The following is a 288,358-nucleotide window of genomic DNA, read 5'->3' as shown; positions in this document are numbered from 1 at the left end:
TACGCCTCATGATCTTGAACAACAGGACCTTCTTCGTTTTCCATCTTGTCTATGTTACAACAAACAATTTAATGACTTGTAATACAATTTGGGAAAACGAGACTCAAATGGATAGCTTTATGGAGATGTATGTCAAGTTGCAAGTTGACCATAAGCTCTTCTTGAGAGGTTTTAGCCTCTGCAAGAGGTTGAGAAGCAAATTTTGAAAAACATTGAGGTTGATATTGATGCATCAATGGTGTTGAAATCTAAACTTCAAGATATAAGAAATGCTTTACTGATTCATGTAAAAAATGCATGGGACATAGTAGTTGAGAGATTTATTGATGTTATATCTCGGCCATGTTGAGATATCGAGCTCCACTCGTGATACGCCAGGGTGACCGTTGTGTATTTATGTCACCGACTTATCAGTTGCAGATGCGGTTGGTACACTGCCCCTGAATAATAGCTACATGATAGCTATCCTTATCTACTCTAGTTCGTGGCTCAGTTAGTATGCCACCTTAGTTAGTTGAGTTTGGTTTGAGACCCATATCTAGGGTTCTTCTATTTCTTTGTACTTGAGTTCTTTTGGCTTACACAACTAAGAAGAGGAAAACTGTTTTTAGCCTCCACCCTTGTGTGTCTTCCTCCATTGTGCAAGCAAGAAAGCTACAAGTGAGACTCCTTCCTTCTCTCCCACAATCTTGACATGGTATCAGAGCCTTATTCGTGGTAAGGAGCTCAAGAAAGCAAGCCAAGCTCGCGGTGGTCTGGTAAGAGGAGCAGTGTTGCTTTCATTTTCTGTTTTGGGAGCAGATCTCTGCAGGTAGCACAGCCGGAAAGTGCAGGAGTGCATTGTCTCACGTTGAGACGCCCTTCGCGGTGAAGCAAGAGGGCAGTATATGCTGCGGGAGACCTTGTTTTTTTTATTTGAGGCCATTTCGGGTCCTGTTTTGGAGGCGGAAGTTTTCTGCACGCACTCAGGAAAAGGCCCAGTTTTATGCTGTGCAGCCACTGTTTTACAGGCCGGTGAATAGTTACTGTAAAAATTGCATTGTATGCTTGTGCGCAGAGACATTGGGAGTTACAGAATCATCCCTGTTGCCTGTTGATGCAAAATCGTCACTAGGAAGTGGCTGTGTGGTCAAATACCACTTTTGCCAGTTTTGCAGATTTTCCCTTGTGAGGGTGAAGCTGTGGTTTTTGCAGTGACATAATTTTTTGCAGTCTTCTGTAATGGCATCTGATTCTCTTTCACAGATTGTCACTGAAAAGCTTGACAAGAACAACTTCCAAGCATGGAAGTTTAGAATGACGAATTTCCTTATGGGAAAAGGATATTGGGAATTTGTTGCAGGAAATGAAGAAGAACCAATTCTTCCTGATGTTCCCAATCAATAGCAAATGCAGGCATTTAAAGCATGGCATGAGAGAGCCAGGAAAGTTATGTATTGGCTGTCTATCAGCATTTCAGACTCTATGATTGTGCATACTCAGGATGCAAGTACGCCAAAGGAGGCATGGGATACTTTGTCAAAAATGTATAGCACAAATACGCAAGCCAGGAAAATGCAACTCAAGCAAGAGTTGCACAATGTGCAAAGAGAAAATATGAGCATCAACGACTACCACATGAAGGTGAAGAAGATTGCAGATGCACTTGCTTCCATTGGGTCACCAGTGGAAGATGATGATTTAGTTTCTGTGACCTTGAATGGTCTAGGAAAGGATTATGCACAGTTTTGGACATCTATTTCAGTTCGTGAAAGATTTCCTGATTTTGAGGAGTTGATTGCTCTTCTAATTTCTGAGGAACAGAGAAATGGTGGTGTATCTTCTTCAGGAGGAACTTCAAAAGAAGCTGTCTTCTACTCAAATGCTGGAAGAGGTAGAGGCAGAAGTAGAGGAGGCCGATTTGGAGGCCATGGTAGAAATCAGAATATGCAGCAAACTCAAGAAAACCAGTCCTATGGAGGAGGACGTGGTAACTCTAGAGGTAGGGGGAGCCAAAGAGGTCGTGGTGGATGGCAAAGAGGTCAAAATGCAAACAGTAATGTTGAATGCTACTACTGTGGTAAAATGGGTCATATGGCTAAAGGCTGCTATAAAAAGCAGAATGACATCATGAATGGAAAACTGCAACAAGGGAATTATGCATCTTCTAACAGACAGGGTGATGACAGAAATGAGCATTTGTTCATGGTACAGCACATGAACAATTCTGTGACAAGTGCAGAAGAAAGCAATGATGTATGGTATGTTGACTCAGGTGCATCAAACCACATGACAGGTCATGCAGAATGGATGGAGGATGCAAGGAAAATGGAAAAACCAGGATTTGTGGAGACTGGTGATGATACTGCACATCCTATTGTGCAGATTGGAAAAATTCCCTTGTCTATGCAGGATGGGAAAAAGAAATACATGTCCGATGTATTTCATGTCCCGAATATCACCAAGAATCTGGTTTCTGTCGGTCAAATGGTTGAGCAGGGCTTGCAGGTCAGATTTAATCCTCATGGATGCTTTGTTGAGGATATGAAAAATAAAGGTCGCTTGATAGCAAAAGGAAAGAAGAAGGGCAGAATGTTTACGTTGGATGCAGACATGTCTGAATTGAGTGCAGCAATGTTTGCACATGGGACCGGTGTAGTTGCAGATATTGATATCTGGCATAAACGCATTGGTCATGTTAATGTACAGCGACTTAAATCAATGCAGGCCCAAAATATTGTTGCAGGATTGCCAAAATTCAAGGTTGCAGAAATGCATAAGGTATGTGAAGCCTGTCAGTTTGGAAAACAGGCAAGGAAACCATTTCCTAGACATGTTCAAGAGAGTGAGAAGCCATTGGAATTAATCCACTCTGATGTGTGGACTACTAAAGCTGCATCTCTTGGAGGCTGTCATTATTTTGTCACTTTTATTGATGACTATAGCAGAAAAGTTTGGGTGTATTTTATGAAAAAGAAAAGTGAAGTTTTTGGGCATTTCAAAACCCTTAAAGCTATGGCTGAAAAAGAAACAGGTCTGCAAATAAAATGCCTGAGGTCAGATGGAGGGGGAGAGTACCTCTCAAATGAGTTTGCAAAGTTCTTGCAGGAGCATGGCATAAAGCAGCAATATTCATGCAGTTATATCCCACAACAAAATGGAATTGCAGAAAGAAAAAACAGGCATATTGGAGAGGTATCTCGTGCCATGCTCAATGAAAAAGACTTGCCAGATTTTTATTGGGCTGAAGCAGTTGCTACAGCAGTCTACATAATGAACAGGACTCCCACTTTAGCAATACATGGAATGACTCCAGAGGAGAGGTATACTGGTAGGAAACTAGATATTTCTCATTTGAAAATTTTTGGTTGCATTGCCTATGTACATGTGCCAGATGAGCTGAGATCCAAGTTGGATCCAAAAGCTGAGAAGTGCATCTTTATTGGTTACTCTCTGCAGCAAAAAGGGTATAGATGCTATAACCCTTCTACTCGTAAGTTTACAGTGAGCAGAGATGTTGTTTTTTATGAGATGAGTAGTTGGTATAAACCAGTAAATGTGATTGATGATGTAGATGCACAAAATGGTAATGCTGCACAGAATTCACAGCAGCAGTCACAAAATATTAGTGGACCTGGAGCGTCCTCTACCAGTGGTTCACATTCTTCGCCATGGACATGCAGATTGAGATCAGGAGAATCTTCTCAAAGCAATGCAGATAGTGGTATGCAGGTATCACGAAAAGGAAAAGAGAAGGTTGATCAGCCCATGTTTGATGTGAATGCAGGTCACTCTTATGTGGATGGTGAATCCAGTGGCTCAGAATAGAGCATTGATGATGAGTTGGGTATTCCTTCTATTGTTACACCTGGAGTAAGGAAGACCAGGGATGTTTTGAGAGCACCTGGGAGTGAACCCACTTTGCGCAGGTCTACCAGAGTTAGGTATCCTGTGGATAGGCTGAAATATGATGGATTTACAGCCATTCACTATGCATATATGGTCAAGGTGATACAGGAACCAGAACCCACTTCTTTTGAGCAAGCCATGGGAAAAGAAAAATGGGAGAAAGCCATGGATGAAGAAATGGATGCCTTGGAAGCAAACGCTACATGGGAATTGGTACCTTTGCCTAAAGGTAAGAATGCAATTGGCTGTAAGTGGGTTTATAAGGTGAAGCACAATGTTGATGGTTCTGTGAACAGATACAAGGCAAGATTAGTAGTCAAGGGGTATGCACAAACATATGGCATTGACTATGAAGAAACATTCAGTCCGGTTGCAAGGATGGCAACCGTAAAAGCAGTCATTGCAATGGCTGCATCAAAGGAATGGTCTTTACATCAAATGGATGTAAAGAATGCCTTCTTGCATGGTGACTTGCAAGAAGAGGTCTATATGGAGCAGCCACCAGGTTATGTGCATGCTGTTCATCCTGAGTTTGTTTGCAGGTTGAAGAAAGCCTTGTATGGCTTGAAGCAAGCACCTAGAGCATGGTCTGACAAGATAGGACAGTATCTTGTCACTATTGGCTTTCAGATTTCCAAGGCAGATTTCTCACTTTATGTGAGAAAAACAGAGAAAGGTATTATGCTACTTGTCATTTATGTTGATGATTTGATTATGACAGGTGACAGTGATGAAGATATCCTTCATGTGAAAATGCTATTGAAGCAGAAGTTTGAGATGAAGGATTTGGGAGAGCTGCGTTATTTCTTGGGCATTGAGGTGATTAGATCACCAAGTGGGATACAGCTCTTGCAGAGGCAGTATGGATTGGACATGCTGTCCAAATATGGGATGACAGGCTGTAAGCCTATTTCAGTTCCTTTGGAGCAGAATGTGAAGCTGAGCACAGATGCAGGTGAGCTTCTAGAAGACCCTACTATGTACAGACGCATAGTAGGAAGTTTGATTTATATGACTATTACCAGGCCAGATTTGAGCTATGTTGTTGGATTGGTAAGTCAGTTTATGCAGGCTCCAAGGAAACCACATTTGGATGCGGCTAGACGCATACTCAGGTATGTGAAGTCCACATTGCAGTATGGACTATTTTATGAGACTGGGGTTCAGATACAGTTGCATGGATACACTGATGCTGATTGGGCTGGTAGCATTTCTGATAGACGATCTACCAGTGGATATGTGTTCTCTTTTGGGAGTGCTGCAGTCACTTGGAGCAGCAAGAAACAACCTACAGTTGCCTTGTCGAGCACAGAGGCTGAGTACAGGGGTGCAGCAATGGCTGCATGTGAGGTAGCTTGGTTGCATAAGCTACTTTATGAAATGCATCAGCCTACAAATGGGCCAGTTGTCATTTATTGTGACAACATGAGTAGTATACACTTGGCAAATAACCCAGTCTATCATGCTAGAACAAAGCACATTGAGGTGCATTATCACTATGTGCGGGAGAGGGTTTTACTAGGTCTTATTGATCTAGTTTATGTCAGCACAGAGGATCAGGTAGCTGACATATTTACGAAGGCATTGGGCGCAGAGAAGCTGCATAGGTTCAGAGACCTGCTTGGTGTGCACGAATTGGGATTGAGCTCGAGGGGGAGTGTTGAGATATCGAGCTCCACTCGTGATACGCCAGGGTGACCGTTGTGTATTTATGTCACCGACTTATCAGTTGCAGATGCGGTTGATACACCGCCCCTGAATAATAGCTACATGATAGCTATCCTTATCTACTCTAGTTCGTGGCTCAGTTAGTATGCCACCTTAGTTAGTTGAGTTTGGTTTGAGACCCATATCTAGGGTTCTTCTATTTCTTTGTACTTGAGTTCTTTTGGCTTACACAACTAAGAAGAGGAAAACTGTTTTCAGCCTCCACCCTTGTGTGTCTTCCTCCATTGTGCAAGCAAGAAAGCTACAAGTGAGACTCCTTCCTTCTCTCCCACAATCTTGACAGGCCATATACCATGCTCAAGGATTTGTTTGTCCCGGTAGATAATTATTCATTATTGTAGAAAAAAAAGGCATTGGTTCATAAGGTTCATGAGTTGAAGACTAAATGTTTGGACTTGACTAAAAGATTGGATAATGCCTTAGATGCTAAAAGGAAAAGTGATGAATATGTTACTTCATCATTGCAACAAAAAGATTGGTGACAAGGATGGTATGATTAATGAAGTTCTTCACGAGGTGAATATAGAGTTGAAGGGGATGGAACACGATTCTTCTTTGGGATTTAGTGATGATCAGTCAATTATTGAGGTGTCTTCTTGTATGGCCATTATACTTTATATACGTAGCTACGGTCTCTAGGTTATGTACTTTGAGTATCTTAGAGGGGCTCTACTAGGATTACTTATACAACTGCACTAGAGGGCTTTGAGTATAAGTAATCCTGGTCAACAAAATTTATGAGTATCATTGAGGATCGCTTAGTCTAATAATAAATCAATCTCAACAAAAATGATGCCAGGAGGCATATTCCACGGTGGATTCCGTGAGGTTTTACGGTGGATTCCGTAACCTTAGATGACCGGGGCTCATACGCAAAGAGGATTCTTTGTGCGAGAAGTTGATGGGGACGCCTGTCCTTTTCGGGCGTTTCATTAATTTAGTGTGTACATGGGTGATTCCATAGCGGGTGATTCCGCAAAATGCATATTAAATTAATAAACGTTTATGAGTTTAGAGTGCGCACTTGTAATAAATTAAGGTTAGGATTTATTTCTAACCAGTTGATTTATTTATGTAGCTGAAGACTGCTAGGTATTCACTTTTGTCGGTTTAATTGTGTTATTTTACTAACGATTGTGAATGCTTCAGTTGATGTGTAGAGACAACAGCAGTGGCGGAGGAAAGCATTGGAGTCTAGCGGGTTTTCGACCTTTGGACTATATTTTGATAGGCGCCACGCCTATATTTTGATTATGTCTATAGAGACATCGATTATTTATTATTATTTTGTATGCGCTTATGCGCCTGGATATGTTATTTTTATTTGGACATTGAGATTGGGCGTGCCAGACTCTTTGGGCACCGTCCATTAGCTTTATTTTCCTATTTTTGGTAGAAAGTAAACTCAAAAGCTAAAAGCTTGTCATATTTTTGTAATTGGGCTATTTTTGAGCAAAAAGATTGGAAATATATATTAAATACATGCTTTGTGAAGCGCTCACACAAGGCATGGGGGAGATTCAACCCAATTTGTCTCTTGTCTCATGTCGTGCTTGTTTTTACATTGGTTTTTGTGCTAAAAAGTAGAGTGCTTTGTTCTTGGGGACCTTTGGGAATTCACTACGTGAGCTACCTGCGTCCGATCTGCGCACCAGTGGTATCAGAGCGGAGCAGAGATCAAGGGCTTCCAATCGCTACCAATCTCGGGCGAAGGCGGAGCTCCAGGAACAAACGGCCTCTACAGTCAATCTCGTCGCAAACCGTCGATACAGGCAGACTTCTGGCGATCAAGAACCCCTGTTTCCACTCTCAGATCGCGAAGGACCACTCTCTGTCGGCGGAGGACCACTCCCTCATCTTCATGAACAAGTCGTGATAAACCAGTAAGAGCCATATCTCTATTTTCAAAAAGCTTAGTGTAAAAGCTTAATACAAAGCTTGAGAAGCTTAAAAAGCTTCAAATCGTCAAAACGTGGCCAAGAGGAGGGATTCCGAAAAATCCGCGTGAAGAAAAACGCCCCCCCCCCCTTCACGATAAAAAACGGCGGCTTCTGTGGTCAACAATTAAGCTATTAAGCTTAATTACTAAGTTCAATTAAGGTTAAGACACACTATACTCTGCAAGTCAGTGAAGGCAGAGAAGTCTGTAAACTCCGGGTCCTGCCCATCAGAAGTCAAGTTTCGCAAGTCGACACTAATCAAGTACTGCAAGTCCTGCAAATCGGCTAAGTTCAGCAAGTCAACAACCCTGCAAGTCTGTTAAGTCTGCAACTCTGCAAGTCAGACTAAATCAGAACTGACTAATACACGAAACTCCTAGAAGACTTGTTCGTTTGCAAAAACTCAGAACTGGAAAGTTGTTCGCAGCAAGCTGTTTTACCTATCTACAAGTTCGTTGAAGTACTTTCAGCAAACGGAGACAGAAATATTTCAGAATTTCTGAAAATTGAAGAAGAAAATACCCAAAAATACATAGCCTTGTAACCCCAAATTTGAGCTACGCTCATCCCGCTAACTGATTTTGAGTGAGAAAGGTTTGTTGAGTTTTACAGGATGACTACCCCACATATGGATGATCCTATGGCTGAAGACGACCTACCCGAGCCTACCATGGAGCAAAAGCTGGATCTTATCATGTTACAATTGGACGAAGAGCGAAGAGCTAGGCAAGCCTTGCAAGCGCAATTGACAAAGCTACAAGGAGCGTCCACTGATAAAGAAGAACCTCAAGCTGAAGATCTGATTCGCCGTACCATCGACGCCACTCTTGAAGCACAAACCATTCGCAAGGAATCCAAGATAAGTAAACGAAGTTTCAAGTTTCGCACTTTCAATGGCATAAGAGAAGGAAAGACTGTTTTATCATTCATTAGCCAGTTTGATGACTATTTCCATGAGGAAACTTATCCTGAGAAAGATAAAATCAAGTGTGTTACTAATCATCTGATAGATAGAGCATCACTTTGGTGGACTGTCGTCCGCAAGAGCATAGAATGTCCTGCTTCATGGGAAGATTTCAAGAAGAAGTTCATGCAAAATTTCCTTCCACCGCAATTTCATGAGAAGGCTATCAAGCAATGGGATTTACTTCAACAACGCGACCGTGAGCCTATACCACAGTATACATAGCGTTTTTGGAATGCACTTTTACAGCTACGCATGCTTGAAGACGTACCAGAGACGACACATAAGCGGAAGTACATGTCTGGACTTCTTGGACATTACTACGCTGAGGTGAATATGTTCAAGCCTGCTACCCTTGAAGATGCCATCTCCTTAGCTCACGACACTGAAGATAAGTTACGTGGAAGAGATCGACGACCACAGCCATTCCAAGCAAACGGTAATTATGGATCTAAACAATTCAATTCAAATTTCAGAAGGTTTAATCCAGGTCGTTTTTCATCACCATCTTTCCGCAAGAATTGACCTAAACCACCCGCATTACCATCCACTATCAATCCAAATCCTAAGCCTATCCAACAAGCAAATCCAAATATACCCAGACTCCCAGCCATTGCAAATAATGTGACCAAAGCCAAGCCCATCGTATGTTACAAGTGTCACCAGCCAGGCCATCTCGCAGCAAATTGTCATTCAAAGAAGCCATCAGCACATATCAACTACCTTGGAGCTATGGACGAGGACGAGCATGAGGATATGCCGGACTTCACTGAAGAAGAAGATGATCCTACTACTACTTCCGACACTTTACCAGGTATGCCTACTTTACATTCATTGTTGACTATGAAATGTATGGTGCATGGAAAAGAAAGAATTATATTGCATGATGACGGTAGTACGCATGATTTTATTTCAGCAAAATTGGTAAAGGAATTGAAATTGCATACTGTACCTACACACTATCGCATAAAGGCTGCATTTTTAGGCACTAGGTACAATGGCACACAAGAAGTTCAAGATTTAGAAATTCAAATTGGTCCATATATTGAAAGAAGAAATTTCTTAGTTGTCCCATTACAGTCTAGCGACATTATTCTAGGAATGCCATGGAGACACCAACATAATCCCAATATAGATTATTCCACACACACAATGAATATAAATTTTCAAGGAAAATCTATTACATTATTTGGTATGCATGCATCTCATATGTTTCCACTGCTTTCGCATACTCAAGCAAAACGTGCACTACGCAAGAATACTAAATCATATCTCATTTGGGTGAATGAATTGCACGCAAAAGAAACTCATATGCACCCTAGGCATAAGGAATTTCTTGCATATTTTAAGGATTGTTTTGCAGAAGACCTACCACCAGGTTTACCTCCATCACGTCCAGAAGACCATAAGATTGACCTAATACCTGGCACACAACCACCTTGCAAAGCCCCATATAGGCACAATCAAATAGAGCAAAAAGAAATCCAGACTCAAGTAGAAGAATTACTAAATAGAGGTTTAATTCGACCTAGCAGTTCCCCATTCGGTGCACCTGTGCTCTTAGTCAAGAAAAAGAATAATACTTATCGGATGTGTATTGACTACCGAGCATTAAACAAGATCACTGTAAAGAATAGGTATCCTATACCTAGAGTTGATGACCTTATGGACAAACTGCAAGGATCTTCTATATTTAGTAAAATTGACCTTAAATCTGGATATCATCAGGTGAGGCTAGATAGATCCGACATATTTAAGACTGCATTCAGGACACAGTTTGGCCATTACGAATTCTTAGTTATGCCATTCGGATTAACTAATGCACCTGTCACTTTCAGTAGAATGATGAACCGTATTTTTCTAAAATATCAGTATTGTGTGATTGTTTTCTTTGATGATATTTTAGTATTCAGTCAAAGTGAAAAAGAGCATTATGAGCATTTATCATTAGTTTTTCAATTACTGAAAGAAAATCAATTGTTTGCAAATCCTGACAAGAGTGAATTCTTTAAGACAGAAATAGAATATCTAGGTCATATTGTATCAGAAGAAGGAATAAAATTTGATCATAAGAAAATTGACGCAATATTGCATTGGCCTATTCCTAAAAATGTACATGAACTACGCTCATTCCTTGGTCTTGCTAGTTTCTATAGGAAGTTTGTACGTAATTTCTCATTACTTGCTTTACCACTGACCAAACTTCTTAAGAAAGGCATTATTTATCAATGGACTGAAAACCAGCAGAAATCCTTTGATTTACTTAAACGTGCATTGACCAATGCCCCTGTCCTACAATTACCTGACTTTAACAGACCATTCTTTTTATGATGCCAGGAGGCATATTCCACGGTGGATTCCATGAGGTTTTACGGTGGATTCCGTAAACTTAGATGACCGGGGCTCATACGCAAAGAGGATTCTTTGTGCGAGAAGTTGATGGGGACGCCTATCCTTTTCGGGCGTTTCATTAATTTAGTGTGTACATGGGTGATTCCATAGCGGGTGATTCCGCAAAATGCATATTAAATTAATAAACGTTTATGAGTTTAGAGTGCGCACTCGTAATAAATTAAGGTTAGGATTTATTTCTAACCAGTTGATTTATTTATGTAGCTGAAGACTGCTAGGTATTCACTTTTGTCGGTTTAATTGTGTTATTTTACTAACGATTGTGAATGCTTCAGTTGATGTGTAGAGACAGCAGCAGTGGCGGAGGAAAGCATTGGAGTCTAGCGGGTTTTCGACCTTTGGACTATATTTTGATAGGCGCCACGCCTATATTTTGATTATGTCTATAGAGACATCGATTATTTATTATTATTTTGTATGCGCTTATGCGCCTGGATATGTTATTTTTATTTGGACATTGAGATTGGGCGTGCCAGACTCTTTGGGCACCGTCCATTAGCTTTATTTTCCTATTTTTGGTAGAAAGCAAACTCAAAAGCTAAAAGCTTGTCATATTTTTGTAATTGGGCTATTTTTGCGCAAAAAGATTGGAAATATATATTAAATACATGCTTTGTGAAGCGCTCACACAAGGCATGGGGGAGATTCAACCCAATTTGTCTCTTGTCTCATGTCGTGCTTGTTTTTACATTGGTTTTTGTGCTAAAAAGTAGAGTGCTTTGTTCTTGGGGACCTTTGGGAATTCACTACGTGAGCTACCTGCGTCCGATCTGCGCACCAAAAAAGCATCTTAGTAATGTGGTTTTTTTGTCCTAGGTCCATGTATAAAAATTAATTCCATCTATGAAATTTATCAACTTTTATTGTAATGATTGGAAGACATAAAATGCAACAATGTAATACAAGGTTACCATGCCAAAGACAATATCAAATAGTAAAAATGTTTGTGCCTGTGTGGGGGTGTGTGTGTGTGTACCATAGTTATAAAATTTGTTCCAATCAATTATACTCATAGTCATAACCTTTGAAGAAAATATCCTATGCTCAATTTAAGGGATTCTTCTTCTATGGCAATACTTTTGGGTTCATTTTGATGAAGTACCATAATGACCATTAGCTAGGGGATCATTTTCTTTTAGTCCTTCCGTTGACTAGTTGGCATGATTACTAATTTGTTATGCCTATAAAGTTAATACAAAAACAAGAAATTATGCATATCACAATTAGATCCCCTACTTGGACATTATGAAGGATGTGACCAATTTTAAGCCATCTTAAAGAGTCACCAATGTACGTGGCCCATGGTAAAGCACATTGCATACCATTATCGATAAGTCCATTATTGTGCATCTTAAATCTCCTAATTAGACTTTATAAAGTGTATGACCAATTTTTAGCCCTCTTAAGAAGTCGATGTAATGGTACCCATAAAAAAAGCAAAGTGCATACCATTACCATAATCATGGATATGTTATCGTTCTAATATATACACACACAGGTGGACTACATCTTGAGTAGACAAAAGCTATCCATTTGAGTAGACATACATCTCCATAAAGCTATCCATTTGAGTATACATCTCTTTCTCTTTCTCTCGCTCTCTCATTTCCTCCCCCCCTCTCTCCCTCTCCCTCTCTTTCTCTCTCATTTCCTCTCCCTCTCACAATATATCCTAACACTCTCCAAAAGCAAAAGGGAGAGGGAGAGAGAGAATGCACTCTCCCTCCCTCTCCCTCTCCCTCTCCCTCTCTTTCTCTCTCATTTCCTCTCCCTCTCACAATATATCCTAACACTCTTCAAAAGCAAAAGGGAGAGGGAGAGAGAGAATGCACTCTCCCTCCCTCTCCCTCTCCCTCTCTATCTTTTTCTCTTTCTCTTTCTCTCCCTCTCTCATTTCCTCCCCCTCCCTCTCCCTCTCCCTCTCTTTCTCTTTCTCTTTCCCTTTCTCTTTCTCTTTCTATTTCTCTTTCGCTTTCTCTTTCTCTCCCTCTCCCTCTCTCTCTCTCTTTCTCTTTCTCTTTCTCTCCCTCTCCCTCTCTCTCTCTCTTTCTCTCCCTCCCTCTCCTTCCCTCTCTTTCTCTCTCATTTCCTCTCCTAAACAAGCAAAAGAGAAAGTGATTTAAACCTTAAACAAGCAAAAGAAGGAGAGAGGGAGACTCACCGATGAGATATAGCGATTGTGGGACGGCTCCTCTTCGCGATGAAGGCTCCTCCTCTCCTTCGCAAACAATGGCGGCGGCAGCGGCGGTGGCAGCGGTAAGTCTTCTTCCTCTGCTTCTCTCACAACGGTCGCTCGCTCTCGCTCTCAAAACACAAAACGCAAAAATGCGAAATAAAGCCGCGCTCGGTTTCGGCCTGTTTTTTTTCCCTGTGGAGCGTCGCTATTTGCGACACCAATAGCGACGCCACTACCCGCATCGCTACCCGCCGTCGCTATAGGCTTAAATCCTTGTAGTGATTGCACACCTTTATTTATTATTTTGTTCACTTTTTTAGTAGCTATTACTTTCAATTAATCTATTGTACTTATATTTAATGCTGTTCTTGCTTTATTGAGTATCATATCTGCAATTACAACAACTATCAATTCAACCTTAGTAGTAGTACATGTATTTTCAATAGTAAAATCACCCTCTTCTTCATCATCCATCATCCCATCTTTTTCTCAAAGCATGCTTTAGACAACATGTCTACATCCAACTTATTTAACCTTGAAATATATTATAATTTAGGATTAGGGACTTTATATATGTAATCCACTTTAGCATGGCAATGTCAAGTGTGGCATAACTAACAATCATCCGCAATAGTGGCAAACAACCTATTTCAACAATCACATAAATACCTAAAAAGTAGTCTTTGTTCAATTTAAGTGCTATCACAATGCCTTGTAGCTCCCTCTTCACTTGCAAATATCTCATTTTCATTTCATTTAACACCTTTTCTCCAAATCTGATCGTGTATCTATTCTCTTTCTCATTATCTTTCCCAATCATCCCAATTACGCTAGTGTCCATTGTAATGATAATAGGCTTTCCCTTTGAATAATTAGCCTTCCTCAATGTTGGTGTAGAATTTAGTAATCTCATTAGTTTCTTCATGGATTTGATGTTATTTCTGCTCCATTAGAATCTATGTCCCTTCCGTGTAATAATTGATACAAATAATGAGTCACATGTTGTATCCATACAAGGTAAAGGAGACACATCCCTAAAGACTTATAACCCCTAAAATGTTAGAACACATGTGATTCTTACTATTAATTCCATCTACCCTTACTCTATTGAAGGTTTTTACCATAGAGCATGCACATGTGACCCACAATCAATACCTCTTTAACTTCAAACACATACTTTTTCTTGAAAGAGCAAAAAGCACTTCCTCCACTACAAGGGAATGCGGGTATAATGATGGTCGTTTTCGATGAAAAATAGTAGCATCGATATTGGTGTCGCAAAAGCAACACTATTTTCATCGCATTTGTGACACAAATAACGGCGCTTGCCTGAGAAAAAATGCGACGAAAACCCGAGTGTAGCATTTTGTTGCAAGTAGTTTGAGAGAGAGAAAAAGCGATCATGGCTTTGGGAGGGAGAGGAAGAGGAAGAGAGAAAGAGAGAGAAGGAGAGCTTCTCACTGCCACCGCGAGTATTCACAAAGAAGAGGGAGAAGTGCATAAAGGAGAAAAAGGGGATGTTGCGAATAAGAGACGAAAAATCCATTCTCGGGCCTTTGCGGTAAGTACATTGCCTCCTCTTGGTTTGTTCTTGTTATTTCTTCTTTTCTTTTGTTTTTTTTTCTTGAGAATGAGGTGCATTGAGGGAGAAAGAGAGGAAATGAGAGAGGGAGAAGAAGAAAGGAAAAGGGAGAGAGAGAGAGAGAGAGAGAGAGAGAGAGAGAGAGAGAACATGAAAGATAACAAAGAAAGAGAGAAAGAGAGAGAAAGGGAGGGAGAGAGGATAATGAGTAAGAAAACAATGAGGGGGCGGAGAGAAACAAAGAGAGGGGCAACAAAGAAAGAGAAAGAGAGAAAGAAAGTAAAGGGGGAGAGAACATGAAACAAATAGTGAAGAGAGAGGTGGATAAAAGGATGAAATAAAGAGAAGAAGAATAGTTGAAAAAACGTAAGATAGAGAGAAAGCAAGGGAGAGAGAAGGATGAGTAAGAAAACAACGAGGGAACGGAGAGAAACAAAGAGAGGGGCAACAAAAAAAGAGAAAGAGAGTAAGAAAGAGAGGGAGAAGAGAATAGGAAATGGAAAGTGAAGTGAGGGAGAGAGGAGAATGAGTGAGAAAACAATGACATGGCAGAGAGAAATAAAGAGAGTGGCAACAAAGAAAGAGAAAGAGAGAAAGAAAGAGAGGTAGGAGAGAATATGAAACAGATAGTCAAGGAAGAGGTGGATAAAAGGGTAAAGTAAAGAGAAGAAGGATAATGGGGGAAAAAACAGAGAGTTAGAAAGAGAATTGGAGAAAAAGAGACAAAAAGAGGGAGAAAAAGAGAGATAGAAAAAACAATAAATAGAGAGCGAGAGAAAGAGAGAGAAAAACAAAAACAACGAGAGAATTAGAGAGAACAAAATTATAGAAAGATAATGGTAGAGGGAAAAGAGAGGCATGAAGAGGGGTGGGGAGAGAAAGTCTTCTAGAGCCTTGTTTTATGAGTTTTTTATTTTTTATCTTTGATTTTGATTTTAGTGAGATGTGTCAAGTGCGAATGGAAAGGTAAAGAGAGAAGAAGTGAGAGTGGGGAGGGAAGATAGGGAGGATAAATAAACATTTATGAAAATAGAGAGGGTGATAGAAGCAAAGAAGGATGACATGAGGTAAAAAAAAAAAGTAAATGAGAATGAGAGCAAAAACATGTTGACTATTGTAACAAAGACAAAATGGAAAACGATGATGGTTGTGATGTCCAAGATGTTGAGACGTATCTTAATCAGTGTGTCCCCTGTCCTTACTCTCAATGCAAGCTAGCGATTGCAGGATGTCTCACTCTAGAAATACACATGAAATTTTACAAGTTGTTAGATTTAGTGCAATGGATCTCACAAAAGAAGATCAAGACATCCTCCTATTGAATCTGCAAGGTGGGGAGAAATGTAGGCGGTTTGTCTATTTAAGAAGTACTTGTCCACCAGCATGCTCACGATACAAAACCACCTTCTCATGCATCTTGTAGATGAAGTGGAGATTGCAGGACCCATCCATATGCGATGGATGTTATTCTTGGAGTACTTTATGAAAACCTTGAAAGGCTTTGTGTGACAATGCACTCGACCATAAGGTAGTATGGCTGAAGGTTGGTTAATGTTGGAGACATTAGTGCAAATTTCAGAATGGCTATTAACAGTGGATTCAGACAATAGTATGCTATGGTCCTTGAAGGATGGTGATGGGCTAACCAAAGATGTGGTGGTTGAAAATGGGATAGAAAAAAGGATGGATGCTGTACTTGGAAAAGTTACTATATGTATATTCTCTACATCATGTGCGTTCAAGGCCTATTTATATATATATATTCGTATATATGAATTTTTCATGAATAAAACATAACCTTTTCCTATTCAATGTGTAATAATCCCTTTATATTACACCCTTTTATATGTAAAAATATATAAAAATGGTATTTTAAAAATATTTTATTTTAAATCCACATGATACACACATATACTCATGAGTAACTTACTCAAGATGCTACAATGGAGGAGAAATTGAATTTTGTATGTTGCACCATGCATCCATGGAAATGTAGCTCGCTAGGTATGAGCAAGCTAGGAAAGATTAGGAAGAAGCTAATTAGAATTTCGATACGCTATATGCTATCCACCGATTCAATATCTTGAGGGCATGAAGGAGATGTCGTAGTTTATGTCTATGTGATGGTTACATGAAGCTTTGATCACAACTTCTCATGACAGGGTGGAGGTCTCTATTGAGGAGTAGGGGTTCTCGAGGGGATGTAGTCTAAAGGTGACCACATGTTTTATAAGCTGTTATATATAGATTCTATACATGACAACCGTTTCAATGTATACTACAAAATATATAGTGCATCGTAGTCTCATGGACAACATTTCCACGTCGAGCGCATCGACAAAATGCACTCCACAATGGATTGTGATGTCATGGAAAAGTTTGAGCAAGAGAACCCACGGCGAGCCATGGATCCAATTTACACCGTTATAGATGAGATGGAGTATTTTAGAAACTTGCAAAGTGTTATCTCATTGGATTGTAGTAGCTTCTCCATGATCATATTCGATGTGCAGTGGCTTAAAGTGGTATTGGAAGGAGCTGAGGCAATTGCTCAATGACGTTCATCTAGATTTCTTGAAATGGATTCTGAGAAAAGATGGATAGATCTGCACAACACCACTACAACATAAACGAGGCGTAGACGCGCATGTTACATGCGCAAAGTCGGGCACATCTATCATTGCGTCTATAAGTGCGTGTAAAAGTGCGTGTAAATAGACGCGAATTTTGCGTCTATATATCCGCGCAAATAGACGCCAATATAGATGCGCCAGCAGACACACAATTATTTAACCACCTAAAATTGGAATTCAGATAATTAAAAAACCAAAGTTAATAATTATTTAACCACCTGAAATTGATTCTTGAGCATGCACGTGTGCACATGATAAAAACTATAAAATTAAGAATACACATTGAATCATTGAATTAAAAAAATAGAGTTAATAATTACTTTTTTATTTCTCTCTAATGAATGGCAGTTCCTCCAGTTGACAAGCCTGATATAAGTAATTAGCGGCAAGTGACAGAAACCTTACAATTAGTAGCAAGCATTGCAATATGTATCTCGTAATTTCTCTACTTGAAGATTATAAAAAATAATTCCTTTTTATTATGGAAAATTCAATTTAGCTTTAAACTTGACTATTGATTCTTGAGTATGCACGTGTGTGCATGATAAAAACCATAGAATTAGGAATACACATTGAATCATTAAGCAAATTAAGTATGTTACAATGAATGATCCATCTCATCTTCAATGAGATCAGTCATTGCTAAACTATCTACTTCTAGGTCTATGTTACCAAGAGGTAACGAAATAAATAAGTCTATCCCACTATTAGATGTGTTGCTATATTGCTCAATAACTTCATCAATATCATCGACAATCACATTATTGTCTTCTTTTGCATTTCCTTGAACATTCTTGCGAGGTTCATCTTATACTATATCACGCATATCATCCATTATGGTGTCATCATGCACATCATCATTAATTGTTGGATTGTCATCTACTATCTCCATGTCGGTAATATTACCATATATTGGTTTTGAATGATTAGATATAGGGATGACATACCACCATCGGTTATTGTTTACCATTGGATGATACACAACCTGTATTTGAAAAACAAAAGCAAAAAACTTAAATACTTATTATATTGTATATATATATCACATGTATACATATTAAAAAATTAGCCTTTGCATATATACCTGCTCGCATTGTTGAGGTAGTACTAATGTGTTATTCTTGTTTTGGTGAAATTTTGTAGAGTCAATGATTAAAAAACCACTTGGATGAGGTTTGATTGTGCAATGCTCACCATTTCTTACCACTTCTTTAAACCACTTCACATCCAGTACATATATAAAGAATCGTCTGAAGTCAAGCTTCAGAATATCTTGGATCAAGCCACAATAACCTTCCATGGTACCATTGGCATCATCGAAGTGAGCAAGGATACCACAATCTTGGATATTTCTCTTTTCATCTATATGTTGAGTTCGAAGATGTTTACCCTCACACCAAAGTGCATTGAATAATGTGCACTAGTAGTAAAAGATAAAAGATCAAACATGTCAATTATTTATATAAAATAAAACTTATAGAAACAAATTAATTGATAGTATGCCTCACCTTTTATAAGCAACCTCGTGCGTATTCCCACTGTTCTTGAGATATATTAATTTCCTCCTCTTTTTCCATTCTCTTCATTTCCTCATGTAACCAATCTATGTCAATATGACGTGGGAGTGCATTAAGATGATCTGGAAATGAGACATTACGTCCATATCTAATGCGAAATTCTTGTCTTTTGCTTTTTCTTCTTGCCCTTGCTTCATTATATAGTGTCACCCATTTGCTCATTACATCACTATTGAGCACACAAAAACTATTTAACTTACGAAGTTCTTCTTTTGTTAGCACTTTACTCATTCCTTTTCCTTGAGGTACTATAGAGGTCATCCTCAAGTCTTCATCATCTTTCCATAGTCCTGGTTGAGAGGGATCCACTTCACCAAGATATTCAGAGATATAAACAAGGGATCATTGCACTAACCAACCCTCAGCCATGCTTCCCTCAAGCTGTGCTTTTGACCTCACAAAATCTTTCAAGGTTTTCATGAAGCGCTCAAGAAAAAACATCCACCTTACATGAACTGCCCCACAAAGTGCAATCTCATCAATCAAATGTACGAGTAAATGTAATTGAGTAGTCAAAATGGATCGAGGAAAAATTTCCTCCACCAAACAAACCACCTCAACAGATAATACTCGAGCATCTTGCAATGTGTTTGGATCAATTTCCTTCGAGCTCACGTATCTGTCAAGATGTATTTGAGAATTGTTTATTTTTGTGTAGAAATTCAAAGATATATAATGAAAAAATACAATTTATACACACCTCACAAGCTCTCCCATCTTGTAAATGATATCATGTACATCTTTAGATACACAATGGGATATGGTAGTAGGAAGTACGAACTGAATGTAAACAATATTCATAGATCAAATGATTAGTTGAGGAAAAAGTCATCATACCCCAAAGTTTACACATAGTTACTCCACTAATTACTATATTCATGGTTAAAGATACCCTTACTTGAATCATTTTGTGCCAATCGTGGAACTTCAAACCAGATAGTTGCTCCACACCTCTTTTCTTTTTCTTTATGAAGGCTCCCTTGAGACATCTCATCATACATCCTGTGGGTGTTCGAAAGCTATATATTTGTTCCTTCACTATTTTTTCCTCGTTCTTTGACAACATCCAAGGTGCATGGGGTAGCTCAATCTTTCCTCTAGGTCCAATGCATGGCCAGGCTCGTCTCATGTAACCAATGTTATGTAAATCCTCCCTTACATTAACTGAATCACGAGCCCCTATCAAGTTTTTCCCTAATGTAGATACAACATTTTTGAATATATGCATGGGGTCCAACAGGTGATTGATCTTGAGTTCAGTCCAGTAGGGAAGACGAAAAAATATAGAGAACCTAACAAACAAACAATATATTATGTAAACAATTCATCATGCTAAATAATTTAAAGTCAATCGAGAGAAATGCACTTCTTACTGACTCATGCCGAGTGGAGGGTGGCTGTCGGCATTAATCCTTCTCTCCTTCCAATCTCGAATGGTTAGAGATTGTGGAGTCATTCCATTAGTAGGGAGAACATACTTGGGATGGTCAATAGGAAGGAATCGATGATGATTGTCGTAGATAACCTTCTTTAAATGTGCCGGCCTAGAGGAAACTAGAGAGGGACCGCAAATAGGACATGCATGATATCCTGACGTGGTTAAACCTGAAAAAACAAGTGAATTAATAAAATACAATTGATTCAAGTCTTCAATTTCAAATATAGAGTTATATACATGTACTTGAACACTCTATGTATCCTGGAAAGTCGTGCATGGTCCACAACAACATGGCCTTCAATGTGAAATCTCTAGAGGATGCAAATGCACTTGTATCTTGCACCTCAATACCTTCCCATAACATTTCTAACTTTTCAATCAAAGGCTCTAAGTAAATGTCCATGTTTTTTACCTTGTGCTATCCTGGAATCAGAAGGGACAACATTACACGTCCCTTTTTAATTGCCATGGATGGAGGAATATTATAGTTTACCAATATCACTGGCCATACATTGTATGATGTGCTTTTGATGCCAAATGGATTGATTCCATCCATACCTAAACCAAATCTCAAATTTTTTGGCTTTTCTTTGAAAACGGGCCACAAATTATCTATATGTTTTCCTGCCGGTGTGTCTGCAGGGATCCTTCATTTTTCATCACTTGAACGATGACTAGCATGCCATGACATGAGCTTTCCAATAGACTTACACTTGAACATAAGTTTTATACGTGGAACAATCGGAAAATGTCGCAAAACCTTACGAGGCACATCCATTGCCTTCATCTCTACTTCGTATCTTGATTTTCCACAAACAGGACACTCATGCGAACTCATGAATCCCACGAAATAAGACACAATCATTGACACATGCATGGATTTTAACATAATCAAGGCCTCCCAGAGATGTTAAGTAATGTCTTGCTTGCTCTCTCTTAGTTGGCAATTTGTTTCCTTTTTGAAGCATTTGTGATAACAACCTACATATATTTTTAAAAGTGAGTTAAAAAACCACCAACATATATTTCTGTCTGATTTCAAAATAGAACAATTAATATTATGATTCATAAGCCAAACTGAATTGATACCTACTTCAATAACGCATCCAAAATGACATTACTCCATTCAATAACACATCCAAACTGACAGTATCTCGAGAGACGCATGAAGAATGGAGTACGTACAACCTTTATACAATGGAGTAGATAATGCTACATATAGTGCATCATCTGGCTTCATAGAGTGACCTTCTCCCTAAACCGGTTGCGAAAATAGATGGTGTACCATGTTGTCCAAAATCTCATCCTCTACGACTTAATGGGGCATTTCATGAGGGCTACTATCATGATCGTCAGTCTCTACTCTTCTTGAAGACTCTGCCTCCTCGCGTCGATGTTTTACAGCCTCTCGATGCCCAGCACTACAACAGAAACGAGGCATAGACGCACACGTTAGACGCGCAAAGTCGGGCGTGCCTATCAGAGCGTCTATAAATGCGTGTAAATAGACGTGAATTTTGCGTCTATATATCCGCGCAAATAGGCACTAATATAGACGCGCTAGCAGACGCACAATTATTTAACCACCTAAAATTTGCAATTCACATAATTGAAAAACCAAAGTTAATAATTATTTAACCACCTGAAATTGATTCTTGAGCATGCACATGTGCGCATGATAAAAACCATAGAATTAAGAATACACATTGAATCATTGAATTAAAAAAAATAGAGTTAATAATGTCTTTTTCATTGCTCTCTAATAAATGGCAGTTCCTGCAGTTGACAAGCCTGATATAAGTAATTAGCGGCAAGTGACAGAAACTTACAATTAGTAGCAAGCATTGCAATATGTATCTCGTAATTTCTCTACGTACTTGAAGATGATAAAAGATACTTCCTTTTTATTATGGAAAATTCAATGCTTGCTTTAAAATTGACTATTGATTCTTGAGTATGCACGTGTGCGCATGATAAAAAGCATAGAATTAGGAATACACATATATTGAATCAATAAGCAAATTAAGTATGTTACAATGAATGATCCATCTCATCTTCAATGAGATCAGCCCTTGCTAAACTATCTACTTCTAAGTCTATGTTACAAAGAGGTAACGAAACAAATAAGTCTATCCCACTATCAGATGTGTTGCTATATTGCTCAATAACTTCATCAATATCATCGACAATCACATTATTGTCTTCTTCTGCATTTCCTTGAACATCATCGCAAGGTTCATCTTATACTATATCACGCATATCATCCATTATGGTGTCATCATGCACAACATCATTATTTGTTGGATTGTCATTTGCTATCTCCATGTCGGTAATATAACCATATATTGGTTTTGAATGATTAGATATAGGGATGACATACCACCATCGGTTATTTTTTATCATTGGATGATACACAACCTGTATTTGAAAAACAAAAGCAAAAAACTTAAGTACTTATTATATTGTGTATATGTATAACATGTATACATATTAAAAAATTAGCCTTTGCATATATACCTGCTCGCATTGTTGAGGTAGTACTAATGTGTCATTCTTGTTTTGGTGAAATTTTATAGAGTCAATGATTACAAAACCACCTGGATGACGTCTGATTGTGCAATGCTCACCATTTGTTACCACTTCTTTAAACCACTTCACATCCAGTACATATATAAAGAATCGTCTGAAGTCAAGCTTCAGAATATCTTGGATCAAGCCACAATAACCTTCCATGGTACCATTGGCAGCCTCGAAGTGAGCAAGGATACCACAATCTTGGGTATTTCTCTTTTCATCTATACGTTGAGTTCGAAGATGTTTACCCTCACACCAAAGTGCATTGAATAATGTGCACTAGTAGTAATAGATAAAAGATCAAACATATCAATTATTTATATAAAATAAAATTTATAGAAACAAATTAATTGATAATATGTCTCACGTTTGATAAGCAACCTCGTGCGTATTCCCACTCTTCTTGAGATATATTAATTTCCTCCTCTTTTTCCATTCTCTCCAGTTCCTCATGTTACCAATCTATGTCAATATGACGTGGGAGCGCATTTAGATGATCTGGAAATGAGACATTACGTCCATATCTAGTACGAAATTCTTGTCTTTCGCTTTTTCTTCTTGCCCTTGCTTCATTATATAGTGTCACCTATTTGCTCATAACATCACTATTGAGCACACAAAAACTATTTAACTTACGAAGTTCTTCTTTTGTTAGCACTTTACTCATTCCTTTTCCTTGAGGTACTATAGAGGTCATCCTCAAGTCTTCATCATCTTTCCATAGTCCTGGTTGAGAGGGATCCACTTCACCAAGATATTCAAAGATATAATCAAGGGATCATTGCACTAACCAACCCTTAGCCATGCTTCCCTCAGGCCGTGCTTTTTGCCTCACAAAATATTTCAAGGTTTTCATAAAGCGCTCAAGAAAAAACATCCACCTTACATGAACTGCCCCACAAAGTGCTATCTCATCAATCAAATGTACAAGTAAATGTAATTGAGTAGTCAAAATGGATGGAGGAAAAATTTCCTCCACCAAACAAACCACCTCAATAGATAATACTCGAGCATCTTGCAATGTGTTTGGATCAATTTCCTGCGAGCTCAAGTATATGTCAAGATGTATTTGAGAATTGTTTATTTTTGTGTAGAAATTCAAAGATATATAATGAAAAAATACAATGTATACACACCTCACAAGCTCTCCCATCTTGTAAATGATATTACGTACATCTTTGGAGGCACAATGGGATATGCTAGTAGGAAGTACGAACTGAATGTAAACAATATTCATAGATGCAAATGATTAGTTGAGGAAAAAGTCATCATACCCCAACGTTTACACATAGTTACGCCACTAATTACTATATTCATGGTTAGAGATACCCTTACTTAAATCATTTTGTGCCAATCGTGGGACTTCAAACCAGATAGTTGCTCCACACCTCTTTTCTTTTTCTTTATGAAGGCTCCTTTGAGACATCTCATACATCCTCTGGGTGTTTGAAAGCTATATATTTGTTCCTTCACTATTTTTTCCTCGTTCTTTGACAATATCCAAGGTGCATGGGGTAGCTCAATCTTTCCTCTGGGTCCAATTCGTGTCCAGCCTTGTCTCATGCGACCAATGTTACGTAAATCCTCCCTTACGTTGACTGAATCGCGAGCCCCTATCAAGTGATCCCATAATGTAGATACAAAATTTTTAAATATGTACATGGGATCCAACAGGTGATTGATTTTTAGTTTAGTCCAGCACGGAAGACGAGAGAATATAGAGAACCTAACAAACAAACAATATATTATGTAAACAATGTTAGCTATATATAGTTTGTCTATATATAGTGCCCAAGGTCCCCTCTATATATTTCTATCAAGTATGCTCAGTTGACACACTTTTGGGGTTCCACTTTCGGTGTCTCGTGTCTCTCTTCTCCTCTCTCTTCCTCTATTCCTGGTCTCCCTCGCACACTGTTCAACATGGTATCAGAGCATCCTATGCTGGGAATCTCTTTCTCCCTTGGCATTCTGGCTCGCAACTGTACTGACAGTCATTTCTCTGTGGAGACCCCTGACCCCCGGGGTCTACTGCTACACACAAGCTTTGATTCAGTGCACGGTGCACTGTCAAGGTTTCGTTTTAGGATTTTCGTGTCAGGCCCTCGCCCCGCACCACTCCTTGATCCACCTCATTATCCTCTATCACCAAGCTCTCTGCCACCATGGCTTCGCCGAGGAGGCTGCTCTCATGAGGCCAAAGATGCAGACATCAAAGACGAACTTCAAGGCATGGACTTGCTAGCTTGGCCATCTCCATGTGGCGCCTGCTCCCTTGCAGCTCGATGTGCGGAATCTGGGCCTCCGCCAAGTCATCCACATGCCTGTGGCTGGTGCAAAGATCTCGTGTGCGCGGAATCTGTAGCTCGATGTGCGGAATCTGGGCCTCCGCCAAGTCATCCACATGCCTGTGGCTGGTGCAAAGATCTCGTGTGCGCGGAATCTGAGCCTCCGCCAAGTCATCGACATGCCTGTGGGTGGTGCAGAGATCTCATGTGCGCAGAATATGGACCTTGGGCACTATATATAGACAAACTATATATAGCTAACATTGTCTATATATAGCTAACAAACAATTCGTCATGCTAAATACTTTAAAGTCAATCGAGAGAAATGCACTTCTTACCGACTCATGCCATGTGGAGGGTGGCTGTCGGCATTAATCCATCTCTCCTTCCAATCTCGAATGGTTAGAGATTGTGGAGTCATTCCATTAGTAGGGAGAACATATTTGGGATGGTCAATAGGAAGAAATCGATGATGATTGTCGTAGATAACCTTCTTTAAACGTGCCGGCCTAGAGGAAACTAGAGGGGGACCGCAAATAGGACATGCATGATATCCTGACGTGGTTAAACCTGAAAAAACAAGTGAATTAATAAAATGCAATTGATTCAAGTCTTGAATTTCAAATATAGAGTTATATACATGTACCTGAACACTCTCCATATCCTAGAAAGTCGTGCATGGTTCACAACAACATGGCCTTCAATGTGAAATCTCTAGAGGATGCAGATGCACTTGTATCTTGCACCTCAATACCTTCCCATAACATTTCTAACTCTTCAATCAAAGGCTCTAAGTAAATGTCCATGTTTTTTACCTTGTGCTTTCGAGGAATCAGAAGGGACAACATCACATGTCCCTTTTTAATTGCCATGGATGGAGGAATATTATAGTTCACCAATACCACTGGCCATACACTGTATGATGTGCTTTTGATGCCAACTGGATTGATTCCATCCATACCTAAACCAAATCTCAAATTTCTTGGCTCTTCTTTGAAAACGGGCCACAAATTATCTATATGTTGCCATGCGGGTGTGTTTGTAGGGATCCTCCATTTTCCATCACTTGAACGATGACTAGCATGCCATGACATGAGCTTTCCAATAGACTTACACTTGAACTTAAGTTTTATACGTGGAACAATCGGAAAATGTCGCAAAACCTTACGTGGCACATCCATTGACTTCATCTCCACTTCGTATCTTGATTCGCCACAAACAGGACACTCTTGTGCGAACTCATGAATCCCACGAAATAAGACACAATCATTGACACATGCATGCATCTTGACATAATCGAGGCCTCCCAGAGATGTCATGTAATGTCTTGCTTGCTCTCTCTTAGTTGGCAATTTGTTTCCTTTTGGAAGCATTTGTGATAATAACCTACATATATTTTTAAAGTGAGTCAAAAAACCACCAACATATATTTTTGTCTGATTTCAAAATAGAATTAACAATTAATATTATGATTCATATATAAACCAAACTGAATTGATACCTACTTCAATAACGCATCCAAACTGACATTACTCCATCCATAAATTGTTTGCAAGTTAAGTATCTTGAGGGACGCACGAAGAATGGAGTATGTACAACCTTCATACAACGGAGTAGATGATGCTACATACTGGTTGTGAAAATAGATGGTGTACCATGTTGTCCAAAATCTCATCCTCTACGACTTGATGGGGCATTTCATGAGGGCTACTATCATGATCGTCAGTCTCTACTCTTCTTGAAGACTCTGCCTCCTCGCGTCGACGTTTTGCAGCCTCTCGACGCCCGGGAGGGAGCATCTTAGGATGTGGCACCGCATCCTGCTCAACCACAAAAGAGTTTCATGTACGTTGATATATAATTCCCGTAACATAGACTAGCAATCTTAGTGGTAAAAACAAACAATGAATACCAGTGATTTTTCTTGGTCCCATTCTCCATACAAGCTGAGGTGTGACATTGCAATTCGACGTGCTCGAAAAATACACCCTCGACAATGATCACACATGCATTTAATTTTTCGTCGTAGCCATGCATCTTGATTATGAAGACGCAATGTTTCATCCTCACTTGAGGATGTGCTCATTGACTCACCAGCTTGCACTGCATTAGGTGATGATGACATCGACATGATTAAACCTAATTCATGACAACATCAAAATATTTGTCATTCATATGTTTACATAAGATCTTAATTTTAAATACACAAAAATCATCATCTTAAAACTTATCTTAACTTATCAAAACTTAAGAAGAATTCACTATCAAAACTTATCTTAAAAACAAAAAATTATCAAAAAATGTGCGTCTATATCCGCGTTTAACTACGCGTCTATATTCACGTCTATAATCGCGTCTATCTAAAAAATAGACGCACATATACACACGAAAATAGATGCACATGTCAAAATTCAAACCATACTTAAATCATTTCTTTTCAAACTGCGCCTTTCCTTTCCTGCGTTTTTTGCGGTTCTGAAGCTTGAGTTTAGCTGACATGCAGTCTCTTCATGCCTCACCTAGTCTCTTCATGACTCACCTCCTCATGACTCATCTCTTCTTTCATTTCAAACACACAAGAAGGGAAAAAGGAAAGACAAAGAGAGGAAGAAAGAGAGAACAAGAAAGAGGAGAACAAGAAGAAGCAGCAAGCAAGCAAACAAGCATCAAGGGAGGGTAACTTACCAAGGAGAGGAAGAAGGAGAAGGAGAAGCGCCACCACCCGCCACACCAAACACCCAAGGTGAGCCTCTCTTTCTCTCTCTCTCTCTCTTTGTTTCTCTCTTCCTCTCTCTGCTCTGTCTGTGTATTTAGGATTTGTGATTCCATTATCTCAGTGTAGACGCAGACATAGACGCGCAAAAATGTCTCCTCTCAGAGCGTCTGAGAGCGCCTCTTAGAGCGCGTGTGCTTTGCAATATACACGCGATAATACACGCGTTGCACATAAGGTTGACCTGCAATCTACACGTGATTATAGACGCGCATTGACCTGGGATGCGCGTCTGGCAGCGCGTCTCTGCTGCATGTTAGATGCGCAAATAGATGCGCTGGACAGAAGATGAACTCTGGAGCGCGTCTGAGAGCGCATCTAACCTGCAATGTAGACGCGGGGATACACACGCCAGGTCTCCGAGTTCTAATATTAAACAATATATTTTTGCAATGATGAATGTGACCAATCCCATGTTTGTGTTTATCATTTTTCTTGTTTAAGGGAAGCATTAACACTTAAGTGTTCTGCTCAATGTCTAAAGAAAGCTCTTTGAAAATGTAGGTAATATATGATTTTTTGTATGAAAATAAATTTGTCTTTTTCCTGTGTTTTTTTTACAGATGTCGTATCCTGGTTCATCTAGCAATGACCCAGATGTGGATCGCATGAATGATACATTGGCCTCCTTTGGCAGGGGGGTCAATGCATTTTTTGGAGGTTTTCCTAATAGGAAAGACTTCATGGGAGAGATGACCAGACACCTTGGCCGCTCTCCCACAGCGGACGAGGTGTTCAGTGTCATGTCTGGGACACCTCTGGCATCTTTGCCTGGCACTACTTCCCAGACTCCACATGCAAGTACTCCACATACAGGTACTCCATATGCAGGTACTCCATATGCAGGTACTCCATTTGTAGGTACTCCATGTGCTCCATGTGCATCGGCTGAAGCACAAGCATCTGCAGAAGCACATGCATCTGCAAAAGCTCGTACGTCGAGCGAGGCAGAGGGCAGTCGACAAAGAGAGAGGAGCGAGAGTCGAGGGGGAGGACGAGGGTTGTGTGGGGGTTGCCTAGGAGGTGGCGAGCGATCACCCTCACCAGTAGATCATGTAGAGGAGGTTGTACGCGCATTGACCTGGGATGCGCGTCTGGCAACGCGTCTGTGCTGGATGTTAGATGCGGAAATAGACGCGCTGGGGACAGAAGATGAACTCTGAAGCGCGTCTAAGAGCGCGTCTAACCTGCAATGTAGACGCGGGGATACACATGCCAGGTCTCCCAGTTCTAACATTAAACAATACATTTTTGCAATGATGAATGTGATCAATCCCATGTTTGTGTTTATCAGTTTTCTTGTTTAAGGGAAGCATTAGCACTTAAGTGTTCTGCTGAATGTCTAAAGAAAGCTCTTTGAAAATGTAGGTAATATATGATTTTTTGCATGCAAATAAATTTGTCTTTTTCCTGTGTTTTTTTTGTAGATGTCGTATCCTGGTTCATCTAGCAATGACCCAGATGTGGATCGCATGAATGATACATTGGCATCCTTTGGCAGGGGGTCAATGCATTTTTTTGAAGTTTTCCTAGTAGGGAAGACTTCATGGGAGAGATGACCAGACACCTTGGCTGCTCTCCCACAGCGGACGAGGTATTCAGTATCATGTCTGGGATGCCTTTGGCGTCTCTGCCTGGCACTACATCCCAGACTCCACATGCAGGTACTCCATATGCAGGTACTCCATATGCAGATACTCCATTTGTAGGTACTCCACGTGCTCCACGTGCATCGGCTGAAGCACAAGCATCTGCAGAAGCTCGTGCGTCCAGCGAGGCAGAGTGCAGTCGATAGAGAGGGAGGAGAGAGAGTCGAGGGGGAGGATGAGGGTTGTGTGGGGGTTGCCTAGGAGGTGGCGAGCGATCACCCTCACCAGTAGATCATGTAGAGGAGGTTGTACGCGCATTGACCTGGGATATGCGTCTGGCAGCGCATCTGTGCTGCATGTTAGATATGGAAATAGACGCGCTGGACAGAAGATGAACTCTGGAGCGTGTCTGAGAGCGCGTCTAACCTGCAATGTAGACGCGGGGATACACACTACAAGATATAGACCTTATAGCGACGTTTAAAGCGACGAAAATACAAACAATAAAATTTGCCCCCGTCGTCGCAAAAAGCGTCATTATTGACGACGCCATAGAATCGTCGCTATATGCATCGCATTTGCGACGCATATAGCAACGCATATAGCGACGGTTGCTATATGCATCGCTATATAGCGACGCATATAGCGACAGTTGCAGAGAATTTACGACGCTCATAGCGACGCCAATAGCGACGCGTGCAGTAAATTTGCGATGCAAATAGCGACGGTAACAGAGAAAAAAAAAAATTGTGGCAGGGCAGCTTGAACTGTGTGCTGTATGAGAGCCATACAAAATAGTTTCTGCACTGCTGCATACAAAGCGTTTGCAAACAAAAAGAATGTATACTGAAATCATAAAACTGATACATGAAATAAATATATGATATCGCATAAAATGCGATTGGTACAATCATGAAATGATATCACTAATACATAGAAAATGTCTACATAGATCGGGCGACTAAAAACTAAAGGTGTGTGAGCTCTAAGGATCCAAGGGCGAGCTACAAATCCTCGTCCCCCGAAAGCTCGTCCCGCTGCAAAGGAGCATCAAACGGATTCTGCAGAAAAAGAAACAACATATCAATCCACCATACAATAATACATTCAAATATCTCATGGTAACTACGGACAAGAAAGATGAGTGACTTACAGGGCCGCTGCGTCTATACAATCGGTCGATCAATGCCCTGAAACCGTGCCTCTCTGCATATCGAGTCTCAAGGCCTTGCGGATCGCGATTTGTAACGGAGTGCTGTAAAGAAAACAAAATGCTAACTGTTAGAAACATGATTGTCAGTACAAAGAATATCTCAAAAAAACAAATAAGCAAAACAAAAGAGAAACTTACAAAGTCCTCCAAATATGTCCTGTGGCCGCCACTCCCAAGATGATATACCGATCCGGCCTCGATTCGTGCCCTCGCCGCCTCCCGCTGCTGACTCCAACGTCCTGGCGAATTTGTAGCCTCCTCCCTTAGTCGGCACCAGTCGTCTGCATCTAACCACTCGGGCTTTGGAGCCCCACTCTTGATTGCCTTGCGTGCGTCGGATCGTCTATGTGACATGTATGTACGCATGCAATCCATCATCCAGTGGAGCCCCGAGAGGAACACCAAGGAAAAGGGAATTCTCTTGCAAGAAAATCTATCTTGTAACATCAACAAGCTTGTTTATCATATTTCATATTGACACAATGAAGAAAAAAACACCAGGCACAACAAATCTTCATGCAGCATCATGTAAATCTCCCACGGGTTTTAATAGAATCAACTATATTCTTCAATATCTTCACAAAATCCATCAATGGAACAAAGAAAACAAAGGAATACACCATCTTTGAATGGAAATACATCACATAGTATTCATCTTCAATATCTTCATAGTCTTCTCTCTCAATCTCTCATATACAATCACTCTGTTTCAGTAGAATTGACTATCTCTGACTCTCTCTCTCTCTCTCTATCAATAATACATCATATCCTCACTACAATCTCTCAAAATTACCCTCAATAATCACTCTTAGGTCGTGGATACCCCTCCCAAGAGGTATGTCTGATATGAAGGGTCACCAGAGCCACTACAGTGTCTCTTCACAGCTCACTACTGTCACTTCACTCTAGTCTTCTCTTGAGTCTTCATCAGCTACTTCTTCCACTTCTTTCAGCTCTTTTGCACTTGTATTCACCTCTTTCGAAGGCTAGAAAAATTTCCCCAAAGTCACACATACATTCCACAGAACACTTACAAAAGCATACAGAACAGTCTACAGAACAGTACCAGAACAGCTACAGTACAGAACAGAACAGAAACAGAACAGAAGCAGAAGCTCTACAGAAGACCTACAGAAGGTTACAGAAGGTCATCAAAACTACATAACTCATTCTCAAACCATTCCAAACTCTCACAAAACATTCAATAAACTTTCACAATATCTCATTCTTCATTAATCAATACTCCATCCCTCCTTACAGAAGACAATCAGAACAAAACAGACCAAAACAGAACAAAACAGAAGGTATACAGAACCAATCAGAACCTATCAGAACATCACAAAACCACCAACAATCATCATGAACTTCCAAAACACCATCATTATCATCCAAAACACTCTCAATCCACTTCCAAATTAACCAATCATCCCATAAAATCAACCATTCAGCTCTCAAAAACAACAAAAATCAGCCAAAAAACAAGTCATTTCAACACTCAACATATCCCCACACTTAATAAGGAAGCGTCCTCGCGACCCAGGAAAAAGGGAATACAAGTTCATAGAAAAGCTCAACTTTGATCTTCAATATCTTTTCACAAAGAATCCATCCACCACGACCCCATCTTATAACCTGTTTCTGATATAAAAATACAAAGAAATGAAAACTCTTTTGAAATTAACACCTCTTATCAAACTAAAAATCAGCACAAATTTGTAAAGGATATAAGAGTTTGCTTCTTCTTCTTCAGCATCAGCTTCAACTCTCCAACCACGACCCCATCTCGAAAAATCTCCAAAACATAGCTCGTACACGAAATCCAATAGGAAACCACCACGTTCGTTTGACATAAATGAACTCACAACACTAATACACAACACAACCATCTGAATGACTTCTTCAAAAAGAGAGGTGTTCATAAAAAGCTTTCAATATACATGGAAAAGGTATCAATGAAGATGATCCCTCTTAAAAGATTGATGTTGTCGGAATCGATCCATAGATAAGGATTCATCTACAAAGTTTTTAGGAGGATTTTGAAAAAATTGGAGACAGCACATCCTTTCCAACAGGACCAGGTATCTGCTAGGTAAACAGAGGGCATGAAAATACAGTATCTCCAGCTGTTGGGAATCAATGCTAACATTGACATTCATGCACAATTTTGGAATAGGCTTTGAATCAGTATGAGAGTGCCTATGCATATACGCCAGGTACCAAGCAAAGTGAGCAGTTAATCTCACTGAGGGATCTGCAGACTGTGAATACTGTTGGGCAAAATGAACATAGTTTTGATAAGCTTGACTTGAAGCTGTCCATTCCCCTGGAATTACTGGCCAATTAATCTGCGGTCCTGTAAGGCAATCATCCGAACTCCATCCCCTTCTTCTGGAAATCTGAGTATCAAAACCGTCACAGTCACTAACCAACTGAGGTGGTTGAGATATGGAAGTGTTAGGAGAGGGTAATGGAATAAGGGAAAGTGGATGTAGGGAAGGATAGGAAAAATCATAAAAGGAAGAAAAGGTTAAAGAAGGAGTGGCAGAAATTTGTAAGGAATCACTAAGGAACGGTGTTAACTGATAAATAGGAAATGTAGAGGGTACATTTATAAGGGATGAAGGACAGGGTGGAGAAGGGGAAAATACCCTATCCTCAATAAAGGAACAGTAAGTGAAAATAGAAATTTGAGGGAAATTGGAAGGTTGGAAAAGAAGGGGTAAAATTACTGTGGAATTTGTTTGACAAAGGGAAATATATATAGCATAACGGTGAGCCAATTGTTGGTAATAGAGGAGGGTAGGAACAGAAGGTCCTAAGAGAGATCGTCTATGATAGGCATCAAAGAAGATAGCATCAAATGGATTATGTTTGGAAAGATAGGTTAAGAGATCCATCCTCAGTTGGTTAGTACTCTGGTTAAAGGTAGGAGCTGTGTTTTGTCTTTGATTGAGAACCACCGAATCAATCATGGGATGCCACGAATTATCCTGACAATCAGCCACTTTGGAGGAGTAACTCTGAAACATATCAGCTATGCGCAACTCCAAATGATTGACATATAGAACAGCCTGTAAGACCACATCCCCCACATACCATGCCATATCTACTTCATCTGGGATTAACAAATCTCCTCGGAGATACATGTATGACATCAACATGGTGTCTGGCATGACAGAATCTTCAAAGACCATTCTGACTACCTCTGTCAACAACTCAGCAGACCAAGCCCCACTCCAGCCATCCTCTGGAAAAGGTAAATCCATCGTGGAAAGCTTCATGTAGAAGACCAACTTCTGTAAGTGGTAGTGGACAAAGAAAGAATGGTCTAGTAAGACACAGTCCTGAAACTGCTCAAAGGTAGACCATAACAAGTCCATTCGGGACTGCAATCTTTCCACTTTGTCTTGGAATAGGGGGCACAAAGTAGCCTGTCTCTGTAGGGCAGCCAAATCCTGCTGTGAAAGAGAAGGAATTAATGGAACAGGAGGGCTTGGAGGAACAGAGCGGGACTTTGCAAGCTGATCTTGCAACTGCTGGATTTGGGAGGCTTGGTTGGCCACTATGTCATTAGCCATCTGTAAAGCTGAAAGCTTGTCATCTAAAAGAACTTGGAATTCTTTCGCTTCGCTAGACATCCTCTCCTTCTCTGCTGAAAGGCTAGTAACCTGTGACTGAGCCTCGAATAACTGGATCTTTAATGAAGAAATCTCATCACTTTGAATGGCAACCAGTTGGGTTTGCTGTTCCATTTGCTTAAATAGATCTGCTAGGGTATCCTTAGCAGAAGCTAACTCAGATGTTGCCTTATGCAACTGGTCTTTGGACTGCATGAGCTCCTCATAGAAAGATGCGTACAGCTGTTGAACACAGGCTGTCACTGACAACTCAATGGAACTTTGAATATCCTTGCAGAGGAAAGGAATGGCATCTCCTAAGACGAGACTGTTCAGGGAAGGAACTGAGATCTCCAAGGATCCTTCTCGATGTGCTCTGAACAGGTTATTGCAAGTGAGATACCCAGGGAGTTCACTGCCAGAAGTAGCAGGGATAGACACTGAGGGAAGTACAGTAGGGGCTTTGTCCGCTACCCTCTTCAAGCATTTGCGCTGTATGACCAGGGGAGGCGGAGAATCATCATCCTCAATGTCAATAGGTGCTGACTCTTCTGAAGGTGGAGGAGGAGGTACTGGATCTGATGGAGGAGGTGGAGGTACAGTCTTCTGTAAACCTGAATAGGTCAAGAAGGCAGACAAATATGATTCGTAGGTAACATTGGTAACATTACCCCTCGTGACTTTAACAAAATGCTGATCCATTTTAGTAAGGAGGTATGTGCTCCAATCAATGGCAACTCCTTTTAGCACCATCCTGGAAGCTGTGAAAAGCTCTTTGGACAAATAGTGGGATGGCGTTTTGGCAGGCATGAACCTGTCCTGAAGGAACTGACACATCGTCTTCCATACGGGATCAGTAATCATAGAAAACGAAACTCCTGAAGAGTTGATCACTTTCTTAACATCAAGGACTTCCCTTGTCTGCTTCTGCAACAGCTTAAGAATCTCTTCATTAGAGAAGAGCTGACGAGTGGTCACAAAAGGTTCTCCTTTGGAGGGTAAAGACAGAGCCTTCCCTAAGCCTCGAGACGTCAATGTCATAGACATTCCTTGGACTACGCCTGTCTTCTTGCTGTAAGAGGCCAGGAACTCATCACATAAGGACGGATCCTCTGGAAGTAATGGAAAAGGAGTGGCCACAAAAGCAGCAAGTCCTGCCTTCGTGAGAGGCTCAAAAGTAAGTAGGGACGAGTAATCCCTACTAACTAATGGGACGTACTGGATAGGGGGAGGAGCATGAGAAGGTGCCATTCAAATGGTTACACACACACCACAAACGCAGACAATCAAAGAGAATGCCTGCAAAGCAACAGACAAAAACCTAGGATAAGAGAATTACCAATCAAAACGTGACCCGACCTACTAACCCCAAGCAAACCACATTCTAGAAAAAATTTGACATGACCTTGAGACAAATGCGACCGAAAGCTTCATGCGATGCATCAAACAAACACCCTGAACCCCGTATCAGGCAATAAAAGAAAAAAAAATTGCATACCGTACCCGTAACCGTAACTAAGACAAGAAACCAAAACCATACCATATCCGACACATATCAATACGACATCTGTGATAAACCAAGACTGGACCAGGGAAAATAACACTAAGAACTTCGTATACGCATCCCACGAAACGCTTCATTAAAAAGGGAATTAAGTGCAGTGAGGGGAAATTAATTTAATGAAGGGTTGATTTTAATCATTTATTAAAAATGGGTGAAGTTTTATTAGGTGATAAACCTTAATAAGAAAACGGCGGTTCCTTATTATAAATTAAATTACCAATTATTAAGTTAAACGGTGCAGTTATGCGAGTCCCGGACTTCGATTCCCGACTGGGTCTCTAAATGCAATTCATTGATTATAAATTAAGGTGATGTGGAGCGTTTTTTTGCCAGCGCGTGCTCATGTGACGGCTGGTTGATTTTAAGTAAAAATTTAAAGTGCATCTGTAGCGCACGTAGCGCGTGCGAAGTGAACGGCTCGTTTATTTTAATTTAATTTTAAAAAAATGTGTGTTTAGCGCGAATGCGCGTGGAAACTGTGGGTGAATTAAAGAATTCATTTGAATAATTAATTGTGATTAAGGGGGAAAATAAATAAATAAAGCACATAAAATAAATACCTGGAAGGGGTGTGTATGTAATGCAGGAATGCGCACGGAAGAGTTCCAGTAAAGGAAAAGTAAAGAGCACTGATGAAACAACAATGACAACACCGTAGCAGATGTGTTAATTTGGTTTGTGTGGGTTTTTTTATTTTTATTTATTTATTTTTATTTTTATTTGTGATTATTTATATTTGAATAAATGGGAAATGAGCAAGGGAGGTGAGGGGAATTTTTTAAAATGTTTTTAGAAATTTTTAGAATTTTTAAGAATTTTTTTAAATGAATTTTCTATATTTATTGGCATTTTAGGAGTAAATTTAGGAAATATGGAATTTTCAGAAATTATAGGGTAGGCAATTTCCAGCAGACAATTTTCCAAAAATTGACAAAAGGCAAAAGGAATTTTTAGAAATTTTTTCGAAATTTTTTTATGGAAAAATTAATATAGTGATTAATTAAGTCACCTAAATCACATTAATCACATAAGTCATTTAAACATAAGTCAATTAAGTCAATTTTTAGTAGGATAAGTCAAGTTAGTCTACCTAAGTCTAGTTAAGTAAGTCAGTCAGCTAGGTTAGTCAGGGTAGGTTAGTCAACCTAACTAAGGTTAGGTTAGGGTTAGTTTTAACCTAACTAAGGTTAGGTTAGGGTTAGTTTTAGGGGGTAAGTTAAGTTAATCAGAACTAACTAGAGGTATGTTAGTTAGCTAAGTAGGAGGTTAGTCCACTAACCTAGGGGAGTTAGGTAGGAGGAGGAAGAAGGGGAGGAGGGCGGCGGCCACGGCCGGGGAGCGGCGGCAACTGTGGCGGACGCGGCGGCGTGGCGCGGCGGATGGCGACTTCGACGGCGGCTGCTGGCGATCCGGCGGCGGCTGGCAGAACTACGAGGCGCGGGCGGCGGCGCTGTCCACAGGGAGGAGGCGCGGGCCACAGGGAGGAGGCGAGACTAGCGGGGCGGGGGGAGGAGTAGAAGGCGGCGGGCGGGGGCGAGGAAGGAGGAGGGAGTGGTCGCTGGGAGGGGCGGCGTTGCGGTGGAGACGAAGGAGGAGGGAGGAGGAGAAGGATTGGAGGGAAGAGAAGAAGGAGAGGGAGAAGAAGGAAGTGCTGGAGGAGGGCGCTGTGGAGGCGAAGGAGGAGGGAGGAGGAGAGGGAGAAGAAGGAAGTGCTAGAGGAGGGCGCTGTGGAGGCGAAGGAGGAGGGAGGAGGAGAAGGATTGGAGGGAAGAGAAGAAGGAGAGGGAGAAGAAGGAAGTGCTGGAGGAGGGCGCTGTGGAGGCGAAGGAGGAGGGAGGAGGAGAAGGATTGGAGGGAAGAGAAGAAGGAGAGGGAGAAGAAGGAAGTGCTGGAGGAGGGCGCTGTGGAGGCGAAGGAGGAGGGAGGAGGAGAAGGATTGGAGGGAAGAGAAGAAGGAGAGGGAGAAGAAGGAAGTGCTGGAGGAGGGCGCTGTGGAGGCGAAGGAGGAGGGAGGAGGAGAAGGAAGCAGCAGGGGGAGAGATGGAGGGGAGAGTCGGGGAGAGAGAAAGATGGGTAGGAGAGAGAAAGAGAGAAGATAAAGAAGAAGAGAGAGAGAAAAGAGAGAGAGGGGGATGGTGGTTGAGATTCGGGGGGGGAGAGGGTGTCCGTTGGGGGGATGGGTGGGGTAAAATAATTTATTTTTTTATAAAAAAAGGTAATTAAGTAATTTTAAAAAAAAAGAAAAGAGGGAAAGGTGAGACGCCCCTGTCCCGCGCGCATGTGCGGGGCGGGGGTAAAAAAAAATTTGCGGTGACGGGAGGGAAAGGGCACTCGGATACAGGGACGGAGCACGCGGACATGACCGGGGCGCGTTAAAACGCGTAAAATCGAAAACGGGAGCGTTCACGCGCAAAACGAGCGCGAGAAAAATGGAAAAATAAAGAAAAATTAATAACTCCCAATCCGGATGTCAAAACGAAATATCGTAAAAACGAAAAGTGGGCAGGACGACAGGGGGGAAACAAGAAAAATACGGGACGGGGGTTACGGGAGGGATAAAGGGCGTTCATGTGCAAAAACACAAAAAACGAACCAAAAACGCAATTTAAAAATTAATATCGAAAAATCCGTGCATCGGAATGAAGTGCAGAAAAAAGGAAAACTGTGCAGAAAGATGTGCCCAACAATCCTATCATGGCAAAACATAATTCCGACTAAGGTAAGACACGTTCTCATGGAAAAAACCCAAAAAATAAACCCGAAAATGGGATCGGAAATTAATATCGGACAAACCGTTCACCGGAATGACATGCAGTAAGAAGGAAAAATGTCCACAAAAAGGAGTGGCACAGGGTTATCACGTTAAACCGCAGTTCCGGCGGGAATAGGAGGGGTTCACATGCAAAAAACTCCAAAAATACTCCCGAAAAGTCATTTAAAAATTAATAAGTAAAAAATCCAGAAGTCAAAAGAGGGTAGAGGAAAAAGGAAAAAGGTGGGGGAAGGCACGGGGGACACGGCTGTCAAATCAAATTGGAATTCCGATGCAAATAGGGCAGGTTCACATGGAAAAATGTCAAAAATACGCATGAAAAAGTCGTAAAAAACCGGAAAATTAATAACGGACAAACCATGTATCGGAATGATGCAGAATAAAAAGGAAAAATGTTAGGGGAAAAGCGCTAGTCAGGGCTATGACATCAGATCATGGTTCCGAAGCAAGAAAAGCGCGTTCACATGGAAAACCGGCGAAATTGCGTAAAATGTTTCAAAAATTAATAACTCGAAAACCGTGCACCGGAACAGGGGTAGGTAAAAAGGAAAAATGAGCAGTTCGAAGGGAGGAACAGGGCTATAAGGTTGGATTTGGATTTTGGTGAACGTAGGATGCATTCACAGGACAGGACCGCAAAATCAGGGAATGAAGGAAAACTGCAAGGAAATAGCCCCAAGGGTGGGTGGAACATAACCGGGTGGGTGGAAAGGGTCCCCAGGAGGGTAAAAGCAAGGCAAGGCATTCATGCATGAGCAAAATAAGGCATATGCAGAAGGGTAGGCAACATAGACGCGTAGGGACGCGTCCCCACACTTAAGACCTTAACGGATAGGGTTAACCGGACCACGCCACAGACCATCCACTAACTTCCCCACACTTAAAACATGACCGGCACGAAGAAACCAAAGTGTAGGGTTAGATAAACTTGGCCCGTTTCGTCAAGAATCAAGGTTGAGTGTCGATGGCACGTCCAGTGTTATTGGCGGCGCTGGAGGGACCAAGGCATCTTCTCGGCACACGTTCGTCATGGCAGGGACCACGCGGCAGTACCCAGGGAGGTAGCTGATGGAAGGAATCGCAGGAGATTTGTCGATGATGAGGGATATTGCACTCAACTCACAGTCACTCAATTGGAATGAAAGAACAGTCATTCGCCCCATGACTAATATCACTCGCAGAAGAATAATTAAAACCCATATCGCATACCCGGTTGAGGAATCGACAAGGGGGGAATGGTGCAGGAGCATGCCAGGGTGCACAGTTGATGGTGCATTAGTGCATCCAACCCATCTGGCATAAGTGCAAGAAGGAAGGCAAGGGAGCCTTACAGTGCAGTGCACAGAACAGGGTGATGTGTCTTGTGTTGACGGTAAAAATCCATCCCGTGGGTGCATAGGGAAACGGGAACATACCTGACTCCAAGTGTCGTAACGTCCCTCAATCTTCACCTCTCGGTATTTGATTGAAGAAACTCCAATCACACTCAACCCACCCTCTGTCTCACTCTCTGTTGATAGATACAGGAGGGTAGCCTTTTCCTGAAACCCATTGATATAATCCTCACAGTCACTTGTGCAAAGGTTGTATGCCTTGTGCGCATTTGATGGTGCAATAGTGCATCCCGCCCTGTGCTGGCATACGGTGCGAGAAGGAAGGCCAGGGAGCCTTATGGTGCAGTGCACAGAAACAAATCGTGCTTTGTGCTTTGAGAGGCCCATCCCGTGCGTGCAACACTTCATTCACACTTCTTACCTCTCATTCGATTTGAAGGGAAAAGACTGGTCTCTCGCCCCACCCTCTGTCTCACTCTCTGTTGATAGATACAGAGGGCAACCATACTCACTTCCCCATCCAGTTAGGATAAAAGCTCACATCACTCAAGGGGTTGTCGATGAAGATCGCGTCATCAGTTGTTGAAGAGGCGTACCCAGGGAGGTAGCCATCAAATCGAATATTGTGTTGAATAGGACATGTCATCTGCTAGAGGACAGTTAGTCACTTTGCAAAGAGACCCAGGACACAGCGTACCAAGGGAGGCAGCGTCGGAATTGGATCCTAGGGATATCAATTAATGAATCCACTTTCTGGACTGCTAGGTGTTACCACCTTTTCCACAGCCCGCTTCTCGCCCAAGGGTGGTTACCACCTTTTCTTGGAACGAGGCCTGCTATGACAGGGAATTGCTTCCTTTTCTCTCATAACAAATTTGTTTATTTGTTTTTTTTTTCTTCTTTTCTTTTTATTTTTTTCCTATTCCCGAGGGTGTTTCCACCTTTTCTCGAAGAATAGGTCGGCATGACAGGGACCTAAGTCCTTTTCTCCCATAACCGATATGTTTTTTTTTTTTTCAATATTGAGCAAGGGAATGGTAGAGAGACCATTTGTCAGAACCCACCTCGCCACTGTCGCTGGTGGAAAATAGAGGATAAGAAATCAAGGCTGGAAGGGGGTTTTGAGGGGACAGAGGGTTGCATCCACTTCAGCAGGAGTGATTGAAGAACGGCTATCAGAAGTAGCATCATAAGAAGTACAGTGCCGCGCCAACGAGGGAAAAGATCAAGTGGCCGTAATTGTCAAGATCCCCAAGGAGGGAAGTACTTCTTCAAGCGATATCCATTAATCAGAAAGGGATCATCAGAGGCATCAACGGTCTGCACTTGGACAGAACCATTAGGGTTGACTGCAAGTACCTTATAGGGGCCCATCCACCGATGTTGGAGCTTGCCAGGAAACTTGCCAAAGCGTGAATCATAGGCTAGGACCAAATCACCTTCTTTGAACTCCTTGTGCTTGATGAAACTCTCATGGTAAGCCTTACGTCGGGCTTGCGTGGCTTCCATGCACTGTAGAGCCATCCTACGAATTTCGTCCAAACATTCCAAGTGCAGGAGACGGCGTTGCAGTGAATCGTCATCCCCCAAACGCTCTTTGATCGCCACTCTCAAAGAGGGTAGTTCCAGTTCAATAGGAAAAACTGCTTCTGTACCATACACCAACTGGAAGGGTGTTTGTCCTGTTGCTGCTTTATAGGAAGTTCTGTACGCCCAAAGGGCCTCTGTAAGTCGATCGTCCCAATCACGACGATGTGCGGCAATTGTTCTTGTCAGAATCGAGCAGAGGATGCCATTGGTGACTTCGACTTGGCCGTTAGCTCTGGGGTAATAAGGAGTGGACTTGCGATGGCGGATCTTATACAACTCTGTCAACTCTTCCATGACTTTGTTAAGGAAATGCGTGCCTCTGTCACTTACCAGCTCTAAGGGACTGCCAAAACGGGTGATGATATTCTCATACATGAACAGGGCCACGTTGTTACCATCGTCCCGCTTTAGGGCTTTAGCTTCACACCACTTTGTAACATAATCCGTACATACGAGGATGTATCGGTTCTGTTTCCTTCTGGTAGGAGGATCGATTGGACCTACGAAGTCAATGCCCCACTTCTCAAACGGCTTCAACGGAAGGATAGGTTGCAATGGCATGGCACTTGTCTTGGTGGGTTTCCCCATTCTTTGACAAGCATCACATCTTTTACAGTAATCATAAGAATCTTTGTGGATGGTAGGCCACCAATATCCTGCTAGCAGAGCCTTCCTGGCTGTAGCTTCTCCTGCAAAGTGACCTCCACATGGCTCGTCGTGGCAAGCCTTCAGAACAATCCCAATCTCATCCCCGGCAACACATCTTCGGAGCACTTCATCTTTGCCCTTCTTGTACAGTGCACCGCCGAGCAGGGTGTAGGGGGCTGATTCTAGCATGAGCTTCTTCCTTTCCCGACTAGAAATACCAGGAGGGTACTGTTGGGTTGCCAGCAGATTGCCAATGTCCGCATACCAGGGAGTGACAGTTTCTACCAAGAATAGGGAAGCATCAGGGAGGTCTGGATCATCCTGCTCCTCGTCTGCAGTTTGTGGGATACGCGACAGATGATCAGCCAGAACATGAGAACGACCAGGCTTAGTAATCACCTCAAAGTTGAACTCCTGGAATAAAAGGAGCCATCTCATCAATCGTCCTTTCACATCTGCTTTGTTCATCAAGAAGGACAGGGCCTCATGATCCACATAAAATTTAAAGTGGGTGGATAGGAGGTAATGGCGAAACTTCTCTAGGGCAAACACCATTGCCAATCACTCCAGCTCGGTCACTGTATAGTTTCGTTCCCTATCAGTGACTTTTCGGCTTGCATAATAGATCGGTTGATCCAACTTTGAGGAGCCCTTTTGGCAGAGGACAGCACCTAAGCCTTCAATTGATGCATCAGTGTGTACGTGGAACTCTTTCGTCCAATCAGGAGGTTGCAGAATGGGTGCCTCAATCAGACACTGCTTCAGAGTGTGGAAGGCTTTGTCACATTCTTCTGTCCAAGTAAACTCTGCATCTTTCCTCAGAAGCTTGTGCAAGGAGGTTGCCTTTGTCGCAAAATGGGCTATGAACCTTCTGTAGTAACCCACATGGCCTAGGAATCCCCTCAACTGTTTGAGGTTGGTGGGTGCTGTCAGAGCTGCAATCTTTTCGATCTTTGCAGGGTCTGTTGATATCCCTTGTGCAGAGACAATGTGGCCCAACAGAACTCCAGAAGAAACCCCAAAGATGCATTTGTCGGGGTTGAGGGAAATCCCATACTCCCAGCATCGGTCAAAGCATTGTTCCAGGTGTTCCCAGTGTTCACTGATCAAACTATAGACACAGAAGTCATCCAAATATACTTCAATAAAGTCGTGCAGATGATTTTGAAATGCAGCCATCATGACTCGTTGGAAAGTAGCAGGGGCATTGCAGAGCCCAAATGGCATCACTCGGTAAGCGTAGGTCCCCCATTCTGTGGTGAAGGTTGTTTTGGATTGGTCTTCTTCTGCGATTTGCACTTGATTGTATCCGCTGAATCCATCCAGAAGAGAATAAAGTTCATGTCCTGCCACTGTGTCCAACAGTTGGTCTGTGAAAGGGATTGGAAAGTGATCCTTCTTTGTCTTGGAATTAAGCTTTCGAAAATCCACACATATTCGCAATTTGCCATTCTTCTTGGGTACAACCACGATGGGTGAAACCCATTCACTATTTGCCACTGGATAGATGAACTCGGCTTCCAGAAGCTTCAGTAGCTCCACTTTCACCAATGTAGAATAATTCGGGTTCATTCGTCTCTGTCGTTGCCGTACTGGCTTGGCATCAGGCTCCAAGTCAATATGATGTTGACATATTGTGGGATCAATCCCCTTTAGGTCTTTGTAAGACCATGCAAACACGTCCAAATTTTCTTTCAACAAGTTGTACAAGGTTGACAACTCCTCTTCTGGGAGACTGCTACCCACCTTCAAGTGGCGTTCAGTGCCTTCAGCATCCACAAAGGTTACCAGCCTTTCACCTTCTACTTCACAGATGAAGGTTCCACGGACTGCTTCTGGATACAGATCCGACTCCTTCAAGGGAGTGATGTCCTCTTTTGATGTCCCACTAGAACCAACTTCTTCTTTTGGTGGAGACTTAGGTTGCTTCTTAAGACGTTGGAATGGGATTAAAGCTGTTTCGGGTTTGGTTTCAAGAGTAATTACCTCTTGGCTTGAAGACTCATCTTCTGATGATACATCCAGGAACGTCACATAACAGGGACCCTCTGATGCCTGTTGGGTTAGTTGGATTGGTGCTTGTTGGCACGGTGCATCATCATCATCTTTCTTTGGCAAGGATGGGTTAGGACGACAGGAGCCACTCGCAAAAGACGGCTTGCTCTTCTTAATCCATTTCTTATAAAGGTTTTGCATATGAGAAGATCCATTTACCAAACCAAATGGTACCATTGCCATTCTGTCCCGTAGCATGAGCTCGTCTGCTTCTGATGCTTCTGGAACTTCTTCCTCAATTGTATCCTCTTCAGGTGGGAAAGACCCCTCTGGCTCACTTTCATCATTCTCTTCGTCCATATCATATCCATCCTCTTCTGTCTCTGTCTCTACTTCTGCTTCTGCTTCTGCTCCTGTTCCTGTTTCTGCTTCTGTCTCTGTTTCTGCTTCTGCTTCTGCTCCTGTAGGAGCTCTGTAACAGAAGAATAGATTCTCTGTCTCCTCTTCTGCCTCTGTCTCTGCTTCTGCTGTGGCCATATAACAGGGAGAGCAGTACATCCATGCTTCTATCTCACTGTCAGAGGTGATTTCAGAAGTCATGCCTGGTTCTGGCAGGAAGTATTCACCCATTGATAATGACTTTGCATCTGTTGGAAGTCGGCTTACAGTATCCACTGTTAAGGAATGTGCCATTACTTTCTTGGGAAGGATCTATTTGACAGCATCTTCGTCTGCTGATGTTCCATCTGTAGCCTCGTTAGGGGAATCAGAAGATAATTCCAAGGAGGTGGATCCATGTCCTTTTTGAGAACCATACAGTTTCAACACCACTTTGTTGGGTCCTCTACCCAAGGTCAAAGTTCCTTTAAACCAATCCGTCCTTGCTTGGGCTTCAAAAAGCCATGGTCTGCCTAGTAACAGAGGATAGGATGTACCATAAGAGTTTGGCTTCACCACCAGATAGGTTAGCCAATAATCTTTTCTAGCCACTGTAGTCTTCACATATGGAAGAATGCCCAAAGGCTTGATTCTACTCTGATCCGCCAGTCTGATGAGCCATTGGGTTGGTTGCACACCTTGTAGGCCTAGATCCTTCATTGTCACATCCGTCATAATGTTCACTGATGAACCACCATCAATCTGTGCATTTGCGATGAAGCAACCTTCTATCCATACGCCAGTCTCTGGAGTACCCGGATCTAGGAAAGCGTTAGCCACATCCACTTCTTTTACAGGCTCTGGAGCCTTGTTGGACTTTGTTACTGTTGAGGGAGCAATCCTTAAGCCACATCTTCTTGTCAGTATACTTTTGAATCTTTTCCGGCAACTGGGAGACAACAACAATAATTATCGGAATGTGAGGTTTGGTTTAAAGGTATCTAGATCTCTAACTAGATCGTATTCCTTAATAGGATCCACTGGCTTCTCTAACCGATTAGGGAATGGGGCAACACCCATTTTCATTTTCCCTCTTTCTTCCAACAGAGGAATTACATGAGCTTCTTCTGCCACTTGTGGCACTTCCTCCTCTTCTGTATCCTGGACCTCTGGTCCTGTCTCTGTAACTGTCTCTGTAACTCTCTGTGGCACTGTAGGGCTCTGTACGGCACTGTTAGGCTCTGTTCTGTTCTGTTCTTCTGGTGGAACACTGAACTTCACTGTTCTGGCAGGAGGGTTATGTTCTTTCTGGGTAGGCGGTTCCTTCTGCTTTGCACGCGTGATGGCAGCAACTTCCAATTTCACCAAATTGGAGGTAGGCTCTTGGGCCTTGGCTGGACTATCAGTAGCACTGTTTTTCACTGGGGCTGGGCTTGGACAGTCTTTTGCAGTGTGGCATTCTCCTTTGCATCGACTGCATAAGGGCTTGTAATCCACTGACCTTCGAGGATTTGGACAATTTGGTGAGATGTGCCCCTTTTCTCCACATCTGTAACATTCCACTTCTGATCTCTAACCACCGCCAGACTGTCTTCCTCTGTAACTTTGAGAAGGAAATCTTCTGAGTCCGAAATTAGGACCAAACTCTCTAGGCTTGGGTCCAATATCTTGTGTTGTCATTTTGGATTCTAGCAAGTTAAATCTTGCGTCTTCTTCTTTTCTTCTCCTATCATGCATCTCCTTCAGAGAGCAAATGTCCTCTGTATGGTTTTTCCGCAAACAGTAGGAACAGAAGGCTCCAGGGATTGTTGGTTTTCGTGTACATTCAGTGGCTAAATGACCTGCTTGATGACACTTACCACACCAAGTATTTGACCGCATCACATCCCTTCCTGCTCCTGCAACGTTGGATATGCTAGCGGTATTCACTTTCAACGTCTGTAGTTGTTCTGTAATCACATCCATCAACTCCTTTTTTATGTTTGCAACTGAGTTGGATAAATAATCCTTCAAGCTTTCTCCTCCGGATGTACTGGTAGGAGGGTTTTGAGGAGTCTCTGTAATCACTGCATAAACTGGTTGGGCTGGTACAGAGGGGTCTCTGTTCTGGTTCTGATTCAGAGCTCCTGTTTGAACTGTTGGCTGTTGACTCCAGTTGGTAGGGTTCCACTGTTGCTGCTGATTTGGCATTGAGGAAATTGGTTGGGACCATTGTTGTTGTGGTTGAGCCATCATTTGAGGCATGGATTGTGGCCATTGTGGATTTGGTGCACTGTATTGTGATACCGGGGGCATCTGTTGGTAGGGATAGGGAACAGTCCCTGGAACTGCATTTGGTGGATACATCATTCCTGGCATCAGAGGAGGTAGGACTCCTCTTCCTATATTCATCGCTAATCTAGCTTCCACTTCATCGTACAGTCTTGCTCCTTCTGTTGCAGCTTGCAGGGTGGCTGGTCTTTGTAGCTCCACAAACTTACGGACTTCTGGTTGCAATCCTCTGAGAAATACCCCCTTTTGAATGCCATCATCTAGATTATGGTTAGTCCATCTCTTCAGGATGGATTCCATTCTTGAGACATAAGCTTCCACTCTTTCTCCAGAGGACTGACTTAGGTTCATAAATTCCTCTCGCATCCGCTCTTCAAAACCTTCACGCCTGAATTTAGTGAGGAAGGCCAACTTCAGGTCGTCCCATGTGCCAAAAGTTCCTGCTGCTTGTCTCTCATACCACTGAAACGCCGCGCCCTTGAAAGTGGCGGGGAATATTGCTAACCAATGCTCAGGGGTTCTGGCATTGTTAGACACACACGCTACCATAAACTCTGCTACATGAAGATCGGGGTCTTCATTGTACTCTCCCTTAAAAACTGGCAATGGGACTACATTCGCTGGTCTGTCATCAATATTTCCAGGACGGATCTGGCTTGGAAGTGGACCTCCAGCAGGAGGAGGAAGGGCTTGATGTGCCATTGGGACTTCTGTAAAGAGTTCCGCAAGGGCGTCAAAGGCGGCTTCTCCTGCGAGCTCGCTCTCGGCTCTGATTTTTGCTTTCTCTCTTCTCACGTACCTCTGGACTCGTTCTAACGCTTGCCTTTTTATTGCGTCATTCATCAGGGGGTTGACTCCACTATGTTGTTAGTGCTCCACAGAGGGTTAACAGAAGACTTCAGTCTCTGGAGGACTCTCTTGCCAACATTTCTTCTACTTTTTTCCTCTCAACGTCCCTAAATTCTGCTTTCATGCCACTGCACAGAGGAAGGTATTCGGTTCTGAAGGTGTCAAAATGCATACGTCTGAGCATTGTGGTGGTGCCATCATTATAGTAATGCCAGCTTCTAATGGTTTCAATAGTGTATGTTGTGAAAAACACTTTGTCTACCAACTTCCAGTGGGTTGCTAATTGAACAAACAGAAGATTATCAGTACACCAAGCATCCCATGTATCTTGCTGTTGAGCATCCACGAACAAATTCCAACTCTTTTCCTTCTTGTCCCTGTGAACCTCTACAGACCAAGACTCCTGAAGCTTCTTCACAATCTCCCACTTGATGTTGTCTGGAAACTTCTCAATGAATGCCAAATCTTCCATGGATGTTCATTCTCTCTGTTTCTGCTCTTCAGTTTGTTCCCAAACAGTTTGCCACCAAGATGCAAGTTTCTGCTGCTTCAATAGGAAGAGGAAACTGTCCACTACATAGAGCATGCATCATAATGGTGATGTGTTTCCGCCATTGTGGGATGAACTTCTTGTGGAAAGTGGCTTTGATTATGAGGAATTCCAACTCTTCAGTGGAAGAAGGAACTTTACAATCATCCATTGAATTCTTCTCTTCTTGGCAATGCCAATTCCTTCATTTTCAGCCTCTTTTGGTGCTTGTTGATGGCAAGTTTCCCCGGCTGCGCACCAAAAACATGGAGCCCCGAGAGGAACACCAAGGAAAAGGGAATTCTCTTGCAAGAAAATCTATCTTGTAACATCAACAAGCTTGTTTATCATATTTCATATTGGCACAATGAAGAAAAAAACACCAGGCACAACAAATCTTCATGCAACATCATGTAAATCTCCCACGGATTTTAATAGAATCAACCATATTCTTCAATATCTTCACAAAATCCATCAATGGAACAAAGAAAACAAAGGAATACACCATCTTTGAATGGAAATACATCACATAGTATTCATCTTCAATATCTTCATAGTCTTCTCTCTCAATCTCTCATATACAATCACTCTGTTTCAGTAGAATTGACTATCTCTGACTCTCTCTCTCTCTCTCTATCAATAATACATCATATCCTCACTACAATCTCTCAAAATTACCCTCAATAATCACTCTTAGGTCGTGGATACCCCTCCCAAGAGGTATGTCTGATATGAAGGGTCACCAGAGCCACTACAGTGTCTCTTCACAGCTCACTACTGTCACTTCACTACAACACAATGCCACCATACACGCGTCCATTACACGCAAAAAGTTACGGGCGCGTGTATGGTCGTTTATACTTACAGCAATATTGGGCGCGTGTATACATGCATGTAACAGCGCATGTATAATTGCATGTGAGGGCGCGTGTATTTGCACGTTAAGCCTGTCATAATACACGCTCTGTTACACGCGACACAGAGCCTAACTACAGAAATCCATTTCTTTTCAAAACAGAAAACCATTAAGTTTTAAAAATGTCATTGTGCATTGCAGTGTTTACAAACCATTACAAAATCCCACTACATGCACTTACAACAACGTAATATATTGAAAAATATATCTTCATATGGCTATTGAAAGACAAAGTATACAATAGGAATGTCATGAATTTGGAACAATACAGTGATGGATTGGTTAGTGTTCGATCTCATCTTCAATAAGATCCATCCTTGCCAAACGATCAACATCAATATCCATTTGATCAATTTGTAAGGCTACGATTAAATTTATTCTACTATCGCTATTTTGCCCATTGATAATGGTACCGATGCCTTGATCATTCTCATCATCATCACCATCATCCTCAATGGAAGGGTCATCCTCATGATCATGAGAAATGGCATGCTCATCCTCATTATCATGATCATCTACATTGGCATGTTCGACATCATCTTCTTTGCGGCTTGCCACATCCTCCATATGCTCCATATCAGTGAAGGTATTATACATTACTTTGGAACGTGGTGCAATAGGGATGACATACCACCATTTACTGTCATGCACCATTGGCAGATAGATAACCTGCTCAAATACACATAATTCATTAATTAATTAGCATATCAAAAGTCAAGGGATGCGCGAGCTTAGATATATATGTACATGAAACACATTTGTAAAAAAATGCATACCTGCTCACATTGTTGTGGCAATACGAGCCTATCTTTCTTTGTTTGCCAAAACTTTGTAGAGTCAATAGTTACATAGCCACTTGCATGGCGTTTTATCGTTGCGTTAGGCCCTTTTTCCACCACGTTCATTTGCCATTTGACATCCAAAACATACACAAAGAAGCGGTGAAAGTCAAGTCTGTATATGTCTTGGATTGTGCCACAATAATCATCAATTTTTCCATTGGCTCCCTCAAAGCTACTAATGACACCGCAATCTTGTGTATTCCTCTTTTCATTATTCTTTGTGTTCGAAAATGCTTGCCTTCACACCATATAGCATTGAACATAGTGCACTGGACCAAAATATAAGCAATATCTATGTAAGCAATTAATGTGAATAAATATGAAAAGCCAATCACTTACAAAGAATGCAAATTTACATTTGTTCTATGTACCTTTAACATGCATCCTCGTGCATACTCCCATTCTTCCGCCGTGATATGCAGCCCCTCATCTCTCTCTGCTCTCTCCATTTCCTCATGCAACCAATCAACATGAATATCATTCGGAAGTGTTGCTAGATGCTTAGGGTACGCCTTACGAGAGCCATGTTGCCTCCGAAAGAGAGCTCTGTCTGCTTGCCTTTTTGTCTTTGCATCCTCGTATCTTGTAACCCATCTGCTCATCACATCACTATTAAGGATGCAAGTGAAATTAAGATCATCAATCAATGTTCTCTCAATTACTTTGCTCTGTCCTTTTCCTTGAGGCACAATAGACGTCATCCTCAAGTCCTCTTCATTGCTCCATAGTCACGGCAAAGAGCTATCCACCTGATCAAGAAATTCTGATATATATACAAGAGACTCTTGTATCAACCAACCCTTAGCCATGCTTCCTTCGGGCCTTGCACTTTGCCTCACAAAGTCTTTTAAGGTCTTCATGAAGCGCTCTAGGAAGAACATCCAACGGGCATGCACAGTGCCACATAAAGAAATTTCATCCACTAAATGCACAATGAGATGTAGTTGACTTGTGAGAATGGTTCGCGGAAAAGTCTCCTCTACCATACAAACCACCTCCACTGCCATAACACGCGCATCATCCAATGTGGCTGGATCAATTGCTTTGGAACTAACATATCTGAAAAATAATGCACAGTACGTTATACCTCATGCACATTCATTTTGCAAGGTATAATGAAGGGTGATCTTACATGGGATTTACATACCTCACAAGCTCGCCCATCTTATAAATACATCTTTTCAAACTCCTGTCTGCACAATGGTCGATGCTAGTAGGTAGTATGAACTACGCACATAAGAGCACATGTATATTTGGGTTAGGGCATTACAAAATTTAATTTCAACCTACAATAATTGGAAAACACTTACTTGGAGCATCTTGTGCCAATCGTGGGACTTCAACCCATGTAGTTGCTCAACCCCTCTTTTCTTAGTGGTTGTAAACGCTCCCTTCAACGATCTCATGCATCCAGTGGGAGTATGCAAAGTGGTGATGGCTTGCTTTACCTGCTTCTCCTCCTTCTTTGATATAATCTAGGGAGCAGGCGGAAGACGAACGTGCCCACCCTCCTCTCGTGGCCAAGCTTGACGCATACGTCCTGCGACCTGCAAGTCCTCCCGTACGCTAACATTGTCTCTTTTACCAATAACATGTTCCCAAATACTAGATCCCACATTCTTGAAGATGTGCATGGGATCAAGAAGATGGTTGATCTTGAGATGGGTCCAATATGGTAGCCGGAAAAAAATGGAGTACCTACACAAGGGATTGCAGACTGTCATCTTTATTCCAACTTTAGAGACTACACAAAACAAGATTGAAAACAATGGAGATGTACCTGTTCATGCCATCTGGAGGAAGAACATTTGAAGACTCCCAAATACGCTTCCAATCTTTTGCACGAAGTGTATGTGGATGAATGTTCCTCTTACTAGGAGCATATTTAGGGTGATCTGATGGGAGAAATCGATGATGATTATCGAATATGGTCTTACACAAACCATCAGCATACTCATGTACCAATGAAGGGCCACATATAGGACATGCATGTTTACCCGATGTCCTCAAACCTGTTAAAATAAAAAAAAAGTTAGAATAATAAAGTCAATAGTTATAATTGATATAGCTAGTAGTATTAGAGTCGGGAGGTAGTTAGAATTCTTACCAGAACAATCGCTGTATCCTGGAAAGTCATGCATTGTCCACATCAACACTGCTTTTAAGTCGAAGTGTCGAGAGGAGGGAGTCCTACTAATGTCCACTACCGCAACACCTCTCCATAGTTCCTCCAACTCATCAATCAACGGTTCAAGATAAACATCCATATGCTTGACTTTATGTTTCCCTGGAATCAGAAGGGATAACATAAGATGTCCCTTCTTGATTGCCATTGATGGTGGAAGGTTGTAATTCACCAACACAACCGGCCACACGCTGTATGCGGTGCTCTTGAAACCAAACGGATTCACTCCATCTATACCTAGGCCAAGTCTCAAGTTTCTGGGCTCTGTTTTAAAGCTGGGCCACTCATCTTCAATATGCTTCCAAGCAGGAGTGTCTGCAGGAATTCTCCACATGCCATCATCCGATCGATGCGAGGAATGCCATGACATGAGCTCTGCTATGGATTTGCACTTGAACATGTGTTTGATGCGAGGAATTATAGGAAAGTGTCGCAAGACTTTACGAGGTACATCAAAACTCTTCACATCTGTTCTATACCTTGCTTCACCACAAGTGGGACACTGTCGAGCCTCCTTATGCGTCCCACGAAAGAGAATGCAATCATTGACGCATGCATGTATGCGATCATAATCAAATCCTCCAAGAGATGTCACATAGCGCCTCGCTTTGTCTCTTGAGGTGGGTAGTCTATTCCCCTTTGGAAGCATGTTTGATAATAGCCTGCATCCAATATCATCAATTAGCCCATAACCCTAAACCCTATACTGTAAACCAAAAACCACTAACTCAAATTTGCAAGTTACAATGCTTACTTCAATAATGCGTCAAGACTTGCATTGCTCCATCCATAAACTGTTTGTATATTGAGCAGTTCAAGTGAAGCACATAAAATAGAGAATGTGCACCCTTCAAAAACCGGTGTCGATGAAGCGTTGTAGAGATGCTCTTGTTCCATATCATTGTCGTCCACACCTTTGCGATCATCCCTAAAAAGATTCCGCACCATGTCATCAAACACTTCCTCTTCCACAACTTCGTGGGGTGCAGGGCTATTGTCATCCCTTTCCCACTCGTCTCCGACAACAGATCCCGAAGCTCCAGCATCATCTCGTCGACGCTTTGCATGCTCTCGCCGTGCGTATGGCACCATGTTAGGGTGTGGTACTGCATCCTGCTTCAATCACAGTATATGTATTACAACGCGCTCCATTAATTTGCACACCATGAGTTATTTTAATACTTTCAATTCACATCTTCTCACCTCTAAACCTGTTTGAATCCATTCTCCATACATCGAGATGTGATTCAATGTAATTCGACGCGCTCGTACAATGCACCCTTGACATCGATTACACGTACACTTGATCCTTTGTGCCAGCCACACGTCGCGATCATGATGACGCATTGTCTCATCCTCACCAGAACTGCTTGAAGAGGATGATGACATGCTATGTCCAAAATAACCAATACAGAAGTAGGATCAATTTTTAGTGAAATCATACACATCCTATGCACAAAACAATGGATACACAAGAACAATCAGTTTTTAAAAAAAGTATAAACAGTCTCTGTGTCGCGTGTACAGGCGCGTCTACAATGTATTCTGCTGCGCTTTTACACGCGCTTTTACACGCGCTTTTACACGCGTGCTTTTCGCGTTTACCTACCGCGCACGTCACTTTCTTTCTTTCAAAAGCCCTCTTTCAAAACACTTCTTCTTCTTCTTTCTTTGTCGCTACAGTACCTCTGCCTCCAGCTCTTCCAAACCCCCGAACCTGCCTCTTCCAACCAGCCTTCTCCCTCTTGGACTACCCAAAAGAAGCAAAGGGTGCAGACAACACAGAAAGGGAGAGAGAAGCAAGAATCAACGAACTCACTTTTCAAAGACTTTTCAAAGAGGTTGGTTGTCGTTTGTTTGTTTTGGCAAATCTATCGCTTTCTTTCTTTCCACCCGTGCTATGTGTACTTGAAAGCGACAGAGGATAGAATTCACACACATTGTATATGTGCTTAACTATTTATTTCTTGACAAACGACATCCGTCAAGATAGAGGAAAGAGAGAAGAAGGAACCCTTGTGTATGTGTTTAGTCATTTCTCCCTTGATGGACAATGTCCGTCAAGATAGAGGAAAGAGTTTTTGTTTTTCATGAATTTCGTCACTAATTCGAAATGAACTTCTTCTTTTGGCTTATGATCTTCTACTAATTCGATGTTTGGTATTGTAAGAGATATGTTTATTTTCTAGAATGGTAGATATATGTTGTAGGTTATATATTGTAGGAGATATATTGAGGAGATATATTGTAGGAGATATGTTTATTTTTTATATGCATTTTTTGCTTGGTTCATTGAGGCGGAATTTCGACGCTTTGCAGATTCTTCATGGATCCAGGCTCTTCCTCCGATCCGTGGGCATACGCCACTTGGATGATGGAGATGATAAACCATTTTGGGCGCCATCCTAATCCAGTGGAGCTGACAGAGTATATGTATGCCCATCCTCCTCCTAGACTCCCAGGTCACACCGCGCCCCCAAGTACACAAGCCTCTCCACTGCCGTCTACGCCTGCGAGTCCGGCGAGACGTACCCCTGCGCATACACGCTCACCGAGGAGACACACCCCTGCACGGACACACTCACGCACACCCTCCTCTGTACCGTCACGTGAGGGCTCACGGCCACCATCACATGCTCCCTCACAGCCACAGTCACGTACACAGTCACGTGCAGCCACCCCTAGTCATGGCTACTCCCGCAGTACAGATGAGAGCCGACGCCGCAGTAGGGAGAGCGGGAGTGGAGGATTATGCGGCGGGTGCTTTGGTGGGGGGGTAGTAGGGCACGCGGTGAGAGAGGGCATGGAGGGAGGCATGTACGAGGAGACAGTGAGGAGTCGGAGGAGGCGAGAGAGGTGGAGGGAGAGATTTTCTACGATGTTACGGATAGGGGCGGGGTAGTCATGGATGCGAGAGGGAAAGAGGTGATGGAGTATATGCGGGGGGTAGTTTCAAACATGTATAGAAACTGTTTTGTAAAATTTAAAGATCAGGATAGCCGGTTAGTTAGGGAGGTCCTAGATAGTGTACATAGTCGGTACCCCAATCCCCCACGAGAGACATTCTCGGATGTATGGGGAAGGACGCGAATAAGGGAGATCTTAAGTAATAAAAGATCTCACCTTAAGAAACTCGAGTACGATGATGGGGTGAATGTAGATGCGGGTGGCTATCCTTGTGAGAAACCTGCCACTGCCCACAAACGCGAGTGGAAGGAGGCAAAGAAGCGCGCAGAGGGAGGCGTGAAGAGCAGGCAGCATGTGGAGGCACGACGGATCCAGATGGAGACCATTGGATCGTCGCATTTCGGATCTGGCGGCGTCGAGTCGTGGGAGGCAGAGTTCGTAAGTAACTTGCCTCTTTATTTGATTGTTTGCCAAATTCATTGATTCTATGATTGTTTTGATCTTACAAACTATCTTGATTATGTTACAGCGATGGGTTATGGGGAGGAGGCCCACAGCCCACGAGACTGGGTATGCTCGCCGCAATAGCAGACGTGACACATGGGCCATCTTCAGAAACGAGGGACGTATTACGGATGCGCAGTTTGACGCGGCCATGAGACCATACGGTCGACAGGTACTTGAAAACTCTAAATGAATGATTTCGGTTTATTTAATTGCATATATATGTATACTTACATACGGTATATTTCTTGAACAGGCACAAGCTGCTGATGCTCCTGCCCCTGATGATCCAACCGCCACTGCTGATGTTCGTGCCACTGCTCCTGGTGGAGGCGAGCACCACTCATCGGAATATACTGATGCGAGCTCCTCTGATCATGGAGAGAGCACAGGGTCCTCATCATCCTCTGATTAGCTTTCAGAATACTGTAGGATGTGGTTGTACAAAAAATTTTTGTAACTGAAGCCATGGGCTTTTTTGCACCTAGCTCCCTATTTGACTTTGTATATATTTGTTCCTAATTAAAGCCATGGGCTATTTTGATATATGGACTCCCTTGTACACAAATGTATCATGTATTGACAATGTATTGAATCGTGAGTCTTGAGTCGTGTATTAAGTTTTAGATAGTAATATTGAATTGTGTATTCATAGAGAGTGAGTCTTGATTCGTGTCTTGAAATCTAAATCGCTCTTTTTTTATGGTGCAATGCACCAAAAAAAAATCCAGAGAGTGCCTTTGGGTGGCTGGATGCTGGAACAGCATCCAGGCACCCAAAAGCACTCTCTGGATTTTTTTTCCCTCTGTAATCGCGTGTATAAGCGCGTGTCATCTGTCAAAATCGCGTATATTTGTGCGGATAGTCTGTTAGATTCGCGTGTAAATTTGCAGCAAAACTGGCAGAACGCGTGTATGGGTTCGTGTATTCGCGCGACTGGCTGTCACTGTACACGCGCTTTTACACGCATGTCTCTGGCCGCGATGATACACGCGCTATTACACGGGCCCGACACTTTTTTTCCCAAGTCATTTTGTGCGGCTAGGAGCGCGGGTATGAGCCCGATCCCTTGTAGTGCTTCACTCTAGTCTTCTCTTGAGTCTTCATCAGCTACTTCTTCCACTTCTTTCAGCTCTTTTGCACTTGTATTCACCTCTTTCGAAGGCTAGAAAACTTTCCCCAAAGTCACACATACATTCCACAGAACACTTACAGAAGCATACAGAACAGTCTACAGAACAGTACCAGAACAGCTACAGTACAGAACAGAACAGAAACAGAACAGAAGCAGAAGCTCTACAGAAGACCTACAGAAGGTTACAGAAGGTCATCAAAACTACATAACTCATTCTCAAACCATTCCAAACTCTCACAAAACATTCAATAAACTTTCACAATATCTCATTCTTCATTAATCAATACTCCATCCCTCCTTACAGAAGACAATCAGAACAAAACAGACCAAAACATAACAAAACAGAAGGTATACAGAACCAATCAGAACCTATCAGAACATCACAAAACCACCAACAATCATCATGAACTTCCAAAACACCATCATTATCATCCAAAACACTCTCAATCCACTTCCAAATTAACCAATCATCCCATAAAATCAACCATTCAGCTCTCAAAAACAACAAAAATCAGCCAAAAAATAAGTCATTTCAACACTCAACATCCAGCCCGTAGAGAATCTATCCACTGTGGCTGGCACCGGGAACTCCTCGTGCAAGGATGCTACTATGTAGTCCTTGCTCCCCTTCGGTATGTTCCTCCAATGATCCAGGACGTTGTGCCGAAAAACTTGTTGGCACAACTCCCTCATGTGAGCCATCACCCTCCTCCCCTCATCATTCATGATGATGGCTCCTGACCTGCCATCCACTAGGTATCCATAACCCCTAGGAGTATGCCTAAGATGGGCCCTCTCCCATCTCTGTCCACGCTCCTGGGCATATCCAAGATACCCCTGTACATCCGGTGTACCGACGGGGGTACCCTCTCCCGGAGTGCCACTCAAAGGGGTGCCACCAAAGGGGGTGTCACCAAAGGGGATGCCACCAAAAGGAGTGCCACCAAAAGGCGTGCCATCTGCCGACAGCTGCGCAAAAGCCGGAGTAACTGGAGTAGACATCCCCACAAGTGTGACAAATCCTGGAGGTGACGCAGCTCCAGCTGAACGACGAGACGGAGACACCGCGTCCGTGTCTCCACAACAGCACCCCCTGATCCTCCTGCAGTCGCAGTCCCTCCCTCTGGCCCAAGTCGCGAGCATCAAGATCGTCTGCTCGAAGCTGAAGCATCTGATCGCGCTGAAGCTGATCTAGCAGAGCGCCCTGACAAAGAACGAGACAGCTCCTGATCTGCCATCACTGTGAATCTCGCGAGCTGATCTGGAGACATGCGTGCCATCATGTCTTGAAACTCCTCATCGCTCATCCCTCGACTCATCCTGAAAATGTCGATACCTGCACAGATAAAAAATGATGTTAGAATAATCAATTTAAACTATACAAAGCACATTAATATAAATCATTTTTTAAAAATCCCTCTTAAAATGCATATCTTATCTACCTTTATGGAAGATCTAAACAACGAATTGAGTAATACAATTCTCCAAGAATGAAGTATTCTATGGTCCCATGTTAATCTCCTGACACAACTCTGCATACACTGGAAGGTCGATAGACATGTCACCACAAAAGAATGAGTCTGCCTCGTTCTCAAAAAATTCTACGACTTCTGTATTTCCATCATTGTTAGCCGATGCAGGCTCCAAGCTTGCGGTGGCCTCCACCCCTTGTAATTTCGATCCCTCTATTTGCATATTTTCTTTATCTATGCCTGGAACATCGCTTTGATCATATAACATACCACCATCGAGGTTGTCGGGGGTTTGGATAGAAGATTACCTGTTCACAAACACTTGCAAAGCGACTTCAAACCATTGTGACATAAACCATGTCGTATTACAATTAGCAAGCAAATGACTATTTGTACCTGTTCACAATGGGCCGGCAACACAAAGGTGTCCTGCAAATCCATCCATTTTTTTTCGGAATCTATTTCGAGAAATCCAGATGGACCTCGTCGAACTGTTGCTCCAGCTCCTCCAAGTACCACTTTGAACCACTGCACATCGAATAGTATCATGGAGAAGCTACGGTAATCCACTGTAATAATACTTTGCAAGTTCCCAAAATACTCCATCTCATCCACAACCGTGTTCGGATCCGTTGCTCGTCGCCGGCTCTCTTGCTCAAACCTTGCCATGACACCACAGTCCATTGTGGAGCGCATTTGGTCAATACGCTCCACCCGAAAATGCCGTCCGTGCGACCACGCTGCACTATATATTTTGTACTGCACATTGAAACACTCAAATTAGATGTAGCAAGTAAATTTAGATACGACACATTCTAAACCCCTCATTACCTTTGGATTACATCCCCTCGAGAACTCCCACTCCTCCATTGAGACCTCTGTCCCTTCGCTGGATGCTGCGGTCAAGGATCCATGCAACCATCGTGTTGACATAAACCGCGGCATCTCCTCCATGCCTTCGGGATATCGAATCGGTCGGTGACGCGTACTGCGTCGGAATTCAGCTCGCGCTTCCTCTCGATCTTGCCTTGCAATCTGGTACTTGGCGAGCCACGTCTCCATGGAGGCATGGTGCAACATACAAAAGCGATTCACCTTCTCTTCCATTGAGGCATCCATTCTTTTTTCGACCCCATTTCCAACCACCACATCTCCAGTCAGCCTATCATCGTCCTTCAACGTCCATAGCATTTCATTGTCTGGTTCCACCGTTGGTAGCCATTGTGAGATATGCACTAACGCCTCTGACACCAACCAACCTTCCGCCATGCTACCTTTTGGACGAGCTCGTTGTCGCACAAATCCTTTCAGGGTTTTCATGAAGCACTCCAAGAAGAACATCCATCGCGTATGGACAGGTCCAGCAATCTCCACTTCGTCCACAAGATGCACAAGAAGGTGAACTTGTATCGTGAGCATGCTAGTGGGCAGGTATTTTTCAAAGAGACAGACCGTCTCAACTGCTTCCCGCCTTGCGGATTCAATAGAGGACGTCTTAATCTCTTTATGTGAGATCCATTGCACCAAAGTCGACAACTTGTAAATGGCCCTGCGAATTTCTGGAGTTAGGCATCCCACGATCGCGATCGGTAGGACAAACTACCACAAATGAGAAAGCATTAAGAATAATGGTCACTTTTCAAATTTCAAAATGTCCACGCTGATTAAAATCCATTCTGTTCACAAACCTGACATATCTTATGCCAATCATGGGATTTTAGCCCAGACATTTGGTCATCTTTAGAAAATGCGGACCTGAGAGAACGCATCATACCCGTCGGAGTGCGGATAGACTTGATTACTTGCTTCACAATGCGCTCTTCTTTGGTAGACAAAACCCAGGGAGCGCGAGGAAGCTGCACTCCCCCTTCAGCACTCGACTGCGGCCAAAGTGCCTCCATCTTACCTACCTCCTTTAAATCCATTCGTGACCCTATAGTGTCTCTCTTTCCTGTGATGTGGTCTCATAGCAAGCTGCCCACATTTTTGAAAATATGCATGGGATCCAATAAGTGGTTGACCTGTAAGTGGGTCCAATATGGCAACTCGTAGAAAACTGAGAACTGTCGCATTCCATTTGGATGTGATTCCGGGTTTACCATTTTCAGCTCGTACCAGCTTGCAGCGTTCATACGTACTAGAGGTCGTCCAAGAAAACCTTCCCTGAGTTCATGATCCTCCGGCAAGAAAGCGGCGTGTCCTTGATAGACCATCTTCTTCATGGTTCGTGACCTTCGGGAGTCTAACTGTGGCCCACACAATGGACATGCATGATAACCTGAGGTAACGAGACCTGCAAGGCGATCCACGACCTAGTGAATACTTGATTGAATGAAATAAAATATAGATATTACTAGCGAGAACAAAGGTCTGCTCACCTGAGTACTCTCCCAATCCCGTAAAGTCATGCATCGTCCACATGAGAATGGCTCGAATGTTGGCTGACCACCGACCATCGCGCCTGCTCATATCTTGCACCGTGACCCCCTCCTCCCACAAAATCTTAAGCTCATCGACTAATGGATGAAGATACACGTCCATATTTTTTACTTTGTAGCTGCCCGGGACGAGCAAGCTAAGGATGAGATGTCCTTTCTTCGTAGAAAGCCATGGAGGAATGTTGTAGTTGACAAGCACTATAGGCCACACACTGTAAGAAGTAGAGCGCAGACCAAATGGGTTCACACCATCCATGGGGAGACCCAGCCGAAGATTCCTTGGCTCTCGCGCAAAGCCTGGAAAGGTAGAGTCAATGTGGCTCCATGCACGTGAATCTGCTGATATTCGTTGAACTCCATCCGTGGACCTATTCTGCACATGCCACGTTGTCAAGCTTGCCATGGCACACGTGCGAAACATGTGGTTTATGCGGGGGATGAGCGGAAAGTGTCTGAGAACTTTTTGAGGGATAGTCTGCCCTTGCAAGTCCTATCGATACCTGTGAGCACCACACTTTGGACATATCTCCATAGTCTCGTATTCATCTCGAAACAATATGCAGTCGTTGATACATGCATGGATGTTATTGTAGTCCATGCCAAGCTTCCGTAAAACATGTCGTGCATCATCACGAGACTCAGGCATGGTGTTTGCAGGTGGCAATATATGATATTTCAATAACCTGAAAAAAATCATAAAACACCTTGCAAAAACACAAATGTTTGCAATAATACTGTTTAAAAAAAAAAACAATGAAGTCTGTGTGCAAGGTACCTGAATAACTCAGTCACACTCGTATCGCTCCAACCGTATTTTGCTTGCACACTTAAGAGTGCAAGCAATGTCTTCAACCGAGATACTCGGCACCCATCATATAATGATATGGATGCTTCCTCTCTAAGCGGGTCAGATGTCTCAACATCCATGGGAATCAATGCATCGATCATTGCCTCCATCTCAGGCTCCAAGATTGTAGGCAAGTTGGGAAGGTTGTCTGTCTCCTCTGGCATTGACGGTATAGATGGGCCTTGCGAGTGGTCGATTGGCTCCTGCAATCCATCCATCGCACGTCCACGAACTCTTCTAATTGGCCTCAAAGGGTGCACTCCCCCTTGGGTCGAGACATCACCCCCCTCGATACAAAATTTGCCAACAAGACCCAATCTTATTGTGTATGGTTTTCAATTAGCTTGAGAGTACAATGCATGAAAAATGCTAACTTCAAATTACCGTTTGCTGAAAATCCGCAATCGCCTGATCAATGATCTCAGATTGAAACTCGCCAAATCGTCGTACGTGTTCTATAGACAATCGACGTTTTCGTCTAATTGCCAACTTGCATTGAGAGCAAGGACATGGGACACGCTGATTAAGATACGTCTCGCGGTCTTGAACAATAAGACCTTCTTCATTTGCCATCTTATCTACATTACAGCAAACGAGGCTTAAATGGATAGCTTTATGGAGATGTACGTCAAGTTGCAAGTTGACCATAAACCTTGCATTGTATATAGTAGTCGAGAGATTTTCCGATGTTATATCTCGGCCTTGTATCATGCTCAACGATTTGTTTGTCCCGGTAGATAATTATTTGTTATATCTCGGCTTTGAGTATAAGTAATCCATTTTAAAATTAATGCGCGCCATCTATGAAACTTTATAACTATAGTAATAAAATTTATTTCAATCAATTCTACTCATAGTCATAAGATCTGAGAGAAATTATCCTATACTCAATTTAAGGGTTTCTTCTTCTATAACAATAATTTTGGGTTCATTTTGATGAAGTACGTGGCCCATGGCAAAGCACATTGCATACCATTATCAATAAGTCTATTATCTTAAATTTCCTTCCCCTCCCTCTCCCTCTCTTTCTCTCCCTCTCTCTCTCTTTCTCTCTTTCTCTCACCCTCTCCCTCTCCCTCTCGTTCTCTTTCTCTCCCTCTCTCATTTCCTTCCCCTCCCCCTCCCTCTCCCTCTCCCTCTCCCTCTCTTTCTCTTTTTCTCCCTCTCCCTCTCTATCTCTCTTTCTCTCTCATTTCCTAAACAAGCAAAAAATAAAGTGATTTAAACATCCTCCAAGCAAAAGGGAGAGGGAGAGATACAATGCACTCTCCCTCTCTTTCTCTTTCTATCCCTCTCTCATTTCCTTCCCCTTCCTCTCCCTCTCGCTCTCTTTCTCTCTCATTTCATCTCCTAAACAAGCAAAAAATAAAGTGATTCAAACATTAAACAAGCAAAAGGGAGAGGGAGAGAGAGAATGCACTCTCCCTCCTTCTCCCTCTCTTTCTCTTTCTCTCCCTCTCTTATTTCCTCCCCCTCCCTCTCCCTCTCCCTCTATTTCTCTTTCTCTTTCTCTTTCTCTTTCTTTCCCTCTCCCTCTCCCTCTCCCTCTCCCTCTCCCTCTCTTTCTCTCTTACTCTCTCGTTTCCTCTCCTAAACAAGAAAAAAAGAAAGTAATTTAAACATTAAACAAGCAAAAGGGAGAGAGAGAGAGAGAATGCACTCTCCCTCTCTTTCTCTCCCTCTCCCTCTCACTCTCCCTCTCTTTCTCCCTCTCTTTCTCTCCCTCTGTCTCCCTCTCCCTCTCCTTCTCTTTCATTTCCTCTCCTAAACAAGCAAAGGAGAACGATTTAAACCTTCAACAAGCAAAATAAAGAGAGAGGAGACTCACCAATGAGATATGGCGAGCGTGGGCGGCTTCTCTTTGCAACGAGGGCTCCTCCTCTCCTTCGCGAACAACGGCGGTGGCGGCGGCGGCGGTAGCAAATCTCTTCCTCTTCTTCTCTCACAAAGCCTTCGCTCTCTCCCTCGCTCTCGCTCTCAAAAGGCGAAGAAATGAAAATGAAAACGGCACTCTAGTTTCGGCTGCATTTTTTTTCCCTGCGGCGTCGCTATTTGCGTCGCAAATAGCGACGCCAGTTGCGACGCCAATAGCGACGCCGATATCCGCCGTCGCTAATCGGCGTCGCTAATTGCCCAATTCCTTGTAGTGACACGTGCCAGGTCTCCCAGTTCTAATATTAAACAATATATTTTTGCAATGATGAATGTGACCAATCCCATGTTTGTGTTTATCAGTTTTCTTATTTAAGGGAAGCATTAGCACTTAAGTGTTCTGCTCAATGTCTAAAGAAAGCTCTTTGAAAATGTAGGTAATATATGATTTTTTGTATGCAAATAAATTTGTCTTTTTCCTGTGTTTTTTTTGCAAATGTCGTATCCTAGTTCATCTAGCAATGACCCAGATGTGGATCGCATGAATGATACATTGGCCTCCTTTGGCAGGGGGGTCAATGCATTTTTTAGAGGTTTTCCTAGTAGGGAAGACTTCATGGGAGAGATGACCAGACACCTTGGCCGCTCTCCCACAGCGGACGAGGTGTTCAGTGTCATGTCTGGGATGCCTCTGGCATCTTTGCCTGGCACTACTTCCTAGACTCCACATGTAGGTACTCCATATGCAGGTACTCCATATGCAGGTACTCCATTTGCAAGTACTCCACGTGCTCCACGTGCATCGGCTGAAGCACAAGCATCTGCAGAAGCTCGTGCATCCAGCGAGGCAGAGGGAAGTCGACAGAGAGGGAGGAGGGAGAGTCGAGGGGGAGGACGAGGGTTGTGTGGGGGTTGCCTAGGAGGTGGCGAGCAATCACCCTCACGAGTAGATCATGTAGAGGAGGTTGTACGTCATTACTATAGAGTTACAAATGCGGGTGGCATACATGGCATACATCCTACATAATAAAACTGTTGCCAGAAGGAAATTGCAACCGAACATCACCAATGTCCACAATATCAAGAGAGCTGTCATTACCCAAGCGCACAGAACCCGAAAGAGTATGGTATGAATGAAACCACTCTCGGCAAGGTGTCATATGAAAGGACACACCTAAGTCCAAGTGCCAACACTGTGCATACATAGAGTGTATCTCTGTCATCTGCGAAGCACTAGAAGAAGCTGCTAGGATATAATCAACATCATCAATATTCTCAGGTTGCATAACATTAATCTCTTCAATTTTGAACACTCGACTTTGCAGGTGCTATGCTGCGATTAGAAGACTTATCCTGCACTTTGTCTTTCCCCTTATCTTTGTGCCTTTCATTGCGCAATTCATGGCATTGTGGCCTAATATGGCCCTTTTTCCCACAATGGTGACAAGTAACATCTACATTCCTACCATGGGATTTGCTACGTGACTTTCTACGAGACTTGGACCAAGATTTCTGAGAATCCCGTGCACGGCCACTACCACTGCCATGCTTTTCATATCCATCATTCCTGCCTCTAACTGTCATAGCATGAGACACAAGAGAGGCATCCAAATTCTTACGGTTAACCTCCTCGTGCAGAAGAGCACTCTCAACATCAGATAATTTCAAGGTAGTAGTAGAGGCATATAATGTAGTGCGGAATACATCCCATGACTCATTAAGAACACCAAGCAAGAAAAGAGGAGTGACATCCTCTGCAAAAGTGATGTCCTATGAAGTTAATTTCTTGAGTACAGCATGGAACTGGCTCAAGTGAGCAGACATATTCACATTCTCCTTGCGCAGATCCATAAGCTACTTCAGCCAATATATCTGACTCGCTGGACTTTTCTTGTCATAGAGATTTTTTATCTTTTCCCACAACTTCCATGCACTCTGTTCTTCCTCAAAGACATTATAGTGAAACTATTCTGTGAGAGACAATACAATAGTGGACTTGCATAACTCATCAAGCTCAAGCCATTCCTCATCTGGCATAGTTGCAGGCAGATGCCCGCTTAACCTCAAAGGTTTGATCTACGACTTCTGCACCAACACCTGCCAAATCTGGCTCTTCCAATAAGAGTAATTTGTACTCGCCATGTTGAAAATAGCATGATTAGTGGACGAACTCGCCATAATAGGTTGGAAGACTATAGACAAATCAAAACTGCTTGCTGTTTACTGTAGAAAATGACCAAAAAATCACTAAAATCAAGGAAAAATGGCAAAGAAAGTGGAACCAAAGCTGCTGCCCACCAAGTACTAGTAAAAGTACATCATTTCAAAGTGTTTCAGCATGAAAAATCCATATCAGTCCGTACATATATGCTTGCTGTAATAAATTTCAAATTTCAGTAAAAGAGAGCTAATAGTGCCAAAATCGGATCCCAAGGCAATCAAATACTGCCAAGACCAAAGGTGGCATCATGCAGGCATAGTATAAGCATATGAAGATCGATAAGCATGAATCCAAAACCTAAGTATGTCATACAAACATCTGCCAGTGAGTAGGCACACCCCCTAGGCAATGGGGCAAAGTGTTCCTGCCACTACCAAAACTTGACACAAGTAGGTGTCAGCACACAAAGATACGGATCCAAAACTGAGACTTAGCTCATAAGCATACAGTGAACCAAGACATATGATGTATCATCCCAAAAGGTAAGAAGTCCCAAAGTCTCAAGTGTCTGTAACTGCTCAATAGCATGTCACGGCTCAATGCATAAAAGTACCACATGCTCAATGTCTGATAAGCATTCAAGAATGCTCCCACTAGCACAAAAGCCATATGTACGAGCTCAAGAGCTTAGGCCAAGGCAAGACATAGTGCCAATGACATAAATCCAAGACAATACATCAATAGTACATCCCGAACATGTAGGTGGTAGAGCATCCGTATGTAGCATCCATAAGCATGTAAGACATCAAGTACATCTCAAGATACAACTCAGGAAAGCCAATAAATAGCTCAAGTAAGCTCCCAGAATCCAAGGTCAAGCCAAGACGGAGCTCTAGTAGCAATAGGCTCCAAACAATGTAACTAGCATGTAGTAATGGCATAAGCTAAGGATGTCAAGACCGGTCAGACATAAGCAACATACATGCCATAAGTACATCCAAGACGGAGCATCCAAATGATTTGCAAAGTAATCTCAAGCTCAACCAACGATCCCGAATCAAAACCAAGCTCTATGTCGAGCCCCAAGTGTCAATACATCACCATATATACCCAAAACATAGCCCGAAAAGCATAGGCACAAGTATACATGAGTAAAATGACTTCAGCCCAACTGTGTGCAGCAGTGATTTATTGTTCAAAATTGAGAATTTCAGCACCAAAATCAGCTCCAAATGGTTGCCAAACAATAGGCATACATTCCCATAACATCCGGGCATCAAACGGGACCAACCGGGCATCAAATGACAATGCCAAACAAGCTGTAGCATCAAATGTTAGCGTAACACTGTCATAAACTGCTTGTGGACTATTATGATAGTCCCAAAATAGTGTTAGATCAGTACAAATGCTATGCCAACACATCAACCATCAAAACCAAGCATCAAAACATGTTCATATACCTGAAATGGAGCCTTTCCAAGTGCCAATGGAGGGGGAGAGCTGCTATTGTGACTGTCAATGCTGAAGACACATATGGGAGGGTTGCGTGATTCCGCCAACTGTAAATGCTAGTCCTAGGGCTATGAGATTCCGCCAACTGTAAATGCTAGTCCTAGGGCTGCAAAAAATGGTTGCCAAGCTTCGAAGGGGTCCACTTAAAGCCAAGAAAGGCCTCAAATAAGCTCCAACAAGTCTTGTTCAAAGATGAAGCAAGGGAGCTTCAATGGTGGCTGCCCAATCTTGTTTACAGCCTGCGGGACCTAAGAACTGAAGTAAACCTTGAAGAAAATGATCAAATACCTTTGATGTAATGCCCTGAAGGTGCCTAACAATACTGGGAAGGTGCTCTGGAAGCCGGGGAGTGATGGTGTTACGCGAGTGGTGATCGAGAGTAAGCCTCTCTCACAACCCAATAACGAGATGTTAAGGAGGTCCGGTTGGGGTAATTGACTTTGTTGAATGCACAATTAAATTTGAAAAATTCAAATATTCGATAAAATACCACAAAACAAGACTAAAAACAATGCCCCTTATAGCTCACAAAAAATTTAAAACCCATATATAGGTAGAGCATCACACAACCACAACACAATAAAAATACCACCAATTCAAAAATAAACCAAGTGAAATATATTCTCGTACCTTAACAACCTTGAGCTGATGCTCGGCGCTTTGACATCCAAAGGCTCCGACTTCCAAATTAGCATGACAAGAGCTCACTTTAGCATGCAACCTTCCTCTCTCCTCTCTCACAAAATACAATTGTAATCCAGGGGGAAGGCCCTTAACTCTCCATTCTCATCTCCTTATATAGTTTTCTATCCACACTCACATACATTAGGCTTTTTGCTTTCAGCTTTTGGCTTTTGCTTTTCTATTGCTTTTCACTATTTTCGTTTTTTCTGCTTTATACCTGTTTGCAACTTGTTTGGATCATAACTTCGTCATTTGAACTCTGAATATAGTAGTTCGGGTACTCAAAATGATCGAAACACATCTGGTCAACAAGCTAGCATAGACAGAATTACGAAAATCCATCAAAATCGAGCAAAAATTTTGATATTCATAAATTGTATCATTTTTCTCTATCTTTTATCTTGGACGACTTATTCACTTCCTTGGCCTATTAATCTTGTAATTGCACACACTTTCACCACACATATCTTCTTTTCCTTCAAGAAATACTCGCTGACGATGTGAAATGTACGATCTTTTTCCTTTGACCCTTGAGTCTTCAAAATGAATATTCTCTGAAAATGAACCTGTTTTTTTATGCAGTGTGCCCTAGCAGGAATATGCTATGAAAGAGAACTCCGTGCACAATCATTCATGATTTGAGAAAATATGCAATATAAAATCGATGCTATGCAACCATTCAATCGATGCTTCACACAAAAATAATGTATGCATTGAAGAATTGTGCCTAACCTATCTAGAGGTGATTGTGCGTCATGCAAAATGCAAACAAAATTTCTTATTAATTTAAAATTCCTTATCCTCACCTCTCAACTCTCATAAGAAGATATGATATACTCTGCTCCACCCATCCAAAATCTCACAATCACTCTAAAAAATGATGGTCCTCAAGATGTTGACCAATTATGAACAACCCCTCTCACAATTGATGGCGTCCTTCACGACCCTCGAACTCTCCCAACCACCTTACACTCTCAACCAGAGGTTCCTAACTTTGTGATGAACATCCCAAATGGTGCATGCAAAAAAATGTGCATGCTCAATGACAGGTGCTCTCTCATGTACGCGTGCATCTAAAATTTACTGCATATAGTTACAGCGGACCTCATGCCGTGCTAGTGCTCAATGATGGTGCAAAACGTGATCCCAACCCATGGCATGGAAGTATTTGATAAGAACAGGAGACGACCCTCGAGTGTAGTGCATCAGCAAGTGCAATGTGAAGTGCTCGTGAACCCATAATCCCTGTGATGTGCATGAGTCTCGACAAAAAAACATACCTTGTTCCTCAATGCTCAGAAGCTAATAGCAAACTCCAACTTCAACCTGTCCAAAAAAATACCAAGCTCGACCAAGGCTATCAAGTTTCACACTCAACAAATCAAACAAAATGATAGAAACAAATCCTATGCTAGTCAAACACAAGAAATCCAATTACAAAATAACAAAACAAACTGTCACGCAAATAACTAAGCTAGAAAAAATCAATTCTAACTTCAGTTAGACTAGGGTTTCAGTTTTCACAAAAACGCTTGACAACAGGAGCTGGAAGGAGTCGGATATGGCTACCGGGAAGGAGACCCAATGCAAGTAGGGAGTCGATGGGATGCTGAGAATGACGCAAACCAAGCTCAAGAGTCGAAAAGCAAAGCTTTGATACCAGTTGAAAGGGAGTGACGGATCGAAAGTTGGACTCGAGAGTTATGGCGGGAGAGCAAGAGCAAGAAAGAAAGAGACTAGAAATGGGAACTCCAACAGTCAATGTGTGACTGGGCTTTCCTTTATTCAAACTGTCACTAAAAGAATAAAGAATAAAGTGATGGTGATGGTCACCCGCCACTTGGAGTGTGCAATGGCAATGACTGTCAGTGTAGTAATACATGGGCGGCTAGGCAGAGGCGCCTTTACCCCCAACAATAATTGTGATAGGTTTCGTCCACTTGTCATGCATTGCGAACTAGTGAGGAGACTCCCGTGTTCGCAACCATACAAACAACCTTACCTAGGGAATAGGTCATCAAATATTTTTGGGAGGGGAGTCCCATCAACTCCCCCAACATCTAATGACGCCAAACCGGTCATGACATTCCTAGGATGGAGTTAAACCCCACAAGTGTCCAATCCACTATGTGGAGGAGCCGAATGATGAAGAGCCTTACATGCACCCCTATGTATCGTATAATGAAGAGGGCAATGCAATCCTTTTGGATAACCGACCTATACCTTTAATGGTGTTAGGTAGGGATAAAGGCAAATACTTAGGGGGAAATACTCAAGAGCCAATTTCTTATTGGATTTGCACTTACCCAGGGCACATTGCCTCACACTATCGTGAACAAGAGTAGGATAATTGATAAAAAGACCGATCTTAGATGCCCAGAGTGTGGAATCACTTAAATGTTTGTCAAATGCCCTAGTTAGAAGCTACCCTCTAGTGTGGAAAACAAGCCATTTTTACCATTGGGGATGTTTGGAGTTGAGACATTTAATGGAGAGGACACACCCATCCTGTTGCATGTCATGACCGGCATACAAATGAAGTAGGCTCGCATATCACTATCTCGACCTAGAAACTTAGGTGTAGTCTCAATCGAAAAGAAAAGTTATAAGTGAAGGTGAAAGAAAGATGGTGTAAAGATCATGCTAAAAACCGAGAGTGCAATGACGTTGCCTCAAGGAGTTCGCCTATAAGAAATCATCTATATAACATGTGTTCAAAGGATATTAAGAAATAAGCTTTCTTTACATACTATAAGGCCTTAAAATGACCCTTTTTACTTTACTAAACTTAAGGATTTTTTCAAATTGTAATTTGAAAACCCCTTTTGTAAATATAATCCTCTAAATTTTACTAAATATAATACCCTTTCTTTTGAACTCACGTGGTATCATACATGTTCTATAAGGTAGACTCCCTAGGGATGCTGCCTACAAAAAGAAAAGGTGACAGATGCAGAAGTAGAATTGTCAGCTCCAAAGACAACCGAGAGGGGGAGTGCAAAGGTTGGGGAGTACCCCAATCCAAAGTGCCAACTCGAGGCCATCGAAGTAGAATTGTCTGCTCCAAAGACAACCGAGAGGGGGAGTGTAAAGGTTGGGGAGTACCCCAATCCAAAGTGCCAACTCAAGGCCATCGAAAAGATCAAGAAGTGGGTAAAAGAAACCTACGAGCACCTAAGGATGTTGAGCCCATATTGGAAGATGAGATGGATGATCTCTCAAGTGTAAGCACACTAGTCTCGCCTCCATGACCAAAGTGCCACTTAAACATTGTCTACACACTACAGGCCAGCAAACCACACAGGGCCATTGGCCAAGAAATATAGAGTTAGGAGAGAGGCAAGCAGCTAATGAGCTCCTCACCACTCTAGTGACCATCTTGGTTACTCTAAGCCTAGGAGATATGCTTTGATAGCATCTGACACTGTGGCAAGAAGTGAAGAAGTGAGTTGAGGGGTCAACATAGGAGATTTTCTGACCTGCACAAGAATGATGCAGAAACACAAATACCGAGTCTAATGCTACACTCGGTGCCCAACTTCTTGCATATCAATGTTTTTTGGGAAAGTACCAAAATGCACATAGTTTTACCAGCCCTAACCCTAGGAGATACCACAAGAAAGGGAATGGTAGACACATGAGCATGAAGTAGTGTATTGAGCCATGCAGTACTCCATGACTAGGGTAATCCACCTATTGAGAATGCTAGGTTTAATGTCACCCTAGCCAATGGAATGAAAGTCATGCCATTCAAAGTGTTGAAGAATTGGCTGTTGAAGGTTGCAAGTGTCTAATTTCCTGTGAACTTCATTGTCATGAAGGGAGTGGATTATGACATCTTGTTGGGCTGACCTTGGGTGTGCAACGAACAAGCTGTAGAAGACTGGGGCAATGGTCTTATCTTTGTAGGCAACCAAATGTAATCGGTAAGGGTAGAGATGGGCATTTGGAGGACTACAACTATCGACTTAGACGCCATCTGAGACATGCTGAAGGGTGATGCAAAAGTTAGAAAGACATACAGGTCACTCACCAAGTATATCCCTTGTCCTAAGGATGAGCAAGATTGGATGCATGTACTAGCCACAATTGATTTGCCATTTTAGAATAGTTAGGAGTACGAGCAAGTCGCAAAGGCAATTGGTAAACCTAGTGACACGCTCCTAGTACCAATCTGCATGATGCCAAGGAACTCGCATAACCAACCCAACCATGTCAAGGTTTGAGTGGCCAACATTACAAAAATTGAAGATGAAGATGAGAAAGTGGTGGCACCTACCTACCCATGCATATCAGTGTGACTGCTCAGAAGACACATGTCTTGGACACACTCATTGACAAGGGAGCTAATTGTAATATCCTTATGCATGATCATTGGACCTTTCAGCCCCAACTACAGCCTACCAACACTAAATTCAAACCGTTTGGGAGACAATCCTACTCATTGCTAGAAAGGTGCAAAGCACTGGTGTCTATTGAAATTGAAAGCCTACCTATTATCTTTTATGTGATTCCTAACACTAAGACCGCCATTGGTACGGAATAACTGCTAGGACTCACATTCAAGAAACAAGCACATTGCAATGTCGACTATGATTGGTAGCGCATTCACCTTTCCATTGGCAATGTTCGGATAGTTACGGCTTTCACCAAGGGCAGCACAACTCCATCAGAATAGGAAATGCCACCAATGGAGAAACCCACCATAAAGCCTATGGAAGTGGGTCATAACTTTGTCACAAACCTGCCAAACCTCAATGCCAAAAAACCACGGAAACTAGAGCTAAGGCCCATGCACCACAGATCAAATGGATGCCTAAACATCAAGCCCTATTGTGGGATCTTTCGCTCAACCGCCAAGATCCATGGACCGCTTATTGTTTCAAGTGTTTCAAGTGTTCCAAGCTGAGCACTAATGGCTACCTATCACATAGCCGACGCGCCATCCGTATCTACGCGTGTAGTGAGCTCACCTCCATGCCAATCGAGTTACCTCCTCTCCCACGCACTCGGGTAGCTCCACGATCCAAGTGCAAGCTTCAAGCAAGCTCCATCCTCAAACTCCACGCTCCAAGCTCCATTTCCACAAGAGAAGAGAAGAGAAGAGAAGAGAAGAGAAGAGAAGAGAAGAGAAGAGAAGAGAAGAGAAGAGGAGAGGAGAAGATTGAGAGCTTCTCCTCCACGGTCCCTCACCCTCACACTGACTCCCTCACACTCTCACACTCCCTCTCTCAAGCACAAGCTCAAGCAAGCACGAACAAGAAGAAGAAGAAGAAGAAGAGAGCCACTTTTGGCTACACACAAGAATGAGCTTTTCATTCACTTTTCAACTTTATATACAAAACCCTAAATCCCTTTTGGGCGGTCATCCCCTTATCCCATTTTTTACATGGCCAGCCGTGGCCTAGGCCCTTTTTCCCATTGTCCTTCTATCTTCCTAACTTCCTTCCTACCGCCCATTTACCTTTACAAATTGCACAGGTGAGAGCCCGGTGCTCTTTAAACTAAACCATGATGCGCTTGTGCTCTTTTATAAAAGTATTGAATTACACTTTTTCTTGTGCGCCTTTTTCCTTTATTTAGGACTTTTCTGCACTTCTTGTGCTTCCATATTTTTCTTGGCACGCCTTCGTCTTCCATTTCACTTTTTCCTTGGCCTTTGTCTTCTACTTTAGATTTTCCAAATTTTCCACCTTGTTCATCTAACGGTTAACACCTACTACCTAGAAGCGCACATATATGACCTCACAATGCTAGAAACTCAGAGCCAAGGCCTAAAAGGCAAAGTTGGCGCCGCCAAAGTAGATGAACAATCAAGGCGTGATGGGTACCCAAAGACCTATGGCATGCTCAAGGCTACTACAAAGGAAATAGCTGGATTTAGTGGTCCAAGTCCAAGAACGGTACGAGTTCTCCTCAATTAAAGGCCTCTAGCCTACCTCCACAAAGCGGTGAGCCAACTAGGGATAACAAATCCATTTCCCCAAAAAGCACCGAATCCATAGAACCTCACAGAGTCTATCAACCAAAGCTGCAACCAATTAGCCTTAAGTCAACTCAACCTAACACTTCCAGTGTCCCAACTAATCCATAGGCCAAGAGAAGTATATCAACTGGGCCATATGACCAATCTATTGCACAAATGACTAACAAACTCCCCATTGAACAACTCAGAAGATAGGCAAGAGTAGTTGAGCTATCTAGCTCACAACCAAACCTTGACCTCCCCCGTAGACCTCAAACCATCATATAAGCGTAAATCTATCCTTATGATGGCCATGGACCTAGCCATCAACACGGGGGACGATTTACTCACTTGCATTAGATGCTTGTATGTTTCTTTCACTATGCTATCAAGGAACTATGAATGGCTAGACATAAGCATCCTCGATAAGACATTAGCAATTGAAATGTGCTTCTTGCTATGCACTTGGGAGAACAATGAGTTTGTGTTTGTCAAAATTCGTGAATTAGCCAAGTAACTGATTGAGAATGAGATCTCTCGAGAGGAAGCTTGCACACAATGGTTGATCCCATCATATTACAGTAGCAAATTCAGTGCAATAGGCCAACAACTAGAAGAGCTAACAAAGCTACCCGACTCCAACTCCACTTTCTTGAGGAAATGGTATGCTCACTGACTCTAGTGGGAATAAGAAGGCTGACAAATCATGACCAATGTTGAGCACCGACATGCCATTAATACCTTTGAGTATGATTCCACTTATGTAGCTCCAACCTCCTATAGGATGTTGACCACCATTTGTAACCAACCCCTAAAAGAGCACATTCTGATCCACCCATATTTAGATCAAATTCTGACTAAGGAAGAGTTACACATTGCTACTAGGATAGACTTTGGTGACTTCCTCACTGATGTTCTCACCTACATCACTCAAGTAGGCATCCGTCCTTTCAACATGGATCACTATTGAAATCTAGAATATAACCCAAATTTCTATGCTTGGCTCTACAAAAGTAAAACATCACAAGCAAGAGTTGAGCGCCCTTGGCTTCTCAAACCTTAATCCTATGAAAGTTTCTTCTCAATTACAAAGGGAAGGGAGCAAGGTGAAATTAAACATGTAAATATGTAAGGTTAATGAAACACATGGATAAAACATCCATCAATGTCCGAGAGCGGAAGAGAGTGGATAAAAATCAAGTCATAACTACTGAAAAAAGTCGTAAAACTTATGGAATTAATGGACTACTTGAAGAAAAAATGCTCTTTTCGTATTTAAGTATGTTATTTTTCCCAAGAAAGCATAATCAATTCTTCTTACCTTTCAACAAGAAATTACCTTAAGAACACTAATGGTGAACTATGATATTATGACAGTACCCACAATGGCAAGTTAAAAGAAAAGCAGCAACCTTCCATTCTCAGAGAAGGAGCAGGTGAAGTATAGCCTCACGTTGGAAACAAGGGCTTACAATCAATTCAAATTCAAGGATATCTTGAATTTATAAGACATGGTCATGGAGGAGCCAACCATCAAGGAATTTGTGAAGCAATGTAAGTTGTAGAAGTATGTGGAGAAGGTGGGCCAAGCCATGAACTATGAGAAGTATCCTAGATTCCTTTAGACCTTCAACAGGAACAACGGCTCTATCATGGTGCACTTAGAGAATGAAGCTCGCCAAGTAGAGATCGAGCTGAGCCCTGAGCTAGTATAGAAAGCATTGAGCCTACCCAACAAAATGGAAATCTAGGCAAAAAGAGATGTGTACGACATGTTGGGAATGGACAAAGTGATAGTCCACACCAACAATCACATCAACCTAGTTGACATTCCCAACCCTAAAGTCCAAATTCAAGTCAAAATGGTGCACGGATCCGTCCAATACCATCTACATTTTCAAAGGACCAATCCACCCACCATCAGCATGAGGGAGGGACAACCCCATCATGATCTTCAATTTCAAGGGTCGATCCATCCAACACCATACCCTGCAAGGGCTTGTATACAAGCTCAAAAGCCATCTGGCTACACCCATCCCACTTTCCAACTACTACCCATCAATGCCATGGGATTGGCACTAGGCTAGGAGGGGGTAATGTTAACCTCAGCACAAGAAAAAGTGGAAAAAGTGAAAAAACATAAGTTCGGAACTAAAAGAGGTGGCCCAAAAGGAAATCAGACACATGGAAGAAGCAAGAAGAGAAATAGCCAAAAGCGCAAGGCGACCTCAAAAGCCAAGTCAAAAGCAAAAGTGCAATTTTAAATGCAAAGCACTCTTGAAACTTTTGTAAAAGAGCGCCACGCTCCCTCTTGTGCAAATTGTAAGGGTAGCCCAAACAGTCATAGATAGGAAGCTAAGAAGATAGGAGGACAATGGTAAAGAGGGCCTAGGCTACAACAGGCCATGTAGAAAAGGGGATATGGGGATGACCGCCCAAAAGGGATTTAAGGTTTTGTATATAAACTCAAAAAGTGAATGAGAAGCTCATTCTTTGGTGTGTGGTAAAGTGGACTAAACTGCTTCTCTTCTTCTCTTCTCTTCTTTCTTGCTTGTGTGTGCTTGAGAGAGAGAGTATGAGAGTGTGAGGGAGTGAGTGTGTGAGGGTGAGGGATCTTGGAGGTGAAGCTCTCCATCATCTTCTCTCTTCTTCTCTTCTCTTTTTTTCTCTTGTCTCGTGCACATCTATAGAAGATGGAGCTTGGAGGTGGAGGCTTGAGGATTCTTGAGCTCGCATCTCAAATTGCAGAGCTACCAGTATGCTTGAGGGAGGAGACAACTTTTTTGGGCATTGAGGTTAGCTCACTACACCCCGTTAGGATTAAAGGTGTGTCAACTAGGTGAGAGATAGCCATAGGTATTTGCTTGAAACGCTTGAACAACAAGAAATTTGTAGGTCTTAGAGGTCCTCTACAAAAAGAGTATCCAAATTATAAAGGGCATAATGGTCTTTTATGGTAACAAGGACGGGTTTTCTTGACTCCTCAATCATCTTTCAAAGACTGCATTTTGCAAGAGATGCACTTTTCACCTTTAGTAGGACATCATGGTTTGTTCAAAACATTTGATAATATTCATAAGAGCTTTTATTGGAAAGTGATTTGGAGAGATATTGAAGATTATGTGATGAGTTGTCTTCCGTGTCAACAAAATAAGGATTCCACACTTCTACCTTGTGGTTCACTTCAGCCACTACATATTCCTCATGAGAAGTGGATTTATATTAGCATGAATCTCATAACAGGATTGCCTACAACAAAGCATAGGTGTAATAGTATTTATGTGGTGGTCGAACCATTGACTAAACCAAACCATTTCATTCCAACAAAGGCTCAATTTACAGCAAAGAAAGTGGTTGACCATGTTATGTTTGATAAAGGTGAATGAGTTTTCTGAAAGGTTTCGAAATCTTGTTATACTTCTCTTAAGGGAGGACATAATAAACTTACTCATAGGTATTATGGTCCAAACCAAATAGTTGAGAGTTGGGGATATTGCCTATCAACTTGATTTACCTTCTACTATACATATCCACAATATCTTTCATGTATCTTAGCTTAAGAATTATGTTGGCCCTAAAATCCAAGTTCTTGAAGAACTACCTCCCCTTGATGAAGATGGTTTGATCATTTATGAACCTAAAAATATTATTGGTAAGTAGGAGAAAGTTTTAAGGAACTGAGTTCTTGTGGAGTATCTTATTAACTGGAAGATTTTGCCTATGGAAGAATCTTCTTGTTAACATGCTTGATATTTGGAACAATTTCCATGGCTTCTTCAAGAAGACAATTCATTCACTGGACAATAATAAACTTCTTGTAATTTGTTTTTTCTGAAGTTAAATTCTTTATCTTCATCAAAATTTCATTTTGATGGCATGGCTAGATACTATCTTGGGTAAGTTACTCATGAATATATGTGTGCATCACGTAGGTTCAAAATAAGTTATTTTAAAACACCAGTTTTATACATTTTTACATATAAAAGGGTGTAATATAAAGGGGTTATTCACAAATTGAATAGAAAATGGTTATGTTTTATTTAAAAAAAATTCAAAGATAAGGATATTTCTAAAAAGGCCTTGGACGCATATGATGTAGAGGGTATACATAAAGTAACTTCCTCAAGGATACTACTTATTGTCCTCTATATTTTTGTATCTCACATATGGAAATTGGACACTTCTACTTCAAGATATGACTAGATTTGTCCTATAGCTTGTTTTGGACAGCCTACAACAGTTTGTTCCATTTACATGGTCTTTCTTCGTCGATTTATTTGGTCTTCTTCAGCATGGGCTTCTATTTCAACATGACTTCATCTATTTCAAGCTATTCATATACTCATCCTTGTATGTTGTTCCCAAATTCAACTTTGTGAGGACAACAAAGCTCTTCTAGGCACTTGGATGGCTTGTAATAGAGTGAAAGTGCCTAAATGGCTTAATATTTGGCCTACTAGGGTTAAGTATAAACGGCTAAGTTGTAACTAGTCTAGCATTTTTTTGACATTTTATAACATTACATTTTTGAGGTCTCAACCTCCCACCAGGGTGAATACTTTGGGCCACTATAGCTTGGCAAGCATACCATGTTGCAACCTCTCATTATTGGATTCTCAGCCAACATTGGTAATATCGTTTCATGCTTAGCCACCTTGGCCATGGTCTTTTAGTTAAATAGTCCATTTCTTGTATTTTTCAGTTTAATGGCTTCATGTGGAAATTAACTTCTTATTAGAACATCATCCATGTGGGATTGGCAATGTGAAACCATCAATTCCATTTATTGGTGTCACCATCACCATTATCATTTTTTTGCAAATGCTTCTCATTATGCACACAATTTTTAGATTCTTGTTTGTTGAAGATTTTATGTTAGGGTTTGCATATTTGAATCCATTGGATACTTATTATTTGGGCTTCATTGAATAGGTTTGGAGAGAGAAGAAAGTATAGAGTGCAATTAGGGTTGGTTTGTCCATTAGGGCAAAAAATGCTTCAAGAAATGCACTTTTGTTAATCATGCGATTAAGGAAAGGGCAAAGAGACTTTGCCACATGTGCAAGAATATGGTAATCTTATCTCCTCCTTTTTGGAGAGATAATACACCACAACAGAAACGAGTCATAGACGTGCAAAGTCGGGCGCGTCTATTATTGCGTCTATATGCGCGTGTAAAAGAGCGTGTAAATAGATGCGAATTTTGCGTCTATATATCTGCACAGATAGATGCGTTCACAGACGCATAATTAGTTAACCACCTGAAATTGGACTTACTATAATAAAAAAACTAGAGTTAATAATTACTTTTGCATTGCTTTCTAATGAATGGCAGTTCCTCCAGTTGACAAGCTTGATATAAGTAATTAGCGGCAAGCGACACAAACCTTATTATACAATTAGTAGCAAGCATTGCATGTATCTCATAATTTTTCTACTTGAAGATGATAAAAAATACTTCCTTTTTATTATGGAAAATTCAATTTAGCTTTAAACTTGACTATTGATTCTTGAGTATGCACATGTGCGTATGATATTTTCCATAGAATTAAGAATACACATTGAATCATTAAGCGAATTAAGTATGTTAGAGTGAATGATCCATCTCATCTTCAATGAGATCAGCCCTTGCTAAACTATCTACTTCTAGGTCTATGTTACCAGGAGGTAATAAAACAAATAAGTCTATCCCACTATCAGATGTGTTGCTATATTGCTCAATAACTTCATCATCATCAACCACATTATTATCCTCTTCTGCGTTTCCTTGAACATCCTCGCGAGGTTCATCTTGTACTATATCACGCATATCATCCATTATGGTGTCATCATGTACATCATCATTAATTGTTGGATTGTCATCTGCTATCTCTATCTCGGTAATATTACCATATATTGGTTTTGAACGATTAGATATAGGGATGACATACCACCATCGGTTATTGTTTACCATTGGATGATACACAACCTGTATTTGAAAAACAAAAGCAAGAAACTTAAATACTTATTATACTGTGTATATATATCACATGTATACATATTAAAAAATTAGTCTTTGCATATATACCTGCTCGTATTGTTGAGGTAGTACTAATGTGTTATTCTTGTTTTGGTGAAATTTTGTAGAGTCAATGATTAAAAAACCACTTGGATGAGGTTTGATTATGCAATGCTCACCATTTCTTACCACTTCTTTAAACCACTTCACATCCAGTACATATATAAAGAATCGTCTGAAGTCAAGCTTCAGAATATCTTGGATCAAGCCACAATAACCTTCCATGGTACCATTGGCATCCTCAAAGTGAGCAAGGACACCACAATCCTGGGTATTTCTCTTTTCATCTATACGTTGAGTTCGAAGATGTTTACCTTCACACCAAATAGCATTGAATAATGTGCACTAGTAGTAAAAGATTAAGATCAAACATGTCAATTTATTATATAAAATATAACTAGAAAAAAATCAATCGATAGTATGTCTCACCTTTGATAAGCAACCTCGTGCATATTCCCACTCTTCTTGAAATATATTAATTTCCTCCTCTTTTTCCATTCTCTCCATTTCCTCATGTAACCAATCTATATCAATATGACGTGGGAGCGCATTTAGATGATCTGGAAATGAGACATTACATCCATATCTGGTGCGAAATGCTTGTCTTTCACTTTTTCTTCTTGCCCTTGCTTCATTATATAGTGTCACCCATTTGCTCATTACATCGCTATTGAGCACACAAAAACTATTTAACTTACGAAGTTCTTCTTTTGTTAGCACTTTACTCATTCCTTTTCCTTGAGTTTTTATAGAGGTCATCCTCAAGTTTTCATCGTCTTTCCATAGTCGTGGTTGAGAGGGGTCCACTTCAGCAAGATATTCAGAGATATAAACAAGGGATGATTGCACTAACCAACCCTCAACGATGCTTCCCTCAGGCTGTGCTTTTTGTCTCACAAAATCTTTCAAGGTTTTCATGAAGCGCTCAAGAAAAAACATCCACCTTGCATGAAATGCCCCACAAAGTGCGATCTCATCAATCAAATGTACGAGTAAATGTAATTGAGTAGTCAAAATGGAGCGATGAAAATTTTCCTCCACCAAACAAACCACCTCAACAGATAATACTCGAGCATCTTGCAATGTGTTTGGATCAATTTTCTTCGAGATCACGTATCTATCAAGATGTATTTGACAATTTTTTATTTTTGTGTAGAAATTCAAAGAGGTTCACTACATGATGTATGCAATATATAATGAAAAAATACAATGTATACACACCTCACAAGCTCTCCCATCTTGTAAATGATATCACGTACATCTTTGGATACACAATGGGATATGATAGTAGGAAGTACGAACTGAATATAAATAATATTCATAGATCAAATGATTATTTGAGGAAAAAGTCATCATGCCCCAAAGTTTACACATAGTTACTCCACTAATTACTATATTCATGGTTAGAGATACCCTTACTTGAATCATTTTGTGCCAATCATGGAACTTCAAACCAGATAGTTTCTCCACACCTCTTTTCTTTTTCTTTATGAAGGCTCCCTTGAGACATCTCATACATCCTGTGGGTGTTCGAAAGCTACATATTTGTTCCTTCACTATTTTTTCCTCGTTCTTTGACAACATCCAAGGTGCATGGGGTAGCTCAATAATTTCTCTGGGTCCAATGCGTGGCCAGGCTCATCTCCTGCGACCAATGTTATGTAAATCCTCCCTTACATTGACTGAATCACGAGCCCCTATCAAGTGATCCCATAATGTAGATACAACATTTTTGAATATGTGCATGGGGTCTAATAGGTGATTGAGATCTTGAGTTCAGTCCAATACGAAAGACGAAAAAATATAGAGAACCTAACAAACAAACAATATATTATGTAAACAATTCATCTTGCTAAATACTTTAAAGTCAATCAAGAGAAATATACTTCTTATCGACTCATGCCGAGTGAAGGGTGGCTATCGACATTAATCCATCTCTCCTTCCAATCTCGAATGGTTAGAGATTGTGGAGTCATTTCATTAGTAGGGAGAACATATTTGGGATGGTCAATAGGAAGAAATCGATGATCATTATCATAGATAGCCTTCTTTAAATGTGCCGGCCTAGAGGAAACTAGAGAGGGACCGCAAATAGGATATGCATGATATCCTGATGTGGTTAAACCTGAACAAAAAAGTGAATTAATAACATGCAATTGATTCAAGTCTTGAATTTCAAATATAGAGTTATATACATGTACCTGAACACTCTCCATATCCTAGAAAGTCATGCATGGTCCACAACAACATGGCCTTCAACGTGAAATCTCTAGAGGATGCAGATGCACTTGTATCTTGCACCTCAAAACCTTCCCATAACATTTCTAACTCTTCAATCAAAGGCTCTAAGTAAAGTCTTTAATTTCAAATATAGAGTTATATACATGTACCTGAACACTCTCCATATCTTGGAAAGTCATGGATGGTTCACAACAACATGGCCTTCAATGTGAAATCTCTAGAGGATGCAGATGCACTTCTATCTTGCACCTCAATACCTTCCCATAACATTTCTAACTCTTCAATCAAAGGCTCTAAGTAAATGTCCATGTTTTTTACCTTGTGATTTTCAAGAATCCGAAGGGACAACATTACATGTCCCTTTTTAATTGCCATGGATGGAGGAATATTATAGTTCACCAATACCACTGGCCATACACTGTATGATGTGCTTTTGACGCCAAATGGATTGATTCCATCCATACCTAAACCAAATCTCAAATTTCTTGGCTCTTCTTTGAGAACGGACCACAAATTTTCTATATGTTTCCATACTGGTGTGTCTGTAGGGATCCTCCATTTTCCATCACTTGAACGATGACTAGCATGCCATGACATGAGCTTTCCAATAGACTTACACTTGAACATAAGTTGAATACGTGGAACAATCGGAAAATGTCGCAAAACCTTACGAGGCACATCCATTGACTTCATCTCCACTTCGTACCTTGATTCACCACAAACAGGACACTCTCGTGCGAACTCATGAATCCCACGAAACAAGACACAATCATTGACACATGCATGGATCTTGACATAATCGAGGCCTCCTAGAGATGTCAAGTAACGTCTTTCTTACACTCTCTTAGTTGGAAATTTGTTTCCTTTTGGAAGCATTTGTGATAATAACCTACATATATTTTTAAAAGTGAGTTAAAAAACCACCAACAGATATTTGTGTCTGATTTCAAAATAGAACAATTAATATTATGATTCATAAGCCAAACTGAATTGCTACCTACTTCAATAACACATTCAAACTGATATTACTCCATCCATAAATTGTTTGCAAGTTAAGTATCTCGAGGGACGCACGAAAAACAAAGTACGTACAACCTTCATACAACGGAGTAGATGATGCTACGTATAGAAGGGTCATTTGGCTTCGTAGAGTGACCTTCTCCCCGAACCAGTTGCAAAAATAGATCGTACCATGTTGTCCAAAATCTCATCCTCTACAACTTGATGGGGCATTTCATGAGGGCTACATCTATCATGGTCGTCAGTATCCACTCTTCTTGAAGACTCTGTCTCCTCGCGTCGACATTTTGCAGCCTCTCCACATCCAGAGGGAGCATCTGAGGATGTGGCACCGCATCCTGCTCAACCACAAAAGGGAGTTACATGTACGTTGACATATATTGAGTAACATAGACTAGCAATATTAGTGTTAAAGAAAATGAATACCGGTGATTTTTCTCGGTCCCATTCTCCATACATGCTGAGGTTTGACATTGCAACTCAACGTGCTCGAAAAATACACCCTCAACAACGATCACACATGCATTTAATTTTTCGTCATAGCCATGCATTTCGATAATGAAGACGTAATGTTTCATCCTCACTTGAGGATGTGCTTGTTGACTCATCAGCATGCACCGCACTAGGTGATGACGACGACATGATTAAACCTAATTCATGACAACATCAAATTTTTTATTAATATGTTTACATAAAAACTTCAAGGCGTATTAATTATTCTAAAATATTCAATTTTAAATACAAAAAAATAATCATAAATACATAAAAACTTATGATAAGAACTTACTATCAAAACTTATCTTAAATACAAAAACTTATGATAAAAACGCAAGCGCGCTAAATGCACGTCTATACTTGCATCTAACTGCGTGTCTACATTGGCGTCTATCTGTGCGTCTAACTTCGCATCTATTAGCGCGTCTACATAAACTTAGACACGTATATACACGCAAAAATAGACGCAAACATCAAAATTCAAAAGATACAAGCGATTTCTTTTCACACTGTGCCTTTCCTGCGTTTTTTGCGTATTCTGAAGCTTGAGTTCAGTCGACATGCAGTCTACCTCCACTAGTCTCTTCATGACTCTCCTCCTCATGACTCACCTCTTCTTTCACTTCAAAGAGACAAGAGGGGAAAGAAGACAGCTAACGAGAAGAAAGCCAAGGAGAGGAAGAAAGAGAGAACAAACGAGAGGAGAATAAGAGGAACAAGAGGCAAAGAGAGGAGACAACAAGTAGCAAGCATCAAGGGCGAACAACTCACCAAGGAGAGGAAGAAGGGGAACGAAGCAGCGCCACCACCCGTCCACACCAAAGACCCAAGGTGAGTCCTCTCGCTCTCTCTCTCTCTCTGTAACGTGTCAACTAGTATCATCCAGGACACGTCTTAGCAGTCCATCAGAAAGGATGTCTAGAAAGCTCCGCCCGGCACTCCTACGGAATGTTATGGGATTTGTGATCTAGGGCTTTTCGCGTCTTCCACATAGCGGAAGTATTCCAGCCATTCCCACTTAATAAGGGTTTTCCAGATTGGTCATTTCCTAATAGCAACTAGTGTCGGACCCAAGCGAACTATTTTACGTAAAAACGCCAGGTCCGAAGCGGATTCACGCTGCACTTGGTTCAAGGAGAATGGGAAACGAGAGGGATGCAAAGCTCAACCTCTCTGCCATAAGGCATAGTCCCATTCCGTTCCCTTAAAATAGCGTAAATCGGGTTAAGACATAACTCTAGGTCAACGCTTTTGTTGTTCCTGTCCTTTGACGATCATCCCGCTGTTCCTCGTGATTTGAGAAAAGTTCCTAGCCAACCGGGACCATCCATCCGTAGGACAGACCCATGGCCCATCCTCCGCACTTTCCTCGAGTTTTTTTAGTTATATAATTATCTAACACATTAGTTGGACATGTAACAACAGGCTTCTTTAATTAACCCATTAAGCATTTGTTCCTTCATGTAATCTTATCACTTGACATAGAAAAACAATATCAGACAAGTTCTTTATTAAGAGGTCATCATATTTATCTTTGAAATACAAAGAGTTCTGCCCGTAGGCTTATCCACAATCCGCCCGAAGGCTATCCAGCAATCCACAGGGATCATTATTCCAAGTTTCCGCTCGTAGAATAGTATGCGGGCCTCGAGATCCAATCGTGAGTCACGTTAGCCTCTTGTGCAGGACTCGGAAGGCGAGGGATTTACGGCCAGAGCCCTCCTGGCACCCAAGTGTCCTCCTGCTCCAAGTAGCGCTCAACGGAGAGACCTCTCGCGGCGGGTTCGGTCTACGTTCCCGACGCGGTCAACAACCCCCTTGGTTAGGGTCAGGCAGGCAGTCAGGGGTAACTGAAGCTGCCTCTCCCTTCAGGCCTTCAACCTGAAGTATAGATATTCATTTATTTTGTAATTCATTGGTCAAACAAGTCATACAATGCTCTAAAATCTCTAGCAAGTACAAACATTTCCATTGATCATTTTTGTTGTTGGCAAACTGCTAAGGAAGGAATCCTTCCTTTCGAATGCATCCACCACTCAATCCGGTGTCGAAGGGTTTTGAAAGCAATGTCGCAACTTCAGAAGTCCTTGATAAATTTCAGGATAAAAGATTAGCCAAGTATGACATTTACAACCTTGCAGACAAGTTCAGATAAATATATTATCCATGTGTAGCATTTGTTTGTTTCAATACATTCAGATTCTTTTAAGAATCGTCTTTTAATGTGACTGAAATCAGTAGCCTCTGTTTATACAAGAACTGAAGTCTCAAAGTATTGTTTTTGATATTAATTCTTCAATGGTACTCTTGATGAGCTTCAAGAAAAGATACAGAGGACACTTGATAAAAAGGTTGGACTGTTTCTGAGCAATAATCATCAATCAAAATCTCTCATTTTCTCTTGTCATGATGTCATTCACAAAAGAAAAATTTTATGTCTTTAGATTCTAGAAAGAGGTGTAGAAATTTGTGCTGGTTCTGTTTTCTGCAACTCCAATCCTCTGTCAAAAATTATATGAGTAGATTCTGCTACTGCTGGTTGTAAAGAATAGAATAACAGTTTCATGAATATGCTTCAAGTAGCACAGAGAAAATCATAACAGTAAATGCTGTTTGTTTCAGTTGATGATCAAGGGATATGTCATTCATGTCCACATGTCTAAAACGAATTTGCAGACCCTCAGACAATAGGTATTGGCCATCTCCAGTCCAAACACGTTCATAGCCTCTTCTCCTATACACGATGACAGGGTTGCTCTTGAAGTTTCCAGGACTGTTTATTGATTACTTCCGTCTCCGGAATTAGTTGTAGGGAACCATCTCCCTTCTTTGTCTCCCCTCTCTCCATTTTCTCTCTGCCTACGCAGAGATAGTGCAGACACAATGCTCACTTGTTGTAACAACAGAGAACCTTGGTTGCTAGAGTGATAGAAGTAGATGCACTTCTAATCTGTTGCAGGGAACTTTGTTTCTCTCTAATCATTATGATAATTTTTGTCTACACTGGTCAGTTTTCCTCAATCGAATATGTGTCACAGCCTCCATGAATCTCTGAATCTAGCACCATCATTCACTAAGCATCACCTATTCCAATGTATTTTGAGATTTGATTGGCATGCGAAACCAGAATTGGTGAGATAGAAGGGCTATCACTCTCCTGGTCATCCACAGCCTTTAAGATATCTGTCCTTATGAAGAAATTGGTGACGATAATGAACGACGTGCTTCATGTTTCAATCTAATAAGATCATCCTCCTCCTCCCGATATTCTGTAATGTACTGCTCGGCTCGCTTAAAGAGTCCATTGTTCATCTCGCTTCCGCTTCTTCAATACAGATTCTGGCACACTTTGGCAGGATCAGAGGCCTCCTCAGAACTCATGTTTGCAGTCTGGCGATGGCTTCGCAGTAATTGTGAGCCCACGATTCTGAAATCCTAATCAAGATTGAATTTGCAGGTTTCGGGCTGGCAATCCTTGCACGGTTTTTCAAAGAAAGCTGTGCTGCCAACCTTTCCAGCAAGTCTCGCTCTCGTAAGCGGAACAAAGTCAGATGGAAATCTTTGCCTCGTAGAACCGAACTCTCTGTTGATTTTGAGATTGAAGGTAGGTGCCCATTCATATGTTCCCAATGACTGCGGAAATCCAAATGAATTCACCAAGGCCAGTGCATCGTTTCTATATTGAAACGCCTCACAAAATACATCAACAATACGGCGAATTACAGCATAGAGAACCAGTCCAACTGTGCAAAAAAAAAACTGATTTCATTTATCTCAGAGAGCATCAAGAATTGAGCACATTATAGCGTGGTGAATCCATCCAAACATGCGACATTCTTATGCTTGTTATGTCAATCTGGCAACTCTGAAACTCCTCTTCAACTCCCTGTTTTCGTTATTGAGTTGCCTGTACTGCCCTCTGATCGCAAGCAAAGTACAGTTCTTAGTATTGCGCTGCAAATCGGACATGGCTTTTATGCCTTTCTTCAATTTTGAGACCCTGTTTTTTCCCCATTGTGTTCCAGCATTGCGTTTTTCTTCCTTAGGCATTCGATCCCCCCCAATGCTCTGTTCCTCTTTTTTTTTCCCAGATTAATTTCCCTTGTTTTTCCGTCCCATACGCCTCCTTTTCCCTCCCTCTTTAGCTCTTTTGAAAATCCCCTCTTTAGCCTCCTTCATTCGTGTTTTCTTTTCCCCTTTTGTTTCACCTCAAATTAGCTTCCCTCCAGAATCAGAAAAGCACCAAGGAAAAGTAGCCCCAAAGTAGCCACGGGCTGTAATGCCAAAGAACCTCAATCGAAAGTGTTCCCACTCGGAAGAAAACATCCCATGACCATGAAAGAGACATTTGAATCGAAATTGCCTTCAAATCTAGTCGTTCAGGTGTTGCAAGCACAATTTCAGCATCACATGTGTGTGTAAGCATATTGAATGCATGCCAAAGGTTAACTTTAAGAGTTTACATACTTTTCTGATCTGTAAAGTCCACTCAGCTGAGTACACGAGCAATAGTGCTAATGGATTTTGGCAAGCAGTGGTTCCATGCTCAAGGACAACACATGAGCCTCATGTTCATCTGAAAATTCACTGGTCTTCTTAAACTCCCTTGTCGATACCATTTGCATCTTCAGCATAAGCAAACAACTTGTGAAACTTGGAAAAACCATACACATTGCAGATCTAGAACCCATTCTCCTTCTAATTTGTTTATACCAAATATCAGATTCAATCCCAAACAGCGCTTGTCTCTTCTGTAAAATTAGCAAAGCACAACGTCTACGTCAAAGTATGTACAAAGTAACAAATCTCATGCACAACTTTTGGGTGGTTTTCACACCTCGAATGCGTAGCAATACGACATCCACCCCCTCTAATCCTGCGCATGCTCCGGATGGGCCAACTACCCATGATCATTATCATCAAGATCCACAAACAGATCAATCTCTTTGTTATGCATTTCCGGTAGATCAACAAGATTATCTGTCATATCATCTGTCTCTTCCATTGGAGTTTCTTGTCGTTGCTCTTCTCTTGAAAATTCTTCCAATGCATAATCCTCATCATCTCTTTTCTTGAAAATCTTGATTCTTTTTCCAGCAATAGGCACTCTAAGCACTGTTCCATCCAATTCTGTCAACTCATATGTTGCATTATCAAAAACATGTATGACTATGTATGGCCCAAACCATCTTTTCACCATCTTCCGAAGTGCAGTATGCTGATTTTCAAGGCTACTATCAAAGACCAATACCCAATCTCCCTCTTCTATTGCTCTAGGCCGCAAGCGATGCCTGCTGTCAAACCTGTCCTTGTTCCTTAGTCTAGCAACTTTCAACCTGTCAATCGCTAGCTGAATATCCTCTGGTCTCCTCTCCAACTGTCGAATCCGAAGAGCTAAGAGCTCCTCTCTCGTCAAATCCTCCTGCCAAGGTAAAACTGACCAAGTCAAAGCACAAGTCTCAATCGGCATAACAGGTTTCTGACCATACATCAACTCTGCAGGCATATATCCTGTGGTCACACTATGAGTAGTACGATCAGCCCATAAAGAAAATGGTAGAAGTCTCGGCCATTCTCCAATCCGTCCTCTACATGCTTTGGCTAATGCTTTCACTATCGGCGGATGCTCTCTTTCACTCTTTCCATTTCCCTCTGGATTGTATGATGTGGTTAGAGCCAACTTGATTCCTAGCTGAGAGAAAAACTCCCTAGCTTCATCTACATCCAATTCACCACGATCCGCAGTGATCTTACCCATACAACCATACCTGCAGAAAATTTCCTCCAATAAGAACTTACACACTGCACTAGTGGTCTTCGTTCTCAATGATCTGCCCTCAACATGATTGGTAAGATCCTCTCTAGCCAAAACAATGTATCTCATCTGCCATAGACCCATAGGCATGGTAACCAAATCAACTACCCACTTATAATGAATGCATAGCGGATAGGTCGGATGAAGCTCATCTCGATGACGCACTACTGAATACATCTGGCAGTCTCTGCAAGTCTCAACAAAGTGAGAAACATCTCTATACATGCCTTTCCACCAATATTTTTCCTTGATTTTCTCATAAGTAGCCCACACTCCTCTATGACCAGCCCAAGGACTCTCATGAAACTCCCTCATCACCTGTAACTGTGTCTCTTTATTGCAGACAACCCGCAAAGGTAATCCGCCTCTTTTCTTCGGATGCTTCCAAAGAAATCCGTCCTTGAGAAAATAACCATATGCTTTCCTTCTGATCTTCTTGAACTCTTCATCTGTCCATTCATCTCTTTTGCTTAGTGTACTAAGGTACCTGCCAATCTGCAACCAATCTCCAACATAGAGTTCTTCTGTGAAAGCCACAATATCATAGACATGACAAACATGATCAACCATAGTGGCTGAAATTTCTGCATCATCCTCTTCTGCAAGTAGAGTCTCCTCATCATCATATATGGCTCTAGACAACATATCTGCCACTGGATTATCCTTCCCTGCTATGTGTTTAAATTCCGGATTTAATGACTTGATGTATGCAATCCATCTCAACATAGCTATATCCGGAGTAGAGCAACTCGTAATCATACCAATCAATGGCAAGCAATCTGTCTCTACCACAACTGAAGCTCCAATAAAGTACTCCTTGTCACATTTGAGAGCCATGAAAATCCCCAATAACTCCCTCTTGATTTGCGGATATCTCCTCTGTCTTTCGTTTAGGACTTTCGCCCCAAACCGAATAGCATACCTATTTCCATCTGCATCATCTTGACCCACAGCCCAACCTATGCCAATTGGACTAGTGTCAACTGTCAATACAATAGGCCTATCACAATTATAATCCGCTTTTCTGAGAGTAGGAGCATTCTGTAATAACTTCTTCAATTTCCGCATGGCTTTAGTGTGGCTCTCATCCCAATAGAATTTCTGCCCCTTTCGAAGCAGCTGATACAAACAATCTGCTATGTGTGCAAAATGAGGTATCCAAATCATATAAAACACACAAGCACCAATGAATCTCCGTACCTCCGAAGTAGTAGAACAATATTCTGCAATCTTGCCTATAGCATTCACCTTATCAGGTGAGGGTTTCGTGCCATAATATCCACACATATGTCCAACAATGACAACCTCATTCACTCCAAAAACAGATTTTTGCCCTGAAAGTGTCAAGTTCACTTCTTCTAACCTGGCCAAAATCTTCTCACATGCTGAAATATGATCAGCCACAAAGTATATGCATCCCTGCTCATTTAGGCTCTCATTCTTCTCTTCTTCTGCACACCCCTTAATGGGCATATCATCCAAGAAAGGCATAGTAAGCTGAGGTATGTAATCACGAAGGACCTTATGCATGGCATTCATCATATGCGCAACAAAATTAGTGGCACCTTGAGGCAAGGTACACATCCTGACAAGCCCAATAGGAGTTCTCATGGTGGTTATGTCCCTGCTTTCCAAAGCCAGCTGAAACTGATCATATCCTGAATACAAATCACCCAAAGAATAGATGGCACGTCCAGCAAATGCCTCTGCAAACTCATCCACAACTGGACCTATACCAACATTCCTGATAGTAACTCTGTTCACTGGCTGCATGTCCTGAATAAATCGAAGAGTACCATTCTTCTTTGGAACTGTAAACCACCTGTTTGAGTATGGTGCAGATGAAGGCTCAAGGATTCCCATCCTGATTTTCTCATTCAATAAATCAATTAGCTTTGGCAAGTGTGCTTTAGGCACTGGAATAGGTCGGAGATTCCATGGGATATGAGGAATAGTAAAAATGACCATAGGAGCAACAATATCAGGATTCACACATCCAATCTCATGTGGGACAAAAGCAAATCCCCTTCCATGACGCTCAAGCATCTCCTGAAAGCATTGCTTCTCCATGGGTAACAAGAAATCACCATTTCCAATTTTCAATTCAGCAAGAGTCTCTGCTGAAAATTTATGACCAATATGCTCCGGATTCCTCAAAATTTGCTGTTTAGTAGCCCTCTCTATTTGCTGATCACTGTCAGGTGGAAGCGGTACAGCAACCGGCTTCACCTTCTTATCCACAGTTTTGTATTTTGTGTCAACCCTGGCTTCATTATGCTCTTCTGCATTACATAAACCTTGCTGTAAATCAGCAATTTTGCACTCCAATGGCTGAATATTCTCAGCCCTCTGCTCTATGGACTGCATAGAAACAGCCCCAAACTCTGAATGCTGAAATATTTCAGCAGTAAACTCTGTTGGCTGAAAATTTTCAGCCCTCTGTCTCTCTGAAAGCTGATCATAACCAGCTGGAAGCTCTGTTTGCTGAATTTCTTCAGCACTCAACACTCTTTGCTGAGTTTCCTCAGCCTCTGACTCAATCTGTGACACAAAATCTACAATTTCATGAAACATGTCCAGGGATTGCACTAATACATTACCATGACAATTCAGCATATCAGTTTTCAGCATATCTCCCATCTCTGTCATCGTATCTGCACAAATCACACTGTCATACATCCCATCTATGTGCTCATCATCCTCCAAAATTCCTGCATTTTTCAAATTTTTCTCCTTCCTGCATATATACTGCCTGGCAGCTCTAGACAACCTAGAAGTCTTCTGATAACTCATCGAACTGTTTGCTGAAATCCCAACAAACCCGGAGGAGAAAACACCGCTGCCAGGAGGCGAGAACTCCAATCTCCTCTGCTCTGTACCACCGTCGTCTCGCGAAACGGTGGTACCTAATGAAAACCCGAATCCCTCACAGTGGGCAAAGGTGCATCTCTGAGAGTATCTCTGTTTCTAACATGGTTCACACATACAGTCATAAACTGAACTGTTCTCATACCATCTTTACTGCGAATCCGTGCATAAGCAGATCCATCATCCATGACCTTTGTTTCCATGCACATCTCTGTAATGAATGGCTGACCAAGAATTATGGGATACGAGCATGAATCCTGCACAAAGAAATGAAAATCCTCCTCTACATCACCAATAGAAACCCTGACACTAGGGCAGGCAGCATACAAATCACCTGCAGTGTTATTGGCGGCTCTCATACGCCACCCATGCTCTACATCCATAGGCCATCTGTTACTCTCATAAACTCCACGAACTATGAGATTAATCTCTGAACCATGATCAACCAATGCAACATAAGGCACCTGTTTCTCTCCAATCTTTACCATCGTCTCTGTAGTTGCCCTAGCCCAATGGCTCCGCGAAAAGTGACTACGCGGTATCATGACAGGCTCATCAATTTCAGCATAATGCATAGGCTGAACCCTCTTCTCTACCTGTGGAAAAACAGAAGCATTATCAACCATAACCTCATCCTCATCCTCATCCAACTCCCCAATCAAAACTCCCTGTGTATCAGTGGTAGACAATGCATGTCTTTTCCTCTTCAAGACCTCCTGAAACTGATCCTAAAACTCTCTTTTTGAGATGCCCAAAATCTCAGAAATAGTGAAAGTCACCTCACTGCCAAGTATCTTATCATTAAAGATTTTCTTCATGTCTATAGATGTCTCAATATCGGACATCAATCTGAATCCTGGCTGCTTTCTCTCTCTAGGCTCTTGCCTCTTTTCTCTCTTTTGAACATCCTCCATCTGTCGATCTGGCCCTGGTCTTGAAGACGGTCCTGCAGTAGGTGGAGTAACAAACTCACCCCCTCTAGTCTTCTTAGCTGCACTTGGATTTTCTTCATCCCTCTTACGCTTCTCCTCAACAAATACATCTGCACCATGAGATTTAGCCAAATAAGCATAAATAGAATACCTGTCAACAGGCGAGTCCCAACCTGTCTCTGATCTGATACTAGAGCCTGCACTAGTCAAAACAGTTTGCTGAATTTTCCCCTTGTTTGCAGTCTCCATAGCATAAGTCCATAGTGCGGACTCAGTCTCTGATCCCTTCTCGATCTGTACTCCATATGCAAAAGCATCACCTCTAGCTGTCACATAAGAAGTACGCGCAGCCATGTCCTCCACTAACTTCTTCATTCCACCTTTACCAAAGTTGGTAGCAAGTGGAGCTCCTGTCTCAGTCAACCAAATCTTACCATCTTTCCCCCAATATACCAAATTCTGCCTCCTTGCATCCTGGAAAGAGTCACACTCCCTGCAATGCTGATGCTCTGTACTATCACACCAAATACATCTCCGATCTCTCCTAGGTGCACTAGGAGCACTCCTAGGTGCAGTAGGAGCACTAGAAGAAGTAGTAGGCACAGTTGAAGCAAACTGCTCCTTCAACTTACCCACCAACTCCGCTTTGACTGACTCCAGTGTCAAATCTGTGATGCCTTTGATTATGTCATCAAGAGAGGTAGGCACGGATGGAGCAGATGGTTTTGGAGCAGAAGGTGTAGGCATCGGTCGTGGAACAGGAGGAATAGGTGGAGTGGAAACAGTAGGCACTGGCATAGGCCAAGAAACTGGCTGAGGAGGAGAAGAAATAACAGGGATAGAAGTAGGCATAGGAGCTGATGATGGTGTAGGTGTCATGGAACCATTCTGTAGGTGAGTCTTCCATATCCTCCTCTTGGTCAAAGTCGAGACTGCATCCTGAGCATCCTGCCAATCAGTTTTAAGACCCATAGGCTTCGTGCGATCTTCAAGAAGCTCACCCAATTCTTCTTGAAGAGCAGGATCTGCAGCTTGCAAGAAAAGTTCAACTTTTTCAACATCCAATGCTCTTTGTTCAATGGCATCAACCTGACTATACCTCTCTTCAAATTCTCGAATCAACTCCGAAGCAGCGAGACCTTTGTTTGGCATGTAGACCCACTCCCAGAATGACCGCCGAGTAGCCATACCAAAGTCGTGAAGGAAGTATTCTTCTTTCAAGGCCTTCTTAAAATCTTGCCAATGTGTATTTTGAATAAAAAGATCAGTCACTTTTGTCCTCAAAGCAGGTGTGACAAGACGAAGGAAGTACTTACTCATAAGTCCAGCAGGAACTCCAAAAAACCCCATCTTGATCTCATATGTCTTCAAATATGCTGAAACATTACACCCGTCAAATAGCTTCTTCTCACTCTCAACTGCTTCAATAGCCTTAGTCGTGTTGTTTGCATTCTCCTGCTCCGAATAGAGTTGCCTTTGCTGAGACAACTGCTGTTGATGCAATTGTTGTTGCTGCTGCATATACAATTGTGTTTGCTGATTTTGGAGCTGCATATACATGGACATATTCTGCAAAATCTGTTTTAGATCCTCCGTTGAAGTACTTGACGTAGCAGTCATTGATGGAGCTGAAGTAGACACAGCTGGAGTTGTAGAAGAAGCTGAAATAGAGGCTGAAGTATCTCCCATCCTGAAATTTCTGCGACGCTTTTACGTCGGGTTCACCAAAGATGTCGAAGGGTTTTGAAAGCAATGTCGCAACTTCAGAAGTCCTTGATAAATTTCAGGATAAAAGATTAGCCAAGTATGACATTTACAACCTTGCAGACAAGTTCAGATAAATATATTATCCATGTGTAGCATTTGTTTGTTTCAATACATTCAGATCCTTTTAAGAATCGTCTTTTAATGTGACTGAAATCAGTAGCCTTTGTTTATACAAGAACTGAATTCTCAAAGTATTGTTTTTGATATTAATTCTTCAATGGTACTCTTGATGAGCTTCAAGAAAAGATACAGAGAACACTTGATAAAAAGTTTGGACTGTTTCTGAGCAATAATCATCAATCAAAATCTCTCATTTTCTCTTGTCATGATGTCATTCACAAAAGAAAAATTTTATGTCTTTAGATTCCAGAAAGAGGTGTAGAAATTTGTGCTGGTTCTGTTTTCTGCAACTCCAGTCCTCTGTCAAAAATTATATGAGTAGATTCTGCTACTGCTGGTTGTAGAGAATAGAATAACAGTTTCATGAATATGCTTCAAGTAGCACAGAGAAAATCATAACAGTAAATGCTGTTTGTTTCAGTTGATGATCAAGGGATATGTCGTTCATGTCCACATGTCTAAAACGAATTTGCAGACCCTCCGACAACAGGTATTGGCCATCTCCAGTCCAAACACATTCATAGCCTCTTCTCCTATACACGATGACAGGGTTGCTCTTGAAGTTTCCAGGACTGTTTATTGATTACTTCCGTCTCCGGAATTAGTTGTAGGGAACCATCTCCCTTCTTTGTCTCCCCTCTCTCCATTTTCTCTCTGCCTACGCAGAGATAGTACAGACACATTGCTCACTTGTTGTAACAACAGAGAACCTTGGTTGCTAGAGTGATAGAAGTAGATGCACTTCTAATCTGTTGCAAGGAACTTTGTTTCTCTCTAATCATTATGATAATTTCTGTCTACACTGCTCAGTTTTCCTCAATCGACTATGTGTCACAGCCTCCATGAATCTCTGAATCTAGCACCATCATTCACTAAGCATCACCTATTCCAGTGTATTTTGAGATTTGATTGGCATGCGAAACCAGAATTGGTGAGATAGAAGGGCTATCACTCTCCTGGTCATCCACAGCCTTTAAGATATCTGTCCTTATGAAGAAATTGGTGACGATAATGAACGACGTGCTTCATGTTTCAATCTAATAAGATCATCCTCCTCCTCCCGATATTCTGTAATGTACTGCTCGGCTCGCTTAAAGAGTCCATTTTTCATCTCGCTTCTGCTTCTTCAATACAGATTCTGGCACACTTTGGCAGGATCAGAGGCCTCCTCAGAACTCATGTTTGCAATCTGGCGATGGCTTCGCAGTAATTGTGAGCCCACGATTCTGAAATCCTAATCAAGATTGAATTTGCAGGTTTCGGGCTGGCAATCCTTGCACGGTTTTTCAAAGAAAGCTGTGCTGCCAACCTTTCCAGCAAGTCTCGCTCTCGTAAGCGGAACAAAGTCAGATGGAAATCTTTGCCTCGTAGAACCGAACTCTCTGTTGATTTTGAGATTGAAGGTAGGTGCCCATTCATATGTTCCCAATGACTGCGGAAATCCAAATGAATTCACCAAGGCCAGTGCATCGTTTCTATATTGAAACGCCTCACAAAATACAACAACAATACGGCGAATTACAGCATAGAGAACCAGTCCAACCGTGCGAAAAAAAAACTGATTTCATTTATCTCGGAGAGCATCAAGAATTGAGCACATTATAGCGTGGTGAATCCATCCAAACATGCGACATTCTTATGCTTGTTATGTCAATCTGGCAACTCTGAAACTCCTCTTCAACTCCCTGTTTTCGTTATTGAGTTGCCTGTACTGCCCTCTGATCGCAACCAAAGTACAGTTCTTAGTATTGCGCTGCAAATCGGACATGGCTTTTCTGCCTTTCTTCAATTTTGAGACCCTGTTTTTTCCCCATTGTGTTCCAGCATTGCGTTTTTCTTCCTCAGGCATTCGATCCCCCCCAATGCTCTGTTTCTCTTTTTTTTTCCCAGATTAGTTTCCCTTCTTTTTCCGTCCCATACGCCTCCTTTTCCCTCCCTCTTTAGCTCTTTTGAAAATCCCCTCTTTAGCCTCCTTCATTCGTGTTTTCTTTTCCCCTTTTGTTTCACCTCAAATTAGCTTCCCTCCAGAATCAGAAAAGCACCAAGGAAAAGTAGCCCCAAAGTAGCCACGGGCTGTAATGCCAAAGAACCTCAATCGAAAGTGTTCCCACTCGAAAGAAAACATCCCATGACCATGAAAGAGACATTTGAATCGAAACTGCCTTCAAATCTAGTCGTTCAGGTGTTGCAAGCACAATTTCAGCATCACATGTGTGTGTAAGCATATTGAATGCATGCCAAAGGTTAACTTTAAGAGTTTACAGACTTTTCTGATCTGTAAAGTCCACTCAGCTGAGTACACGAGCAATAGTGCTAATGGATTTTGGCAAGTAGTGGTTCCATGCTCAAGGACAACACATGAGCCTCATGTTCATCTGAAAATTCACTGGTCTTCTTAAACTCCCTTGTCGATACCATTTGCATCTTCAGCATAAGCAAACAACTTGTGAAACTTGGAAAAACCATACACATTGCAGATCTAGAACCCATTCTCCTTCTAATTTGTTTATACCAAATATTAGATTCAATCCCAAACAGCGCTTGTCTCTTCTGTAAAATTAGCAAAGCACAACGACTATGTCAAAGTATGTACAAAGTAACAAATCTCATGCACAACTTTTGGGTGGTTTTCACACCTCGAATGCGCAGCAATACGACACCCGGGTGTCTTGTAATTTGGCAAGTTCCCTTATATTCTGGGTTAGGGCGTACCCTATTAACCCAACTTGGTCAAACCTTAAAGTTCATTGGATACTTTAGTTTCTGGTTTTTAATCTCTAATTAATCTTCCTTACTCAAAAGGATATCAAAGTATACATCCTCTTGCAAGATAACTTGCGTAAGGATCCACCATCCTTGTTGCGAGAATTTGGCCTTTCTTCTTGTGATTCAATCACAAGACCATATGACTCCGTACTTGCTGCCCACAAAGCTTGGTCTTACAATGACCCGAACAGAGGAGCGTTCAGACCTCAAATTAAGAGAGTTCAAGGTCATAATCAGGGACAAAGAAAGAAAGCAAGGACGAATAATGTCAACAACTTTATTCCTACTAATGGCCGAAACCTCCGTTGTTTCCACTGCAACGAACTCGGTCACTTAAAGAGGCAATGTCCCAAGCTTGGTGGAGGACATCGCCAAGCGCCTTTCCAAGGAACAGGCCGGGGTCAAGGAGCCGCTATTTGAGGAAGAGGAAGAACCGCCTACATTTCCAATAGGCAAATGTGCGAAGAAGAAGAAGAGGAAGATCCGACCATGGAAGCAGAATTCGAAAGAGCGACAGTCCATGCCGCTTTACACAAGAAAGGACCAAATCGCCAGTTCTCGGTGATTCAGAAACCATCGGACTATCAAGGTAAAGATTTCAAGACCTTGATTGATTGTGGCAGTACACATTCCTTTATCTCACCAGCATGTGCAAAAAGATTAGAAATAACCACAGTAGAAGCACCTACCCTGCTTATGGAATTGGCAAATGGTCGTGAGGTTACTTGTACCAGGCAAACTGCTAAGGTGGAATTCCTTCTAGGAGGAAAGAAGACTTCGGTTAAATTCAGAGTCATGAATTTAGGTATCCATGAGTGTCTACTCGGAATGGATTGGCTTAAGCCTAACGACACCCACATTCACTGTGGAAAGGGTCAAGTTTCCTTTCAAAACTCTCAAAGGGAATTAATCACAACTCAAGGTGAGGCTGGAGTGCCGAGAATCCAATTGGCCAAAATATCTCAGATCATAAAAGGAGTCAGAAAAGGATTACATGTTTACTTGATCAAACTCAACAAATTAGATCAGAAGCAAGAGTCTCATGAAGAACCTTCTTGGCTAAAGGAATACGCGGACGTATTCCCTGAAGAGTTGACTGAACTTCCGCCTCAAAGAGAAGTGGATCATGAAATTAGGTTAGTACTAGGAGCTGCGCCAATTGCAAAGAGACCTTATAGAATGTCCATACCAGAAACAATTGAGCTGAAGGAACAACTCAAGCAACTGCTAAATCAGGGCTACATCCGGCCTAGCAATTCACCGTGGGGAGCTCTAGTAATATTCCAGAAAACGAAGGATGGGACACTTCGACTATGTATTGATTACCGAGGGTTGAATCAATCGACAGTCAAGAACAAGTATCCTATTCCTAGAATAGATGAGCTTCTTGATCGTCTCCAAGGTGCGAAGATCTTCTCCAAGATTGATCTCAGGTCAGGTTACTATCAGATAAGGATCAAGGAAGAAGATATTCCAAAAACGGCCTTCAATACAAGATATGGGCACTTTGAGTTCCTAATTATGTCATTCGGGCTTACGAATGCACCTGCCACCTTCAATGGTTAATGCAGGATATCTTTAGGCCATATCTTGATGATTTCGTGCTTGTCTTCTTCGATGACACTTTAGTCTATTCTAAACAGGAAGAAGATCATGAACCTCAACTTCGGATTGTCCTTGAGACAATGAGGTCACATAAGCTGTATGGTAAAATGAAGAAGTGTGCATTCTTCAAGCGTCAGATTGAATACTTGGGATTCATAGTATCAGCAGAAGGAATATCAGTGGACCCAGCCAAGGTCAGAGATGTGCTTGAGTGGCCAACACCAGTATCCGTCAAAGAGATACGTAGCTTTCTTGGATTGACAGGATGTATAGGGTCTTCATCAAAAACTATGCTTTGATTGCAGCGCCTCTGACGGACTTATTGAAGAAGCAAACGTCCATTGCATGGTCAACTCCCGAACAAAATAGCTTCGACAGATTTCTAAAACTTCCAGACCTCAATAAGGAGTTCGAGGTAGTAACTAATGCTAGCATTCTTGCCTTGGGGTGTGTACTTATGCAGGAAGGTCATCCAGTAGCATACTCTTCAAGGAAATTGAAGAGTCGTGAAAAGAACTATGCTACGCATGATGTGGAATTACTAGCTATCATCCATGCTCTAAAGCTTTGGAGACACTACCTGTTGGGTAACAAGTTTACTCTAGTAACTGACCATAAAAGTCTCAAATGGATCTTTACCCAGAACGAGCTCAACATGAGGCAACGTCGGTGGATTGAAGTGTTGGAGGAATATGACTTTGAAATCAAGTACCAACTAGGGAAAGAGAATGTAGTTGCTGATGCACTTAGTCGCAAGGCATTCCTAAATTCCCTAATCTTGCAAAATCCATCAACGGCCAGATCTCTAGCTACAAAAGTATCTGTGCTAAACAACCCTATACTTGAGTTAGCTAGAGAGGAAGCATGCCATGATTTGGCCTACCAAACAATGCTAAAGGAGATCTCTATCAAGGAGCAGAACCAAAAGTTGCAAGCTAAGTATCACGAATTTTCCATTAATAGTTGACTTGTCTACTACAGAACAAGGCTGTGTATACCAGCAAGCAAGTCACTTAAGCAGAAGATATTGTGGGAAGCTCATGATTCTCCTTTCGCAGGACATCCTGGCTATGCTAAGACTCTTAATGTAGTTAGGAAGAGCTATCATTGGGAGAGGCTCAAAGGTGACGTTCTCAAATATATCACTGAGTGTTTGTCTTGCCAATGTATCAAAGCCGAACATGTCATGATGCCAGGGAAACTGCAACCGCTTGACATTCCCCAAATGAAATGTGAATTCATCAGTATGGATTTGGTTGTAGGCCTACCCCAAGTCCAGGGAGGATACAACTCCATCATGGTTGTGGTTGACATACTTACTAAGGTTGCACACCTTATTCCAGTAAAGACAAACTATAAAGCCTCAGACATTGCAAGATTGTTTATCAAGGAGATATTCAAGCTACATGGTTTACCCAGAAGAATCATTAGTGATCGTGATTCTCTTTTCACATCACACTTCTGGAGAGCTATCTTTGAAGCTATTGGGACTCAACTCTGTTTTACTACCGCCTACCATCCCCAAACGGATGGCCAAACAGAGCGAGTAAATCAAGTCATCGAGGATATACTTAGGGTATACTGCTGTCGTGAGCCGAAGAGGTGGATTCAATACTTTCCTTTGGTTGAATTTGCCTAGAATGCTTCTTACCAGCAAAGCATTCAGATGACCCCTTTTCAAGCATTATATGGTCATGACTGCAAAAGTCCCCTAAACTTTTCTGATCCAACCCTAAGGGTTGAAGCTTCAAGGCTAATGTTGGAAGAGATGGATGACCAAATTAAATAAATAAGACAAGACATACAAGCGGCTAAGGATAGACAAAAGGCATACGCGGATTTGAAGTGTCAAAAAAGGGTCTTCGAAGAAGGAGACATGGTCTTCGTTTGCGTATGCCCTAAAAAGAGTTCTCTATCCTTAGGAGATTGCAAGAAGCTAAGTCCAAGGTATTGTGGGCCGTATAAGATCCTCAAATGCCTAGGAACTAATGCTTATAGATTGCAACTCCCTGACAACCTAAAGGTTCACAATGTATTCCATATCAGCTTATTGAAAAAGTATGTACCTAACCCTAACCATGTACTTGACGACCAACAAGTTGTAATGCCTAGTCAAGGAGTCCTTGAACTAAGGCCTAATAGGATCTTAGATGTTAGGGAGAGACAACTAAGATCCAGAACCCTAAGAGAACGCCTCATCCAGTGGAAAGATTATCCCAAAGAGGATGCAACTTGGATAGATGAAGGCACTCTCAACCATAAATATTCCCAGTTTATCTCCAGATGAGGACATCTCCATTTCTCTAAGGCGGAGAGAATGTAACAAATCGGAACGGATTAAAAAAAACCATTTTAATAAAATAAAAGCAAATTTTTTTTCCCCTCCTCCCCCAGCCGACGTCGTGCTCGAGGGGAAGGAGGACACGGAATGCAGCACGCTGGAGCCCATGTAGGTGCTGGGGCCATGCGTGCTGTCGTGTAAGAGAGGGAGGATTCCCCTCCCTCCCCTATTTAAGAGAGAGGTTGCTGCCTCCATGAAGGGGGGGTAGAGTCGACGCTAAACGCCATCCGAATGCTAAAAGGGAGGGAGAGCTCGACGACCTCACACACACACGGCCGCCGTCTGCAGTTGCTGGGTGAGGGAGGGCAAATTGCCGCCTGAGTTCTGCTGTGGGAGCATGAGGAGGTGCTGATCGCCACCGTCTGTGTCTTCTGGCCGCCTTCTAACGAAGCTCTTTGGAAGCTTCTCTTAGAAGCTTCTAAGGGGGCTTTCATAAGCCCCCTTCCCAAGCGACTTAATTATCGCCCCCCTTCTCCTTGTATATTAGTGTTTTTTTTTTCCCCTTGGGCCTCCAAAAAGTCCCCTCATATGTGCTCTATAAGCCCCCTTTCTCCCTTTTCCCCCTTTTCACCCTTTTCCCCCTTTCACCCCCCTGGTTTTTTTTAAAATCCTCCTAAGCCCCTTTTACCCCCTTGAGTTGCCTTTCATCTTTTCCCCCCCTAGGTTTTAAAACCCCTAAGTCCTTTTCATCTGCGTGTCCACACACCCCTCCCCCGTGTCCTAAAATCCCTCCAAGATTGCCCTTCCTATACCTTTCACTCCCGTGTCCAAAGATCTCCCAAGGCCCCCTTCTTATGCTTTTGGAACCACACACGCACACGCCCTCCCCCCCGTGTTTTAAGCCCCTCATCCCATGGGTGTTGGAACCCCGTAATTTAAACCTTTCTTCCCCCGTATTTAACGCTTAAGCCTCTTTCTTTTGGGCTTGTTACCCCCCCCTCGGTGTGTAAAACCCTATAGGGCCTTTTCCTTGGGCTTTGTATGCCTTTCCCTCCCAAAAGAACTAAGACCTTAAAGGTCTTATTACCCCCTCCTCGTGGTTAAACCCTTACCTATTCCTTGCCTTTCCAAAATACCCTTAGGACTTGGTTTTTTTTTTCCCCCTACTCGAAAAAGAGAAGAAGAGTATTGACGTGCAAGGGAGTGACGGTGGAATTCTGAAAAAGAGTGTAAAGCTGCTTTTACGTTCAAAGGACTACGATTGCGATGCCTCCTAAGAAAGTCCAAGGAGTAGCTGCGGGAGGGTCATCTCCCGGTATCCATGTGGATATCTCACCCCAAACCTAGGTTTTTCCTTCTTAATTTTATATCGTTGTAATTCAATCGTGCAAGATGAATTGTTAGGGATATGATATATTTTTTCCTAGTTGTTCACGACGAAGGAATTTAGTTTAATGGAACATGAAAAATAAATAAAGTATAAATGTATGTTTTTTAAAATAGCATTATGCATTGAAATGAATTATGAGCAAGATTATTTACCCATTCAAGTAGTATACTTCGGTTAAGCCTAAAAGGTATAAAACTGCATCTTGCACTATTAACCCTATTCTTTTTACAACAAATCATCATGAAAAGTGCAAATCATGAAAGGATTCTTACAATGCTTAAACTCTGGGAAGTTATCATTGCTAACTGCATAACTTAGCAAGGGAAAGATTGCTTATTTGGCATGAGTTTTGTTCGCAAGGAAAAAGGAAGTGTTGAGTGTTGAAATGACCTATTTTTTGGCTGATTTTTATTGTTTTTGAGAGCTGAATGGTTGATTTTATGAGATGATTGATTGGTTTGGAAGTGGTTTGAGAGTGTTTTGGATAGGTTGGAATGGTTTTATTAAGCTCATGATGTTTATTAGTAGAGATGTGAAGTTCTGATATGTTCTGTTTGGTCCTGATAGGTTCTGTTGAGCTTTTGTTTTGTTTTGTTTTCTCTCTGTATGGAAGGATGGAGTATTGATTGATAGGGTTTGAGATTGTTTGAAAGCTTATTGAGTGATTTTTGATGGTTTGGAATGGTTTTGGTACGAGTTACGTGGTTCTGATGCTTTTTGTTGACCTTCTGTAACTCTCTGTTGAGCTTCTGTGAGCCTCTACAGACCTTCTGTATGCTTCTGTATGCCTCTGTATGCGTTCTGTTGGATGAGAGTGTAGCTTGGGAAAGTTTTCTATCCTTGGAAAGAGGTGAATACAAGTGCAAAAGAGCTAAAAGAATTCAAAGAAGTAGCTGCTGAAGACTCAAGTAAAGACTGGAGTGAAGTGACGGTGGTGAGCTATGAAAAGACATTGTAGTGGCTCTGGTGCCTCTTCATATCAGACATACCTCTTGGGAGGTGCATCCACAACCTAAGAAGGATTATTGAGGATTATTATGAGAGTATTGTAGTGAGGATATGATGTACTATTGATGGAGAGAGAGAGAGAGAGTCAGAGATAGTCAAATCTATGAAAATAGTGTGATTGTACATGAGAGATTGAGAGAGAGAACTATAAAGATATTGAAAATGAATAATATGTGATTAATTTCCATTCAAAGATGGTGTATTCATTTGTGTTCTTTGTTCTATTGATGGATTTTGTGAAGATGTTGGAGAATATGGTTGATTCTATCAAATCCGTGGGAGAAATCTACTATGATGCTGCGTGAAGAATTGCTGTTTTCTTTGTTTTGATGATCAAAAGAATGAAATGAAAGCTTGTTGATGTTACAAGATAGATTTTCTTGCAAGAGAATTATCTTTTCCTTGGTGTGCCTCTTGGGGCACCATGTTTTTGGTGCGCAGCGGGGGAAACTTGCCATCAACAAGCACCAGAAGAGGCTGAAAATGAAGGAAATGGCATTGTCAAGAAGATAAGAATTCAATGGATGTTTGTAAAGTTCCTTCTTCCACAGAAGAGTTGAAATTTCTCATAATCAAAGACACTTTCCACAAGAAGTTCATCCCACAATGGTGGAAACATATCACCATTATGATGCATGCTCTATGTGGTGGACAGTTTCCTCTTCCTGTGGAAGCAGTAGAAACTTGCATCTTGGTGGCAAATTGTTTGGGAACAAACTGAAGAGCAGAAACAGAGAGAATGACCATCCATGGAAGATTTGGCATTCATTGAGAAGTTTCCAGACATCATCAAGTGGGAAATAGTCAAGAAGCTTCAGGAGTCGTGGTCTGTGGTGGAGGTTCACAAAAATAAGAAGGAACAAAGCTGGGACTTGTTCGTAGACGCTCAACAGCAAGATACATGGGATGCTTGGTGCACTGACAATCTTCTGTTTTCTCAATTAGCAACCCATTGGAAGTTTGGTAGACAGAGTGTTCTTTACAACATACACTGTTGAAACCATCAGAAGCTGGCATTACTATGATGATGGCACCACCACAATGCTTAAATGTATGCATTTTGACACCTTCAGAACCGAATACCTTCCTCTGTGCAGTGGCATGAAAGCAGAATTCAGAGACGTTGAAAAGGAAGAAGTAGAAGAAATGTTGGCAAGAGAGTCCTCCAGAGACTGAAGCCTTCTGTTATCCCTCTGTGGAGCACTAACAACATAGTGGATCCAACCCCCTGATGAATGATGCAATAAAGAGGCAAGCGTTAGAATGAGTCCAGAGGTACGTGAGAAAAGAGAAGGCAAGAATCAAAGCCGAGAATGTGCTAGCAGGAGAAGCCGCCTTTGACACCCTTGCGGAACTCTTTACAGAAGTCCCAATGGCACATCAAGCCCTTCCTCCTCCTGCTGGAGGTCCATTTCCAAGCCAGATCCGTCCTAGAAATATTGATGACAGGCCAGCGAATGTAGTCCCGTTGCCAATTTTTAAGGGAGAGTACAATGAAGACCCGTCTTGGATTATTGATGGCACGCCAGCGAATGTAGTCCCGTTGCCAATTTTTAAGGGAGAGTACAGTGAAGAACCAGATCTTCATGTAGCAGAGTTTATGGTAGCATATGTGGCTAACAATGCCAGAACCCCTGAGCATTGGTTAGCAATATTCCCTGCCACTTTCAAGGGCGCGGCATTTCAGTGGTATGAGAGACAAGCAGCAGGAACTTTTGGCACATGGGACGACCTGAAGTTGGCCTTCCTCACTAAATTCAGGCGTGAAGGTTTTGAAGAGCGGATGCGAGAGGAATTTATGAACCTAAGTCAGTCCTCTGGAGAAAGAGTAGAAGCTTATGTCTCACGAATGGAATCCATCCTGAAGAGATGGACTAACCATAATCTAGATGATGGCATTTAGAAGGGGGTGTTTCTCAGAGGATTACAACCAGAAGTCCGTAAGTTTGTGGAGCTACAAAGACCAGCCACACTGCAAGCTACAACAGAAGGTGCAAGACTGTACGATGAAGTGGAAGCTAGATTGGCGATGAATCCAGGAAGAGGAGTCCTATCTCCTCTGATGCCAGGAATGATGTACCCACCAAATGCAATCCCAGGGACAGTCCCCTACCCCTACCAACAGATGCCCCCAGTATCACAGTACAGTGCACCAAATCCACAGTGGCCACAATCAATGCCTCAAATGATGGTTCAACCACAACAACAATGGTCCCAACCAATTTTCCCAATGCCAAATCAGCAGCAACAGTGGAACCCTCCCAACTGGAGCCAACAGCCAACAGTTCAAACAGGAGCTCTGAATCAGAATCAGAACAGAGACTCCTCTATACTAACCCAACATGTTTATGCAGTGATTACAGAGACTTCTCAAAACCCTACTGCCAATATCCCAGGAGGAGAAATCTTGAAGGATTATTTATCCAACTTAGTTGCAAATATTAAAAAGGAGTTGATGGATGTGATTATAGAGCAGCTACAGACACTGAAAGTTAATACCGCTAGCATGTCCAACGTTGCAGGAGCAGGAAGAGATGTGATGCGGTCAAATACTTGGTGTGGTAAGTGTCATCAAGCAGGCCATTTAGCCACTGAATGTATACGAAAGCCAACAGTCCCTGGAGCTTTTTGTTCCTACTGTTTGCGGAAGAACCATACAGAGGATATTTGCTCTCTAAAGGAGATGCATGATAGGAGAAGGAAGGAAGAAGACGCAAGATTCAACTTGTTGGAATCCAAAATGACAACACAGGATATTGGACCCAAGCCTAGAGAGTTTGGTCCGAATTTCGATCCAAGGAGGTTTCCCTCTCAAAGTTACAGAGGAAGACAGTCTGGTGGTGGTCAAAGATCAGAAGTGGAGTGTTACAGATGCGGAGAAAAGGGACACATTTCACCAAACTGTCCAAATCCCAGAAGGTCAGTGGATTACAAGCCCTTATACAGTCGATGCAAAAGAGAAGGCCACACTGCAAAAGACTATCCAAGCCCAGCCCCAGTGAAAAACAGTGTTACTGATAGTCCGGCCAAGGCCCAAGAGCCTACCTCCAATTTAGTGGAATTGGAAGTTGCTGCCATCACGCGTGCAAAGAAGAAGGAACCATCTATCCAGAAAGAAAATAATCCTCCTGCCAGAAAAGTAAAGTTCAATATTCCAACAGAAGAACAAAACAGAACAGAGCCTGACAGTGCCGTACAGAGCACTACAATGCCACAGAGAGTCATAAAGACAATTCCAGAGAGAGGACCAGAGGTCCAGGAGATAGAAGAGGAGGAAGTGCGACAAGTGGCAGAAGAAGGCCCCCTCATGCCCTTGTTGGAAGAAAAAAGGAAAATGAAAATGGGTATTGCCACATTCCCTAACCGATTAGAGAAGCCAGTGGATCCTATTAAGGAATACGATCTGGTTAGAGATCTAGATACCTTTAAACCAAACCTCACATTCCGACAATTATTGATGTTGTCTCCCAGTTGCTGAAAAAGGTTCAAAAGTATACTGACAAGAAGATGTGGCTTAAGGATTGCTCCCTCAACAGCAACAAAGTCCAACAAAGCTCCAGAGCCTGTAAAAGAAGTGGACGTGGCTAACGTCTTCCTAGATCCGGGTACCCCAGAGACTGGCGTGTGGATTGAAGGTTTCTTCATTGCAAATGCACTGATTGATGGAGGCTCATCAGCGAACATTATGACGGATGTGACAATGAAGGATCTAGGTCTACAAGATGTGCAACCAACCCAATGGCTCATCAGACTGGCAGATCAGAGCAGAATCAAGCCTTTGGGCATTCTCCCATATGTGAAGACTACAGTGGCAGGAAAAGATTATTGGCTAATCTATCTGGTGGTGAAGCCAAACTCTTATGGTACATCCTACCCCCTATTACTGGGCAGACCATGGCTTTTTGAAGCCAGAGCAAGGACGGATTGGTTCAAAGGAACCTTGACCTTGGGTAGAGGACCCAATAAAGTGGTGCTGAAGCTATATGGTGCTCAAAAAGGACATGGATCCACCTCCTTGGAATTATCTTCTGACTCCCCTAATGAGGCTACAGATGGAACATCAGTAGACGAAGATGCTGTCAAACAGATCCTTCCCAAGAAAACAGTGGCACGTTCCTTAACAGTAGATATTGTAAGCCAACTTCCAAAAGATGCAAAGTCCCTCTCAACGGGTGAATACTTCCTGCCTGAACCAGGAACGATTTTCGAAATTACTTCTGACAATGAGATAGAAACATGGATGTACTGGTCTCCCTACTACATGGCCATAGTAGAGCCAGAGACAGAGGCAGAAGATGAAACAGAGAACCTGTTCTTCTCTTACAGAGGTCCTACAGAGACAGAGACAGAGACCGAGACAGAGAAAGAGATCGAGAAAGAGACAGAGATAGAGACCGAAGAGGATGGAGATGATATTGAAGAAGAAGGTTATGAAAGAGAGATGGAAGAGTCTATCCCACTCGAAGAGGATACATATGAAGAAGAAGTTCCAGAAGCATCAGAAGCAGACGAACTCATGTTGTGGGACAGAATGGCGATGGTACCATTTGGTTTGTTAAATGGATCTTCTCATATGATAAATCTTTATAAGAAATGGTTAAAGAAGACCAAGCCGTCTTTCAGCAGTGGCTCATGCCGCCCTCACCCACCTTTGCCAAGAAAAGATGATGATGATGCACCGTGCCAAGAAGCACCAGTCTCACGATTTCAACAGGCATCAGAGGGTCCTGTTATGTGATGGTCCTGGATGCGTCATCAGAAGATGAGTCTTCAAGCCAAGAGGTAACTAATCTTGAACCTAAACCCGAAATGGCTCTAATCCCATTTCAATATCTCAAGGAGCAACCTAAGTCTCCACCAAAAGAAGAAGTTGGGTCTAGTGGAACATCAGAAGAGGACACCACCCCCTTTAAGGAGTCGGATCTATATCCAGAAGCACTCCATGGGACCTTCATCCGTGAAGTAGAAGGTGAAAGGCAGTTAACTTTTGTGGATGTAGATGGCATTGAACGCCATTTGAAGGTGGGTAGCAGCCTACCAGAAGAGGAGTTGTCAACTTTGTACAACTTGTTGAAAGAGAATTTGGACGTGTTTGCTTGGTCCTACAAAGACCTAAAGGGGATTGATCCCACAATATGTCAGCATCATATTGATTTGGAGCCTGATTCCAAGCCAGTACGGCAACGACAGAGGCGAATGAACCCAAATTATTCCACATTGGTGAAAGCAGAGCTGTTGAAGCTTCTGGAAGCCGAGTTCATCTATCCAGTGGAAAATAGTGAATGGGTCTCACCCATCGTGGTTGAACCCAAGAAGAATGGCAAGCTTCATATATGTGTGGATTTCCATAAGTTGAATTCCAAGATGAAGAAGGATCACATTCCTATCCCTTTTGCAGACCAACTGTTGGACACAGTGGCAGGACATGAGCTTTATTCCCTTTTGGATGGATTTAGCGGATATAACCAAGTGCAGATAGCAGAAGAAGACCAATCCAAAACAACCTTCACCACAGAATGGGGGACCTACGCTTACCGAGTGATGCCGTTTGGGCTCTGCAATGCCCCTGCTACTTTCCAGCGAGTCATGATGGCCGCATTCCAAAATCATCTGCACGACTTTATTGAGGTATATTTGGATGACTTCTATGTCTATAGTTTGATCCGTGAACACCAGCGACATTTGGAACAATGCTTTGACCGATGCCGGGAGTATGGGATTTCCCTCAACCCCAACAAATGCATCTTTGGGGTCTCTTCTGGAGTTTTGTTGGGCCGCATTGTCTCTGCACAAGGGATATCAATAGACCCTGCAAAGATAAAAAAGATTGCAGCTTTGACAGCACCCACCAACCTCAAACAGTTGAGGGGATTCCTAGGCCATGTGGGTTACTACAGAAGGTTCATAGCCCATTTTGCAACAAAGGCAACCTCCTTGCACAAGCTTCTGAGGAAAGATGCAGAGTTTATTTGGATGGAAGAATGTGACAAATCCTTCAACATTCTGAAGCAGTGTCTGATTGAGGCACCCATTCTGCAGCCTCCTGATTGGATGAAGGAGTTTCATGTACACACTGATGCATCAATTGAAGGGCTAGGTGCTGTCCTTATATCAACCCATCTACTACGCAAGCCGAAAAGTCACTGATAGGGAACGGAACTATATAGTGACAGAGCTGGAGTGCTTGGCAATGGTGTTTGCCCTAGAGAAGTTTCGCCACTACCTACTGTCTACCCACTTTAAATTTCATGTGGATCATGAGGCCCTGTCCTTCCTGATGAACAAAGTAGACGTGAAAGGATGAATGATGAGATGGCTCCTTCTATTCCAGGAGTTCGACCTTGAGGTGATTACCAAACCTGGTCATTCCCATGTTCTGGCTGATCATCTGTCGCGTATCCCCATAGATTGCAGACGAGGAGTAGGATGATCCGGACCTCCCTGAAGCTTCCCTATTCCTAGTAGAAACTGTAACCCCCTGATATGTAGACATTTCCAATCTGTTGGTAACCCAACAGTACCCTCCTGGTATTTCTAGTCAGGAAAGGAAGAAGCTTATGTTCGAATCAGCCCCCTATACCCTGTTAGGCGGCGCACTATACAAGAAAGGAAAAGATGAAGTGCTCAAAAGATGTGTTGCAGGAGATGAGATTGGGATTGTTCTGAAGGCTTGCCATGAAAAGCCATGTGGAGGCCACTTTGCAGGAGAAGCCACAGCCAAGAAAGCTCTGTTAGCAGATTACTGGTGGCCACCCTCCACAAGGATGCTTATGATTACTACAAGCGATGTGATGCTTGTCAGCGAATGGGGAAACCCACCAAAACAAGTGCTATGCCACTGCAACCTATCCTTCCTTTGAAGCCATTTGAGAAGTGGGGGATTGACTTCGTTGGCCCAATCAATCCTCCCACCAAAAGGAAACAGAACAGATACATCTTGGTATGTACGGATTATGTCACAAAGTGGTGTGAAGCCAAAGCTCTAAAGCGGGACGATGGTAACAGCGTGGCCCTGTTCATGTATGAGAATATCATCACCCATTTTGGCAGTCCCCTAGAGCTGGTAAGTGACAGAGGCACTCATTTCATTAATAAAGTCATGGAAGAGTTGACAGAGTTGTATAAGATCCGCCATCGCAAGTCCACTCCTTATTACCCCAGACCCAATGGCCAAGTTGAAGTCACGAATCGCATCCTCTACTCGATCCTGACAAGGGCGATTGCTGCACATCGTCATGATTGGGATGATCAACTTATAGAGGCCCTCTGGGCATACAGAACCTCCCATAAAGCAGCAACAGGACAGACACCCTTCCAGCTGGTGTATGGTATAGAAGCTGTTTTCCCTGTTGAACTGGAATTGCCCTCTTTGCGAGTGGCTATCAAAGAGCGTTTGGGGGATGATGATTCACTGCAACGCCGTCTCTTGCACTTGGAATGTTTGGACGAAACTCGCAAGATGGCTCTACAGTGCATGGAAGCCACGCAAGCTCGACGTAAGGCTTACCATGACAGCTTCATCAAGCACAAGGAGTTCAAAGAAGGTGATTTGGTCCTAGCCTATGATTCACGATTTGGCAAGTTTCCTGGCAAGCTTCAACAACGGTGGATGGGCCCATATAAGGTACTTGCTGTCAATCCTAATGGCTCTGTCCAAGTGCAGACCATTGATGCCTCTGATGATCCCTTCCTGATCAATGGATATCACCTGAAGAAGTACTTCCCTCCTTGGGGATCTTGACAATCACGGTCATCTGATCCTTTCCCCCCGTTGGCGTGGCATTGTAACTCTTATGATGCTACTTCTAATAGCCGTTCTTTAGCCACTCTTGGTAAGGTGGATGCAACTCTCTGTCCCCTCAGCCCCACCTTCAACCCTTGATCTCTTATCCTTTATTTTCCACCACCAGCAGTGGCGAGGATGGTTCTGACACATGGTATTTCTACTATTCTCCTTGTTACTTGAAAGAAAAAAAGAGATATACATATCGGTCATGGGAGAAAAGGACTTCGGTCCCTGTCATGCCTACCTATTCTTCGAGAAAAGGTGGAGACACCCTCGGGAATAGGAGAAAAAAAGAAAAAAACAACAACAAAACAAGAAAAAGAAAAAAAAAAGAAAATAAAAAACAGAAAAAAAACTGCTATGGGAGAAAAGGAAGAAATTCCCTGTCATAGCAGGCCTCGTTCCTAGAAAAGGTGTTTAACACCCTTGGGCGAGAAGCTGGCTGTGGAAAAGGTGGCAACACCTAGCAGTCCAAAAAGTGGATTCATCAATTGACATCCCCAGGATCCAGTTCCGAAGCTACCTCCCTTGGTACGCTGTGTCCTGTGCCTTTTTGCAGAGCGTTTGACAGTCCTCTAGCAGACGCTATGTCCTATGTAACACAACGTTCGATTTGATGGCTACCTCCCTGGGTACGCCTCTTCAACAACTGACGACGTGATCTTCATCGACAAACAATTGAGTGATGCGAGCTTTCATCCTAACAGGATGGGGTTGTGAGTATGGGCTGCCCTCTGTATCTATCAGAGAGTGAGACAGAGGGTGGAGCGAGTGACCAGTCTTTCCCTTTCAAATCAAATGGGAGGTACGCTGTGTGAATGAGTGTTGCACGCACGGGATGGGCCTCTCAATGCACAAAGCACGATTTGTTCTTGTGCACTGCACCATAAGGCTCCCTGGCCTTCCTTCTCGCACTGTATGCCAGCACAGGGTGGGATGCACAGTTGCACCATCAAATGCGCACAAGGTATACAACCTCTGCACAAGTGACTGTGAGCATTACATCAATGGGTTTCAGGACATGGTTGCCCTCCTGTATCTATCAACAGAGTGTGAGACAGAGGGTGGGCTGAGTGTGACTGGAGTTTCTTCAATCAATTACCGAGATGTGAGGATTGAGGGACGTTACGACCTTTGGAGTCAGGTACATTCCCGTTTCCCTATGCACCCACGGGATGGGTCTCTACCGTCATCACAGGACACGCCACCCTATTCTGTACACTGCACTGTAAGGCTCTCTTGCCTTCCTGCTTGCACCTATGCTAGACGGGTTGGATGTACTGATGCACCATCAACTGTACACCCTGGCATACTCCCTCTGCACCATCCCCCTTGTGGATTCCTTAATCGGGTGTGCGCTATGGGTTTCATCATGAGTGATGTCAGTAATGGGGCGAGTGACAGTTTCTTTCATTCCATATGAGTGATTGTGAGTTGAGTGTAATATCCCTCGCCATCAACGAATTTCTTGCGCTTCCTTCAACCAGCTACCTCCCTGGGTGCTGCCATGGGGTCCCTGCCACGAAGGACGTGTGCTGTGAAGATACCTTGGCACTTCCTGCAGCCGATGTCGTATTGCTGCGCATCCGAAATGTGAAATCCACCAAAAAGGATATGCAGAACTTGGACCATTTGTCAAGGCACTTGCTTCTTATTATCACATGTAGTTAGAAGGTGTTTGTTTAGATTTTGTCAGCCATTGGACATGGAATTATCTTATAGTCAGTAAATGAGATTTTTACATATGGAATAAGTGGATCTTTTTGGTATGTCACTAGCTCAGCTATACAAATACTTCTTTTCAGTATCACTGCAAGGGAAACTAAACGAAGAGCACCAAAGGCTCACATTGTTTTGTAGAACTTGTCGAGAAGGTCACATTTTTGCATGGAAATTCACCGTTAGACGTCTCAAGATCTGTATCAATACCACTGAAAGGGTGTAAAGTCACTCCAACTAAAGTAAAGTTTCAGAAAAAGGTGCAAGATTTAAAAGGGCTGCTTTTCTGAGGCTATTGTGAAAAAAAAAGAGAGCTTTGTTTTGAATCGAAAAAGGGGGGGGGAAAATCTGGTACTCTGCAACTGGACGAGGGGAAAAATAGAGATGGAAGGCATAAGAGGAGCCGCTGGAAACGGAGGAGGAGGTTGTTTTTGGAAGGAAGCTTCCTCTCTAGGGTGCAGGGAATTGCTGAATGGTGGCTAATGTAAGCTTTGGATCCAACATCGAAAGGGAGGGTAGAAAAAGATGGTAACGACAGACAACCTTTACGGGGGGGAGAGGAGACGACTACTGGAATGGAAGAGAAATACTGTACTCTGCGGCTGAACTGTGGCACAGAGACTGGGCATCATAGTCGTTTGGAACATTTCATCACGGAAAGAACTTATTCTACAAAACTATGCACCATGGCATGCAGAAATTTCTTATGTGGATAGTGCAGACAGATCCTTATTGTACTGCAAAATAAGGTAAAGGTTGAGGGTGACTGGCTATGGCGGAAGCAACACAGTGAGCACCGATTTTCCCTTCTTTTCCTATGAGAGCTCTCTCGGAGGCGCAAAGAACTTCTGCAACCTTAAAATTACTAACTCAAGACCTCTCTCCGCCATACTCAAAGTCACGGTGCTTGTGGAGTTCAGACTACCATACTGATACAATCTGAGGACGAGAGCCGTGCATGAGGCGGCATAAGAGAAGGAGACACATGCATATCATAGGGAGTCATCGCATCAACTCGAGGGTAGACAATAACACCATTCAGTGTTACCATCAGCATGGGAAATGGAGCACAACAAGAAGGTGGATGGCTTACTATTAAACTTTGTTGCTGAAGGAACGATGTCTACATGCTCACATAGCAGTTCTTCTCTTTCTTCATCATCAAAAGACGTGTCTTCTTCACCTGCTCTAAAGGAGGAGGAGCTTCATTAATCAAAGAGTATTCGTCCTACTGCTGAAAGTGGCCATATCATTAAAGGACACAAACTACTAGATTATTATCAACTGCGACAGTTCGTATGCTTTGCGGAGATGACGCAGCTGAGTTGGCAACTACAACATTGATAGCAATAGTGGCAGTGACAGTGATAGCTGCAATGAAAGTGCTAGTGAGCTAGAGTTTGCTAAGTTCAACAAAGTTAGAACTGCTACTGATTTTTGTAGTGTTCTTTGCTGTATTTCCGTGATGTTAATGTCATGGCTTCTTGAGTGAACTAGGAGCTTCTGAACGGAGCTTCTGAACTATGTATCCAGTTCCTGTATTCGTTCATGAGCCTCAATTGCAGCTGTCAATTATCTTATAAGATGAACTGAATAAATACCATATACACATTCACTTGATTGGTCTTCTATCCTGGAATTATTCAAAATCCTCTGTGGATGCGAAATTGTTTTCACGAATCCTTCGACATCTTTGGTGAACCCGACGTGAAAGCGTCGCAGAAATTTCAGGATGGGAGATACTTCAGCCTCTATTTCAGCTTCTTCTACAACTCCAGTTGCGTCTACTTCAGCTCCATCAATGACTGCTGCGTCAAGTACTTCAACAGAGGATCTAAAACAGATTTTGCAGAATATGTCCATGTATATGCAGCTCCAAAATCAGCAAACACAATTGTATATGCAGCAGCAACAACAATTGCATCAACAGCAGTTGTCTCAGCAAAGGCAACTCTATTCGGAGCAGGAGAATGCCAACAGCGCGACTAAGGCTATTGAACCAGTTGAGAATGAGAAGAAGCTATTTGACGGGCGTAATGTTTCAGCATATTTGAAGACATATGAGATCAAGATGGGGTTTTTTGGAGTTCCTGCTGGACTTATGAGTAAGTACTTCCTTCGTCTTGTCACACCTGCTTTGAGGACAAAAGTGACTGATCTTTTTATTCAAAATACACATTGGCAAGATTTTAAAAAGGCCTTGAAAGAAGAATACTTTCTTGAGGACTTTGGTATGGCGACTCGGCGATCATTCCGAGAGTGGGTCTACATGCCAAACAAAGGTCTAGCTGCTTCGGAGTTGATTCGAGAATTCGAAGAAAGGTATAGTCAGCTTGATGCCATTGAACAAAGAGCATTGGATGTTGAAAAAGTTGAGCTTTTCTTGCAAGCTGCAGATCCTGCTCTTCAAGAAGAATTGGGTGAGCTTCTTGAAGATCGCACAAAGCCTATGGGTCTTAAAACTGATTGGCAGGATGCTCAGGATGCAGTCTCGACTTTGACCAAGAGGAGGATATGGAAGACTCGCCTACAGAATGGTTCCATGACACCTACACCATCATCAATTCCTATGCCTACTTCTATCCCTGTTATTTCTTCTCCTCCTCAGCCAGTTTCTTGGCCTATGCCAGTGCCTATTGTTTCCACTCCACCTATTCCTCCTGTTCCACGACCGATGCCTACACCTTCTGCTCCAAAACCATCCGCTCCATCGGTGCCTACCTCTCTTGATGACATAATCAAAGGCATCACAGATTTGACACTGGAATCAGTCAAAGCGGAGTTGGTGGGAAAGTTGAAGGAGCAGTTTGCTTCGACTGCGCCTACTACTTCTTCTAGTGCTCCTACTGTACCTAGGAGTGCTCCTAGTGCACCTAGGAGAGATCGGAGATGTATTTGGTGTGATAGTACGGAGCATCAGCATTGCAGGGATTGTGAGTCTTTTCAGGATGCAAGAAGGAAGAATTTGGTATATTGGGGGCAAGATGGTAAGATTTGGTTGACTGAGACAGGAGCTCCACTTGCTACCAACTTTGGTAAAGGTGGAATGAAGAAGTTAGTGGATGACATGGCTGCGCGTACTTCTTATGTGACAGCTAGAGGTGATGCTTCTGCATATGGAGTACAGATTGAGAAGGGATCAGAGACTCAGTCCGCACTATGGACTTATGCTATGGAGACTGCAAACAAGGGGAAAATTTAGCAAACAGTTTTGACTAGTGCAGGCTCAAGCATCAGATCAGAGATAGGTTGGGACTCGCCTGTTGACAAGTATTCTATTTATGCTTATTTGGCTAAATCTCATGGTGCAGATGTATTTGTTGAGGAGAAGCGTAAGAGGGATGAAGAAAATCCAAGTGCAGCTAAGAAGACTAGAGGGGGTGAGTTTGTTACTCCACCTACTGCAAGACCGTCTTCAAGACCAGGGCTAGATCGACAGATGGAGGATGCTCAAAAGAGAGAAAAGAGGCAAGAGCCTAGAGAGAGAAAGCAGCCAGGATTCAGATTGATGTCCGATATTGAGACATCTACAGACATGAAGAAAATCTTTAATGATAAGATACTTGGCAGTGAGGTGACTTTCACTATTTCTGAGATTTTGGGCATCTCAAAAAGAGAGTTTCAGGATCAGTTTCAGGAGGTCCTGAAGAGGAAAAGGCATGCATCGTCTACCGCTGATACACAGGGAGTTTTGATTGTGGAGTTGGATGAGGATGAGGATGAGGTTATGGTTGATAATGCTTCTGTTTTTCCGCAGGTTGAGAAGAGGGTTCAGCCTATGCATTATGCTGAAATTGATGAGCCTGTCATGATACCGAGTAGTCACTTTTCGCGGAGCCATTGGGCTAGGGCAACTACAGAGACGATGGTAAAGATTGGAGAGAAACAAGTGCCTTATGTTGCATTGGTTGATCATGGTTCAGAGATTAATCTCATAGTTCGTGGAGTTTATGAGAGTAACAGATGGCCTATGGATGTAGAGCATGGGTGGCGTATGAGAGCCGCCAATAACACTGCAGGTGATTTGTATGCTGCCTGTCCTAGTGTCAGGGTTTCTATTGGTGATGTAGAGGAGGATTTTCATTTCTTTGTGCAGGATTCATGCTCTTATCCCATAATTCTTGGTCAGCCATTCATTACAGAGATGCGCATGGAAACAAAGGTCATGGATGATGGATCTACTTATGCACGGATTCGCAGTAAAGATGGTATGAGAGCAGTTCAGTTTATGACTGTATGTGTGAACCATGTTAGAAACAGAGATACTCTCAGAGATGCACCTTTGCCCACTGTGAGAGATTCGGGTTTTCATTAGGTACCGTCGTTTCGCGAGACGACGGTAGTACAGAGCAGAGGAGATTGGATTTCTTGCCTCCTGGCAGCGGTGTTTTCTCCTCCGGTTTTGTTGGGATTTCAGCAAACAGTTCGATGAGTTATCAGAAGACTTCTAGGTTGCCTAGAGCTGCCAGGCAGTATATATGCAGGAAGGAGAAAAATTTGAAAAATGCAGGAATTTCGGAGGATGATGAGCACATAGATGGGATGTATGATAGTGTGATTTGTGCAGATATGATGACAGAGATGGGAGATATGCTGAAAACTGATATGTTGAATTGTCACAGTAATGTATTAGTGCAGTCCCTGGACATGTTTCATGAAATTGCAGATTTTATGTCACAGATTGAGTCAAAGGCTGAGGTAACTCAGCAAAGAGTGTTGAGTGCTGAAGAAATTCAGCAAACAGAGTTTCCAGCTGGTTATGATCAGCTTTCAGAGATACAGAGGGCTGAAAATTTTCAGCCAACAGAGTTTACTGCTGAAATATTTCAGCATTCAGAGTTTGGGGCTGTTTCTATGCAGTCTATAGAGCAGAGGGCTGAGGATATTCAGCCATTGGAGTGCAGAATTGCTGATTTACAGCAAGATTTATGTAATGCAGAAGAGCATAATGAAGCTAGGGTTGACACGAAATACAAAACTGTGGATAAGAAGGTGAGGCCGGTTGCTATACCGCTTCCACCTGACAGTGATCAGCAAATAGAGAGGGTTGCTAAACAGCAAATTTTGAGAAATCCGGAGCATATTGGTCATAAATTTTTAGCAGAGACTCTTGATGAATTGAAAATTGGAAATGGTGATTTCTTGCTACCCATAGAGAAGCAATGCTTTCAGGATATGCTTGAGCAACATGGAAGGGGATTTGCTTTTTTCCCACATGAGATTGGGTGTGTGAATCCTGATATTGTTGCTCCTATGGTCATTTTTACTATTCCTCATATCCCATGGAATCTCCGACCTATTCCAGTGCCTAAAGCACACTTGCCAAAGCTGATTGATTTATTGAATGAGAAAATCAGGATGGGAATCCTTGAGCCTTCATGTGCACCATACTCCAACAGGTGGTTTACAGTTCCAAAGAAGAATGGCACACTTCGATTTATTCAAGACATGCAGCCAGTGAACAGAGTTACTATCAGGAATGTTGGTATAGGTCTAGTTGTGGATGAGTTTGCAGAGGCATTTGCTGGACGTGCCATCTATTCTTTGGGTGATTTGTATTCAGGATATGATCAGTTTCAGCTGGCTTTGGAAAGCAGGGACATAACCACCATGAGAACTCCTATTGGGCTTGTCAGGATGTGTACCTTGCCTCAAGGTGCCACTAATTCTGTTGCGCATATGATAAATGCCATGCATAAGGTTCTTCGTGATTATATACCACAGCTTACTATGCCTTTCTTGGATGATGTGCCCATTAAGGGGTGTGCAGAAGAAGAGAAGAATAAGAGCCTAAATGAGCAGGGATGCAGATACTTTGTGGCTGATCATATTTCAGCATGTGAGAAGATTTTGGCCAGGTTAGAAGAAGTGAACTTGACACTTTCAGGGCAAAAATCTGTTTTTGGAGTGAATGAGGTTGTCATTGTTGGGCATATGTGTGGATATTATGGCAGGAAACCCTCACCTGATAAGGTGAATGCTATAGGCAAGATTGCGGAGTATTGTTCTACCACTTCAGAGGTACGGAGATTCATTGGTGCTTGTGTGTTTTATATGATTTGGATACCTCATTTTGCACACATAGCAGATTGTTTGTATCAGCTGCTTCGAAAGGGGTAGAAATTCTATTGGGATGAGAGCCATACTAGAGCTATGCGGAAATTGAAGAAGTTATTGCCGAATGCTCCTACTCTCAGGAAAGTGGATTATAATTGTGAAAGGCCTATTGTATTGACAGTTGACACTAGTCCAATTGGCATAGTTTGGGCTGTGGGTCAAGATGATGCAGATGGAAATAGGTATGCTATTCGGTTTGGGGCGAAAGTCCTAAACAAGAGACAGAGGAGATATCCACAAATCAAGAGGGAGTTATTGGGGATTGTCACGGCTCTCAAATGTGACAAGGAGTACTTTATTGGAGCTTCAGTTGTGGTAGAGACAGATTGCTTGCCATTGATTGGTATGATTACGAGTTGCTCTACTCCGGATATAGCCATGTTGAGATGGATTGCATACATCAAGTCATTAAATCCGGAATTTAAACACATAGCAGGGAAGGATAATCCAGTGGCAGATATGTTGTCTAGAGCCAGATATGATGATGAGGAGACTCTACTTGCAGAAGAGGATGATGCAGAAATTTCAGCCACTATGGTTGATCATGTTTGTCATGTCTATGATATTGTGGCTTTCACAGAAGAACTCTATGTTGGAGATTGGTTGCAGATTGGCAGGTACCTTAGTACACTAAGCAAAAGAGATGAATGGACAGATGAAGAGTTCAAGAAGATCAGAAGGAAAGCCTATGGTTATTTTCTCAAGGACGGATTTCTTTGGAAGCATCCGAAGAAAAGAGGCGGATTACCTTTGCGGGTTGTCTGCGATAGAGAGACACAGTTACAGGTGATGAGGGAGTTTCATGAGAGTCCTTGGGCTGGTCATAGAGGAGTATGGGCTACTTATCAGAAAATCAAGGAGAAATATTGGTGGAAAGGCATGTATAGAGATGTTTCTCACTTTGTTGAGACTTGCAGAGGCTGCCAGATGTATTCAGTAGTGCGTCATCGAGATGAGCTTCATCCGACCTATCCGCTATGCATTCATTATAAGTGGGTAGTTGATTTGGTTACCATGCCTATGGGTCTATGGCAGATGAGGTACATTGTTTTGGCTAGAGAGGATCTTACCAATCATGTTGAGGGCAGATCTTTGAGAACGAAGACCACTAGTGCAGTGTGTAAGTTCTTATTGGAGGAAATTTTCTGCAGGTATGGTTGTGTGGGTAAGATCACTGCGGATCATGGTGAATTGGATGCAGATGAAGCTAGGGAGTTTTTCTCTCAGCTAGGAATCAAGTTGGCTCTAACCACAGCATATAATCCAGAGGGAAATGGGAAGAGTGAAAGAGGGCATCCGCCGATAGTGAAAGCATTAGCCAAAGCATGCAGAGGACGGATTGGAGAATGGCCAAGACTTCTACCATTTGCTTTGTGGGCTGATCGTACGACTCATAGTGTTACCACAGGATATATGCCTGCAGAGTTGATGTATGGTCAGAAACATGTTATGCCGATTGAGACTTGTGCTTTGACTTGGTCAGTTTTACCTTGGCAGGAGGATTTGACGAGAGAGGAGCTCTTAGCTCTTCGGATTCGACAGTTGGAGAGGAGACCAGAGGATATTCAGCTAGCTATTGACAGGTTGAAGGTTGCTAGACTAAGAAATAAGGACAGGTTTGACAGCAGGCATCGCTTACGGCCTAGAGCAATAGAAGAGGGAGATTGGGTATTGGTCTTTGATAGCAGCCTTGAAAATCAGCATACTGCACTTCGGAAGATGGTGAAAAGATGGTTTGGGCCATATATAGTTAGACATGTCTTTGATAATGCAACATATGAGCTGACAGAATTGGATGGAACAGTGCTTAGAGTGCCTATTGCTGGAAAAAGAATCAGATTTTCAAGAAAAGGGATGATGAGGACTATGCATTGGAAGAATTTTCAAGAGAAGAGCAACGAGAAAAATCTCCAATGGAAGAGACAGATAATATGACAGATAATCTTGTTGATCTACCGGAAATGCATAATGAAGAGATTAATCTGTTTGTGGATCTTGATGACAACGATCATGGGTAGTTGGCCCATCCGGAGGATGCGCAGGATTAGAGGGGGTGGATGTCGTACTGCTGCGCATCTGAAATGTGAAATCCACCAAAAAGGATATGCAGAACTTGGACCATTTGTCAAGGCACTTGCTTCTTATTATCACATGTAGTTAGAAGGTGTTTGTTCAGATTTTGTCAGCCATTGGACATGGAATTATCTTATAGTCAGCAAATGAGATTTTTACATATGGAATAAGTGGATCTTTTTGGTATGTCACTAGCTCAGCTATACAAATACTTCTTTTCAGTATCATTGCAAGGGAAACTAAACGAAGAGCACCAAAGGCTCACATTGTTTTGTGGAACTTGTCGAGAAGGTCACATTTTTGCATGGAAATTCACCGTTAGACGTCTCAAGATCTATATCAATACCACTGAAAGGGTGTAAAGTCACTCCAACTAAAGTAAAGTTTCAGAAAAAGGTGCAAGATTTAAAAGGGCTGCTTTTATGAGGCTATTGTGAAAAAAAAAGAGAGCTTTGTTTTGAATCAAAAAAGGGGGGGGGGGGGAAATCTGGTACTCTGCAACTGGACAAGGGGAAAAATAGAGATGGAAGGCAAAAGAGGAGCCGCTGGAAACGGAGGAGGAGGTCGTTTTTGGAAGGAAGCTTCCTCTCTGGGGCGCAGGGAATTGCTGAATGGTGGCTAATGTAAGCTTTGGATCCAACATCGAAAGGGAGGGTAGAAAAAGATGGTAACGACAGACAGCCTTTACGGGGGGGGGGGGGGGGGGGAGGAGACGACTTCTGGAATGGAAGAGAAATATTGTACTCTGCGGCGGCTGAACTGTGGCGCAGAGACTGGGCATCATAGTCGTTTGGAACGTTTCATCACGGAAAGAACTTATTCTACAGAACTATGCGCCATGGTATGCAGAAATTTCTTATGTGGATAGTGCAGACAGAGCCTTATTGTACTGCAAAATAAGGTAAAGGTTGAGGGTGACTGGCTATGGCGGAAGCAACACAGTGAGCACCGATTTGCCCTTCTTTTCCTATGAGAGCTCTCTCGGAGGCGCAAAGAACTTCTGCAACCTTAAAATTACTAACTCAAGACCTCTCTCCGCCATACTCAAAGTCACGGTGCTTGTGGAGTTCAGACTACCATACTGATACAATCTGAGGACGAGAGCCGTGCATGAGGCGGCATAAGAGAAGGAGACACATGCATATCATAGGGAGTCATCGCATCAACTCGAGGGTAGACAATAACACCATTCAGTGTTACCATCAGCATGGGAAATGGAGCACAACAAGAAGGTGGACGGCTTACTATTAAACTTTGTTGCTGAAGGAACGACGTCTACATGCTCACATAGCAGTTCTTCTCTTTCTTCATCATCAAGAGACGTGTCTTCTTCACCTCCTCTAAAGGAGGAGGAGCTTCATTAATCAAAGAGTATTCGTCGTGCTGCTGAAAGTGGCCATATCATTAAAGGACGCAAACTACTAGATTATTATCGACTGCGACAGTTCGTATGCTTTGCGGAGATGACGCTGAGCTAGAGTTTGCTAAGTTCAACAAAGTTAGAACTGCTACTGATTTTTGTAGTGTTCTTTGCTGCATTTCTGTGATGTTAATGTCATGGCTTCTTGAGTGAACTAGGAGCTTCTGAACTATGTATCCAGTTCCTGTATTCGTTCATGAGCCTCAATTGCAGCTGTCAATTATCTTATAAGATGAACTGAATAAATACCATATACACATTCACTTGATTGGTCTTCTATTCTGGAATTATTCAAAATCCTCTGTGGATGCGAAATTGTTTTCACGAATCCTTTGACACCGACAACGACAGTGGACGTGCCATCGACAGTCAACCTTGATTCTCGACAACATGGGCCAAGTTTTTCTAACCCTACACCTCATGTTTCTCAGTGACAGTCATGTTTTAAGTGTGGGGACGTTAGCTTGGTCTGTTGAGTGGTCCTAGGTCCCTGTTGCTCAGTCAATCCTACCCGTTAAGGTTTTAAGTGTGGGGACGCGTCCCTGCGCGTCTACATTGCATACTGCCCTGGATATGCCTCACTTTGATCATGCATGTATGCCATGACTTTCTGTTACCCTCTTGGGGTCCCTTCCCCACCCAGTCGTCCACTGTCACCCCTCCCTTGGGGCTGTTCCTCCTCCATTTCTCTTTTTCCCTTATTTTGTTGTGTTTCCTCTTGAATGTACCCTACGTTCAGCGGACTTCCAATCTGACTTTACAAACCTGTTCGTCCCTTTGAACTGTCCAATTTTCCTTTTTACCCACCCCTGTTCCGATGCATGGTTTTTGAGTTATTCATTTTTTACGGATTTTGCGTAAATTGGTCAATTTTCCACATGAACGTGCTTTTCTTGTTTCGGCAACGTGATCTGACATTATAGCCCTGCCAACCACTTTCTCCTTGACATTTTTCCTTTTTACTCCGTGTCATTTTGATGCACGGTTTGTCCCATATTAATTTTTGCGGTTTCTCAAGACTTTTTCGTGCATCTTTTTGATATTTTTCCATGTGAACCTACCCTGTTTGCATCAGAATTCCCATTTGATTTGACAGCCGTGTCCGCCGCGCTTCTCGCACATTTTTCCTTTTTCCTCCACCCTCTTTCGACTTCTGGATTTTTAATTATTAATTTTTAAATGTGTTTTCGTGTGTATTTTTTGTGTTTTTTGCATGTGAACCCCTCCTACTTCAGCCGGAACTGCGTTCTAACATGACAACCCTATGCCATCCCTTCTTGCGGACATTTTTAATTTTTACTACATGTCCTTCCGGCCAGTGGTTAGTCCAATATTAATTTCCGATTCTATTTTCGGGTCTGTTTTTTGGGTTTTTTCCATGTGAACGCGTCTTATCTCAGTCGAAACCATGTTTTGATGTGATAGGATTGTCGGGCACGTCTTTCTGCTCATTTTTTCTTTTTTCCCACACTTCGTTTCAATGCACGAATCTTCCGATATTAATTTTTGTTTGCGTTTTCGGGGCCGTTTTTCGTGTTTTTTGCATGTGAACGCCCATTACCCCCCAGAACCCCCGTTGCACGTTTCCTCTGTCTTCCCCCTGCCGTCGTGCACAATTTTTGTTTTTATGCTATTTCGTTTCGATGTCCGGATTGTGAGATATTAATTTTTCCTTGTTTATACGTGTTTCGTGAGACTCGTCCTACGCGTGAACGCGTATGTTTTCGATTTTACACGTCTCCACACACCCCAATCGCGTACGCGTGCCCCGTACTGACATCCTGGCGCCATTCCGATCCCGTTACGGCAAATTTTTTTACCCCGCCCCGCGCATGCACGCAGGACGGGGGCACGCCTTTCTTTTATTTAATTTGCTTATTATTTTAACCAAAAAAAACTTTTATTTATTATTATTATTATTATTTAAAAAAAACTTTTATTATCTCCATCCCTATCCCCCACGGGCACCCTCCCCTATCCCAACCACCCCCCTTTCTCTCTCCCCGTAACCCCCTCTCTCTCTCTCATTCTTTCTTCTTTTTCCTCTTTTGTTTCTTTTCTCTCTCCTCCCCCTCTCTCTCTCTCCTCGTACCCTCCATTCTCCCTCCTCCTCCTCCTCCTCCTCTTCTCCATCTCCTTCCTCCTCCTCTTCTCCTCCCTCCCTCCTCTCCCCCCGCCTGGGCCCCCCGCCCCCGGACGCTGACGCCGTGCCGCCCCCGCCGCTCCTGTGGACGCCGCCTCGTCGCCTCTCTGTGAGGCCTGCCGCCTCTTGGCCCTGCAATCCGCCCCCACCTCCCACCTCTTCCCTCCCCCCACACCCCCATTCCCGCCATCCACCTTCCCCCATTCCCCCCAATCCCACCCACCCCCATAGGCCCCCGTTCCCCCCACCAGTCCCACCCACCCCCTAACCCACCCCCCACAAGCCCCCATTCCTCCCCCCAAGTACCCACACCCCCTCAATTACACAAACCCCCCCATAAGCCCCCCTTCTCACCCTCTTTCCCCTACCCCCCCCGGTAGAGACCTAAAAAAAAAAAGACCAAACCTGCAAAAACCCCTCTTAAGCCCCTGATCCCCTATCACACGCAAGGTGTGTGTGCGTGGAGTTATTCGTGAGTGCTCATGATCGTGGGTTCGTGCACGCTTAGCGGCCGTTCTCGCACGGGGACGCGCGTTCGCTTGTCCGTGCGGTGGTGTGCACCAGCCAGCTGTTCACACGTAGCTGACACGCAATCCATTCCCGGGTATAGATTCCCGAATTTTTAATTTCCAAACCCGAAAAACCTTTAAAAATTCAAAACTTCATTAAAAATCAATTAAAATCCAAAAAAATTACAAAAAATCCTTTATTTTAAAAAAATTCCAATATTTTTGCAGTCAATTGAAATATTTTTTCCAAACTGAAAATCTCAGAAAATTTTAAAAGTAAAAATTCTTTCGCAAATACATACAAAATGAGCAAAAATTCATTAAAATTGGTAAAAATACCAATTTAATTGCAAAAAAATTTCTGAAAATTTCATCAACTTCTTTGCTAATTTTTGGAATATTTTCTAAGTTGAAAATGCTGTGCCAATTTATTCCACTATTATTTTATGGCAAAAATGCTTTATTAAATGCCTAAATTCATGAGAAATTCTCTTTAATTCTAAACAAAAGCTGAAAAATCTGGAAAAATCCAGATACCTTGGTCTGTAACGTGTCCACTGGAACCCTCTAGGACACGTCTTAGCAGTCCATCGGAAAGGTTGTCTAGAAGACTCCACCCAGCACTCCCACGGAATGTTGCGGGTTTTGCAATCTAGGACTTTCCGCGTCTGCCACGTAACGGAAGCGTCTTGGCCGTTCCCACTAGGATCGACTGGAATTGTTTGGTCATTTTACTAACAGCGACTAGCGTCAGACCTGATCGAACTACCTTACACAGAACGCCCGGTCTGAAGCGGATTCATGCTGCACTTGGTTCAAGGACAATGGGAAACGAGAGGGATGCAAGGCTCGACCTCTCTGCCACAAGGCATAGTCCCATTCCGTTCCCCTAAAACAGCGCGAATCGGGTAATAGTTAATTCTAAGTCATCGTTCTCGTTACTTGTTCCGGTGATGACGATCATCCTCTGTCCGTCGAAGATCTTGAGAAAAGTTCCCGGCTAACCGGGACCACCCATCCATAGGACGGACCCATGGTCCATCCTCCGCACTTTCCTCGGTTTGTTTTAGTTATGTAATTACCTATCACATTAGTTTGACATATACAAACAGCTTCCTTGATTAGCCCTGTTAAGCACTGGTTCCTTCACGTAATCTTAACACAGGACATAAAGAAGACAATGTCAAACAACTCCTTTATTATCAATTTATCCTTTTATCTTTGGAATACAAGGAGTTCCCGCCCGTAGGCGCATTCATAATCCGCCCGAAGGCTATCCAGTAATCCTTCCTGTGATTACTATCCCAAGTTTCCACCCGTAGACTAGTATGCGGGCCTCGAGATCCAATCCCGAGTCACGTTAGTCTCTTGTGCAAGGCCCGGAAGGCGAGGGATTTATAGCCAGAGCCCCCCCTGGCACCCAAGCGTCCTCCTACTCCAAGCAGAACTCAACGGAGAGACCTCTCACGGCGGGTTCGGTCCACGTTCCCGGCGCGGTTAACAACCCCCTTGGTTAGGGTCAGGCAGGCAGTCGGGGGTAACTGAAGCTGCCTCTCAGGCACCAACCTGAAGTATTTAGATATGTTTTCATCCTTTAGTTCATTGAGCAAACAATGCAAACAGTCCTTTCTAAACTGTTACAAGCACAATCAATTTCCAATGGTCGTTGTGGCTGGCAAACTGTTAAGGAGTGACTCCTTTTCCTCCGAATGCAATCCGCATTCGTTCCGGAATCAATTGCAACTTGGCAAGATTCCTATCATTCTTGGGTTAGGGTCATACCCTACCCATACTTTAGTGTTTAGTTGTGGTAGGTTCCAGCGACCATGTCGCTTTGGTTTATAGTCTGGTCATTTGCTTCAAGGCAAGTACTTAACTTTCCTTTTCCTTGGCAAATTATTCCAAAAGTGAGTAACAGGATGATTAGACATCCTCTTGTAAGTTAAATTCTTTCAATAACTTGCCAACCTCATTTTCGAGAGATGACAAAAACTCTCTTGTGGACAAATTCCAAGACTATACAATGTTGCGGCTTTGTGCACAATTATTGCATCTATTCCACGGAATCCTTCTATCCATTACTAAGCGTTTCTCTATCTCGGAGTTTACCTCCATCGGGTAACAGGGTTTTATTGGGTATCCTCCAAATCATTCCTAATTAGGTTGGCCCGTGGTTCTAGAAATATGCAACTTCATCGGAGTTTCATCATGATCCTTAGGATAAAACCTTAGATCATTTCATGCATGAACAACCAATTGCTTCGACATTTGTGAATGTGTGTAAGATCTTTAGATTCACGGTTCTTGTCTGAAGCTAGGTCGAATCATTATTGCACTAAACCCTAGTTAACACTTAGGATTCCTATCATATTGACTCAGTCATGTTTATACGAATCCTTGATGTTTATATTACCTAGTCAATTTCAATTATGCTTGTTCTGCGATAAGAATGATCCTTCTAGGGTGATAAACCAAATCTAACGGAATCCAATTCGCGTAAAGATGCGATTGATTGCCGTTTCCTTGGTGAGGTAAAATTACTTGCTAATCTGTACGCTAACTTTCCTAATTAATCAAGCCTATACTTTGTAGTCTATACTCTCGAAACTTATGCATTGGCGAATCATACAATCTTTCCTTGGTGCACGATAATTTGGTTACTAACTTTTCCTAGGACCTCCTACTAGGTCTTACATCAATAGTCGTACCTACAACCTTGTTGTTTATCCTTTTTCATCCTATGCTTTTACACCTAATTACTGCTCTTAATGATTGACCTTTTTCTCATGACGACTACGCAATTTCTAACATTCTCCTAGCCACGAAGTCGTTGGTGAAACACAAGCGAAACTAGTGTTATTCTATTCCATCTTATAACTATTTTGCAAGTCATACGTTCACTTTAGTACCCTATTAATTCTTTCCGAATGAAACCTTATGGCGCTTAACCTTTTCCTATGAAATCATTACGAGAGGTATGTTACCTAATGTGCAGTATACGCTTAATCTACCATATCTAGGATGACAAATAATGCACATATAAATTCCGTTTCCTTGCTTAGGATTAGATTCCTTACCTTGATAAGGTACCAACTACATGCATCTAACCCTCTAATCGTTCAATCTTTCATAATGTTCAAAAGATGCATTTCTTTCAATTTCCATATGCAAATTAAACGTAAAAGTGCAATTTCCTTTCTAAGCGCGCCTAATCATTTCCTTATGCGGAATTAACACGGAAGAACCTGGACTTGTGGAGTCGGGGTGATGTCCACTTGCACATTCGGAGTCGAGCCTCCCGCGGTCGCCTCTTGGGATCTTTTTGGAGCCATTGCACACGTAGGTTAGGTTTCTGAGCTCGCTTTCGTCGCCTATGGATTGTTTTGCTTTGACATGCAACCTTCCGGCCTTTACTTTCCTCGTAGGCGGAAGATCCTTTTACGGTAGGTCGCTTGCGGAGAAGGGCCTTAAAGGACTTCGCGGGACCCTTTTCATCGGTCTAGTGGGATCCTTATAGACCCTCTTCAATTCCCGAAAAAGGGGTGTTAATGGTCCTTCTTCGAAATTGTGGTGGGAAGGGTATTTCGGGACGGTGGTGGGAAAGGACCCTTGGGAAGGCCTTTGGGAAAAAGGGTGTAAAGAAGTCGTGGGAAAGGGGGTTTATGAGGCCCCCTTTGGAAACTTCTAAAGAAGCTTCCAAAGAAGCTTCTGAGCTTCTTCAGCTCCACGTGGAAGAAAGGGAGGTCGTGGACGACGTGGTGGACGGACTGGCGGCAACGTCAGCGGCCTGGCGGCCTGGGCGACAGCAGCGGCGGTGGACTGGGGCGGAGCTGGGCGGCAGCACGGCGGACTGGCAGCGATCAGCACGGCGGCGGCCTCACACTCTCTCTCACAGAGCCTCCCCTACTCTCCTCTTCCTCCTAAGCACACCCCCTTGATGGGGGGTGTTTTTATAGCCTTGGGGGTGGGGAAGGGGGTCTCCACCCACGTGGAGAGCTTCCCCATGCAATCTTCACTTGGCCATCCCCCCCTCCACACTCCCTCTTCTCCAGCCATGCATCGGCTGGGGGAAGGGATAATAGTAAAAAAATTTGCACTAATTCAATTAAAATTGTCCCTCCCAAGAGGGTGTTTTCGTGCGGCTTGCGGTTTTGATCTCCCGGTCTTGATTTACCCAAAACGGAGGACCCTATTTCACGCGCGCGGCTCACACATTATGCGGTCAATAATTTCAATGCAAGAGATACCCTTTGCACAGGGTTACACGGTGTGCGCAAGGTTAATATTTACGGTACGGTTACGCGGAAATATTACATGGTCACACATGGTGGATTGATGCTGAAAATTTTCAACATTTTTATATGTGTTTCATTGTCAAAATTTTGCCACAAAGATCAACAAAAATATGAAAAAAAAACATTACAACAAACAAAAACACATAAAAACCAAAATACACAATCAACAATACACAACATTAAAAAAAAAAACAACAACAACATATAAGCCATCAGTCATCCAAACAAATTCATATACACTAATCTTGCTATGTCATGCGTCCAATTATTTTCAGTTTGTGATTTTTCTTTTTGGATTGCTGACCTACATTTTGGGGATTGAGATGTGCGCAATCATGGCATACACATACACCCACTTCCAGGTATTTCTCCTTTTATATTTTTTATTTTTTTCACTACCCCGAAATTCACGTTTAATCTTTAACATGAATCCCAAACACCACCATGGCACACGCGCTCGCGCCAAACACACATTTTTCTAATTAAAATCAACCCGCCGTTCACTTAGCACGCGCTACATGCGCTTCAGAGGCACCTTAATATTTTTAATAACAATGAACCAGCCGTCACAAAAGCACACGCTAGCAAAAAAGCGCTCCACATCACCTTATTTTTTAATAAATGAATTTGCATTTAGAGACCTTAGTCTGGTATCGAAGTCCGAGATTCGAATTAATGCACCGTTCCAACCTAATAATTTGTAATTAAAATTTTAAGAAGGAACCGTCGCTTTCTTATTAAGGTTTAACACTTAATTAAAAATGCACCCATTTCTTAATAATTCATAAAATGAACCCTTCATTAAATTAATTTCCCTTCACTGCACTTATTTTCCCTTTTTAATGAACTCGCTTCGTGGGATGGGTACGTGAAGTCTTTGGCGGTGTCTCCATGGTCAAACCTGATTATCAAAGTTGTGGTCATGATATGTGTGGGTTGTTGTTATGTTTTGGTTCAGTTTCTTTGATACGATTATGGGTACGGTGTGTAGTTTTTTCTTTATTGCATGATACGGGGATTTGGGTGTTTGCATGTTGCATCGCATGAAGCTTTCGGTCGCATATGTGTAGAGGTCATGTCGAATTTTTTCTAAGCTGTGGTTTGCTTGGGGATAGTTGGTCGAGTCATGTTTTACCACCTTGGTTGATATCTTATCCTTGGTTTTTGTCTGTTGCTTTGCAGGCATTCTCTTTGTTTGTCTGTGTTTGTGGTGTGTGTGTGTGTAACCATCTGAATGGCGCCCTCTCGTACTCCTCCCCCAATCCAATATGTTTCTTTGGCTTTACATGATTATTCTTTGTTACTGGATTTGGACGTTGTCGCTAAAGCAGGCTTGTCCAAGTTTGTGAGCCTTTCTTTCCCACTGGTTCTAGATGATCCTACCATTTGTGACAAGTTTTTAACCTCTTACAGTAAGAGGTCTGGTCCAGTCCGTGGCACTACTGTTCTTCTGACACCGAAGAGTCTAGGCAAGGCTCTTGGTCTGCCATATCGTGGGGAGTCTGTCCCTGCTGCCTGACAGTTGTTCGCCAATGACGATATTTTGAAGTTGTTGCAGAAGTAGACTCAATATGTTCTTGATCCGAAGAAGGTCATTACCACGTCAGGAGTCGGTGTCTCCATGATTTCCAATCCCCTATGGAAACAGCTATGCCAATTCCTTCAGGACAGGTTCATGCCTACAAAATCCCCATCTCATTATCTTTCCAAGGAGTTGTTTACAGCTTCACGAATGATTTTGAAAGGCATAACTATTGATTAGAGTACCTACCTCCTCTCCAAGATGGATCATCACTTTATTCGAGCTACTCGAGGAAATGTGACTAATGTTACATTTGGGTCCTTCCTCTATATCTTCTTGCTACATGCTGCCCCTATAAAGGAAGTTCCTTTACCTCCAATTGATCCTCCAAAAGTTCCTCCTCCGCCTCATAATAAAGATGATGATGTGATAATTGAGGATGATGATTCTCCTCCTCCCCTTGTCATTCAGAGAAAACGCCTCAAGTGGGTGGCTGAGTCAGTGTTTATTCCTCCTCCTCCAGTTCTAGTGACTGTTCCTGCCCAGTCTTGCAGCACCTTGCCTGCATTCCTTCAAATGCCAAATCTTTTCAGAGCCCATAGAGACGGGATGCTAGAACTTACTATTCCTTCTGTTCACCGCCTAGCAACAGGAGATGCTATTTCGTTCATGTGCAAGGATATCCAGAGTTCTATTGAACTTTCGATGACTGCCTGTATCCAGCAATTATATTATTCATTTTATGATGAAGTTCAGCAGTCTAAGGAGGAATTGAATAAGACCAATACTGAGTTAGCCTCTGCTCAGGAGAAATTCTCTGACCTTTGTACGCAAATGGAGCAGCAGAGTAAGCTCATGGATACTCAGAAAGCTGAAATCTCTAAGTTGAAAGCTGAGTTGGCAGAAGCTAGGTCTCAAGTGGTTGCTATAACAGAGGAGAGGGATAAGTTACAGAAGGAGAGACAAGAGATGAAGGAGGTGATAGCTGCCCAAGCAAAGAAATTTAAATCCACCACAGCTATCTTAGACCAGAGCAATGCTCAAATCCAGCAACTCAAAGATCAGTTGGCTCAGTCTCGGTCTAATACACAGAGTCCTGTGCAACCAGTTTCTCTTTTATCCCCTGCTGCAGACTTGGCAGCTCTTCAGAGACAGACTACATTATGTCCCTTATTTCAGGCCAAGATGGAAAGATTGCAATCTCGCATGGATTTATTATGGTCTTCTTTTGAGCAGTATCAAGAATATGTTCCACCAGATCATTCCTTTTTTGTCCATTATCAACAACAGAAGTTGGCCTTCTATACAAAACTTTCCACGATGGATTTACCTATTCCAGAGGATGGATGGAGTGGGGCCTAGTCATCTAATTTGCTGATAGAAGTAGTGAGGATGGTTTTTGAAGACTCTGTCACTCCAGATACGATGCTTCTGTTCTATATGTATTTGAGGGGTGATTTACTGATTCCAGATGATGAAGATCTGGCTTGGTATGTCGGAGATGTGGTATTGCAAGCTTCTTTGTATGTCTGACATTTGGAGTTGAGGATTGATGAGATGTTCCAGGGATATTCTTCAAAGGTGGCTGAGTGTCCTGAGTTCTCATGGCACACTATGGTTGATGCTGTCATTTTGAATCACCGTCAGGTCAAAGCTTCAGCTCATGCCCAGAACATTAACCAACTGAGGGTGGATCTTTTAGCCTATCTCTCCAACCAACCCCCATTTGATACTTCTTTCTTTGAAGCCTATCATCGTAGATCAGCTTTAGGTCCGTCCTTACCATGCCTAACTCATTATCAACAAATGGCTCATAGGTATGATGCTTATATTTTCCTTTTTCAATCTAACTCAAAGATCATTTTACCCCTTCTTTTCCAACCTCAAGGACCTCCTCAAATTCCTATATTTACCCATTGTTCTTTTATTGAAGATCGAGTTTTTCTACCTCCTGATCCTTGTCCTTCCCCATCCCCTGATATTCTATCAACTTTTCCTGCTTATCTTTTAATGCCTTTCTTAACCAAATCTCCTCAATTTTCAGCAAATCCATCTTTAATCCATTCTTCATTTTATGATTTTGCCTATCCATCGCTTCATCCTCTTTCATTAGTCCCTCTTCCATCTCCTAACACTTCTATTCCTAATCCTCCTCAGTTGGTTAGTGGGTATCAAGGTTTTGATCAGAAGATTCTTCGAAGAAGAGGCTGGAGTTCAAATGATTCCCTTACTGGACCTCAAATCAATTGGCCATTGATCCCAGGAGAATGGATAAGTGCTAGTCAGGCTTATCAGAATTATGTGCATTTTGCTCAGCAATATTCTCAGTCTCTGCAAATCCTTCTGTGCGCTTAACTGCTCATTTTACTTGGTACATGGCGTATATGTAAAGGCATTCTCATAATGATTCAAAATCTATTCCAAAGTTGTGCATGAATGTCAATGTGAGCATTGATTCCCAGCAACTGGATGTCTTGTACTTTCATGCCCTCTGTTTGCCTAGCAGATACCTTATCTTATTGGAAAGGATGTGCTGCCTTCAATTCTTTCAGAATCCTTCCAAGACATTTGTAGATGAATCCTTGTCCATGGATCGTTTTCGAAATCACCAAGCCTTCAAAAGGGATCATCTTCATTGATACCTTTGCAATGTATTGTGGATGATTTCTAATGATAAATCTCTCTTTTTGGAGGAGTCATTCAGATGGTTGTGTTGTGTGTAGTGTTTGTGTTGTGGGTTAATTTATGTGATAAGATCGTGGTGGTTGCCTATTCGATTTGCTTTCGTACTAGCTACATTTTTGGAGAATTGCAGTGATGGTGTTGCTAGTTGGATAGTTGAAGATGCTGATGCAAAGAAGAAGAAACCTCTTATATCCTTTACAAGTTTGTTGTGATTTCCAGTTTGATAAAAAGTGTTAATGTACAAAGGGTTTTCCTTTCGTTGTATTCTTTATATCAGATACAGGTTATAAGTTAGGGTCGTGGTTGGATGGACTGTTTTTGAAGATTTATTGAAGTTCAAATTTGAGCTCTTGAATGAACTTGTATTCCCTTTTTTCTGGGTTGCGAGGACGCTTCCTTAGTAAGTGTAGGGATATGTTGAGTATTGAAATGACCTATTTTTTGGCTGATTTTTGTTGTTTTTGAGAGTTGAATGGTTGATTTTATGAGATGATTGATTGGTTTGGAAGTGGTTTGAGAGTGTTTTGGATAGGTTGGAATTGTTTTATTAAGCTCATGATGTTTATTAGTAGAGATGTGAAGTTTTGTTGATGTTCTGATATGTTCTGTTTGGTCCTGGTAGCTTCTGTTGAGCTTCTGTTTTGTTTTGTTTTCTATGGAGTATTGATTGATAGGGTTTGAGATTGTTTAAAATCTTATCGAGTGATTTTTTATGGTTTGGAATGGATTTGGTACGAGTTATGTGGTTGTGATGCTTTCTGTTGACCTTCTGTAACTCTCTGTTGAGCTTTTGTGAGCCTCTATAGACCTTCTGTATGCTTCTGTATGCCTCTGTATGTGTTCTGTTGGATGAGAGTGTAGCTTGGGAAAGTTTTCTAGCCTTGGAAAGAGGTGAATACAAGTGAAAAAGAGCTAAAAGAAGTCAAAGAAGTAGCTGCTGAAGACTCAAGTAAAGACTGGAGTGAAGTGACGGTGGTGAGCTATGAAAAGACACTGTAATGGCTCTGATGCCTCTTCATATCAGACATACCTCTTGGGAGGTTCATCCACGACCTAAGAAGGATTATTGAGGATTATTATGAGAGTATTTTAGTGAGGATATGATGTACTATTGATGGAGAGAGAGAGAGAGAGTCAGAGATAGTCAAATCTATGAAAACATTGTGATTGTACATGAGAGATTGAGAGAGAGAACTATGAAGATATTGAAGATGAATAATATGTGATTTATTTCCATTCAAAGATGGTGTATTCCTTTGTGTTTTTGTTCTATTGATGGATTTTGTGAAGATGTTGGAGAATATAGTTGATTCTATCAAATCCGTAGGAGAAATCTACTATGATGCTGCGTGAAGAATTGTTGTTTTCTTTGTTTTGATTATCAAAAGAATGAAATAAAAGCTTATTGATGTTACAAGATAGATTTTCTTGCAAGAGAATTCTCTTTTCCTTGGTGTTCCTCTTGGGGCACCAGGAAGATTAATCAAATTTACCTAACCTCAAATCGATAAAGTTTAGGATTGAAAAATCAATTGACACATAGATAACAAATCATGCGGAGGTGATCTCGATATTACCTTCTAAGGTTAACCAAATTAATATAGACTTAGAAATACCTATGCTTCGAAATATTCATTGGGAATGAATTAAAATCCAAGAAATGTTTATACCTTAAATACTTGCCCACATTCCCTGATTGTAGGGTCAGTAAATTGTAAACGTAAAAGAAACTAGGGTTTGTCCCTGAGTTTCTTAAAAGAAAATAATAAAGCTAGGAAACCCTAGGTAACAACGTCAGCTTAAAGAAACTGAAACGGATTGTTTTGTAACTCCATTATCGCATAGTACGATACAGGACTTGCGCAGCAAGTACGAAGTCATATGGTCTTGTGATTGAATCACAAGGAGAAATGCTAAATTCTCGCAACAAGGATGGCGGATCCTTACGCAAGTTATCTTGCAAGAGGATGTATACCTTGATATCCTTCTGAGTAAGGGAGGTTAAAAACTAGAAACTGAAGTATCCAATGAACCCTAGGATTTGACCAAGTTGGGTTAATAGGGTACGCCCTAGCCCAGAATATAAGGGATCTTGCCAAGTTGCAAGACACCCCGGATCGAGTGCTGGATGAATTGGAAAGGAAGGATTCCTTCCTTAGCAGTTTGCCAACATAAAAAATGATCAATGGAAATGTTTGTGCTTGCTACAGATTTTAGAGCATTGTTTGACTTTGTTTGACCAGTGAATTAAAAGATAAATGAATATCTATACTTCAGATTGAAGGCCTGAAGGGAGAGGCAGCTTTAGTTACCCCCGACTGCCTGCCTGACCCTAACCAAGGGGGTTGTTGATCGTGCCGGGAACGTGGACCGAACCCGCCGCGAGAGGTCTCTCCGTTGAGCGCTACTTGGAGCAGGAGGACGCTTGGGTGCCAGGGGGCTCTGGCCATAAATCCCTCGTCTTTTGGGTCATGCACAAGAGGCTAACGTGACTCGGGATTGGATCTCGAGGCCCGCATACTAGTCTACGGGCAGAAACTTGGAATAGTGATCCCTGTGGATTGCTGGATAGCCTTCGGGCAGATTGTGGACAAGCCTACGGGCGAAACTCCTTGTATTTCAAAGATAAATATGATGATATGTTAATAAAGAACTTGTCTGATATTGTTTTTCTATGTCATGTGATAAGATTACGTGAAGGAACTAGTGCTTAACGGATTAATTAAAGAAGCTAGTTGTTACATGTCCAACTAATGTGTTAGATAATTACATAACTAAAACAAACCGAGGAAAGTGCGGAGGATGAGCCATGGGTCCGTTCTACGGTTGGGTGGTCCCAGTTGGCCGGGAACTTTTCTCAAATCACGAAGAATAGCGAGATGATCATCAAAGGACACGAACAACAAAAGCGTTGACCTAGAGTTATGTCTTATCCCGATTTACGCCGTTTTAGGGGAACGGAATGGGACTATGACTTATGGCAGAGAGGTTGAGCTTTGCATCGTTTCCCATTCTCCTTGAACCAAGTGTGAATCTGCTTCGGACCTGGCGTTTCTGCGTGAAGTAGTTCGCTTGGGTCCGATGCTAGTTGCTGTTAGGAAATGACCAATCAGGAAAACCCTAATTCAGGTCGATCGTAAGTGGGAAGAGCCGGAATACTTCCGCTATGCGGCAGACGCGAGAAGCCCTAGATTGCAAATCCCATAACATTCCATGGGAGTGCCGGGCGGAGCTTTCTAGACATCCTTTCCAATGGACTGCTAAGACATGTCCTGGATGATACTAGTTGACACGTTACACCCCCTCCTAACCTGCACATCCTCCTGCATGTGCCATTTCATAAGATTACAGGTTAAGGAGGGTCTTCTTCTAATATATCCTCATCTTCATCCTCTAAGTCTTTTTCTTCCTGCTTGTCTTCAAGTAGAGGGCTCATATCTAAGTCATCAAGCTCATAAGTTGAAGATTCTCTTCGTTTGAAGAGCTTGATTCGTTTCCCGGCTATTGGTACTTTTATCATGGTCCCATCCATTTCAGCCAAAGAGTAAGTAGCATTATTATGTACTACTTTTACAACATATGGTCCAAACCATCACTTGGCTAACTTTCTATGAGCACTATATTGATTGTCCAGGCTGCTATCATAGACAAGTACCCAATCATTTTCTTGAATAGTTCTTGGACAGAGCCGATGTTGCTTGTCAAACCTCTTCTTATTCTTTAATCTTGCTGTTTTTAGCCTTTCAATGGCTGTTTTGACATCTTTTGGTCTTCTTTCGAGTTGCCTTATGTGCAGAGTCAACAACTCTTCTCTATTCAAGCCTTCATCTCAAGGTAAGATACTCCATGTGACAATGGACTCTTCAATAGGCATAACAGGTGGCTGTCCATATATTAGTTCAGCCGGCATATAACCTGTTACTGCATTATGGGTAGTTCTATCAGCCCATAATGCGAATGGTAGCATTCTAGGCCATTCCCTCATCTTTCCTTTGCATGATTTTGCTAAAGCTTTAAGAATTGGTTGATGACCTCTTTCACTCTTACCATTGCCTTCAGGGTTGTAGGCTGAAGTAAGAGATAGCTGAATTCCCAATTGAGCAAAGAAATGGCGAGCCTCATTAGCATCCAATTCTCCTCTATCAGTTACTTTGGCAACACATCCATACCTGCAAAATACTTCTTCAAGTAAAAATCTACAAACAGCATGAGTAGACTTTGTTGTCAAGGCTTTTCCTTCCACTTGATTTGTGAGATCTTCTCTAGCAAGTACTAGATATCTCATGTTCCAAATTCCTGTAGGCATGGTTACTAAATCAATAACCCATCTATAGTGAATGGATAAAGGATAGGTAGGCTGGAGCCCATCTCTATGCTTTACCATAGAGTACATTTCACAAACATGACAAGACTCAACAAAATGCTCAATGTCTTTATACATGTTTTGCCACCAAAATTTCTCTTTTATTTTGGCAAAAGTGCCCCATATGCCTCTATGACTAGCCAATAGGCTTTCATGAAATTCTTGCATGACCTGTCTTTGAGTCTTTTTGTCTCCTAAGACACGAACATGCGCCCTTTCTTTCTTTTTCGCATGCCTCCAAAGATAACCATCTTTAAGAAAAAAAATCATAAGCTTTTCTCTTAATTCTCTTGAACTCTTCATTAGTCCAATCTTCCTTCTTTGTCATAGTGCTCAAAAATTGGCCAATTTTTAGCCAATCATCTGCATAATATTCTTCTTTAAAGTTTGAACAAACCATAACAAAACATTGAGCATGCTGTTTACTAGCTGTCCACTGTCCTTCTTTGGTTGTTTCATCCTTCCTTGCTAATGTAAAATTTGTTTTAGCAGCTGAACCTGTTGTACTTGCTGTAATTATTGTTGTACCTGCATTTTTGATTGCTGAATCAACATTAGATTCAGCTGTACTTGCTATTTTTTGATTTGTACCTGCATTTACAGCATCATTTATAGACTCTAATCCTTCTTCATCCATCATTTCTTCTTCATCCCTATATCTGGCATGCGAAAGCATGTCAGCAACTGGATTATCTCTTCCTGCAATATGTTTCAAATCGGGATTTAAGGATTTAATATAGGCTATCCATCTTAGCATGGCTATGTCGGGAGTAGAACAGTTGGCAATCATGCCCAAGAGTGGAAGGCAATCTGTTTCAACTATTACGTGTGCGCCCATGAAGTACTCCCTGTCACATTTCAATGTAGTTACTACTCCCCAAAGCTCTCTTTTATTTTGAGCATACCTTCTTTGTCGTTCATTAAGAACCTTTGCTCCAAAGCGGATTGCATATCTGTTGCCTTCAAGGTCGTCTTGTCCAACTGCCCATCCTATTCCAATAGGACTTGTGTCCACTGTGAGTATAATGGGCTTTCCATTAGAGTAATTATCCCTCTTTAAAGTGGGGGCTGAAATCAGCATTTTCTTGAGTTTCCGAATAGTTTGAGTATGTTCTTTTTCCCATATAAACCTTTGGCCCTTTCTTAGAGCTGATAAAGACTTTCAGCAACATGAGCAAAATGTGGTATCCAAATAAGATAGAAGACACATGCACCAAGAAATCTTCTCACCTCTGAAACATTTGTACATTTTTCCTGCATTTTGCTGATAGCATCTATTTTGGATGGAGAAGGCTTTCGGCCATATGGACCACACATATGTCCGACCACAAGGACTTCTTCAACCCCAAAAACAGATTTAGCACCTGAAAGAGTAAGATGGACTTCTTCTAATTTAGACAAGATTTGAGCACAATCATTAATATGATTGAAAACAAACTTGCGACACTCAAATTCATTGAGTTCTTCATTCTTCTCGTGTACTTCACATCCTCTCATTGGAACATCATCAAGGAAAGGAAGAGTTAATTGAGGAATATAATCCCTCAATACTTTATGCATGGCATTCATCATGTAAGCTACTGAATTCGTAGCCCCTTGAGGTAGAGTACACATGCGGACTAAGCCAAGAGGCGTCTTCATTGTGGTAATGCCTCGGCTTTCCAAAGCAAGCTGAAATTGGTCATAGCCTGAATATAAATCTCCCATGGAATAGATTGCTCTACCTACAAAAGCTTCAGCAAACTCATCAACAATTGACCCTGATCCAACATTTCTAATAGCGACTTTATTGACAGGCTGTAAATCTTGAATGAATCGCAAAGATCCATTCTTCTTAGGCATGGTAAACCATCGGTTGGAATATGGAGGTGAAGATGGCTCCAATATTCGCATTTTTATCTTTTCATTTAGAAGTTTCAATAACTTAGGCAAATGAGCCCTTGGTACCGGAATTGGTTTAAGATTCCAAAGAACGTTTGGGACTGTAAAAATCACCATTGGTGCCACAATGCTTGGATCCACACAGCCAATTTCATGTGGCTGAAATGAAAAAGCTTTGCCATGATTCTTTAACATCTGCATGAAGATTTACTTTTCAGCCGGCAAGAGGAAAGAGTCTTCACCAATTTTCAGCTTTTGTAGACTTTCTGCTGTAAATTGGTGACCAATATCTTTAGGATCACGAAGGCTTGGCTGTTTGGATACCCTTTCTGCTAGTCCTTCGCTTTCAGGAGGTAGAGGAGTAGCCACCAGCTTGACCTTTTTATCAACTATTTTATACTTTGTTTCTACTCTTACTTCATCTTTGTTTGGCTGTCCAAAAGCTTCATAATCTGCAAATTCTTGAATTATGTCATACATATCCAATGTACATACCTGTATGGACTGATTTTCAGCTTGATTTTCTGCATGAACGGCTGTATAAATTTCAGCCATTGTATCATTATAATTCATCCCATAAAATAGTCCTAAAATTTCTTCATCTTTAGGTAAAACATCAATTTGCTTTAGCTCTTGTTCCATATGACACAAGTACTTTCTTTCAGCCCTATTCATGGCTGAAAATTATTTATAAGAGCCCATACTATTGGCTGTAAAAACCTGCAAATCAGCTTTTGGCCTTACCTCCTTTATATGTGGAGGCAATTTTTATGACTTGATGCACTACCATAGCCTCCACTTATAGCAACGCTACCTGAAAACCCTTAAATTCTTGGGCATTAGAAGGAACAGGTTGATCTCTCAATCGATCCCTATTCCGGTGGTGATTTACACAGACGGTCAGGAATTGGATAGCTTTGTCATTATCCTTACTTCTTATCCGAGCATATGATGAACCATCATCAAGAGCCTTTGTCTCTAAACGAGACTCAGAAATAAATGATTGTCCAAGAATGATAGGATAGCTGCATGAATCTTGAACAAAGAAATGAAATTTATCTTTTACATTACCAATAGTAACTTGTACATAAGGACATGCTGCATAAAGATCGCCAGAAGAGTTATTGGCTGCCTTCATGTGCCATCCTGGGTCCACATCAATGGGCCATCCGCCATTCTTATAGAGACTTCTTGACATAACATTAATCTCCGAACCATGGTCTATAAGGGCAATGCATGGAGTTTCTTTTTCACCGATTTTAACAACAATTTCAGTAGTCGCCCTTGCCCAATGGGTACGGGAGTAGTGACTACTAGGAATAAAGTGAGCATCACTTTCTTCTTGCATATTATGAAGATGAGCTTCTTTCTTACGCATGGGCTACACTTTATATTGAGAAGTCTCCACCATAATGGATTCTTCAGTTTTTGCTTCATAAATGTCTTCATCTTTGGCTTCTATGGATGCAATCAATTCTTTGATTGCCTCCAATCGAATCCCTTGAGTTTTCAGCTTCTCTTCATCCTGCAAATACACATGAAGTACTTGCAAAAAATCATGTACAGATTCTTCAGTTTCCTCACCAACATATTGTCTTTTTTGTTTAATTACATCAATTATTACATCATAAAATCCTCATTTTGCAATAGCGAGAATTTCACCTAATGTAAATTCAATTCTACTTCCAAGAATCCTTTCTTCTAGGATCTGTTTAAGATCCGTTGTGGTCTCTATGTCTGACTTCAACTTGTAACTGGGATGTTTGCTTTTTCTTTTTCCTTCTGTCTTTTTTTCTTGAGGGGCATCTCCCATGTCAAACTCTGGCGGTGGAGGATTTTCAACAGCCTTCTGTTGGTCTGGTTTACTTCTTGTTATGCGTTTAGTCGGTCCTGAAGAAGAAGGACTGGCAACATCTTCATCTCTTCTTCTCTTTTCTTCTATCATGGCTTCTTGATTATTAATTTCAGCTAACCGGGCAAAAGCTGAAAATGAATCCACAGGCTCGGTCCAACCTGTTCTTCCTCGAATACATTGACTGGCAGTGGTTAAATCATCTTTAGTTGCCTTGCCTTGCTACATGCGATCCAAGGCCTGCATCCACACTTTAGATTTTACATTAGTTTTACATGCTTTAAAAATTTCATTAGTTGGCTCAATTTGCAACCCATAGGTTGCTGCATCAACAGCTGCATAGGCTATTCTTGTTGCCAAATCCTCCAATCTTTTCTTCATGCTACCATTGCCGAAGTTTGGCTCAAGAGGAAGCCCGGTTTTGGTTGCATGAATTTTACCATCCTTCGAAAAGACTAATTTTTATGCTTCAGCTTCACGGAATGCTCCGCACTCCCTCTTGTCATGCTGTAGGCTATCACACCAAATACAACGTCTTTTGAAGCCTTCTCGTACAGGCCTTTGGGCAGTTGACCGACCCCTTTCTTCTACTTTTACATCAAGCCTTTCCACTTTAGAATTAATCTCCGTTAGATTAAGATGGAGATCCCGCATGCTTTTAATTAGCTCGTCCATGACATCCTTCTTTGGAGATGGAACAACAGAATTTCTTGGTTGCTCGGTCATAGAGATAGGAGATCGAGAAACTGGAATAGGCTCCTTCATGGATTCAGTTGTTGCAGGGGTTGATCCCTATCTTAGGCGCAATCACTCTCTTCGAGCAATCATATTAACTACTTCAGTGACATCACTCCAAGCGGTCTTTAATCCCATCTCAGAGCCAGGGTCTTCAAGTCGATCAGTTAGCTTCTCTTGAAGAGAGGAATCTGCAGCTTTTAGAAATAATTCAATCTTCTGACTTTCCATACCTTGTTGATCATCAGGATCTAGTTGAGAAAATTTGCTTTCAAATTCTCGTTGAAGAGCAGTGGTGGCGGATAGACCCTTATTGGGCCTTTTGACCCATTCAGTGAAGACTTTCTTTGTCATAAGGCCAGAATCTTCAAGAAAAAATTCTTCTCGAAGAGCCTTCTTGAACACGGTCCATCCCACATCTTTTTGGAAAATACCATGAATTCGGTCCTGGAGACCATGCAAGACGGGCAAAATAACGGCTCCAGGCATGTTGAGGGACTCCAAAGAAGACCATCTTGTCAGTATAGAGGAGGATAAAAGAGGACAGATTTTTCCCATTAAAGTGCTTGAGCTCTTATCCAATTGCTTCTAAGGCTTTAATGGCAGCAGCATCAATCCGCTCTTCTTCTTGTCTCCGTTGTTGTTGCAATTGTAACTGCTGCTGAAATTGCAATTGTTGTTGTTGGCTTTCTTGCATTAGACGAACCAACTGTTGCAAGACTTCTCCTCCCAAACTTGATGATTCTCCCATTGGACTTCTTCTTCCACATCGGACCTTCACGTCGAGTTTACCACTGTCGTCGTGTTAAGGGCTGAAGGTCTACCACTGGGGCTTTGTGCAGAAGAGGAGTATGGGATTCAAAGTTCAGGAAGGGGAAATAGATTAGGGTTTAATAAGATCCGGGATTTAAAAATGATTTAGATACAGAAGAAGAATTCAAGCTTTTTCTCTATGTATTTAGCATACATGAATAGAAGAAATAACTCTATCTTGATTAGATCAAATGCCTCTGGATACATACACCATATCATAAAGGATATTTTCAGATTCTCAATTCAATTATGAATATCAAATGCAAGTTTTAATAGCTTTTATTTCAAGTACATAGATGGATTTCAACCCTTTGGGACAAGTAGTATGTTGATAGACTTCAAATACATTCAAGATTTGGACCAATGGTACATGAAATGCATTGAAGGAGCATTCCTTTAGCTTCAACCTTGTTTTAAAACAGAAAATTCCAGCCCATAATCAAGCTCAAAATGAGTGCATAAACTCATGAAGAAACTCCTCTAATCATTAATGAACAAAGTCCTGATGAAAAGAGGTAATTTTCTTCTATTACAACCACATAAATCTCTTGTTTGCTCATAAAAATGGACAAGAACAGTGAGCTGCCCTGTTTATGACTGGTTATTATAGCCCATAACAGCCCATATACCTTCAAAATCCTCACCCTTTGCTTGCCCCAAAGTCACTCAAGTACTTGGGTACAAGTCGGGCTTCATTGGACCAAGAATGAGGTAGACAAAATGAGAGAAGTTGTGCATAAGAGCAGGTTGCAGAGAAGTGGAGCTCTCACCATGTTTACATCTTCAGCTTCTGGTCCTGTTGATCTTCAGTTTGCATGCTCCAAAGCATGTACCATAGCTTCAGCTTTCTCCAGTTGTGCTTAGGCTGTGCAGCCCGCATTTTGCACCAAAAAATGGGGGCTGCTCCCTGCTCAGGCCCAGGTCACTTTTTGACCTACTCAGGTTACTTGCTGGTCACTTTAGTCTATTACTTCAGGTCCCCTGTGAATCTAGTGGACTTTTGGCAACTTTTGGCAATTTTCTTGAGTTTTGACTATATTTTTGCACCTGAATCAATGTGATTTATCCTGCAGACTGTCAATTGCTTCCAGTTGACCAAGTTGTAGGTTCCCATAGACTTATTTTTCATCAATATACATGGTTTAACTAAAAATTATATGCTAAATACAAAAGAACTTATGTAACTAAGTTGGTTCCTCATACAATGTTGCACTTGTTTGCTTGCAATCCTCTAGGCAATTGCCCAATTCTATAGGTCATCTCTTTGTGTATCTCCATCTCGTAGCTTGTGTTGATTGATGGAAAATGAGGTGTAGACCATTGTAACATGATTGAATGTAATCCAATCATTACCAATTACAAGTTGTCGAGTAGGGATATCAAGTGGACCAACAAGCTTTTTTCCATAGTGTATAAAGTCTTGATCATGTAAACCATACACATGTCTTTTCACAATTCTCCCTTTTAATTTCCATCCACACCAATTAATAAAGAAGAGGTCCTTGTCCTTCCCAAGGTAATCTTCAAGCATAAGCTTGCGTTGTCTATACTGTCTCCATCTGAAGCATGCCCAAATATCGGGCCTATTGTATCCCTTAGCTTTGCATCCCACAAATTTTCCACAAGACTCCATTGATCTCTAACAAAAACACTATCAAATCGATTACATGTGGCTTGTGCCACCAAAGCTAGTCGTGGAAGACTCTCATGGAGAGGGTTTACTATCAAAAGTCTTATATAGCTTCCCACCACATGGTTTTGAAAGGCATCCACTATCCTATCATAACCTTGTGATCCCTCTACCACAACAATTGTATCATTGCAATAGCATTGATGATGTTCTCCCTTACTTCCACAGAACCCAATAAGAGTGTCATCCTTTGCATTCCACCTACACAAAATGAAGTCATCTTTAGATTTTTATCAATTGTATACCTTCTATACATGATGGAAAGTAAGGAAATATTTAAGCCACAAAATGTTAGTGTTATCCATGCTTACCTTATGCAACGTTTGATGGTTGTGTCATCTTCAACGATGATGATCAAAACCATTCATGGCACCCCATGTTTTATTTTTGCATCCATATATATCTTACCCGCTACTTCGTAGATGTATTCATGTTCTCCAGGTATGAGCTGAATTGCTTTCTTTCCTTGCCTTTTAGTAGTAGACATGGATGGCACTCAAAAAGTCATGCAAGCATGGCACACCTCAATGTTTAGTGAGCTCAAACATGGTCTTTGTAGACTTGCTAACACCTCTCTTCTCAATAGCAGCCCTCTCTCTATACACTCTCATGCGAAAATCATCGCAAGTTGGAATTTTTTTGCAATATTCACAAGTAAAATTTTCAAAGGAATTTACACCATATGAAATACGAAGACAATTCACATGCCTATAACATCCATCAACATTGATTTCAATAGACCGATCATATAAGGTAACTTTTGTGTATGGCTCTAGATACCACACATTCCCTATTTTAAGGTCATGTAGCATAGATTTTATATCCGAATCACAACCTTTGTAAGTTACAGTTCTTTGCCATAATCCCCAACAAAGTAAATTCAACTCACATGAAGGAGAAATGTTTGAGTCACCTGTACAAGTAGAAGGTGTTTCCAAATCTTCTGGTGTTGCACTTTTTTGGGCTGACTGGAGAAAGGCACCCAATGACTTTTGTCGTGGATCCACCTCAAAAATCTTTATTGGTATTCCTCGAGCATTTGCTGAAACTACTTGGTTGGTGGATGATGTTTTCGATATAGCAATGATTTGAGACTTTGACTTTACATGCTCTGTAAGGAGTGTTTGCAAGTTTGGTATTCGAGGACACAAGTGCAGCCACTTTTGATCATACTTACATAGAAGTCTTACTCTTCCTTTGTCTTTATAGTCATGCAAGGTTGCCTCAACAAGCTCAAAATTAGATCCTGCATGATTTGAAGCTGAAAGTCACAAATCTAATATCCAAAGGGATTAGGGATCACCTATAAAATGATTGCACATACGATCATTAAACGAAACTAAATTACAATTCTTTCCTAAACTAGCGACTACTACATTTAAAAAAATGATTTACTCAAGGTCTCAATTTTTAGAAAAAGTGACTTTCCTTCATGAGTGCTATTGAAAATATTCATCTTCTCTATAGTAGCTAAGATCATCGTCATGTCATCTTCATTGCTTTGATCTATGTCCTTTGAGTCAGATATCACTCCAACCTTCAACCCCCGGTTTGTTAGATACCTTCTCTAATGTGCTTGATTCTCCAATACATGGGTTCTCATGAAATTGGAAAGGCATGAGTAGGAGGATTGCCTGTCACTTATTCTTGATCCATAGGGAGATCCACATTCATGGCACCATACTCAAACCAAGGGCTCACCATCTAGATCTTCCGTGTTAAGCTCAAACTTATCATCTCTTGGTGGATTGAGCTCCCTCAACTTCTTGCGAGTACTCTCACATTGGGCTAGCCAACTTTCAAGTGTAGACTTTGATAGTAGAGCACATCTTTTTTTACCAAGAAATTGTGCGATTGACACTTCTATCAAATTTACTTTCGACAACTTGTACTTCAACATAACAGTAATCCCATTTGTGTACTTTCTCACCATTAAACTCTTCCCTAAAACTAGATTTACTCTTGTTCCAAGTTTCCATAAGGTTTCCAATCATGCTAGAAATCCATCTAGTCATGGTTATATCTAAGTCATTCTTTCCCAACAAGTGTCCAAGGCCTTCATTTTCTTTGTGTTTTTTAGTTCTAAAAATCACCTTGCACCTCAACACATCCCTTTTTTCAAGGTTCCAACAAACCTCCCTCATCTCATCATCGTCCATAGCTAAAATGTCACTAAATAACTCGTATTTACATATTTCAACAAGTAGCTTCCTATCTGATTTACACAGATTTTCTTGTTGCATTGCTTTCACAATGGTACATACACCTGCTAAGTTTAGTAGGTACATATAAGATAACTAGAGTCTCTCTCTCTCTCTCTCTCTCTCTCTCTCTCTCTCTCTCTCTCTCATGAGAAAGCTACAATCTCCTTAGGTTAGGTGCACAACTGCACTAATCATGGTGCCCTTTAGTGCGAAGTCACAAGAAAACCTAACCCAGACACCATGCACAATGGAGGCATAAGGAAAGCCTTGTGTCTTTGTGTGCCAAGCGAGGCCTAGGACACCGATACAAAGCAAAAAGTGAAAGCCTCAAATTGTTTAGGTCAGGTTAATGACTGCAATAATCATGATGCCCCATTGGTGCCAAGCCACGAGGATGTGGGACCCGAACACCATGCGTAGTGCAGGCATAAGGAAAGCCTTGTATCTTTTTGTGCCAAGAGAGGCCTGGGACATTGACACAAAGAAAAAAGTACAAGATTCAAATTGTTTAGGCTAGGTGCACGACTACACTAATCATGGTGCCCCTTTCGTGCCAAGCCACGAGGACGTGGGACTCGGACACCATGTGCACTGCCTAGGAATAAGGAAAATGTTGTATCTTTGTGTGCCAAGTGAGGCCTAGGACACTATCACAAAGCAAAAAATCCAAGCCTCAAATTGTTTAGTTTAGGTGAATGACTACACTAATCATGGTGCCCCTTTGGTGCCAAGCCATGAGGGCATGGGACCCAAATACCATGCACAGTGTAGGCATAAGGAAAGCTGTGTGTCTTTCTGTGCCAAGCTAGGATAGTGACTCAAAGAGGAAAGTGCAAACCTCAGATTGTTTAGGTCACGGGTAAGAGAAAACCACACACATTTGGATTTTTATTCAATTGTTAGATTGAGCTCGCCAATGTAATGCTTGTTGCTAAAATGCTTGTCAATGTAATGCTTTTAAAATCTTCTTGCTTTGTTTCACATGGGCTTCAATGCATTATGTAATATTTTAATGCTCTTATTTTGCCTCACATGGTCTTCAATGATTTTTCCTAAACCAAGAGTACTTAACATGCAATGTCATGTGTTACCAACTCACAATCGTTTTCTACCAATCATTTTCTGCCAATGCTGCCACTAACAATCATTTTCTACCAAGCCACCAAATTTACAAGCTAAAAAGAAATACAATGTACATTACTTTGGAATGAATACATGGCACTACAAACACATAGCCCACTAAAAACACATGATCATTTACATTGCCTATCCTAAACATATAGCCACCACATTTCTTGTTAGTATCTTATAAGGTGCTAACCAACCCTACAAGGAAATAACCCACAATTGCATGTAACCTTGCTACTCACTTTGCACTGCTAGTGACAATCATTCTCTATCAAGTGACCACCCCTACAAGGTAAAAAGTGGTCCATTACACATTGCATTAGAATGAACACATGGCCCACTTAGTGCTACTACAAACACATCACATTCTACTACAAACACAAAAGCACTTACATTGTTTGTTACCCACTTACATTGCCAACTCAAAATACATAGCAGTCACATTTTCTTGATGCCAACTCACAAGGTGCTAACCAACCCTTCAAGGCACTAACCCATAATTGCATGGCATGGCATGGTCAAAATCATTGTAGCTAGCTAGTGCAAGGGAGTGTGTGGTGTGATCACATGAAGTCTAAAGTGTAGGTGAATAGTGCAAGTGACTTTGATTACCTACATTCTCACCTTAGGTTCAATTGCAACAAACCCACCCTCATGACACCTGTCCTACAACCCCCCAAAATAGCAAACATTTAGAGCAAGAATGAAAAATTATTTATTGTCCTAATTGCATACATAGAGAGTGTAAACAAGTAGTCCAACAATGTTTTGGACTAGTCAATCATCATTACGAAGAAACTAGCCTTATCATGTATATTCAAGCTCTCGTAAAGAAACTAGATGCATACTTGAAGTAATTTCAACAAGCATTAACGTAGAAGGGTTTCCCTATGTACATTTTTTTATCCTCCTTCAATTTGGGTACTCCATATGATATAAATACACTTCTTAGCATACAAAGGACACATAGATTGCAATTGTCTCACAAAATAACATATGTGATAGGATAACTTTCCAAAAATTCACCACCTACTAGGAAGAATCCCATGTGAACAAGAGCTATGATCTATACATTGTGTCGAAGTAGAAGTACTACATAAGTGAAAAAAGGAGAACTAGCCATGAACATTGAACGAAAAAGAAGTAAATAAGAATTAAAAATATTAAATTTATATCTAAATCTATCTACCTCTATGCCTTTCTCACTCATTCTGAGTTACAAGCTATGCTTCGATTTCAAAGCATGTCTTACAAAAATAAGCTTTTGCATGTAAGAGTACTGCAATTATCTTGGCCGGTGAAATAAGGTCTCTAAAGTTAAAGTATGAAATGGTTCAGACCTTTACATGTAATATTGACATGAATTCAACATCCATTTGAGGTCTACATAGGTATTATACATAGAAACATAGACACATATGCACATACATACACATACACACACACACACCCCTACCTATACAAAACCAGCAAGAGAGAGTGACTGAGACAAACCTTAGTCCACAAAGGTTCCCAGGAGGTTGTCAGTAGGTCCATGAGCAACTTGGCGAGTAGGGAGCCATCATCCACAAACATCAGGAGTACGGAATCCAAAAATACATGGAGCATGGAGCCATCATCGAGGAACAGTAGTCATCATCCACGAGTAGCAGGAGCAGGGGTAGATGCACTAGTAGATGATCTATTAGTCAGAAGATGCACCATGATTCCTATAGCTCTCATTAAAGGCCTATTTATATGTTTTTTAATCAGATGTGTTCGACTGAGGGAAGTTACTATATGTATATCCTCTACATCACGTGCATTCAAGGCCTATTTATAAATATCCTTGTTTGTGAATTTTTCTTGAATAAAACATAACCCTTTTCTATTTAATATGTAAATAACCCCTTTGTATTACACCCTTTTGTATGTATAAAAATTGTATTTTAAAAATATTTTATTTTGAACCCATGTGATGCACACATATATTCATGAGTAACTTGCACGAGCTGGTCGACTATCTAGTGAATATTTGACCCAAGAGGGCGATATGGTTGTTGGAGAATATAGTGGACAGACATAGCTAAACTGAAGATGTGTAAAATTGTTTTAATTGGGAGAAGATTAATAGTGGCCGATGCATCCAAAATGGGTTTTGATACCTCGGGAAGGGTCCTACAAAGTTTGGTTGATACCCATGTTTATATGTATGCGATACAAAGTCATAAAGTGGATATCTGGCCGGGACAGCATGTTATAATGAACAATTGTAGGTTGCACAAAAACTTTTAGGGACTGAAAACTTCAAAATTTGATCCTTGTGTCTTCAGCAAGTTGTACATCACAAGCGGTGCTACATTTTTTCTTTTTGAAGCTTAGTGATTCCTTGGGTAAGTTACTGATGAATATATATGTGCATCACATGGATTCAAACTAAGGTATTTTAAAAATACCATTTTGATACATTTTTTACATACATAAGGGTGTAATATAAAGGGCTTATTTACAAATTGAATAGAAAAGGGTTATGCTTTATTTAGGAAAAATTTACAAATAAGGATATTTATAAATAGGCCTTGAACGCACATGATATAGAGGATATACATATAGTAACTTCTCCGAGAGTGATCTAAGTTGTGGTTCAAAAGATATGAGCAGTTTTCTACAGGGTTGTCTTGTAGGACAGTATTCTAGATAAGATAAGACTGCATCTGGTGGATGTAAATTATTGCATGTGATATATGATTTGATAGAGATGTTTAAGGCTAACATGATGGTACCAAGGATAGGAAAGAGGATAAAAATATGCGAGAGAAGAGATGGATCAAAATATGCAAGGCCAAGCCCTAGACTTATGCATAAAATGGAATACTCTTTGATCAAAGCCTCTATGAACCATTTCATCCATCACATCAATGAGCTTTCCTGATTGAGATAAGGTCCAAGCCCAAGATATAAGGCTAGCCCTCTCAAACTCCTTCATAGGTGACACTATCACCTGAACAAGGCGTCTACATGACAAAATCACTAGCACAAGAACTCAAAACTGGAGATGTCACTTCTCTTTGAAAGTGCTCCACTCCCAACATACTTAGGAGCAACATAGCACACAATACCTTGCATGCTAGTTGTGCTTCTTGCATCCCTGCTAACCAACTTATCACTTTTGCTCAGAACTCCACTACATTGGCATGCTTCACTTTTGTATGGACAGAAAAATCATGCTATGGTGACATATCACAAGAATTATGGGATGCAGAATCATACTTCAATCTTGTATGGTCATTGAAGAAAGAACATAACTCTGAATTTCAATTTCATCTTTTCATGGTAGGCCTGCACGTGCACGACTCTTTGACAATTGTAATGACTATGAAAACAAAATCACAAATATATTTTAGCAAACATTTCTACCATTTTTGAAAACACAAAACCTGAATAAAATTGGATGCATACGCAGAGCATCAATTAAATGATGGGATGCCCTTACGGAAGAAATCTTGGTAGTAAGTATTCTAGTATGGATGGTGATGGAAGAAGCCTTTCAAAATATTTCTTTCAAAATAACAAATGGGTGAAAAGACATGCCACGATGCATACTAAAATTTGAGTAGAACAACCCTAGTACTAACATCTGAGTTCGTATACAGAAGATACAGAGTCACGAAGGTTGATGTCTAGCTAGGACTACATGCTGTCATGAACAGTTGCAAGTTGCACAGAGAATTTTCGGGGCTAAAATCTTCAGAATTTGGTGTAGGTGTCTTTAGATAAGTTGTAGATCAGGAGTGGGGCTACATTTTTTCTTTTTAAATCTTGGCAATCGGAGTTACGATTCAAAAGATACGAGTAGTTTTCTGTAGGGTGGTCCTGTAGGACAATTTGTTGGACAAGATCAGACTGAATCTAATGGATGTAAAGTATTGCATGTGGCATATGCTTTGATAGAGACATTTCATATTGACATGAGGTCCTGTAGCCCGCTCTCTTGCTAACTTATCACAAAAGTGGCTCTTGTAGAAGAATCCGCAACAAAGACGGCTAGCTCCATGTAGACAATACGAGTCTCGAGACTAGGAAGACCATGAATTGAGAGAAGAGAGCAGTCGAAGTCAGGAACATGTAGGGCCTCAAAAATAGAACTCGATGAGTAGTCATAAAATGGAGGCAAGGTACCAACATCACTAATAGGCACCGAAGAAATGTCACCAACAATGACGATACCCTCAGATGGACAAAGAACCTGTAGTAAATCACCTCGCAGAGTCATAGGATTGTTTTTTAAAAACCCTCAATCATTGAGCCCATAAACACTACTAATCTAAGTACCCAACAATAACAAATAAAGACATCCACATTAACTACAATGGTTGGATCTAGAAACTAGGCAAATAACTAGCCAAGATAGTTAACGTACTCTAGAGAGAAGAATCCAACTAGAATGCATATTCCAGATCCAAACGTTTCAATATTTTGATTTCATCTACTTCAACTCTATCTGCCAATCGACCTTGAGAAAAACCCTTCAAAGAAAAATTTGTGTGCTACGTAAAACAATTGTATTTTGATCTAACAAGAATTCTACGCCTCTGGCCAAGGGGGCTGACTTGAACATATCATGGAGGAAGTACCAAAAGAGCAAAGTAAAAATAAAAAAGAGCAAAACAAAGAGCGGAAAGGGCAAAGAGAAAAACATGAAGAGAAAAACAAAGACCAAAAAGAGCAAAACACGACATCCGCCAAACGCAACACAAAAGGGACTGGACATTAGACTTATCTCCCAACCATAGAGCCAAACAAACTCACCCCCAAGCCTAGGAGCTAGCAACACTCCAAGCCACAACCACATCCCAAGGGTTGGCATCCCATACCATCAACCCATGCTGTCGTGATGTTATGAGGACACAGTGTGAAAAAGTATGGAATGCATCATCATCCGACTTCTTTATTGATCTAGAGAGTTAGTGTGATCTGAGCCATGAGTAGTAGTGTGAGTTGCATGGATTATCTAAAAATACTAGATTTTTGGATAATTTTAGCCTATTTTTGATATTATTTATTGTAAAAATCCAAAAAAGTTAGAAAAAGCTTCTAGATTAGGATGGCATGCAAAAAGATAGTTGCTTTTTCAGTCAATTAGGAGATTTTTCATAAAAAAGACAGATTGACGAAATCGCGCGTGTCGCGATCGCTGTAAACAGGCTGAAAATTGCAGATTGAACTGAAAGAAGAAGAAGGAGTGATCAGGGAGATCCGTGACCAAGTGTTCTAGGGTTTTACCCCCTTTCAGAGCCAATGGAGTCATCAGATTTGGGTTTCGCGCAGTAGAGAAAAAGCTGATTTTTCTGATCCACGTTTTTGGTCTACGAAGGAGCTCCAGAAGAACTAATGCTTGGAGATTGCTGCTAAGTAGTGCAAAGATTCCATGTTCTTTCAATACATATTGATTCAATTCATTGTGATTTGTTTTTGTTGTGTTTAGCACTTGGGTATTCTCTATCTTCTCTTCCATCTCCTATCTCTACTTCCTTCTACTTCTGATCCTTGGTGGATTCGACCTTTCGACAAAAACCCCTCTGATAATGCCATGCTAGTGTACAAATGCATTGGCAAATGGGCCAAGAGCCCAAGAGTCCAAGAGGATGATCACACAATGGATGTGCACAATAGGGCCTTGAGTCCTATAAATAAGACATGGTTGCCATAACCCCAAAGTGCCCTCAGTGCATTCACATGGCTACTATGACCCATTCTACTAGCACCTATCCAGATATCCAAGAACATAGTAGAATTGATATAAGAGTGGCAAGAAGAGTGCCACTAGTAATGAAGTCCACCAATGAAAAATGCCAACCGAGGAGTAGGATGCCCTCTCTAGATGAAAATTTGATCGAAAGAGAGGTCACCATAGACTAAGGGGAGTACACATGCCTCAAACAGATTACCTAAGGAATGCCCAATCAATAATGGGTGAGCCAAGCCTATGAACCAACTAGGAGACAATAGCAAGGATATTAAAGGCATCATAACCTTCCAAGAAAGAGCAACCAAAGGCCATGGGATAGGCATGTAAGAAGGACAAAAGAATCCATAACCACATCTTTGAGATAGCTTACAAATATGGATTGAAGACTGAAATGCTATTAGCAAGGTTGAATATCACCAACAATTATCTTTTACCATGGGCTTGTTTTGGTTGTGGGTATTACTTAATTCAGTTTCAAGCTTTAGCTACTTTTGTTGATTTGGAGTTGTACTAAGAATGCAAGCATTTGCAATCTCAAACTTTTGCATGGGCTTCTTTTGGGTGCGGGCATTCATGATGCGGGAAAACACATAAGCACGTAATGAGTTTTCCACTAGCTATAGCACTTTTATAGATCCAAGCTTGCTATACAAACCATCAACTTCATTCTTAGCATCCAAAGCTCTATGTAATCCAAGACAAAGGCCTCACAAAACCCATGTGTCTGCAACCCTTATGTACTTAACTATGTCTTACAATGAAATGTCGAAAATGTGTACCTTCTAGCATGTCATGACGCTCTTCATGTTTTTTCTTTACACCTAAAAACCTTTCCAAGTTGTGCAGCTCCCTTTGTATTCTTGCTGACTCTTTCCAAACCTATCACACATATACTAACCAGAGTGTTTGAGCAAATCACAATGAAATGATGTGTAGTCATATGTGTATAGTGAAAATTGCAAGGCGCATGTCTAGCCTTGAACACAAAACATTAACATACTTTGTGTAGCTCGCTATGAACTGATTCAAGCTCTACATCCAGTTGCTCCTCTTCTAATACATTGTCTGAATGATGTGTCTCCTTCTTAAGCACCTTGGAGTGATGTGTCTAGATAATGTGTCAAGAAATTTATAATACATTGCTTTGGAGTGAACGCATAGCCCACTTAATGCTACTACAAACACATAGCCTGCTACAAACACATGAGCCCTTCCTAAGCGTGTACATAATCATGTATGTTCCCCATCTAAGGATTTGCAACCCTGATAAAGACATTGAATAGTCAGAAAAGTATAATTATAAGATAAATCCGTCTATGTGCTACTCTCACAAGGGGTAGTAGACCATTCCTAGGTTAGCCCAAGGGAAGGAATCATACTCAAAGTGAGGAGGAGCTACTATGGTAAGCTAGTAGGAAGGGTTATGCAGTCTTGCCAACTCACTTTGAATGTTAGAGGTGAGGAGAAGCTACTAGGGTACGCTACCATGAAGTTTGTAGATCCAGATGGACATGTTGAAAAGCATAGTGGTGACATTATACTTCTATGATTTGATTCAAGAAAAAAAAGAAACATTTTACCTGATGATGAGCAAGTTGTTGATGGAGCCGGGTAAGATGAGAGGTGCCCTCTACATTGAGACACAATGTAAGCTACAAGTCGATGGCTCCCTGTGCCAATAGTTCACAAACAGGTAGCTAGGTTGGATGAGAGGCATCATGGGGGCACAGTTTGTAGAGAAAAGATATAGATTGCAATTAGATGGCTCCTTGAATGAACCAAGGGTCCACAAGTAGGCGCAGGATGAGAGGCACTGTGGGGGCACCGTCAAGAGACACCGTGGAGGTGTCGTCCACTAGCAGGCTGGATGAGAGGCACCATGGTAGACCATCCACACTGAAGGGAGGCATGCCCTCCAACTTGATGGCTCCTTGAACCAAGGATTCACAAGCACCAACAACACCCACTACAAATCCATGGTGGAGAGCCAATCCACAACCCTACAACCCTCGTGCCATTAACACAATGAACTGTTGTTGCCATGCCATTAGTACAAAAAACTACTACTACTATGTCATCAACGCAATGAACTATTGCTACCATGCCATTTTCGCAATGAACTACTGCTACCATGCCATCAGCACAATGAACTACTACTACCAGAGAATGGGCATGCAGCGAAGGGAAGGGGAGGGGGGAGGGGAGAGAGAGAGAGATACATAGCACACATGGGGGAGGTAAAGAGGGAGATTAAATTATTATTTATCTCCATTTAATAACTTTAGAGAGAGAGAGAGGGAGAGAGGGTGATTTATTGCGGAGAGAGAGAGTTAGGGCCACCAAAGCATTACCAAGCACAACATTTCCAATCACATCAGTCTAACAATCTGATGGTAGATTTGTTCGCCCTTGTCAAGTGCTCCAAGGCACAAATAAAGGTGGCTACAGTGGGGGAGTATCCCTCATGTCACATCTTATCAAAACATTGCATTGCTTCTTTGCTTTGCTGGTGCATACCCTAAAAGTAGTGCATTCCAAGTGACTACAACTTGGATAGGAAGCTCGTCCAACACTCGTGCTTTTCCCAAAATATCACACTTGGCACACATTTTCACCAAGGCATTGCCAAGTACAATATATTTCTCCAACAATATTAATCTAGCAATCTCATCATGAAAAATGTTTCCCTTATTGAGTGCTCGTATGCTAGTATATGCTTTCAATGCATGTGTAAAGGGTGACTAAATCATGAAACTGGCCTTTGTGACGCATCTTATCGAAGTATTTTAGAGCTTCATAACTGTGGCCATTTTGTGTATATCCTGCAATCAATGTAGTCCAAGAAAATCTATCATGACTAGTACCTTTGTCAAGCACTTGTCATGCTTTTGCAAGAGCCCTACATTTAGCATACATAGTTATCAAAGTGATTGCAACATAGGGGCTTCTTTCAAGAAACCCTCATTTGCAAATGCCCTCATGTAGACTTGTGCCCTTGAATAGATCATTGTTCTTTGCATATGCCTTCAAAAGTCCCACAACATGAGCAATCTCCTCTGTAAAAGTAGCTCCTTTCTCCTCTTGAGGCGTCACTATGCTCCGTTCAAGTGCTAGCGTTGATGCAATTTTTCTGAGCTCTTCAAAACCCCAAGTTGGATTGTACCACAACAATCCAACCATAAGGCATTTACGATCACTTTGTGCTTGAAATCTAGAGACCTTGCATTGGCCTGGGATTGCAGTGGGGCAAAATAAAAAGCCATGTTTCTATGAGACCTCACAAGATTTCATGTTTTGTAGAGGTCAAATACGTCATAATCAGATGCAAAGGTTGAAAAAGCCATTTTTCTATAAGCGCTCACAAGATTTCATGTTTTGCAAAGGTTGAATACATCTTAATCATATGCAAAGGTTGAATACATTGTAATTAGATATATCGAGGCAAATTACTTTGCTTTTGCAATTGTCTCAACTCCCACTAGTGCGGGGATCTTTGAACTACTACATCCATAATGACTCTGCCTTTGCCTTCTTGAGATTTGATTGAATGCAAAGGGGAGCTACAGATTGCAAGATCAGCTCTCTACATACCAAGAATTGTAGAAATGTTCCTAGTAAGAATGAGGATCTCATGTGGATGATGATGATGATGATACCTCAGATCCTTTTTCCCACACTAGTTCGAGGGAAGGTAGACCTACTAAGACTATGCTGACCCTTTCTCTATGCCATGCTCACCATATATTCATGCTCTCTCTCTCTCTCTCCCTCTCTCTAACTCGGCTTTCACAAATATTAGATTTCCACAAAAGTACACATGCACACACTCTCCTTCTTTTCCCTTTGCAAAACAATTAAAGGGGTGAGCAGAGTGCTTTAAGATAAAATTCAATGAACCCTATATATTGTGTACCATTCATGACACTCATGACACGCATGACCAAGCTAGCTAAATTTTTTCATGGCATCCATATTTGGTGGTCTAACATAAGAGTGTCTGATGAATGCCTTTTTTTCAAATATTGTATTCTTCTAAAAATTATGGTTGAGCAGCATGATGTTCATATCTCAAGCATACTTTTGATCTTCCACATATGGATAATATCAAAAGATAATCAAGGACCCAAAGACTTGAGATGCAATTGTACCCCTCCGAAGTCTAGCTATGAGGAGGATATTGGGTCTTAATCTTCAATTTGATCCTTGTAGAGAGATCACGAAGGAGGGTGTATCCTTATAGGTTGAAGCAAGTGGTCTTGGCATATATAGAGGATGATAAGGTGATTAGAAGAGAAAGCACCTAGTCATTGGTAAAAGTGAGGCCTATGTCAACAAAATTGTATGATAGGATTTTGTAGGCATAGCTTTTTATTTTTTCTTTTTGTGGAACAAAGGTACAATACTATTTTCCTACTATTTGAGGGTTGATATTGAGGATTTTACAAAGAGAAAGCATTAGCTTTTTTCTTATAGACAATATGTTTTTGGTTTGAATGAGAAAGATACAAACTAATAGCTAGCAGTAGATATTGAAAGAGGCATAGGCTCCTTATGAAGTAGGGAGATCCCAAACAAACAGGCTAGTGATTTGAAATTAAACCAACACTTTGTATACCAAGAGAGAGAGTGGTGATAAAGGAGATGAAACTTTTATTTGGGGCTCTCAAATAGACACATCCCAAGCATACCCCCCCCCATTGTGCCTCTGAGAAATTTGAAATAAAATGACCCATAATGTGAATTTACATTTAGCACATTTATAAGCCTCTTCTGTTTTTAGAAAATTGTAAGTCAACATAATAAATATACCCTTTCTTTTGAACTCACATGGTATCTTACATGTTCTATAAGGTGGGCTCCCCGGGATGTCGTAGCTACTCGATAGAACCTGATTTATTGAGACGCATCCAATCAATTCTTGGTCAATAAAAAATCTTGGCCTCCATTACCAAAAAACCTTATCTTTCCAAGCCTATAGAGATTCAATGAAAAGCTTGCACAAGACAATGCCACCATCCTTATCATCAAAACTTAATTCTCCTTTCAACACTATAATAGGAAGCTTTCAGTCTTGCCAAAATAGCCTAGCTATACACAAAAAATCCCTTCATGTGCCTTAGAGTAGATAGGTATAGACTCGTGAACCACTTGTCCCATGTTGAATGCCATGCTTGATGGGACTATTGTACTAGAAGTGGTAGTTCCCCCCCAAATAGGTGCACTTGACATGTCTTCTCTTCCATCCCAATATACTCCATCCTCGAAAAGCTCAATCACTTTCAATGTGAGCATTACTGGGGCTTCTCCTTTACGAAACTTGTGGAAATTTTATATCTGCTTCAAAAAGTACTCATTGACGATACAATACTTATGACCTTTCCTTTGATCCTTGAGTCTTCAAAAGTATTTTTTTACTCTCTTCGAACATATGTGCTTTGTTGCATGTCCTAGCGAGAAATATTATTTTTGAGATATACATTGTGGTCAATCATTCATGATTTGAAGAGGACATGCAAAATCAATTACAAGCTATGCAACCAATCAAATGATTATCCACCCAAAAATTATGAATGCACTGAAGAAAATGTTACTAGCCTATCTACATGTGCTTGTGCGTCATGCAAAATGCAAACAAAAAGACACACAATGGAAAACAAATTCCTAATGACTCTGACTAATGAATTCAAATTCCTAGTGATAAACTTCGCCCTAAAATTTGTAGTGGTGGATGTGCAGCGTCACAACAATAGAGTGATACTATTTTCTTTGCCAAAAATTTCAAAAATTTACAATTTTGGATATTAAAACTTGTGGAGTTGGAAATTTTAAGGAGACTAAAATTTCTAAAATATGTGGAGCCACACACTTTCCATTGGTAATAGTACCCTTATCTTGGCTTTAAATCTTCCTACCATCTAATTTAAAAATGAAGGTAGTAGGTGGATTCTCCGTTTATATTGTGATTTCTTGGTGCATTATATTAAAGTATCAATCATTGTCTATCTTTAACATTTGGGGCTTGCAGCTCTCATAAATAATAGTAATATCCACAACTACACTTTCATAGGCATCTTAATCAATGCACAACCATTCCACCCTTGAGCATCCTCCATCTATGATAGTTGAATAGTAGGCATAAAGTCTATTGTGCAACAAAGTATGTGCAATTGAGAAAAAAAAGTTAGTTAGTCCATCCCAAAGTAAGAAAACAATCAACAAAGATAGTAAAATTTTACCTAAAAGCTATGTCACTTGTTATGACTTGATACTCTACCATATCAAGACTATGAGTGAGTTTTTTTTCCAAGTTTTGCATAGAATCCTTGTTACATAATCCTTTGATGTAATTTTTATGAAATATCTACTTTTGGCATGTCTCAAACCCTCATATTCCTTGAGAATGTTAGTTGGTATAAGCCAACTTAGGTGTATATTCTTGGAGTCAATATTTGGCTTCATAGTACTCAATATATCTAAGTCACTACTACACAATGGCCATTCTATACTATTGAGATTTGATACATGTGTAAACTCAAGGATTCCATATTTTTGACCCCTCTTGGGTAATATATAATTTGAGCTATAGACAAATGCAAGGTTCTTTGTGAGCTCCTTGGCTTACACCCTTAAAGAGCAATCTACTAATTTGGAGGTGGTAGCACTTAAAATAACATGTGAAACTCTCAATATTCTATCACTCACACAAATCTCAAGAGTATACTTTTGTAAATATAAGATAATTAGTTACATAGATATCATGAAATTTCTCATTCTCAATGTCATATTACAAAGGCTTATTATTTGTAATTTTTCATTAAATGGTTATAGTGGATACGATATGTATTTGTTTTTGCATGAATAGATGTTATACCAATACCTCTGGAATAAGGTGAGAATCAACTTTCCTTTGTTTAAGAGCTAAAATTTAACTCTTCCAATGCTTGGTTATATTTGCAATTGTGAATGCTTCCACCCTAAAATCTCCCTTCATACGCGAACACATATGCACCCAAGATGAGCAATGATATGTATTAGTGATCCAGCTCCCTTCTTCATCTTTCATGTTACATACTCCTATAAAAAGAATTCTTGTTTTTTTCTCAAGTATTATAACCTAGGCAATAGATGAAAAGAGGTATATGTTAAATCCTAAATAATTAGAATCTTAAGTCTAATAGTAATCAGTAATATATCGTACAAATCAACATGGCATTAATATGTATTATAACTTTTTTAGTCACACACAAATATTGATATTGAAACACATATAGGCATGTGCATTGACACAAAGTACAAATTCAACTTCAAAGCATCAATTTAATCATACCATAAAAGAAATATAATGGAAAGAGTAGTACACGAATACTGAGGGAGTTTCACAAAAGGAAAATTACATTATAATGAATATGATTCTGATATGACTCAAGACATTGTATGAAAACATGGATATTACAGAGTACTTATTAGAAGCATGGCAACCATATGGCATGCAAATGTGAATATGCACATTGGATTCACACTTGAGATAATCTATAACAATACATTATGTGTTATATAGATGATATGATACAATGATTTCATAGATCATAGCCAATTGGCATGGAGATCCAAATGGATATGTAGGACCAACAACTCAAAGGATTTTTGAATCTTGATTTTCAATAGATTTATATCATGAGCATGAAGGAATCACTCACCACAACCAAAATAGTTGATTGAGTTTCATGCTTCACCTGAATCTTGCATAATACTGCATGGCACAAAAAGGTAGCACTTCAATAACAACCAAAATAATTAATTATTAATGGGTTCTTGCAATATAAAATAGAGAATCTACATATATAGTAGAATATCTACAGTAGTTGATTGATTGCAATAACAACAATTGATTTAAAACTTATAATCTTCAAAACCTATTGAAATCACAAACATGAGAAAAATATGAATGAATTTCTTAATTTATTGATTATTTTTAAAGAAAATTATTTATATAGTTGCATAAGTAAAAGTAGCATGAGAGAGAGAGGGGGGGAGAAAGGGAGATTAAGAGGGATGGAAAGGGAGGAAGGTTTAGAGGGAGAGAGTAAGAATGAGGGATTGAGAGGTATGTAAAATGGAGGGAGAGAGAAAGAGAGGGAGATTGAGAGAGTGAAGGAGAGGGAGATGGAGGGAGAGAGTAAAAGGGATTTGAGAGAGGAAGGGAAAGAGAGAGGTTGACAATGAGAGAGAGAGAGAGAGAGAGAGAGAGAGAGAGAGAGAGAGAGAGAGAGAGAGAGAGAGAGAGAGAGAGAGAGAGAGAGAGAGAGAGAGAGAGAGAGAGAGAGAGAGAGAGAGAGAGAGTAAAAGAGACAAAGAGGAATATTAAGAGGGAGGGAAAGAGAGGGATACTAAGAGAGAGAGTAATAGAGGGAGAAAGAGGGTAAAAGAGAGGGAGACAAGGGGTACAAGAGAAAGAGAGTAAGAGAGAGATTAAGAGGGAAGGAAACAAAGGGGGACGAAGAGGGAAAAAGTAAGACACGAAGATTAAGATGGAGGTTGAGAGAGAGAGAGAGAGAGAGAGAGAGAGAGAGAGAGAGAGAGAGAGAGAGAGAGAGAGAGAGAGAGAGAGAGAGAGAGAGAGAGAGAGAGATTGTAAGAAATAGATGGAAATTAAGAGAGGGAAATCAATAAAGAGGGTAAGAGGGAGACTAAGGTTAAGAGGGAGGGAGGGAAAAAGGGAGTTTAAGAGAGAGAGGATCAGATGAGAGAGAGTAAAAGAGGGAGAGAGAGGGTAAAAGAGAAAGAGAGTAAGATGAGAGATACATGAGAGGGATATTAAGAGGGAGGGAGAGAGAGGGTAAAATAGAGAGAGAGTAAGATGAGAGATAAAAAGAGATATATATTAAGAGGGAGGGAGGCTAAGAGAGACGGTAAAAGAGGAAGAGAGTAAGATTAAGAGGAAGGGAGAGAGTGTGTAAAATAGAGAGTGTAAGGGAGGGAGATTAAGTGGGAGGTAGAGAGATAGAGGGAGATTAAAAGAAAGGGAAATTAAGAGGGATAAGTAAGAGAGAGACTTAGTTAAGAGAGAGGGTAAGAAAGAGGGGGAGATTAGAATAGAGTAAGAGAGGAAGGGAGATTAAGAGACAGGGAGGAAGAGAGAGAGAGGAGGGGAGATTGAGAATAAGAGATGAAAGTAAAAGAGATAGAGAGATTGAGGGGGAGAGAGAGAGTCAAAGAAAGAAGAAGAAAGAGAGAGTAAGAGAGAGAAGAAGAGAGATAGAGATGTGAGTAGGGTCTTGCTAGCTATTGGTATTAGTAAAGTATGAAAATGTAATTATAATCCAAAATTTCTCCTTTTAACTGTGGAGGTCACCACACTTGGTTTATAGCCTAATATGAACTGAGAGTTCACATGTGATGAGTTCGAAGGGATTTTCAAGTATATATCTTGAGATGAATGCGTGTTCTTTAGAGGCAAAGTAGATGCATCATTGTCACGGTCGACATTCTTATATTTTTCCTCAAGTAGATTGGATAAGTCAATCTCTAGGACATAGAATCAACACTCTAGGTTTACCATAGATAATGGTAGCTCAAGTATGCCTCCAGCGACTAGTGGAGGTACGAGCTTTGATAGATGTTTGTAATATTTCCGCTCGGAATATTAAACAGCTTGGGTCACCGCACGCTCGTGCAAAGTCATCTCCCACATCGACTAAGTATTGGCAGCTAAATCCTTACCCCGCACGTGCAACAATGACGCCATCCACATTGTGCAATTAAGGCCGGGGTTTAAGACCGCAAAGCCGCGGGGAAACACCCTTTTTGAAGGGGCAAAATGGATAGTGGTTAAAAATTAGGCAAATTTTTTTAATTATCCCTTCCCCCAACTGATGCATGGCTGGAGGAGAGGGAGTGTGAGAAGAAGAAAGAGAGGTGGAGTGTGGTGTATGAGGGGGGGAAGGCATGCACCAGCCACATGGTGGCCACCATCTCCCCCCCTTAGGCTATATGAACCCCCCTTGTGGACAAAGGGGGGGTGAAGTGAGGAGGCTGCTATGATGGGGAGGATCAGACGAACAGAGAGAGGAGGCTGATGCGCTGACGATCGAAGGGAAGGAAGAGGACGTTGCTGCCGCCGCTTGCCTCTGAAAATCGCCACCCTGCCATGCCTAGTCCGCCGCGCCGCTGCCATACCACTGTCGCCATATCGCCAGCAATTCCCCCCTTTTGTCCTCGACTTCCCACCACTCATTGGCCCTCCACATTTTCTGGGAGACAGAAGCTCTTTAGAAGCTTCTAAAGGCAAGGCCTTAAGCCTTGTGCACACGAATTGTCCCCGAGAGGAAAAAAATCCCGGCCTCTTTGGGCCCTGTGCATACAGCTCATCCCTGCGGTTCAAGATCCAAGCTTGCAAGGGCCGTGCCCCATGCAAAATTGAAAGACCAGTGCAGGGAGGAAGGCGATACGCAAAAGAGTTAAAGAAGAGTTGCTGAGCAGAATTCTATGGCTCCCAAGAAGATGGAAGGTGCACCCACAGGAGGTTCTTTCCCAAACATACACATGGACATCCGCACAAGCCCACAAGCCCAGCTTCTACGATTTTTAATTCCACGTAAGTGAAATGCGTTAAGCATGATAACTTTCATGGAAAGGAAGCACTTATGCATGTTCTAATTCACCTAGCCTAGTTAAAATGCATTTGGGGAAATTTGCCTACTCGAACGCTTTATCAAAATTAATGCATGTCATGAAATTGGTTTATTAGCATTTCCAATGCTATGAATGTAAATTACCTATCCATCTTATGAGCTTAGTAGCATGCTGCCTGTCCGCGCGTTTCAAAGTGACAAGCCTAAAAGCATTGTTAAGTGCATTTTTGATTGGCCATGGAAAGAATAAAGCGTATGTTGCCTTTAGTCAATGACTTTCTTGTTATGACTCGCATGGAAAGAATTAATAAGGGTCTGTTGCATAGCATGGAAATGGAACCATAGACTTGCACGTTGCATGCGAAGATGTTTGTCGGACGGTTTTAAGGTTGAATGTCACAAGAACTTCATTAACAATGTTATATCTAGAAAAGGGTTGCATGTTACATATTCGTCATGCGAAAAATTCATTCATCAAGAGTTGCATTTAGGAAAGGTTGCATGGCTTATCAAAGCATGAAATTCTAAAGCTTAGACAAAAGGGTTGTAGGCATGATTCTTTGATGTAAATCCTAGTAGGTCCTATGTAAGTTATTCTTCAAATTATCATGCATATTGACTTTAGCAAGAAAAGATAGGGTTATTGCAAACCTTGTGGTGCGTAGAAGCAATGAATCGCATGTTTACATGTAATGTGACATCTTGCAACTATTTACACATTTAGAACAAGTTTAACATCTCTAGGGAAGGATCATCCTTGTCACAGGACAAGTAGATCAATTTAGCTAAATCATTATTATTATTATAATCATTAGGGATTCGTATAGGTATAACTAGTCAATACGAAAAACACCTCAAGTACTAGCTAGGGCTTGGAACGTTGGAAGTGCTGCCTAAAATCATACTTGGATGCCAAGTCGAAAACCTCAAACCCAAAGGTCCTACCCACATTCACGGAATGTTTAGGTCAATTGGACGCCCATGTAAACAAAGATCTAGGGTTTTATCCCAGGGATCGACTGACCTAATGATAAAACTCGGAATTGAGTTTGGAAACCCTAGGATTGATCGTCGCCCGCCTAGTACAAAGGGGGTTGGGTTGGGTAAGAAGACACCCTAAACCCTGCATCTTGTCTAAACAAAATTACTTGACTAGGAAACCCCGTTCAAAGGGTGAAATAATTCCATGAGTTAGATGCAACACTTGTGCAATAAGTTGCAACCTTGCATGGCTTTGTGGTTTAGCCACAAGATAAATTTGCCACTCCTTGGAATGAGGTTGGCAGGTTCTAGCGCAAGTCTAACTTGCAAGAGGATGAGTAGACATCGTGTTACATCACCTTTCTCGGGCTGACTTGCCAAGTTAAGGGAAGTTAGGTTTTGCCTAGTAGGCAAAGAATCAAACAAGTTTGAGCAACGTGGTAGCCAGGATTCAATGTCTCAACTTAAGAAACCTAAGGTGTTGGTAAAATTGGATTGACAGAGTATGACCCTAACCCAAGGACAAAAGGGTAAACAAACAAACCCTTGGGGATCTTGCCAAGTCACAATTGATCTCGGATCGAATACTGGATGCATTCGGAGGAAAGGATTCACTCCTTAGCAATTGGCCAAATTAAATGACCATTGGATTGATTGTGCTTATAATCGTTTAGGAGCACTGTTTGCATTGTTTGCTCAAGGAACTAAAAGATGGAAAGTTAATTAATGCTTCAGGTTGAAGGCCTGAAGGGAGAGGCAACATGACTTTCCCCCGACTGTCTGCCTGACCCTAACTAAGGGGGTTGTTAGCCATGCCGGGAATGTGGACTGAACCCATTGCAAGAGGTCTCCTCGTTGGGGGCTACTTGGAACAGGAGGATGCTTGGGTGCTAGAGGGAGCTCTGGCCATAAATCCCTTGCCTTCCGGGTCCTGCACAAGAGGCCAACGTGACTCTGATTGGATCTCGAGACCCACATACTAGTCTATGGGAGGAATCTTGGATTAGTAATCCCTGTGGATTGTTGGATTGCCTTTGGGCAGATTATGGATTTCCTTCGGGCAGATTATGGATTAGATGTTTTCCAAAGATAAATAAGATCAATTCATGTAAAGGAACTTGTTTGGAAATGTTTTTCTATAACAAGTGCTAAGATTACCTGAACGAACCGGTGACTAATTGGTTATTTAAGGAAGCTTTTTTTGAGTGTCCAATGTGGTAGGTAATTAGACAACTAAAACAACCCTGAGGAAAGTGTGGTGGATGTGGCCATGGGTCCGTCCTATGGATGGGTGGTCTCGATTGGCCGAGAACTTTTCTCAAATGAAATCGACAAGAGGGAACTTTTTTCGAAGAAAATGAATAGCAAGGGTGTTGACCTTAAGTCTGTTGAGAGAGAGAGAGAGTACGCGAGAGATATACAAGACATGCTCCCAAAGAATGATTCATATTGATGTAGAGTTAGTATATATAGGTGAGACCCAAGTCAAGTGAGAGATGATATATATAGCTGTAACATCCCCACTCAAACAAAGGTCTCTGGCTGCGAGTGAAAAAACCCTTGGGGAGAACAAGGGAAAAACCTGAGCCCCTACACATACCTACGATACAAAAATGATTTACTAGAAAGTTTTCTTGAATACAATGATACACGCCTCAATCAGTGAGACAAGAACTTGGAACAATACCAAGTTCATGTCTTAATGAGCTAAAGCGAGCTTCACTAAGAGCTTTTGTGAAGATGTCTGCAACCATTTGATCACTGGGACAATGCTCCACCATAATGGAACCTTTCTTGACTTCATGTCGAACATAATGATAATGAATAGCAATATGCTTTGATTTACTATGTTGTATATAGTCTTTGGTAAGACTAATAGCACTTTGGTTATCGCATCGAAGAGGTGTACTAGATGATGAAGGATGTCCCAAATCTGCAAGTAGTTGTCGAAGCCAAACTAGCTCACGAGCTGCTAATGATGCAGCAACATATTCGGCTTCAGTTGTAGAAACCGCAACACATCGTTGTTTCTTGCTGGACCAAGAAACCAAACATCCATTTACAAAGAAACAATTCACACTTGTAGATCGCATGGATAAGTGTGAACTTGCCCAATCAGCGTCTGTATATCCAATAAGGTCAAGAGAAGTTGAAGAAGATAAAGAAGAATCCTCTCGACGACGATAAATAATACCAAATTCCTTAGTACCCTTGAGGTACTTAAGAATACGTTTTGCAGCACTCCAATGAATAGTGGAAGGGGAAGAAAGATACTGTCCCAAAAAGTTAGCTGCAAATAAAATATCTGGTCTTGTGTTTATACCAATAAATTGAAGACAACCAACAAGATTAGCAAAAGGTTGATGAATGGCTGATTCTTCATTGCATGTTGTAGATGTACCCTTGGTAGAGCTTGAAAGAATGGGAGTGTTAGCAGAGTGCGCATTTGTCAACCCAAACTTCTTAACAATATCATTAATAAACTTTGTCTGGCGAAGAAGAAGAATGCCTTGTTGTCGGTGTCGTTGAACTTGAATACCCAAACAAGAATGTATCTCACCAAGATCCACCATTTCAAATGCAGTCGATAAAAGCTTCTTCATAGCATCCAAGAAAGCAATATTATTTGACACAAGAATAGTATCATCAACATATAGAGCAAGAATAATAAAATATTTATCCTCCCTTTTGATGTAAAGATTTGGGTTAGCAAAACATGCAACAAAACCTTTAGATGTGAGGAACTGATCAATCTTAATATACCAAGCACGAGAGGCTTGCTTCAATCCATATAATGCACGATGAAGCTGACATACAAGATGTTCCTTTCCTGCAATCGTAAAACCTTCAGGTTGCTCCATATAGATTTCTTCTTCAAGATCTCCATTGAGAAAAGCCGTTTTAACATCCATTTGGTGAATTTCTAGATCAAATAGTGTTGCAAAAGCCAAAATCACGCATATAAGAAAAGTGCTATTTCGGTCGAGCAAAGAACGTGAACGATAATAAAACATCGCTAAAAATAGCAAGATGTTTGCTTGTCGTAATCAACATTATTAACGAAGACGAGCGATGAATAAACTGTAATTAGGGATTAACAAACTGTAATTAGAAATACAGTTTTAAATAAAGAATCGCAGATTTGAGCAGAATTGCTGTCTTGAATCCTGAACTGTCATAACTTTTGATCCAGAACTCCGATTGACAAGCGGTTTTGACAGGATTCGAGAGCACGACGAGAGCTACGCACCTGGACCTAGTTTTGTTTTTAAAGACAAAATTAACTAATACTTCTAATTTGAACAAGTTCATGTATCAAATCATCACTTGTGCAAAGAATTCAATCAAGTATAAACAATGAAACAACTTATCTTCCTTGTTGTTGCTACACATCCATAGCTCTGATACCATGTTGAGAGAGAGAGAGAGTACGCGAGAGATATACAAGACATGCTCCCAAAGAATGATTCATATTGATGTAGAGTTAGTATATATAGGTGAGACCCAAGTCAAGTGAGAGATGATATATATAGCTGTAACAAAGTCTAGATTACTAGAATCCCGATTTATGTTGCTTTAGGGAAAGGGAATGGGACTATGCCTTACGGGCAGAGAGGTCGAGCTTTGCATCCCTCTTGTTTCCCATTCTCCTTCAACCAAGTGCAACATGAATCCGCTTCAACCCTGATGTTTCGGCGTAAAGTAGTTCGCAGTAGCTGCCATTCTAGGAGTTTGACCAGTAGGAAAACCCTGATTCAGGTCGGTCCTAAGTGGGAATGATTGAAATACTTCCGCTACATGGTAGACTTAGGAAGACCTAGATTGCAAACCTCGTAACATTCCATGGGAGTGTCGGGCGAAGCTTTCTAGACTCTCTTCCCAATGGGCTGCTAAGACGTGTCCTGAAAGAGAACAGGTGGACACGTTACAATTGGTATCAGAGCGAACCAATGAAGGATGTGTCTTTATAAAAACTTAATAAGAAGAAGTAAAGCAAATGTTGCTGTAAAGAACATCTCCTTACTTATCAATGCTGTCTTTCAGAGTCATAAAGCATGAAACAGATTCATGGTGTTCCAAGTCATGTTTATGACCGCGACACATGCCTCGGATTATCGACAAAGGATCGATATGATGAACATCCTAGACCGCATTTACAATCCATCGCCTCTGTAGGTGGAACCGAGATGGACGGGTGATTCAGGAATCTATTACATAGCTGCCCACCGATTTACGTACCTTCGAACCTGTTAGCTATATGTAGTCCATCTATATATAGCGCCCCAGGTCCCCTCTATATATTCCTATCATGTGTACTCAGTTGACACACTTCTGGGGTTCCACTTCCGGTGTCTCATATCTCTCTTCTCTCCTCTCTGCCTTTCGTCTCTCGTCTTCCTCACAGTTTCCAACAAAACCAACCTAAAGAGAATCAAGTGGTTGGAGGACTTAAAGATCGTGAAGCTGTTCGCCTTTGTTGAGGCGCACACAAACACAACTTTACATGTTGAAGGTCGGAAGGTCAAGATGAACACATATGTGTACGAGGAAGTGACCCGCATAATCCCTGCCGATACGATCAAGGTGTTGGGACGCTACGAGAAGAATGGGTACCAAAGGAAAGGATACCCTAATCTTCCAATGACTTATCGATTCCTAAAGATCCATGACCCAAGTCCATATTATTACCCAGTTCCCGTAGCTGAATGTAACACAACCTTATTCTCCCCGAATTGATGTATCAGCTTGATCTACCATCCCAAGAAACATTGTACTCCGAAAGGGCTATGCCCATATGAATGAAATAAGACTTCTTTTTTGTCTTGACTATGAGTATTAATAAAAAGTTAAGTGATTGAGTCTCTTGGCTAAAAGCTGGAATTGGGTATGAAATGTAATGTAAGAAACGTTTAGCGAGTTGTTAACATTAAGAATCTCAATGCTCAAGCACAACCCCAGATACAGATTCCTAGTCCGACCCCTACACCAAGTACGGCCGTGATTCAGGAGAAGAAGTTTCTTCTCAAGCAAATCAAGCTGCCAGAATTTGAGGATAAAGGAAGGACTATCCAAGCTAATGATGAGATTTGGATTGAGTCCATAGAAGATTACTTTGAAGTGGCCGGTATTGTACCTGCCAACCAAGGAATGCTTGCCAAGCTGAAGCTCACAGGTGAAGCCAGACTTTGGTGGAAGCAATGGTGTAGAGACCAAAGGATCTCGGAAGGGTCCGTTACCTGGTAAAAGCTGAAAAAAGCTGTGCAAGGAAGATACTTACCACCTACGTATCGCATGCAGAAGATGAACGAGTTCTACGAGCTAAAATAGCTTGGTATGACCCTTGACACATACTACTCAAAGTTTGTCTCTCTTTTGCGCTACAAATGGATATGACACAACAGGTGTCAAATTTTTGTGCTAGATTAAACCCACCTATAAACACCTACCTCAAATCAATGCGCCCAACAGATCTTCAGGACACACTCATTCGAGCTGCGCCCATAATTTAGGAGGTGCAGACCAAGCCAAGAAATAACAAGACTTGGTCTTATAATGATCAGAACAAAGGAGTATATAGGTCCCAAGCAAAGAGAGTTCAAGGTCAAAATCGGGGACAAAGGAAGAAAGAAAGGACCAAAAATGTCAATAACTTTGTTCCTACCCAAGGTAATGGCCGCAATCTCTATTGCTTCCATTGCAACGAGCTCGGTCATTTCAAAAGGTAATGTCCCAAACTTGGTGGAGGACAACGTCAAGGACCATTCCAAGGAACCACCCGTGACCAAGGAGCCACCACTCGAGGCAGAGGAACAACCGCCTATGTTTCCAATAGGGAAATGTGCGATGAAGAAGACCTGACCATGGAAGTAGACTTTGAGAGGGCAACAGTCCATGTCGCCCTTCACAAGAAAGGTTCGAATTGCCAGTTTTCGGTGATTCAGACACCATCGGATTATCAAGGTAAAGGCTTCAAAATCTTGATTGATTTTGGCAGTAAACATTCCTTTATCTCACCAACTTATGCAAGAAGATTAGGAATAGCCACAATAGATGCAAGAGGATACAACTCCATTATGGTTGTGGTGGATATGCTCACCAAGGTTGCACATCTTATTCTTGTTAAGACAAACTATAAAGCATCTGATATTGCAAGGTTATTTATCAAGGAGATGTTCAAGCTACATGGGTTTCCCAAAAGAATCATTAGTGATCATGATTCTCTCTTCACATCACACTTCTGGAGAGATATCTTTGAAGCCATTGGGACTCAACTCTGTTTTAGTATAGCTTACTATCCCCAAACCGATGGCCAAATAGAGCGAGTCAACCAAATCATTGAGGATATGCTAAGGGCACACTACTGTCGTGAACCAAAAAGGTGGATTCAATACTTGCCGTTGGTTGAGTTTGCCTACAATGCTTCTTGTCAACAAAGCATTCCGATGACCCTTTCCAAGTATTGTATGGGCACGACTGTCGAAGTCCTTTAAACTTCTCAGATCCTACCCTAAGAGTTGAAGCTTCAAGACAGATGATGAAAGATATGGATGACCAAATGAAGTCAATAAGACAGGACATCCAAGCCGCCAAGGATAGACAGAAGGCATAAGCGGATTTGAAATGTCAAGATAGAACCTTTGCTGAAGGAGACATGGTCTTTATTCGCGTACGCCCAAAGAAGAGTTCCCTATCCTTAGGAGAATGCAAGAGACTAAGTACAAGGTATTGTGGACCCTACAAGATCCTCAAGTGCCTAGGACCCAATGCTTATAGATTGCAACTCCCGGAGAACCTAAAGGTTCATAATGTATTTCACATCAGTCTACTGAAGAAGTATGTACCTAATGCTAGCCATATACTTGATGATCACCAAGTTGTAATGCCTAGCCAAGGAGTCCTTGAGCTACGGCCTGACAGGATCTTAGATGTTAAGAAAAGACAATTGAGATCCAAAACCTTGAGAGAATGTCTCGTCCAGTGGAAAGATTATCCTGAGGAGGATGCCACTTGGATAGATGAAAGTACTCTCAACCAACAATACCCCCAGTTCTTCTCGAGATGAGGACATCTCAATTTCTATGTAATATTTTCGCTCGGAATATTAAAGAGCTTGGGTCACCACACGCCCATGCAAAACCCGCGCAAAGTCATCTCCCGCGTTGACTAAGTATTAGTAGCTAAATCCTTACCCCACATGTGCAACAATGATGCCATCCACATTGTGCAATTGAGGCCAGGGTTTAAGACCGCAAAGCTGCGGGGAAATACCCTTTTTGAAGGGGCAAAATGGATAGTGGTTAAAAATTAGGCACATTTTTTTAATTGTCCCTTCCCCCCAGCCGATGCGAGGCTAGAGCAGAGGGAGTGTGAGAAGAAGTAAGAGAGGTGGAGTGTGGTGTATGAGGGGGGGAGTCATGCACCAACCACATCGTGGCCACCATCTCCCCCCCTTAGGCTATGTGAACCCTCCCCGGTGTGGACAAATGGGGGGGGGTGAAGTGAGAAGGCTGCGCCACTGGGGAGGATCAGAGGAACAGAGAGAGGAGGCTAATGCGCTGACAATCGAAGGGAAGGAAGAGGACGTTGCTACCGCTACCTGCCTTTGAAAATCGCCGCCGTGCCATGCCCAGTCCGCCGCGCCACTACCATACCACTGTCACCATATCGCCAGTGATTCCCCCTTTTTGTCGTCGACTTCCCACCAATCATTGGGCCTCCAGGTTTTTTGGAGACAAAAGCTCTTTAGAACCTTCTTAGAAGCTTCTAAAGGCAAGGCCTTAAGCCTTGTGCACACGAATTATCCCCGAGAGGAAAAAAATCCCGGCCTCCTTAGGCCCTTTGCATACAGCTCATCCCCGGGGTTCAAGATCCAAGCTTGCAAGGGCCGTGTCCCATGCAGAATTGAAAGACCAGTGCAGGGAGAAAGTCAATACGTGGAAGAGTTACTGAGCCGAATTCTATGGCTCCCAAGAAGATGCAAGGCGCACCCGCGGGAGGTTCTTCCCCAAACATACACGTAGACATCCCCACAAGCCCACAAGCCCAGGTTCTACGATTTTTAATTCCACGTAAATGAAATGTGTTAAGCATGATAATTTTTATGGAAAGGAAGCACTTATGCATGTTCTAATTCACCTAGCCTAGTTAAAATGCATTTGGGGGAAAATTGCCTACTTGAACGATTTACCAAAATTAATGCATGTCATGAAATTGGTTTATTTGCATTTCCAATGCTATGAATGTAAATTACCTATCCATCTTACGAGCTTCGTAGCATGCTGCCTTTCCGCGCGTTTCAAAGTGACAAGCCTAAATGCATTGTTAAGTGCATTTTTGATTGACCATGGAAAGAATAAAGCGTATGTTGCCTTTAGTCAATAACTTCCTTGTTATGACTCGCATGGAAAGAATTGATAATGTCCGTTGCATAGCATGGAAATGGAACCATAGACTTACATGTTGCATGCAAAGATGTTTGTCGAACGGATTAAAGGTTGCACGTCACAAGAACTTCATTAACAATGTTATATCTAGAAAAGGGTTGCATGTTACATATTCGTCATGCGAAAAAATCATTCATCAAGAGTTGCATTTAGGAAGGTTGCATGGCTTATCAAAGCATGAAATCCTAAAGCTTAGACAAAAGGGTTGTAGGCATGATTCTTTAATGTAAATCCTAGTAGGTCCTATGCAAGTTATTCTTCAAATTATCATGCGTTTTGATGTTAGCAAGAAAAGATAGAGTTATTGCAAACCTTGTGGTGCGTAGAAGCAATGAATCGCATGTTTACACGTAATGTGACATCTTGCAACTATTTACACCTTTAGAACAAGTTTAGCATCTCTAGGGAATGATCATCCTTGTCACAAGACAAGTAGATCAATTTAGCTAAATCACTTGTATTATTATAACCGTTAGGGATTCGTATATGCATAACTAGTCGATATGAAAAACACCTCAAGTACTAGCTAGGGCTTGGCACGTTGGAAGTGTTGCCTAAAATCGTAGTTGGATGCCAAGTCGAAACCCTCAAACCCAAAGGTCCTACCCACATTCACGGAATGCTTGGGTCAATTGTACGCCCATGCAAACAACGATCTAGGGTTCTACCCCAAGGATCGACCGACCTAATGATAAAACTCAGAATTGAGTTTGGAAATCCTAGGACCGATCATCGTCGGCCTAGTAAAAATGGGGTTGGGTTGGATAAGGAGATACCCTAAAACCTACATCTTGTCTAAACAAAATTCCTTGACCAGGAAGCCCCATTCAACGGGTGAAATAATTCCATGAGTTAGATGCGACACTTGTGCAATAAGTTGCAACCTCGCATGGCTTTGTGGTTTAGCCACAAGATAAATTTACCACTCCTTGGAATGAGGTTGGCAGGTTCTAGCGCAAGTCTAACTTGCAAGAGGATGAGTAGACATCCTGTTACATCACCTTTCTTGGGCTGACTTGCCATGTTAAGAAAAGTTACGTTTTGCCTAGCAGGCAAAGGATGAAACAAGTTGGAGCTACGTGGTTGCCAGGATTCAATGTCTCAACTTAAGAAACCTAAGGTGTTGGTTAAATTGGGTTGACAGGGTATGACCCTAACCCAAAGACAAAAGGGTAAACAAACAAACCCTTGGGGATCTTGCCAAGTCGCAATTGATCCCAGATCGAATCCTGGATACATTCGGAGGAAAGGATTCACTCCTTAGCAGTTGGCCAAATTAAATGACCACTTGATTGATTGTGCTTGTAACAGTTTAGGAGCACTGTTTGCATTGTTTGCTCAAGGAACTAAAAGATGGAAAGTTAATTAATGCTCCAGGTTGAAGGTCTAAAAGGAGAGGCAACATCAGTTACCCCCGACTGTCTACCTGACCCTAACCAAGGGGGTTGTTAGTCACGCCGGGAACGTGGACCAAACCTGCCGTGAGAGGTCTCTCCGTGGGGCGCTACTTGGGGCAGGAGGACGCTTGGGTGCCAGGGGGGATCTGGCCATAAACCCCTTGCCTTCCGGGCCCTCCACAAGAGGACAACGCGACTCGTGATTGGATCTCGAGGCCGCATACTAGTCTACGGGTGGAATCTTGGATTAGGAATCCCTGTTGATTGCTGGATTGCCTTCGAGCGGATTATGGATTGGCTTCGGGCGGATTATGGATTATATGGATATTTTCCAAAGATAATTAAGATTAATTGATGTAAGGGAACTTGTTTGAAATTTTTTTTCTATGTCAAGTGCTAAGATTACGTGAAGGAACCGGTGACTAATTGGTTAATTAAGGAAGCTTTTTTTGCATGTCCAACTAAATGTGGTAGGTAATTAGACAACTAAAACAACCCTGAGGAAAGTGCGGTGGATGTGGCCATGGGTCCGTCCTGCGGATGGGTGGTCCCGGTTGGCCGGGAACTTTTCTCAAATGAAATCGATAGCAAGGAACTTTTTTCAAAGGAAATGAATAGCAGGGGCATTGACCTTAAGTCTAGATTACTAGAATCTCGATTTATGCTGTTTTAGGGGAATGGAATGGGACTATGCCTTATGGGCAGAGAGATCGAGCTTTGCATCCCTCTCGTTTCCCATTCTCCTTGAACCAAGTGCAGCATGAATCCGCTTCGACCCTGACGTTTTTGCCTAAAGTAGTTCTCGCCTGGGGTTCGACACTAGCTGCCGTTCTAGGAGTTTAACCACTAGGAAAACCCTGATTCAGGTCGGTCCTAAGTGGGAATGGCCCAAATACTTTCGCTACGTGGCAGACTCGGGAAGACCTAGATCGCAAACCCGTAACATTCTATGGGAGTGCCGGGCGGAGCTTTCTAGACTCTCTTCCCGATGGGTTGCTAAGACATGTCCTAAAAGGGAATAGGTGGATACATTACAATGTTTGATAGATGTTGTGGAGATCCAAAGACTTCTTCACCTCAATGCATCAAAACTCCTTGTAGAGGGTGCTACCTTTAATTTTTTCTCATTTTTTCTCATTTGTGAGATATGTATATCATGATGTTGCTACCTTTTTTTGTTAAGACAATCGTTTAGCAAACTAGTAAATCTCATATTTGTGATCGATTTTGTACCATGTTTATAAAACAAGGTAGTGAAATGTGAGTCATAGCTCAATACCAACCTCTAACATCAAGATGTGCCAATAATAGTAGTTCTGATAGCATCAAGGGAAAATAACAGAGGGAGCCCTGCAACACACATATACACTCACTCACTTATTCGCTCACGTAGTCACTCTCTAATCTATGATAACTTCAATGAATAAGTTGTTGCATGCTCAACACTTGATTTGCAAGCTACCTTAAATCTGTTAGCCCTTTGTCAATCAAGGCTTCATAAAATTGGATCCATTTCACCACTTTTATTAAATTATAAGGTAGTGAAATGTAATTCGTAGCTCAATATCACCCTCTAACATCAAAATGGGCCAACAATAGTAGTAGTGATAGCATTGAGAAAAAAAACAGAGAGATCCACTACAAGATACAGGCCTCATACCAATGTTCAAAGTGACGAAAATGTTCATCATAAAAATTTCCCCCCTTGTCATTAAAACTGCCTTGATATTGGCGTCTCCATGGAAACGTTGCTATGGGCATCATTATTTGCATGACGCAAATACCCATGCCAAAAGAGATGATTTCTGACACATATTATGATGCCAATAGTGATGCCAATAGCAACGGTTACAGAGAAAAAAAAAATTGTGGCATGGCAGGTAGCACTATGTGCTATATTTACATTTTAAAAATGGATTACATGTTAAGTGTACAATGGTCTTCAAAATGAGCGCAAAATGCACTTGAACCCATAACACTGATACATAAAATAAATAGAAGATCGTTGATCAAAACTCATGGAATCATTGCAAAATACAAAGGATGATAATAACATAGTACATAGAAGATGCTTGCATAAATCATAGGACCAAAAAAGAAGAGGATGTGCGCTCCATGAATCCAAAAGCAAGCTATAGATCCTTGCCATCTAAAAGCTCATCCGGACACAAAGGAGCATTGAATGGAGTCTACGAAAAAAAAACACCTACACATGAGTCCACCATACATAATGCACTTTAATAAAAATAGTAACTACGAACAAGAAAGATGAGTAACTTATTGGGCCACCGCATACATACAGTCTATTCATCAATGACGTGAGACTGTGCCTCTTTGCATATCGAGTCTCTAGGTTTGTAATGGAGTGCTACAAAGAAAATAAAATACAACTGTTAGAAACACAATTGTCAGTACAAGTGATATTGCAAAAAATAAAGTGAGAAGAGAAAAATAAAAACTTACAAAGTCCTTTAGATAAGTCCTTTGCCACTCCCAAGATGATGGACCACCCCTACCTCCAATCATGCCCTCGCTACCTTGTACTGCTATCTCCAATGTCTTGGAGAATTTGTAGCCTCTTTCATGAGTTTTCACGAGTCATGTGTGTCTGGCCACTGGGGCTTTGAGGTGCCACTCTTGAGTGCCTTGCGTATGTTCGATTGTTTATGTGGCATGTACACACATATGCAATTCATCATCAAGCTTGTGGAAAACCTCTCTACTATAGTGGGCATGCTACTATGTAGTCCTTGCTCCCATCGGGTATGTTTGTCTAATATTCCAATATGTTGTGCCAAGATACTTATTGGTATAACTCTCTTATACAAGTCATCACCCTCCTTTCCTCATCATTCATGATCACGGCTCCTATCCTATTATCTTCAAGTTATCCATATCCCTTTGGGATATGTCTAAGATGTGTCCTCTCCCACCTACGACCGCACTCCCCGGCATATCCCGTAGACCCTTGTACATCTCGTGTACCCACAGGGGTGGTATATCTTAGAGTAGTACCCATAAAGGTGCCAGTTGCAAAAATAGCTTAGAAAAAGTTGAAGTTACTAGAGTAAACATCCTCATAGGTGTGACAAATCCTACAAGTGATGCAAATCCACCAAAATGATGAGAAGAAGACACTACATCAATACCTTCACAATAACCACATGAGCCACCCTCTCTCGAGAGCGAGGAGTAGCACTTGTATTCGAGCCACAGACCACAGGCTCACTACATCCAGGTCTCCACATCATCCGCTAGAACTAATCCCTTTGTCCTTAGTCTAGAGTATTGACCTCGTCTACTAGAAATTGAAGCATTAGAGCGTGCCAAAGTAGATCTAACAGAATGGTCTGGTGGTGTTCAAGACAGCTCCTGTTCCACCATATTTCTGAATCAAGCCATCTGATTTGGAGACATATGTGTAAATATCTATTGCAACTCCTCATCACTCATTCCTCGACTTATCGTGCTCTCCAAATATTGTCAAAGGTCACCTACATACAAAAAAGTGATGTTAGAATAATCAATATAAAGATTCAAGCAAAGCATGGTAATATAACTTTGAGAAAAATGATGTTACTTAAAATGCATATTCTAGAGTAGCCTTATAAGGGATTCATTAATGAATTGAGTAGGCGGATGCTGTAAGTATGACGTAGCTATTAGAATATCAAGCTCCCATTACTCTTCACTGATTCTATCTTTATGTGTGTGACCGACATTAGCTGGATACAGTTGTACACGTGTGTGACTTTCAATAAGTCAGTGTAGTCAATGACTAAACCACAGTTAGTCTTGGTTAGTTATACCTATGTGTGTAAGTATCTTTTAGAGAGTGCATGATGGAAGAATAATGGAAGAAGAACAACAATGAATTGAGGCTCATCTTTTGATCCCCTCTATCTCTCTCCCTCTCTTTCAACATGGTATCACAGCTTGAACGCCTAAAGCTTGAAGGCTTGGCAGTGGCTATTTGACATTAAGACATTAGATTTGAAGAAAACATCATGAAAGGAGACTATGTCTATAGCCCGTTTTTTTGCAGAAGCTATATCTTGCTATTCAAGATAGTTTCCTAACCGTTTTGACGTGGTCTACAACTTTGCAAAAGATTTTTTTTTTCAAATTCCTCAAATATTTTGAGATATTCAACATAGACCTATGCAGATTGGCTATTTACTACAATAAATAGTAGGAGATAGCATCATTGCTTGACTGAGAGCTCCTCTAGAAGCTTGAAGAACTGATTACAGATCTGAAATAACAATGGTCTGTTGTATACAGACAAGCTACAGCATGTATGCACCTATACATGAGTTTGGAGCTCTCAAACTTGTTCAAGAGTACCATTGAAGCATAGGTATATGCTACGAAGTCATATGGACTTGATATCATGCATTGGAGCTGGGATTTTATGTTGAAAAATATTCAGATCTAGAATTTTTTAATGGCTGGAAACTATTACTAAATGTAGACAACAAGCATTATCTCTTAGTGAAGCATTACATGTCATTTTGGAGCTCCTGTCATTTGTATGACTTGGCATATGTATATTGAATGCTTGGAAACTAAAGAGAACATTGGATGAAATTGAGGATTGAAATCTAGATATAAAACAAATGCCTGGACATCTACTTGGCTGGTCATTTACAGTAAATGCAATGTATCACATTGCCTCTCTGCACCCCTGAAGAAAATAGCATCATTTATCACTCATGATCTTAAAGGAGTTGATTTTCTAAATGTCAGGAAGGTGCTTGAATGTTAGGTTGCAGGTTTAGACTGCATATTCCCTTCACTGCAGTAAGAATGTATGAGACAGAGATACAGTACTTACAGAGTCTATGTATTGAATAAAATACCTATGGGTTATCCCACCTGCTTGTGGATGTTTCTGAGGCTATAAAGGTCTGAAATACCATGGGTTTTTTTGTGCAAAAAATTATTGTAAAAAAATGTCATGAATTGCAAGAAATTGTCTTGAATTGAAAAAAACTATCATGATCTACAGGAAACTGTCATGATATGCAAAAAACTGTCATGAATTGCAAGAAATTGTCTTGAATTGCAAAAAACTGTCCTGATATGCACAAAACTGTCATGAATTGCAGGAAAGCTGCCCTCAATTGCAAGGCATTATCCTGATCTACAAGAAACTATCCTAAATTGCAGGATACTGTCATGAATTGCAGGAAAATGTCATGATGTGCAAGAAACTGTCCCGAATTGTAGAAAATTGTCCTGAATAGCAGGAAACTGGTCCCAAACTGTAGGAAAAGGAGTTCAATACTTACAGGTTGTATACATCACTGACCAACTACGGCAAATGCTCAAGGCACTGACAATATCTCTCAAATTGTGGGAGAAACATTGGATAACAAAAATTTTGCTTTATGGAAATTCCATATGAAGAATTTTTTGGTTGGCATAGGTTTTTGGGACTTATATGTAAGTAATGAGGCTGAAATTGAAATGCCTGAAAGGAATCCAACAAATGATCAGAAAAGGGCTCATAAGCTATGGACTAAGAGAGTATGCAAGGTGTTACATTGGTTTTTCTTATATATATCGGATGCCATGGTTATACAGATTAGTGGATGTAGTTTCCCAAAGGATGCATGGGACATACTCATGAAGAATTATAGAAATTTAACACATGCAAGAAAGATTCAACTGAAGCAACAGTTCAATAACATGTCTAGGAATGAAAGAAGCACTCAGGCCTACACTACAAAGATCAAGAACATAGTGAATCAGCTTGCTACCATTGGATATTCAATGTCTGAGGATGATATGATTGCACTGACATTGAATGGACTTTGCAAAGAGTATAAAGCATTTGATACATCTATTTTTGTGAGAGCTGAATCCCCTAATTAGGATGACCTGATTGCTTTGCTGCTACATGAGAAAGTTAAGCTTGGGCTGAATATAGATTCTATTACGTCTCAAAGCAGAGATATTGTTCTTTACTCTAGCCATCGTGGTAGAGGCCATGGCTCTTTTCTAGGTCGAGGAGACACTCGATGGACAACAGCAGTAGAATACTTGGCATGGCATGAATACATAGGGCCAATTTTCGAGGCAGGGGGAGATTCCCTACAAGTAGAGGAGAATCCTGGCAGGAGTCCAACAGGGATAAGGACTACATTATTGTGGTAGATATGGGCATATAACCAAAGATTGTCATAAAAAGCAGGCTGACATGAAAGCCAAGGGTAGACAACATGGAAATTATGCTTCACCTAACAAAGTTCCAGATGATCAGGGTGACAAGTTGTTTGCCATGCAAGATGTATCTAAGAATGCATCTAGGCAGAACACAGATGAGAGATAGTACATTGATTCAAGGGCTTCAAATCATATGACACCCCATGGACAATGGTTTGATGAGACGGTTGTAGGTTCTCATGGACATGTTTATACTGGGCATGACACCTAGCATACTATTCAACATAAAGAAGTTATACCTTTGTTGATGCTTGATGGCAAGAAAAAGAGTCTGCATGATGTACTACATGTACCTACAATAACCAAGAATCTTTTGCCAGTTGGACAGATGGAAAAATAGAATCTAAAGGTGAGATTTGATAGAGATGGATGCTGTATTGAAGAATATGGTAATGGCTACAAATACTACAAGGATATAGGCGTATAGTGATGGCCATTTCCGATGCAAATCAGTGGCGTCGCTATTTACATCACAAATAGTGACGCAAATAGCAATGATGCTCACGTGAAAAAAAGCGGGCCGAAACCCGAGCGCGTCATTTTGCACGAACGAACGAAAGAGAGAGCGAACTGCATCTTGCATTTGAGAGGGAGAGGGAGAGAAAGAGAGAAAGAGGGAGAAGGAGAGCTTCTCATCGCCATCGCTGCTATTTGCGAAGAAGAGGAGGTAGTGTACGGAGGGCGAAGAGGAGACGCCATTGCGAAGAGGAGCCGCCAAATCCATCCTCGGGCCTTTGTGGTGAGTGTATTGTTTCGTGTTGCTTTTTTTGCTTTTTCTCATTTTCTTTTGCTTGTTTTTGTTAAAAATCATGTGTATTGAGAGAGAATGAGAGGAAATGAGAGAGGGAGAGGAAGAGAGAAAAAGAAAGAAGAAACGAGAGAGAGAGGGAAAAAACATTAAACATAATAGAAAGAGAGAGAGAGAGAGAGAGAGAGGGAGAGAAGAGAATGAATGGATAAAAAACAAAGAGAGGGTAAGATCTTGTTATTTAACTTCTTTTTTTCTTGTTTGTAGTAGTAGTAGTAGTGGTGGTGGTGGTGGTGGTGGTGGTGGTGGTGGTGGTGGCGAGGTCCGATGATGAGGTCTGGTGCAATACCACAAGACGGAAAACGCTCTGACATATGTTAATTTGTGGGTGGATGGAGACTTTACATACGTTGATTTTGTTGAGTTACAAGAGAAGAAATCCCTTCTCACACAATTTAAGAAAGAAAAAAAGAATGATAACAAAAACAAATTGTTTGTCATAACGTAGATCAAATGGAAAATGATGAAGGTCATGATGTTTAAGATTGTGAGGCGTATCTTAATCAATGTGTCCCATGTCCTTGCTCTCAATGTAAGCTGGCAATTAGACAAAAACATCAATTGTCTATAAAAAACATATGACGCTTCAGCGAGTTTCTATCAGAGATAATTGATAAGGCGATCTCAAATTTTGAGAAAATGGTAAGAAAAGTGTATATCAATCATGCATTGTATTCGCAAGCTAATTGAATATCATATACAAAAACATTGGGTGTGGCTGGAAAATTTTCTATGCAGGGAGGTGACGTCTCATTCCAAGGAGGAGTGCACCCATTTCAGCCAGTTAGAAGAGTTCATGGGCATGCAATGGATGGAGTGCCTGAGCCAATCCACCACTTCGAAGGTACTACCCAATCTATACCGTCAATACCAGAGGAGACATGCAATCTTTTAGACTTTTCTACAATCTTGGGGCCTGAGATGGAGGCAATGATCGATGCATTGATGCCCATGGATGTCAAGAAATCTAATTTGCTTAGAGAGGAAGCATCCATACCATTATATGATGGGTGACGAGTATCTCACTTGAAGACACTGCTTGCACTCTTAAGTGTGCAAGTAAAATACGGGTGGAGTGATGTGAGTGTGATTGAGTTGTTTAGATACCTTGTACGTACACTTTGTAGATTTCTTTTTAGCACTATCATAAAAAACATTTGTGCTTTTTCAAGGTGTTTTATGATTTTTTTCTCAGGTTACTGAAGTATCATACATTACCACTTGCAAATACCATGCCTAAGTCTCATGATGATGCGCAACATGTTTTACGAAAGCCTGGCATGGACTACAACAATATCCATGGATGTATCAATGATTGCATACTGTTTTGAGGAGAATACGAGACTATGGAGACATGTCCAAAGTGTGGGGCTCACAATTATCGACAGGACTTGCAAGGAAAAACCATCCCTCAAAAAGTTCTTAGACACTTTTTGCTTATCCCCCGCATGAACCACATGTTTTATATATCCGGTATGGCGAGCATGACAATATGGCATGCACAGAATAGATCCACAGATGGAGTTCAACGAATATCAATGGATTCATGCACATGGAGCCACATTGACTCTACCTTTCCAAGCTTTGCCAGAGAGCCAAGGCTTGGTCTTGCTATGGATGGCATGAACCCATTCGGTCTGCACTCAACTTCTTACAGTATGTGGCCTATAGTCCTTGTCAACTACAATATCCCTCCATGGCTTTTTATGAAGAAAGTATATCTCATCCTTAGCTTGCTCGTTCACGGCCACTAGAAAGTAAAAAATATGGACGTGCATCTTCGTCCATTACTCAATGAGCTTAAGATTTTGTGGGAGGAGCGGGTCGCAGTCAAGGATATGAGCAAGCGCGATGGTCAACGGTCCGCCAATATTTGAGCCATTCTCATGTGGACCATGCATGAATTTTCGAGATTCGAAGAGTGCTCAGGTAAGTAGGTTTCCGTTCTCATTGGTAATATCTATCATAGCTTGTTTAAATTTATATTCACTGGATAGAGGTGTTGGGATAGGTCTGGTTACCTTAGGTTATTATGCATGTCCATTGTGTGGACCATAGTTAGACTCTCGAAGGTAACGAACCATGAAGAAGATGGTATATCAAGGACATGCAGCTTTCTTGTCAAAGGATCATGAACGTAGGGAAGGTTTTCTTGGACAACCTCCAGCATGTATGAATGCCCAAAGCTAGTACAAGTTGAAAACGGTCCACAAGGAGTCACATCCAAACGAAATGCTACAGTTCTTAGTTTTTTATGAGTTGCCGTATTAGACCCAGTTACAAATAAACCACTTGTTGGATCCCATGCATGTTTTCAAGGAACGTGGGTAGCTTACTATGGGACCACATCATAGGAAAGACACGAATGGATTTGAAGGAGGTAGGCAAGATGGAGGCTATTTGGCCGCAGTCGAGTGTTGATGGTCGCTTGCAACTACCTCGCGCTCCTTGGGTTTTGTCCACTAAAGAAGAGTGCATTGTGAAGCAAATAGTCTAGTCTATCCGCACTCCGATAGGTATGATGCATTCTCTCAGGTCCGCGTTTTCTAAAGACGACCAATTATCAAGGCTAAAATCCCATGATTGGCATAAGATATGTCAATTTTGTACTAGAATGGATTGTAAGTGGCCTGCGTATTTTGATATTTGGAGTGTAGTCGTTGTTCATAATGATTCCTCGTTTGTGGCAGTTTGTACTACCGATCATGATTATTGTGATCGTAGGATTCCTTACTCTAGAAATATGCGGGGCAATTTACGTGCAATGGATCTCACAGAAGGAGATTAAGACGTCCTCTATTGAATGATTGCGATCGTAGGATTCCTTACTCTAGAAATATGCGGGGCAATTTACGTGCAATGGATCTCAAGAAGGAGATTAAGACGTCCTCTATTGAATCTGCAAGGTGGGGAGCAATGGAGACGGTTTGCCTTTTGAGAAATACCTACCTCCTAGCATGCTCACGATACAAATCCACCTTCTTATGTATCTTATAGATAAAGTGGAGGTTGTTGGACCTGTCCATATGCGATGGATATTCTTCTTGGAGCACTTCATGAAAACCCTGAAAGGCTTTGTGTGACAATGAGCTTGGCTAGAAGGTAGCATGGCTGAAGGCTGGTTGGTGTCTCAGGCGTTAGTGCATATTTCACAATGGCGACCAATGGTAGATTCAGACAACAATATGCTATGGTTGCTGAAGGATGATGATAGACTAACTGGAGATATGGTAGTTGAAAATGGGGTAGAAAAAAGAATGGATGCGGCAATGAAGGAGAAAGTGAATCGCTTTTGTATGTTGGACCATGTCTCCATGGAGACGTGGCTCGCTAGGTACGAGCAAGATATGAAAGATTGGGAAAAAGCGCAATCTAAATTTTGACGTAGTATGCACCATTGATCGATTTGATATCCTGAGGCCATGGAGGAGTTTCTGCGGTTTATGTCAATACGATGGTTCCATGGAGCTTTGACCGCAGCGTCTCACGAAGGGGTGGAGGTTTCAATCGAGTGGGAATTCTTGAGGGGATGTAGTCCAAAGGTGATGGCATATTTAGGGTTTTTTATATCTATATTTTATATACGAGAACTAATTGAGTGTTTCAATGTATAGTACAAAAGATATAGTGTCCATGGTCGCGTGGATGGCATTTTCGCATGGAGCGTATTGACAAAATGCACTTCACAACAGATTGTGGTATCATGGCAAAGTTCGAGCAAGAGAGTTGACGATGAGAAACGGATCCAAACAGAGTTATAGATGAGATGGAGTATTTTGGGAACTTGCAAAGTATTATAACAGTGGATTACTGTAGCTTCTCCATGATCCTATTGGATGTGCAATGGTTCAAAGTGGTAGTTGAAGGATCTGGAGCAACAATTTGATGAGGTCTATCTAGATTTCTCGAAATAGATTCTAAAAGAAGATGGAAGAAATTACGCGACGCGTTTGTCTTGCCAGTCCATTGTGAACAGGTGCATGAACTCATGTTTTTTTAAATTTTATTACGACATGGTACATGTGACAAAAGTTAAATATCTTTTGTGTATGTGATTTTAAACAGGTAATTTTCTATCCAAACCCCCGACAACCTCGATGATGATATGTTATACCGTCAGCTCCCCGAAGTGCGAGAGTATATGATCAAAGTGATGTTCTACCTCGATGGTGATATGTTATACCTTGTGTATGTGATTTTAAACAGGTAATTTTCTATCCAAACCCCCAACAACCTCGATGGTGATCTGTTATATCTTCAGCTCCCCAAAGTGCGAGAGTATATGATCAAAGTGATGTTCCGAGCGTAGATGAGGACAGTATGCAAATAGAGAGGTCAATATTGCAAGGGGTGGAGGCCACCGAAAGCTTGGAGCATGTAGAGGAGCCAAAATCGGGTAACAATGATGGAAATATAGGAGTCCATGAGAACGAGGTGGACTCATCCTTTTGTGGTGATATGTCTATTGACCTTCCAGTGTATGCGGAGGTGTGTCAGGAGATTGACATGGGACCATAGGGTACTTCATACTTGGAGCATCCACCTACTCAATTCATTTACAAATTGCTTATAAGGGTACATAAGATATGCATTTTAATTAAAATCATTTTTAAATTTAGATCAGCATGATGAGTCGAGGGATGAGTGAGAGGAGCTACAGGAGATCTTCACGGTGTGTCTCCAGATCAAATGGCTCGATTAAGAGATATGGCGGATCAAGAGCAATCTTAGACATCATCAGGTCATTCTATTAGATCTACGTAGGTGCGCTCTGATGCTTTAATTTTCAGTACATGAGGTCGATGCTCCAGACGTGAGCCAAACGAAGGGAGTGGTTCTAGGGGATGCTACGGAGACATGATGTAGTGAGCCCGTAGTTGACTCAGGATACAGGTGCTACTCCTCGCTCTCATGGTGGTTCGAGAGAGCGTGGCTCAAGTGTTTGTTGTGAAGGTACCGACGTAGTGTCTTCGTCTCGTCATTCTACTGGAGTTGTGTCACCTATGGGATTTGTCACACCTATGAAGACGTCTACACCAGTCACTCCAGCTTTTGCTTAGCCATTTGCAAGTGGCACCCCTATGGGTGATACTCTAAGAGATACTAACCCCGTAGCTACACCAGATGTACAGGGGTCTCCTAAATATGCCCAGGAGTCGCAGGTGGGAGAGGACACATCTTAGGCATACCCCAGAGGGGTATGGATACCTTATAGATGATAGGACATGAGCCATCATTATGAATTATGAGGGGAGGAGGGTAATGGATCGTATGAGAGAGTTGTGCCAACAAGTTTTTTGGCACAACATCTTGGATCATTGGAAGAACATACCAAAGGGGAGCAATGACTACATAGTAGCATCCTTGCATGAGGAGTTTCCGATACCTGCAGTAACAGATAGGTTTTTCATAGGCTGGATTATAAAGTGCATGCGTACGTACATGTCACACAAACGATCAAATGCACGCAAGGCACTTAAGAGTGGGGCCTCAAAGCCTGAGTGTCTAGACGCAGACGACTGGCGCCCACTCAAGGAGGAGGCTACATATTCTGTAGGACGTTGGAGATAGTAGTGCGAGGTAGCGAGGGCATGATTGGAGGCAAGAGTGGTTCATCATCTTGGGAGTGGTGGCCACATGACATATCTGGAGGACTTTATAAGTTTTTCTTTTATTCTACTTACTTATTTTTTTGCAATATCCCTTGTACTGACAATCGTGTTTCTAACAGTTGTATTTTGTTTTCTTTGCAGCACTCCATTACAAACCGCGATCCCACCGGCCTAGAACTCGATATGCAGAGAGGCATGGTCTTATTGCATTGATCGACTGATTGTATGGATGTGGTGGCTCTATAAGTCACTCATCTTTCTTGTCCGTAGTTACTAAATTTAATTAAAATGTATTATTTTATGGTGGACTGATGTGTAGTTGTTTCTTTTTTTGCAGAGTCTGTTCGATGCTCCTTTGTGGTGGGACAAGGTTTCGGATGGCGAGGATCTATAGCCATGATTGTATCGTCGCTTTCATTACGTGATCATGTATTTATTTCATGTATTAGTGTTATGATTCAAGTATATTTTATCTTCATTTACATGAGCATTGTACACATTACTGAAACTGTTTTGTATGGCCCAAATAAAGTACATAGTGCTATTTGTGGCAGGGCAACACCCTTTTTTTCCTTGTTATCGTTGCTATTAGTATCGCAAATTTACTACACGTGTCACTATTAGCATCACAAAGCATCATTATCATCATCGCTATCTGCGTCAGTATGCGACACTGATATCGATGCTGATAACAATGTTGATGTCGACTGTTGTATGGCATTGCTAATACCAACGTTTTTTGTGACAACGGGAAAAAAAATTTTTATGAACATTTTCGTCGCTATGAACGTTAGTATAAGGCCTGTATCTTGTAATGAAATTGATTGCTAGAGACTGAAGAAATGGCATAATGCTTACTCTTGATGCATCAATTCTAGATGTGAAAGCAGCCATGTTTGTACATGATAGTGGTGCTATACGGGATGTTGAGATATGGCATAAGCGGATTGGCCATGTGAATGTACAAAAGATGAAATCTATGCAGCAGAAGGGGATTGTGCTTTGACTACCTAAGTTCAAGTATCATGACTTTGGACCTGTATGTGATGCATGCTAGTTTGGATAGCAAACATGGTTTTCATTTGAGACATATACAAAATAGCTCATGACCCTTGCAAGTGGTACATTTAGATTTATGGGGTCCCATCTCATAATGCTTTGTTTGGTGGTGCTTGTTACTATGTATCCTTCATTGATGATTTCAGAAGGTACACTTGGCTTTACATACTAAAACATAAGTATGATGTGTTTGATGCATTCAATGACTTCAAGAAGCATGCTGAAAATGAGTTGAACTGTAAAATTTCATATCTTAGATGAAATGGAGGTAGAGAATATATCTCTAATTACTTTGACATGTACCTTGCTAAATATGGGATCATAAGACAGTTAACTTGCAGTTATACACTGCAGCAAAATGGTGTAGCAAAAAGGAAAAATAGGGTACTAATGGAATGAGCAAGAGCTATGTTGAATGAGAATAATTTGCCAAATGGTGATTGGGTTGAAGCAGATGGTGACTACTATCTATGTGCTAAATAGAACCCCTATAGCAGGGATTCATGATACAACTTCATATGAAAGACTGTATTAGGAAATTTGGAAATTTCGATGAATTTTGAGAACCCCCAATATCTTTATTATTTGACCACATGGTCAAATCTTACCGTCTTACTACTTAAACATGGAGTCTATCCTAAATGATACATAAGCTACCTTCTTAAATCCCATTGTCAAATATGGATCAAGATTTAGCAACGTGATCAAATATTTATCACTTATTTAAAATTGGGACTCGAAAATTTTCCAAATTCTCTAATATGGGTTATAAGAGATTGTATGGTCATAAGCCTAACATTTCACACTTGAAGGTATTTGGTAGCATTGCATATGTGCATGTTATTGATGAAGAGAGGAAGAAATTGGATCCTAAAGCTCTCAAGAGTGTGTTCCTTGGTTATGGAAAAGACTAGAAAGCTTACAAGTGTTATGTACCATCTACACATGAGACATTGGTTAGCAAAGATGTTTTTTTTAATGAGCTGGCATTGTGGTATGGTAATCCTGTTGTAGTGGCTATTGATGGATCAACCAACACTAGTAATGCTGAAAATACACCTACATTGAGTACATCTATGAGTGGTCGTATAGTTGATGGGTCACCTATAGTAAGTCCTTGGTCATCAGGATGCTTGTGGAGTCATACTCCTACATCCACTAGCATAGATATATCAATGAGGGGGAGATTGGATAAAGGAAAAGAAAAGATGCTTGAGGATGTGATAGGTTTGCTTATAGCAAGTCATGAGTCATCTAACAGGGAAAGTTTGGATAGTCAGTTGGGCATTTCGTCTATTATGATGCCTGGAGAAAGACAGAGTTATTATGTATTGCCTCCTAAGAGACAAGCTCAGAGTGAGCCACAATTATGAAGATCTCAGAGAGTTAGAAAATGAACTGACAGGTTTACATACACTAGTTATTTAGCCCACCATTATGCATATATGGCTAGTGTGACAGGTTACAAAGAACCTACAAAGTTTGATGATGTAGTTACAGATGATAATTGGTGGCTACCATGGATGAGGAGTATGCAACCTTGGCTGAAAATGAGACATGGGAATTGGTTGAGTTTCCTGAAGGCCAATTCCCCATTGGCACAAATGGGTACAAGGTTAAGTGCAAGTCAAATGGTTCGCTAGAATGCTATAAGGCTAGGCTCGTTGCAAAAGGGAATGAGCAGTAGTATGGCTTGACTATGAGGAGACTTTCAGTATGGTAGCTAAAATGGCAACACTCAGAACTGTCATTACTTTGGTAGCATGAAAATGCTAGAAATTATGGCAAATGGACATCAAGAATGCTTTCTTGAATGGTGATCTGGTTGAGGTAGTATATATGGAGCAACATGAAGGCTATATTCATTCGAACTTTCCTACACATGTATGTAAGTTGAAAAAGGCTTTATATGGGTTGAAACAGGCACACCTAGAGCATGGAATGCTTGGATCACCAGTTATTTACAACAACATGGATTTAGATTGGGTGATGTAGATCACAACCTATTCACAAAGAACATAGATCATGGATATGTGTCTCTAGTGATTTATGTAGATGATCTTATCATCACTAGAAATGATGAAGAGGGAATTGCTGAAATTAAATCATGTTAACATGCTAAATTCAGAGTCAAAGACCTTGGTGAGCTGAAGTATTTTATTGGGATTGAGGTAGTCTCTACGTCTCAAGGTATATGGCTACTACAGAAGCAATATACTGACGACATGTTATAGAAGTATGGTATGGCTGAATGCAAGCCTATGAAGACACCTCTTGATCAAAATGTCAAGCTATAGATTGATGTTGGGAATGACATAGAGAATGTGACCATGTATTGACAAATGGTGGGTAGCTTGATATACTTGACTATTACTCATCCTGACTTATGTTATGCAGTGGGACTGATTAGTTAGTTTATGCAGAAGCCTCGCAAACCACATTTAGATGAAGCTAGGAGGATCATGAGATATGTAAAGAGTACTACAAATTATGGGTTATTTTATGCATATGGAAAATCCCTTCACTTGACAAGGTTTACTAATGTTGATTGGGCTGTGGATATGCATTTGGATTGGGCAGCAATATGATCAGTTGGCAGAGTAAGAAACATCCTACTGTTGCATTTTCCAGTATAGAAGTTGAGTGTAGAGGAGCTGCCTTAGCGACTTTTGCGAAGCAGTTTGGTTGATGAAACTACCGAAAGACTTGGGAATACAACTGGAAAGCAGAGTGAGATTGCATTGTGATAACCTTAGTAGTGTTATGTTGGCTAACAATCCTGTCTACCATGCTAGGTCCAAACATATTGAGGTTCACTAGCATTTCATCAGAGAAATAGTTCTTACAGGGGGAAGATTGACTTGATTTGTGTGAAGAGTGAAGACCAGGTAGCAGATATGTTTACCAAGTCTCTTGGTAAGAAAAGTTCATATACTTCAAACAACTACTTTGGGTTTATCAAATGGTTTGAGCTTGAGGGGGAGTGTTAGAATATCAAGGTCCCATTACTATTGAATCAATCTATCTTTATGTGTGTGATTGACATTTGCTGGATATAGCTCTACACGTGTGTGACATTCAATAAGTCGATGTAGTTAGTGACTCAACCACAGTATATCTTGGTTAGTCATACCTATGTGTGTAAGTCTCTTTCAGAGAGTGCATGATGGAAGAATAATGGAATAAGAACAACAATGAGTTAAGGCTCATCTACTGCTCCCCTCTGTCTCTCTCCCTCTCTTTCAACATTAGCCTATGGTTCCATATCAATCTCTTGATACAACTCCACACACACTAGAAGGCCAATAGATAGGTCACCACAAAATGATGAGTCCACCTCATTCTCAAATAATTATTGGCCTCTTTTCTTTTTGTCGTTATTACTCGATTCTACCTCCTCTACACACTCCAAGCCATCTTCGACCTCCACCCCGTGCAATATCAATCCCTCCATCTACATAATGTCCTTATCTTTGCTAGGAACATTGCTTTCATCATACACTCGCACTTCGAGGAGCTAAAGGCACAACATACCACCATCGAGGTTGTTAAGGGTTTGGATAGAAAAGTACATATTCAAAATCACATACAAGAGAGATTCAATATTTGTGACATATACCATATCGTAATAAAATTTTAAAAAATAGTTCATGCACATTTTCACAATGGACTGGCAAGACAAATATGTCCTACAAAGTTTTCCATCTTTTTTCAAAATCTATTTTGAGAAATCCTAATAGACCTCGTCGAATGTTTGCCCTGATCCTTCCAATATGACTTTGAATCATTGCACATCGAATATGATCATTGAGAAGTTATAGTAATCCACTGTGATAACACTTTGCAAGTTCCCAAAATACTCCATCTCATCTATAATGGTGTTTGGATCCATGGCTCGCCATTTACTCTCTTGCTTGAACTTTGCCATGATACCACAATCCGTTGTGGAGCACATTATGTCAATACACTCGATGCGAAAATGTTGCCCACGCGACTATGCTCCACTCTATATTTTGTACTATACATTGAAATGGTTAGATTAGCTGTCACATATAAAATCTAGATACGACAGCTTATAAAATATGTGGTTACCTTTGGACTACATCCCCTCTAAGAATTCACACTTCTTAGTAGAGACCTCCACCCCTTCGTGAGAGGCTACGATCAAAGCTCCATGTAATCATCGCATAAACATAAACCACAGCATATTCTCCATGCCCTCAGGATATTGAGTTGGTCGATGGCTCGTACTATGTCAAAACTTAGTCATACTTTTTTGCGATCTTTCTTGGCTTGCTCATACCTAGCGAGCCACATCTCCATGGATGCATGGTGCAACATACAAAAACGATTCACTTTCTCCTCCATTGCAACATCCATAATTATTTCTACCCCATTTCAAACCATCATATCTCCAGTCAGTCTATCATCATTCTTCAGCAACCATAGCATATTGTTGTCTAAATCCACCATTGGTAGCCACTGTGAAATATGCACTAATGCATTAAACACCAACCAACCTTTAGCCATGCTACCTTCTTTCCGGTCTTGTTACAGAAAGCATTTCAGGGTTTTTATAAAGCGCTCCAAGAAGAACATCCATCATGTATAGATGAGTCCTGCAATCTCCACTTCATCTACAAGATACACTAGGAGATAGGTTTGCATCATGAGCATGCTAGTGGGTAGGTACTTCTCAAAGAGACAAATAATCTCTGCTGCTCCCTGCCTTGCAAATTCAATAGAGAATATCTTGATCTCTTTCTATGAGATCCATTGCACTAAATTTGACAACCTGTAAATCACCCCGCGTATTTCTGGAGTAAGGTATCCTACAATCATAATCGGTAGTATAAATTTTCTACAAATGAAGAAGCATTACGAACAACGACTAGAATCCAAATAACAAAATATGCAGGCCACTTACAATCCATTCATAGTACAAACTTGACATATCTTATGCCAATCATGGGATTTTAGCCCAGATACACTACAACAAAAAGGCCTCATAGACGCACATTTAGATGCGATTTTTGAATATAGAGAAATTCTTACGGGCGCGTCTATCCGCCCGTCTTTGCGTGTCTACCATTCCGCGTCTATAATCGCATGTATCAACGAATTTACACGCACAAATAGACGCGCAATAGACGCACATATACACGCGCATATAGACACGCTGCTAGACGCGCTTTTACAAGCACTGATAGACGTGAACGGAAAACAAAAAATGTTATTTTTTAAAAAAAGATATTTATTTTTTTAAAAAAATTTGAATTATGAAGCACGTGTAGTCTGCATTATAGACACGCGTATAAACGCGAATTATGTGCAATTTAGACGCGCTGATAAACGCGCAAAACAGAACTGCAAAAAAAAAACCAGAGAGCATGTGGTTGCTTTACCACATGCTCTCTCGTTTTTTTTTTCCCCCTCCCATACATCAGATTGTGTATTTGGAAAAAAGACAATGTATCTTACGGGCACGAGAATTGAAAATAAAAGTCCATGTATTCATTATATATCAAAAGCATTTACAAGGGAAGTTTAAGTGCTTGCGACCTAAAGCGTGGCCGCAAGCAGTAGGCTCAAAGAGATATCATACATATACAAGAAAAGAAGGCCTCATGAGGAGATATAGTGCTCCTCTACGAATCTGAAGAGGAAACATCTTCGCTAGTACCACCATGGCTACTAGCGTCGCTATCCCCCTCCTCGCTATGCTCCACATCCAGGTTCGCCTACACACACAAAAGATTAGGGTTGCCTACATAGACAAGGTGGAGAAAAAGTTATAATTAGCTATACTTTTAATAGGAAAGTAAGAAAAACATACCTCCTCTGGCTGTGAAATCCTCATGGCCTGATTGTATTGGTCCTCAGTGATGAGACTCTCCTCATAAAAGTGAAGCCATTTCGCTGCGTAGTTATGGCCTCGATGGTAACCTACCTCTCTAGGAGTAGGTGTCACACCAATGATGGTAGTCTGCAAAACATTTAGAGATATACAAATAATAATGAGTCACAATATATTAGACTAAAATATATAAAAAATTGAAAGAAATATAAATTTAAAAAAACTACAAATCAAAATATACTTACAAACTCTACCTCCCACGACTCTCTGCCGCCCGATCCATAATGTGACGATCCCATTGTTTCCATTTGGATCCGTCGCGCCTCTGCGTGCTGGCGACTCTTCACTTTCTCAGCTACTTTCTTCTTGGCTTTCTTCCACTCTATGCGGTGGCACATAGGTGGTTGGCTATAGGCTCCACGCCCCTCCTCCAGCCTCCGCAGTGAGTCCTTGGCCCGTGTCATGAGGTGGAATCTTTTGTTGTGAAGCATATCCCTCACTTTTGTATGTCCCCAATCATCCGAGAATCGCTGACCCTCAGGATTTGGGTACCTCCTATGGACTGCCCTCAACACCTCCTGCCACAAGCCGCTTTTCTGATTTTTGAAGGCAATGAAACAATCTTTATATGTCGCATGCATGACCCTCCTCATGTACGCCATTACATCCCTTCCCTCATCATCATGAAAGATGCCACCAGCATCTGTAACTCTATAGTACTGGCGTACAACCTCCTCTACGTGATCTACTAGTGAGGGTGATTGCTCGCCACCTCCTAGGCAACCCCCACACAAGCCTCGTCCTCCCCCTCGACTCTCCCTCCTCCCTCTCTGTCGACTACCCTCTGCCTCGCTCGACGCATGAGCTTCTACAGATGCAGTTGCTTCTGCAGATGCTTGTGCTTCAGCCGATGCACATGGAGCATGTGGAGTACCTGCATATGGAGTACCTGTATGTGGAGTACCTGCATGTGGAGTCTGGGAAGTAGTGCCAAGCAAAGACGCCAGAGGCGTCCCAGACATGACACTGAACACCTCGTCCGCTGTGGGAGAGCGGCCAAGGTATCTGGTCATCTCTCCCACGAAGTCTTCCCTACTAGGAAAACCTCCAAAAAATGCATTGACCCCCCTGCCAAAGGAGGCCAATGTATCATTCATGTGATCCACATCTGGGTCATTGCTAGATGAACCAGGATACGACATCTGAAAAAAAAACACAGGAAAAAGATAATTTTTTTTGCATACAAAAAATCATATATTACCTACATTTTCAAAGAGCTTTCTTTAGACATTGAGCATAACACTTAAGTGCTAATGCTTCTCTTAAACAAGAAAACTGATAAACACAAACATGGGATTGGTCAGATTCATCATTGCAAAAATATATTATTTACTATCAGAACTGGAAGACCTGGCGCGTGTATCCCCGCGTCTACATTGCAGGTTAGACGCGCCCTCAGACGTGCTCCAGAGTGAACCTTCTATCTAGCGCGTCTATCTGCGCATCTAAGATGCAGCACAGACGCGCTGTCAGACGCGCATCCCAGGTCAATGCGTGTGTATAATCGCAAGTAGACTGCAGGTCAACCTTCTGTGCAACGCGTGTATCATCGCGTGTACACTCCAGAGCACACGCGCCAGCACACGCGCTCTAAGACGCGCCCTCAGACGCTCTGAGAGGAAACATTTTTTGTGTCTATGTCTACGTCTACACTGAGATGTAGACGCGCTCGGTCAGTCGATTTTAGGCCGACGACCGCCATTGATGATTTACAAAATGCAATACATAATGGAATCACAAGTCCTAAATACACAGACAGAGCAGAGGGAGGAAGAGAGAAACACAGAGAGAGAGAGAGAGAGAGAGAGAGAGAGAGAGAGAGAGAGAGAGAGAGACTCACCTTGGGTGTTTGGCGTGGCGAGTGGTGGCGCTTCTTCCTTCTCCTTCTTCCTCTCCTTGGTAAGTTACCCTCCCTTGATGCTTGCTTGCTTGCTTGCTGCTTCTTCTTGTTCTCCTCTTTCTTGTTCTCTCTTTCTTTCTCTCCTTGGCTTTCCTTTTTCCCTTCTTGTGTGTTTGAAATGAAAGAAGAGGTGAGTCATGAGGAGGTGAGGCATGAAGAGACTAGGTGAGGGATGAAGAGACTGTATGTCGGCTAAACTCAAGCTTCAGAACTGCAAAAAACGCAGGAAAGGAAAGGCACAGTTTGAAAAGAAATGATTTAAGTATGGTTTGAATTTTGACGTGTGCGTCTATTTTCACGTATATATGTGCGTCTATTGTTCAGATAGACGCGAGGATAGACGCGAAAATAGACACGAATATAGACGCGTAGTTAAACGTGGATATAGACGTGCATTTGGGATTTATCATAATTTTTTGTTTTTAAGATAAGTTTTAATAGTGAATTCTTATCATAAGTTTTAATGTATTTATGATGATTTTTGTGTATTTAAAATTGAGATCTTATGTAAATATATGAATGACAAATATTTTGATGTTGTCATGAATTAGGTTTAATCATGTCGACGTCGTCATCACCTAGTGCGGTGCAAGCTAGTGAGTCAATGAGCACATCCTCAAGTGAGGATGAAACATTGCATTTTCATAATCAAGATGCATGGCTACGACGAAAAATTAAATGCATGTGTGATCGTTGTCGAGGGTGTATTTTTCGAGCACGTCGAATTGCAATGTCACACCTCAGCTTGTATGGAGAATGGGACCGAGAAAAATCACCGGTATTCATTGTTTTTTTTTACCACTAAGATTGCATGTCTATATTACAGGAATTATATATCAACGTACATGAAACTCCCTTTTGTGGTTGAGCAGGATGCGGTGCCACATCCTCAGATGCTCCCTCCCGGGTGTCGAGAGGCTGCAAAACGTCGACGCGAGGAGGCAGAGTCTTCAAGAAGAGTGGAGATTGACGACCATGATAGTAGCCCTCATGAAATGCCCCATCAAGTTGTAGAGGATGAGATTTTGGACAACATGGTACACCATCTATTTTCGCAACCGGTTCAGGGAGAAGGTCACTCTACGAAGCCAGATGATCCACTATATGTAGCATCATCTACTTCGTTGTATGAAGATTGTACGTACTCCGTTCTTCGTGCGTTCCTCAAGATACTTAACTTGCAAACAATTTATGGATGGAGTAATGTTAGTTTGGATGCGTTGTTGAAGTAGGTATCAATTCAATTTGGCTTATGAATCATAATATTAATTGTTCTATTTTGAAATCAGATAGAAATATATGTTGGTGGTTTTTTAACTCACTTTTAAAAATATATGTAGGTTATTATCACAAATGCTTCCAAAAGGAAACAAATTGCCAACTAAGAGAGAGCAAGCAAGACATTACTTGACATCTCTGGGGGGCCTCGATTATGTCAAGATCCATGCATGTGTCAATGATTGTGTCTTATTTCGTGGGATTCATGAGTTCACACGAGAGTGTCCTGTTTGTGGCGAATCAAGATACGAAGTGGAGATGAAGTCAATGGATGTGCCTCGTAAGGTTTTGCGACATTTTTCGATTGTTCCACATATAAAACTTATGTTCAAGTGTAAGTCTATTGGAAAGCTCATGTCATGGCATGCTAATCATCATTCAAGTGATGGAAAATGGAGGATCCCTGCAGACACACCGACATGGCATAATATAGATAATTTGTGGCCCGTTTTCAAAAAAGAGCCAAGAAATTTAAGATTTGGTTTAGGTATGGATGGAATCAATCCATTTGGCATCAAAAGCACATCATACAGTGTATGGCCAGTGGTATTGGTGAACTATAATATTTCTCCATCCATGGCAATTAAAAAGGGACATGTGATGTTGTCCCTTCTGATTCCTGGAAAGCACAAGGTAAAAAACATGGACATTTACTTAGAGTCTTTGATTGAAGAGTTAGAAATGTTATGGGAAGGTATTGAGGTGCAAGATACAAGTGCATCTGCATCCTCTAGAGATTTCACATTGAAGGCCATGTTGTTGTGGATCATACACGACTTTCCAGGATACGGAGAGTGTTCAGGTACATGCATATAACTCTATATTTGAAATTCAAGACTTGAATCAATTGCATTTTATTAATTCACTTGTTTTTTCAAGTTTAACCACGTCAGGATATCATGCATGTCCTATTTGCAGTTCCTCTCTAGTTTTCTCTAGGCCGGCATGTTTAAAGAAGGTTATCTATGACAATCATCATCGATTTCTTCCTATTGACCATCCCAAATATGTTCTTCCTACTAATGGAATGACTCCACAATCTCTAACCATTCGAGATTGGAAGGAGAGATGGATTAATGCCGACAGCCACCCTCCACTCGGCATGAGTCGGTAAGAAGTGCATTTCTCTCGATTGACTTTAAAGTATTTAGCATGATGAATTGTTTACATAATATATTGTTTGTTTGTTAGGTTCTCTATATTTTTTCGTCTTCCGTACTGGACTGAACTCAAGATCAATCACCTGTTGGACCCCATGCACATATTCAAAAATTTTGTATCTACATTATGGGATCACTTGATAGTAGGGGCTCGTGATTCAGTTAATGTAAGGGAGGATTTACGTAACATTGGTCACATGAGACGAGCTTGGCCACGCATTGGACCCAGAGGAAAGATTGAGCTACCCCATGCACCTTGGATGCTGTCAAAGAATGAGGAAAAAATAGTGAAGGAACAAATATATAGCTTTCGAACACCCACAGGATGTATGAGATGTCTCAAGGGAGCCTTCATAAAGAAAAAGAAAAGAGGTGTGGAGCAACTATCTGGTTTGAAGTCCCACGATTGGCACAAAATGATTCAAGTAAGGGTATCTCTAACCAGAAATATAGTAATTAGTGGAGTAACTATGTGTAAACTTTGAGTTATGATGACTTTTTTCTCAACTAATCATTTGATCTATGAATATTGTTTACATTCAGTTCATACTTTCTACTAGCATATCCCATTGTGTATCCAAAGATGTACGTGATATCATTTACAAGATGGGAGAGCTTGTGAGGTGTGTATACATTGTATTTTTTCATTATATATCTTTGAATTTCTACAAATAAACAATTCTCAAATACATCTTGACAGATACGTGAGCTCGAAGGAAATTGATCCAAACACATTGCAAGGTGCTCGAGTATTATCTGTTGAGGTGGTTTGTTTGGTGGAGGAAATTTTTCCTCGATCCATTTTGACTACTTAATTACATTTACTCGTACATTTGATTGATGAGATCACACTTTGTGGGGCAGTTCATGTAAGGTGGATGTTTTTTCTTGAGCGCTTCATGAAAACCTTGAAAGATTTTGTGAGGCAAAAAGAACGGCCTGAGAGAAGCATGGCTGAGGGTTGGTTAGTGCAATCATCCCTTGTTTATATGTCTGAATATCTTGCTGAAGTGGATCCCTCTCAACCACGACTATGGAAAGATGATGAAGACTTGAGGATGACCTATATAGTACCTCGAGGAAAAGGAATGAGTAAAGTGCTAACAAAAGAACTTCGTAAGTTAAATAGTTTTTGTGTGCTCAATAGTGATGTAATGAGCAAATGGGTAACACTATATAATGAAGCAAGGGTAAGAAGAAAAAGCGAAAGACAAGAATTTCGCACTAGATATGGATGTAATGTCTCATTTCTAGATCATCTAAATGCGCTCCCACGTCATATTGATATAGATTGGTTACACGAGGAAATGGAGAGAATGGAAAAAGAGGAGGAAATTAATATATCTCAAGAAGAGTGGGAATACGCACGAGGTTTCTTATCAAAGGTGAGACATACTATCAATTAATTTGTTTCTATAAGTTTTATTTTATATAAATAATTGACATGTTTGACCTTTTATCTTTTACTACTAGTGCACATTATTCAATGCACTTTGTTGTGAGGGTAAACATCTTCGAACTCAACGTATAGATGAAAAGAGAAATACCCAAGATTGTGGTGTCCTTGCTCACTTCGAGGATGCCAATGGTACCATGGAAGGTTATTGTGACTTGATCCAAGATATTTTGAAGCTTGACTTCAGACGAGATTCTTTATATATGTATTGGATGTGAAGTGGTTTAAAGAAGTTGTAACAAATGATGAGCATTGCACAATCAAACGTCATCCAAGTGGTTTTGTAATCATTGACTCTACAAAATTTCACCAAAACAAGAATGACACATTAGTACTACCTCAACAATGCGAGCAGGTATATATGCAAAGGCTAATTTTTTAATATGTATACATGTGATACATATACACAATATAATAAGTACTTAATTTTTTTGCTTTTGTTTTTCAAATACAGGTTGTGTATCATCCAATGGTAAACAATAACCGATGGTGGTATGTCATCCCTATATCTAATAGTTCAAAACCAATATATGGTAATATTACTGACATGGAGATAGCAGATGACAATCCAACAATTAATGATGATGTGCATGATGACACCATAATGGATGATATGTGTGATATAGTACAAGATGAACCTCGCGAGGATGTTCAAGGAAACGCAGAAGAAGACAATAATGTGATTGTCGATGATATTGATGAAGTTATTGAGCAATATAGCAACACATCTGATAGTGGGATAGACTTATTTGTTTCGTTACCTCTTGGTAACATAGACCTAGAAGTAGATAGTTTAGCAAGGCTGGTCTCATTGAAGATGAGATGGATCATTCACTGTAACATACTTAATTTGCTTATTGATTCAATGTCTATTCCTAATTCTATTGTTTTTATCATGCACACACGTGCATACTCAAGAATCAATAGTCAATTTTAAAGCTAAATTGAATTTTCCATAATAAAAAGGAAGTATCTTTTATCATCTTCAAGTACGCAGAGAAATTACGAGATACATATTGCAATGCTTGCTACTAATTGTAAGGTTTCTGTCGCTTGTCGCTAATTACTTATATCAGGCTTGTCAACTGGAGGAACTGCCATTCATTAGAGAGCAATGAAAAATTAATTATTAACTCTATTTTTTTAATTCAATGATTCAATGTGTATTCTTAATTCTATGGTTTTTATCATGCGCACATGTGCATGCTCAAGAATCAATTTCAGGTGGTTAAATAATTATTAACTTTGGTTTTTTAATTATGTGAATTGCTAATTTTAGGTGGTTAAATAATTGTGCGTCTGCTGGCGCGTCTATATCAGTGTCTATTTATGTGGATATATAGATGCAAAATTCGTGTCTATTTACACGCACGTTTACACGCACTTATAGACGCTCTGATAGACGCGCCCGACTTTGCGCGTCTAACATGCGCGTCTCTGCCTCATTTCTGTTGTAGTGATAGTTGGTTGTCCTTAGAAAAAGTGGATCTGAGAGAACGCATCTTACCCATCGGAGTGCAGATAGACCCAATAATTAACTTCACAATGTGCTCTTATTTAGTGAAAAAAATCCAAGGAGCACAAGGTAGTTGTAAGTGACCATTAGTCCATAGTCAAGCCTTGACTATGGCCAATCGACAATGGCCATAGTGCATCCATCTTGCCTAGCTCCTTCAAATCCATTCGTTCCCTAGGAGTGTCTCTCTTTCTTGTGATGTGGTGATCCCATAGTAAGCTACCCACATTCTTGAAAATATGCATAGGATCCAGCAAGTGATTGATCAACTAGTAGAAAACCAAGAACCATCACATTCTATTTGGATGCGACTCCATGTGGACCATTTTCAACTGTACCAACTTTGGGTGTTCATTCATACACTAGAGGTTGTCCAAGAAAACCTTCCCTTATTTTATAACCCTTCAATACAAAATAGGTTGTCCTTGATATACCATTTTCTTTATGGTTCGTGATATTTGGGAATCTAACTATGGCCCACACAATGGACATGCATGATAACGTGAGGTAACCAAACCTGCCCGAATACCTCTATTTAGTGAACAAAAACTTGAACGAGCTATGATAGATATGACCAATGAGAACAAAAGCCTACTTACCTGAGCAATCCTCAAATCTGAGAAAGTGTTGTATGTTCCACATGAGAATGGCTTGTATATTAGCGAACCGTTGACCATTGCACTTATTGATATCTTCCACAACAATCCCCTCCTCCCATAAAATCTTAAGCTCATCGACTAATGGACAAAGATAGATATCCATATTATTGACTTTGTAGCGGCCAAGAACGACCAAGCTAAGGATCAGGTTTCCTTTCATTGTAGAAAGTCATGGTGGGATGTTGTAGTTAAGAAGGACTAGAGGCCACACATTGTAAGAAGTTGAGTAGATATTGAATGGGTTTACACCATCCATAGCAAGATCGAGCCAAAGATTCCTTGGCTCTCGTGCAATGCTTGTAAAGGTAGAGTCAATGTGGCTCCATGCACATGAATCCATTGATATTCATTGGACTCCATTTGTGGATCTATTTTGCACATGCCACGTTGTCAAGCTTGCCATGCCCGACGTACGAAACATGTGATGTATTTGGGGGATAAGTGCAAAGTGTCTAAGAACTTTCTGAGGGATAGTTTTCCCTTCCTAGTCCTGTGATACTTGTGAGCACCACACTTTGGACATGTCTCAATAGTCTTGTACTCTCCTCTAAACAACACACAATCGTTGACACATGCATAGATGTTGTTGTAGTCCATGCTAAGATTTTGTGAAACATGTCACACATCATCATGAGACTCAAATATGTTATTTCCAAGTGGTAATATATGATACTTTAGCAACCTAAAAAGAAATCATAAAACACTTTGAAAAAATACAATTGTTTTTAACAATGGTGCAAAAAAGAAATCAACAAAGCATATGTAGAATGTGCCTGAACAACTTGGTCACAGTCGCATCACTCCACGCGTATTTTACTTGCAGACTTGGGAGTACAAGAAGTGTCTTTGTTAGAATATCAAGCTCCCATTACTCTTTAGTCAGTCTATCTTTATGTGTGTGACCAGCTCTACACATGTGTGACATTCAATAAGTCAGTGTAGTCAGCGACCTAACAACAATTAGTCTTGGTTAGTCATACCTATGTGTGTAGGACTCATTCAGTTAGTACCATGGAAGAATAATGGAAGAAGAACAACAATGAGCTAAGGCTCATCTTCCACTCTACTCTGTCTCTCTCCCTCTCTTCCAACATGGTATTAGAGCTTGAATGCCTAAAGCCTGAAGGCTTGGCAGTGGCCATTTGACATAAAGATATCAGATCTGATCAAAGGAGAATGTGCCTACAACCCTTTTTTTGTAGAAGCTATATCTTGCTAGAGAAATGGTTTTTAGAGAAACCACTACTGGTTCTTGATTGTTTTGACATGGTCTACAACTTTGCAGAAGAAAGTTTTTTCAAATTCCTCACAGATTTCGAGATATTCAGCACAGACCTGTGTAGAGTGGCACAATCAAATGATCAATCAAATAGAGATAAGGACTGTCATTACTGCGGTAGATATAGACACATTACAAAGGATTGTTACAAGAAGCAAGGAGATATGAAGACAAAGGGCTAACATCATGGGCAGTATGCATCTTCTAGCGGTGCTCATGATGAGCAAGTTGACAGATTGTTTGCCATGCAGTATGTGTCTAAGAATGCATCTAGGCAGAACAAAGATGGGAAATGGTACATTGATTTGAGGGCTTCAAATCATGACACCCCATGGATAATGGTTTGATGAGATGGTTGGAGGTTCACATGGTTATGTGTGTATTGGGGATGAAACATGACATTCAACACACAGGAATAATTCTGTTGTTGATGCTGCCTGATGGCAAGAAAAAGAGCCTGCATGATGTACTACATGTACCTACAATAACCAAGAATCTTTTGTCAGTTGGACAGATAGCAAGATAGAATCTCCAGATGAGATTTAATAGAGATGGATTCTTTGTTGGAGAATATGGTAATGGTTGCAAATTGATTGCTAGAGGCCGAAGAGATGGCAGAATGTTTACTCTTGATGCATCAATTCCAGAATTGAAAGCATCCATGTTTGCACATGATGATGGTGCTATATGGGATGTTAAGATATGGCATAAGCAGATTGGCCATGTGAATGTACAAAAGCTGAAATCTATGCAGCAGAAGGAGATTGTGCTTGGACCTCCTAAGTTCAAGTATTATGACTTTGGACATGTATGTGATGCATGTCAGTTTAGAAAGCAGACACGGTTTCCAGTTATGAGACATGTATGGAATAGCTCACAACCCTTGCAATTGGTACATTTAAATGTATGGGGTCCATCTCATAATGCTTCATTTGCTAGTGCTCGTTACTATATATCCTTCATTGATGATTTCAACAGGTATACTTGGCTTTACATACTTAAACATAAGGATGATGTGTTTGATGCATGAGCTGAGCTGTAAAATTTCATGTCTTAGATCAGATGGAGGTGGAGAATTTGTCTCTAATTATGTTAAGAGGTACCTTGCTAAACATGCGATCAGAAGATAGCTAACTTGCAGCTATACATCACAACAAAATGGTGTAGCAGAAAGGAAAAATAGGGTACTGATGGAATCGGCACGAGCTATGCTCAATGAGAAGAGTTTGCCAAATGGTTATTGGACTAAAGCAATAGTGATTGTTGTGTATGTGCTAAATAGAACCCCTATAGCATGGATTCATTATGTAACTTCATATGAGAGGTTGTATGGTCATAAGCCTAACACTTCACACTTAAAAGTATTTGGCAGCATTGCATATGTGCATGCTCCTAATGAAAAGAGGAAGAAATTGGATCCTAAAACTGTCAAGAGTGTGTTCCTTGGTTATTCACAGGACCAGAAAGCTTACAAGTGTTGTGTACTGTCTACACATGAGGCATTGATTAATAGAGATGTTGTCTTCCATGAGCTGGCATCGTGGTATATTGGTAATCCCGTTGCATTGGCTACTGATAGATCAGTCACCACTAGTAATGCCAAAAATACACCTACATTGAGTACACCTATGAGTGGTCCTATAGGTGATGGGTCACCTATAGTAAGTCCTTGGTCATCAGGATACTTGCAGAGTCATACTCCTATATCCACTAACATAGATATGCCAGTGAGGGGGAGATTGGATAAAGGAAAAGAAAAGATACTTGACGCATTTATAGACGCTCTGATAGACGCGCCCGACTTTGCACATCTCACGTGCGCGTCTATGCCTTATTTCTGAAAATCTCCTTTTTTAAAAAAATATATTTAATTTCTTTTTTTAAATTTGAATGATATAGTGTGTGTATGGGCATGTGTATTCTACATTTTAGATGCGAGTAAAGACGCATGTTTTCTACAATTTAGACGTGCAAATACATACTCTCTAGTTTTTTTCCCCCCCCCCATACATCAAATTGTGCATTTGGAAAAAACACAATGGATCTGAAGACACGAGAATTGAAAACAAAAATCCATGTATTCATTATATATAAAACACATTTACATGGGGAGTTTAAGTGCTTGCGACCTAAAGCGTGGCCGCAAGCAGTAGGCTCAAAGATCGATAATAGATATACAAGGAAACAAGGCCATGGAGGAGGTATGGTGCTCCTCTATGAATCTGAAGAAGAAACATCTTCGCTAGCACCACCATCGCTACTAGTGTCGCTATCCCCCTCCTCGCTATGCTCCACATCGGGGTTCGCCTTCACACACAAAAGATCAAGGTTGCTTATGTACAATTGCAAAAAAAAAGTTATAATTAGCTATACTTTTAATAGGAAAGTAAGAAAAACATACCTCCTCTGGCTGTCGAATCCTCATAGCCCGGTTGTATTGCTCCTTAGTGATGAGACCCTCCTCATAGAAATGAAGCCATGTGGCTGCGCGGTTATGGCCTTGATGGTAACCTACCTTTCTAGGAGTAGGTATCCTACCAACGATAGTAGTCTGTAAAACAATTATGATATATGCAAAAAATTATGAGACAAAATGTATTAGAACAAATTATATAAAGAATTGAAAAAAATATAAATTTTATATACTTACAAACTTTGCCTCCCACGACTCTTTCCGCCCAATCCGTAATGCAATGATGCCATGGTTTCCATTTGGATGCATTGCACCTCTCCGTGCTGGCGACTCTTCACTTTCTCTGCTACTTTCTTTTTGGCTTTCTTCCACTCTATGCAGTGGCACATAGGTAGTTGGCTAAAGACTCCACCCCCCTCCTCTTGTCTCCGTAGTGGCTCCCTGGCGCGTGTCATGAGGTGGGATCTTTTGTTGTGAAGGAAATCCCTCACTTTTGTGTGTCCCCAATCATCCTAGAATCACTAACCCTCACAATTTGGATACCTCCTATGGACTGCCCTCAACACCTCCTGCCACAAGCCGCTTTTCTGATTCTTAAAGTAAACAAAACAATCTTTATACGTCACATGCACGATGCTCCTCATGTATGCCATTACATCCCTTCCTTCATCATCATGGAAGATGCCACCAATATCTATAACTCTATAGTATTAGCATACAGGCTTCTCTACGTGATCTTCTAGTGAGGGTGATTGCTCGCCACCTCCTAGGAAACCCCCACATAAGCCTCGTCCTCCCCCTCGACTCTCCCTTCTCCCTCTTTGTCGACTACCCTCTGCCTCGCTGGGTGGATGCAGGTGCTTCCGCAAATGCACGTGCATCGGCTGACGCTTGTGCTTCAGCCAATGCATGTACAAGCGCTGCACGTGGAGTACCTGCAATTGGAGTTTGGACATTTGGTGTTTGGGAAGTAGTGCCAGGCAAAGATATCAGAGGCATTCCAGACATGACGCTGAACATCTCATCTGCTCTGGGAGAGCGGCTTAGGTGTCTAGTCATTTCTCCCATGAAGTCTTCCTTACTAGGAAAACCTCCAAAAAAGCATTGACCCCTTTGTTGAATAAGCCCAATGTCTCATTCATGCGCTCCAAATCTGGGTCATTGCTAGATGAACCAAGATGCGACATCTGCAAACAAAACACAAGAACAAGACAAATTTGCTAAACTGCAATATTGTGTAAATTGTACTATTGTGTAATATGTTCGTACAATTCTAGAAATAAAAATTTGTTTTTTTATCAGAGTTGGTGCGTGTATATTTGCATCTGCGATGCAAAATAGACGTGCTCTCAGACGCTTCCCTGAAGTCAAACCTTCTGGTCAAAGCACGTGTATATTCACGTTTGAGATGCAGAATAGATGCGCTCTCAAACGCTTCCCAAAAGTCAAAGCTTTTGGGTAGAGCGCGTGTATATTCGCATCTGAGATGCGAAATAGACATGCTCTCAGATGCGTCTCTGAAGTCAAAGATTCTGGGCAAGGCGCGTGTATTCTCGCATCTGAAATGCAGAACACACGCGCTTGGAGATCCGACTGCAGACGCGATGACAATAAACATAGCTGCATGTCTATGTCTGCGTCTGCACTGGAATCTACACGCACTGTCAAACACACTAAGTTGGCCACTCTCAATCCGACAACTACCATCCATGATTTATTTGTGATATAAGAACTTCAATCATAGATCCTAATACAAAAAGAGAGAGAGAGGGAGGGAGAGAGAGTGTAAAGTTCTGCATTTCCCTTCGCATGAACTAACCCCTTTCAAATGATAATTTTGAGAAATGCCTATGATAATGCATTTTTTTTTTAAATTCCCTCCCCAAAATTGATTGTCGTGCTAGAAGGGGAGGGAAATAGAATGAAGGACAAGCTCCTTGGTGGAGCTCGGCGCCTTCCACTGCCATGCACAATGACACGGAGGGAGGGAGGATTCCCTTCCCTCTCCCTATAAAAACCCCCACCCAAGGGAAGGCCAGGGTAGAGGGAGAGGACGATGCTGCCAGGACCTTGCCGTGAGAAGGAGATATGCTGCCTCGACGTTGACGGAGGAGCTGAAGCCGGAAGGGAAAGAGGGGGAGGCTGCCGCCACATCTTGAGTGCCTGAGCCGTTGCCTACTATCGCAGGCCACCACCTATTCGTCACGCCACGTCGCCCAGTAAGTTTTCCCCCACGTGGGAAAACTTTGGAAGCTTCCTGGGGGAAGCTTCCAAAGGGGCTTAATAAGCCGCTTTTCACCCCTTTTCTTTCCCGGGGCTTAAAATTTTCCCCCAAGACCCCCTTCCTATACTTTTTTCTTTCTCCCCCTCCCCCCGGATTTTAATCTCCTAATACCCTTTTCACCTCCCTTCTCGTGCCTTTCAAATCCCTTCCATACCTCCCGTGACTTAACCTTTAAGGCCTTTGTTATGGGCTTTGAAACCCTTTTTCCCCCCATGTCCTATCACCCCTCTTATCCATTAGGCTTACAACACCTCCGTGTCTAAATACATTATATGGCTCTCTCCCATGGGTGTTGGAACCCCATGTCTTACCCTTAAGTCATTTTTGTTGGGATTATTATCTTCCCTGTGATTTTAAAGTTCACTCAACCCCTATCCTTAACCCCCTTTTGTTTTTTTCCCTTGGAACCACACATCCCCGTGCTAATCCTTTAAAACCCCTATCCCTTTTCCTTGGAACCACCCCTCTTTCCTCCGTGTTAAAACCTTCCCTAGCCCTTCCCTTGTGGCGTATTGAAACCCTTCCCTCCAAGTTGACCCAAGGACCTTCGACCTTACTTATAACCTTTATGGTTGCTATATTTCCTTGGAGTTCTCTTCCGCACCTTGTGCCTTTTCCCTCCCTTTTCATACCTCGTTGAACGAGTCATTATAAGGCCATTAAGCCTTCCCCATGGCTTCAATGGGTCTTAGTCGTAAAAGATTCTGAAACACCCTTTCGAATTTCCCGATTTCAAGGAGGGAGCCTTCCAAAAAAATTACTTTTGACGGACGATGCAAGGGAGCGACGGTGGAATTCCAAAGAAGAGTTGTAAAAGCTGCTTCCACGTCCGAACGACTACAACTGCGATGCCTCCTAAAAAAGTCCAAGGCGTAGCCGCGGGAGGGTCATCTCCCGGAATCCATGTGGATATCTCACCCCAAACCCAGGTTTTTCCTTCTTAATTTTTGATTTTATATCATTGTAATTTTAATCATGCAAGGTTAGTTGTTAGAAAAAGGATATATCTTGTCCTAGTCATTCACGACAAAATACATCTAATGGAACATGCAAAATAAATAAAGTATAAACGTTTTTTTTTTCAAGTAGCTTGATGCATTGAAATGAATTATGAGCAAGATTATTTACCCATTAAAGTAGTATACTTCGGTTAAGCCTAAAGGTATAAAACTGCATCTCGCACTATTAACCCCTATTTTTTTTTACAACGAATCATCATGGAAAGTACAAATCATGAAAGGATTCTTACGATGCATAATCTCTAGGAAATTATCATTGCTAACTGCATAACTTAGCAAGGAAAAGTTGCTTATTTAGCATGAGTTTTGTTCGCAAAGAAAAGGGAAGATTAGTTGAAATTAACCTAACCTCAAATCGATAAAGTATAGGATTGAAAAGTCATTTGACTCGTGGATAAGAAATCATGCGGAGGTAATCTCAACATTACCTTCTAGAGTTAACCAAATTATTATAAACTTAGAAATACCTATGCTGCGAAATATTCATTGGGAATGAGTTAAATTCCAAGAAACATTTATACCTTAAATACTTGCCCACATTCCCTGATTGTAGAGTCAGTAAATTGTAAACGTAAAAGGAATTAGGGTTTGTACCTGAGTTTCTTACAAAAAAAATAAAGCTAGGAAGCCCTAGGTCTAACAACGTCAGCTTAAAGAAACTGAAACGGATTGTTTCGTGACTCCATTATCGCATAGTACGATGCAGGACTTGCGCAGCAAGTACAGAGTCATATGGTCTTGTGATTGAATCACAAGAAGAAAGGTCAAATTCTCGCAACAAGGATGGCGGATTCTTACGCAAGTTATCTTGCAAGAGGATGTATACTTTGATATCCTTCTGAGTAAGGAAGATTAATTAGAGATTAAAAACCAGAAACTGAAGTATCCAATGAACTTTAAGGTTTGACCAAGTTGGGTTAATAGAGTACGCCCTAACCCAGAATATAAGGGATCTTGCCAAATTACAAGACACCCCGGATTGAGTGTTGAATGCATTCGAAAGGAAGGATTCCTTCCTTAGCACTTTGCCAATAACAAAAACGATCAATGGAAATGTTTGTACTTGCTAGAGATTTTAGAGCATTGTTTGACTTGTTTGACCAATGAATTACAAAATAAATGAATATCTATACTTCAGGTTGAAGGCTTGAAGGGAGAGGCAGCTTCAGTTACCCTCGACTGCCTGTCTGACCCTAACCAAGGGGGTTGTTGACCACGCCGAGAATGTAGATCGAACCCGCCGCGAGAGGTCTCTCTGTTGAGCACTACTTGGAGCAGGAGGACGCTTGGGTGCCAGGGGGGCTCTGGTCGTAAATCCCTCGCCTTCTAGGTCCTGCACAAGAGGCTAATGTGCACAAAAACTCTTTGTATTTCAAAGATAAATATGATGAATTATTAATAAAGAACTTGTCTGATATTGTTTTTCTATGTCAAGTGATAGATTACGTGAAGGAACCAGTGCTTAACGGGTTAATTAAAGAAGCTGGTTGTTACATGTCCAACTAATGTGTTAGATAATTACATAACTAAAACAACCCGAGGAAAGTGCGGAGGACGGGCCATTGGTCCGTCCTACGGATGGATGGTCTCGGTTGGCCGGGAACTTTTCTCAAATCACGAGGAACAGCGGGATGATCGTCAAAGGACAGGAACAACAAAAGCGTTGACCTAGAGTTATGTCTTAACCCGATTTACGTTGTTTTAAGGGAATGGAATGGGACTATGCCTTATGGCAGAGAGGTTGAGCTTGGCATCCCTCTCGTTTCCCATTCTCCTTGAACCAAGTGCAGCGTGAATCCGCTTCGGACCTGGCGTTTCTATGTAAAGTAGTTCGCTTGGGTCCGATGCTAGTTGCTGTTAGGAAATGACCAATCAGGAAAACCCTTATCCAGGTCGATCCTAAGTGGGAATGGCCGGAATACTTCCGCTACGTGGAAGACGCGAAAAGCCCTAGATCGCAAATCCCATAACATTCCGTGGGAGTACCGAGCGGAGCTTTCTAGACATCCTTTCTGATGGACTGCTAAGACGTGTCCTAGATGATACTAGTGGACACGTTACAGAGAGAGAGAGAGAGCGAGAGGACTCATCTTGGGTCTTTGGTGTGGACGGGTGGTGGCGCTACTTCGTTTCCCTTCTTCCTCTCCTTGGTGAGTTGTTCGCCCTTGATGCTTGCTACTTGTTGTCTCCTCTCTTTGCCTCTTGTTCCTCTTATTCTCCTCTCTTTTGTTCTCTCTTTCTTCCTCTCCTTGGCTTTCTTCTCGTTAGCTGTCTTCTTTCCCCTCTTGTCTCTTTGAAGTGAAAGAAGAGGTGAGTCATGAGGAGGAGAGTCATGAAGAGACTAGTGGAGGTAGACTAGATGTCGATTGAACTCAAGCTTCAGAACACGCAAAAAATGCAGGAAAGGCGCAGTGTGAAAAGAAATCACTTCTATCTTTTGAATTTTGATGTTTGCGTCTATTTTTGCGTGTATATGCGCATCTAAGTTTACGTAGACATGCTAATAGATGCGAAGTTAGATGCACAGATAGACGCAAATGTAGACACGCAGTTAGATGCAAGTATAGACGCGCATTTAGCGTGCTTGTATTTTTATCATAAGTTTTTGTATTTAAGATAAGTTTTGATAGTAAGTTCTTATCATAAGTTTTTATGTATTTATGATAAGTTTTGTGCATTTAAAATTGAATATTTTAGAATAATTAATACGCCTTGAAGTTTTTATGTAAACATATTAATAACAAATTTGATGTTGTCATGAATTAGGTTTAATCATGTCGTCATCATCACCTAGTGCGGTGCATGTTGATGAGTCAACGAGCACATCCTCAAGTGAGGATGAAACATTACGTCTTCATTATCGAGATGCATGGCTATGACGAAAAATTAAATGCATGTGTGATCGTTGTCGAGGGTGTATTTTTCGAGCACGTTGAGTTGCAATGTCAAACCTCAGCATATATGGAGAATGGGACCGAGAAAAATCACCGGTATTCATTTTTTTTAACACTAAGATTGCTAGTCTATGTTACTCAATATATGTCAACGTACATGTAACTCCCTTTTGTGGTTGAGCAGGATGCGGTGCCACATCCTCAGATGCTCCCTCCCGGGCGTTGAGAGGCTGCAAAATGTCGACACGAGGAGACAGAGTCTTCGAGAAGAGTGGAGACTGACGACCATGATAGATGTAGCCCTCATGAAATACCCCATCAAGTTGTAGAGGATGAGATTTTGGACAACATAGTACACGATCTATTTTTGCAACCGGTTCGGGGAGAAGGTCACTCTACGAAGCCAAATGACCCTTCTATACGTAGCATCATCTACTCCGTTGTATGAAGGTTGTACGTACTCCGTTCTTCGTGCGTCCCTTGAGATACTTAACTTGCAAACAATTTATGGATGGAGTAATGTCAGTTTGAATGTGTTATTGAAGTAGGTAACAATTCAGTTTGGCTTATGAATCATAATATTAATTGTTCTATTTTGAAATCAGACACAAATATATGTTGGTGGTTTTTTAACTCACTTTTAAAAATATATATAGGTTATTATCACAAATGCTTCCAAAAGGAAACAAATTTCCAACTAAAAGAGAGCAAGCAAGACGTTACTTGACATCTCTAGGAGGCCTCAATTATTTCAAGATCCATGCATGTGTCAATGATTGTGTCTTGTTTCGTGGGATTCATGAGTTCGCACGAGAGTGTCCTGTTTGTGGTGAATCAAGGTACGAAGTGGAGATGAAGTCAATGGATGTGCCTCGTAAGGTTTTGCGAAATTTTCCGATTGTTCCACGTATACAACTTATGTTCAAGTGTAAGTCTATTGGAAAGCTCATGTCATGGCATACTAGTCATCGTTCAAGTGAGGAAAATGGAGGATCCCTACAGACACACCAGTATGGCAACATATAGAAAATTTGTGGTCCGTTCTCAAAGAAGAGCCAAGAAATTTGAGATTTGGTTTAGGTATGGATGGAATCAATCCATTTGGCGTCAAAAGCACATCATACAGTGTATGGCCAGTGGTATTGGTGAACTATAATATTCCTCCATCCATGGCAATTAAAAAGGGACATGTAATGTTGTCCCTTCGGATTCCTGAAAATCAAAAGGTAAAAAACATGGATATTTACTTAGAGCCTTTAATTGAAGAGTTAGAAATGTTATGGGAAGGTATTGAGGTGCAAGATAGAAGTGCATCTGCATCCTCTAGAGATTTCACATTGAAGGCCATGTTGTTGTGGACCATCCATGACTTTCCAAGATATGGAGAGTGTTCAGGTACATGTATATAACTCTATATTTGAAATTAAAGACTTTACTTAGAGCCTTTGATTGAAGAGTTAGAAATGTTATGGGAAGGTATTGAGGTGCAAGATACAAGTGCATCTGCATCCTCTAGAGATTTCACGTTGAAGGCCATGTTGTTGTGGACCATGCATGACTTTCCAAGATATGGAGAGTGTTTAGGTACATGTATATAACTCTATATTTGAAATTCAAGACTTGAATCAATTGCATGTTATTAATTCACTTTTTTGTTCAAGTTTAACCACATCAGGATATCATGCATATCCTATTTGCGGTCCCTCTCTAGTTTCCTCTAGGCCGGCACGTTTAAAGAAGGTTATCTATGATAATGATCATCGATTTCTTCCTATTGACCATCCCAAATATGTTCTCCCTACTAATGGAATGACTCCACAATCTCTAACCATTCGAGATTGGAAGGAGAGATGGATTAATGTCGATAGCCACCCTCCACTCGGCATGAGTCGATAAGAAGTATATTTCTCTTGATTGACTTTAAAGTATTTAGCAAGATGAATTGTTTACATAATATATTGTTTGTTTGTTAGGTTCTCTATATTTTTTCATCTTTCCTATTGGACTGAACTCAAGATATCAATCACCTATTAGACCCCATGCACATATTCAAAAATGTTGTATCTACATTATGGGATCACTTGATAGGGGCTCGTGATTCAGTCAATGTAAGGGAGGATTTACATAACATTGGTCACATGAGATGAGCCTGGTCACGCATTGGACCCAGAGAAAAGATTGAGCTATCCCATGCACCTTGGATGTTGTCAAAGAACGAGGAAAAAATAGTGAAGGAACAAATATGTAGCTTTCGAACACCCACAGGATGTATGAGATGTCTCAAGGGAGCCTTCATAAAGAAAAAGAAAAGAGTTGTGGAGAAACTATCTGGTTTGAAGTCCCATGATTGGCATAAAATGATTCAAGTAAGGGTATCTCTAACCATGAATATAGTAATTAGTGGAGTAACTATGTGTAAACTTTGGGGTATGATGACTTTTTTCTCAACTAATCATTTGATCTATGAATATTATTTATATTCAGTTCGTACTTCCTACTATCATATCCAATTGTGTATCCAAAGATGTACGTGATATCATTTACAAGATGGGAGAGCTTGTGAGGTGCGTATACATTGTATTTTTTCATTATATATTGCATACATCATGTAGTGAACCTCTTTGAATTTCTACAAAAAAATAAAAATTTGTCAAATACATCTTGATAGATACGTGAGCTCGAAGAAAATTGATCTAAACACATTGCAAGATGCTCGAGTATTATCTGTTGAGGTGGTTTGTTTGGTGGAGGAAATTTTTCCTCTCTCCATTTTGACTACTCAATTACATTTACTCGTACATTTGATTGATGAGATTGCACTTTGTGGGGCAGTTCATGCAAGGTGGATGTTTTTTCTTGACCGCTTCATGAAAACCTTGAAAGATTTTGTGAGACAAAAAGCACGACCTGAGGGAAGCATCGCTGAGGGTTGGTTAATGCAATCATCCCGTGTTTATATCTCTGAATATCTTGCTGAAGTGGACCCCTCTCAACCACGACTATGGAAAGACGATGAAGACTTGAGGATGACCTCTATAATACCTCAAGAAAAAGGAATGAGTAAAGTGCTAACAAAAGAAGAACTTTGTAAGTTAAATAGTTTTTGTGTACTCAATAGCGATGTAATGAGCAAATGGGTGACACTATATAATGAAGCAAGGGCAAGAAGAAAAAGTGAAAGACAAGCATTTCGCACCAGATATGGACGTAATGTCTCATTTCCAGATCATCTAAATGCGCTCCCACGTTATATTGATATAGATTGGTTACATGAGGAAATGGAGAGAATGGAAAAAGAGGAGAAAATTAATATATCTCAAGAAGAGTGGGAATATGCACGAGGTTGCTTATCAAAGGTGAGACATACTATCCATTGATTTTTTTCTAGTTATATTTTATATAATAAATTGACATGTTTGATCTTAATCTTTTACTACTAGTGCACATTATTCAATGCTATTTGGTGTGAAGGTAAACATCTTTGAACTCAACGTATAGATGAAAAGAGAAATACCCAAGATTGTGGTGTCCTTGCTCACTTTGAGGATGCCAACGGTACCATGGAAGAATATTGTGGCTTGATCCAAGATATTCTGAAGCTTGACTTCAGACGATTCTTTATATATGTACTAGATGTGAAGTAGTTTAAATAACTGGTAACAAATGGTGAGCATTGCACAATCAGACGTCATCCAAGTGGTTTTGTAATCATTAACTCTACAAAATTTCACCAAAACAAGAATGATACATTAGTACTACCTCAACAATGCGAGGAGGTATATATGTAAAAGCTAATTTTTTAATATGTATACATGTGATACATATACACAATATAATAAGTATTTAAGTTTCTTGCTTTTGTTTTTCAAATACAGGTTGTGTATCATCCAATGGTAAACAATAACCAATGGTGGTATGTCATCCCTATATCTAATCGTTCAAAACCAATATATGGTAATATTACCGAGATAGAGATAGCAGATGACAATCCAACAATTAATGATGATGTACATGATGACACCATAATGGATGATATGCGTGATATAGTACAAGATGAACCTCGCGAGGATGTTCAAGGAAACGCAGAAGAGGATAATAATGTGGTTGATGATGATGAAGTTATTGAGCAATATAGCAACACATCTGATAGTGGGATAGACTTATTTGTTTTATTACCTCTTGGTAACATAGACCTAGAAGTAGATAGTTTAGCAAGGGCTGATCTCATTGAAGATGAGATGGATCATTCACTCTAACATACTTAATTCGCTTAATGATTCAATGTGTATTCTTAAATCTATGGAAAATATCATATGCACATGTGCATACTCAAGAATCAATAGTCAAGTTTAAAGCTAAATTGAATTTTTCATAATAAAAAGGAAGTATTTTTTATCATCTTCAAGTAGAGAAATTACGAGATACATGCCATGATTGCTACTAATTGTATAATAAGGTTTGTGTCGCTTGCCACTAATTACTTATATCAAGCTTGTCAACTGGAGGAACTGCCATTCATTAGAGAGCAATGCAAAAATAATTATTAACTTTAGTTTTTTTATTATAGTAAGTCCAATTTCAGGTGGTTAACTAATTATGCGCCTGTGAACGCATCTATCTGTGCAGATATATAGACCAAAATTCGCATCTATTTACATGCTCTTTTACACGCGCATATAGACGCAATAATAGACCTGCCCGACTTTGCGCGTCTATGACTCGTTTCTGTTGTGGTGTATTATCTCTCCAAAAAGGAGGAGACAAGAATACCATATTCTTGCACATGTGGCAAAGTCTCTTTGCCCTTTTCTTAATCACATGATTAACAAAAGTGCATTTTTTGAAGCATTTTTTGCCCTAATGGACAAACCAACCCTAATTGCACTCTATACATTCTTCTCTCTCCAAACCTATTTAATGAAGCCGAAATAAGAAGTATCCAATGGATTCAAATATGCAAACCCTAACATAAAATTTTCAACAGACAAGAATCTAAAAATTGTGTGCATAATGAGAAGCATTTGCAAAAAAATGATAATGGTGATGGTGACACCAATAAATGGAATTGATGGTTTCACATTGCCAATCCCACATGGATGATGTTCTATAAAGAAGTTAATTTCCACAGGAAGCCATTAAACTGAAAAATACAAGAAATGGACTATTTAACTAAAAGACCATAGCCAAGGTGGCTAGGCATGAAACGATATTACCAATGTTGGCTGAGAATCCAATAATGAGAGGTTGGAGCATGGTATGATTGCCGAGCTATAGTGGCCCAAAGTATTCACCCTGGTGGGAGGTTGAGACCTCAAAAATGTAATGTTATAAAATGTCAAAAAAATGCTAGACTAGTTACAACTTAGCCGTTTATACTTAACCCTGGTAGGCCAAATATTAAGCCATTTAGGCACTTTCACTCTATTACAAGCCATACCAGTGCCTAGAAGAGCTTTGTTGTCCTCACAAAGTTGAATTTGGGAACAACATACAAGGATGAGTATATGAATAGCTTGAAATAGATGAAGTCATGTTGAAATAGAAGTCCATGCTGACGAAGACCAAATAAATCGACGAAGAAAGACCGTGTAAATGGAACAAACTGTTGTAGGCTGTCCAAAACAAGCTATAGGACAAATCTAGTCATATCTTGAAGTAGAAGTGTCCAATTTCCATATGTGAGATACAAAAATATAGAGGACAATAAGTAGTATCCTTGAGGAAGTTACTATGTGTATACCCTCTACATCATATGCGTCCAAGGCATTTTTAGAAATATCCTTATCTTTGAATTTTTTTAAAATAAAACATAACCCTTTTCTATTCAATTTGTGAATAACCCCTTTATATTACACCCTTTTATATGTAAAAATGTATAAAATTGGTATTTTAAAATAACTTATTTTGAACCTACGTGATGCACACATATATTCATGAGTAACTTACCCAAGATAGTATCTAGCCATGCCATCAAAATGAAATTTTGATGAAGATAAAGAATTTAACTTCAGAAAAAACAAATTACAAGAAGCTTATTACTGTCCAATGAATGAATTTTCCTCTTGAAGAAGCCATGGAAATTGTTCCAAATATCAAGCATGTTAACAAGAAGATTCTTCCATAGGCAAAACCTTCCAGTTAATAAGATACTCCACAAGAACTCAGTTCCTTAGAACTTTCTCCTACTTACCAATAATATTTTTAGGTTCATAAATGATCAAACCATCTTCATCAAGGGGAGGTAGTTCTTCAAGAACTTGGATTTTAGGGCCAACATAATTCTTAAGCTAAGATATAGGAAAGACATTGTGGATATGTATAGTAGAAGGTAAATCAAGTTGATAGGCAATATCCCCAACTCTCAACTATTTGGTTTGGACCATAATACCTATGAGCAAGTTTATTATGTCCTCCCTTAAGAGAAGTATAACAGGATTTCGAAACCTTTGAGAGAACTCATTCACCTTTATCAAACTCCACATGTCTTATTTTCTCATCTGCATAGGCCTTCATTGTCTCTTGAGATTTTCCAATGTTCTCCTTGCATTGCTTCATAAGACCTCCATCTTCTCTAACTCTTCACGAGCATTAGAATTTACATCATCATGAAACAATGTGGAAGGCACTTGAACATTGTAACCATATAATGCTTCAAAAGGAGACATTCCAATACTTATGTGATGAGTATTATTATAGCAAAATTCTGCAAGATGAAGAAAATGGTCCCATGCGCTTTGTGTGTAATGGTAAAAATGACACAAATAGACTTCTAGACATTTGTTGACCCTTTCAGTTTGCTCATCCGTATGTGGATGATAAGCTATACTAGGAGTCAAAATGATAAAGTGTACTAGAAGTCAAAATAGTTCCCATAGAACAGAACAAACTCCTCCAAAAGCTACCAATACACTTGGTGTCACAATTAGACAATACTTCATTAGCATTCCATGAAGCTTAAAGACACATTCCATAACATGGTCAGCCACTTTCTTTGTTGTAAATTGAGCCTTTGTTGGAATGAAATGGTTTGGTTTAGTCAATGGTTCGACCACCACATAAATGCTATTACACCTATGCTTTGTTGTAGGCAATCCTGTTATGAGATTCATGCTAACATAAATCCACTTCTCATGAGGAATATGTAGTGGCTGAAGCGAACCACAGGGTAAAAGTGTGGAATCCTTATTTTGTTGACACGAAAGACAACTCATGACATAATCTTCAACATCTCTCCAAATCACTTTCCAATAAAAGCTCTTATGAATATTATCAAATGTTTTGAACAAACCATGATGTCCTACTAAAGGTGAAAAGTGCATCTCTTGCAAAATGCAGTCTCTCAAAGATGATTGAGGAGTCAAGAAAACCCGTCCTTGTTACCATAAAAGACCATTATGCCATTTATAATTTGGATACTCTTTTTGTAGAGGACCTCTAAGACCTACAAATTTCTTGTTGTTCAAGCGTTTCAAGAAAATACCTATGGCTATCTCTCACCTAGCTAACACACCTTTAATCCTAACGGGGTGTAGTGAGCTAACCTCAATGCCCAAACAAGTTGTCTCCTCCCTCAAGCATACTGGTAGCTCTGCAATTTGAGATGTAAGCTCAAGAATCCTCAAGCCTCCACCTCCAAGCTCCATCTTCTATAGATGTGCACGAGACAAGAGAAAACAAGAGAAGAGAAGAAGAGAGAAGATGATGGAGAGCTTCACCTCCAAGATCCCTCACCCTCACACACTCACTCCCTCACACTCTCATACTCTCTCTCTCAAGCACACACAAGCAAGAAAGAAGAGAAGAGAAGAAGAGAAGCAGTTGAGTCCACTTTACCACACACCAAAGAATGAGCTTCTCATTCACTTTTTGAGTTTATATACAAAACCTTAAATCCCTTTTGGGCGGCCATCCCCATATCCCCTTTTCTACATGGCCTGTCGTAGCCTAGGCCCTCTTTACCATTGTCCTCCTATCTTCTGAGCTTCCTGTCTATGACTGTTTGGGCTACCCTTACAATTTGCACAAGAGGGAGCGTGGCGCTCTTTTACAAAAGTTTCAAGAGTGCTTTGCATTTAAAATTACACTTTTGCTTTTGACTTGGCTTTTGAGGTCGCCTTGCGCTTTTGGCTATTTCTCTTCTTGCTTCTTCCATGTGTCTGATTTCCTTTTGGGCCACCTCTTTTAGTTTCGAACTTATGTTTTTTTACTTTTTCCACTTTTTCTTGTGCTGAGGTTAACATTACCCCCTCCTAGCCTAGTGCCAATCGCATGGCACTGATGGGTAGTAGTTGGAAAGTGGGATGGGTGTAGCCAGATGGCTTTTGAGCTTGTATACAAGCCCTTGCGGGGTATGGTGTTGGATGGATCAACCCTTGAAATTGAAGATCATGATGGGGTTGTCCCTTCCTCATGCTGATGGTGGGTGGATTGGTCCTTTGAAAATGTAGATGGTATTGGACGGATCCCTCTTAGAGAATGGTGGGTGGATAGATTTGTCTTTGAAATTGACGATGGTGTTGGATAGATCCCTCCTCTTGCCCTCCATGGCATTTTCATATTTTCTTCAAGTTGACTTATCCCTTCACCTATGTCCGTTTAGACTTTACCACTTGCACACGAGGAAACTTGGCACTTCTTATAAAATGAATTACATTACGTCTCACACTTCCATTTCGAGAGCCCTTGGAGGTTCTCCCTCATCCTTGAGAGAGATTTTCTTGAATATTTAGTGGTTTCCTGCATTGTTGAGAGATCATCGTTCATCTTGACAAGACCTCCCTCATCATTGAGAGGACCTCGTCAAAATATTCGGAGCTCGCCTAAATTTTTTCCGAGGTTGCCATCTCCTGCACTTTTCTTGCTTGAGCACAATGAACTTCTTCATTCACTTTTGGACTTTGGCTTCCTTGGTTTTCCTTTGCTTCGTTGCAGCTACATGGTGGCAACAATGGTCGTGTAAGCCGATGATGATGTGGTTTCGTGGGGATTGGTCTTGGCAAAAAATTGATCAACTGATTGAGGTGGTGGGGGTTGAGAGTGAATTGAGTGGATGAGGGGGCCTTGGAAGTTGTTGGAGTGTAGCATTTTAATTTACCTACAAATAAAAGAAGGTGCATTATCTGGGGGTGTCCCTACCTTACCATGTGATGCATTGTGCTCGTGCTACTAAGCCTGGGTGTTATCCCACACTTAAGGACCAAGTTCGTGCATTGTTGTAGGTGCAGTGTGCATCTTAGGGGGACAGGTCTAGAAGTCCTGCCCTTGAGGTGCCCCCAGCATGAAGTGGGGAAGTAAAATAGGCTAGGGGGCTAGGGATGGAGCTAACTAATTGAAGCTACTAGATGTTTCTAACTTAAGTACCTCTAGGTGAAGTGACTTAAGGCTATCCTTTGTTCTAGATTTTCTATATGATTTTATTGCCGTCGGCTTCTCTCTTCTTCTACTGCTGCTAGCTTCTCCATGGCATGTCGCATCTTTTCATTTTTCTTTTGCAGATCTTTGTACAACACAACTCGCTCATCAAAATTGCATTGTAGGATCATGAGTCTTTATGTTTCTACCATGAGTTTTGCTTGCCACCTCTCGTCTTCTCCTCCCTTGGCCTCAAGTTTCTCATTTAGCTCCTTGATCTCTTTGATACTTGGTTTCTTGATGGGTTCTCTCTAATTGAGGGGAAGCCATGGCCTCCCTTTTGACCTCAAACTCAACTATAGCTATTTTCTTGACTTCCTTTTCCCGCGCCAACTGTGACAAGAAATCCTACATGTAGGCATTGTGGTTTGTAGACAGTGGCAGTGCAAAGGGACCAGTAGTTGTAGATGCCTCTATCTTCTGCCTTTTGGGATCTCGTCTGAATTTCCCATCTGCAAAGTGCCTCTCTTTTTTCTTGCATCCATAGGGGTTCCTGCACTTACACCTTGACTTGTCTCTTTATTAACCAATAACTATAGACCCAAGCCACAAGATTTTTGGCATCGACCATGGTAGAGGAGTCTTGGGTGGGTTCAATGATTAGGGTGGTGGGCAATAGGACAGGAGGGATGGGGTTGATTGAACCCTTGCCCTTTCCCTCAATCACTAGGGGTGGTAGGCTTTTGGGTGCTTTCGAGCTGGTGCTTGAACCTTCATGTCTAGGTGGACTCATGGTAGCCAACTCTTCTTACCTTTAAGGTTTCTACACTCAGAGGCAAATATCTAGGACTATGTCTTCTTTCTCTTTCTTTTTGAGCTCTGCATCTTCCTCCTCAGCTCTTCTCTTTCTTTCCTCATCAGGTTTCTTAGATTCCTCTTTTATTCTATGTGCCTCATCTCTTTCTCGTCTCTTTCTTCGTTCTTTTGTGCTTTTAGACTTACTTTGGACTCTGTGTAGGTCTGCTTTCTCTTTCTTTTCCCTCTTTTCTTTGGTCTTCTTTTGCAGAGTCTCTTTCTTTGATTTCTTGGCCCTTGACCAAATTGTGCTTCTCTCTCTCCTTCTTCCTCACTCACATTCTTTTCGCTAGACTGCTCCTATCCTTGGCACGGAGGGGACTTGTCTGGCATCTCTTTGACTACCTCATATTCTTGTTCTTTCCCTAGTGCCTCCCTTATGATGGCCATCAAGACCCCTTCAAATTCAATGGTAGAGATCTTTGATGATGATGATTTCCTAGCTTTGGAGGCTCGAAACTCTCCCCCCATGGGTCTTCCGCCAGTGGCCAATGCCTTTGCCAATGTTTCTATCATTTTCCTCATGAAGCCATTTAGGTTTACCTCATCGAAGGATTCAACAGATATGCTCTCCAACATTGGCATGTTGATTCTATTTATAAATGTATTATACCTTTGGCTAGAGAATAGGGCATGCACCATTTTGACTTGAATTTGGACTTTAGGGTTGGGAATGTCAACTAGGCTGATGTCATTGTTGGTGTGGACTATCACTTTGTCCATTCCCAACATGTCGTACACATCTATTTTTGCCTAGCTTTCCATTTTGTTGGGTAGGCTCAAGTCTTTCTATACTAGCTCAGGGCTCAGCTCGATCTCTACTTGGCGAGCTTCATTCTCTAGGTGCACCATGATAGAGCCGTTGTTCCTATTGAAGGTCTAAAGGAATTTAGGACACTTCTCATAGTTCATGGCTTGGCCCACCTTCTCCACATACTTCTACAACTTACATTGCTTCACCAATTGCTTGATGGCTGGCTCCTCCATGACCATGTCTTATAAATTCAAGATATCCTTGAATTTGAATTGATTGTAAGCCCTTGTTTCCAACGTGAGGCTATACTTCACATGCCCCTCCTCCGAGAATGGAAGGTTGCTGCTTTTCTCTTAACTTGCCATTGTGGGTACTGTCATAATACCATAGTTCACCATTAGTGTCCTTAAGGTAATTTCTTGTTGAAAAGTAAGAAGGAATTGATTATGCTTTCTTGGGAAAAATAACATACTTAAATACAAAAAGAGCATTTTTCCTTCAAGTAGTCCATTCATTCCATAAGTTTTACGACTTTTTTCCTTAGTCGTGACTTGATTTTTATCCACTCTCTTCCGCTCTTGGACATTGATGGATGCTTTATCCATGTGTTTCATTAACCTTACATATTTACATGTTTAATTTCACCTTGCTCCCACCCCTTTGTAATTGAAAAGAATCCTTCCTAGGATTAAGGTTTGAGAGGTCAAGGGCGCTCAACCCTTGCTTGTGATATTTTACTTTTGCAGAGCCAAGCATAGAAGTTTGGGTTATATTTTAGATTTGAATAGCGGTCCATGTTGAAAGGACGGATGCCTATTTGAGTGATGTAGGTGAGAACATCGGTGAGGAAGTCACCAAAGTCCATCCTAGTAGCAATGTGTAACTCTTCCTTAGTCAAAATTTGATCTAAATATGGGTGGGTCACAATGTGCTCTTTTAGGGGTTGGTTACAAATGGTGGTCAACATCCTATAGGAGGTTGGAGCTACATAAGTGGGATCATACTCAAAGGTATTAATGGCACGTCACTGCTCAAAATTGGTCATAATTTAGTAGCGTTCTTATTCCCACTAGAGTCGGAGATCATACCATTTCCTCAAGAAGGCGGAGTTGGAGTCGGGTAGCTTTGTTAGCTCTTCTAGCTCTTGGCCTATTGCAGTGACTTTGCTACTGTAATATGATGGGATCAACCATTGTGTGCAAGCTTCCTCTCGAGAGATCACATTCTCAATCAGTTCCTTGGCTACTTCACAAATTTTGACAAACACAAACTCATTGTTCTCCCAAGTGCATAGCAAGAAGCACATTTCAATTGCTAATGTCTTATCGAGGATGCCTATGTCGAGCCATTCATAGTTCCTTGCTAGCGTGGTGAAAGCAACATCCAAGAATCTAATGCAAGTGAGTAAATAGTCCCCCGTATTGACGGCTAGGTCCATGGACATCATAAGGATAGATTTATGCTTATATGATGGTTTGAGGTTTGCGAGGGAGGTCAAGGTTTGGTTGTGAGCTAGATAGCTCAACTACTCTTGCCTATCTTTTGAGTTGTTCAATGGGGATTTTGTTAGCCACTTGTGCAATAGATTGGTCATACGGCCCAGTTGATATACTTCTCTTGGCCTATGGAGTAGTTGGGACACTGGAAGTGTAAGGTTGAGTTGACTTAAGGTTAATTAGTTGTAGCTTTGGTTGATAGACTCTGTGAGGTTCTATGGATTCGGTGCTTTTTGGGGCAATGGATTTGTCATCCCTAGTTGGCTCACCACTTTGTGGAGATAGGCTAGAGGACTTGAATGGAGGAGAACTCGTACCGTTCTTGGACTTGGACAACTAAATCAAGCTATTGCCTTTGTAGTAGCCTTGAGCATGAAATAGGTCTTTGGGTGATGCATTGTGCTCGTGCTACTAAGCCTGGGCGTTATCCCACACTTAAGGACTGAGTTTGTGCATTGTTGTAGGTGCAGTGTGCAGCTTAGGGGGATAGGTCTAGTAGTCTTGCCCTTGAGGTGCCCCCAGCATGAAAGTGGGGAAGCAAAATAGGCTAGGAGGCTAGGGATGGAGTTGACTAATTGAAGCTACTGGATGTTTCTAACTTAAGTACCTCTAGATGCAGTGACTTAAGGCTATTCTTTGTTCTAGATTTTCTATATGCTTTTAGTGCCATTGGCTTCTCTCTTCTTCTATTGCTACTAGCTTCTCCGTGGCATCTCCGATATTTTCATTTTCATTTTGCAAATCTTTGTACAGCACCACTGGCTCATCCAAATTGCATTGTAGGCTCATGAGTCTTTATGTTTCTACCATGAGTTTTGCTTGCCACCTCTCGTCTTCTCCTCCCTTGGCCTCGAGTTTCTCATTTAGCTCCTTGATCTCTCTTTGATACATGGTTTCTTGATGGGTTCTCTCTAATTGAGGGGAATCCATGGCCTCCCTTTTGGCCTCGAACTCAACTACAACTATTTTCTTGACTTCCTTTGCCCGCACCAACTGTGACAAGAAATCCTATATGTAGGCATTGTGGTTTGTAGACAATGGCAGTGCAATGGGACCAGTGGTTGTAGATGCCTCTATTTTCTTCCTTTTGGGATCTCGTCTGGATTTCCCATCTGCAAAAGTGCCTCTCTTTTTTCTTGCATCCATAGGGGTTCCTGCACTTACACCTTGAGTTGTCTCTTTATTAACCAATAATTGCACACCCAAGCCACAAGATTTCTAGCATCTACCATGGTAGAGGAGTCTTGGGTGGATTCAATGATTGGGGTGGTAGGCAATAGGACAGGAGGGATGGGGTTGATTGAACCCTTGCCCTTTCCCTCAATTACTAGGGGTGGTAGGCTTTTGGGTGCTTTGGAGGTGGTGCTTGAACCTTCATGTCTAGGTGGACTCATGGTAGCCAACTCTTCTTGCCTTTAAGTTTTCTACACTCAGAGGCAGATAGCTAGGACGATGTCTTCTTCCTCTTTCTTCCTAAGCTCTGCATCTTTCTCCTCAGCTCTTCTCTTTCTTTCCTCATCAGGTTTCTTAGATTCCTCTTTTATTCTATGTGTCTCGTCTCTTTCTTATCTCTTTTGTGCTTTTGGACTTACTTTGGGCTCTATGTAGGTCTCCTTTCTCTTTCTTTTCTTTTCGCTAGATTGCTCCTATCCTTGGCATGGAGGGGACTTGTCTAGCATCTCTTTGACTACCTCATCTTCTTGTGCTTTTCCTAGTGCCTCCCTTATGATGGCCATCAAGACCCCTCCAAATCCAATGGTAGAGATCTTTGATGATGGCAATTTCTTAGCTTTGGAGGCCCGAGACTCTCCCCCCATGGGTCTTCCGCCGGTGGCCAATGCCTTTGCCAATGCTTCTATCATTTTCCTCATGAAGCCATTTAGGTTTACCTCATCGAAGGATGCAACAGATATGCTCTCCAACATTGGCATGTTGATTCTATTTATGAATGTATTATACCTTTGGCTGGAGAATAGGGCGTGCACCATTTTGACTTGAATTTGGACTTTAGGGTTGGGAATGTCAACTAGGTTGATGTGATTGTTGGTGTGGACTATCACTTTGTCCATTCCCAACATGTCGTAGACATCTCTTTTTGCCTAGGTAGGCTCAATGCTTTCTATACTAGCTCAGGGCTCAGCTCGATCTCTACTTGGCGAGCTTCATTATCTAAGTGCACCGTGATAGAGCCATTCTTCCTGTTGAAGGTCTAAAGGAATTTAGGATACTTCTCATAGTTCATGGCTTGGCCCACCTTCTCCACATACTTCTACAACTTACATTGCTTCACAAATTCCTTGATGGTTGGCTCCTCCATGACCATGTCTTATAAATTCAAGATATCCTTGAATTTGAATTGATTGTAAGCCCTTGTTTCCAACGTGAGGCTATACTTCACCTGCTCCTCCTCCGAGAATGGAAGGTTGCTCCTTTTCTTTTAACCTGCCATTGTGGGTACTGTGATAATACCATAGTTCACCATTAGTGTTCTTAAGGTAATTTCTTGTTGAAAGGTAAGAAGGAATTGATTATGCTTTCTTGGGAAAAATAACATACTTAAATACGAAAAGAGCATTTTTCCTTCAAGTAGTCCATTAATTCCATAAGTTTTACAACTTTTCAGTAGTTATGACTTGATTTTTATCCACTCTCTTCCGCTCTCGGACATTGATGGATGTTTTATCCATGTGTTTCATTAACCTTACATATTTACATGTTTAATTTCACCTTGCTCCCTTCCCTTTGTAATTGAGAAGAATCCTTCCTAGGATTAAGGTTTGAGAGGTCAAGGGCGCTCAACTCTTGCTTGTGATGTTTTACTTTTGTAGAGCCAAGCATAGAAATTTGGGTTATATTTTAGATTTGAATAGCGGTCCATGTTGAAAGGACGGATGCCTACTTGAGTGATGTAGGTGAGAACATCGGTGAGGAAGTCACCAAAGTCTATCCTAGTAGCAATGTGTAACTCTTCCTTAGTCAGAATTTGATCTAAATATGGGTGGGTCAGAATGTGCTCTTTTAGGGGCTGGTTACAAATGGTGGTCAACATCCTATAGGAGGTTAGAGCTACATAAGTGGAATCATACTCAAAGCTATTAATGGCATGTCGCTGCTCAACATTGGTCATGATTTGGCAGCCTTCTTATTCCCACTAGAGTCAGAGAGCATACCATTTCCTCAAGAAAGCGGAGTTGGAGTCGAGTAGCTTTGTTAGCTCTTTTAGCTGTTGGCCTATTGCACTGAATTTTCTACTGTAATATGATGGGATCAACCATTGTGTGCAAGCTTCCTCTCGAGAGATCTCATTCTCAATCAGTTACTTGGCTAATTCACGAATTTTGACAAACACAAACTCATTGTTCTCCCAAGTGCATAGCAAGAAGCACATTTCAATTGCTAATGTCTTATCGAGGATGCCTATGTCTAGCCATTCATAGTTCCTTGCTAGCATAGTGAAAGAAACATCCAAGCATCTAATGCAAGTGAGTAAATCATCCCCCGTGTTGATGGCTAGGTCCATGGCCATCATAAGGATAGATTTATGCTTATATGATGGTTTGAGGTCTATGGGGGAGGTCAAGGTTTGGTTGTGAGCTAGATAGCTCAACTACTCTTGCCTATCTTCTGAGCTGTTCAATGGGGAGTTTGTTAGTCACTTGTGCAATAGATTGGTCATATGGCCCAGTTGATATACTTCTCTTGGCCTATGGAGTAGTTGGGACACTGGAAGTGTTAGGTTGAGTTGACTTAAGGCTAATTGGTTGCAGCTTTGGTTGATAGACTCTGTGAGGTTCTATGGATTCGGTGCTTTTTGGGGAAATGGATTTGTTATCCCTAGTTGGCTCACCACTTTGTGGAGGTAGGCTAGAGGACTTTAATTGAGGAGAACTCGTATCGTTCTTGGACTTGGACCACTAAATCCAGCTATTTCCTTTGTAGTAGCCTTGAGCATGCCATAGGTCTTTGGGTACCCATCACGCCTTGATTGTTCATCTACTTTGGTGGCGCAAACTTTGCCTTTTAGGCCTTGGCTGTGAGTTTCTAGCATTGTGAGGTCATATATGTGTGCTTCTAGGTAGTAGGTGTTAACCGTTAGATGAACAAGGTGGAAAATTTGGAAAATCTAAAGTAGAAGAGAAAGGCCAAGGAAAAAGTGAAACGGAAGACAAAGGCGTGCCAATAAAAATATGGAAGCACAAGAAGTGCAGAAAAGTCCTAAATAAAGGAAAAAGGCGCACAAGAAAAAACGTAATTCAATACTTTTGTAAAAGATCACAAGCGCATCATGGTTTAGTTTAAAGAGCACCGGGCTCTCACCTGTGCAATTTGTAAAGGTAAATGGGCGGTAGGAAGGAAGTTAGGAAGATAGAAGGACAATGGGAAAAAGGGCCTAGGCCACGGCTGGCCATGTAAAAAATGGGATAAGGGGATGACCACCCAAAAGGGATGTAGGGTTTTGTATATAAAGTTGAAAAGTGAATGAAAAGCTCATTCTTGTGTGTAGCCAAAAGTGGCTCTCTTCTTCTTCTTCTTCTTCTTGTTCGTGCTTGCTTGAGCTTGTGCTTGAGAGAGGGAGTGTGAGAGTGTGAGGGAGTGAGTGTGAGGGTGAGGGACCGTGGAGGAAAAGCTCTCAATCTTCTCCTCCCTTCTTCTCTTCTCTTCTCTTCTCTTCTCTTCTCTTCTCTTCTCTTCCTTGTGGAAATGGAGCTTGGAGCGTGGAGTTTGAGGATGGAGCTTGCTTGAAGCTTGCACTTGGATCGTGGAGCTACCCGAGTGCGTGGGAGAGGAGGTAACTCGATCGGCATGGAGGTGAGCTCACTACACGCGTAGATACGGATGGCACGTCGACTATGTGATAGGTAGCCATTAGTGCTCAGCTTGGAATGCTTGAAACAATAAGCGGTCCATGGATCTTGGCGGTTGAGCGAAAGCTCCCACAATAGGGCTTGATGTTTAGGCATCCATTTGATCTGTGGTGCATGGGCCTTAGCTCTACTTTCCGTGGTTTTTTGGCATTGAGGTTTGGCAGGTTTGTGACAAAGTTATGACCCACTTCCATAGGCTTTATGGTGGGTTTCTCCATTGGTGGCATTTCCTATTCTGATGGAGTTGTGCTGCCCTTGGTGAAAGCCGTAACTATCCGAACATTGCCAATGGAAAGGTGAATGCGCTACCAATCATAGTCGACATTGCAATGTGCTTGTTTCTTGAATGTGAGTCCTAGCAGTTATTCCTTACTAACGGCGGTCTTAGTGTTAGGCATCACATAAAAGATAATAGGTAGGCTTTTAGTCTCAATAGACACCAGTGCTTTGCACCTTTCTAGCAATGAGTAGGATTGTCTCCCAAACGGTTTGAATTTAGTGTTGGTAGGCTGTAGTTGGGGCTGAAAGGTCCAATGATCATGCATAAGGATATTACAATTAGCTCCCTTGTCAATGAGTGTGTCCAAGACATGTGTCTTCTGAGCAGTCACACTGATATGCATGGGTAGGTAGGTGCCACCACTTTCTCATCTTCATCTTCAATTTTTGTAATGTTGGCCACTCAAACCTTGACATGGTTGGGTTGGTTATGCGAGTTCCTTGGCATCATGCAGATTGGTACTAGGAGCGTGTCACTAGGTTTACCAATTGCCTTTGCGACTTGCTCGTACTCCTAACTATTGTAAAATGGCAAATCAATTGTGGCTAGTACATGCATCCAATCTTGCTCATCCTTAGGACAAGGGATATACTTGGTGAGTGACCTGTATGTCTTTCTAACTTTTGCATCACCCTTCAGCATGTCTAAGATGGCGTCTAAGTTGATAAGTGTAGTCCTCCAAATGCCCATCTCTACCCTTACCGATTACATTTGGTTGCCTACAAAGATAAGACCATTGCCCCAATCTTCTACAGCTTGTTTGTTGCATATCCAAGGTCAGCCCAACAAGATGTCATAATCCACTCCCTTCATGACAATGAAGTTCACAGGAAACTAGACACTTGCAACCTTCAACGACCAATTCTTCAACACTTCGAATGGCATGACTTTCATTCCATTGGCTAGGGTGACATTAAACCTAGCATTCTCAATAGGTGGGTTACCATAGTCATGGAGTACTGCATGGCTCAATACACTACTTCCTGCTCATGTGTCTACCATTCCCTTTCTTGTGGTGTCTCCTAAGGTTAGGGCTGGTAAGACTATGTGCATTTTGGTACTTTCCCAAAAAACATTGATATGCAAGGAGTTGGGCACCGAGTGTAGCATTAGACTCGGTATTTGTGTTTCTGCATCATTCTTGTGTAGGTCACAAAATCTCCTATGTTGACCCCTCAACTCACTTATTCACTTCTTGCCACAGTGTCAAAAGCTATCAAAGCATATCTCCTAGGCTTAGAGTAACCAAGATGGTCACTAGAGTGGTGAGGAGCTCATTAGCTGCTTGCCTCTTTCCTAACTCTATGTTTCTTGGCCAATGGCCCTGTGTGGTTTGCTGGCCTGTAGTGTGTAGACTATGTTTAAGTGGCACTTTGGTCATGGAGGCGAGACTAGTGTGCTTACACTTGAGAGATCATCCATCTCATCTTCCAATATGGGCTCAACATCCTTAGGTGCTCCTAGGTTTCTTTTACCCACTTCTTGATCTTTTCGATGGCCTTGAGTTGGCACTTTGGATTGGGGTACTCCCCAACCTTTGCACTCCCCCTCTCGATTGTCTTTGGAGCAGACAATTCTACTTCGATGGCCTTGAGTTGGCACTTTGGATTGGGGTACTCCCCAACCTTTGCACTCCCCCTCTTGGTTGTCTTTGGAGCTGACAATTCTACTTCTGCATCTGTCACCTTTTCTTTTTGTAGGCAGCATCCCTAGGGAGTCCACCTTATAGAACATGTATGATACCACGTGAGTTCAAAAGAAAGGGTATTATATTTAGTAAAATTTAGAGGATTATATTTACAAAAGGGGTTTTCAAATTACAATTTGAAAAAATCCTTAAGTTTAGTAAAGTAAAAAGGGTCATTTTAAGGCCTTATAGTATGTAAAGAAAGCTTATTTCTTAATATCCTTTGAACACATGTTATATAGATGATTTCTTATAGGCGGACTCCTTGAGGCAACGTCATTGCACTCTCGGTTTTTAGTGTGATCTTTACATCATCTTTCTTTCACCTTCACTTATAACTTTTCTTTTCGATTGAGACTACACCTAAGTTTCTGGGTCGAGGTAGTGATATGCGAGCCTACTTCATTTGTATGCCGGTCATGACATGCAACAGGATGGATGTGTCCTCTCCGTTAAATGTCTCAACTCCAAACATCCCCAATGGTAAAAATGGCTTGTTTTCCACACTAGAGGGTAGCTTCTAACTAGGGCATTTGACAAACAGGTAAGTGATTCCACACTCTGGGCATCTAAGATCGGTCTTTTTATCAATTATCCTACTCTTGTTCACGATAGTGTGAGGCAATGTGCCCTGGGTGAGTGCAAATCCAATAAGAAATTGGCTCTTGAGTATTCTCCCCTAAGTATTTGCCTTTATCCCTACCTAACACCATTAAAGGTATAGGTTGGTTATCCAAAAGGATTGCATTGCCCTCTTCGTTATACGATACATAGGGGCGCATGTAAGGCTCTTCATCATTCGGCTCCTCCTCATAGTGGAATGGACACTTGTGGGGTTTATCTCCATCCTAGGAATGTCATGACCGGTTTGGCGTCATTAGATGGTGGGGGAGTTGATGGGGCTCCCCTCCCAAAAATATTTGATGACCTATTCCCTAGGTAAGGTTGTTTGTATGGTTGCGAACACGGGAGTCTCCTCACTAGTTCGCAATGCATGACAAGTGGAGGAAACCTATCACAATTATTGTTGGGGGTAAAGACGCCTCTGCCTAGCCGCCCATGTATTACTACACTGACTGTCACTGCCATTGCACACTCCAGGTGGCGGGTGACCATCACCATCACTTTATTCTTTATTCTTTTAGTGACAGTTTGAATAAAGGAAAGCCCGGTCACACATTGACTGTTGGAGTTCCCATTTCTAGTCTCTTTCTTTCTTGCTCTTGCTCTCCCGCCATAACTCTCGAGTCCAACTTTCGATCCGTCACTCCCTTTCAACTGGTATCAAAGCTTTGCTTTCCGACTCTTGAGCTTGGTTTGTGTCATTCTCAGCATCCCATCGACTCCCTACTTGCATTGGGTCTCCTTCCCGGTAGCCATATTCGACTCCTTCGAGCTCCCATTGTCAAGCGTTTTTGTGAAAACTAAAAATCCCTAGTCTAACTGAAGTTAGAATTGATTTTTGCTAGCTTAATTATTTGCGTGACAGTTTGTTTTGTTATTTTGTAATTGGATTTCTTGTGTTTGACTAGCATAGGATTTGTTTCTGTCATTTTGTTTGATTTGTTGAGTGTGAAACTTGATAGCCTTGGTCGAGCTTGGTATTTTTTTGGACAGGTTGAAGTTGGAGTTTGCTATTAGCTATTGAACATTGAGGAACAAGGTATGTTTTTTTGTCGAGACTCATGCACATCACAGGGATTATGGGTTCACGAGAACTTCACATTGCACTTGTTGATGCACTGCACTCGGGGGTCGTCTCCTGTTCTTATCAAATACTTCCATGCCATGGGCTGAAATACACGCACTTTGCACAGAAGAAGCTTTGACTTTAGAGTCGCGTCTCCAAGCGCATGTATTCTGCAGTCCACATGCGAGGATACACGCCCGCCAGAAGCATTGACTTAGAAATCGCATCTGATAGCGCGTCTATACTGCATCTCAGATGCGGATATACATGCGCTCTGACCAGAGGGTTGACTTTACGGATGCATCTGAGAGCGCGTATATCCTGAATTTTAGACGTGGTTATACACGTGCCAACCAACTTTGATAAAAAATAAATTTTTATTTTTGGAATTGTACGAATTTATCTTTTTCCTGTGTTTTTTTTGCAGATGTTGCATCCTACTTCATCTAGCAATGACCCGGATTTGGATTGCATGAATGATACATTGGGCTTGTTCGGCAGAGGGGTCAATGCATTTTTTGAAGGTTTTTCTAACAAGGAAGAATTCATGGGAGAGATGACCAGACACCTTGGCTGCTCTCCCACAGCAGACGAGGTGTTCAGCGTAATGTATGGAACGCCTCTGATGTCATTGCCTGGCACTACTTCCCAAACTCCAATTGCAGATACTCCACGTGCAACACCTGTACATGCATCGACTGAAGCACACGCATCAGTCGACGCACATGCATCTGTAGAAGCACGTGCATCCAGCGAGGCAGAGGGTAGTCGACAGAGAGGGAGGAGGGAGAGTCAAGGGGGAGGACGAGGCTTGTGTGGGGGTTGCTTAGGAGGTGGCGAGCGATGATCCTCACCAGAAGATCACGTAGAGGAGCCTGTACGCCAATACTATAGAGTTACAGATACTAGTGGCATCTTCCATGATGATGAAGGAAGCGATGTAATGGCATACATTAGGAGCATCGTACATGCGACGTATAAAGATTGTTTCGTTTACTTCAAAAATCAGAAAAGCGGCTTGTGGCAGAAGGTGTTGAGGGCAGTCCATAGGAGGTACTCAAATCCTGAGGGTCAGCGATTCTCGGATGATTGGGGATGCACAAAAGTGAGGGATTTTCTTCACAACAAAAGATCCCACCTCATGACACGTGCTAGGGACTCACTGCGAAGACAGGAGGAGGGGTGTGGAGCCTATAGCCAACCACCTATGTGCCACCACATAGAGTGGAAGAAAGCAGTAGAGAAAGTGAAGAGTCGCCAGCACACAGATGCGTGACGCATCCAAATGGAAACCATGGGTCGCATTACGGATCGGGCGGCAGAGAGTTGTGGGAGGCAGAGTTTATAAGTATATTTTGATTTCTAGTTTTTAAAATTTATATTTCTTTCAATTCTTATAATTTATTCTAATACATTGTGTCTCATAATTGTTTTATATATCATAATTGTTTTGTAGACTACTATCGTTGGTAGAATACCTACTCCTAGAGAGGTAGGTTACCATCGAGGCCATAACCGCGCAGCCACATGGCTTCACTTCTATGAGGAGGGTCTCATCATTGAGGACCAATACAACTGGGCTATGACGATTCGACAGCCAGAGGAGGTATGTTTTTCTTTCTTTCCTATTAAAAGTATAGCTAATTATAACTTTTTCTCCACCATGTGTACATAAGCAACCTTGATCTTTTGTGTGTGTAAGCGAACCCCGATGTGGAGCATAGCAAGGAGGGGGATAGCAACGCTAGTAGCCATGGTGGTGCTAGCGAAGATGTTTCTTCTTCAGATTCGTAGAGGAGCACCATACCTCCTCTATGGCCTTGTTTTCTTGTATATCTATTATCCATCTTTGAGCCTACTGCTTGCGGCCATGCTTTAGGTCGCAAAGCACTTAAACTCCCCATGTAAATGCTTTTTATCTATAATGAATACATGGACTTTTGTTTTCAATTCTTGTGCTTTCAGATCCATTGTCTTTTTTCCAAATGCACAATTTGATGTATGGGAGGGGGAAAAAAAAACCAGAGAGCAACCACTGTGAGAAATGCGGGATCTAGAGCGTGGCAGTGATTTATGGTGGATGGAAGGAGAAGTGTGGACTCATGATGGAGAAGACAAAGACACTGTTTGTTACACAAGTGAATTAGGTTCCAATATTGAGACTTGGACTCATAAACACAATCTTGTGTATGTGGACAATGACATTGACACTTCACTGAAAAGAAAAGAGTACTATCATTGCATTAAGAAAAGGAAGCAAGTACAATGCTTTATAGGAAAGTAGGAATCTGCAGTAGGCACCATTGTGCATATGGGATAGGTTAGCCTACATGTCCTTGGCCCTGAAGCTCCATACAAAGAGGCTGTTTAGTGAGTGTGATTGTTGAATCTGAACACCCCTCCTCAATCACAACTAGAAAGGCACAAAGTGTGTAGAGGCTGTAATGAGAACCACCTGCAAAGTGTGGGCACACCACAAACATGGTAGACACCAGAGGCTGTTACAGAAAAGGCTAAGTGTGGGCACCAAAACATGATGGACATCCAGAGGCTGTAACAGGGGCCTCACAAAGTGTACAGGGACTGTAATGCCAAGTTACATAAGGAGTTTACAAAGCTTATGGCAGAAAGCATTAGGGCAAGGAAATACAAGGCTTTTAAAATAGTCTATCAGAGTTATGAGAGTAGAAGGACTGATGAGTCTTGTCCTTCCGATCCTGGTGGTCTTCATCTTCATCTTCATCTTCCTTTGCTCCATTTTCTTCTTCTTCTTTGACTGCGACTAGATAGGCCTTTTGGGATCTCTTTCTTGCGTGGCAGAACTTCTCGGTGTGTCCGGTCCTTTTGCAGAAGTCACAGAAGAGCTGATCCTTCTTGCCTTTGTACCTATTGCCAACATATAATGCATACTCATCTCTAGAGGTACTTGGTTCTTCCTTAGTTTTTAGCTTATTTTCCTCTTCTAATAGTGATGCCTGGATATCAACAAGTTCAGGATTTGGCATGTTGATTAAAGTTGTTGATACATTATTATATTCAGGAGGCAAACTCTTAAGTAGAACACCGATGCAAACATCTTCATCCATTTTAATGTTGATTCCTGCAAGTTGGGTTAGGAGTCCTTCCATGTAATTGAGATGTGTGGCAAGTGATGTGCTGGACTTCATTTCAAGCCTGAAGAACTCAATCAGGGGACCATACTTTGATGATTTAGATTGTGCACCGAACAAGGTGTCAAGTCTTTTCCATGTATCCTGTGAGGTCTCACAGTTATCCACATGGTGGATATAACTGTCGTCTAGCTCCAGTTTGATAATGGCCTGGGCTCTGTCATCATTCTTTTGCCAAGTAGTTGCAAGGTCCGTGTCCTGAGGTTTCTTCTCTTTGCCATTCGTGATGGCCCAGAGACCCTTTTTCACCAAGATGAGCTTGATGCGGGTTTGCCAGGTGTGAAACCCGACTCCTTTGAATCGAGCATTTGGAGAGTCTTTTCCCATGTTGAGGTTTCAAGATCAGCAGTAAATCAACACCAGAATTTTGAAATTTTGTCAGTAGAAGAGCAGAATGCAGTGTGTCAAGAGACACAGTTAGTGACAGTGTGAAAACACACTATTTCAGTGTTGATGTTGAGCTTGATTCTTCTTGTTCGGGATCGTTCGGTCGTTCTTCAATCTTCTCACGTCCTTCCCCTCCTTGATTTGATGCTCGGTCAATGGATTAGAGTGACAGAGGCTTGGGTTGAGTGACATGAGAGAGAAAATGAAAGAAAAATGAGTTTTGGGAGATTTTGGCTATGGTGGAATTAGGGTTTCTGAGAAGACAGGGGCCTGGTTTTTCTCAGATTGCAGGAGCTATACTTGATAATTTTCAAAAATTTTTACATGTCTAGGAGGCTTACTTCATGGGCTATCAAAGCCCTATGGAAATCGTCCAGATCGTGGACAGCACAATGCAGGCAGAGGGCGCGAACAGCCACGGCGCAGTTTGGGGCAGTGATGACGAATTTCCATAATGCCAGGGTCAGGGCGCAGCAATGTGGTCGATTGATGTGCCAGGGTGAAGTGCCTTGAGTAGGGAAACAATCCCCTAGAAGGAATCAGGAGCTGAAGTGGCCTAGTTGAGAAGTTATGGAAGCTCCAAGCGAGGTAGGTCCTGTCTGGCTATTGCAGACACAGAGGAGAGATTGAGAATTTTCACAATGCTGAGCTTTAGATAGCCAAATGTCATGGATTGATGTGATACACGGAAGCTTTGTGAGTTGGGAAATACTTTTCCAGATGGAAGCTCCAAGAGATTTGACCTGTGGAGTGAGATATAAGCAGCTCAGTCTGATAGGGTGCTGCTGGCTCTGGCTGCCATGGAAGCTTCAGTGAGGATAGAGTTGGGAGATGAAGTCATGAGATGGAACTAAGCTGACCAGAGATTAATCATGAGCTAAGAGAGAGCAGAGGAGGGCTAAGCTGAGCTGAGCCATGCCCGACTGGGCTCTGATACCATGTGAGAAATGCGGGATCCAGAGCATGGTAGTGATTTATGGTGGATGGAAGGAGAAGTGTGGACTCATGATGGAGAAGACAAAGACATTGTTTGTTACACAAGTGAATTAGGTCCCAAGATTGAGACTTGGACTCATAAGCACAATCTTGTGTATGTGGACAATGACATTGACACTTCACTGAAAAGAAAAGAGTACTATCATTGCATTAAGAAAAGGAAGAAAGTACAATGCTTTATAGGAAAGTAGGAAACTGTAGTAGGCACCATTGTGCATATGGGATAGGTTAGCCTGCATGTCCTTAGCCTTGAAGCTCCATACAAAGAGGCTGTTTAGTGAGTGTGATTACTGAATCTCAACAACCACATGCTCTCTGGTTTTTTTTTTCCAATTCTGTTTTACGCGTCTATCTGCACGTCTAAATTGCAGAAAACGCGCGTTTATAAGCGCGTCTAAAATACAGAGTACACGCGCTCATACACATGCTACATATTTCAAATTAAAAAATAAATAAATATCTTTTTTAAAAAAAGAAGATTTTTTGTTTTGCGTTCGCGTCTATGGGCGCTTGTAAAAGCGCGTCTATGGGCGTGTCTATATGCCCGTCTAATTTGCCATGTAGATGCGCTGGTAGACGCACAAAAGAAATTAAATAAATAACAATTTTGGTTTTTTAATGCGCTTGTATTCATGCGTGTATATGTGTGTCTATTACGTGTCTATTTGTGCGTGTAAATTTCTCCATACATGCGACTATAGACGCGAGTTTGTAGACACGCAAATAGATGGGCGGGTAGATGCACCCATAAAATTTTCTCTATATTCAAAAATCGCATCTAAAAGTGCGTCTAAGAGGCCTTTTTGTTGTAGTGGCATGTATAAGGAAATCCACACGCACCAATAGACGCGGTTTAGATGCGCATATACATGCATTAATAAACGTGCATACAAAAACCAAAATTGTTATTTATTTAATTTCTTTTGTGCATCTACATGGAAAATTAGACGGGCACATAGACACGTGCGTAGACGCGCTTTTACATGCACTAGTAGACGCAAACGTAATACTACAACAAAAAGGCCTCATACACGCACATTTAGACGTGATTTTTGAATACAGAGAAAAACTTACGGGCACGTCTATCCGCCCGTCTATTTGCGCGTCTATCATTCCGCGTCTATAATCGCATGTATCGACGAATTTACACGCACAAATAGACACGCAATAGACGCACATATATATGGGCATATAAACCAGACGCGCTTTTACAAGCACTGATAGATGCGAACGGAAAACAAAAAATATCATTTTTTTAATAAAGATATTTAATTTTCTTTTTTAATTTGAATTATGCAGTGCATGTATAAGCGCGTGTAGTCTGCATTATAGACGTGCGAATAAATGCGAATTACCTGCAATTTAGATGCGCTGAGAGACGTGCAAAATAGAACTGGAAAAAAAAACCAGAGAGCATGTGGTTGCCACATGCTCTCTGGTTTTTCTTTTTCCCCTCCCATACATTAGATTGTGTATTTGGGAAAAAGATAATGTATCTTACGGGCACGAGAATTGAAAGTAAAAGTCCATGTATTCATTATATATCAAAGCATTTACAAGGGAAGTTTTGAGTGCTTGCGACCTAAAGCGTGGCCACAGGTAGTAGGCTCAAAGAGATATCATACATATACAAGAAAAGAAGACCTCATGAGGAGGTATGGTGCTCCTCTACGAATCTGAAGAGGAAATATCCTCGCTAGTACCACCATGGCCACTAGCGTCGCTATCCCCCTCCTTACTATGCTCCACATCCGGGTTGGCCTACACACACAAAAGATCAGGGTTGCTTACATAGACAAGGTGGAGAAAAAGTTATAATTAGTTATAATTTTAATAGGAAAGTAAGAAAAACATACCTCCTCTGGCTGTCGAATCCTCATGGCCCGGTTGTATTGGTCCTCAGTGATGAGACCCTCCTCATAAAAGTGAAGCCATGTCGCTGTGTGGTTCTGGCCTCGATGGTAACCTACCTCTCTAGGGGTAGGTGTCCTACCAACGATGGTAGTCTGCAAAACATTTAGAGATATACAAACAATTAGACGTCACAATATATTAGACTAAAATATATAAAGAATTTAAAGAAATATAAATTTAAAAAAACTAGAAATCAAAATATACTTACAAACTCTACCTCCCACGACTCTCTGCTGCCCGATCCATAATGCGACGATTCCATTATTTCCATTTGGATCCGTCGTGCCTCTGCGTGCTGGCGACTCTTCACTTTCTTAGATGCTTTCTTCTTGGCTTTCTTCCACTCTACGCGGTGGCACATAGGTGGTTCACTGTAGGCTCCACGCCCCTCCTCCAACCTCCGCAGTGAGTCCCTGGCATGTGTCATGAGGTGGGATCTTTTGTTGTGAAGCATATCCCTCACTTTTGTACGTCCCCAATCATTCGAGAATCGCTGACTCTCACAATTTGGGTACCTCCTATGGACTGCCCTCAACACCTCTTGCCACAAGCCGCTTTTCTGATTTTTGAAGGCAATGAAACAATCTTTATACATCGCATGCACGACGCTCCTCATGTACGCCATTACATCCCTTCCCTCATCATCATGAAAGATGCCATCGGCATCTGTAACTCTATAGTAATGGCGTACAACCTCCTCTACATGATCTACTAGTGAGGGTGATCGCTTGCCACCTCCTAGGCAACCCCCACACAACCCTGGTCCTCCCCCTCGACTCTCCCTCCTCCCTCTCTGTCGACTGCCCTCTACCTCGCTGGATGCACGAGCTTCTGCAGATGTTTGTGTTTCAGTCGATGCACGTGGAGCATGTGGAGTACCTGCAAATGGAGTACCTGCATATGGAGTACCTGCATATGGAGTACCTGTATGTGGAGTACTTGCATGTGGAGTCTGGGAAGTAGTGCCAGGCAAAGACACCAGAGGCGTCCCAGACATGACACTGAACACCTCGTCCACTGTCGGAGAGCGGCCAAGGTGTCTGGTCATCTCTCCCATGAAGTCTTCCCTACTAGGAAAACCTCCAAAAAATGCATTGACCCCCTGCCAAAGGAGGCCAATGTATCATTCATGCGATCCACATCTGGGTCATTGCTAAATGAACCAGGATACGACATCTATAAAAAAAACACAGGAAAACGATAAATTTATTTGCATACAAAAAATTATATATTACCTACATTTTCAAAGAGCTTTCTTTAGACATTGAGTAGAACACTTAAGTGCTAATGCTTCTCTTAAACAAGAAAACTGATAAGCACAAACATGGGATTGGTCACATTCATCATTGCAAAAATATATTGTTTAATATTAGAACTAGGAGACCTAGCGCGTGTATCCTTGCGTCTACAATGTAGGTTAGACGCACTCTCAGACGCGCTCCAGAGTTCATCTTCTGTCTAGCGCGTCTATTTGCGCATCTAACATGCAGCACAGACGCGCTGCCAGATGCGCATCCTAGATCAATGCGCGTCTATAATCGCATGTAGACTACAGGTGAACCTTCTGTGCAGCGCGTGTACATTGCAGAGTACACGCGCCAGCACATGCGCTCTAAGACGCGCTCTCAAACGCTCTGAGAGGAGACATTTTTGCGCGTCTATGTCCGCGTCTACACTGAGACGTAGACGCGCTAGCAGATGCACTTGGTCGGCCGATTTTAGGCCGACGACAGCCATTGACGATTTACATAATGCAATACATAATGGAATCACAAATCTTAAATACACAGACAGAGCAGAGAGAGGAAGAGAGAAACAAAGAGAGAGAGGGAGAGAGACTCACCTTGGGTGTTTGGTGTGGCAGGTGGTGGCGCTTCTCCTTCTCCTTCTTCCTCTCCTTGGTAAGTTACCCTCCCTTGATGCTTGTTTGCTTGCTTGCTACTTCTTCTTGTTCTCCTCTTTCTTGTTCTCCTCTTTCTTGTTCTCTCTTTCTTCTCTCCTTGGCTTTCCTTTTTCCCTTCTTGTGTGTTTGAAATGAAAGAAGAGATGATTCATGAGGAGGTGAGGCATGAAGAGATTGCATGTCGGCTAAACTCAAGCTTCAGAACCGCAAAAAACGCAGGAAAGGAAAGGCGCAGTTTGAAAAGAAATAATTTAAGTATGGTTTGAATTTTGACGTGTGCGTCTATTTTCACGTGCATATGTGCGTCTATTGTTCAGATAGACGCGAATATAGACATGAAAATAGACGCATAGGTAGATGCGGATGTATACGCACATTTGGGATTTATCATAATTTTTTGTTTTTAAGATAAGTTTTGATAGTGAATTCTTCTTAAGTTTTGATAAGTTAAGATAAGTTTTAAGATGATGATTTTTGTGTATTTAAAATTAAGATCTTATGTAAACATATGAATGACAAATATTTTGATGTTGTCATGAATTAGGTTTAATCATGTCGACGTCGTCATCACCTAGTGCGGTGCAAGCTGGTGAGTCAATGAGCATATCCTCAAGTGAGGATGAAACATTGCATGTTCATAATTGAGATGCATGGCTACGACGAAAAATTAAATGCATGTGTGATCGTTGTCGAGGGTGTATTTTTCGAGCAAGTCGAATTGCAATGTCACACCTCAGCTTGTATGGAGAATGGGACCAAGAAAAATCACCGGTATTCATTGTTTTTTTTAATCACTAAGATTGCTAGTCTATGTTACGGGAATTATATATCAACGTACATGAAACTCTTTTGTGGTTGAGCAGGATGCGGTGCCACATCCTCAGATGCTCCCTCCCAGGCGTCGAGAGGCTGCAAAACGTCGACGCGAGGAGGCAGAGTCTTCAAGAAGAGTAGAGACTGACGACCATGATAGTAGGCCTCATGAAATGCCCCATCAAGTCGTAGAGGATGAGATTTTGGACAACATGGTACACCATCTATTTTCACAACCGGTTCAGGGAGAAGGTCACTCTACGAAGTTAGATGATCCACTATATGTAGCATCATCTACTCCATTGTATGAAGGTTGTACGTACTCCGTTCTTCGTGCGTCCCTCGAGATACTTAACTTGCAAACAATTTATGGATGGAGTAATGTCAGTTTGGATGCGTTATTGAAGTAGGTATCAATTCAGTTTGGCTTATATATGAATCATAATATGAATTGTTAATTCTATTTTAAAATCAGACAGAAATATGTGTTGGTGGTTTTTTAACTCACTTTTAAAATATATGTAGGTTATTATCACAAATGCTTCCAAAAGGAAACAAATTGCCAACTAAGAGAGAGCAAGCAAGACATTACTTGACATCTCTAGGAGGCCTCGATTATGTCAAGATCCATGCATGTGTCAATGATTGTGTCTTATTTCGTGGGATTCATGAGTTCGCACGAGAGTGTCCTGTTTGTGGCAAATCAAGATACGAAGTGGAGATGAAGTCAATGGATGTGCCTCGTAAGGTTTTGCGACAGTTTCCGATTGTTCCACGTATTCAACTTATGTTCAAGTGTAAGTCTATTGGAAAGCTCATGTCATGGCATGCTAGTCATCGTTCAAGTGATGGAAAATGGAGGATCCCTGCAGACACACCCGCATGGCAACATATAGATAATTTGTGGCCCGTTTTCAAAGAAGAGCCAAGAAATTTGAGATTTGGTTTAGGTATGGATGGAATCAATCCATTTGGTATCAAAAGCACATCATAAAGTGTATGGCCAGTGATATTGGTAAACTATAATATTCCTCCATCCATGGCAATTAAAAAGGGACATGTGATGTTGTCCCTTCTGATTCCTGGAAAGCACAAGGTAAAAAACATGGACATTTACTTAGAGCCTTTGATTGAAGAGTTAGAAATGTTATGGGAAGGTATTGAGGTGCAAGATACAAGTGCATCTGCATCCTCTAGAGATTTCACGTTGAAGGCCATGTTGTTGTGGACCATGCACGACTTTCCAGGATACGGAGAGTATTCAGGTACATGTTGGACCCCATGGACATATTCAAAAATATTGTATCTACATTATGGGATTACTTGATAGGGGCTCGCGATTCAGTTAATATAAGGAAGGATTTACTTAATATTGGTCGCATGAGACAAGTTTGGCCACGCATTGGACCCAGAGGAAAGATTGAGCTACCCCATGCACCTTGGATATTGTCAAAGAACGAGGAAAAAATAGTGAAGGAACAAATATATAGCTTTCTAACACCCACAGGATGTATGAGATGTCTCAAGGGAGCCTTCATAAAGAAAAAGAAAAGAGGCGTGGAGCAACTATCTGGTTTGAAGTCCCACGATTGGCACAAAATGATTCAAGTAAGGGTATCTCTAACCATGAATATAGTATTTAGTGGCGTAACTATGTGTAAACTTTGGGGTATGCTGACTTTTTCCTCAACTAATCATTTGCATCTATGAATATTGTTTACATTCAGTTCGTACTTCCTACTAGCCTATCCCATTGTGCCTCCAAAGATGTACATGATATCATTTACAAGATGGGAGAGCTTGTGAGGTGTGTATACATTGTATTTTTTCATTATATATCTTTGAATTTCTACACAAAAATAAAAAATTCTCAAATACATCTTGACAGATACGTGAGCTCGAAGGAAATTGATCCAAACACATTACAAGATGCTCGAGTATTATCTATTGAGGTTTGTTTGGTGGAGGAAATTTTTCCTCGATCCATTTTGACTACTCAATTACATTTACTCGTTCATTTGATTGATGAGATCGCACTTTGTGGGGCAGTTCATGTAAGGTTGATGTTTTGTCTTGAGGGCTTCATGAAAACCTTGAAAGATTTTGTGAAGCAAAAAGCACGGCCTGAGGGAAGCATGGCTGAGGGTTGGTTAGTGTAATCATCCCTTGTTTATATCTCTGAATATCTTGCTGAAGTGGATCCCTCTCAACCACGACTATGGAAAGATGATGAAGACTTGAGGATGACCTCTATAGTACCTCAAGGAAAAGGAATGAGTAAAGTGCTAACAAAAGAAGAACTTTGTAAGTTAAATAGTTTTTGTGTGCTCAATAGTGATGTTATGAGCAAATGGGTGACACTATATAATGAAGCAAGGGCAAGAAGAAAAAACGAAAGACAAGAATTTCGCACTAGATATGGATGTAATGTCTCATTTCCAGATCATCTAAATGCGCTCCCACGTCATATTGACATAGATTGGTTACATGAGGAAATGGAGAGAATGGAAAAAGAGGAGGAAATTAATATATCTCAAGAAGAGTGGGAATACACACGAGGATGCTTATCAAAGGTGAGACATACTATCAATTAATATGTTTCTATAAGTTTTATTTTATATAAATAATTGACATGTTTGATCTTTTATCTTTTACTACTAGTGCACATTATTCAATGCACTTTGGTGTGAGGGTAAACATCTTCGAACTCAACGTATAGATGAAAAGAGAAATACCCAAGATTGTGGTGTCCTTGCTCACTTCGAGGCTGCCAATGGTACCATGGAAGGTTATTGTGGCTTGATCCAAGATATTCTGAAGGTTGACTTCAGACGATTCTTTATATATGTACGGGATGTGAAGTGGTAACAAATGGTGAGCATTGTACAATCAGACATCATCCAAGTGGTTTTGTAATCATTGACTCTACAAAATTTCACCAAAACAAGAATGACACATTAGTACTACCTCAACAATGCGAGCAGGTATATATGCAAAGGCTAATTTTTTGATATGTATACATGTGATACATATACACAATATAATAAGTACTTAAGTTTTTTGCTTTTGTTTTTCAAATACAGGTTGTGTATCATCCAATGGTAAACAATAACCGATGGTGGTATGTCATCCCTATATCTAATCGTTCAAAACCAATATATGGTAATATTACCGACATGGAGATAGCAGATGTCAATCCAACAAATAATGATGATGTGCATGATGACACCATAATGGATGATATGCATGATATAGTACAAGATGAACCTTGCGATGATGTTCAAGGAAACGCAGAAGAAGACAATAATGTGATTGTCGATAATATTGATGAAGTTATTGAGCAATATAGCAACACATCTAATAGTGGGATAGACTTATTTGTTTCGTTACCTCTTGGTAACATAGACCTAGAAGTAGATAGTTTAGCAAGGGCTGATCTCATTGAAGATGAGATGGATCATTCACTGTAACATACTTAATTTGCTTATTGATTCAATATATGTGTATTCCTAATTCTGTGCTTTTTATCATGCGCACACGTGCATACTCAAGAATCAATAGTCAATTTTAAAGCAAGCATTGAATTTTCCATAATAAAAAGGAAGATATTTTATCATCTTCAAGTACATAGAGAAATTACGAGATACATATTGCAATGCTTGCTACTAATTGTAAGGTTTATGTCGCTTGCCGCTAATTACTTATATCAGGCTTGTCAACTGGAGGAACTGCCATTCATTAGAGAGCAATGAAAAAGAAATTATTAACTCTATTTTTTTAATTCAATGATTCAATGTGTATTCTTAATTCTATGGTTTTTATCATGCGCACATGTGCATGCTCAAGAATCAAATTCAGGTGGTTAAATAATTATTAACTTTGGTTTTTCAATTATGTGAATTGCTAATTTTAAGTGGTTAAATAATTGTGCGTCTGCTAGCGCGTCTATATTAGCGTCTATTTGCGTGCATATATAGACGCAATATTCGTGTCTATTTACATGCACGTTTACACGCATTTATAGACGCTTTGATAGACGCGCCCGACTTTGCGCGTCTATGCCTCGTTTCTCAAAATCTCCTTTTTTTTAAAAATATATTTAATTTCTTTTTATTAATTTGAATAATATAGTGTGTGTATGGGCGTGTATATTCTACATTTTAGACGTGAGTAAAGACGCGTGTTTTCTGCAATTTAGATGTGCAAATACATGCTCTCTAGTTTTTTTTCCCCCTCCCATACATCAAATTGTGCATTTGAAAAAAACACAATGGATCTGAAGACACGAGAATTGAAAAAAAAAATCCATGTATTCATTATATATAAAACACATTTACATGGGGATTTTAAGTGCTTGCGACCTAAAGCGTGGCCGCAAGCAGTAGGCTCAAAGATTGATAATAGATATACAAGGAAACAAGGCCATGGAGGAGGTATGGTGCTCCTCTACGAATTTGAAGAATAAACATCTTTGCTAGCACCACCATCGCTACTAGTGTCGCTATCCCCCTCCTCGCTATGCTCCACATCGGGGTTTGCCTAGACACACAAAAGATCAAGGTTGCTTACGTACAATTGCAAAGAAAAAGTTATAATTAGCTATATTTTTAATAAGAAAGTAAGAAAAACATACCTCCTCTGGCTGTCGAATCCTCATAGCCCAGTTGTATTGCTCCTTAGTGATGAGACCCTCCTCACAGAAGTGAAGCCATGTGGATGCGCAATTATGGCCTTGATGGTAACCTACCTTTCTAGGAGTAGGTATCCTACCAACGATAGTAGTCTGTAAAACAATTATGATATATACAAAAAATTAGAACAAATTATATAAAGAATTGAAAAAAATATAAATTTTATATACTTACAAACTTTGCCTCCCATGACTCTCTGCCGCCCAATCCGTAATGCAATGATCCCATGGTTTCCATTTGGATGCGTTGCACCTCTGCGTGCTGGCAACTCTTCACTTTCTCTGTTGCTTTCTTCTTGGCTTTCTTCCACTCTATGCGGTGGCACATAGGTAGTTGGCTAAAGACTCAATGCCCCTCTTCTTGTCTCCGCAGTGACTCCCTGGCGCGTGTCATGAGGTGGGATCTTTTGTTTTGAAGAAAATCCCTCACTTTTTTGTGTCCCCAATCATCCTAGAATCGCTAACCCTCACGATTTGGATACCTCCTATGGACTGCCCTCAACACCTCCTGCCACAAGCCGCTTTTCTGATTCTTGAAGTAAACGAAACAATCTTTATACGTCACATGCACGATGGTCCTCATGTACGCCATTACATCCCTTCCTTCATCATCATGGAAGATGCCACTAGTATCTGTAACTCTATAGTACTAGCATACAGGCTTCTCTACGTGATCTTCTAGTGAGGGTGATTGCTCGCCACCTCCTAGGAAACCCCCACATAAGCCTCATCCTCCCCCTCGACTCTCCCTTCTCCCTCTTTGTCGACTACCCTCTGCCTTGCTGGGTGGATGCATGTGCTTCCGCAAATGCACATGCATCGGCTGACGCTTGTGCTTCAGCCAATGCATGTACAAGCGCTGCACGTGGAGTACCTAGCATCGGACCTGAGCGAACTACTTTACGCAGAAATGCCAGGTCCGAAGCGGATTTACGCTGCACTTGGTTCAAGGAGAATGGGAAACGAGAGGTATGCAAGGCTCAACCTCTCTGCCTTTGGGCATAGTCCCATTCCGTTCCCCTAAAATAGCATAAATCGGTTAACACATAACTCTAGGTCATCGCTTTCGTTATTCGTTTCCTTTGACGATCATCCTACTGTTCTTCGAGATTTTGAGAAAAGTTCCCGGCTAACCGGGACCACCCAACCGTAGGACGGACCCATGGCCCATCCTCCGCACTTTCCTCGGTTTTTTTTAGTTATGTAATTATCTAACACATTAATTTGACATGTAACAATCAACTTCTTTAATTAAATCCGTTAAGCACTGGTTTCTTCACGTAATCTTATCATGTGACATAGAAAAACAATATCAAACAAGTTCTTTATTAACATATCATCATTTTTATCTTTGAAATACGAGTTTCGCCCGTAGGCTTGTCCATAATCCGCTCGAAGGCTATCTAGTAATCCATCGGGATCACTATTCCAAGCTTCTGCCCGTAAACTAGTATGCGGGCCTCGAGATCCAATCCCGAGTCACATTAGCCTCTTATGCAGGACCCGAAAGGCGAGGGATTTACGGCCAGAGCCCCCCTGGCACCCAAGCATCCTCCTGCTCCAAGTAGAGCTCAATGAAGAGACCTCTTGCGGCGGGTTCGGTCCAGTTCCTGGTGTCGTATTGCTGCGCATTCGAGGTGTGTAAACCACCCAAAAGTTGTGCATGGGATTTGGTACTTTGTACATATTTAGTTGTTGTGATTACATTTATTTTCTGCGTATGAGTATAGTAGCGAGTATGAAGGATTGCTTTCAGTCTATGTTGAACAGGATCAAGGAGACAAGACATTACAATTATTCAAACAAATGCATGAGGAGGATATCTCTTTGGATAGTATCACAATTGTCTGCACCTTAAAAGCTTGAGGCATGGCTGGAGCTATAAACAAGGGCCAAGAAATACATGCTGAGATTGATAAGATATGGCTATTAAAGACAAATGTGGATGTGGGCATTGCATTAATTGATATGTATGCTAAATGTGGCTGGCTGGCAGAGGCACAAGCAGTGTTTGATATGTTTCCTTATCGAGATCTAGACACATGGAATGTCCTAATCACAGGATATGCACAACTTTTGAAAGGCCACATTATAATTCTATAGTGATCTTTTGCTTCATCATGTCGAATGCATGAATCATGCGATGACATAGATTTTCCGAGTCAAGTATCGTATCTATGTTGCAAGAATAACGATGATGACCTTACCCATGTAGCTTGGAATGTGGTTTAACTTGAAAAAGGGAATCACAAACAGGGCGGATCTCGGTAATTGGAAAATAGAACTACGAAGGCTAAACAGGGGATTTTAAAAGGATAAAGAAGGAGGGAAAAGGAGATCCGTGCTTTGAGGGGAAAAAGGAGAAGCTTTTGGGCTATTTTTGAAAAGGAGGCTTTTGGAGGGGAAGATCTACGAAGAGGGAAAAAGACATCGAATCATGAGGGAATTATGGGAAAAAGAGAGGAATGAGATGAAAAACAGGGAAATCAAAAGGTGGAAAGGGAAGAGATGGCCGCTTTCTGAGGACTCGACGGTGATGGAGAAAAGGAAGGTTGGGACTTAGTTGTGGCAATACAGAGTGATGAAGGGGCCTTTTCCTTCTATGTTGATCCGTTCCTCTTGTAGTATGGAATTCAATTCGATATGCTCACATGCTGACACAGTTCAACGTCTTGAGGTGAACGAAGGGTACGACTCTATAGCTAATGGGGAAGACACCAACAGCCACAGCAACAACGATTGTAATGGCATTCTTCTTTACCTTCAGATCTAGGCTATCAGAAACAACAATTCAATGAGGCCAATCAGTGTCCTCAGTCAATTGCCGTTGAGGCTTCATCAGACACTTTGACTGGGCTTGTGAAGAATTTTTCTGACATCTCTTTGACGACGGGACCATCGAGTACTGAATCAGCAAACAAAGGCCGGTAGAATGAATCTGCTACAACCAGACAAGTTTTCGGGGAGGAAGCTCGGTGTGTAGGAACTTTGTTAGCTGTCGCTATGGAAGTCACTCCATCCTGACAGCTTCGCCTCAGTCCGCCACTTTGATTCAGCCCGTCTTCACTTAAAAGCACCCTCTCACAGGCCTTTGTGTTTATTGTCGATCCCTCTGGTAGTGCCCCGAGAGCATAAACGATTTCTTTCGACGCATGGAAAAGGACTGATTGATCTAGAAGCAACCTCGCCCAATGTCTTGTGGATCTTGTACCTCATGGCGTATTTGCCCTTTTAACATGGACCCAGAAACTGAATTGGCCAGAGCTTTAGGCTGATCACTCCAGCATCAAATTATTTTGAAGAAACCCACAATACACTCAAATTTGTCCATAGAGCTAAGTGAATTGAGATTCATGCAACTTCTAATAGGGCAGCAGCGATGTGGGCGCTGGCTTCATCAAACACTGTGCCAGTGATGAACAGTATCACATCTCTGCGGAGGCTGTCTTTGCAACAAACTTGGAGCCGCCATCACTCATTTTATTTATTTATTTTTGAATGTTTCAATGTGTCCATCATTGAGGAGTCATTAACATTCTCTCTCCATCCTCTGTGTCAATATCATCTGGTGTTACACTTGTTACAGCATCAGACTGACTGGAACGGAGTACTACAATTCACTTTGATGATGAAGCCAGTTTCAGTTTAGATCCTCTGGACCTAAGTCCTTCTTGCAGGCTATTCGTGAACACCTTCTTCATGAGATGTTGCAATCAACTCAAGGAGCAGATATGTCTGATTGAAAGGTGCTTATAATGGATGAATGCATAGTGAAGTTTTTCACCTCATCTACTCCATCACCAAAGTATATCCATTATTCTGACAGCAGTGCAAATAAAGAGAGACATAGATGAATAGACCATTTACACAGGTTGAGCCTCTTCTGGGCCACTTATTTGACATACCTCCTCCAGTTGATGACGCTGAGATAAACCTGGATCCTGTATAAATATTGTAGCATCTTGTTGGACAGAAAAGACTGTATCAAAGTTGGAGACTGAGGGATTCTGCATCTCTAATGATTTGGTGTATTAACTTCTCCATACTCATAATCACACTTGCTAAATTCATGGAAGAGAATTTAGGAAGTACAGTGACATTTCTGCCTATACAAACCCTGTGTTGCAACATGTAAAGAATGTTTACTTTGTTGGAGTGTAATCACTGATCAGAGAATAGCTTTGTCAGCTTGATAAAAACTAGAGAATCCTGAAGTGTCAAGTTTTGATCCTTAAGAATTGGCTGAAGTATTTCAAAGTTACTTGAAACAAAGTTTTTTTTTTAAAAAAAAAATCTTCTCAACTGATCAACATCACAGGAAGTATTTGCAGTGATAACAGATTTGACTTCATCCTCTTGCTTGATCTTCTATCCTGAAATTTATCAAGGACTTCTGTGGTTGCGACATTGCTTTCACAAACCCTTCGACATCTTTGGTGAACCCGACGTGAAAGCGTCGCAGAAATTTCAGGATGGGAGATTCTTCAGCCTCTTTTTCAGCCTCTTCTACAATTCCAGCTGCGTCTACTTCAGCTCCATCAATGACTGCTGCGTCAAGTACTTCAACGGAGGATCTAAAACAGATTTTGCAAAATATGTCTATGTATATGCAGCTCCAAAATCAGCAAACACAAATGTATATGCAGCAGCAACAACAATTGCATCAACAACAGTTGTCTCAGCAAAGGCAACTCTATTCGGAGCAGGAGAATGCAAACAACGCGACTAAGGCTATTGAAGCAGTTGAGAGTGAGAAGAAGCTATTTGACGGGCGTAATGTTTCAGCATATTTGAAGACATATGAGATCAAGATGGGGTTTTTTGGAGTTCCTGCTGGACTTATGAGTAAGTACTTCCTTCGTCTTGTCACACCTGCTTTGAGGACAAAAGTGACTGATCTTTTTATTCAAAATACACATTGGCAAGATTTTAAGAAGGCTCTAAAAGAAGAATACTTCCTTGAGGACTTTGGTATGGCTACTCGGCGGTCATTCCGAGAGTGGGTCTACATGCCAAACAAAGGTCTCGCTGCTTCGGAGTTGATTCGAGAATTTGAAGAGAGGTATAGTCAGCTTGATGCCATTGAACAAAGAGCATTGGATGTTGAAAAAGTTGAGCTTTTCTTGCAAGCTGCAGATCCTGCTCTTCAAGAAGAATTGGGTGAGCTTCTTGAAGATCGTATGAAGCCTATGGGTCTTAAAACTGATTGGCAGGATGCTCAGGATGCAGTTTCGACTTTGACCAAGAGGAGAATATGGAAGACTCGCCTACAGAATGGTTCCATGACACCTACACCATCATCAGCTCCTATGCCTACTTCTATCCCTGTTATTTCTTCTCCTCCTCAGCCAGTTTCTTGGCCTATGCCAGTGCCTACTGTTTCTACTCCACCTATTCCTCCTGTTCCACGACCGATGCCTACACCTTCTGCTCCAAAACCATCCGCTCCATCGGTGCCTACTTCTCTTGATGACATAATCAAAGGCATCACAGATTTGACACTTGAGTCAGTCAAAGCGGAGTTAGTAGGAAAGTTGAAGGAGCAGTTTGCTTCAACTGTGCCTACTACTTCTTCTAGTGCCCCTACTGCACCTAGGAGTGCTCCTAGTGCTCCTAGGAGAGATCGGAGATGTATTTGGTGTGATAGTACGGAGCATCAGCATTGCAGGGATTGTGACTCTTTCCAGGATGCAAGGAGACAGAATTTGGTATATTGGGGGCAAGATGGTAAGATTTGGTTGACTGAGACAGGAGCTCCACTTGCTACCAACTTTGGTAAAGGTGGAATGAAGAAGTTAGTGGAGGACATGGCTGCGCGTACTTCTTATGTGACAGCTAGAGGTGATGCTTCTGCATATGGAGTACAGATTGAGAAGGGATCAGAGACTCAGTCTGCACTATGGACTTATGCTATGGAGACTGCAAACAAGGGGAAAATTCAGCAAACTGTTTTGACTAGTGCAGGCTCTAGCATTAGATCAGAGACAGGTTGGGACTCGCCTGTTGACAGGTATTCTATTTATGCTTATTTGGCTAAATCTCATGGTGCAGATGTATTTGTTGAGGAGAAGCGTAAGAGGGATGAAGAAAATCCAAGTGCAGCTAAGAAGACTAGAGGGGGTGAGTTTGTTACTCCACCTACTGCAGGACCGTCTTCAAGACCAGGGCCAGATCGACAGATGGAGGATGCTCAAAAGAGGGAAAAGAGGCAAGAGCCTAGAGAGAGAAAGCAGCCAGGATTCAGATTGATGTCCGATATTGAGACATCTACAGACATGAAGAAAATCTTTAATGATAAGATACTTGGCAGTGAGGTGACTTTCACTATTTCTGAGATTTTGGGCATCTCAAAAAGAGAGTTTCAGGATCAGTTTCAGGAGGTCCTGAAGAGGAAAAGACATGCATTGTCTACCACTGATACACATGGAGTTTTGATTAGAGAGTTGGATGATGATGATGATGAGGTTATGGTTGATAATGCTTCTGTTTTGCCACACGTAGAGAAGAGGGTTCAGCCTATGCATTATGCTGAAATTGATGAGCCTGTTTTGATACCGCGTAGTCACTTTTCGCGGAGCCATTGGGCTAGGGCGACTACAGAGACGATGGTAAAGGTTGGAGAAAAACAGGTGCCTTATGTTGCATTGGTTGATCATGGTTTAGAGATTAATCTCATTGTTCGTGGAGTTTATGAGAGTAACAGATGGCCTATGGATGTAGAGCATGGGTGGCGTATGAGAGCCGCCAATAACACTGCAGGTGATTTATATGCTGCTTGCCCTAGTGTCAGGGTTTCTATTGGTGATGTAGAGGAGGATTTTCATTTCTTTGTGCAGGATTCATGCTCTTATCCCATAATTCTTGGTCAGCCATTCATTATAGAGATGCGCATGGAGACAAAGGTCATGGATGATGGATCTGCTTATGCACGGATTCGCAGTAAAGATGGTATGAGAGCAGTTCAGTTTATGACTGTATGTGTGAATCATGTTAGAAACAAGGATACTCTCAGAGATGCACCCTTACCCACTGTGAGGGATTCGGGTTTTCATTAGGTACCGCCGTTTCGCGAGACGACGGTGGTACAGAGGAGAGGAGATTGGAGTTCTCGCCTCCTGGCAGCAGCAGTGTTTTCTCCTCCGGTTATGTTGGAATTTCAGCAAACAGTTCAATGAGTTATCAGAAGTCTTCTAGGTTGCCTAGAGCTGCCAGGTAGTATATATGCAGGAAGGAGAAAAATTTGAAAAATGCAGGAATTTTGGAGGATGATGAGCACATAGATGGTATGTATGACAGTGTGATTTGTGCAGATACGATGTCAGAGATGGGAGATATGCTGAAAACTGATATGCTGAATTGTCATGGTAATGTATTAGTGCAATCCCTGGACATGTTTCATGAAATTGCAGATTTTATGTCACAAATTGAGACAGAGGCTGAGGTAACTCAGCAAAGAGTGTTGAGTGCTGAAGAAATTCAGCAAACAGAGTTTCCAGCTGGTTATGATCAGCTTTCAGAGAGACAGAGGGCTGAAAATTTTCAGCTAACAGAGTTTACTGCTGAAATATTTCAGCATTCAGAGTTTGGGGCTGTTCCTATGCAGTCCATAGAGCAGAGGGCTGAGAATATTCAGCCATTGGAGTGCAGAATTGCTGATTTACAGCAAGGTTTATGTAATGCAGAAGAGCATAATGAAGCCAAGGTTGACACGAAATACAAAACTGTGGATAAGAAGGTGAAGCCGGTTGCTGTACCGCTTCCACCTGACAGTGATCAGCAAATAGAGAGGGCTGCTAAACAGCAAATTTTGAGGAATCCGGAGCATATTGGTCATAAATTTTCAGCAGAGACACTTGCTGAATTGAAAATTGGAAATGGTGATTTCTTGTTACCCATGGAGAAGTAATGCTTTCAGGAGATGCTTGAGCATCATGGAAGGGGATTTGCTTTTGTCCCACATGAGATTGGATGTGTGAATCCTGATATTGTTGCTCCTATGGTCATTTTTACTATTCCTCATATTCCATGGAATCTCCGACCTATTCCAGTGCCTAAAGCACACTTGCCAAAGCTGATTGATTTATTGAATGAGAAAATCAGGATGGGAATCCTTGAGCCTTCATCTGCACCATACTCAAACAGGTGGTTTACAGTTCCAAAGAAGAATGGTACTCTTCGATTTATTCAGGACATGCAGCCAGTGAACAGAGTTACTATCAGGAATGTTGGTATTGGTCCAGTTGTGGATGAGTTTGCAGAGGCATTTGCTGGACGTGCCATCTATTCTTTGGGTGATTTGTATTCAGGTTATGATCAGTTTCAGTTGGCTTTGGAAAGCAGGGATATAACCACCATGAGAACTCCTATTGGGCTTGTCAGGATGTGTACCTTGCCTCAAGGTGCCACTAATTCTGTTGCGCATATGATGAATGCCATGCATAAGGTCCTTCGTGATTACATACCTCAGCTTACTATGCCTTTCTTGGATGATGTGCCCATTAAGGGGTGTGCAAAAGAAGAGAAGAATGAGAGCCTAAATGAGCAGGGATGCAGATACTTTGTGGCTGATCATATTTCAGCATGTGAGAAGATTTTGGCCAGGTTAGAAGAAGTGAACTTGACACTTTCAGGGCAAAAATTTGTTTTTGGAGTGAATGAGGTTGTCATTGTTGGGCATATGTGTGGATATTATGGCAGGAAACCTTCACCTGATAAGGTGAATGCTATAGGCAAGATTGCAGAGTATTGTTCTACTACTTCTGAGGTACGGAGATTCATTGGTGCTTGTGTGTTTTATATGATTTGGATACCTCATTTTGCACACATTGCAGATTGTTTGTATCAGCTGCTTCGAAAGGGGCAGAAATTTTATTGGGATGAGAGCCACACTAGAGCCATGCGGAAATTGAAGAAGTTATTGCAGAATGCTCCTACTCTCAGGAAAGCGGATTATAATTGTGATAGGCCTATTGTATTGACAGTTGACACTAGTCCAATTGGCATAGGTTGGGCTGTGGGTCAAGATGATGCAGATGGAAATAGGTATGCTATTCGGTTTGGGGCGAAAGTCCTAAATGAGAGACAGAGGAGATATCCGCAAATCAAGAGGGAGTTATTAGGGATTGTCACGGCTCTCAAATGTGACAAGGAGTACTTTATTGGAGCTTCAGTTGTGGTAGAGACAGATTGTTTGCCATTGATTGGTATGATCACGAGTTGTTCTACTCCGGATATAGCTATGTTGAGATGGATTGCATACATCAAGTCATTAAATCCGGAATTTAAACACATAGCAGGGAAGGATAATCCAGTGGCTGATATGTTGTCTAGAGCCAGGTATGATGATGAGGAGACTCTACTTGCAGAAGAGGATGATGCAGAAATTTCAGCCACTATGGTTGATCATGTTTGTCATGTCTATGATATTGTGGCTTTCACAGAAGAGCTCTATATTGGAGATTGATTGCAGATTGGCAGGTACCTTAGTACATTAAGCAAAAGAGATGAATGGACAGATGAAGAGTTCAAGAAGATCAGAAGGAAAGCCTATGGTTATTTTCTCAAGGACGGATTTCTTTGGAAGCATCCGAAGAAAAGAGGCGGATTACCTTTGCGGGTTGTCTGCGATAGAGAGACACAGTTACAGGTGATGAGGGAGTTTCATGAGAGTCCATGGGCTGGTCATAGAGGAGTATGGGCTACTTATGAGAAGATCAGGGAGAAATATTGGTGGAAAGGCATGTACAGAGATGTTTCTCACTTTGTTGAGACTTGCAGAGACTGCCAGATGTATTCAGTAGTGCGTCATAGAGATGAGCTTCATTCGACCTATCCGCTATGCATTCATTATAAGTGGGTAGTTGATTTGGTTACCATGCCTATGGGTCTATGGCAGATGAGGTACATTGTTTTGGCTAGAGAGGATCTTACCAATCATGTTGAGGGCAGATCTTTGAGAACGAAGACCACTAGTGCAGTGTGTAAGTTCTTATTGGAGGAAATTTTCTGCAGGTATGGTTGTGTGGGTAAGATCACTGCGGATCGTGGTGAATTGGATGCAGATGAAGCTAGGGAGTTTTTCTCTCAGCTAGGAATCAAATTGGCTCTAACCACAGCATACAATCCAGAGGGAAATGGAAAGAGTGAAAGAGGGCATCCGCCGATAGTGAAAGCATTAGCCAAAGCATGCAGAGGACGGATTGCAGAATGGCCGAGACTTCTACCATTTGCTTTGTGGGCTGATCGTACGACTCATAGTGTTACCACAGGATATATGCCTGCAGAGTTGATGTATGGTCAGAAACCTGTTATGCCGATTGAGACTTGTGCTTTGACTTGGTCAGTTTTACCTTGGCAGGAGGATTTGACGAGAGAGGAGCTCTTAGCTCTTCGAATTCGACAGTTGGAGAGGAGACCTGAGGATATTCAGCTAGCTATTGACAGGTTGAAAGTTGCTAGACTGAGAAATAAGGACAGGTTTGACAGTAGGCATCGCTTGCGACCAAGAGCAATAGAAGAGGGAGATTGGGTATTGGTCTTTGATAGCAGCCTTGAAAATCAGCATACTGCACTTCGGAAGATGGTGAAAAGATGGTTTGGGCTATACATAGTCAGACATGTCTTTGATAATGCAACATATGAGCTGACAGAATTGCATGGAACAGTGTTTAGAGTGCCTATTGCTGGAAAAAGAATCAAGATTTTCAAGAAAAGAGATGATGAGGATTATACATTGGAAGAATTTTCAAGAGAAGAGCAACGACAAGAAACTCCAATGGAAGAGACAGATGATATGGCTGAAAATCTTGTTGATCTACCGGAAATGCATAATGAAGAGATTGACTTGTTTGTGGATCTTGATGATAATGATCATGGGTAGTTGGCCCATCCGGAGGATGCGCAGGATTAGAGGGGGTGGATGTCGTATTGCTGCGCATTCGAGGTGTGTAAACCACCCAAAAGTTGTGCATGGGATTTGGTACTTTGTACATATTTAGTTGTTGTGATTACATTTATTTTCTGCGTATGAGTATAGTAGCGAGTATGAAGGATTGCTTTCAGTCTATGTTGAACAGGATCAAGGAGACAAGACATTACAATTATTCAAACAAATGCATGAGGAGGATATCTCTTTGGATAGTATCACAATTGTCTGCACCTTAAAAGCTTGAGGCATGGCTGGAGCTATAAACAAGGGCCAAGAAATACATGCTGAGATTGATAAGATATGGCTATTAAAGACAAATGTGGATGTGGGCATTGCATTAATTGATATGTATGCTAAATGTGGCTGGCTGGCAGAGGCACAAGCAGTGTTTGATATGTTTCCTTATCGAGATCTAGACACATGGAATGTCCTAATCACAGGATATGCACAACTTTTGAAAGGCCACATTATAATTCTATAGTGATCTTTTGCTTCATCATGTCGAATGCATGAATCATGCGATGACATAGATTTTCCGAGTCAAGTATCATATCTATGTTGCAAGAATAACGATGATGACCTTACCCATGTAGCTTGGAATGTGGTTTAACTTGAAAAAGGGAATCACAAACAGGGCGGATCTCGGTAATTGGAAAATAGAACTACGAAGGCTAAAGAGGGGATTTTAAAAGGCTAAAGAAGGAGGGAAAAGGAGAGCCGTGCTTTGAGGGGAAAAAGGAGAAGCTTTTGGGCTATTTTTGAAAAGGAGGCTTTTGGAGGGGAAGATCTACGAAGAGGGAAAAAGACATCGAATCATGAGGGAATTATGGGAAAAAGAGAGGAATGAGATGAAAAACAGGGAAATCAAAAGGTGGAAAGGGAAGAGATGGCCGCTTTCTGAGGACTCGACGGTGATGGAGAAAAGGAAGGTTGGGACTTAGTTGTGGCAATACAGAGTGATGAAGGGGCCTTTTCCTTCTATGTTGATCCGTTCCTCTTGTAGTATGGAATTCAATTCGATATGCTCACACGCTGACACAGTTCAACGTCTTGAGGTGAACGAAGGGTACGACTCTATAGCTAATGGGGAAGACACCAACAGCCACAGCGACAACGATTGTAATGGCATTCTTCTTTACCTTCAGATCTAGGCTATCAGAAACAACAATTCAATGAGGCCAATCAGTGTCCTCAGTTAATTGCCGTTGAGGCTTCATCAGACACTTTGACTGGGCTTGTGAAGAATTTTTCTGACATCTCTTTGACGACGGGACCATCGAGTACTGAATCAGCAAACAAAGGCCGGCAGAATGAATCTGCTACAACCAGACAAGTTTTCGGGGAGGAAGCTCAGTGTGTAGGAACTTTGTTAGCTGTCGCTATGGAAGTCACTCCATCTTGACAGCTTTGCCTCAGTCCGCCACTTTGATTCAGCCCGTCTTCACTTAAAAGCACCCTCTCACAGGCCTTTGTGTTTATTGTCGATCCCTCTGGTAGTGCCCCGAGAGCATAAACGATTTCTTTCGACGCATGGAAAAGGACTGATTGATCTCCAAGCAACCTCGCCCAATGTCTTGTGGATCTTGTACCTCATGGCGTATTTGCCCTTTTGACATGGACCCAGAAACTGAATTGGCCAGAGCTTTAGGCTGATCACTCTAGCATCAAATTATTTTGAAGAAACCCACAATACACTCAAATTTGTCCATAGAGCTAAGTGAATTGAGATTCATGCAACTTCTAACAGGGCAGCAGCGATGTGGGCGCTGGCTTCATCAAACACTGTGCCAGTGATGAACAGTATCACATCTCTGCGGAGGCTGTCTTTGCAACAAACTTGGAGCCGCCATCACTCATTTTATTTATTTATTTTTGAATGTTTCAATGTGTCCATCATTGAGGAGTCATTAACATTCTCTCTTAATCCTCTGTGTCAATATCATCTGGTGTTACACTTGTTACAGCATCAGACTGACTAGAACGGAGTACTACAATTCACTTTGATGATGAAGCCAGTTTCAGTTCAAATCCTCTGGACCTAAGTCCTTCTTGCAGGCTATTCGTGAACACCTTCTTCATGAGATGTTGCAATCAACTCAAGGAGCAGATATGTCTGATTGAAAGGTGCTTATAATGGATGAATGCATAGTGAAGTTTTTCACCTCATCTACTCCATCACCAAAGTATATCCATTATTCTGACAGCAGTGCAAATAAAGAGAGACATAGATGAATAGACCATTTACACAGGTTGAGCCTCTTCTGGGCCACTTATTTGACATACCTCCTCCAGTTGATGACGCTGAGATAAACCTGGATCCTGTATAAATATTGTAGCATCTTGTTGGACAGAAAAGACTGTATCAAAGTTGGAGACTGAGGGATTCTGCAACTCTAATGATTTGGTGTATTAACTTCTCCATACTCATAATCACACTTGCTAAATTCATGGAAGAGAAGTCAGGAAGTACAGTGACATTTCTGCCTATACAAACCCTGTGTTGCAACATGTAAAGAATGTTTACTTTGTTGGAGTGTAATCACTGATCAGAGAATAGCTTTGTCAGCTTGATAAAAACTAGAGAATCCTGAAGTGTCAAGTTTTGATCCTTAAGAATTGGCTGAAGTATTTCAAAGTTACTTGAAACAAAGTTTTTTTTTTAAAAAAAAAAATCTTCTCAACTGATCAACATCACAGGAAGTATTTGCAGTGATAACAGATTTGACTTCATCCTCTTGCTTGATCTTCTATCCTGAAATTTATCAAGGACTTCTGTGGTTGCGACATTGCTTTCACAAACCCTTCGACACCGGTGCGGTCAACAACCCCCTTGGTTAGGGTCAGGCACGTAGTCGGGGGTAACTGAAACTGCCTCTCCCTTTAGGCCTTCAACCTGAAGTATAGGTATTTATTTAATTTGTAATTCGTAAATCAAACAGTGCTCTAAAATCTCTAGCAAGCACAAACATTTCCATTAATCGACCTTGTTGTTTGGCAAACTGCTAAGGAATGATTCTTTCCTTTCGAATGCATCAGCACTCGTTCCAAGGTGTCCTGCAACTTGGAAAGATCCCTTATATTCTGGGTTAGGGCGTACCTTATTAACCCAACTTGGTCAACCCTGAAGTTCATTGGATACTTTAGTTTCCAGTTTTTAATTTTCCTTATTTAGAAGGATATCAAAGAATACATCCTTTTGCAAGATAACTTGCATAAGGATCCGCCATCCTTGTTGAGGGTATTTAACCTTTCTTCTTGTGAATCAGTCACAAGACTATATGACTTTGTATTTGCTACACAAGTCCTACATCGTAATATACGATGAAATAATCCGTTTTAGTTTCTTTAAGCTAACGTTTGTCGGACCTAGGGTCTCTTTTTAAGAACCTCAGGGACAACCCTAGTTCTTTTACATTTACGAATTTATTGACCCTACAATCAGGGAAGATAGTCAAGTGTTTAAGGTATAAACGTTTCTTGGCCTTTAAATCATTCCCAAGGCATACTTCGCAGCATAGGTATTTTTAAGTTTACCTTAATTCGGTTATCTTTTAGAAGGTAATATTGAGATCACCTCGACACAATTTGTTATCCTTGTGACAATTGATTTTTAAGTCCTAAACTTTAATGCTTTGAGGTTAGGTAAATTCAATTAATCTTCATTTTTCCTTGCAAACGAAACTCATGCCAAATAACAATCTTTTCCTTGCTAAGATATGCAATTATCAATGATAACTTCCTAGAATTCAAGCAACGTAAGAAACCTTTCATGAATTTCATCTTCTACGATGATTCGTTGCAAAAAGGAATAGGGGCTAATGGTGCAAGATGCAGTTTTTATACCTTCAAGATTTAACCGAAATATACTACTATAGTAGATAGATAATCTTTCTCTTAATTCGTTTCAAAGCATGATGTTATTTGAAAGAAACTATGTTTATTATATTATCATTTTTTTGCATGTTTAATTAAACTAAACTCCTTCATCGTAAATAACTAGGACAAAATATATCTTATCCCAACAATTCATCTTGCATGATTAAATTAAAACCGATATAAAACCAAGAAGGCAAAACCTGGTTTTGGGGTGAGATTTCCACATGGATACCGGGACATGACCCTCCCGCAGCTACTCGTTGGACTTTCTTAGGCGGCATCACAGTTCGAACGTGAAGGCAGTTTTTTTCTCTTTCTTTCGGATTTCTACCATCCCTCTTTCGAGGCAAGGAGTCGTTCAAAAGGTTGACCACGAGAAGGGATAATAAGACCTCTAAAATCTTAGCTTCTTCGGAGAGGGAAAGGTTTATAAAGCTTAAGAGAAAAAGGGTCTATAGGATATAATCACGGTGAAATAGGTTATGTGTGAGTGTGGCTTCACAAACATCTATGAAAGCCCTTGGGAGATCTTTGGGCACTAGAGTGAAAGGACTTAGGGGTTTTTCAAACCCAAAGGAAAAATTTGAAAGATAACACAAGGGTTTATAGTACAGGGGAAAAAGGCGTGTAAGTAAAAAGGGGACATGGGGTTTAGAAAGGGCTTAGGGGTGTATTAAAAAAAAAAAGAAATATGAGGGGTAAAACACGGGGTTTCAAACACAAGATGGGACTTATGGATTTAGGCATGGGGATTAAGGGTTTTTGAGGTCAAGGGGATTGGGCTAAGGTGGCTTTTGAGGGATGCTAGGGGGGAAAAGGTTTTAATTTCTAGAGTAAGGTGAACTTTAAGGGACTTGGTGGAACTCCACGGGAAAGAGGGCTTAAATGTACCACAGGAAGGGTGTTAAATGTACCCCGAAAAGGGGGTTAAATGTACCCCAGGAAGGGGGTTAAATGTACCACGGGAAGGGGGTTAAATGTACCACGGGAAGGGGGGCTTGGGAGGAGGCCCTTAGAAGTTACAAGAAGCTTCTAAAGCTTCTAGCTACTGTCGTGGCAGGGAGATGAGCTAGGATGATGACGGCCAGCATGGCCAGGCGGCCGTGATTTGCAACGGAGCTGGCGGCGGCTCTGCGTACCAGTGGCGGCTCTGGGTATCAGCGGGCGGTAGCCAATGTACGGTGCCCTCTCGCCCCTCCACTCACGACATGGCTCGTGGCGACCGTTTCTTTCCCCTCCTTGCGTGGTTGCCTCCAACCAGCTCATGAACGTCCATATTTTCTCCACGACCCTCCCTCTTCTCACCCCTCTAAGGGGGGTATTTATAGGAAGGGATAAGGCCTCCCCTTCCCCCCACGTGGTGCCCGCATGTAGTCCCTCCCCTCCACCTCTTCACTCTCCCATTTTAGCACTATCCCCTTCCCTTAGCCACGCTTCGGCTGGGGGAAGGTAATAAAAAAATTTGCATTAAATCCAATATTTATCCCTTATCCTCCTCCCAAGAGGAGGTTCTCATGAGAAATACACGATTTTGTTAAGCTATGTCTCGTTTGGGCTTAGTGGAGAGTGTATTAGATTAACCCGTCCCAACCCACAATGTAACATTGTCATTTCCCCGAGACTTCACATGGCCTTTATAATATTTTTAACAGAAATATTACATTCTCTCCCCCTTGGAGGAATCGAGATGTCCCCATCTCGAGATAAACTGGGGATATTGATGGTTGAGAGTGCCTTCATCTACCCAAGTGGCATCCTCTTCGGGATAATCTTTACACTGGACGAGGCATTCTCTCAAGGTTCTGGATCTTAACTGTCTCTCCCTAACATCTAAGATTCTATCCGGCCTTAGTTTAAGGACTCCTTGACTAGGCATTACAATTTGTTGGTCATCAAGTACATGGTTAGGGTTGGGTACATATTCTTTCAATAGGCTGATATGGAATACATTGTGAACCTTTAGGTTCTCAGGGAGTTGCAATCTATAAGCATTGGGTCCTAGGCATTTGAGGATTTTGTACGGCCCACAATACCTTGGACTTAGCTTCTTGCAATGTCCTAGGGATAGAGAACTCTTTTTAGGGCGTACGTGAATGAAGACCATGTCTCCTTCTTTGAAGACTCTTTCTTGACGCTTCAAATCCGTGTATGCCTTCTGTCTATCCTTGGCCGCTTGTATGTCTTGTCTTATTGACTTTATTTGATCATCCATGTCTTCCAACATCTGTCTTGACGCTTCAGCCCTTAGGGTTGGATCAGAAAAGTTTAGGGGACTTCGACAATCATGACCATACAATGCTTGGAAAGGAGTCATCTGAATGCTCTGCTGGTAAGAAGCATTGTAGGAAAATTCTACCAATGTCAAGTATTGAATCCACCTTTTCGACTCTCGATAGTAGTATGCTCTAAGCATATCCTCGATGACTTGATTTACTCGCTCTGTTTGGCCATCAGTTTGGGGATGGTAGGCGGTACTAAAACAGAGTTGAGTCCCAATAGCTTCAAAGATAGCTCTCCAGAAGTGTGATGTGAAGAGAGAATCTCGATCACTAATGATTCTTCTGGGTAAACTATGTAGCTTGAATATCTCCTTGATAAACAATCTTGCAATGTCAGAGGCTTTATAGTTTGTCTTTACTGGAATCAGGTGTGCAACCTTGGTAAGCATGTCAACCACAACCATGATGGAGTTGTATCCTCCCTGGACTTGGGGTAAGCCTACCACAAAATCCATATTGATGAATTCCCATTTCATTTGGGGAATGTCAAGCGGTTGCAGTTTCCCTGGCATCATGACATGTTCGGCTTTGATACGTTGGCAAGACAAACACTCAGTGACATATTTGAGAACGTCACCTTTGAGCCTCTCCCAATGGTAGCTCTTCCTAACTGCGTTAAGGGTCTTAGCATAGCCAGGATGTCCTGCGAAAGGGGAATCATGAGCTTCCCACATTATCTTCTGCTTAAGTTACTGGCTTGCTGGTATACATAGCCTTTCTCTATAGTAGACAAGTCCATTATCAATGGAAAATTCCTGATATTTAGCTTGCAACTTTTGATTCTGCTCCTTGGTAGAAATCTCATTTAGCATTGTTTGGTAGGCCAAATCATGGCATGCTTCCTCTCTAGCTAATTCAAGTATAGGGTTGTTTGGCATAGATACTTTTGTAGCTAGAGATCTGGCCGTTGATGGATTTTGCAAGATTAGGGAATTTAGGAATGCCTTGCGACTAAGTGCATCGGCAACTACATTCTCTTTCCCTGGTCGGTACTTGATTTCAAAATCATATTCCTCCAACACTTCAATCCACCGACGTTGCCTCATGTTGAGCTCATTCTGGGTAAAGATCCTTTTGAGACTCTTATGGGCGGTTACTAGAGTAAACTTGTTACCCAGCAGGTAGTGTCTCCAAAGCTTTAGGGCATGGATGACAGCTAGTAATTCCAAATCATGCGTAGCATAATTCTTTTCATGGCTCTTCAATTTCCTTTAAGAGTGTGCTACTGGATGACCTTCCTACATAAGTACACACCCCAAGGCAAGAATGCTAGCATCAGTTACTACCTCGAACTCCTTATTGAGATCTGGAAGTTTTAAAATAGGTGCTGATACCAAACTTTTCTTCAATTTGTCGAAGCTATTTTGTTCAGGAGTTGACCATGTAATGGAAGTCTGCTTCTTTAGTAAGTCTGTCAGAGGTGCTGCAATCAAAGCATAGTTTTTTATGACGACCCTATATCATCCTGTCAATCCAAGAAAGCTACGTATCTCTTTGACGGATACTGGTATTGGCCATTCAAGCACATCTCTGACCTTGGCTGGGTCTACTGATATTCCTTCTGATGATACTATGAATCCCAGATATTCAATCTGACGCTTGAAGAATGCACACTTTTTCATTTTTGCATACAGCTTATGTGATCTCATTGTCTCAAGGACAATCCGCAGTTGAGGTTCATGATCTTCTTTCTGTTTAGAATAGACTAAAGTGTCATCGAAGAAGACAAGCACGAAATCATCAAGATATGGCCTAAAGATGTCCTACATTAACCTATTGAAGGTGGCAGGTGCATTCATAAGCCCGAATGACATAACCAGGAACTCAAAGTGCCCATATCTTGTATTGAAGGCCGTCTTTGGGATATCTTCTTCCTTGATCCTTATCTGATAATAACCTGACCTGAGATCAATCTTGGATAAGATCTTTGCACCTTGAAGATGATCAAGAAGCTCATCTATTCTAGGAATAGGATACTTGTTCTTGACTGTTGATTGATTCAACCCTCGGTAATCAATACATAGTCGAAGTGTCCCATCTTTCTTTTTCTGGAATAGTACTGGAGCTCCCCATGGTGAATTGCTAGGCCGGATGTAGCCCTGATCTAACAGTTGCTTGAGTTGTTCCTTCAGCTCAATTGCTTCTAGTATGGACATTCTATAAGGTCTGTTTGCAATTGGTGTAGCTCCAGGTACTAACCTAATCTCATGATCCACTTCTCTTTGAGGCGGAAGTTCGGTCAATTCTTCAGGGAATATGTCTGCGTATTTCTTTAGCCAAGAAGGTCCTTCATGAGACTCTTGCTTTTGATCTAACTTGTTGAGTTTGATCAAGTAAACGGGTAATCCTTTTCTGACTCCTTTTATGATCCGAGATACTTTGGCCAATTGGATTCTTGGCACTCCTGCCTCACCTTGAGTTGTGACTAATTCCCTTTCAAAGTTTCGAAAGGAAACTTGACCCTTTCAACAGTGAATGTGGGTGTCGATGGGCTTAAGCCAATCCATTCCGAGTAGACACTCATGGATACCTAAATTCATGACTTTGAATTTAACCGAAGTCTTCTTTCCTCCCAGAAAGAATTCCACCTTAGAAGTTTGCCTAGTACAAGTTACCTCATGACCATTTTCCAATTCCACAAGCAGGGTAGGTGCTTCTACTGTGGCTATTCCTAATCTTTTTGCACATGCTGGTGAGATAAAGGAATGTGTACTGCCACAATCAATCAAGGTTTTGAAACCTTTACCTTGATATTCCGATGATGTCTGAATCACCGAGAAACTGGCGATTCGGCCCTTTCTTGTGTAAAGCGACATGGACTGTCGCTCTTTCGAACTCCGCTTCCATGGTCGGATCTTCTTCTTCCCCTTCTTCGCACATTTGCCTATTGGCAATGCAGGCAGTTCTTCCTCTTCCATGGGTAGCGGCTCCTTGACCACGGCCTGTTCCTTGAAAAGGCGCTTGGCGATGTCCTCCACCAAGCTTGGGACATTGCCTCTTGCAGTGACCGGGTTTGTTGCAGTGGAAACAACGGAGGTTTCGGCCATTACTTTGAGTAGGAACAAAGTTGTTGATATTACTCATCCTTGCTTTCTTTCTTTGTCCCTGATTATGACCTTGAACTCTCTTCATTTGAGGTCTGAATGCTCCTCTGTTCGGGTCATTATAAGACCAAATTTTGTTACTCCTTGGTCTAGCTTGCACCTCCTGAATTATAGGCGTCGCTCGAATGAGTGCATCCTGAAGATCTGATGGACGTATAGATTCGAGACGGGTATTTACTGGTACATTTAAGCCCGCACAAAATTTGGACACCTGCTGTGTCATGTCCATCTGTGGCGCATATGTGAGTCCTAGCTGTTTTAGCTCGTAGAACTCGTTCATTTTCTGCGTGCGATATGCAGGTGGTAAGTATCTTCCCTGCAAGGCTTTCTTCAGCTTCTCCCAGGTAACGGATCCCTCTGCAATCCCTTGATCCCTGCTCCATTGCTTCCACCAAAGTCTGGCTTCGCCGGTGAGTTTTAACTTGGCGAGCATTGCCTGATTGGTGGGTGCAGTACCGGCTGCTTCGAAGTAATCCTCCATGGATTCAATCCAAATTTCAGCATCAGCCTGAGCAAACCTGCCTCTCCCGTCAAACTCGGGTGGCTTAATTTGCTTGAGGAGGAACTTCTTCTCTTGGATCACAGCAGTACTTGATGTAGGAGGCGAGCTTGGAACCTGTACCTGGGGTTGTGCCTGAATAAAGGTTTTCTTAACGTTATTATACGATAATCGATGATAGCTTAGCTATTTCATAAACAATGTAGCTACTTAAATTTTTATCAACTCTTATGCACATCCAGACATTGATAAAAAGAAGTTTTTATTTGTATTTACATGGGCATAGCCCTTTCGAATACAACATTCCGTGCGATGATAAGTTAATTGTTACATTTAGTTTGGGGAGAACAACGTTGTATTGCATTTATCTACAGGAACTGAGTAGTAGTAGGGTTTTGGGTCATGGATCTTCAGGAATCAGTAAGTCATTGGAAGTTCAGGATATCCTTTCCGTTGAAATCCATACTTCTCATAGCGGCCCAACACTTTAATCCTGTTGGCGGGGATTACACGAGTTACTTCCTCATATACATATGAGTTCATCTCAACCCTCCGACCACGAATATGTAAAGTCGAATTTACGTGAGCTTCCACAAAAATGAACAACTTCACACTACAACAGAAACGAGGCATAGACGCGCATGTTAGACGCGCAAAGTCAGGCGCGTCTATCACAGCGTCTATAAGTGCGTGTAAACGTGCGTGTAAATAGACGTGAATTTTACGTCTATATATCCGCGCAAATAGATGCTAATATAGATGCGCCAGCAGACGCACAATTATTTAACCACCTAAAATTAGCAATTCACATAATTAAAAAACCAAAGTTAATAATTATTTAACCACCTGAAATTGATTCTTGAGCATGCACATGTGTGCATGATAAAAACCATAGAATTAAGAATACACATTGAATCATTGAATTTAAAAAATAGAATTAATAATTACTTTTTCATTGCTCTCTAATGAATGGCAGTTCCTCCAGTTGACAAGCCTGATATAAGTAATTAGCGGCAAGCGACAGAAACCCTACAATTAGTAGCAAGCATTGCAATATGTATCTCGTAATACACATTGAATTAGGAATACACATTGAATCAATAAGCAAATTAAGTATGTTACAGTGAATGATCCATCTCATCTTCAATGAGATCAGCCCTTGCTAAACTATCTACTTCTAGGTCTATGTTACCAAGAGGTAACGAAACAAATAAGTCTATCCCACTATCAGATGTGTTGCTATATTGCTCAATAACTTCATCAATATCATCGACAATCACATTATTGTCTTCTTTTGTGTTTCCTTGAACATCCTCGTGAGGTTCATCTTGTACTATATCACTCATATCATCCATTATGGTGTCATCATGCACATCATCATTAATTGTTGGATTGTCATCTGCTATCTCCATGTCGGTAATATTACCATATATTGGTTTTGAACGATTAGATATAGGGATGACATACCACCATCGGTTATTGTTTACCATTGGATGATACACAACCTGTATTTGAAAAACAAAAGCAAAAAACTTAAGTACTTATTATATTGTGTATATGTATCACATGTATACATATAAAAAAATTAGCCTTTGCATATATACCTGCTTGCATTGTTGAGGTAGTACTAATGTGTCATTCTTGTTTTGGTGAAATTTTGTAGAGTCAATGATTACAAACCACTTGGATGACGTCTCATTGTGCAATGCTCACCATTTGTTACCACTTCTTTAAACCACTTCACATCCAGTACATATATAAAGAATCGTCAGAAGTCAAGCTTCAGAATATCTTGGATCAAGCCACAATAACCTTCCATGGTACCATTGGCAGCCTCGAAGTGAGCAAGGACACCACAATGTTGGGTATTTCTCTTTTCATCTATACGTTGAGTTCGAAGATGTTTACCCTCACACCAAAGTGCATTGAATAATGTGCACTAGTAGTAAAAGATAAAAGATCAAACATGTCAAATATTTATATAAAATAAAACTTATAGAAACAAATTAATTGATAGTATGTCTCACCTTTGATAAGCAACCTCGTGCATATTCCCACTCTTCTTGAGATATATTAATTTCCTCCTCTTTTTCCATTCTCTCAATTTCCTCATGTAACCAATCTATATCAATATGACGTGGGAGCGCATTTAGATGATCTGGAAATGAGACATTACGTCCATATCTAGTGCGAAATTCTTGTCTTTTGCTTTTTCTTCTTGCCCTTGCTTCATTATATAGTGTCACCCATTTGCTCATTACATCACTATTGAGCACACAAAAACTATTTAACTTACGAAGTTTTTCTTTTGTTAGCACTTTACTCATTCCTTTTCCTTGAGGTACTATAGAGGTCATCCTCAAGTCTTCATCATCTTTCCATAGTCGTGGTTGAGAGGGATCCACTTCAGCAAGATATTCAGAGATATAAACAAGGGATGATTGCACTAACCAACCCTCAGCCATGCTTCCCTCAGGCCGTGCTTTTTGCCTCACAAAATCTTTCAAGGTTTTCATGAAGCGCTCAAGAAAAAACATCCACCTTACATGAACTTCCCCACAAAGTGCGATCTCATCAATCAAATGTACGAGTAAATGTAATTGAGTAGTCAAAATGGATCAAGGAAAAATTTCCTCCACCAAACAAACCACCTCAACAGATAATACTCGAGCATCTTGCAATGTGTTTGGATCAATTTCCTTCGAGCTCACGTATCTGTCAAGATGTATTTGAGAATTGTTTATTTTTGTGTAGAAATTCAAAGATATATAATGAAAAAATACAATGTATACACACCTCACAAGATCTCCCATCTTGTAAATGATATCACGTACATATTTGGAGGCACAATGGGATATGCTAGTAGGAAGTACGAACTAAATGTAGACAATATTCATAGATCAAATGATTAGTTGAGGAAAAAGTCATCATACCCCAAAGTTTACACATAGTTACTCCACTAATTACTATATTCATGGTTAGAGATACCCTTACTTGAATCATTTTGTGCCAATCATTGGACTTCAAACCAGATAGTTGCTCCACACCTCTTTTCTTTTTCTTTATGAAGGCTCCCTTGAGACATCTCATACATCCTGTGGGTGTTCGAAAGCTATATATGTGTTCCTTCACTATTTTTTCCTCGTTCTTTGACAACATCCAAGGTGCATGGGGTAGCTCAATCTTTCCTCTGGGTCCAATGCGTGGCCAGGCTCATCTCATGCGACCAATGTTACGTAAATCCTCCCTTACATTAACTGAATCATGAGCCCCTATCAAGTGATCCCATAATGTAGATACAACATTTTTGAATATGTGCATGGGGTCCAACAGGTGATTGATCTTGAGTTCAGTCCAATAGGGAAGACGAAAAAATATAGAGAACCTAACAAACAAACAATATATTATGTAAACAATTCATCATGCTAAATACTTTAAAGTCAATCGAGAGAAATGCACTTCTTACCGACTCATGCCGAGTGGAGGGTGCCTGTCGGCATTAATCCATCTCTCCTTCCAATCTCGAATGGTTAGAGATTGTGGAGTCATTCCATTAGTAGTGAGAACATATTTGGGATGGTCAATAGGAAGAAATCGATTATGATTGTCGTAGATAACCTTCTTTAAACGTGCCGGCCTAGAGGAAACTAGAGAGGGACCGCAAATAGGACATGCATGATATCCTGACGTGGTTAAACCTGGAAAAACAAGTGAATTAATAAAATGCAATTGATTCAAGTCTTGAATTTCAAATATAGAGTTATATACATGTACCTGAACACTCTCCGTATCCTGGAAAGTCGTGCATGGTCCACAACAACATGGCCTTCAATGTGAAATCTCTAGAGGATGCAGATGCACTTGTATCTTGCACCTCAATACCTTCCCATAACATTTCTAACTCTTCAATCAAAGGCTCTAAGTAAATGTCCATGTTTTTTACCTTGTGCTTTCCAGGAATCAGAAGGGACAACATCACATGTCCCTTTTTAATTGCCATGGATGGAGGAATATTATAGTTCACCAATACCACTGGCCATACACTGTATTATGTGCTTTTGATGCCAAATGGATTGATTCCATCCATACCTAAACCAAATCTCAAATTTCTTGGCTCTTCTTTGAAAATTGTGAAAAGGTGCATGAACTATTTTTTAAAATTTTTTATGACATATATATGTCACAAATGTTAGAGCTCTCTTATATGTAATTTTGAACATGTAATTTTCTATTGAAACCCCTGACAACCTTGATGGTGGTATGCTGTGCCTTCAATGCATGAGGAGAGTATGAATGTGGAGGGGTCAATATTGCAAGAAGGGGTGGAGGTTGAAGATGGCTTGGAACATGTAGAGGAGGTAGATTCAGGTAATGATGACGGAAAGACAAGAGGCCAACATTTATTCAAGAACAAAGTGGACTCATCCTTTTATGGTGACCTATCTATTGACCTTCTAATGTACGCAGAGTTGTGCCAAGAGATTGACATGGGACTAGAGACTACATTATACTTGCAACATCCGCCTACTCAATTCATTAATGAATTGCTTATAAGGGCACTCTAAAACATTCATTTTAAGTGATATCATCTTTTTAGATTTATATTATTGTGCTTTTCTTGAATCTTTATATTAGTTATGCTAACATCACTTTTTATTTATGCAGGTGATATTTGACAATATTTGGAAAGCAGGATGAGTCAAGGAATGAGTGATGAGGAGTTGCAAGAGATATTCACACGTATGTCTCCAGATTAGATGGTTTGATTTAGAGATATGGTGAGCTATCTCGGGCACCATTAGGCCATTTTGTTAGATCTATTTTGGCACCCTCTAATGCTTTGGTTTCTAGTAGACGAGGTCGACCCTCTAGACTAGGACTGGACGAAGGGAGTGGTTTTGGGGGGTATTCTAGAGATGTAGATGTTGTGAGCCCATGGTTGGATCAAGATATGGGTGCTACTTCTCACTCTTGTACAAGTTCGAGAGAGGGTGGCTCAGGTGGGTTTTGTGGAGGCACCGATGTAGTGTCTTCGTCTCATTATTCTAGTGGGGACGTATCACCTGAAGGATTTGTCACACCTATGGGGACATTTACTTCAGTGACTCTAGCTTTTGCTAAGAGCTATGGGCAAGTGGCACCCCAATGGGTGCTACTCCGAGACATACCACCTTCGTGGGTATACTAGATGTACACGGGTCTCCTTGTCATGCCCAAGAGTGGATCGTAGGTGGGAGAGGACACAACTTAGGCATACCCTAGAGGGGTATGAATACCTTGTAGATGACAAGACAGGAGCTTTGATCATGAGTGATGAGGGGAGGAGGGTGATGTCTCACATGAGAGAGTTGTGCCAACAAGTTTTTCACCACAACACCTTGGACCATTGGAAGAAAATACTCGAGGGGAGAAAGGACTATATAGTAGCTTCGTTGCACAAGAAATTTTTGCTACCTATTGTGGTAGAGAGGTTTTTCACTAGGTGGATGATGAAGTACATGCATTCGTACATGTCACACAAAAAATCAAATGCACACAAGGCACTCAAGAGTGGCGCCTCAAGCCCAAGTGGGTAGATGCAGATGATTGGGAAGAGACTCAAGGAAGAGGCTATAAATTATCCAAGACGTTGTCGAAGGGTTTTCGAAAGCCAAGTCGCGACCACTGAGGACTTTGAATAATTTCAGGATAGAAGGATAGATCGTCAATAGTGGCGGCCTCCACAAAGAATCATATTTATATTTCTTCAGAATAGTTACAGCAGTAATAAAGGACGAGTACAGAAGATCCTCAGAGGTATATACAAGAGGTTTAGGAAACAGTTTTAGTACAGATCATAATAATGTCCAATACTATAAGGAATTTGAAGTCACAAATCTGTTCTTGGCATAGGACCTAACTGTGAAGATCACAGATTTTTTAGGTAGCTTGTTTTGAGTCAGAGTGATATTGTTTAAGGAGTGAGGCTATTGAAATTTCTCACTTGATGACTCTTGAGTTGTAGTAATAAGTCTTTATAAAAACTCTTGTAGATCCCTTGTTACAGCTGATTAGACTTATGGTTAGTTCAGAGTAGCAACACAGTTTCTGTTTACCCAGGTGTGTAACTCTCCTTTCACGATCTTTCAGACTGCCTTCTTCCCAGAACCTTGCTGAAGAATATGATCCAATCTACAATTCTTCATCAGTGCTGATTTGAGTTTTGATAGTTCTGAATTCCCAAAAAGAAAGCAGGGATTGGTAAGACTGCTAAGTGTCTGCCATTTGATCGGCAAAACGAGAGAGCCGATCCAAGCAAACCTTAGATGTGAATCTTTCGTCCTCCCAGAAAAATACAAGATTGTCAAACTGTCTAGTTTTCTGTAGCCTTGCCACAAAATCATCAACTTTCACAGTCTGACTGGTTCGAAGTCCTGCAAGATCAATAGGATAGCCAATAACCAGGCCACCAACTTTGTATTTCTGTATCTCAGACTTGAGAGTTTGCACAGTCACAGGAAAGGTTGATTGTTGAAGGTCTAGTACTCTGTTCTGACAGGGATGGCAATGCGACAGTCGGCGTCCGAGACGGCGACACCCACGTGCTTGACACCTACGTCCAGCCCGAGCAGCCGCTTCTTACTGCCTTTGCCACCTGCATTAACAGCCTCCCTCAGCTGCTGCAGATTCACAAGTCTCATATCTCTGTCTCAGCCTGATTATCTTCTGTACAGAGTCCAGACTACTCGGAGGCCTTATAATGGCACACCAATGTGCTCTGTTTCCTAAATAAGCTTATTGTGACATGATCGCACAAATGTGCCTGTTTCCTTCCTGTGTCTACACCGTTTCTCCTTCCTGTGTCTACACCGTTCTACTGATGTTTGTTTCTTTGTACTCAAATTTCGAGCATGGTACAATCCGAGTCCAATTCAAGTCTCGGAGCCACATCCACAACGAAAAGCAGCATCTTTTTAATATGGTCTATGGTCCTGCTGCGTATATCCAACAGAGGTGAATACCCTCTCCTTGTCTATTTTCTTTCCTCCTTCATCTATTTTCCCTCCTTCACGATTCAAAAAGTTCCTTATTTTTCTAGAAAAGCTTCTTTTTTTCCCCCAAATAGCCTTTTTGCTTTTCTTACCATTTACTATCCACAATCCCCTTTTGTTTTTTTTAGCCACTCTTTCTTCCATAGCATATCACACACAGAAAAGCGGCCTCCATCTTTTTAACTTCCCGTGTATACCATAATGCTCACAAAGAAGCCGAGATGTGTGATCTATAAGTTAAAATGTTGCATCAGCCATGTTGTAAAACACTTGTTCTATCCCAACGATCCGTTGGATTGTCAAGAGCATTATACTGAAGTAGCAACCCCATTAACGACAAGATGTAAGGCAATTCTGTTAACATAATCAGCTGCTTTTGGTGAAGCCCCATCATCCAACACATCCTTCAATGCATTTGTGTTAACTTTGCTTGTATAATTTCTAGTAATGTCATCTTCTCTATGACTATTATGCATGCCTGAAGGCTAAGGACAAATATTGCCTTGCAAAGAATACAACCTTCATCTTGCATTTGCTTGTAACATGATAAACTGCTTTTCTCTTGACCTTGCACAACATAGGCTGAAAGCATCTCATCTTGCTCACCACTATGCCTCCAACTCCTCCTCACTATACTTATACGTAGAAAATAAATGTAAACACAACAACTAAGTATATACAAAGTATCAAATCACACACAATTTTTGGGTGGTTTTCACACCTCGAATGCGCAGCAATATGACATCCACCCCCTCTAATCCTGCGCATCCTCCGGATGGGCCAACTACCCATGATCATTATCATCAAGATCCACAAACAAATCAATCTCTTCGTTATGCATTTCCGGTAGATCAACAAGATATCCAGCCATATCATCTGTCTCTTCCATTGGAGTTTCTTGTCGTTGCTCTTCTCTCGAAAATTCTTCCAATGCATAATCCTCATCATCTCTTTTCTTGAAAATCTTGATTCTTTTTCCAGCAATAGGCACTCTAAGCACTGTTCCATCCAATTCAGTCAGCTCATATGTTGCATTATCAAAGACATGTCTGACTATGTACGGCCCAAACCATCTTTTCATCATCTTCAAAAAAAATCTGCAATAACTTCCTCATTTTCCGCATGGTTCTAGTGTGGCTCTCATCCCAAAATAGTTTCTGCCCCTTTCGAAACAGCTCATATAAACAATTTGCTATGTGTGCAAAATGGGGTGTCCAAGTCATGTAAAACACACAAGCTCCAATGAATCTCTGTATCTCTGAAGTGGTAGAACAATACTCCATAATCTTGCCTATAAAATCCACCTTCTTATCCACAGTCTTGTATTTCGTGTCAACCCTGGCTTCATTATGTTCTTCTGCATTACATAAACCTTGCTGTAAATCAGCAATTCTGCACTCCAATGGCTGAATATTCTCAGCTCTCTGCTCTATGGACTGCATAGAAACAGCCCCAAACTCTGAATGCTGAAATATTTCAGCAGTAAACTCTGTTGGCTAAAAATTTTCAGCCCTCTGTCTCTCTGAAAGCTGATCATAACCAGCTGGAAACTCTGTTTGCTGAATTTCTTCAGCACTCAATACTCTTTGCTGAGTTTCCTCAGCCTCTGACTCAATCTGTGACACAAAATCTGCAATTTCTTGAAACATGTCCAGGGATTGCACTAATACATTACCATGACAATTCAGCATATCAGTTTTCAGCATATCTCCCATCTCTGTCATCGTATCTGCACAAATCACACTGTCATACACACCATCTATGTGCTCATCATCCTCCAAAATTCCTGCATTTTTCAAATTTTTCTCCTTCCTGCATATATACTGCCTGGCAGCTCTAGACAATCTAGAAGTCTTCTGATAGCTCATTGAACTGTTTGCTGAAATCCCAACATAACCGGAGGAGAAAACACTGCTGCCAGGAGGCGAGAACTCCAATCTCTTCTCCTCTGTACCACCGTCGTCTTGCGAAACGGCGGTACCTAATGAAAACCCGAATCCCTCACAGTGGGCAAGGGTGCATCTCTGAGAGTATCTCTGTTTCTAACATGGTTCACACATACAGTCATAAACTGAACTGCTCTCATACCATCTTTACTGCGAATCCGTGCATAAGCAGATCCATCATCCATGACCTTTGTCTCCATGCGCATCTCTGTAATGAATGGCTGACCAAGAATTATGGGATAAGAGCATGAATCCTGCACAAAGAAATGAAAATCCTCCTCTACATCACCAATAGAAACCCTGACACTAGGGCAAGCAGCATATAAATCACCTGCAGTGTTATTGGCGGCTCTCATACGCCACCCATGCTCTACATCCATAGGCCATCTGTTACTCTCATAAACTCCACGTACTATGAGATTAATCTCTGAACCATGATCAACCAATGCAACATAAGGCACCTGTTTCTCTCCAATCTTTACCATCGTCTCTGTAGTTGCCCTAGCCCAATGGATCCGCGAAAAGTAACTACGCGGTATCAAAACAGGCTCATCAATTTCAGCATAATACATAGGCTGAACCCTCTTCTCTATCTGCGGCAAAACAAAAGCATTATCAACCATAACCTCATCATCATCCTTATCCAACTCTCCAATCAAAACTCCCTGTGTATCAGTGGTAGACAATGCATGTCTTTTCCTCTTCAGGACCTCCTGAAACTGATCCTGAAACTCTCTTTTTGAGATGCCCAAAATCTCGGAAATAGTGAAGGTCACCTCACTGCCAAGTATCTTATCATTAAAGATTTTCTTCATGTCTGTAGATGTCTCAATATCGGACATCAATCTGAATCCTGGCTGCTTCCTCTCTCTAGGCTCTTGCCTCTTTTCTCTCTTTTGAGCATCCTCCATCTGTCGATCTGGCCCTGGTCTTGAAGACGGTCCTGCAGTAGGTGGAGTAACAAACTCACCCCCTCTAGTCTTCTTAGCTGCACTTGGATTTTCTTCATCCCTCTTACGCTTCTCCTCAACAAATACATCTGCACCATGAGATTTAGCCAAATAAGCATAAATAGAATACCTGTCAACAGGCGAGTCCCATCCTGTCTCTGATCTGATGCTAGAGCCTGCGCTAGTCAAAACTGTTTGCTGAATTTTTCCCTTGTTTGCAGTCTCCATAGCATAAGTCCATAGTGCGGACTGAGTCTCCGATCCCTTCTCAATCTGTACTCCATATGCAGAAGCATCACCTCTAGCCGTCACATAAGAAGTACGCGCAGCCATGTCCTCCACTAACTTCTTCATTCCACCTTTACCAAAGTTGGTAGCAAGTGGAGCTCCTGTCTCAGTCAACCAAATCTTACCATCTTGCCCCCAATATACCAAATTCTGCCTCCTTGCATCCTGGAAAGAGTCACAATCCCTGCAATGCTGATGCTCCGTACTATCACACCAAATACATCTCCGATCTCTCCTAGGTGCACTAGGAGCACTCCTAGGTGCAATAGGAGCACTAGAAGAAGTAGCAGGCGCAGTTGAAGCAAACTACTCCTTCAACTTACCCACCAACTCCGCTTTGACTGACTCAAGTGTCAAATCTGTGATACCTTTGATTATGTCATCAAGAGAAGTAGGCACCGATGGAGCGGATGGTTTTGGAGCAGAAGGTGTAGGCATCGGTCGTGGAACAGGAGGAATAGGTGGAGTAGAAACAGCAGGCACTGGCATAGGCCAAGAAACTGGCTGAGGAGGAGAAGAAATAACAGGAATAGAAGTAGGCATAGGAGCAGATGATGGTGTAGGTGTCATGGAACCATTCTGTAGGTGAGTCTTCCATATCCTTCTCTTGGTCAATGTCGAAACTGCATCCTGAGCATCCTGCCAATCAGTTTTAAGACCCATAGGCTTTGTGCGATCTTCAAGAAGTTCACCCAATTCTTCTTGAAGAGCAGGATCTGCATCTTGCAAGAAAAGCTCAACTTTTTCAACATCCAATGCTCTTTGTTCAATGACATCAAGCTGACTATACCTCTCTTCGAATTCTCGAATCAACTCCGAAGCAGCAAGACCTTTGTTTGGCATGTAGACCCACTCTCGGAATGACCGTCGAGTAGCCATACCAAAGTCCTCAAGGAAATATTCTTCTTTAAGAGCCTTCTTAAAATCTTGCCAATGTGTATTTTGAATAAACAAATCAGTCACTTTTGTTCTCAAAGCACGTGTGACAAGACGAAGGAAGTACTTACTCATAAGTCCAACAGGAACTCCAAAAAACCCCATCTTGATCTCATATGTCTTCAAATATGCTGAAACATTACGCCCGTCAAATAGCTTCTTCTCACTCTCAACTGCTTCAATAGCCTTAGTCGCGCTGTTTGCATTCTCCTGCTCCGAATAGAGTTGCCTTTGCTGAGACAACTGTTGTTGATGCAATTGTTGTTGCTGCTGCATATACATTTGTGTTTGCTGATTTTGGAGCTGCATATACATAGACATATTCTGCAAAATCTGTTTTAGATCCTCCGTTGAAGTACTTGACGCAGCAGTCATTGATGGAGCTGAAGTAGAGGCAGCTGGAGTTGTAGAGGAAGCTGAAATAGAGGCTGAAGTGTCTCCCATCCTGAAATTTCTGCGACGCTTTCACGTCGGGTTCACCAAAGATGTCGAAGGGTTTTCGAAAGCCAAGTCGCGACCACTGAGGACTTTGAATAATTTCAGGATAGAAGGATAGATCGTCAATAGTGGCGGCCTCCACAAAGAATCATATTTATATTTCTTCAGAATAGTTACAGCAGTAATAAAGGACGAGTACAGAAGATCCTCAGAGGTATATACAAGAGGTTTAGGAAACAGTTTTAGTACAGATCATAATAATGTCCAATACTATAAGGAATTTGAAGTCAAAAATCTGTTCTTGGCATAGGACCTAACTGTGAAGATCACAGATTTTTTAGGTAGCTTGTTTTGAGTCAGAGTGATATTGTTTAAGGAGTGAGGCTATTGAAATTCCTCACTTGATAACTCTTGAGTTGTAGTAATAAGTCTTTATAAAAACTCTTGTAGATCCCTTGTTACAGCTGATTAGACTTATGGTTAGTTCAGAGTAGCAACACAGTTTCTGTTTACCCAGGTGTGTAACTCTCCTTTCACGATCTTTCAGACTGCCTTCTTCCCAGAACCTTGCTGAAGAATATGATCCAATCTACAATTCTTCATCAGTGCTGATTTGAGTTTTGATAGTTCTGAATTCCCGAAAAGAAAGCAGGGATTGGTAAGACTGCTAAGTGTCTGCCATTTGATCGGCAAAACGAGAGAGCCGATCCAAGCAAACCTTAGATGTGAATCTTTCGTCCTCCCAGAAAAATACAAGATTGTCAAACTGTCTAGTTTTCTGTAGCCTTGCCACAAAATCATCAACTTTCACAGTCTGACTGGTTCGAAGTCCTGCAAGATCAATAGGATAGCCAATAACCAGGCCACCAACTTTGTGTTTCTGTATCTCAGACTTGAGAGTTTGCACAGTCACAGGAAAAGTTGATTGTTGAAGGTCTAGTACTCTGTTCTTGACAGGGATGGCAATGCGACAGTCGGCGTCCGAGACGGCGACACCCACGTGCTTGACGCCTACGTCCAGCCTGAGCAGCCGCTTCTTACTGCCTTTGCCACCTGCATTAACAGCCTCCCTCAGCTGCTGCAGATTCACAAGTCTCATATCTCTGTCTCAGCCTGATTATCTTCTGTACAGAGTCCAGACTACTCGGAGGCCTTATAATGGCACACCAATGTGCTCTGTTTCCTAAATAAGCTTATTGTGACATGATCGCACAAATGTGCATGTTTCCTTCCTGTGTCTACACCGTTCCTCCTTCCTGTGTCTACACCGTTCTACTGATGTTTGTTTCTTTGTACTCAAATTTCGAGCATGGTACAATCCGAGTCCAATTCAAGTCTCGGAGCCACACCCACAACGAAAAGCAGCATCTTTTTAATATGGTCTATGGTCCTGCTGCGTATATCCAACAGAGGTGAATACCCTCTCCTTGTCTATTTTCTTTCCTCCTTCATCTATTTTCCCTCCTTCACGATTCAAAAAGTTCCTTCTTTTTCTAGAAAAGCTTCCTTTTTTCCCCCAAATAGCCTTTTTGCTTTTCTTACCATTTACTATCCACAATCCCCTTTTGTTTTTTTTAGCCACTCTTTCTTCCATAGCATATCACACACAGAAAAGCGGCCTCCATCTTTTTAACTTCCCGTGTATACCATAATGCTCACAAAGAAGCCGAGATGTGTGATCTATAAGTTAAAATGTTGCATCAGCCATGTTGTAAAACACTTGTTCTATCCCAACGATCCGTTGGATTGTCAAGAGCATTATACTGAAGTAGCAACTCCATTAACGACAAGATGTAAGGCAATTCTGTTAACATAATCAGCTGCTTTTGGTGAAGCCCCATCATCCAACACATCCTTCAATGCATTTGTGTTAACTTTGCTTGTATAATTTCTAGTAATGTCATCTTCTCTATGACTATTATGCATGCCTGAAGGCTAAGGACAAATATTGCCTTGCAAAGAATACAACCTTCATCTTGCATTTACTTGTAACATGATAAATTTCTTTTCTCTTGACCTTGCACAACATAGGCTGAAAGCATCTCATCTTGCTCACCACTATGCCTCCAACTCCTCCTCACTATACTTATACGTAGAAAATAAATGTAAACACAACAACTAAGTATATACAAAGTATCAAATCACACACAATTTTTGGGTGGTTTTCACACCTCGAATGCGCAGCAATACGACAATGTTGATGATAGTAGCACAGCAGGAGGCAATGAGAGAATAATTGGAGGCAAGGGTCGTGCATCATCTTGGGAGTGGCGGCCATAGGACTTATCTAGAGGACTTTGTAAGTTTTTATTTTATTCTTCTTGCTTCCTTATTTGCAATAGCACTTGTATTAACAATCGTATTTCTAACAATTGTATTCTGTTTTCTTTGCAGCCATCCATTGCAAACCACCACATCCAACTGGCCTGGAGACTCAATATGCAGAGAGACACAGTCTCATTGCATTGATTGATAGAATATATACACGTGACGGTCCTTCAAGTCATTCATCTTTCTTGCCCATAGGTTTACTATTTTTATTAATATGCATTATTGTAATATCCCTGCCCCTCTCCACATAGGGACCCCCTACATATTTTAATGAAATTAGTTTCAAAAAAAATTTATTACCCTCCCTCTCCCTGTCATCACCAAATATGTGGCGAGGGGAAGAAAGAAGACGATGACAATGAAGAAGCTGAAGGCGACATCAACGAGAATGAAGATAATGACAATAGGGAGTAGGGGCCTACGTGTGCCATCTCTCTCCCCCCCCCTTCGCCCCATTATCTCTTTCCCCCCTCCCTCAATGGAGATTGCATGGCGGCAAGCCAAATCAATCCGCCTAGGTGGAGGAAAGGGCCTCTGTCACACCTCCCCCTTAATAACCCTCTTTCCCCCATAATAATCTACCTTTCCTCCCCCTATAAATTCCCCCCTCCCCCATTGCAAGGAAGAGAGGAAGGATTCTTGGACGTTGTATGGGTAGAGAGAGAGAGAGAGAGAGAGAGAGATAGAGAGAACCTTCTAGAATATTCTCCTCCCTTTCCCCTTTTTAGAGGGTGGCAACACGCACTTATCTTTTTCCCTTTCTTGCAATATTGTTCTCCACCTCGCAAGCTTAAATTCCCCCTCAAATGGCCCCCTCTTCTTGAGTAAAAGGCTACTAAAGTCTTGTGGGAATTGCGCCTAAAAGAGAGGAAGAAAGAGAATGGCCCCCAAGCGGAGAATGTCATGCACGGATGGCAATCCCACAACAAGCAACAAAGCTTTGGGCAAGGGCATCACTATCAATCCAACTATGGTAGGTTTGACAAGAGTTGGTGGAACTACGAGCAACACTCTACATCTTGCCACTTAGGTCCAAGTTCTTCGCTCTCTCTAATAAAGTATTAAGCATCAATAAGTCTTTGATTAGTCTTTACTTAGGATAATATTGTTTAAGGTTTTCACAAGGTTACCTTTAGGGTTATGCACATACACAATACATACATAGGAAAGATTATATGAAACATACATTAATGGTACATGAAATGATCTTTCATTAAAAGTCTTGCATCTATCCTATGAAGGTTTCGCATTAAATAATGGTTGAGTTTACCTTGTGCTACCAAACCATGAATTGATTACAACTTGCACAATCATTCGAGAAATATTTTAAATTGAAAGATAGTCTTGCATCACATTTGTTACAACAAGTTAAAATTTTGCATAGTATTGCGCTACGGGAAGGTTAAAGGATAAATGTCCTTATAGAGGAGGCATAAATGCTCTTGTCAAACTGATTATCTTGCATTGAAATGATAGAACTTACATCTTATATAGTGTTTGAAACCTTCATATATGCCCTAGCCAAAGGAAGGGGGTGTAAAGTGAAATTTTATATAGTATTACTCTTAGATCCCATGGGAAACAACGAATATGCGTATGGAAATGTTATCGCAACTATTCTTGCATTGTTTAGAAAAAATACAATTGGTTTTGTTGGTTGATCAAAAAAGACCCTAAATGATTTTACATTCAATTGATTATTGGATTGTGGTTTGGACGATTATTTCAAGTGCTTATGATTGATGGTAAATTCATGGTAGGGGTATGCGATGACAAATTGCCATGGGGATAAAGGAATGTTTTCTTGGAAGATGACATTAGGACTGACTTCCTTGATTGTGCTTGATTCTTAAATGATCTAACTAAGGAAAGGTTCTTTGCACAGGTGGATTACCTCCAAGATTGCACCGCGGATCAACTCAAAAAGGTCACTCCTCGATTTATGGGCCAAAGGTCGAGTGGTGAAAAGGTCAACTATGGGAATAGTGTTTCACTCCTACGCAGCTTATGGGTTAGGTGGAGCTCTGAACACCCTTTGCCAAGTCTGGAATGGAGTTGAGGACCTCTGTGGCCCCAATGTTTATGGCATTGAAAGATCATATTCTAGATAAAGGATGAAAATTGTAGTACCATGTGATTTGGACCAATTATTTTTGCAGCGCGCAGATTCTGCAACACAGAAGGAATACGTAATTTCTCCTGTATGGGCAAAGGCAAATATTAACTTGAAGATAAGTTAAGGAACTTGTTTGTCAAAAGGACTACTTGCTCTCTTTTTGTGACCGTACTATAAATTATGTGAACGAACCCTATTCCCTAAAGGGCTTAATTAAGAAAGCTTATTTTAAATGTCACACATAAATGTGATAGGACCTAATTAAATAACTAAAGAATACCTATTGAGGGATGCAAGTGGGCGGAACCCCGACGGGTCCCCGTCCTACAACAGGATGGTCCCAGAGAAGTGGGCATCTTCTCACAAGGTTTTAGCAATGACCAATCCTTAGTAATTATTAGGTTAGAACCCTTATTCATGTTCTTTTAGGGGACCAAAACGGGACTATGCCCTACGGATAGAGAGGTTGAGTGAAGCATTCCACTTGTTTCCCATTCTCTTTGAACCAATTGTGGTATGGATCTGCTTCAACTTGGGTATCTCTCCATAAAGTAGGATGTCTAGGATCCGTCGACGCTAGAATGCTATTAGGAGACCTTGACCACTAGGGACAGCTAATAGGTAAGCACGTTACAATTATGTATGGTGGATTGATATGTAGTTGTTCATTTTGCAGAGTCCATTCAATGCTCCTTTGCATCAGGATGAGCTTTCGAATGGCGAGGATCTATAGCCTGCACTTGGATTTATAGAGTACACATCCTCTTCTTTTTTGGTCATGTGATTTATGCAAGCATCTTCTATGTACTATGTTATTATCATCTTTTGTATCTTGCCATAATTCCATGAGTTGTCATTAGCAATCTTGTACTGATTCTATGTATCACTCTTGTGGGTTCAAGTACATTTTGTACTCATCTTGATGACCATTGCGCATCTAACATGTAATTCATTTGTAGAATATAATCACTCTTGTGGGTTTTGCTGGTTGATCGAAGAATACCCTAAATGCTTTTACATTCAACTGATTGTTGGTTTCCGGTTTGGATGATTAATCCAAGTGCTTGTGATTGATGGTAAATTCATGGCACAGGTATGTGATGAAAAATCGCCATGGGGATAAAGTAATGCTTTCTTAGAAGATGAAATTAGGGTTGACTGCCTTCACTGTGCTTAATTCTAAAATGATCTAGTTAAGGAAATGTTCTTTGCATGGGTAGATCACCTTCAAAATCACACTTCACATGAGTCCGAAAAGGGCACTCCTCAATTCATGGGCCGAAGGTCGAGTGGTGAAAAAGTCAATCACGGGAATAGTGTTTCACTCCTAGGCAGCTTCTGGGTCAGGTGGAGCTCTGGACACCCCTTTCCAAGTCTAGAACAAAGTTGAGAACCTCTCTGGCCCCAACGTCTATAGCATTGGAAGATCCTATTCTAGATAAAGGATGAAAATTGTGGTGCCATGTGATTTGGACCAGTTACTTTTGCAAGGAAGAAAAGGGACAGATAATTTGTGTTGTATGGGCATGAGGGAAATATTAACTTGAAGATAAGATAAGGAACTTGTTTATCAAAAGGATTTCTTGTTATGTATTTATGTCAATACTATAAAGTACGCGAATGAATCTAGTTTAGTAAAAGGCTTATTTCAAGAAGCTGATTTTAAATGTCACATATAAATGTGATAGGACCTAAATAAATAACTAAAGAATGCCTATTGAGGGAAGTGGGTGGGCAGAACCCCAATGGGCACGTCCTATGGAAAGGTGGTTCCCGAGAACTGGAAGGCTTCTCACAATGTTTTATCGATGACACCCTTAGTAATTGTTAGGTTAGAACCCTCATTCATGCTATTTTAGGGGACTGGAATGGGACTATGCCCTACATGTAGAGAGGTTGACTGCTACATCCCTCTTTTTTCCCATTCTCTTTGAACCAAGTGTGGCATGGATCTACTTTGGCTTGGGTATCTCTGTGTAAAGTAGGATGTCTACGACCCACTGATGCTAGAATGTTGTTAGGAGACCTTGATTACTAGGGATTCAAATTTTAGGTGAACCATGTGAACATTCCATTCCCAGGAGGACTCGAGAAACCCTTGGCGACAAACCCTGTAACATTTCATGGGAGTGCCGAGCAGTTTTGCATAGACTATTCTCTCAATGGACCGCTAAAAACGTGCCTAGATAGTCGATAGGCGGGCATGTTATAGTTGGTATCAGAGAAAAAATTTATAATGGTATGCGATTGATTAATGTATGGTTCGTAGATGTATCTTAAAAAGAATAATCTAAGTGGTATGGATTGAGTGTTAGGTACCTTCTGCACCCACGAATAGTGACATGAAAGTTTGGTGGAAAAGGGATAGACGACACAACGACGGCAGCAACATGGATTGAGTTGATGAATGATTAATTCTCTGCTATGGAAACTATTTTTGCCAATCAGACAATGACAACCAAACTTAAGTTATTTGGCCAAGCTCGGATATGGTGGAAGCAATGGTGCAAAGATGAGCGTATTCTTGAAGCCACTATCACTTGGGCTCAGTTAAAAAATGTTGTACGCAAACGATACCTTCGGCCAACCTACCAAACTTTGAGGATGAATGAATTCTTCAAGCTAAAGTAGCTAGAATTGAACCTTGGAAACCTACTATTCAAAGTTTCTAACCCTACTAAAATACGTGCCACCTATGGATATTGTGCAACAAGTATCCAAGTTTTGCCATGGTGTAAACACTCCTCCGAATCACCGTCTTGAAGAAATCTGTCGAACAGACTTGCAAGATACATTACTTTGAGCAAATCCAATCATCCAAGAACTTAAATTGGGTAATTGTGACAAAGATGATTCCTAAGAGGATGAGAAGAGATGCCACATGTGCAGAGAAATAGGGCACATCCATAGGAGATGTCCCAATCGTCGATGCTTCCACTGCAATGAGATAGGGCATGTCTCGGGGGGTTCACTATATATATATTCTCTATATAACGTGCGTTCATGGCCTATTTATATATATCCTAATTTGTGAAATTTTCTTGAATTAAAAACAA

General features: G+C 41.4%; 1 pseudogene; it reads left to right on the top strand.

The window, feature by feature from the left end:
• The first annotated feature begins 86,851 nt into the window (after positions 1-86,851).
• Positions 86,852-217,986, top strand: LOC148034510 (uncharacterized; annotated as a pseudogene).
• Positions 217,987-288,358: the final 70,372 nt, after the last annotated feature.

Source organism: Lygodium microphyllum, chromosome 6 (assembly GCF_053477565.2).
Source record: "Lygodium microphyllum isolate KBCC chromosome 6, Lygodium_microphyllum_v1.1.10, whole genome shotgun sequence".
Lineage (NCBI taxonomy): Eukaryota > Viridiplantae > Streptophyta > Polypodiopsida > Schizaeales > Lygodiaceae > Lygodium > Lygodium microphyllum.
This window is presented reverse-complemented; position numbering and strand designations above follow the sequence as displayed.